Source organism: Pyrgilauda ruficollis, unplaced genomic scaffold, assembly GCF_017590135.1.
Source record: "Pyrgilauda ruficollis isolate IOZ18807 unplaced genomic scaffold, ASM1759013v1 scaffold93, whole genome shotgun sequence".
NCBI classification, from domain to species: Eukaryota; Metazoa; Chordata; class Aves; order Passeriformes; family Passeridae; genus Pyrgilauda; species Pyrgilauda ruficollis.
Window position 1 is genome coordinate 3,493,172 of NW_024531377.1, and position 224,882 is coordinate 3,718,053.

Here is a 224,882-nt window from a genome sequence, read left to right on the forward strand (position 1 = left end):
GCAAACGTGGGAGCTGGGTTTTTACCCAAGCCCACACTCACATGCAGTGTGCCCTTCACCCTGTGTCTGAAACCTGCCGTGGTGCTGGCTCTCTTGGGAGTGACTCTAACACATAAAACAGGTTTGCTCTGTATGTGTGTGCCAGCCCCTTGCTGGCAGCCTAAGGGGTGTTTGGAAACCAGCTCTGGTCCAAACTTCACAGTCCAAACGGAGATGATTGCACAGGGCAGGGCAGGGCTGGTCCCTGCTGGTGGTGAGCCCTCGGTGGGGGGCAGTGAGGAGGTTTGGCCATTGTCCTGGTGTGTCTGGCTGCAGCAAGGCCGGAGGAACATCTGCCTCTGCTAGAGGATGCTGCTCTGGTGGCTCCTGGACCAAATCTGCCAGCGCTGGGTGGGAGCCTCAGGCACACAAAGGCACCTCAGAAGGCAGAGGGTACCTATGCACAGGCTCACACATTCCTCCTCGCTCCTCAGGTGGCCTTCCCAGGTAATCCCAGGGCAGCCAGCACGTGGGCCCTGTCAGGAGACAAGTTTCCTGTGGCCCACAAGGACCGTGAGCTGCAGAGCCAACTCCAGTCTGCCCTGCGAGGCGCAAAGATGTCCTTTCACTGAGAGACCTCCCGGGATGCTGGTCCCAAGGCTGTGGGCACAGGTCAATTCCAGAGGCAGTGCCAGCCCCCAAAATTGAGTACACTGACAGTACTTTTCCTGGATTACCTTCACACCCATGTGACTAAGCTTCCCAACAAAGCAGGCAAGCAATCAAAGAGCTGAGAACTCATTAAAAAACTAACCATACCACAGAGCTTGTGACAGGTAGCTGGTGTCTCCAGCACGATTGCCTGATAAGAGTAAGGCTTTGGAAAAATCCAGCGTGGAAAGGGTTAGGACCTCAGTTGTGTAATTCCTTTAATAAGTTGTTTTGTCATAAACCGTATGATATAAACAGGCAGGAACAGGGGCAGGAGGAGGATGAGGAGGATGTGGAGGATGGAAGGCTCCTCATAGCCCCTGCAGGCTGTGGAGGCTGGAGGTTGTTAACTGTTGGTGACTAATGTTATCTATTTTTTTACCCTTTTGAAGTGGTAATGTTTCATCTGTGGTTTGGCCTCTTTATTCTTTTGCTCAAAACAAGGCTTGTTTGCCTTTTCCTTCTTATGGTTCCCCTCCCCTGAGATGGGAGTTATGGGTGGGGAAGCTCACCTGAGGGTGAGGATGTGCAGCCCATACAGCAGACTGGAGATGAGGGGGAAAAAAATGTAATTTATGAGTGTTGGACGCCAGGTTTGTATCCTCTCCAGGACAGCTGGCATCCTCTGCAGCAAGGACCCCAACCCTTCCATCTTCACTGCCACCAACATTTCCCCAGCCAAGGAGCAGATCAGAGAGAGAAGACCACTGCACTGAAATGAGGGTGGTTTTTAAAATTATCCATTAAAATAACTCCTGTTGGCTTTATGCTAGCCCAGATTCCCAGGAAATCACGTGGTGGGGACCCTGTGCCTCCCCAGTCCTGGGGCAGGGGCAGCTGATGACCAGAGCCAGCTGCTTGCTGCAGGCACAGGCAGTTGTGTGGTGGCCAGGCTCTCGGAACGTGTTAGGCAAGCTGGTGTCCCAGCTTGGTTTATTCCCCCTGGGCCTGGCTTTCCACTGCACCAGGGGTTTTTTTAGCACATTTGCTATATTTTCCATCCTAGGCTGGGGATGGTGCCTGCTTATCAGTGTCACTGTTACCCCAAGAGGGAAAGATGCCCTCTGCTCGATGCACTAGCAGGAGGGCTGGAGGTGCCTTGTCTGCTTTCCAGCAAAATCCTGGGAGAGCAAAAGGGGCTGGGCAGCTTTGCTGGGCAGCAGTGGCATATGCTGGGATGTGCCCCTGTGTGTTGGAGCACCTTAGCCTCTGGTGTTTGCACAGGAGATGCTCAGCTGCCCCTGAGACCAGGTGTTCCCCGTGGAGACAGCGCTGGGAGGGTGTGTGAGCACCTCTGTGGGGTCACTGGCTCTTCCTCCTGCTCCCCAGGGTGTGCCAGACTAAGGCAGGTCTGGTTTCTTTTGGGGAAAAATTCTGACAGGCTCAAATGGCATAAGAAATGACCTGAAACAGAGCTGAGACACAGTAAAGCATGAAAAATGTAATAGGAGCTTTCTGGTAGTGGCAGCCTGGGGTGTTTTATGGTGGCAGGTCAGTGTCACGAGATGGGCAAGGGAAAGGGGGGCCCTCTCCCAGCTCTTGTCTGCTTTTTCCCTTTTGGAAAGGCGTTGTTTTTATATTTGACATCCAAACACTTTTCTTTCAGCTGCTAAATGAAGCTCTGAGTGTTCTACTCCTCTTTTTGAAGGGGTCATGGAGGGGGCTGAAGTGTGAGCCCGGATGCAAAGGTGCAGATTCAGCCTCAGTATCACAGACTACACTGAAGGAGCCACAGCTCTTCCCACTTCTGGAGGGATAATGAATCCTCTGAGGTGGCTGCTGGCTGCAGTTTTTGGGAACCAGTTTGCAAGTCAGGGACTAGAGCATTAAGGACCAGCTACAAGAGGCAGCTGAGGGTGCAGAAAGGGAGGAATATTTAACTTAAACAAGAATTTTAAGCTTGGGGCCAGAGTGGCTATGCCTGTGAGAACAGAATGGAGGGGGATCTAATTTTTAAATAAGTGCCACCTCACCTCTGCCTCGTGCCAGCCTCCCCCACCCCCTCCCCAGTAACAGGCTCTTTACCACGATGCAAAAGGAAAAAAAAAAAAAAGAATAAAAAGAGAACAGGGAAATTCTTGAGATTCTTTCCGATGGAAAAAATGTCTCCACTTATCAGTCAGTGTCAACAGCAGCAGACACCTGTGCTTAAACACCCAACAACAGGGGCAATCCAAAAGGTAACCTAAAGCCTCTGCTTCTACATCCCCCACGGGCACGCAAGCAGGACAATGGATTCGGACGCTTCTCCACCAGCCCGGTGGGGCTGTGGCCAGTGGCTACAAAGCTGGGAGAAGGCAGGCTCTGAGCTGGCAAAGCTGGCAGCATCCCGCGGCCAGGAAATGCCTGCAGCCCTGGAGCCAGGCGTTATCACGGTCCCTAATTAGACTGTCACCTACTTATCCCTCCCTCCTGCCCATCCTCCCTGCAGCTCTTGCTCCATCACCCTGGCAGGCTGCTCTGAGTGACAGGGTTATTGGCTCTCCTGGTGCCACAGCAGGGCACGCTGAGCCATGTGCTGCCATTTCACCTGCTGGGCATGCCAGGCCCTTCAGGTACTGCTGCCTTTGGGGATTTCTTGCTCAACCCAGCAAAGCTCCTGCTCTTCCCACTGTCTCATCCAGCAGTCTCTCTGATAACCAGCACTCAGACTTTATATTTGTTTTTAGATTTGACGTCCAAACACTTTTCTCTCAGCTGCTAAATGAAGAGCATTCCCTTCCTGCCTTTCTTCAAGTTCTCGTCCAGAGAAAATATCACACTTTTGGGGAAGAGGACTTCCAAACATGACAGCAGCCTCGTGTTTTTTGGGTCCTATGCAAGGCCAGGCTGTTGGTAGGAAGCCACTACAACCTGACAGGGTCAGGGGAATACCTGCTTCCCATCCCTCAGTCCTCACCCATTTCCTGCGTGATGTTGAGCAAGCTGCTGATTTTCTACATTAATTTCTTAATTAATGCTAACACTTCAGCTTGATTCCTACCTGTGAAGAATAGAAATAATGATAATAATATTAATAACTATAATAATACTAATAATGAAGGCCATTCACACAATGTGCAGACCTGCACATGCATGTGAAGACAGAGGTGGTCAATTATTAGTGAATATATAATCATAGAATGGTTTTATTAGTGAATGTATAATCATAGAATGGTGTGGGTCAGAAAAGACCCTTACAGGTCATCTGTCCAACCCCCTGCTATGAACCTACACCACCAGACATCCCTGCACATCTCCATCATGTTTCTTTCCTTATTTCTGTGGCTGCTGCATTCCTCCTGGCTTGGTCAGTGATGATGCCATTGAGATGTTTTCTAAATAGAGACAATTATCTCACACAGTCAATAGGATTTAATTTATCCTGCTAGGAAGATTACATCTTGGTTAAGATCCATGCATCCACCAGAATGGAAATTTGGCTCACACCTGCCTCCAAGACCCGGTACATCCAGGCTGATGCTTTTTAGCTGAAGTGCTTGGATTTGGTGTGTGATTGCTCTCAGCACCTCTTACAGCAATGCAGATGTGTCAGGGGGATGCCTAAACCTGACCTTTCCCAGAGCAGGTTTAACTGTTTAATCCTGTATTTTTTTGGCCAATAGAGATCAAAACAGTGTGAGTTTACTAGCATTGCTCTATCCATTGGAAAAGTAACTTTTTCTCCTGTTATCCAGCGTGTTCCCCCAAATCCAACCACCAAGCAGCATCCGCTAAGCGCTGCATAATTCAGCATCATTTGGTGCCTGTAATTCCACAATTACTCTTCAAGGCTCATTTGCTTCAAGGTCTTCAGGCTGTAAAGTTATGGGAGTGTGGTTAGTTGATTTTCAGGAATGTCTGCTCTCTGGCAGGGGCTGGAGAAGGAAAGAACCCAAAAGAAATGCATGCAAATTCAATGACATAGCAGGAACTTTAGAGGCATTTCAACACAGCAATACCCACAGGCAAAGGAATTGTAATTGTGCAGGGGAAATACGGCCTTGCCAGCTCCTACGATTTTATCAGGAGTCTGGTAATTTCCAGAGTGTCCTTAAAAGCCCAGCTGCTGGAGTAATCTCATTGTTAGGGAGTCTTAGCTTCCTTTCAAACGAAAAAGAGCATTTCTAGTATTTTTTTTCTTTTTTTTTTTTTTTTTTTCCCCAGAGAAAATCTTCAGAAAGTAAAGTAAGCTGAAGGTTCAGACATGGAAGGAAAAGAGAACTCAGGTCATATCAAAATTAAGGAGAACATTAATGCAAAGAGCCATGATCAAAGCCACGCTTATTCAGTGGGGTTTTTTGGTTTTGTAAAAACTCAGTGCCAAAACAAAAGCTGTCACCATTTTTATCTGAACATCTGATTTGGAATCACTTGTGTTTGGCTGTCCCAGCCTTCTGTCCTTGCTTGGAAAAGCCTTTGGCGGCTCCCGGGTGGAGAAGGAGCAGATGTCAAGGCTCTTCCCTTGCTCTTTTTCTTTCTCCTCTCCTCATTTTCACCTGTGACCTGCAGTTCTCCAGTTCTTGGGGCCATAGAAGTGTTTGCAGGGCAGCTGGGCCCTTAATGGGATGAGTCCTGAGGAGTGCAGGCTCCAGGGCCAGTTAAAGTCTCCATGTGGACATGGTGGAGAGGGAAGGGAAGGAGAAAAAGGCAGCTGAGCAGAGGGCAAGGGGAGGAGAGGAGTTTGCCTTGACCAGAGGGCATCCCCTTCCTTTCCAGGGAAGGTTGTTATACAGACCTGAGGTGGGATGGATTCCCGAACAGAAAGCAAAAAGACTTCTTGGTTTTTTAAACAATGCACCTTTTCCTCAGCAAAGGCTTTTTGTTGGGGGCCATGAGCTTTTGCAGCACCTTTCAGTAGCACCATAAGTCTGTCCCCTGCTTCCTCAGAGCGGTCACTTGAGCAAGGCTGGAGATAAATACAGTCAGAGATGGCAAAACTTAATGTTTTGAAGCTTCACTTTGTACTGGATCAACATCCAGAGGTTTCAGCCCTTATTTTGAGTATGCTTGGACTTAACCGGGCCTCCCGGCTCCTGGAGGCAAAAAATGAGCTCTGTCACATCGTGTGTTCTGGTTCCAGCAGGCCCCTGGCAATGCAAGCACAGTGCCAGTTGGCAATTCCAGCCCTCTGGAACAGCCCTCTGGCTACCCAAGACACTTCCCCAGCTGGTGACTCCAGTCCTCTCCCAGCTCCCAGGGAGCTGCAGGTACGGTGCGCTCTCCATAGCTTCTCTGTTGGTCCAACATCCAAACCCTGAACTTCCAGAACGGGTTTTGGGGTTTTTGTGTGAGCTCTGCAGGACATTTCTGGAGGTGCAGCCACTGTGATGTGCTGAACTGTTCCATGTGAGAAGCAGGTGGAGCAGCCTGAGCCCTTTCCTGCAGTGCCTTTGTGCCAGCAGCGAGGGCTGCGTGGGAAGGACTCCTGCACACTCAGGGCAGCACTGAGCTCTGATGTTTCCCTTCTTTGCTCTTCATATTCCCATGAAGTCCCTCTCTCTGTCTCACTGCCTGTGCGATTCTGCCAAAGGTTTGGGTTCATAATGCTGCCAAAATGTCTTGCTGAAACCTAAGAGTGAAAATATTTCTGTTTCTGAAAGGCCCCACATTGCTGCTGACAAGGAGTGAACTCTTTCTTTTCATAGACAAAACCCTAAATGTCTGTTCTGGCTCTAGCAGACATTAACTTCAGCCTAAGGAAAACAGCAACAAATCAGGAAAGCCAAGTTTCCTGCAGAAAGCCCAGCGTTTGGCTGGCCGGTAACTGAGTGCTAATTCCAGGAATAAAACAGCTGCTATCCTTGCACACAGGCAGTTGTCTTGGAATTTAAAGAGGAAATAAAATGGGGAAGGGAAACAACAACAAAAAATTATTCAAACATCAGATATAAAACCATGCCAAAAGTATAGAGCAGCAGAAGTTCTCATTCAGTGAATTGCTTGATAGGTCAGCAAATGCTGCTGGTGAAATTCTGGGTCCACTGAAGCTGACTGTCAAAATTGGAGGCTGGCTCCTTCTCACAGACCAGGCTGTGCATGTGTACCTCATTTTGCCTAAAATCTGTTTTGCCCAAAATCAGATTGCAAAATTTGTCTTTTGTGCTCTGTTTTCATGCTTTTCATGGGAAATGCTGAGTCCCAATCCATGGAAAAACAGAGACTGAGATGCAGCCTGCATCAAGTCAATGTGGTCCTACAAATACAGGCCCAGGGAGGCTTCAAAATCTAAGAAAAAAGTAGTGACCAAACAATTGCCACTGCTGATTGAGTTGAAACAGTTTCACCAAGGTGGGAACTTGCACAATCCCCGTCACTTTATCATCCTGGTGCTTCGTCTTCTTTATTGCATTCATTTTTGTGCAGCAGCAGGAGGTGCAAGTCTGTCCTAGCACAGGTGTAGCAAATAATCAGAGAGATTTGCTGAAGTCTCTTAAGCTGGCTGTCTCACCTATAAAAGGCTTTTGTCTTCAGCTGTGGCTTCCTATTGATGCAGGATCTTTTTGTGGTGCACCTCTCTTTTGTCTCTGCCCATTCCTCCTGTCAAGAGCAAAATGGCTTCCCATTTTTTGTTTAGTAGAGGTGCCGTGCAATGCTGAAGAGCAACATCCTGAGGTAAGCCCCAAAATAGCTTTTTATTCATGCTGTGCTGCTTCTTACTGAGGGCTCCTGTGTGCACAGGAGCTATTTCTAGTTTCCATTTGCCACATCTGCTTCACCCTCCTGTCTTGTACTCCCCTTTACTCTCCAAAATCTCTCTTCTCTCTCCTGATTCTGCTTTGCTGTCCATCACCCCTGCTGTGTGTGGCCTGGGTAGGGAGGGCTGATGGGGTTTTCTGCCTCTTCCTGTGCCCTGCTGTTGTCCCCTCCCTTTGTAGGAGGCTCCTCTCCTTGCCCCTGCAGAAGGCACTGGGCCTCTTTGTGGCATGACATTGATCTGTGCGCATCAGAGAACAGAATGGCTCTGGAGGAGGGATGGCTTTGGACCAGCTGAGGAGCTGACATCGCTCAAAAGCCTTTAAAGCTCCTGTCTTTGGGTCTACAAAGACTTTGGAGTGTGTTTATAGATGCAGTCTTATAGATTGCTAGAGGGAAAAAATATTCCCCTGTCCTTTTTGCCTTTTCCACTATCAGAAGACACCTGGGGAGGGGAAAGCTGTGCTCCCAGCATCTGACTGCCCTCTCTGTGCTGCTCTGTGGCAGGAGGTGGGAAATCAGTGACACCACTGTGCTGTTTGCTTTGCCTCCCTGCAAAGTGCCACTGCTGCCAGGGAGCCACGGCTGGGGCAGCCTGCTGAGGTGCTTTGCTCTCTCTTCCTCTCTCCCCCTCTCCCCTGCAGCCTCTTGCCTTCATGGGAATAAAAGGATGCTGTGACTGGAGCCTTATAAATACTAACTCGCCTTTGAGGCTGTCACACCAAAGAGGAAGCACAGAGAGCCCCAGAATAGAAATTCAGTCCTTGCTCTGCTCCTGGGCAGAGGCTGCTCCCAGGGGATGCTGCCTGCCACCCCCCTCTCATGTGGCCCAGCTGCTCTGCCCCACACTGTGTCCCCCAGGACCAGTGCTTTGACTGGCTCATGTCACCAGGAGGGTGTCCCCTACCTGGAACTGGCAGGCAGGTGGATTTTGGGATGTGCCTTGCCCTGGCACGGCTGGGCCTGGCATGTGATGTTTCCTACAAGGATGGAGATATGTCAGGAGAGTGGCAGGAGCCTTGGGAAGGTGGACAAAAGGAGGTGACCCTGGTTTTGAGGTCAGATCACAGGAGAGGCTGTGCTGTGCCTATTCATGTTACCCCAGCTCTGAGGTAGGTTGCTTGTTGCCAGAATTGCAAATATCCCCTTGACCTGTTAATAACTTACCCTCTCCAAACTCATTTTCCCTTTTGCACCAACCAGTGGGGTGTTAGCACATGAACTTGCAGTTGCTACTGGGGTGTTGTTCCCTCTCTAACACATTTACTGGGGCATCTGTTGAAATCAATAGACCATCAGGAAGTACCCTGTGAGGGTGTTGATCCAAGTGGGGATGCACACCAGGTGGAGAGTTTGGATGTGTCAGCCAGACTTCAGGACCTTTACTAAAGCAAAACTTTCACGCCTGCTTGCTTTAAACTGCCCTGAGCATCCTGAGTAATCCCCTTGCTCCCTCTGCTCGTCCTTCATCCTTGGTGTGTTTTCAGCTCCTGAGAGTGGGCATGCAGCATTTCAATGAGGCTCCAGTCACTGGGACCTGCTGTTCTGTCTCCTGCAGCCCAGGAGTCATGTGGCCATGCTGGGTTTTTGATGGCAGAAGATTAATTTTCACTGGGCATGTGTTGCTCCGTGGTGCAGAGACAACACACCGTGGGTCAGTGGTGCTGGGCAGGCACAGAAGTGGGGTGGGGCAGCAGGATGGTGTTGAGGACAGCCATGGCCTTCCCTGTTGTCCCCCCGGCTTCCTGTATGAATGAGGATCATGGAGCTGTGCCTGTTAGACTGAGCTCTTTGCAGTAAGTGCCATCTCCCAGTCTTTGTGCTGTGATAAATATCTTTTTGCTGGAAGTGAGGTACCTGCAGCACTGGCCTCTGCTGTAAAGGCAGGAACCATGTTGTGGCCAGAGATAAATCTTTGGTGTTGACTTTCTAATAAAGTGTTTGGGCTGGGAAGGGTCTCAGTAGAGATGCTTAGAAAAGACAATTGCAAAAGAGGTGTTCCAGTGTGCATGGATGTGTTTCCCCTCTGGGTGAAGAGGGATGCAGTGATGCCTTCCTGGACAATATACAGGTTGACTTCCTAGCTCAGGAACCCATCAAACCTCAAAGTTTTCCTGAAGACTGATGAACATCCAGGCTCTGGGTGTGTGAATGGACTCTGGAGTTGTAGTCATGTCCTTAGCTGACAGCACAGCACTTCATGCCTCTGCCCAAACAGAGTCTCTCCATCAGTCTCTGAATGGATTTAGGCTTTACCAGGTTGGGGGAAGAGTTCAGAGAGCGGGGGACAGGCAAAGCTGTTCCTCCCTTTGTGCTGTTGACATGTTTTAGCATGTGTTTCCTGGAGTTTGTCCTGAGCAGCTAAATATAAGTGAAAATGGGTAATTTCTCATGGAGTAAGAAACTAGCTTTGGTAAGCCCCAGCCTGGCATCTTGGATGCTTCCAGGCAGCCCTTTGAAGACCTGGTTCTAGGGGCTTTCACTGACAATGGGGACATCCTGGCCCGACTTGGTTACAGCAGACAAAACTTTGCTTTATTTCCCTGACCATTTTCTGTGCTATTCTTTAATCTCAGCCTTGCCACCCTCCAGAAAGTGCAGTAGTGATGATAATGTGCTGCTTTCATCTGCAAATCATGCTGGTATTGGTGGAAACACCTAAAAGATGCTGCTGTGCTGCTGGTAGGGAAAGGATGTCAGGCCACTCCTCAAATTCTCTGGTTTTGGGCCCTTCACCCCAAGAAATACATTGAGGTGCTGGAGTGTGTCTAGGTAACAAGCAGTATGACAGGAGGAAATGATCTCAGGTTGCATCAGAGGAGCTTTAGACGGATATTAGGGAAAACTTCTTCACCAAAAGGGTTGTCAAGCCCTGCACAGGCTGCCCAGAAAAGTGGTCAGTCACCATCCCTGGAGGCATTTAAAAGATGTGTAGATGTGGCACTTAGGGACATGGCTTGGTGGTGGACTTGGCAGTTCATGGTTGGGCTGGATCATTTGAAAGGCCTTTCTAACCTAAATGATTTTATGATTTTCTGCCTTGGCACTTAGGACTTGCCAGGCTTCCCTTTCCTATGGAGGGTCACCAAGATTGCAAAGTTTCAAAATAGGAAGAAGATTTTCTGACATTTCTAGTAACCATCTCTGATTGTTATTTTAACTGGTAGAGAAGGGGCTGAACTTGTAACTTGTGTGAGACTGAAAGTGTCTCTGGGTTTTACAAACAGTTTGTAAGACAGTGACCCTCTGGGAGTTAGACTGAGATAAAAGAACACATCAGTGCTTCTTCCTGAGGCTGTGTCTGAAGTTTCCAAGTTACAACACTCCTTATTCATGCCCCAGTGCTACTGATAATTCATGTTTCCAGCTTCTATCATGCACAAGGTTAAACATGACATCTTGTGAAATGCTGAGTGTCTTCTTCCCTGCGCCTCCAGGTGATAAGCTAGGGGCAGATATGCTGAGAAGGAAATAAATAAAAAAAATATTTGAAGATGAGGAAATGTGTTTTCACACTCTGTTTGCAAGCTGAGAGTGAAGGAGAAAGAGAGCAGGGACTGAGCTTCTGTGTGGCAGCTGGGAACTGCATGGCTCGGGAGGCTGGGTAATGGGCTATGGAAGTCCTTCACCTCTGGGTTCTCAGTGCTCATCCCAGCCAGCAGTGGGGGAATATTGTTGCTCTGGCAGAGCTTCTCAGTGGTTTCTGTCAAATTAAAAGGACTCGATTCCTCTCTGAGAAATCCTGTTTGTGCTGCAGCAAGTGCTTAGGGGACCAAGAGCTGGTTTTGGCAAGACTGTTGTTGTCCTGCTGGAAGCAACCAGGCTGCAATTAGACCAGCTGATACTGGTGTGCACTTGTGCCTTGGGCACACAAATCTTCTCATCTGCTTGGTGCCAGGTGAGAAAATGTGTGTGCTCAACTCAGAAGAACTGAAGAGATGGGCTGGATATCAAAAAGCAGTGACTGGCAAGACAAGAAGTGAGTGAGAGTGCATTCCTGTGGTCAGATCAGTCCTTGGTGGTGGTAGCTGGGAGCCTGGAGAACCATCCAAGATTACAGCCAACTCCCTGACCATCCCTTCCTGGGAAAAGGGTGGCTTCACATGTAGATACAAACCATTACACACTTGTTATCAAAACCATATCAAAATGTGGCTGTGTCAGACCCTGGAGAAATGGGCATTCAAGATTGGAGAGTTTCTGGCTGAATGACCAGTTGTATGAAATTCAGGAAGGGAGAGGTTTAAAAAGCATTTGCTGTTTAGGAGAGAGCTAGGGAGGTGGCATATGCTTTTGGTGACTTTGCAGGCATCAACAGTGACAAAGTGCAAACTTCCCAAGTCAGGCTGCACTCGGCTGGAGGTGGTGGAAATGCTGGTTGGTGCAAGCTGTGACTGCCTCAGCACTCAGGGCAAGGAGTGAAATAATTGGATTGACCTCGGGATAGGTGTCAGACAGGCCATGCTTGAACACTGGCTTGCTTCAAGAGACAGCAGAAAAACATGTTCAAAACAACCACTGATGGAAAATCTCCAGGAGGGAGCTTTGGAGCCCTCTGAAGATGGGAGAGCAGTTAACTGTGTGCTTCACTGATGAGACTGGACTAAACAGAGCTTCTGCAGGAAGACTGATGAAAACTTTTGGGAAAAAGGTTCAGGAAGAAGAGGGAATATCCCTGCATTTCCTGTGCAGATCTTGAGAAACTGCCATGCTTTATCCATCCTATGGGTTTTAGGCACCTTGACAAGGAACTTTAAGCATTGCCTGAAAATCTGGTGGAGGCAGCAGTTGCATCTCTTGCCAGGGTTGGGAGGGCTGTGAGCCGATGCCATGGGCTGAAATCCTTCTGTCAGCGATCAGAGGGAGAGTTGGGGCCCTTAGGTTTCCCTTAACATCTGATGCCAGCTCCCCAGAGCTGCTTGGGGCTTTCTGAGCGTCGCATTATTGCAGTGACCTTTCTCGCATTGCTTTGGGCTCGGTGTCTGCACAGTCTACCCCGTCTGTATTGAAAATAGGATTACTTTTTACTTTCTACCTCAAGAGGCAAATTGAAATCCATAGAGCAGGATTTAAGCCGTTAAGGCATTCCTGTTAATTAGTCTCCTGGAAGTAGAAAAGGCAGAGAGGTAAGATGTAAAGCCCCTTATCTCTGGGGTGGGCTGTGCCAGAGTTGGGGGCTTTTCTGTTTGTTCTTTTTCTGGGCTGAGTATGCTCCCTAATGTCCCGTGGGGGACAGCAGGGTTTAGCAAACAAAGCCCTGTGAAAAGGGAGAGCCAGAAATAGAAAGGCTGTGAGTATAGAAGCCCCAGGCAGTGTCTTCCTCTGCCTGGAAGAAGCTTTCCTTATTACAAAAGCCACCCTCTGACTGGATCTCTGATTCTCTGATGGCCCCAAGCAATCGGGGAAAACAAGGCCCTCAAGAGGCTTTTTTTTTGCTTTTTTTTTTTTTTTTTGAGCCACAGCAAAGACTTATCCATAAAAGAAGCTGCAGGAGGGAAGGTGGAAAGGGAGGAGGGAGAAGGAAACAAAGGGAAGTTGTAGCCAGACCTTTCACTGTCTGAAAACAGTCTTGGCATTAACCCTTTAACCATGCTTTGAGCATCCTCAAGTCCTGAAAATCTGCTAATTAATCCACAAGTTTGTGCAAAGGTGAAAACTTTGGCCACATTTGGACCGTGTTTTGCTGGAGAAATGCTCTACTTGTGGTTGATTCGGTGGTGAAGAGAAGTGTTGGGACCAAGGAGAAAGTTCCTGGGGCTGAAGTTCCAATGGCTGAAAGGCAGAATTCCTTCACTGGGAAGGAAACCTGGGGAGATCTGGCAGTGTAAAGGTAATACCTCGCATTAGGGCATGGACCTGAAGTGCTCTCTGGAGAGTGTGACAAGCATTAAAGAGTTAAAAAGGATCACAAGGCAGAGGGACTTCTGGCCTTTACAAAGTGATGCTCCTGTACTTGAGTGGTTTCCACAGAAGACATTCTGTAACATTCCTCTGTTAATCATGCATCTCGGGGATTTTTAAGGAAATGTTTTGTATTTGGAGGGAGTAATGGAAAGTCACAGAAAACATGAGAAAGCTCAAACTGATTTTCAGGAAGTTTGCTATTAACAAGTTCTGATTTTGCAGGTTGCAGTAGTCAGACACAGCATGAAGGTGCTTTGTAACATCCCAGTACCTTCTCTGTTAATACTCTTCAGATAAATTACATCTTAAAAGGATTATTCTGTGTCTTTAAAGGGTTACAACCATGCTTTTTGTGTCTGTGGCTTCAGAGGGACTGCCCCACACCAGCTGCAATAACCTCTATTCCCAGGAGAAGGGTGTTCAGGGATCCACCTTGGAACTGCAAGCTCCAAACACAACTCTTCTGCTTCCACTGTCCCCTTCTCAGCTCCTGTGGCCCTGCTGTGTCTGACACAGAAGCTGTGCTGGTGTCTTTTTGTGTACACCTCCAGTGGGGAATATGGCATGTGAGAAGGAGCAGGTGTGGGGCAAACACACCATGCAGAAAGAAATCCTGCAGAAAGCTCCAAGGGGATGTTCCTTGTGGGCAAGTGGCTCACTCACTAGGTTTGATCAACTGATGTTACATTTCTTGTTGATGATTTCCAACAAAAAGTCACTGGGTAATCCGAGACCTGAGGGACATGTGAATGGCTTAGGAACACATGCCTGTCTTTTGGGGGGCCACATATGTTGCTAACCTGAATTACTGATTATGATTACCCAAAATCATATCAGAAATGTGTATGGCAGCTAAATACAGTCAGAGCTTCTCAGGGTGATGAGGCTGCTGGGGAAGGGTTAAGTAGAAACAATGGGATAAACTGGGCGAGGGGAAATGTATGTTGAATACCAGGAAAACATTTCTTCACACTAAGGTCACTTGGGCTGGGAGAGAGGGAAGTGGCAGCTCAGCCAGCTGCCTTCTCCAGGCTGGGGGTGATGGGGGAAGAGGGATGGGGCTCTGCAGAGGCGCTGCCTGGCAGTGTTTTCTGCCTCTGAGTGCTCATGAGCTGGAAAGGGGAAATGTCCTAATGCTTCTGTGCTCCCTGAGGGTTTCTCGGGCCCAGCAGCAGGGATGGGCTCTGAAATAAGTGAGAAGGAAAACCAGGGATTAAGTAAGGAAAAAGGAGTGGCCTGAAAAGAATTCATTGGAAACCTTTACCTGAATAGGCAACAATCACTGCCCAGAAATATCTGCAAAGAAAAGTGTGAAAGGGGCGCCTTTGGCCGGGAACCAGCCTGGTTAGGGATCCCCGATTGCAGCCGGGGGTGGGGCTCAGGCTTGGCACTGCAGTGGCAATTTGGACTGCAACAATTCCCTGCACCCCCTGTCCTGGTCAGGTCAGTACAGCACATCTGGAGAAAATCCTGCCTCTGCAGCTGGGTTTTCTGCTGAGCTGGAAGTACAACGTATTGCTCTAAATGGTAACTGGGTAGGCTGCAGTGTGGATGTGTGAAGGTAAACCTGTGTGCAGGTATGGAGTCTGTCTATCCGAGGAGAATGTAGATTTAGATATAAAATACAAAGGATTAATATGGAATCATGGAAGAATTATTTTTTTCATTTAGCTTTTGGGAATATTCAGCCCTTTGTGCCGAAGACAGTTTACAGTATATGAGTAACAGGAAATGAGGCTCTGAAATATCCCCTTGCTTTTCTGTATTGTACCTTGTTACAACCCCACCCCACCCCCACCACCAAAACCAACAAAACCAAAATCTAAAAAACACCCCACCTTTTGAAGACTGATTTTCCTTTTGTTCCTAAAGATTATGAAGGATATTTTTGGATCAAGGTTTTTATTGCCCTTTGAGAGTTGTCCGAGTGGCGATGGACTTTGTGTGTCAAAGCTTGACTCCACCTTCTGAAAGGCTGCTGTCACAGCACAGAACAGAGATGGAACACCAAAATTAATTCTGCAATAATTTGCCTGTCAGTCAGCCAGCTCAGCTGTGTCCCTAGTGTAAGTGGCACCCCAGCTACTAGAAATCCTCTTCCATTCTTCTTAATTTTTAGTTGCTAATTCAGATGTCATCTGAAGCTGCAACAGAAAAAAACCACAAAGACTACCATTCACTACCTAAAGAAATTACTTGGGAGAGCTGCTCAAGGTGTATTTGTACACCTTGAGGCCACTAAACCTTTACCATTACCAGGAGTACTGCAACCAGGAAACTACAGAAAACCATCCAATTATTTCAGTCCTTCTCTGAAGTCTTCAGAAGAGGAGGCCAGATGGCAAAGGAGTTTATCATGGAATCTGAAGATGTTGGCATCTGTTTTCCTTCTGGACTGGGGACAAAACATCTGAGTTAGTATTTGAAGGCTGCTTTGCTGCATGAGGTTGTGTGGTGAAGACATGGTCTCATCCCGCTCTGTGGTCTAACTGGCCTCCTTGAATTCAGCTGAAGTAAAGGTGTTGCTGCCTAGAAAGGTGTAGGGGGAACTCAAGCCTCCTTCCTCTCTGCAGAGTCAGGCAGGAGAAGAACTGGTTGGGGTTGTTCACTCCCAGGATTACTCGAGGCATTGTTTCCACACTCTGGGGCACCATTGTTCAGTCACTCCTGGGCTTGGCCTTTCCAGCTCATTGGAACTGTGGTGTCAGCACTTGGATGGTCCCAGCTCGGGCAGCTCCTGGGTGACACTGAGTGCTGGCCATGGGTGACAAGCATGCCTTTTGTTACAGATCTTTCCCTGGCACCAAGAAGTAGGAGGTGGGTGCCACTGGCAGGCTGAAATGTGACACTTCCATATGGATAATGCTGGCACTGCTGCAAACCCCCTGCAGGGGTGTGAGCCAGGAGCAACAAAACCCGTATTAGAAGGGATTGCACTGCCTGGGAAAGCATTAGGGCAAATGTAGGTTCCACATTTTCTGCCACTAGTGACACCAAGGCAATGATGTGAGCTGTAAGGCATTGGGTGGGGTCTGCCCAGCCTGCCAGACCCCCCCACCTCCCCAGTACCCCTCAAGAACCCACTGTGACTTTAGGCAGGGACTGAAACTAGTGATGCAGTTAATGAACAGGAGAAAATCGAGGTGGTGAGAGATACCTGTCATCTTAGCTGGTGGCAGAGTGTGGATAATGATGGTGGGGTGAAACCATCATGATAGTTTGGGGTGGCTCTCGCTGAAGCCACAGAGTGGGTCCTGGGGTGGCCACAGGGAGCAAGCAGTGTTTGGCTGGGTGCTGCACTACATCATCATTGCTGTGCTTTCTTGCTAGAAACCTGAAAGTCCACTCTGCCTCCCCTGTTGTTTTTTTGTTGTTTTTTTTTTCCCCCACATTGCAGTAATTCTGCCTGGGTGAGAGGGAACTTGGTTTGCTTTAGCAGCAGAGGAAATCCAGCAAACCCCATTGAAAATGGGATGAAATGTGCTTGTTCTGTCAGGCTGAGTGGGTGGCTGTGAGACACTCGGCTGCCTGGAGCTGCTTCAGATGAGTGAACAGGGGTAGGAAGTCCCTACCCAAAAAGAACTCGGAGCAGAGATCCAAACTGGGCTTGTAAGGTGAGTGAGTACAGAGAAACTGGTTTGATATCACACAAAGTTTAAAGCTTTGGCTTCACCCTTGTGGAAAATCTTTGGAGGGAGAGGGAACCCTAGGAAAGAGAGATGAACCAAATATCCAACAGGATAGGAAATTCTCATGCCCCACAAGACCAGCTAACTGCTGGAAGCAATCTCTAGTGCCCTGTCAGCTGGAGAAAGCAGCTCACTGCAGCAGGGTTACTAGAGACCTTGAGATTTGCAAAGGAATGGCACCATTTTATTTTGTTTGTCTTTCCATTTTAAATCAAAGCTAAGTTATTCCATCCATCAAACCACCAGACTGAAGTTCCAGTCTAGCTTGTATCCACAAACCCACCTCGACTTCAGTGTGTGAGCTGAATCCAGCCTTTGCCCCTCACCCCCACAGAAGCTGAGACGCCTCAGTTCTGGATTTGGCCAGATCATGTGCATGTACACTCACAGTGCAGCCCTGGAAACTGGGGGAGGAGTTTTTTGTTTGATTTCTGATACTTCCTTTCTCACCAGGCTGGTGCATGGAGAGCTTGGTGCCTGCAGCAGAGTGAGCACAGGCACTCATTTCCAGAGCCAGCTCTGGCTGGAAGCAGCCCTGAGTTTCCTGCATGGTGTGCTGAAGGAGCCCTGCTGACAGCATCCTGTGGCCCTGACAGCAGGGGTTAACCAGAGGAGCCAAGTGGCAGTGGCCTCTCTGGAACATCTTCTGCCACCATGAAGAGCAAAAAGCTGTGATCGTTTTTCTGCTTCCCGGTGTAGTAGGTGATGTTGAGCAAGGAAAGCTGAGTTCAGGCAAAGGATTGTATTCAGGCATCTGGGGAAGAGGCTTTGGGAATCAGTTTCTAACTGAGACTTGTTTGGACTGATTTTTTTCAGAGGTATGTAGCACATGTGGCCCCTGTGTGACTGCACTTGTAGCATGGGCATTTGCCACTTAAGATCAGGGCATGGATGTGTTGGGTTAGGAGCTTGGACACACAGGAACCCACCCTGAAAACCTTCCCATGATAGCTCAAAGCATAAAGATAGAGAAGGGAAGAAAACCAACAATTTTCAATCCTGTTTTGTTTTTTTGGCCTTTGAAGGAGTCTGTGAAGCTCTGAGAGTAAGGGAGTCAGGGCCTTTGGGTGAGCAGTACTCAATGTATTCTCTGTGCTGCCATAACATCTTCAAGAGTCTTTGGGTGACTGGATCAAGGAAACACAGAGTTCTTGCACTGCAAGGATGAGCTGACAGGTTTTGATCAAGTACTGGGTTTGATTGGGACATTGGGTTGGACTGAAGTGTTCCCTCTGTCACATACAACCACTTAATTTCTGGTCCTTCCTAGTGCAGGACAGAACTTGGAGTTCAACAGGATGGAAATTCAGCTGAATAGTTCAAAAGATACTGTTTATTTCATGATTCCTTGCAGGAAGTGGCATCACTTGTTGGATCTGAGGTCTATGCAAGCTTGTGTCTGTGATGCTGGCAGTGAGAGGTTGGGGACATGGGCAATCACTTTTTTAAACTCCCAACGTGTTTGCTATTGTTTTGGCAATTCCAGCATTTGAGTAATTCTGTTCTTTCTGTCCTGTACTGGTTCTCTCTCTGTTGCTGGTGAGACGATTTGATATGCAGCAAGGCCAGCACAGCGTTTCAAGCCTCCTTGCCTCTGCCTGCCTTCCTCCCAGCTGGTGAGCAGAGTTATCACCCTCTCTCAGACTTCAAATAGGGTGCTTTCAGAACAAGCCCTGAGTACCTGGGAATATTTAAAGCAGCACACATGAGGGCTGGTTTTTTTAGCTCTGCATTGACATTCCTGTGTTATCAACCCCCAGAGCTTGTTGCTTTCGTAGGAAGGAGAGCTATGAATGGTCCAGGAATGTGATGTTCCACTCAACACTATCTCTTATCAGCACACATAAGGCTGCTGTGTCTTCTGGAGAGCTTTTCCATTTCTGTTAGCAGCTTGTTTCTTCTCCTAAAGTTACTTTTCACTTTATATATATATCCTGCCTGTTCTCCTCCAAAATACCCATCCATCTGAAACGGCAGCCACCTCATTTCCTCTGAAATCCCTTCAGCCCTGCCCGCTCCTGCGAGCACAGGGCAGGCTATTCCAGCTTGCTCTGGGGACCCTTAAGCGATGTCCCTCCCCACCTCTTCATTTTGGAAAGAGCCTTCTCTGAGGCCGTGGCAGTGTCGTGCTTCAGAGGATGCTGATGGGCAGGGGGTGTGGTGCAGGGAGCTGTTCCCTGCAGCCAAGAACCAGTCCCAGGTGCACCCCCTTAGCACTGTGGTGGGTGAAGTTGTATCTGCAATTATCAGGTAAATATATAGGTAGAAGGCTGTAGGGGATGATGTCTTTACAAGCCTTGCCAAGGGTGCTCCAAAGGCCAGACTTTGCCTTGAGCATCAGTTGCAGCTCAGTTACCACAGTGGGCACCACGTGGTTGTGTGGTGGTGCTCGGAGAACCTGACCCCAGAGGGAGTCTTTTAGAGGGACTGATAAAGACAACCAGGCCATAAAAAAAAAAGATATAAAAATAAAATAAAAAAAGCCCTTTGGTATTTGTTTAGGAGATAAGATAAGCTGACAAAAATGCAGAAGACAATTGTTTACACACGCACACAGACACATACACCAGGAAGAAAATTCTTTTCCAAAAATAGCTGCTGACCCTTTATTTATAGACTTTTTTTCCTTCCCTTTCTTCTGACATGAAGCAGAACATTTACATAAGGGGCAGAGAGATCTGATGATGAATAACTGTTTCTTGAGCAGACCAAAGTCCTCATTAGACCTGCCAGCAGGGACAGATGTCTGGGCCTAGGGATAGCACCAGAATTAGCAAGTATCATTTAACTGTCTGAAGTCTTCAACTAACAATAGACAATCTCCTAGAAGTTCAGTGGGATTTTTTTCAAAGCATCAAAATTATGGCAGGTCTGATTTATTCAGTTAAAAATGTTTCATGGGGCAGAATAAAAGGTTTAGTTTGTTTCTGACCTACACCTGATTCATTGTGGCTTCTGCTCCCAAGCCCTTGACCACCTCCTGTCCAGCAGGAAAAGTATGGCAGAGCTCCTTGATGGGCCTGGAGTGCTGGACTCTGGGTTTAGGAGATGATGAAAGCGGAGGAGGAGGAGGAGGCAGGTTACAAAGGAGAAGCTTTGCAGTTTGCAGTGCACGTAGAACAAGATGCCACCACCGGGCAGAGGATGACGGGAGCAGGGGTACGGAGAAACGCGTTCTTTAGCTTTGTGTGAGGGTATTTTTAGTCTTGCAGAGTACAGACCCAAACTTTGGACAAAAATAGCTATCCACTTACATAACATCCTTGCTTACGAACCCCCCCGCTGGGGCCCTGGGAGGCTCCTGGAGCAGGGGGCTGTCAGTCACAGCGCGGCCGTGACTCAGCGCGGACGCGCATCCCGGCACTGCAGAGCCAAGATGGGCAGCGCTACCCTGCACGGGACATGTCACAGCAGATGCAAAGCAACTTCCCAGCTCCATGGTCCCAAGGATGAGGCAGGGCATTGACCAGGGCAGAGAAATGCAGATGGAGCAGTTCTTCCCCTTCTTTCCTGTTTGCCCGTGGCAAATGGGCAGGATGAAGAAAGGATGCGTGAAGGTTTTCCATGTTATGGGTTCCTGGTTTTGCTTTGTTAGGGTTTCTTGAACAGTAGGCAGCCCAGACACTGAGCCCTTGCTCTCCATTGCCTTGCAGTGTGAGTTGTTGGTCTGACATGGCCCAGTTTCAGTGTCACTATATCCCTGCCACTGCTGTGGCTGACTTCTCAGAAGTGAGATTCCAGCTCAGGAGCTCTGGAGCTGAAGAGGTTTGGAGTCACAGTTCACCCTTTGACCCTCTCCTTAGGACAGAGGCATACTCGTGCTCAGGGGAAAGTTGCCCGGTCACATCCCGGGCTCCAGTTATTCCGGTGATAAACAGGGGAGTGTGGTGTCAAGGGTGCTCATTCTTTCCATTTGCACTTTGAACATGCGTGGTTAGAGATTAGTAATGTGTCATCCTTTCTTCATCCTGTTTTCCCTTGGCTGCCATGCTGTAAGTGGATGAGCCCGGGCAAGTAGGTGATACTGGTTTGTTTGCCAAAAGCAACATTACGTGGTGATAGCACTCGTTGGCTCTGAAGGACCAGTTCTGCTGAACGTGCTTGTTTTCCTGAGGCACCAAGGTGGAATGGGTTTCGGTTAAAAATAACTGACCTCCCCGTGCTGAGCCTAAGCATTTTTTCCTAGGAAGCCATTTTTAACTGCAGATGGTCACCAGATGCAGTGGTTATCCAGGAGATCAAAGCTGGAAGCCCACAATGGGGAGGAGTTGAATTCTTTCCTTTTGCTATCAGACCTTCTCAAGTGGAACATCTTCCTGGTTATCCGCTGGTGTGAAGGGAAACGTTTGGGGGAGTATGTGGGAACGCTGGGTCAATGAGAGACGTGCAGGGGTGGGTGTGCGTGTGCATGCTTGGGAACAAACACTGACTGCTGATGGATTCTGAGAAAGCCAGGGCTGTCCACCGTGTCCCAAAATAGCTCGTGTAAACAGGTGGCCTTACGCTGCATCCATACTCTGTGATGGAGATGTACAGCCCTGAAACGTCATTTGTTATGCAATTTATCAAAATAGTCATCCTCCAGGGGCTTTAGGGCCTTACTGGGAAGGGACAAGGAAAACGAGAGACGAGCTTGCTTTATTGAGATAAATAGTAAGTTGTTTTCTAATGCCTTGGAGTGATTTCATTGGGAGTCTTGTGTGACGTCAGAATACAGTGGTGCATTTATAGAAATGTTATTTTTATCTTAGCTATGTGGAGGGGTGGTACTGAAATATCCATATTATTACTGGCCATGAAGAAAATATCTTCCAGCTCCTTGTCTTTTCAACCCTTGTCTTCTCAGCATCAGCTTTGGGTGCTGTTGTAGGCCAGGTCCCTCTGTCGTTCTCACAGAGGCACATACACACATCACATGGAGGATGCAGAGAGGGTCTCTGGGTGAGTGTGTTGGGGGAAAGCACAGTCTGGCAGCTTGGGCAGCAGACAGATCTGCTTTCTGCGCTACTTTTCTTGATGACATCACACCTGGTGTACTGCTTGCCCACAGGCTCAGTGCTGACACTGAAATGTGGGAGGCCCTTCCCCGTGTCTCAGCTCTGATGGCAGGATCCACTGCAGCTTTGGAGGTGTTGGCAGGGGCTCCTTATTTCTCCTAGAGCAGGGCTGAGGTGTGATCTATGCAGCAACCATCACTGGCTTCCCATTTGCCTTGGCCTCAGCCTGACATATCTCAACTTGGCGGGTTCTACCTCCAGCTAATTTTTTTATTCTTTTATTTAGAGATATTCAGACTATTCTGAAAATAGAGGGAGTGAAAGTGCAGTGTTTTTCCCCAGTTAAAAATCTGGCTAGCTTTTTCTAGAGTAGCTCTAATACTCATATTGCTGGGAATTATGAAATATGTTGGGACTTGGTCTGTTTGCCAGCCCAGTACCTCTGGGTTATGCTGTGTCAAACCTTGGAGGGCAGGAAAGTAGTTTGCATATGCTCATATGGATTTTACAGAGAAATCCCCAGAAGATCTTATATGCTTTAAGCAAGTCCAAGCCAGGGACTGAGTAAGACTTTGGCAGCTGGCAAGTCTGTGTCCAAATACCTGAGTTGGAGGCAAGAAGAATGTCTTCCTGTGCTGTTAGTGCTCATCCTGTTAATATACAGACAAAGATCAAACAAAACCCCTGAGAATATGAACAGAAGTGTCTTCAGAGTGGAGCCTGAGTATGGCACAATAAAAAGGCACATGGACAGAATCCAGAAACAAAAGAATATAGAAATATCCAGAATGCAGAAACAAAATCCAGAATTCCCATTCAGTGAGTGATCACGATCCAGCACAGGACCTGAATGTGGGAGGGGGAAATGGTCTGCAGTCACGCATTTGGTGGTTGTGCAGTGCTACCTGCACAGTGAGTTAAGGAGTTAAAATCCCCAGAGACCTCCGTCCACATTTTGCTGTACCCTCAGTAGTCCGTGTTGGATCTGCATGGAGATCTTGATTTCTTCAAGTCCCATCATAGTGGCTTAAATCCATCCTGCAAGTTCCCTTGACACCTCATTGTTGGAGGAAACAAACACTAAAGGCCTTTGAAAGCTCCTGCTGAGCACTGATTCCTTTTCTCCTGGTTGCTTTTCTCTAACTCTGGCTTTTTCTGCAGAATTCACTGTTTCATGGCCTGGCATCAGTCCAGGGTTCGGGAGGGTTTTGCTATTGATTTTTACAGGACTAAGATGTTGTTGTAGGTGTTGCACATCACTGCTGTAGCTGTACAACCTGACATCTCTGCCTCGACAGGCTGTGGGAATTAAGGGAAGCATTTGCCCCAAAGGCTTTTCTCCACCCATCTGGCACTCACTGTGTCTGTGAGGACTTTCTGTCCCTGCACAATAGTCTTTCCTAGGATGTTCAAAGTATTAAAAGAGGGCAGGTTTTCATGCAAAAGCAAGTCAAAGGCAGATCTGATCCCTAGCACTGCTTTACAAACAGGAGAGCTAGCACAGAAATGTAATTCCCTTACTCTTGTTGAGTAGTTCCTTGAGCACTTGGAGGCTACTCAGGGGACAGGTACCACCAAAAGGGCACATGATGCATGACCAGCATCTCCTTTACATAAAGCCACATGAACCAAAATGAGCCTTTTTCAGCAGAGGAACACGTGTCAAATCTTGTGTGTACCCACAATACCACGCACATGTTCCTAACTTTTTATAGAAACACTCTTGTTTCCCTGGGTGTGCATTGAGTTGGGTTTTTTCCATCTGTGGGGATTTATCCCACGAGTTGGTCCAACCAGCTCACAAAGTTGGGTGATCATGGGAGGCTGTATAGTGAAAATAACTCGTGAGAACTGAAAAAGAAAAACGCTCAGGACATCTAGGCTATTAATAAAAGCGAGTGTTGCGGATCCCGGTAGAAGTTTGCTGCATCAAGGACGCAGAATTTGCCACCCAAACTATTTTGGCTCTTTCAGCCAACAGAGCGCTTGAGCTCATGTTGAATTGAGGATATTTTGGTGTCTGTTCTGTGCAGGAGGAGTTGGTGCAAACCTGCATTAGGGGCACGGGTACAGCACCGTTGCACTGGAACGCTGTGGAGCATCCCGTGGTGCCTCGCCCGTGGAGGCAGAGGGCTCACAGTGATTTTGGCATGGCTACACCTGCAGGTGGCTTTGGAGAACCTCAGCCTACAGCATGACTATGTTTCTTCCCCCCTACCCCATGAACATGCACACTGCTTTATTCCAGAGCCAGGAGCTTCCTACTGCTTCATAAAGTACTTGCAGCATTGATTTCCAGTCTTTGCACTATGGGAGCAATAACTAACCGAGCTGTAATGTTTTCCATTGCATATTTAACTCTGTGTGCACGCCATGCCCTTGCCAGAGCTTGGATTTGCAATTCCACAGCCTGGGAAATGCGTGCACAGAGTGCATCTTTAGTGAAGGATCCCAGTCACAGTGATGCCTTCTCCACCACAATTTTAAAGGTCAGCGCACAAACAAATTGCTGCGCTTCTGATGGAGCACTTCCATAAATATAGGAAGAGCTGGATTTACTGTGCTCCACATCTTCCAGGCAGATCTCAACCCCCACCTTCCGCTTCCCTCCGTATTGCGCCGATGCCAAATCAGCAAATGTTCGGAGAAACAGGATAGGCCACAGCTGTAAACCAGCGATGGCATCTTGTGCGTTGGGCTGTTGTTGTTTTTTTTAGCGTGAAAGGCTGGAGTAGTGCAACACTGAAATTGCATCGGCTAAGATAATAAATGGATCAGACAAATATAGCTGGGCATATGCTGAGTGTGGGTATGGGTTTTTAATTTCCCTTCTTCAAACCAGGATCTATAATAAGATGTTTCCTGGCTTGTGTGTGAGTGTTTTTAATAGCTTATTTTTTTTTTTCTTCTTGCTGGATATTTCTGGACATGGCTGTACTAGCCAAGCCCTGCACAGCAGCTACAGTGAAAATTGTTTTACATCTCTGAGCTGAGAGTACAGTAGGTGCCATAAACTATTCTTCAAGTCTGCTCTGTCAACGGGTGAGCACATTAGCAGCTTTTCTTTGCAAACTGAAGCAGCATCAGATGGCAGAGGAAAGAGGCTTTGTTTGCAGGAGAAAAGCACAATTCTCAGCTGGCTCCTTGTTGGAGCAACGGGGGTGGGCTTTTATTTTATCTGCCTCTGAAGTCACCACAGGTAATGGATTTGCTCCTTGGTCTTCTCCTTTATCAATCCCAAATCCAGTCCAGTCTGGACCCGAACTCTTCTCTGAGAGCAAGAAAATCCCACAGCCATGCAGCAAGCAGGAGATGCTGCAGGATTAAGGGGCAGAGGAGCTGGTGAGCAGAAAGCTTCCCAAAGAATCATGCACACACACACCAGCAGCAGCTACAGCCATGAATTTGCATGGAACCACGCTTTTCATAAGCTTTGCTGAGCCTGTACTGTGCCCATCATCTCTTAAGCTGAGCTAATTCAGTTTTATATTCCCCATCCCTCACCCACATTACAAAGGCAGGATGCTTAGAGAGTCACCCTGGCAGCAGCATTTCTCCATCACTGCAAGAGCTGGTACGTCAGCTGTGGATAAAGTAGGGCTTTGGGGCTGGAGTGAGTCACACATGTGGCCACTCCTTGAGCTGGACTTTAAAGCACCTGCCAGTGGAGGCAGCTTGTTAGAAGGCCTATGAAATGGGTGTACTTGCTTAAAACCCCCTTGTCAGCTGTCATCTGAATGACAAAATTCAGCTTTCACTCAAACAAAACGATCCCAAATCTGGCTTTAGCAGCTTTGACCTAGGTGGCTCAGAAACTGGAAGGAGTATCCAAGGAGTATCTTATTTTAACCAACAGGATTTATTTTTAAAGTCAGCATCATGGCTGGAAGAGGCCTGAACTGCAGCCATCTTCAGACTGGAGCCAGCTCCCAGGTCTCAGGGAGGACATTTCTAAGCCTCCTGCATAATACTTGAACTTTATTTTGACATGAGTCAGCTATTATTATAGTAGTCATGAGTCAGCATTATAGTGATGCTATGGGAAAGGCCGACATTGGACTAAGGAAGTGTGTTCCACAAGAAAAGATCAAACTAACCCGACCTACTGAGACTGAGGGAAGGACATTTCTCCAGAACACAAGCCAGCTGAAAGAGAGACCTTTCTGCTAAGACACTTGCATCCCACCGCTGTGGAATCAAGTACAGGGACATCCCTGATTGGAAAGGGAGACAATGGAGCAGTGGAGCATTAGGTCCTGCTCTAAGATTTCAGTGGGGAAATACTTTACTTCTGTATCTCTTCTCCTTGTCTCAGGATGGGATCATCACCATCATTTTGCCTTATGTGTGTTAACAGAACAAGTAATCAGACCTTATCATTTCAGGGCCATGCCAGTCCCTCTGATAAGCAAATTTATAGCTCCAAGCGGGTGCAGAGTCAAGAGTCAGCAGTGGCTTTAGGAAAAAGTGAGTATGAAAGTGGCTTCTCCTGTGGGTGGAGAAGGACACCGCCCTGATCAGTTCTGGCCGTCTTCTTCTGCAAGCAATAATGCACATTCCTCCTGGACCTCTGCAGAAGTTAACGGTGAGCAGGGGAGGAAAATAGGACCCAAACATTTCCATAGGAATGCAATTCACTCCTATGTCTTAAATGCCAGATCCCACCATGATTTTGCCACTTCATCCCCAGTGTGATCCCAGCTCTGATGAGTTGGGACCGAACAGATCCTCTTTTTGGGGTGCACGTGTAGGGCAGTATGTCTGGAATCAACTGTACAAAGGGGATCTGTCCCTGCCTTCCCCCCGTGTCCAGCCAGGCCATGCTCAGCTGCTGGGATAAGGAGTGCTGGGAGCAACTGCAGGGGCAGCTGTGCTGCTGAGGAGCACACCACTCCCACCCCTCCCATCCCTTCTGCTCCCATTGGAAAGGGGCTATCCCACTTGGTGGCTGCTCCCACCACGGCTGTGCTGCCATCCCCCAGGCTCAGCTCCCGTTCAGGCAGGCCTGGCTGTAAGTGCCCAGGGCTGGGGAAAGTGCTGCTGCTGCTAAAAAGGGTGGCTCAGCAGTGGATGCTGAACAGGTTCTGCCTGTAGGGAAAGGGCTTTCTGTAAAGCTGCTTGAGCTGGCTGATGTGTGTGGTGTTTTACTGAGGGCTCTGCCCTGCTCAGCCTGCACTGCGGCTGCAGCTACAACAGAGGCAAAACACACATTATCCTGCAATATATTGAGAATTAGCCCCCATTCCTTGGACCTCTTAGGTACCAGGTCTGTCTTGTGTTTCACCTTTGTGCTGAAACGTCCCAGGCCAGCTGTCACGAGCGTATTCTGTCTGCACTCAGCTCATTTATCACAGCCTCAGTATTGCATCCGTCCTCATTTATTATCCTAGATCTACCAGGTGGAATGGCCAGGGTGTCTCATGGCAGGAGGGAATCCTGGGCTTCAGGTGCATCCTCACCCTGAAACCTGCAGCCGGAGGCCTATGGTCTCCAGAGGCTTGTGGCCTGGAGCCATGGCAGAGCCTCTGCTAGGCATACCAGCATCCTCTGCCTGCAGGAAGAGCACACACCTCACTGCCCCAGCAGGCACCCTACAAACGGGCTTTTGCTCCCAAACAAAGCCGTGGTGTTTGTGCTTCTTCCCTCCAACAGTTCTGACTTCCCAGGCATTGCCAACACATCCATGCATCCAAGCAAGCCAAGGCCCAGGGGTCTGTGAGGGTCTCCCAGGTGCCACAGTGACTCACAGGTGTCTCTGTGTCCGTGCAGACTGTGCCTGGCCTGTCTCTTCCTATGGAAGTGGTGCAAACCAGGAGTTAAGATTGCGTGACGCTTGCGAAACAGCGCAGAGACACCTCTGGTTTGGGAGGGTGCTGAGGAAATTCTTGCTGAAATCAACATGCAGCTGGCTGCTTCCCTCCTGTGCTGGCTTGTGCCGAGTGATTGCTTCCCATTTTCCTCAGATCCAGCTTTGCAGATGTGCATGGACACCTCCCCCCAGCCTGAGACGAAGTGATGCAAGGACACCATTGTGTCTGAGACAGGCTGCACACATCACATCTCACACAACAGTAATGGGCTTTGTGATTCCTCCTGCTGCTGCCACGGCACCATCCCTGCTCGGCATGTCAGTCACCACCTTTCCCCAGGGAACATTCCGGTTTCCCAGGAGGTTGTGGAGCTTTGATCTCACGCCATGGCAGTGGGATGGAGCACATAACCATCCCTAAGCCCTTCCTACGCTGACACTGAGCAAGGTGACCCAGAAACTGGCTGGCATTGGGACAGCGAGGCACAGGGCAGGTGCCTTGCACGGTGCCTCCCATGCCTGAAAGGAGTTAGGAGAGGTTTTCCCTGTCCTTGGACCAAGTGGGGTTGGTAGCAACATCCTTCCTCTCAAGCCATGATGGGAGAAGGAGTTAATTCACCCCTGACACCAAGTGCTAAAGTGTTTGTTCTGGCAGCCAGTGCCAGGCAGCAGGAATACACTTTTGACAGAGAGATATTAGGTAAAATTGAGTGGTGACCCAAGGAGGTGTAATTAGCTCCACTGCCACATAGGAAAGGACATGCTTGTACAGATTATTTCCAATTTCTAGCAACACTTGCTCACTTGCTTTAACCAGGTTTCTCAAAATCAGGACTAATTAGCACTTCCTTGGAAGCCCAGCTCTCTCCAGGCAATGGCTTCACCTTTCAATTGGTACTCCTTCTGCAGGAAGGCACATTAATTACTGTATCAGGAAAAGCTAATGGCAGCAGGAAACCATTTTCATGCCTAAAGCTTATTCAAGGAGAAGGCAGAGCTCACCAGGTCTGGACTTTCTTGCTCATGCCAGGCATGAGGACTGTGCAGTAAGTTTCCTTCTCTGCATCCTTGAAAGAGAACAGGAGCAGGAAAAGGACTGACAGCCTGAGCCAGTGGGGCAGCTCCTGCATATCTGTGCTTGTTGTCATGTCCCTTGGAGACAGATGTGTGACCTTCCAGACAACAGAAATCCCTATTCCCCAGTCAACCTGAGCTTCACACATAATTTAACACGCCTTATAATATTTTATAGACTCCACTCTGTAACTCAGCATTGAGCTATTATTTAATGAAATTATCCCCAATAGGGACCTTAGGAGAACTAATTGTACATAAAAGCTTTGGTGGTAGAGTAGTGAGAAACATCCAGAAATGCTTTAAATACCAAATTTTTAATCTCTTAATATTTATTAATTTATAGCCTCTATTCTGGTTGCAGTTCTGCAGATACACTTCAGCATGGTGTTGATTAAATCTGGTGCCTGTGCAAACCAGTATCAGACTCAGGCCCAAAGAAGTAGTATTTTAATTGTTCTAGGACCATTTTGCCAGCTGGGACCTGTTTTTTAATGGCACTGGTAGATGTGTGAAAAAGCAGTTGCAGGAGACTTCTAAAGGAAGAAATTCAAGTTAAGTCCCTTTATCAGTGCATCCAAGAATTTGGATACTCTTCCAGGCAGTTTTGCTTGAGGTTTCCATATGGATCTCAGTCGACATCCACAGCAGCAGGAGCCTGAGCAATGGGTTGGGCAGAACTGAGAGGAACCCCTTTGGGAGAAAAGAACATCTATTTATTGTTTTCTCCTGTTTATTCTTCTCAACACTGAATTTGCAAAATAAATCAGATCCATCGGGTTTTGATGCCCACTTGAATGCTCTGCAAAAACGTGATGCCTTATTTTATTATTATGTTATTTTTTATATTCTTTATTGGTTTATTATATCAAATATCTCAGCAGACCTGTCATCTTACAGCAGACTCCAGGGAACTCTGGTGTGTTGAAACAACTTGCAAAGGAAGACACAAGCATGACTTGCAGTGGGGATGGGGGAATGAAATGGAGCAAGTCTCACCCTCAGGGGTCTGGAGAACAAAGGAACTTGAGAGGCACCTGAGTGCTGTTGGTGGTATGAAGTGCAAGAGGACATAAGAGCTCTGGTTCTTGTGCCCCAAAGGTCTTTTTAGCATGCCAATTGCCATGAATGAGGACAGCTTCTGGTACAGGCTGATGAGTAATATTTTTCCTACTGCTGCTGAAGCCACTGGAAAAATCTGGTTGATCCAGGATGTCACGTCAGAACCTAATTCCCGTTCCTGCGAACACCCATGTTCAGTGCTTAATAAAAGGTAAGCTCCAGTCAATGGGAAAATGTGCTTAAGAGCTTTATTCCCTTTCTTAAGCACTCTGCTGGGTCTGGCCTCATGCAATGTGTCAAGCACTCATTACCCTTATCTTTTATTGTTTTAATACAGATAGTTGTGTGGGAATAACCTCTCACCACAAAGGTGGGGATTTTTAGGAAGGGAGGCCACCCTGTGCATATGCATGTGATGTGTTTGGGTGATGTTCTGGCTTTGTGCTCCAAGGAAATAAAGGGGAGAAAACATGATTGTCTTGGAGCAGGTACACAGCTTTGAGATGCCCGGCTTGGAAGAAATTGCAGAAAGTGTTTCCCTTTGTATTGCAGGGCCTGGCAGCCCAGTGAGATAATAGAAGATAAAGCAAATTGTACGACAATGGAAAATGCTGAGCTCCCTGAGTAATTAAAGGTTGTGTAAGACGGTCGCATGGCTTGCAAGGATTATTAATGCAGTCACGTTTGCATTATATAAAGGGTAATTAAAATGCAGCCTGCTTACCATTGATTACACCCTTTGCCTGGCACGGGTAGCAGCAGCTGCACAGCCAGGCAGCAAAGGTGGCTTGGGAAGCAGTGGCTGCCAGCAAAAGGAGAGGTTGTGGGGTGCAGGATGCCCAAAACTTTGGGACCACTGCTGTGCCATAGCTTTGGACAAAAATCCAGCAGATTGTGTCCTCTCCCTGTCACACAGGCAGGAGGATGGCTTCTCATCCCACCATGCCACAGTCACTTATGCTTCCCTAGAAGAGCTAACATGGGCAGTAGTGGGTAACCTGGGTATCTCAATAGATACCTAGGCTAGCCATGGATTATAGATTGGTGCACCTGAAGAAATTTGGCCAGGGTAACCTGAGGAAGCTGGGAGGTGAGGGAGGCCACTAGCAGCAGCCACTGCACAGCTGGAAGCCACCCTTAGCCTGAGGAAGGCTGCCTTGCTTTTGCCAGCCCACTCCATCTGTGGTACCACTCGGGAGCACGGGGTGGTACAGGTCAGAGAAGGGCAGCTTCCTGAGGCAGGGCAGAGCAGACCAAGCTGAGGATGCCAGCTGGTCCCACCTGAATTCCCAAAGCCCAGTTTCATCAGCAATGAGACGTAAAGATGGTTGTGGGCCTGGCCATTGTTTTCTGGCAGCTTCACCTCCAAGATGGAGGGCAACCTCACTCAAATGATGCTACACATGAAAATGAACACCAAGAAAGGCCTGAAGTGATGTGTTACTTGTGTGGAGGTTGCAGTGAGCATTTTCCACTAGTCCCTACAGCAGGGAGAGAGAGAGAGTGCCCAGACTGAGGAGAAAGAAGAATAAACTCCCTGACATCAGCCCTTGAATAAGCCCTTGAATCCCTGGCTGCACTCTCTAGGGCAGAGGGTACCTTTTGGTGCTGAAGAGGGCTTCAAGCAGAGCTAGGGAGGCCTGGGCTCTGTAGGATGCCCTGCTTCCTGGATCTCTGTCTGCTCCTGGCAGGGCAGGCAAAGGAGACACCTCAAGCCCACATGCGAGGCTGTTGGGATGCTGTGAGCACACTGTGTCTCAATGTTCCTGATTATTTTCCTGTGTTCATTATTGTTTCCCTGGGACTCCTGTCCTGAGTGCAAGGGTGCTTCTTGAGCAGTGACAAAGGCAGTGCCTCCAAGGGAGCTGGAGATAAGAGTACATGAGAGAATGAGCTGGACCTACTGTTTTCTCCATGGAAACATGATTGGCACTGAGCTGCTAGGCCCAGTAAATCCCATTATGGCTGTAGGCAGAAATGTGTTTAAAGAAAAAAAGCCAGGCTGGTGTAAATAACAATATAACTGTATGCTGTAGAGTTGTTTTGGCTCGCTCTTTGTTTTTTACAAAAAAACCAGCTTGCCAACTACAAACTTGTGGGATGTGTGTGTTGAGTGATGTTTCCTGTGAAGCCACAGTAAACTACACCTGCCCTGAATTATGGAACAGCCACCCAATGCCAAATATTTAAAGACTGAAATATTTCTGGAAAGTCACTTTCCATGTAAGGGACCTGAATAACCAAAACCTGAGCTCCTGGAGATGATAGCTGGGAGTCTTTAGCTTTCCTTCCAGCCAGTCCTGCCCCAACAGCCCTCCAGTAGCTTGCGAGAAATCACTTTTAAATACACACTAGTATTCCTTGCAATTCAGGGAACCTTTTTTAAAGACACCTGAGCTACACAGAGAAATGCTGTGAGGTGAGGAAGACACAAGCTGAGTTTGAAAACCCTGGTTACAGGTGGATATCTATCCCAAACAATCACCATGAGCTTACCCCCTCTATTTTTATAATTCCCCATCCCCACAGGTGATGTGCTCTCCATTTTGCTGGAAGCCAAAATAATTCCTTGCAGCTAAAAAGCTGCAACTGGAATATGAACACAACACTTTTTCATATAACACTTTTCCAGGCAAATTAAGAATAAAAGTTACCCCAACTTCAGCCCTACCTTTGACAGTGTTTTAGCCCACTCAGCCTCCTCCATGCAACTTTGGGTAGCACTGTTGGAATCTCCTGCTCCCCAGACCATCCTACCAGGCAGAGCAAAAGCCCTTCATCCCACCTTTTTTTCATGGGGAGGAATCTGCCTGTAAAGCCAGAGACTTCAAAACCATTTTTTTTTCTCTCCATGAAAGGAATTAATTGCTTTAACTGCACATTGTGGTGGGTACAACTCAGTATCTTTTTAATTGGCATGTCACCTGTGTTTATTGCATTCTCTCATGAAATCTCATGATTGGTGTGAAATCTATTTTGCTTGTTCAGTCACTGGGTAGCAAACCTGTGGAGAAGTCAGGAGACATGGATGGCTTTTCCAATGTTGCTACCAACTTTGATTGACTCACTTTTAGATGCTTATCCAAAATTTGATTTGTTTCCCCATCTGAAAAACAGAGATTGTTGCTTAATTCTCCTTTAAAAACTTCTCTGAGAACTTGGGGTACAAACCAACTGGTGGGCTCCAAGTTGAGTGATTTTCCATTTTTCAAACCCATAACAGTTTTAATTCTGTGTTTTGAAATCGAGAGAAGTATGGAAATGTTAAACTCTTTTTTTTTTTTGGGGGGGGGGGGGGGGGGGGGGTGGTTTTTAAAAGCTCTATAATTTTGGTATGGTGGGAGAATTAAAAATAAATTCTTCCCACAAGACTTCAGCCTTGCACTGGACCAAATCTTGAAGGAAGCAATATCGCTGTTGATTATAGTTGTCAGGCTTCGGCATTTCTGTGTTGTGGAAACCAAGTACCAGGGCTGAGGCATGGGACCTCATCCCAACCATACTCTGCTTTCTCATCTCTATTATTCCCACTGAAAGCAATGAAATGCCTCTTGTCTGCAGGGATCCATTTCAGGCTGCTCAGGGAGGAGCTGTGGTGAGAGGCAGCAGAGGAGCACGGTGGCATGGCCAGGTGCTCTCCTGAGCGCTCACACGTGGGCAGGAATCACCTGGCTCTTCCATGTGGACTCTGCCCACAAAAATCCAGTGCTACTGACTGCTGGAAAAGTCATCCCTCCCATCCTCACAGTGCCAGGCAGGTCAGGGGGTCATTCCATGGATTTGGGGAGAGGTGCACAACCCCCTGCATGGTCGGTGCCCTTTGCAGACCTGGAGCAGGTGGGACTCCTCTCACCTCACCAGCAGCAGGAGCAACCCACTGCCCTGGATCATTCCTGAGACTGTCCCCCTCCCACCCTGGCGGTGGGTCCAGGCTGGAAGGAGACACCCTGGCACGTGGCCACGGGAAGTTCTCTGGTTACGCAGGTGGCCCCACGCAGGTAGTTTTGCTTAATGGTATTAAACAGAGGGGGTAAAGTTACCTCAGGGATCAAGTGGTGAGCTTTGTACAGTGTGACCTGTGGCAGCAGTGGGAGCCTCTCCTGCCACAGAGAGGCCTGGGATGTCATGGGGAGCCAGCAGGTAGGGGGCAGATTTACTGGGGAAAGAAGCTGGTTAAGTCCACCCGCCTGGAATGGGTGGACTGCTCACAATAAAACCCAGCTATTCCCAAGAGTGTAGCCCCTCTGTTTGAGCATAAGGGCTTAGTTTAATTTTATAAAATTTTAACTATTAATTTGGGATTACCTCCAAACAAGCCAAAGCCATTTATCCTCCTCTACCTCCTCTTGCCCAGACCCGTCATCAGCCCAGGTCTACCTCCAAACATGCTGGAGCCATTCACCCCTCTCCATCTCCTTTTGCCACTGCTTTCCTCCACTGCTACTGCTGGAAATGAGCTCCACAGCTAAAACCAACCATTTCAGAGGTGGCCATGTGTCTGCAGCTGTGTGAGTCCGGGCTAGGAACCAAATATCAAATAACAAATCAGAGAGGTGGTGTCAGGATCTGCTTGCTGGCACGTGGGCGGAGGGCAGGCGGACAACGTGCCCAGAAGTTGCTGGCTCAGCTCTGGTGACACTGGCAGGTTGTCCTGTGCCCTCCCTGAAAAGCTGGCTCCTGCTGGGGTGGGAGCCACAGTTGCCTGCTGTCACCTCGCCAGGCACTGGGTGGTGCATCCAGATATAGAAAGAAGATGCTATACGGGGGAAGTTATAGTGGAAATGTATAAGTACATATATATACAGGGCTGCTCATCTCCACTGCCCACCCAGAGAATGCCCATTTCAGTCACATGAAACCATTAGAAGAGATGCTCCCTTGACTTCTGTGAAGGCAGGACAAATTTCAGGCGGGTTTCTGTTGGAAGGGAGAAGTGATGAACTTTTGATGAACCGGGGCTGGAAGCAGACAGTCGCTCCTATTGAATCAGCACCGTGTAAGGCTGGCCTCATTAATGAATGTCAGAGAGCCCGCCTGAATCAGAGGTTTCAGGCCTCTGCTTTTTCTCTTTTAATTGCATTTTCCAGAGTTCACAGGCCAGAGTAAGTGGGGGAAATTTCTGATGGGTCAGAAATGGCTGTGGTTTGGAAAGAATTTCAGGCATCCTTCATGTGACCTCCTCCTCGTCCTCCTCCCTGTGCACAATTGTTGCTTTTAAAAGAAGCAGTGATAATGGGGGACCAGGGGATCTGCCTTGCAGAAATGTTGCCCTCAGTCCTGCTTCTTGCAAATCCCTTCTTTAACCTGTGGACAGAGAGAGGCCAGGAAGATGTCCAAGGGCAGGGGGCTGGCAGTCAGGCACCCCGTGCCCTGTTCTCCTGTGTGAGCAGAGCTTACAGCAGCCACCAGGCAGCTTATGGAAGCAGCCACAGCTCCCATGCTGTCGGTGGAGTTTGGGGTTAATCTGGAGCCAAGTGAAGGTTTGCAGAGCCCCGGGAGTGGATGGGACTCTCTCCCTTCACAGAGATGGGGAAAGCCCCCTAAGCTCCCTCGCTGACTCAGCTGGCCCGGGCAGCTGGCCTAGCTGATCTTAAATAAACCAATTAAGGCTGCACGGTGGGAATGCCTCTCAGCTGAAGGCTTGATTGAATAAAGGCTGCAAGATTTAGCTAATAGTGCCCCAAATCCCAGCAGAGTGTTCCTCGTTTAGAGAGTCAGCTGTGCCCCCTCAGCTCTTCCTTTGCCACGGGATTCAATTGGCACCAACCCAGCAGGGAGTGAGGGCAGACTGAGCCTGGAGCAGGGCAGTGAGGGGAGCAGAACAGCTCTCCCAGCCTCAGTTTCCCCACCTGCAAAGCCAGTGGTGCTCCTGAAAGGTGCAGGGCTGTCCTGCAATGTGGGATAGTTGTAGCACGGGGTTAAATCACAGGTCTGTCTCTGGGGGGACACATGATGCTGTGACCATGTGTGAGGAGGGAAAAGAGTTGGGCTTTTCAACATCTTCTAGCAGCCTGGTGGCGATCTCTCCATGAAGTGTTTAAGGCTTCCTGATGAAAAGGTGAAGGAAGGCATCCTCAGCTCTGGCTGACTGCCCTATGCTTCCTACCATGACTGTGGAAGAAGCTGGACTCAGCATGAACAGGTAACTATTATCTCTGCAAAACTCCAAAAGACATTGCTTTCCTTGGGCCCAAGATTCTGTCATCAGGGCTGGTTGCTGCCCACCTCTATCTGTGGTTCCCAGGCTGTAAAACCTTGCTCTGGTTAAATCTAAGAGGCAAGATGATGTGTAAGGGCCCAGATCCTTATTTAGATGTTGTGCTGCAAAACAGGAGGGTGTTTGCAAGAGAGGGAGGGATAGGGATGATTTTAAAAAAAATATTATTATTTTAATAGTAAGGGAAAAAAGGTCCCTTCAAAGAGTACCTCCTTATGAATTTATAGTCCTCCAACCCAGTATTTTATGATCTCAACAAGAAGCTCATAAAACCAAGTATTTGGAAAGGGTGAGGAAAAGGAAAAAAAAAAAAAGGGGTATAAAAGAGGCACCGGCAAGTCTCAGCTGAAAACATGGAGAGAGGTTTCCTAAGACAAGAGTTCCCATAGAAGGAGCTGGGCTAGCTCACATGGGAGGATGTTTTATGGGATACCTTTTACTGGGCTCTCCTCAGTGCTGGTGGGTGCTCTCAGCACAGGGGCATCCTGCAGAGGGCAAGCAGGGAGCACACAGTGGGCTTTGCTTCATCCCCTGGCAAGATCCTTACTCATCCGAGGGATCTGCAAGGGGATTGCCCAGCTAGGAGAGGGAGTGGCTCCACTGGAGGAGGTGTGGGTCTGGAGGATGCTGTTGTGTGTTGTGCAAGCTGCTCAGAGCCCCTCATTCCTGCAGGGATTCGGGAAATGTGTTCTGTTTGACCTGGGGCTGGAGAGGGTTCACAAAGGTGGAGTGGTGCCCAGCAGAAGGCCCTCTGGCAGGTGGGCACAGGCTCTCTGCTACCTGCACATGGCAGAGATGTCTCTCCTTAGAGACATTGACTGCTGAAAATGACAAGGCAGTACATAGTAAAAAACAGAAATGCTGAAAAATCTCGTATTCAGCAGTCTGAATTTCTATGTGAGGGATGGAAGTTATTTTTTAGGGCTTGGTGATTTCTTTCTTTTTGCCCTTCATGTTCTCCAAAGGCTCTGCTGTGTTTTACATGTTCTGGTTCAGCAGTCTCTGAGCACTTTCCCCTTCAGTGCTGCTGGAGAGAAGCAGGCTTGGCTCTGCAGGAGACCCTTTTCTGGGTCTGGTATCCTGAGCACAGCCTGGCCTATGATCCAGGGCTGCCTATGATCCAGGGAGCTTGAGCACCAAAGCTGCAGGTGTCTGCTACCTAGATAAATTCAGTGCTCCTTCCCCACATGTTAAAGGCAGTGAGGAACATCAGTTCCATGTTCTGCCCTTTAGCCAGTGGCTGGTTTTCTTGTGTTTAGTCTACCACATTTCTGTGCTGGATTAGAGTCCTGGTGGGGTCTCCATGAAAGGAGATGAGCTGTAATTAAACCACCTCCCAGGATCACCTGTGCCCTTTGGGGTTCTTCCTTCCTTTCTCGGACCTATTCCCACCTTTTCAGTGCCCTTTCCAAACCCCAGACCTCAGCACCCAGTGCCATCAGCATGGGCTGGGTAAAAGCAAGCCCTGCTTTTCCTCTGTACCCCCACCACTAACACACTAGGAGCTCATTCACCCCTTTTGTCATAGGGCTGTGCTGTGAGCTTGGATTTGCTTCTCTGCCCTTATGAGCTAAGGGTGGGTGTGTGGTGTGTCTGGGACCTCTGGGTGAACAGGCAGCTGTCCCCTACAGCCAGCAGCAGGGAGAGGTGGCCTGCAAGCCATGGCAGCAGTGCCCACCGCTCTCCAGAGCTGCTCTTTAGGTACAGCATTTTTTCTTGGCCTTTAAAGAGGCATTAAGGACTCACTCCTGACATCACAGAATAAGTCAAGTCGGAAGGGACACATAAGGATCAAGTCCAGCTCCTGGCCCAGCACAGAACAGCCCAAGAATCACACCATGTGCTTTAGATTGTCGTTCAAATGCTTCTTGAGCTCTGTCAGGCTTGGTGCTGTGAGCATTGCTCTGGGAGAGCCTGTTCCAGTGCCCAGCCACCCTCTGTGTGAAAAACCTTTTCCTGATATCCAACACAAACCTCCCCTGGAACAACTTCAGGCCATTCCCTTGGGTCCTGTCCCTGGTCATCACAGAGAAGAGATCAGTGCCTGCCTCTCGTCTGCCCCTCAAAAGGAAGTTGTAACTGCAATGAGCTCTTCCTTCAGTCTCCTCTTGAGGAACACACCAAGTGACCTCAGCCACTTCCCATGTCACCTCCCCTCAAGGCCCTTCATCATCCTCATTGCCCTCCTTTGGACACTCTCTAACATCTTTATATCTTTTTTCATATCATGGCACCCAACGCTGCCCCCAGCACTGGAGGTGAGGCTGCCCCAGTGCAGAGCAGAACAGGACAATCCCCTCCCTTGCCTGGCTGGGGATGCTGTGCCTGTTGCCCCCCAGGACATGGGTGGCCCTCCTGGCTGCCAGGGCACTGCTGGCTCATGTTCAACTTGCCATGGACCAGATTCCCCAGGTCCCTTTCCATGGCACTGCTCTCCAGCCTCTCATTCCCCAGTCTGTCCATCCAGGGCTGCACCATCCCAGGTTCAGAATCCAGCACTTTTCCCATGTTGAACTTCACATGGTTGGTGATTGTCCAGACCTCTGATTTGGTGAGGTCTCTCCCGCCTTCAAAGGAGCCAACAGCTCCTCCCAGTTTGTATCATCTGTGAGCTTGCCCAGTATCCCTTCCAGTTCTTCATCCGAGTCATTCAGAAGATGTTGAAGAGCACAGGGCCAAGAGCTTCCCTCCTGAAGCCATCCTGGCTGTGATGGGTGACTCTGTTGTCCTTCAGGTGTTTTTCAACACCTCCCAGGATAATCTTCTCCATAACTTGACCAGGCACTGAAGTGTACAGACAGCAGTATCTCTTGTTCTATTTCTTTCTTTGTTTTCTATTAAACTCATAATCGGTTTAAAGATGTGTAAGACTGGCTCTTTCACAATTTGCACTTTGGAAATGGGGAAAGTGTAATACTTCCCCTACACATGCAGAAATGTGCTCAGTTTTTCCAGAACAAGATATTTACTTCCTGGCCAAGGTCCAGAGTGGAAAATTTAAGACTAGTAAATATTTCTGAGCGTGGGGGGGTGGTGGAGGGGGGGATGTTGGTTTCGATTTTGCATATTCTTTTGTTTGTTTGTTTGGGAGGTTGGGGTTTCTTTTAAGTTGTGGAGGGTGACTGCCCTTTTCCCCAGCTCCTTGCACAGCAGCAGTGGGATGCCCCTGTTTTGGGAGGCACAAACTGATGTGATTCTCCTGGGTTTCCCACATGCCTGGCTTGGGGGCTATGCAAGAAACCTGTGGGAGATGAGAACCTGTGTAATTCTGTCAGTGCACACACTGTATATACTTATATAGGACTGTGAAGACAAGGGCTCTTCCCTGCAGTGCACCCAGATACGTATAGGCATAAAGAAACACAGTTTTATAGGCTTTATTTTCTCTCTTATCCGTGCATGTCCTCAGAAATACTAATTACTGAGTGTAAATTGTTGGGAAACAGCTGCACAAGTCCATCCATTTGCTGGTAGACTCATTTCCTCTGCATCCTTCCACCCCTGCATTTTAGAGAGGAAAGGGATTTATTATAAGGCAGTGCTATGGAAAAAACTTCCTTAGAGAAACCCGCTGGATAATCTGGGAAAAGCTTGAGTAATGGAGCTTTTTGTGAGCTAACAGAATAAAACTACTCCACAAAAATATTATCCTTGGGAACATGAGCTGAAAAGGGAATGATTCATGTGAAATCCAGGATGTTCCTATGAATCAGTGCTGTGAAAAGGAGGAGAGGGCTGGGGCAAAATGAGCACCCGAGACCTGCCCTGAAGCATGGAAAAGATAAAACACCTTTATTAAAGGCCTCGCCAGGAAGCAGCAGGGAGTGTGAGACAGACTTGGGAAAACCACAGGATGGAGAGTCCCTAGAGCTAAGGAGAAAACCCTATGAGGAGCCTGCATGATTGCTGATAGAGTTATGATTAAGGACCAGCAGGCAGAATTTCCTGTGACACTCCATGCAAGTAAAAACAAATCTCTTCACCCCTCTGCACCTACACTACCTCACCCAGGAACGTGAGAAAACAGACTGTTGCCAAAAAGAAGCTTTGTGGGCTGTCTCTGCCCTTTACTGGGAGATACTGCTTCAGAAAAGGCTTAGTGGAACAGATTAGGTCGAGAAGAATCTGTGACCTAGCAGTCTCTTTCCTATCTTTCTGAAGGAGAAATCAGTCCCATCCACTGTTTAATGTTTCACAGGCAGCAGAACTTTTGCTCCTGACTCACCAAGGGCTTTTGAAACCCACCCCTAATTTCTTCCCTGACGCTGCCACTGGTTGATGTGATGGAGGAGAAGCAGGAGGTTTGGCTTTTGTGGCATCTCTACTTTGTGCCTTGCCAGAGACTTCACGGTAGCACTGAGGTTACCTGGTGGTGCATGCAAGCCCTGGGCCCCAGGGGAGCCATGGGGCCAAAAGCTGCTGTGTTTCCTCTCCCATACCTTTGTGGCTGGGCTGCTCCTGCCTCTGACAGTCCCCTGAGGTGCTGTGTTGATGAATTCAGACTGGGACTTTCTGTCACACGTTATATTTAGGCTGTGGATTTGCATTGTTAACTTGGGTGTCTTAATGAGCAGGCGCTTGCTTGTGGCAGCAAGACCTTGCCTCTCATGGGCTGTGGCACTCTGATGTGGGAGCATCTCTGTTGTATGGTCAAGAATGCTGCAGTAAGGAAGAGAAAATGAAAAAAAACCACCTTTTTTTTTTGTCACAAACAGGTCTTAGATGCTCCTATGTCCAAAGCTTTTGGCAGGTTATTGGTACTGTCCATGGCTATAACTCACTCTGTGGTTCCTGTGCTGTCTCACTTTTTGGAGGTGGCACAAATGGGATGCCACCAGGCAGGACTGGGGCTGTCAGATGCTGGGGCCAGGGGGGAATCCCTGGCTGCCACTACAGCCCCTTCCCTGCACACTCATGGTCTGCACTGCTTTGCAGGGTCTTTTGCTGAAACAGAAGACCCTGCAAATGGTCTGGGTGACAAAATGGAAAAAGTGGTCATCACTTCTTCACAGATCCTAAAAATATGTGGCTATTGTTCCTTTCCTTATGACACAGCTGGGATGAGATGTTTTATAGAGAAAACAAGAAGATAAACAAACAATTGCAGTCTGCAAGGGTGAAGGCTGTTGTCCAATTTTTTTCAGCTTCCTGAATCTGACTCCTAGATCTTTCTTTCCTATCAGGCTTTCCCTCTCCCTTTCTGAGGAGGAAAACAGGAAAGCTGGCTGAGGATGTTCGTGTTGAATGCCAGGCTGAGATACTGCATGCAGGGAGACACCAGAGCCCTCAGGCCATGATGCTGCTCCTCCACACATCACTGATTCAGCTGTGGGTCATCAGAGCTGGGGAAAGCATGCATTGTGACCCTGGCAAGTGTCACATGCTGAGAAGCTGCCACAGATGGGAAACTCACTGGTGGATGTCACTGCTGTGGATGTGATCCTTCTGCAGCATCCGGAAGTCCACCACTGTTGTTGGTAAGGTCTGATGGGGTATTTATGTGAAAGGTTCTTGCTGGCCCCAACCAGGATATTCTTGCCTGGCTCAAACTGAGGCACTCCTTTCTTCCCACCTCCCAGCATGGCTGTCACCCTGCTCAGCAGTTTAACCCTGTCACCTCTAGTTTGGGCTGAGCACAGGGAGGAAGCACAGCACTCATTAGGTTGGAAAAAAACCAACCCAAACCAAAGCATATTGCAGGGGCCATGAAGGTCTGGGCACCAGGATAGAAATCCTTGCTCATTTTAGCAGCAGGATGATCTGTCACAGCTCATTTCAGGTTTGGTGGTGTGTGTTTTTGTTCTATTCAGAGGGGGTGCTGGTCCCTCGTGTGGTTGCAAACGCCTGCGTCTGTACACATTTCCTAAATCACAGTGGGTGATTTAGTGCAGAGCTTCACATGGCCTTGATTTGCCCCCTGACATTATACAAAATAAGAAAAACATGGAGTGAGGCAGCACTGCTTCTCAGTCACCAGCTCTGCAGCTGGTGTGAATCAACCCAGCTCCTTGGGTTTCTGTGGAATTGCACCCCGACACACCAGAGACCGTGCAACTCCTCACATGCCAGGGTTCCTCTCAAACCTGTCTCAGTGTCAGACCCTGCACAAGGACCTGGACAGCAACACTGCATTTTGCAAGCACCGTGCCCAGCTGCTGCTTTGCTTTTTGTGCAAGCTGGCCATCCTCAGCAGGGCAGGGACAGGATGAGCAGGAGCAGCACATCTGTCTCAGGGCTGTCCATGTGCCGCCTTACTGCGCTTCAGCTGGGAGGCACTGGAGGGAATAGGCTGCCTCAGCAGCTCCAGCCTCAGTTTTGGAGTTTTTTGGTTTTTCTCTATGATAGTTGCTTGCCACGTAGGGATATAAAGTCAGTGTGATCACTTTTTCAGGGTGGTGAGGGAAAAGATACCTGAGAACTCAGCCCCTCTGCTCTGAGCCTGCTGCTGGAGTTTGGTTAGTGGTTTCCTGGCACATTGCAGTGCACCTCTCAATCAGAGCAACCCCAAGCCTCATGGGTTTGCCAGCCCAGACCCTGGCTCTGCTGCTGAAGAATCTGTTCCTGAGCTTGGGTTAAACCAGTGAATTTAGGATGCAGGTTGCCTGGTGGGCTGTCAAAGTATCCCATTGTGTTCGGATAGGAGCATCCAGGATTTGGGAGATTTGCCCTTAGCCCTCAATAAGCCTAAAGAAAACCCAAGTGTATCCTTGCATGGTTGTGAGTCTGTAATGTTGTTTTAATTGTTATGTGAAAAAAGAACCTGCTATTCTGAAATACTTTTGATGAGCTTCAGTAGGCTGGCACCACATGTCAGGTGGAGCTGGGCTGCTGGGCAGGAGTTGTCTGACCCCTCCAGAGCAGCCTGGCCTTCATCACACAGCACTCCTCTCCTGGAAATCTCCAGTGCATTTTGATTCTTCTTAAAGACCTACTTGTGACTCCATTCTAATGGCATCTGGAGTGCCACTGGAGTGTTACCTGTCCTGCAGCTTTGGAAGCCTGTAGGGCTTTATGCTGTCACCTGATTGCTGGCTGGATCAACATTAATTGCCCCAGGGCTGCTGCTGGCTTGAGGCATGTGTAGGGAGGGAAAACTGGGAAGGCTGGGAACATTTCTCATAGTCCCTGTCTGAGGACATCAATGAGCCCTCAGGACCTTCTGCCCTGGCCTGCCCCTTCCAGGGCTGTAAGCACCAGGAGGGCTTGGGGAGCAGCTCATGGGATGGGAGAAGCCATCATCCTGCCTGGGTGTCTTGGGCAGTGTGGGCACCTCGGGGAAGGAAGGTGAGGGTCTGTGTTCCTCCAGCCGGCAGGGAACAAAGGTCCCTTTCCATTAAGTGCCATTGTGATGGATTCCAAATAAAACTGAGACAGGGTTCTCCACCAAAAGGCACTGCAAGCAGCTGCCCTTGCTCAGCGTTTGATCTCAGCCTCCCCCCTGTCTCTGACTATCTGTTCCTTTCACCGAGCACCTGGAAACAGCTGACTAATGGAGATGTGCAGATGGTCATCAACTTCTGCATTATACAGCACATGGCTAAAAATAGCCAAGGTTGCAGGTCCAGGCCCCAGCTCTGCTGGGAGAGATTTGCAGGGCACAGTCAAGAAGCGATTTGTCCCCTGGTGCCATGGCAACAGCTCTCAAATGTAAGCAGCAGGACAGCAGCAGCATGGTGCTGCTCCACTGGTGCGCGGGATGACCTTGGAGAAGTGGGATGCAGCAAGGTGGGCCTTTGTTCCCTCCCACAGCCCCCTTCCCCAGCCTGCAGCCATCAGCTCTGGCAGAAAAGAAGAGACTTGTGGAAGATGGACCAAAATAAGGAAAATGTGCCTCATTGCATTTGCATTTAGATGGCAAAGATAAGGATAATTAGGAATTACCAGTAAAGGTGATACAGGAAAAATGCAGTAGAGATTTCTGTAGTTGTATCACTGAGAGTTCCTGTACTTCTTTTTTTTTGAGCTTTTTCCGTTCTGCTTGGTTTTAGCTTAGCACTGTGCTGCCTGTTAGCCATGGTGCTGTGGGTTCTTGCTGGAGGACAATTTAAGTGGACTGGTTTCACTAGGAGATGGAACTGGAAGGGTTGTAAATGCTGCCCAAACCTAAGAGGGCAAAGGTCCATCTGCAGCTCCTCAGCAATAGCTGTCTTAGCACATTGCAGCTCTGCTGTTTGTCACCTTGTCACACGGTCTCTGCAGTCTGACGAGTAAAATGTCACTTTTCCCTTCACTGTGAGGGAAAGGGAGATGGGAACTGAACAGAGATAAACAATTCAGGTACTTTTGCAAATATTTTTTCTGCAAAGGGCTGAAATGTAAGAGTTTAGTATTGTTCTTCACTCCAAATAGCCTTAAAAAATCAGCATTTGCTTGCAAAAAGTTGTTGGGTGCATCTTTGTTTTCTACTCTGTTTTCACTTGAGGAAACAGAGTGGATATTCTAGACCTTCACCATATGTGACATAACCTGTCTTCAGGGGGTGCTTATGGTTAATTTTGTTGTTGGTTTGTGGTTTTTTTGTTTGTTTGTTTGTTTGTTTTGTTTTTTTTTGTTTTGTTTTTTTTTTTTCTTTTTCTTTTAAGGAGCTTAAGGTTTTCCATAATCTCAGCCCTAAATACATTAGATGGCCTGATTAGTATTGGGCCCAGCATTAGGGCAATTCAGCCCCTTTGAAACCTCCCTGTGGGTACCCAAAATGAGACAACCCCAAGCACCAAACTTAGGTACACAGGTTTTTAATGAGACTCTCATGAGTATTTGGTGTCCTCATTTGAGAAGGGGAAGTGGTGTAGGAAAATTGAAATGGAAAGGGGTAGAGGCCCAAAAGTTTTGGTACAGGGGAGGAACTGAAGCACAGCCATGTTTCAGAATTCTCCATCTCCACCCATGCTTGTGCTCAGCACTGTGTCTCCTGCACAGAGAGCTGCCCTCCCAAGGGAGCTGGGTCCAAGGCATTAGTTGGAAACTGAGTTTTGAGGCTTAGCTTGGTTCAGCTGAGTGAAAAGATAGCAATCATTCAGAAAAAAATACAATCCAGATTTGTGTTTAAATTTTATGTGCATATTTGAGTTTGGCTACACTGAATTTTTTTGCAGGTGGGCCTCTTTGTCAGTAAGACTGAAGAAAAGTCCCTGCTTCATTCTGTCAAGCTCTTTTATGGGAAAGTTAAACAAATGTTTATCTCTCACAATACTGCTTATCAAATGACTGCAGAAGGACAGCCCTGCCTCTGAGAGAGGGACCTCCCCTTTCTCAGCGTGCTATTGGGCAGGTGTTGCAATTCCCTGGTTGGGACTGAGCAGGAAGCATGGAAGGGGAAGTGAAATAAAAGCAATCAAATAAAATACATTTAGGAAGTACAGTCACCAGCATTGCTTCTAGGAGTGGGCATCCCTTAACTCCCGCTCTGATGCTAGAGCAGATTTAACAAGGTGGGTTAAATAATGAGTTGCTGGAAATGAAAAGCCTCTGCCTCTGATGCAAAGAGCATTGGAAGAAGAAAAAATTCTGCAAGAATCAGACACCTGCAGGATTCAGATGGGTCTCCTGCAGCTCTGACTCTCAAGCTGCTGCATGAGGGTGTTTCTGCATATAGAAAAGAGCTTGAGCAAAGAGCTCATGGAGTTGCAGTTCCCCTTGGCTAGAGGAGATCACACTAGTCTTGTCCTGGGAAATGCTGGTGTCTCTCAGCCCATGACCAGAGCCAGCAGCTCGGTCCAGTTTTTTGTCTTTGCCTGCATCTTTCAGCAACTAAATCATCGCTCAGAGCTGGCAGTGCCCTGGAACGGTGGCACCTCCCTGCACTTTCTCATTCATGTTTTGCTCTGCTGGATGGCCTCTAACAAAGCAGAGCTCAGTTCCCACAAAACCCAGATTTTTCCCAGTGATACTGGCTTCTTCCCTTGGATAACAAGGCCCTGATGAGATGGGAACCCTGTGTGAAACTGTGCCCAGGGCAGCGGGCTGGGCAGGCAAGGAGCTGTGTTGCCCTAACAGGCACCTACAGGAAGGGCGGTGGAGCAAGCGGAGCGCCTGCAGAAGTTTCCAGGCACCAACAGCCCACCCTGCCTCCAGAGATCATCCATCACAGCAGCCACAAAGGGAGAGTATTTACCAGGCACAGACTTGGCTGCTCTTTGAGCTGCTCATCCAGACAGTGGCTGCAGGTTGGGTCGTTGCTTTCTGGCACTCCTGCTGCAAGGCTCCATCACCACCCACGTTTCACCCACGAGTGCTTCTTAACCAAGGCAGAGAAACTGAGGACAACCTGCACACTTTCCTCCTCCCCCCAAGCTGCCCCTGCACCCTCCACAGCCAGCCAGCCTTGGGGCTGGTTTCCAGCTCAAGGCCAGCAGTGTGTCTGGAGTGCTCTTCATCCATCCCATGGAGACCACGCTCTGCAGGAGGTGCTGCTCTAAATCTGCCACTCTTAGCAAAGCATCACTCCAGACTTCCCTCCACTGCTCTGAGAAAACAAGGTGATTGCTGGGGGGAAAATGTTCAGCAGGTGCTGCTTTCAGGTGTGTTTTGAGCTGTGGCTGCCCCACAGAGGGAGTACCCAGAGCCCTCTGCCCAGTGACTGCAGCACCTGGTGCTGTGCCGGGCATGGGCAGGGGCAAGGTGGCTCAGTGGCTGTTAGAGGCTCTCATCAGTCTTCAGTCAGGGTGGATGTGAGACAAGGATGTGATTAGGAAATGGGACCATGAGTGAAAAGTCATCTGTCAATTGGATTTATTAACCTAAATGTGTCAAGTAAGTTTCCACGGAAAGGAGAAAATATTTTTAATTTGGGCCATTTTAAAAATGGAGAAAGAGACAAATTAGTATTTTTTTTTATTTTTAATGTAAGCAACATTACTTACCAAAGCTTCAGAGAGTACGTGGTTATTTGTTTACGTGTCTCCAGCCTGAAAACAGCTAGCAGCAAAGGACATATTGGCATGACAAGGAGAACAGGGTGAAGACTTGAACTCTTCAAAGAAGCTCTTTCCAGGGATTTCCAGGTGCCTTCTACCAGACTAACGCTGCTGCAGCACTCTGTGTCTGCTTCTTGCATTCTCTACCTACACAGTGTCTTGCAGGCAGCTGCATTTGCGCTGTCAGTGCCCCCAAACTGGGAGGACAGGGGCCAGCCCAGGCAGAAAGCCACTTAGCCACAGTTAGCTTGGTTCCCCTCCAGCTGGCCTGGTGCACCGTGTCTGTCGGCAAGGACTGCAGGTAGCACCTTGGTGCCTTTTGGTGGCACACAGACGGGATGGAGTTCCTCTAGGGAAAGGCTGCCAGCTCTGGGAGTCGCTCCTGGGTCAGAGTCTCCATACCAAGGTGTCTCAGGGCATGTGATACTGAAGAAAAGCAGTGAGTTTTGAGATCTGGTGTGTCATGTCAGTAATTTCCCACAGTCCAAACCTACTCAATTAAAATCTGCATCTGGATGTAATATTCTTAAATTTGTTTATTCTTGGAATCTAAGACTTGAGTTTGGCCATTACAGAGAGGTTTTTAAGATGGCCCATCTTAAGAGAAGAGGTTCTTTCCTAAACTTCAAGGATATTCATATCTGTAGTCTTGATTTCAGCCCAATCCTTGTTTAAGATCTCTCTGGACAGAACAAGTGTGGGATTCTTTTGTCTCTTGGGAAAAGAAAAAGCCAAAGTTCCATGTTGGTGAGATTTTTTTCTTCCCCTCCATCAGACTTTATTCTGTGTAACACACTTAAGTAAATCAGCTTGCTGCTTTCAGTGGCAACCAGGACCTGCTGCCTCCCTCTCAGGAGCAGGTGCCTGCTGGTTCTTGTCCAACATGTAGGGTGCTTCTGCATGGCCACTGCCTCTGCCCTCCTGCTGTGGCAGCTGTGCACCCTACAAAGTGTATGTGGGAGCGAGGTCACGTTCTTTCTGTGGAGGTCAGCCCTGTGCAGAGGTGACCACTGACAAGGTATGAGGCTTCCAGGGCTGAACCCTTGCTTCAGAGTCACACATCTGTGGGAAATTAAGCATCCTTCCAGTCCTGTGCAGCAATTTGAAACCAAGAAAGAATGAACCACAAAGTTGCAAAGGTTGGAGCCAGTTCCTGTTGTACCCCTTACAAATTCATTCCTTCCCCAAGCATCGAAAAATAACGCAGCTCTTCCGCTCCCTCTAACAAACTCCAATCATTTTTATAAGCAAATACTGAGTGCAAATAAAAATATTTTGGAGGTTCTGCAATGTTGATTCACTTCATGTTCCGGCCATAAAGGAAATAAAGGGCTAGAGATCAAAACTGTTTTCACAGTCTTGTCTAAAATGGGAAAAGGAATCATGGCAACCCAAATGTTTTTAGATAAACTTTGCCTCTAGTTGTGAGTTTATGTCTGGCTACCATGTTATTTTACAAGGGTTCATTTCTGTCCCTATTAGATGCATGGTTACTGTTGGTCTTCTGCTGGCCTCTGTGTCCAGCCTTGACAGGACCAAGAGAGACCTGCCCTAAGTTTGCTGGACCACTGAAGCACAGAACATTGGGCACTGGAAAAGGCTCTCCTGGGCAGTGGTCAGAGCCCCAGGTTGTGACAGAGCTCAAGAAGTGTTTGGACAATGCTCTCAGGCACATGGAGTGACTTTTGAGGTGTGGGGCCAGGGTCTGGACTCAATGATCCTGTGAGTCCCTCCCAACTCAGCAGATTCTGTGATGTGGAGCTGAGGTCTGCAAGGTGCTGTCACGGATTTGGGTGCTTTTGGAGCCTTGAACTCCCTCATTGGGTTTACCTGTGTTTGTTTCTGGAGGCAGCACCCCACAGGGTGTCCCCAGAGCACATGGGTATGCAGTGGCTGGTGTCAGTACTGCTGGAGGCTGACTCCCATGCTGCAAAGCTCTTGGCTGAGGCCTTTCCTGGGCCACAAGCCGTGACCTTGACACATCATTATTAATCTTCTCTGGGTTTATTTTTTATTTCCCCCCCCCACCCCCAACAAAGCTTGAAAAGATGTCTGTGGGGTGCTGTATCAGACAGGCTGATGCTTTCATTATGTGGTGCTCATGGTATGTGTGCCTGCTCTGGGTTATCGTGTGTGAACACTCAAAAGAGGTCAGAGTACCTGGAGGAGGTACCAAAATTGGGGCCTTCCACACCTGCATTCCCCTGCCCCATGGGAAATGTAGGGAAACAGTCCCATCAGCTGTGCTTGGTTTTCCTTCTGGAAGGAAGTACTTTGAGCAAACAAGGAAGAGGTTGCCCAGAGAGGTGGTGGATGCCCCATTTCTGGAAACATTCAAGGCCAGGCTGGAAAAGGCTCTGAGCAACCTGATCTAGTTGAAGATGTGCCTGCTCAGTGCAGGAGGGTTGGAGTAGATGATCTCTAAAAGGTCCCTTCCAACCCATACTATGAATGTGTAGTGTGGATGACCACAGACTTAGGGCCTTGGAGAGAGGTACAGAGCTGTATCTGTCAGTGTAGACGCACTTATTTACATTTTAAGCCAGAATTGTATTGGTGGCTTATAAAAAAAAAAAAAAAAAAAAGGGGGAAAACTGGATTAGTCCTCTGGATTCAGTGTCTGCATAAGAAATATTCAGAAAGAGGAAAGGAGGAGGAGGAAGTGACTTATTCCTCCTGAAAAGGTAGTGTGGTAAAATGCAATGTGAAGTTCAGCAGTGGTAAATATAGCTAAATCAATTGAGTTTAGTTCATATCCTGAGAGCCATAAATGTACACAGGTGAAATTTTATGAGCTTTTAAAAAGAACTTTATGAGCTTGGAGGGAGAAGCAGTATAATTTGAAACTAGCAATGGAAAAATAATGTAATATGGATTGTGGCATACCTAGAAAAACCTGTTAACATACCCTACAGAAGGACCATAAAGGACAAGCAAGGAGAAGAGATCTAGGGATCTATTTTATTCTTCACCAGGACCTTGATCTAACCTTCTTTCAAAACTGTAGTATCCATTGAAATTACTCTCTGGACAGTCCAGGAGTCTAAAGGACTTCCAGGGAAAAAGTCTCAAAGGGGAAAAAGTGAAGAGGAGAGGAGGGAAATGTGCAAGTCATTGGTAGGCTCTGAAAGTTCTCCATCACCCTCTGATGCACCCTCTGGTTTTCCACTGGGGGATTAGAGGTTGCCCTACTGCACACTTGATAAGAAGCAATGTTCTGAGACATGTAAAGATGCCTGGTCTTGTCTGCTTGGTATAAGAAGGGTGGCCTGTAGCCTCACCTGAGGCATCTGAAAACCAAAATATGCTGTCTCCAGATGCTCTTCTTTTATGAGTGGCCTTATGAACACTGATAGCAACAGAAGAAGGCTCAGAGTTGTGCAGGTGTCCTCATTTAAGAGACCAAGACACGTGTCCCCCTCACACCTCCTGGTTTCCTGCTGAACTCTGCCAATACCTGGAGCTCTCAGTGCTATCTCCTCCTCTGTGCTGTGTTTTAGCAGAAGGTATCAGTTCCTCAGGATTGCAAGGCAAGTTCCAAGTTTTTGGGAGGGGAGGCCACTTGCAGTTTAGCTTAGTGACAGGCTGGTCAGCAGTACCAATCAGCTTCTGTCCAGCCATGGTGAGATAGGGCTGAGAGCCAACCTGATAACTACCAAGACAAATGATCAATTTTAAATATCAGCATTTCCACAAGTTCAAATAACATAATAATGTTATTTGATGCTATGTGAGTGTGTTATTTTGATTTGGTGAGGTCTTGCTTGCTCCTGACAGCGCTTTCTTAGGCCTCTTAGTCTTTTGAGTGTGGTGAGACAGGCTGTGCCCTAGAGAGCTGCACATCAAAGCTGAAGCCTTTGTGACTAACCAACCCAGTCTGGTTCAAAATCAGATGTCTAGGAAAGAATTTTCAGCAGACAGCTAGATGTAGAGCAGTAATTAGGTCAAGAGCCTATTATTGACCTCTTCTCACAGGCAAGAATTTATGCAAGAACAGGAGTAGCCATCCCGCACTGCATTTGAGACATGGTTTTCTGAAACAAAGGCTTTATTCCAAAAAAAAACATTTTCCCCACATCAGTAATCAGATCTGGCTTCGATAGAAAAGTCATTAACAGGACCCTCGTATGGTGCTAATATCTTAGCTTTTCCTTCTCAGTTGTGTTTGGTTATATACAAATATATATATGTATATGTATGTATTTAAAGCTCCTCTTGTTAATGCACCAAATATGTGTAGGCAATTAACAGAAGATTGTGTCTGATTATGGCTTACAAGAAAGTCTCCAGAGAAGTTACTGTTCATTAGTCAGAGAGCAACCCTTTCAGCCATGAATGGTGACTTTGGCAGAAGGTCCTGGAGACCACAGAATTAATTGAGAAAGTTTTAATAAAGGCTGGTGCATGGAAAAAAAAATCCATATGACTAGTGCATTGTTGGCTTGTGAGGATACTTTTGGCAGATACCTATCCTGTTACAAAGTCAGATACTGAGTTCATTGCCTCACTGTGCTTTCAGGGTAGATTTGATGACAAGCTAGAGAAAGGCAGCTTTAAAAAATGTCCTTTGTTACATTCTGAAAGACGTCTTGCAGTTTGACAAAAGTGTAGGCTCACTTAATAGGAGTCTGTTGTATTTAGCCAGATGCTTTTTTGGAATAGCATTTTTCCATGGCATCATAGTTACAGAAGTGGTTGTGAACACATTCACTAGCTCATGTGGCCCAAATGAGTTTTATTAATGAAAAAAATAGCCTTGTGTGTTGATTCCACTTGCTGTTGTTCCCTCAGTCACAGTTTGTTGTTTGTGAAAGCTCTGAAACTCTCTGTGTCTTTGAATTCATCAAGCCTACATAAGGGGGCAAATATCAGCGTGGATGTAACTTCTTCAGCAGGCATGGCTAAACTTCAGGAGGGGCTTGGATCTTCTGAGCTAACACTACAGAAGTGAAAAGGGCTGGCATACACTAAAAGAGTAGTTGGGGTGTCTTTATGCACCCATCGATTCATGTCCCAGCAAATGAAGTGATGTTATCAGGTGCTAATTTCCTCACAGTGACAGGTTTTGTGCCATAACTTTTTCTGAATCAGGGTATATTGGAAGGGCTGCACTATTCTCTCTCCTTGTGGAGCCACAATTAAGTAGTTACATCAATATTTGTTCTGAGATCGTGGCCTCTGAAATCAGAGGACTGTGTCATCTTGAAACATGTGGACCATGACTGTGGGGAATACTGAGCAGCCCTAGAGGATGTGAGGTTTTAATCAAAGCACTCTGAAGTATTTGGGATTCTTTATACTAGCTTGGATGGGTTTTAGATTGAGCTCTTGAAATCCAGCAAGTTTAGGAAAATAGGCGTGAGTAACAAAATGTTTTTCCAAAGCTCATTTTGTCATCAACAGAAAAAACACTGCAGATGCTCAAGATGCACAATTCAAGCAATTAAAGTAGTTGTTGTTTTTTTTTTTTTTTCTTTTAAACAGTTCTTAAGTGAACTTTTTCTCAAGAATTCTGAAACTTTAAGGGTTTTATCAACTCCAAGGAAAGCTTCCCTACTTCCCCATCTCTCTTCTGACTGAAAACTACTTTTTTGGTTACTATTTAAGGTGAAATGAGATACGCTGTTAGCACGGTTCATGAAGATTTACTCCAAAGGGGATAAAAACCTGAATGTACGGGTTAGACTGGGAGCCAGCATGTAATTGGTGAGCAAGCAGCCTGCTCCTATAGTGTGGGCTCAAAGTTATCCTGTGTGGTTGGACTTTTATGCTTTTTTTTTTTTATTTTTTTTTTTTAACATTCTCCTCAAACAACACCGACGGGCTCGAGAGGAGCCAAAATATCCTGCCTGAACACCTGTGAACTTTGGATCTGGAAGCGAGCAGGGGCGTTGGTGCCAGCTCTCTGCTGGCGTGATGGATGGGACTGCAGCCGCGGCTGCCGCGTTTCCAGGGCTGGGGGCCGGGCCTGGCGCTGAACTTTGCCTTTTAGGAAAGGTCAGCTCCTTCCTGCTGTCCCACCACGTGCCAAGTGGTGGGATGAGCCAGGCGACGGGGACAAAGCGTCACACAGCACAATGAAGAGCGTTAATATGAGTAATTATTGCAGTATGTCACTGCACTATTTTAAGGCTGCTCGCTGCATGCCAAAGAGTGCTCTGGGCAGGGTTTTCATTACAAAATCCTGCCAAAACACTTCCTGAGGGGATCGTGATAAATATAGATAGCAGAGAGCCAGTCTGAATCCACTGCAGCGAATAGCAAGAGTGCACATGCCTTAGGGTCCTCAAGGCTCATAAAGCAGAAGATACTTGAGTTGGCTGAGGTCCCTGAATAATTCAGCTGACTCCAGTGAGGGATTTTCAGGTAGCATTTTGATATGGTATATTAGACATGCTCAGGAATCGGCTCCCAGCTCCCCCTGCCAGGGCAGTGGGAGTCACTTTTATTTCTGGCCCTTGATTAATCGTGATGGATCCCAGTCAGATGTTTTAGGAAAACCACTTTTCTCTTCTGTTACACAGCTTCATTGTTGACCATCTGTAGAGAAATGCTCTTTGCATCGTGTCATGGCAGAAACAAATAAAGAACAAAGGAAAAATGTCTGGCTGTTTTTGAAATCTCCCTTTATAGCACAACCATTCCCAATTGCACATGCATGTGAGCAGCACCACTGCTGGTTTTGCAGGCAGCTTTATGTTCTCTTTGCTGTCCCCAGGGCTGCCAGAAGTGCCTAACCCAGGTGTTATTTGTAGTGTTGTCTGAGGACTACTGAGTGACCCTGATTTCCATCTCCCAAGGCTGCCAGACCTTGAATTTCTACTCAGGCAGTGCAGAGCAATGACTGCATTAAAGCACCTGTACGTAGGGGTCTGAGCAGGGTCACCTCGCCTGGACCAGCTGGCCCAGGAGCCCTGATGCTGCTGCAGTAGGGACCACTGCAAACCAGTGACCTCACGCATACAGCAAAGGTTGTGATGGCTTTGGCTTCTCTGAGAATAGTGGTAGCATTCAGAAGCAAAACCTCGGAGGATGGCCATGCGTTTCCTAAAGGCTGATTGTCACCACTAGCCCTGCTGGACAACAGCCAAAGCTGCCAGGCCAGAAGGTGTTTTTTGTCTCAGTGGGTAGCAGAGTTGGGACACAGAGTGTCCCCACAGTGATGTGGGATTGAAGACATGATGGACTGTACTGCTTCTGCTTGGAAGCCTGTAATCCTTCCTGCAGGCTCTGTCTCTGGGGGGCTGGTGTAACTTGTTTCCCGTGTCGTTGTCAGATGGGGGCTGTTGCCAGAGTGTGAGATTGATGTTCTGTGTACTTGTCCTGGACTTCTGCTGCTGTGTTTGGCAGCAGTGTAGCCTCTGCTGGCCCCCATCCTGCTCCAGACCCACTGACCAAGGCTGTCATGGAGTGTAACTTCTGGAGGTCTTTGTATGTTGCATGTTGATTTGCTTTGAAACTTTCTCATCTCTATGTCTGACAAGTTCCTCCATGGAATGTTACTCCAAGAGACTCCAAGAGACACTCCAAGTCCTTTCCCCAGCCTGGCCTCATAAGTTCCTGCAGCTCTTCTCCCAGCAGAAACCAAGGAGCTTGCTCAGCTGATGAAATCATGAAGAGCAGTGGGGAAAGCTAACAAAGGGGCCCTATTCCTCCCACAAGCCAAAAGCCCTGTCCATTCAGGGATAGCAAAAAGCCCCTTCTATAATAATTCCCTGCTGTATTTTCCCTTCTCACCTAATTTCCTCCCATGTCCTGGCTCCTGGAACCACCTGAGAGACCCCCAGGGCAGGCCATGTGGGCTCCTTTCTGCCATTCACCTTCTCCTATTCCCCTGTTTTGACCAGGCGTGTGCACAGAATTCTTCTGGAGCACACACAGGAAATGGCAAGGTCACAGCAAGTTATTCCCACAGCTTCCAGTGAGTGTGGCCTGTTCCATATGTTTTTCCTCTTTGTGCTTTGAAACTAATTCTGCCATGATGGCTCTAAATGCTTGAGGAGAATTCCAGGCAGCTCACTGAGGGGGTGATAGTGCATTAGCAGCAAATGAACTTTGGTGTCTGTGTCTAACACACCCCATAGCTCTGAGGGCTGCAGGAAGGCAGAAACTTCTTTTTTTTTTTTTTCTTTTAAGGTATAAGGCTATCATAAATTCAGAATTGTCTGTACTAGATAAGGGGTGTATGTGTGTTACATGGTTATTGATGTTTATTTTTTGTTATTCACGACAGACAACCTGGATCAAAGTCAAAGCCCATTCTCTTATCTCCTGTATAATTACATGGGTAAAACAAACCCCAGTCTTTTTAAAGTATGAGAGATGCTGATTTGCTCCTCAGTTTGTTTGTTAGAGGGCAATGCAGACAAGGTATCCAGCAATAACTCTGAAGATGCACGAAAGGGTGTTCCAGTAAGGTGATGTCTCTTTGCAGCATCTGCATTGCTTTGGTTGTAAAGCATAACAAGTGACTATGCAATAGGGAAAATGTCTGCTCCAGCAGTTTTGTTCCTCACAGAGAACTCCCTGTACCTGCTGGGATGGCTGGATCAGTTGACTGCTACCTGCTGTATTTAATCGTCTGTTTTTGTGAGTGCCAAGAGCTGGAAAACAGGAATAACAACATGTTTAGAGGTCTGATCCTTTCTCACGACCCACAAGGACTGTTTCCACCACTCATTCCAGAGGGAGAGTTGCAGGTAGTGGAAGTGGAAAAAGTTATGAGGAAAGATAGCTGTGAAGGTTTGATTTGGACATGTTGATCTGAGCTAAAAACAATGATTATTTCCACTTCCCACCCTCTCTGTCCTCCTCATTGTTCCCACCCTCAGCAGACTGACCTGTGGCTGCCTGTGAAGACACGCTTTTGACATACTTCTCTGTAATATGCGTAAAACAAGTCATATGAGAAGGAAAGATTTGGGATTCCCACTTTTTCTCCACTCTAACCCTCTTCTCTGGGCTGTCTTCTCCTCTGCTCTGTGCTTCAAAGGAGCTGTTTACAAAATAGTGAATTATTCCAACCCCCAGAAGCTACCACCTCTTAGCCACAACTATAAAAGCAGGACCAGCTATGGCACCAAATAAAGTGCTGTCAGAGCAGCTCTGAGGACCTGTCATTCCTATTCCATTTCCATTTTACCCCTTGGTTTCACACAACCAGATTAATGCAGGGGTGGACAAGGTCTCAGGCACAGAGAAACGATTTTGGTGAGGAACCCTGACTGTCGCCACAGGATGCTGGTGACTTTCAGACTTGCATAGCTGCTTAGCCTGTGGCCATCTGAGACTGAGAAGAAAAGCTTCTTGAACAGAAGATTCCAGTCATTGACCTCATCAGTACAAAATTCATATTTTGGGGGGGGGTGGGGGGGTGGGGGGGAAAGCTCAACAGTAAAGAGCTGCAATCGGAAAGCACAACCTTGAAATGTGACCAAATGGGAATTGGAAAAACCTGGAAGTTACAAATGAATGTCACATTTTTCCCTTATACAAAATTTAGTGCTGTCTCTAGAGACTAGTGATTTGTCTTTACTTCACAAAGCTTACAGCAGCAGACCTCAGTGCTGCATTCTTGAGAATTTTGATTTGTGGAGTCTACAGATTTCTGAGCAGCACTGCTCTCATAGTTAATTCAATCCTCCTGCCAGCACACCCAGTTTTCTGCATCTTGTGCTGGACCCCTGGAGCTCCTCCAAGACCCTTGGGGACCTACAAATGACAGGCTGAATGGCACTGTCCTCCAGCTCTGAAGCAGTATCCCAGTTTGAGGGTTCTTTTGTAACCTGCACTGACTGAATGGAACTTTGGATTGTGTTAGAGAAGGTGGTGCTCTGCCTCCATCATCACCTGCCTAGAAGAGCAATATATTGCTTAAGAGCAGCAAGTAGGGAAGCAGCAACTGCTGTCATGGCTCAGCATCATGAAAACTCCCCAGGGGCAGAGAGCTCCTCCCCTAACAGAGTAAAAACCAGGCTTGAAATATCTTTATTACTATTACTTAAAAATTACTGTTCTGATCTGCCTTTTCCACAGCACAGATTCCCTACAGGCTGAGCAGATTCTATCCAACTGAAACACACGTTCAACAACAAGAACATCCCCTGCCAGTTATTTAAGCAAAATGCCTCGTGAATCTGTCTGTGTGGGAGCTGATTTGGTGCAGTCAAGCCTGGTGCTTGTCTGAGAGCTCAGGGTCCATTTGTGGAGTCACCGTGACACTGGCTTGGTCACAGCCGCTCGTTTCTCTGCACCATCCTGACACAGCATGGGAGAGTTTCCCCAAAACCAGGTAGCTCTTGCTGCTGGGAGCAACTAGTTTGAAACCCCACGCATGTCCCGTTTAACCAGGACCCTTCTTGTCTGGGAGTGCTGGTGACCAAGAATTAGGCTGTGCTCCCATGGAAATAAAGCCAGTGGCCTGCTGCAGTTCTTGGCTGAGTGATGTAACTTCTCAGCAATTTGGTTTCCTCAACTGTAAAACTTAAATAAAAACTTTGAGGTGTTGTCTGACAAAGAGCTGTAAAAGTTGAGGGAACTTTGACTCCCTTTCCTCCAACACAGAAAAACTCACTTCAGTTAACCATATTACATTTTAAGGTTTAGTCAATATTTGTATACCTACAGGAACATATTAAATACTGTGTGCATGCTATGAAGTTTTATTAGCATTTTTGTTGTACTCATGATTCTTTAAAGTTTTTTTCCTCCTTCTTCTCTCTTTTCTTTTCTCCTCTCCCCTTCTGTACCGTAGTAAGCACAGAGAAGGTATAGGAAGGGCAGAAGAGTAGCAGCCAAGCCTGTGAATAGTTTTAGCTCTTCATCTACTGGGGTGATCTGTGTGAAATTCACATGTAAACGTGAGTTCTTTAAACCTTGGAGAAACTGAGAGTGCAGAATCACCTAATAAGGAGATTGGTTGAGGAATTGCTGGTCTTAGAAACATCCTCTTTGCAATTAACTTTCAGACCGAAGTCTGCTACTGGTGGGTAACTTTTATCCCTTCCTCATCTCACTTCAGTAAATTGTTGTCAAGAGTCGTTACCAACAACCAAACCCCAGGTGAATCTACAGCTCCTGCCCTGTTCTGCTTGGAGGTTTCACTTCTTTTGATCTCTCTGGGGAAGCAGGCTGGCTACAGTCCATGTGTTTTTCTCTACAGCAACAGAAACTGGTGAGCACTTTGTTCAGCACAGTGATGGTGAGGGCAAAGTCGAAGCAAATCTGGCTTTGCCTGTTGTGGAAACACCAGCCAAGGGTGAGGTTCTGCACAGGGGTGGTTGGAAAGGGCTGCACAAAACAGAGTCATATCCTGGATGGCTCTGGCAGTTCAGGCAGCACAGTGATCAGCACTGTGGGTACCACTGCTGTGGAAACTGCAAAGGCCATGCTTCCAGACAATGGGGGTCTGCCCAATCATTAGGTACCTAACCTTGTTGGCATCCTTTAGAGACTGGGAGAAGGACATGGCCCCAAACACACACCCCAAGATACACAGCATTCAACAGGGCAGAGATGCTGCCAGGAATTTCCTCAGCAATACCAAGTTTAATGCCCAAAGCTAAGTGTCTGCACCTGTATTGAAGGACTCTGTTGTCAACCAGCATCCTGTTCATCAGAAACACTGAGTGCCTATTATTTTCTCTTCATAAGATCTAAATTTTCCTAAAATGACGCAAAGGAAGTCAGAAAAGGGGAATTATATAATGCACACATCCATAGAATCACAGAAGATTTGGGGCTGGAAGAGATCCTTAAGGGTCATTTCTGACCCCCCTGCAATAAATAGGAATATCTTCAACTAGACCAGATTCCATGCAACATGTGCTTGAACATTCTCAGGGATGGGGCCTTTACCATTCCTCTGGAAAACCTGTAACCATGGTTCACCACTCTCATTGTAAAATTCTACTTCCTTATATCTGAACTGAATGACTCTCTTTTAGTTTAAAAGCATTACTCCAGGTTCTTTTGAAACAGGCCTTGCTAAAAAGCCTGTCCCCATCTTTCTCGTAAGCCCTCATTAGGTATTGGAAGTTGCTATAAGGTCTCCCCAAAGCCTTCTCTTCTTCAGGCTGAACAACCCCAACTCTCCCAGCCTGTCTTCACAGGAGAGGTGCTCCAACCCTCTGATCACCTTCGTGGCCTCCTCTGGACTGACTCCAGCATGTCCATGTCCTTGTTATGTTGCGGCCCAGGAGCTGGATGCAGCACTCCAGGTGGGGTTTCACCAGAGTGGAGAAGATGGGGAGAATCACCCCCCCTTGAGCTGCTGGCCATGCTGCTTTGGATGCAGCCCAGTATGCAGTTGGTTTTCAGGACTGGGACTGCACATTGCTGCTTGAAGTCCAATTTTTCATCCATCAGAACCCACAAGTCCTTCTTGACAGGGCTGCCTTCAATCCCTTCATCCCCCAGCCCCCTGATACCAGGCATAGCCCTGAGCCAGGTGCCAAGCTTGCACTTGCTTCAGTGGCCAGCATGCAGGGATGCCATTCCCCCTGCTCAGCCCTGAGTGCCCCCACAGCTCGTGCAGAGTGAGGCCAGAGCTCACTGCCTGTGAGTGCAAATAGTTGGGATCTTGGTCCAGCATGCTCTCACTGCACCCTGGCAGCCTGCTCCAGCTGCAGACAGGTATTGATTGGGGTGGCCAAAGGCTTTGCCTTTCCTCAAGGGGTTTTGGTTGAAAAGTCTGTGATGTTTTTGTCCACTCATGATGGGGTTTCCTGCTACACCCGACCTGTTCCACTGCCATCTTGCATAGTTACATTCATTGGTTTGAGCTTGGCCTTGGGTGCATTTCAGATTTCTTTTCTATAGCTGTGCTTTTCCCTTCCATTAGTAGCTATCACAGCCCTTCACCCTCTGCCATGAGCTCTGCCTTCTGCAGTCTGGCCCTTGCCTAATCAAGGGAGACAGCCTTCCTGTTGTTACTGTTGAAGCTGCAATAAATAGCATATCCATTTCTCCATTTATCTGCTTTTTGAAATCCAGCCTGTAATGTCAGCAATAATTACTCTGTTTCTATATTTAGAGATCATCAGCACCTCATGAATATCAAATTGTACTGTTATTATCTCTGTACAATATGGGCCAGTCTCCTATCAGTGTAAACATTTATAACAGTGATTATCAGTAGGACTGCAAGAGATCCCAAAATAGACAAGGCTGCACAGGAGTCTGCCATTATTTGTTTACTGGGGGAGGCAGGGAGAGAGGCAGAAGAGCCAGCTGAAGGTCTGACAGCACAGAGCCCATCTAACACCATTGTGGGAAGGCTGCTACGTGGGGAACTGCACCTGGTGGGACCATTCGGAGCAAGTGTGGAGAGCCCAAGCACCATCTTAAATCCTTGGAATTAGGTTGCCATCTGCACAAACATCCTGGCCCACAAGAAAATTCCTCAGAACACTTCCTTAGGGTATGTTTTTAGTATCTTCATTTGTCCAGAAGGTGTTTTTTAGAGCCGTAGTCTGACTGGATTGGTAAATCATAGAAACAATTTCCAAATTACAGATTCAACTAATTTTGCTGTCAGTATCAGCTTGCCAAGGGGAAATGGTTGGTGTCTCATCTTCTGTGGCACTGAACGGCTGCATCTGAAGCTGTCTGGCCTCCCCAGGCAGTGCCTGCTGCTGGCTTGAAATAAAACTGTGCTCTGAGCTCAGGCAAATGGCAGGATGCACAGACAGGAGGGTGGTGAGAGGCTGCTGGTGAATGTTAAGGGCATGAGTGAATGCCAATGGGTTTTTGCACTTGCTAACTTGCTCCATTTTTTGTTTTGATGGACGTGCCACGTTGCATTGAGAAGGGCTGATCTAAACCTCTGTCAAACAGCTGAAGCTCAGTGGATCTGGCTGCCTCCTAAGAGACCTTTCCCCTGCTCTCCAGGAGGCTTCCAAGGAACAGTCACTCACCATCACCTTTCAGAGCTGTCAAGATGCTTCAAAAGCTCAGCCCTTGGCATGGTTTTCCAGCCCTTGCATGCTCTGTTGTGGCCCTGACCCTGTACTGTTTTCCATGAAGATCCATACCCCTCACCTCAGCTTTACTACCATCAATGACTGCAGTGCTTAATGGAATTAATTTTCCTTTCCCTCTTCCCAAGAGTTATTGCTCCTGAGTGTTTACTTTGCAGCTCTATGGGCCACCTGGGCATGGCTAGGCAGAGCCACCTCCTGGCAGGACAGTAAGGAAAGCTCCCGGTCTGCTAGCCCAACACTTGCCACTGCACAAACATTTGGCCACTATCAGTGTCATGTTCCCAGCCTGCAGCCTGAGAGAGCAGCGTTACAGCTCAGCACACAGCTCTTCCCACCCATAAATGGTACATCTGTGCTTCATAGCACCTGTTTTGTATTTAAAGTGGGGCTGCTGAAGTGCAGGTGAGAGAAAATTACTGGCATTTGGAAGGAGTTGGGCAGAAAAGTGACTGTGTGACTCAAGTTGGGGCAGGTGCGCTCCTTGCAGACGGGGCTGGTGGCACTGAGGGACACCAGGAAAGTGGTAAAACCTTGTGAACACTGTGGATGCTGCACAACTGCAGGTCCTGCTATCCCATACTATTTTGCCCCATGACAGCAGTATATCCACACCTAAGCACATCCTTTAGATTTTAGCTGAAAAAATTTTAGTGACACTAAAACCAAGCCCTAGGATCATATTTTCTACTCTGAATAGAAAAAGTTAGTAAATAAAGCTGGCTTCTTATTAATTCCTCATCCCTGAAAGCGCTGTAATACACCACTTGACAGTTTCTGTGCTAGCTAATTTCTAGAATCAGCTCTCTTTTCAGAGAAACCTCTGCCAGAAGAGGACATGACTAAGCAAGAGAGGAAACTCAACTGTAGCAAAATGTGAGTGAAACAGAAAATAATCACTGAGTAAACTAGTACTTGTCAGTTCAGCAGGGGAAACAAATCTAGATCATTCTCTGCAGCTTTAGAGAGACCTTGCTGGCTTCTGTACAACTGGCTTGGAGAGGCAAACAGAATACAAAACGGGAATTAAGGGCTCCAGGGCTGTGCACGGCACCTCGCACTTTCATCTCTTGCACAAGGGGACGTGTCCTTCCGACAAGAGAGCTCTTGTACACATGTTTGTGCTGCGAGAATGCTGTCTATGTTTGGTTTGGAAAAGCTATGCTTGCTTAACAAAACCTGAATTTATCCCTGTAATCCTTCCCTGCATCTCCATGGCCAGATTGGAGCAGTCTGTGGAAAAAATTCCTGTCTATTTTCAGAAATAGATAAAAGCATTCAGATTACAGAGTGCAAATCTCATCTCAAAACGGCTGGAAAAATCCATTCAGCGCCACTGTCACTGACCCTTGCGACCTCTCCAAGTAATGAATTTCAGTTGCCTGTGCCTCTCCCCCATGCTGCCTCCTTCTCCTCCTGCCACCACTGCCAGAACTGCCCATGCTCCCAGCATCTGCAAAATGTCAGCCTTGAGTCCCACTGTTTATCCCATGGGGAGCAGGGAGGGAAGCATTATATAAAAGAGCCGAGTGTGGAAATTATTATTGATGCCACTGCTTGAAACCACTAGTGGGATCTTTTCAGTCCCCTGTCCATGCTCACAAATTTTGGCAGAGCACTTGTGTGCCAAGGAAGAGCTGCTCTTTACCACAAAGGTAAAAGTGTCAGGAATCTGCCTCATTGCCCACACTTGTCTCAGGGCTCTGCTCTCTGCTGTGCCTGGAGCTAGGTACGGTGTCATCCTCACCACTGCCAGGAGATCCCAGAGAAAATGAGCCTTTATCATCACTTATTAGTTCATGAGATGGAAGATTCCATGGAGGAGATTACTGCTCATTTAGAGGGATTGTGTGCTTTAGGCAGTCTCTGAGGTTTGATGAATTCCTGCTCATGGTGGATTAGATGCCCTGTTAGCAAGCAAAATATTAAAGACAACGGCAGTGAGCTTACATCTCGCTCATATTTTGCTTATGGATTACAGTCTTCATAATTAATACCAAGGAAGAAGGCACCCAGATGGACTGTGGCTTTTGAAAGATTAACCTTGATGGAATTTCTTTTTTTAATTTAAAACTTTATTAGTCTTTCTGTGATGTTCAGAGCAGACCTGGGAGGCTGATAGCTTTGTGTCTGGCTCATCATGTCTAACAGGAGTCCTGTGGTCCTCCCTTGGGATTCACGCAGCTGACAATCACCACGCTTGTGTTCCCTCTGACAAAATCAGGCTGAATCCTGGGAGGTTTTGAACAAACCATTTTCAGAGCTGAAGATGCTTCAGATGTCTCTCCTTCTGTTTCAGGATGATGAGCAGGATATGAAAATCTAAAAGAGATGCGTGTGGTGAAAAAGAGATGTTGGAGAGATCACCAGCTCTGATGATGAGTACATGGTTTACGGTGATAACGTGGGTGTTACTCCTAGCACTGCTAACCTTCCAGGACCTGGGGAATCAGCTCACTTCACCAAGAAACTTATAAAACTTTGCAATAGTGATGAGAGGCTTAGTTGTTACCTATCTAATGTAGACAGAGAGAAGCACAGAACTGAGTGAAATGTGTGAAGAAAGGACAAGGTATTTAAACGACTTCAAAATACTTTGAGATCGTCTATTACAAGGCAGCAGCTAAGATATAAGCATAAATTCTGTTTTTAATGCATGTGCATGTTCAGAGCTGGATTTATTTCATGCAGGCACATGAATGAGTATTTGCATGCACATCCTTTGAAGCCCAAACACGGCTCAGCTGAACATGCAAGTGAAGAAAACTGGGCAGCAGTGTGTGTATCTATAGATACATACATTGCACATGGAGCACATGTGCCAAAACACACTGGAAAGCACAGCACACCTATCAGTCTGCCTGAAAGTTTAATGCTAAGATCAGAATTTGTTTTATCCCACTGCTATTTATTATTTATTCTTTAAAGCCTAGAGAAATACTCACACTAGCCAAAACAATCTGATTCCTGAGCTCACTTTGGTATTTTCCACAATTTTCAACCAGCTGTCAGCTGAAATTTTCAGCAATTGTAAACGGCTGTTGAAATTTTTAGAAATGTGCTAACTGCACCATTTTAAAGAAATGCTAAATGGTTCTTCTTTTAAGATATTATGAACATTTTTTATTATTTCTAACAAAACCAATCGTCTTTTTGAAAATCATATATAATGGGTGTAACTTCATTATTTCAGATAATGGTGCAAAACAAGAATACCACAAGAAAGGTCATTATTGCCTATAAAGGTTAATGAATTTAATACCTCTTAAAGTAGTCATGAAGGGATACATATTGATTCAAGGTTTCTGGATCTATATATAGGGAATACATAAACCTGAACTATATTGATACATATAAAAATGAAGGTGTTCGTTAGAATGTAGAACCAAATTGCAGGTTATAAAAAATTTGTTTGAATTATCTTCAGAAGATCTGGAGGTGTTTCTGTTGTGATCATGAGCCTGAGAACTATAACAATGCCTTCTCCAAGTGAAAATCTAACCTGTTAAGAGAAAATAAATGTGGAAATCCAGTAAAAGATTCAACTCTGACCCATTTGGAAGACAAAATAAGCCTGTGATATCCTGTTCGTTCACCAGGGAGTCATACCTATCATTGAATTGTTACAGCTAGACAGAACACAGGTATTTATATATTCTGTATGATCCAAATGCTTAAAATTGCTTTCAACTGTTGACTTCACTGGAGATGAATGAAAGACATGAATAGGACCGCTGCAATCCAGCCTCTTCCAGCACTGTGTAATGGCCCCAGGAATATCTCTTGTGTACATCATTTCCATCCGTTCCAGGAGTTCCCATGGCATTGTGTAAGCCCCAGCAGAGAGGTCACCACAGCTCCTGCTGCCAAACTCCCCCACCAGCTGCTGCCAGCTGATGGCTGCTCTGCAGGAAAACAGCTCTACAACACAGGCAGCTCGTGGGGCCACTTGGATGGGTGCCTTCTGGAGCAAAAAAGAGGAGGGGAGGGGAGGGAAAGGAATGGGAAAAAGAAGAGAGAAAATAAGAGAACTAAAATTAAACACATGAATATGGGTGGGAAAATGAGTTCTGTTCCTCGCTGAAGCTGCCCAGGCAGATTCTCTTACCTGTGTCCATGTCACACAATGTGTTTGGCCAGCCAAGAGAATAGACATGTTATCCAAACACCAAATAATGCACTTCACTGCTCCATTAGGACACTCACCAGTCAACGTGGCTTCCCCTGGGCACCATCCCTGTTTGGTGGAGGCAGAGATGAGCAAATCTTCTTGGATAAATGCCCACGGACAATTCATGTAGCCCATTTGCTTCTGCTTGGATTATTTCTATCTTTTCCATGTAAGTCTCCTCCTTTACTCCTGACTCCTGCTGTTTCTTGCTCTGCATTCAAAGCTATATATTTCTGCAATAAGGGATTTCTTGAAAGGAGAAAGCACCTTCCTTTTCTTCCAGGAAAGGTAGGCTTAAAGGGTCTCAGAAGGATTATTTTAGGTCTTCTGATTATGTTTCTAGGTTTAGAATGGATGTAATGTGAAATTAATCAGACAAACAGTTGAAATATGCAAAACCTGGAAAACGTCCAAATCCCCCACACTTAGGACTTTCCACATGCACCTTCCCAATAATTTCTAACTCCACAGCTCCAGCTCTGAGAGTAATGCTTAGTTTTGAACTTAGATTTAGCTAAACATGATGCAGAATCCATCCTAGACCTCACTGAATTGGTAGCAAGCCCATGGGTATTTCAGTAAATTCCAAATAGACTTGGTAAAACAGAGTGGAAGGGGAGAGTAACAGACTCTGTAATTAGGAAGCTGTCAGTCTCCTAACATAGACTAAACATGTTAAATCCTCCAGGACTTTCAGACTGAAGATCAGCATTTACAACTTCAACCTCACAGCATTCATAAGCAGTAAATGATGGCAACCACGTAGAAATCCCTCTCACAGTAAATACTGCCCTGGGCACAACACAGTTAGCATGAAGCAGCAGCCTCCTAACACTCTGAAATTATAAGTTCTGGGCAAAGCAGGTTACAGCAACCCAACAGACAGGAGAGGTGAGGTTCCCACCTCCAAATTGGCATGATGCAACCTCCCAGTAAAGCACAACTGAGAAGATACAACAGTTCTGGAGACCACAGTGATTTCTTTCCAGCCTCTGAGGCCCAGAAGCCGTAAGGACCCTTGTGCTTACGACACGCTGAAAAGAAAACCTGACATTTATGACAGTGCCTTGGAGGAAGCAGCATCACAGTTGCATGGGAAAGTGGTCTGTCCTTTGCACACCTGGATTGCTTTCATGACATGACAAAAAAAGGGCTGGAATAGTGTTGCTTCCTCCACCTCTGCCTGTAGGTTCCACAAGGAGGTAGAAGTGTGGGTACACTGCACTCCATCACCAGTTTGTTGACAACTGGAGGAGAGGAGTTGATGGCACTCTGCTGCCTGAACTCCTGCCTTGCAACTCTGTGCCACTCTGTGGCCTGATTCACCCTGAGCTGTATCAGTGTGTGTTCTCACCAGGTCCTTGGGTGGTTGTGCAGGCAGCTGATAGATCTTCTGTCCATAGCACCGGCAGCTGGGGTCCTTTGTCGCTCCTTGGGTAGGCCTGCTCCCTGCTCCTGACCCTGGCTGAGGTGCTGGAGCCATGGGGCACCATTTCACTAGACAGGGGGAAGGGAGGTGGACCTCTGCCAAGAGATTTGAAAAAGTGGGCTCTTTTGCTCATTATCTGGATATATATTGCCATTGCTGGCTTTGCCTGGCTTTATGACTGTGCTCCCTCTTGCCTAATAAAGATCTGGGAATGCAAGTGAGTGGTGGAAATCCATCTCTTTAAGAGCTCCTGGGGAGGGTATGTTTAGTTTTCTCAGGTTTCTAAGTGGAGATTGGAATTTAGTCCTTTATCAAGAGGGGCCATGGGTATATTAAATCCAAACATTTTTCTCTGCTGTTAACCACCTGGCAGAAAGGTTACACTAATTACATCAGATGTATTTTCTCAAATTTTCCTGCTTCTATTATAAGTGTGAGGCTTATGACAGGGGAACCAGTCTGACCACTGGGAAATGCAACTTGTCTTATTCACAACTCAGTCCCCAGATTAAGCAGGAGACAGTGACTCTCATGGGAGGTAAGGTATGGGGACAGACACAGGCAGGTCATGGGAGAAGAGCATGGCAGAAATGATCCAGTTCTGTCACCACAGAGCTCCAAGTCCATACTCATGGGCAGGGAGTGGACAGGCATCGTGCCAGTAGAAAGTGCACAAGACTATGGTGCTTGGAACGTGGAAAAATGAAAGCAATTTCTGTGCTGTACAAATGGCTCTCTACCTTTCTCCTAACAATCAACAGATATTTTTTGGGGTTGCTATTGTGAGAGTGGTGGGAATGGCGATTCAGATGTTGGCTTGGTCTAGAGAGGGAGGAATAGAAAGGAACAAGAGGTGGGAGAGAGGCCATGTTTATGATGCTAAAGATGCACCTTCATACTCTCCAACAAATCTGTGCCCCTCTAGCAAATGCCACAGCATGGCCAGCCATCATCTCAAGCCCTGCAGTACCACTCACATAAACTGGAGTGTTTGGCCTTTTATCGCTTTTCCCTGTGTAGTATTGTTCCTAAGCATGTCTCAGAACTTGAATATGTGGGCCAGGCTGGGTGGAAACTTAAGGTTCTAGGATTTTCCTGGAAAGCAACAGTGTCAATTTTTATCTCCATCCAAAACCAAATTGCTCAGAAGTGACAGTGGTGAAAACAGTATTTAGTAGAAAAACATTGTCCTACTCAAAAGAGAGCATTAAAAAAAAAAAAGTCACCATTAAAAAAGTAGAGGAGTAAAATACGATTTGACTGTGTCCTTTTAAGTGAGACTCAGGCATTAAAGTGCACTGGAGGCTGAACTTCTTACATTTAGTGACAGATCTTCTGTCATGCTCCCACCAGATGCTTCTGTAGATTGGAAATGAGCAACAGGGAAGAAATATGGTAGGTTTTTTTTCAAGATGCAACAAGATGTTGTACTTCCTGGCCACATGTAAAATGAATTTACAACAGAAACATGCCAGAAATGCCTGAGGGTAACACTAGCCATAGCAGAATGCTGAGTCTTTCTTTTTTTTTTTTCTTTTCCTCCAGCATTGAATAATGGTCCTGAATGTCATTTTTCTTAAAACAACCCCAGCATGGGTGACTAGTGAGTGAGACCAAGGTTCCATGTTTCATAGGGCACATCAGGAAAAAGTTATTGTGCAATCTGATCTCAACTGCACATACGTCCTCTGTCATACACACTGAGATAACTCTCAAGGTTATTTATTGCAACAGGCCCCTAAAGTGATGACATTGTGAAATTAATATTATTATTATGAATAATTGCGTAATTTTCTCTGACTCTAGTTATTCTTGTTTTCTGCTAATACATGCATGTCAGTGCTGTTCATTGCTGTTCATGACTGGAAACATTTCACATGGTTTGTAGAGAACCGTTTTAACATTTTCCAAGCAAAGGGGAAAAATGTTCTCTGACTCTTTTTGGCCTCAAAACCGGGCAACAGGTTTGCAAAATATTTAAGCACAGGGCTAGCAGGTCTCTGTCAAGGTCACTGTAACCTTCAAAACACTCCCCCTGATTCATTAGGTTTTCAATTACACTGAAGTGAGCAGAGCTGCCTCTTAATTCAAAGAAGAGAAAAGAGGGACAGCCAATCTCGTAATGCAGGTACAACAGTAAATTACCCTGCCCCAAGCCCTGTGTGCCTCAGAGGGCTGACGGCAGCGCTGAGCTCTGCGTGATGAAGAGCCAGGGCCCTGCAGCCAGAGGGGCAGATTCAGGTGCTGGTTACAGCACTGCAAATCTCCCTTTCAAGCACAAGCAGTGCTTTATGCTTCACACAGGGAAAAGGAGAAAATACCACTGGGCAGTAAGTTGAGAGACCTGGAAGATTTTTATGTCTTAGTTAGGGCTCTTTGTGTTAGTGTCAGCTCTTCCACACTGATGCACATATGCTTTCCTAACCACAATGCTATCCAAAGCCTCCATCTTGGTTAACATTTCATCATTCACACTCCGGGAATTATCATTTCCTCTAGACATGCTGACAAAGCTCATTGTTTATTGCTCACAGCATGTCAGAACTGCTGGTTTTGCTTTGGACTGCAAGATGTTTGGAAAGCCACATGCTTTTTCTGAAGCCGGCTCAGTCCCCTCTGTGCCAGCTTCAGCTGCTGCGTTCGCTTTCGCCCAGAATGTCAGATCCTGCCCAGATGAGCCAGAGCAGAGGAGAGCGTCAGCTTCAGACTGACCCAACAGCACTGGATTTCATGTAACCATGGCCAGAGTCTTCCTGGCAGCCACAGGTTCAGACTTTACAGCAGAGAGGGCTGGCACTTTACTACCTTGCTCCCCTCCAGACTCGCAGATAAACCTGCTGCATGAGTGAGCCAGTGAGTGTGACTGGGACACGTGCCTGTTGTGCCATTTCTCAACCCAGGAGAGATTACAGCTCTTCCTGGCAGCAGAATTGCCCATGGAGAGACTCTAACAGGGAAGGAGGCCATGCACCACCCCTTCTGGAAAAGTAAACGATCTTCAGCCATGGTTCTGTGCTCCAGATCTCCCCAGCCAGAAATGGGGGCAACACCTGTCTGCTCACTGACCTGTTACAACACTGCAGTCATGAGCAGTTGCTAAATGGTGCAGAAAAACAGGTCATTATTTATTAGTTACTGCATTTCATATGACAGGACATATTTTTCCCTAAGTCCCTGAAAGCTGAACGAACACAGAAAACACGGGACTGTTCCTATAGATCTGTACAGCGTTACCTCTGGTTGCATGGCTGAACTCTCCTCTCAGTCCAGGAGGAGTGAGAGCAGAGTATTTTGGTGAAAGCTTAATTTCTGTCTTGCAGGTAAAGTCCTGAGCCACATAATGTGACCTCCCCAGCTAAAATCTCTGCTGGAAGATCTGTCTTGTCCACAGCAGTACCACAGGCAGGAGAGGGGACACGCAGCACAGGAGCTGCCTGTCCTGGGAGAAAGGGTGCAGCTGCACCCATCAGTAGAGGCAGAGCAGCAGGAATGGACTGAGAGCTGTAAGACCAGCAAAGCAGCAGTCAGGGGATGTCCTCAGCATGCAGCATTTTTTTTTTAATAGCCAGGGATTAGCAGGGTGACCTCCACACTCCTCACTGCATGGGACAGACATGCTCAAAGGCACAGAACACATTCTCTACAGGATGGAGATCCCTCTGCATCCAGTGATTGCTCCCGAGGTTGTTACTCTCCCCACAGTAACCCCAAAGGGACTAGTCCAACCCAGGGAGGGGTAAGGAGGGCTGGAGCGTCTGTTGTCAGTGGAAATCAGTAAGTGGTTTGAGTAAGTTTTTTGGGAAAGCAGACAACTCCTAAGGGTCACTGGCACTGATGACAAGAGAAGCTTTACCACAAAGAGCCCAGGCAGATCCGTGTTCCTGGGAACACTGCCATTCCTCACCCCTCACCTGCACCTCACTCTGTCTTGGCCTGACAAGCCCCTGTAGCTGTGACCTGTCTCTTGGAGCTTGTTATCCCACATCTTATTTGCATCGTGAAGGATCTGTCCAGGTGGTTAAACAAAAGACATCTTTTCATTATTGTTGTTGTTTTTACTGTGCCATTGCTATGTTCTTTATAAAAGCTTTTCTTTTCCTGTGAGGAATAATCTCTGGAAACTTGGATAGAATCCTTTGGCTCACACTAGAAAAGGTAATAAAATCCTGGGAACCCAAAATGTTTCTCTGGTTTTTTCACCAAACATATTTTTCCAGCTTGAAAAATGCATTTCTTGTTTCTGATTTGTTTCCTGATTTAGGGGAAATTTCTTCCTAACCTGCCAGTTTTCCTCCTGTCCAGCACACTTGGGCATTTGGAAGACTGTGCCCAAGTGTTCAGAGGGCTGCAGAGACCTTTCTCTTGCTCCCCACCACAACTCTCACTCTCCCTACAGTTACAAGGAAGCCACTAATTTCCTCATTGCTCTGGTTTCTCCATCTGCCACCTTATGATATAATATTTACTTATCTTTTCAAAGCATTTCAAATCTCTGTAGGAATGCATTATAAAAGTGCATTAATGTTATTACTTTACTCCGTTGTGTAACTTTGAGAAATGGCTTACGTAAGGCCGGCTCCTCTATCCCCTCTCTGACCCCCAGCCATTGTTGTGCTGCTCTTGCTGCCTCCTCCCATGACAGCAATAATTAAGCTCTGGTTTCCCAGTACCCTCCTTGGTTCCTACCCAGAGTTTGGGGAGTTGCCATCCAGTTCTCTCTACTTCAGACTGGCAGCTTTGGATTCAAAGGTTCTGTTGCTTCTCTCTCCACACCTCTGTCGCCTGCATTAGGGTCACAAGATATATTTTCAGAGGCTACAGAATTAGTTGTATGAACTCAAAGCACCTTTTTCTGGCATCTAGAAGTACCCTATCAACAACAATCTTTGACACTTCCTTATAACTGACATGAGTTTTATTGGGAGAGCATTTGTAACCTCTTAGCCCCGTACTCTCTCAGGTTCAGTCTTCACAAACCAAGACAGCAGGAGCAGAGGAGCAGTCCAGCAATAACTTAAAGCAGAATGTATTCAGATGGTGTGGTGAGAGGAATGGAGTTCTTGATGAGACTGACATAGCTGACTCCTGATGTGCTACTGTGACCTGCTTTTTTTTCCACAGCATTTTTCTTTTTGGTAGGTAAGTGAAATTTTTTTGTTCCTTGTATTTTCTGTCATGCTGAAACACCTATTTTCAGTGAGATAAAAGGCTGTCAAAAAGCAGGTACTTGAATTAACAACACTGTGTAGAAGAGCTTTCACTAAAGAGGCAGATGACAGGAATACAAAGGGTGCAAACTAGTCAGACTCCTCCATGCTCTTTTTCCTCTTTCTCTTCCTCTTTTCCTGAAGAATATTGGTCCACATCCTGACCATTTTATGTGAAACAGCTGCCAGGTTTCATGCCAGAGGTGACTGCATTTCAGAGACAAGCAAATGTGCTGCTGTACTACTGCCAGATACTGACCTCATGTGCATTAGCTTTGGCTTTTCAAAATGCTCCATTGGACTTTGGTGGTGCAGCTCCAGCCTGACCCCAGCATAAAAGAGATCTGAGCCCATTCCACTAATTTTTGGCATTCAAAAACATAAAGTGTGTGTCCCATAACAATGTGTCCATACACTCCGCCACCCTGCTAACACCCATCTCACACAGGCTGTCTCTCTCTCAGTCAATTATTTGGACAAGAACTGGTGACTAATAGAAGCAATTTGTAGGAAACACGCTGTTCCCAAGTGACCAGCAGCAAATTGCTAATGACTGACATTAGAATGACCATTCTCCAAAGAGGAATAGTTGAAAGCTCACTGTGCACAGCACTGATCACATTTAGCAACAAAACAACCCCTCCTGATTCTGACATCTGCCATTTATGCTGGCTATTGCTTGCTTCCTTTCCTTGGTACATCCAGAAGACCAATTACACTGAAATTAAGCAACCACATACTATTTGTTGACATAAACATGAAATGTAATGAAAGGTACACTTCACTAATGTGACCTTATAAACTTGATGGACAAAACACTAAAAATACAAATGCACTATAGGGAGAAATCCTGCATTTTTCAGGAGATGGATCATAGGGTTTAATAGATCATTTCCATCTCTGAAATTTCTGAGTTGTGATAAATGGAATTTCTTAGTATTTGAGGCAAGAGAGGGGCATGTTTAAACAGACTGGAGAGGGCTGCAGTGTAAAATCTTTGCACTATAAAAAAGGCAGCCTTGGTTTTTACTGCCCCTGTGGGGAGTCTCCTGTGAACCAAACAGCAACTAAATCAAATAAACATTTCTGAATCAACTCCATCTTCTCTTCAGCTTTGGAGAGTTTAAAAAACCCTGCAATTTATTGAATCGCCTTTTATGGTTGTACCTACAGATGTCTTTTGAATTTGATAGTAAAAACATTTAAACTCATAATGTTTCCCAAATCAGCTAAATCCATTATATCACCTGTGCCAGTTACTATATTTGTAGGGCAGTAAACAGTGGCCTTTATTGTTTGCTGTTCATGGGGCTGTGCATAAGAACGAGCTTAGTCTGTCTCCAGAGATATACGCCTACCTTGCAGGCACCAGAAATATTATACCAGCTTAAATCAGTTCAGGCTTTCCATGCTGTCACTGCCTCCCCTGTTTTGATTTGGTGACGGTAATCTCTATTCACTGCTGTGCTGATACCCTTCGAGTTAAGGCCCCTTCTCCACTTCTGCTGTTTCTGGAAGAAAAATTAACAAGTGCAGCTTAGGCATGTTATGAACAGTTAGCAAATTTCCACACCTAGGAGGGTATGTGGGCTCAGATATCTGATTTTCTTTGCAAGCAGATGGAGAGGTGAAAATCCTTATGTGGGCTTGTCATATCCTTCTCTCAAACCCTCCAGAAAAGTAGGCAAATGGAGGTGAGACGGTGAATTATCCAGACATCAAGTAACTTAGCTCTTCTCACAGGCAGTGAAATTTGCTCAGAAAACCCAGGAGAGAGGAAAAACCCAGGTGGATGTGGAACATGGCCGTTTCAGTAAATGAGCTACACGAGGTCTGTTAGGGGAGAGCATGGGCGTGAGGGCAGAGCCATCCCAAGGTGCCCTTGGAGTAAGGGCAGTGGGGGCCCTGAGGATCACATCTGCACTGCTCTCTGGGGCACAGGGCTTTGGGGAATGCACCTCATGACCTCCCACCTCGGGCATTTAATGGCCCCTTCTCATCTTTCACTTTCTCTCATGCAATCCTTTCCTCTTCCTCTTCTTCCACTCATCGAATTTATCATTTAATACTATCTCTGGGGCTAATTTTGCAACTGTTTACATGGTATAGGACCATTAGGAAAGCAATTAACACATGCTGATGAGATTTAGGAAGTGGAAATAGCCATGTAAACTGCAGATTCATAAGTAGCTTGTGAGACTCAATTTGAAAACCATTTGATGCAAGCACAGCCTAGGCCATTTCTCACCAAGAGCTCCTAGAAAGTCTCTTTATTCAAGTGACTGAGGCTTTTCCAAGGAACAGGAGAACATGAGTTATCTTTCTGCTGTTCTTTGGCAGTTATAGAGAGGCGTGACTGGCTGCCTAATGATATTTTCCATATTGTTTATCTTTTCTTCCCTTTGAGTGCCACATGGTCTATCATTCCCTCAGCTCAGATACAGGCCCCAAGGGGACTTCGTCTGCAAATAAAACACGGAGCTAAGCAATAGTGATTAAAACCCCAAATGTTTTAGGCATACTGCTCTTGTTAGTAACACTGGTTTCAAATGATTTCCCTCCTCTCTGTGTCCCCTCTTGGAGACTTGTTATGAGCTCCGTGATGCCACTTGTCATCCAGCTGAGCTAACACAAGATGAATGGAGGGGTCCCACTACAAATCATATAGCCAAAAAAATGTTTAGTAAAGCTAATCCCAGATATAATAAAAAAAATTCCTTTCTCTTGTGTTCCTATGAAGGCCTTAAATTCTTTGCGCCATATGTTTGCAGGTCCTGTCAGTGGACAGATAGTAGCTTGTATAATTTTCTGTTTTCCCTTTCTGTTTCTCAGGTGCTAATACAACTTGAAGGACTCGATAATTTTCAATTTCACCCCATTGCAAAAGGATGTTAATTGTTGTGAGGTTTTTTCTCCCCACTGTGGGCAACTTTCTAGTTTTTCAGTCTGTTTTTTCACATGAACTTTGCTTATGTGGCCATGTTTTCAGTCTGGCTGCAAATCCCTTTCCAAGAGCTTTTGAACCTTCTTGATGAATTTTGCTTAAATTTGATGGAAGTGCAGAAAGGCAGAATTCTCAGAAATAATCATGCTCTTACAAGATCTGTTAATGCAGACATTATGATAGAGGAGTGAGAACTAAATTCATGCCCTGACTGAGCAAACATTATTGTTTCTCTTGGCAGCTGGTACTCGCTGGCCCACCTGCACCTACTGCTTCTTGCTTTGCAAGGATGCTGTCCACGGGGTGGGAAGGAGACAAAATTAATGCAGTGGGGATGGAGGTGGGCTGAGGGGCACAGGGAAGCATGTCTGTTGGGAATCAGAGTTTGCTGCTTCCAGCTCTCCCCACAGGAATTGTTTTGTGGCTAAATTAAATCTATATTTTTTTATTTCAAACACGTGGAAAGCTTGACTTCGGCACCAAATGGCATTCTTTTTGTGGATGTAAAGCCAGTACCTTAATATTATTTTAACAAAGCCTTCTGAAATGCACATACATTTCCAGTCAGCCGGATTCTTCCTTTTTGCTGAATACTGAACATTCTTTTCTTCCCCTCACTGTTGTCTTTGGCTGTAGAAATTGTACTTTCCACTTTCACAAAAACTGTAGGGGCATTATGAATGCCTGTATTTTTCTTGAGCAGACTTTTTGCTTTCTAACAAAATGCCTACACTAACTCACTTCACACAAGTTCAGCTTTCAGTGTCTGTGTGTAAAGCACAAGGTGCTTATCTACTTTGCCTGTGTAGTTGCAACTGAAAATTAAATTTGCCTTTGTATTTTCTACTAGAGTGCTATGGTGAAGGCTTGACAAGATGTCATGTCCTTCTTCAGCTGCCTGCATGTCAATGTGATAGACAAAGAGATTTATCTCCAAATGGTACAAAATTGTTCTGGGGTTCTTAAGGAAAACAGGAACACCATTGCTCATTATTGTTTGTGTTACCAATTTTCTCCACAGTTTTAAGTATAAAATATTTTAACCGAAAGTTTATAAAGTGAGGTGTTGGCATTGAAAGGAGTGCTGTATAATGTTTCACATTTCCTAATCAAATTACAAGCTTTGATTATCATCTCCTGACAGCACTCTCAGCAAGGAGAAAATGTCATTATTCTTACTACTCTGATAGGAAAGTGAGATGATTTATCCAGGGTCACCCTGGAAGTGGCGGAGAGTGCGCTGCAGTAAGATTCTGGTCTACATTTTGGTGCACGGAGTGCCAAAGCTCCTTACTTAGCTACTTATAAAATTTTTCCCAGTATTTTATTAGCCCATTTTAGCATGTATTTCTTCCATGCAGAGAGCCTCAACCCAACAGGCAATTAGCCATATGCATTTTTGCCCAGTTTATCAAACTAATGAGAGAGCCATGACTGCCCTACGGTACAAATACCAAAAGCCACACGTACCCATGACTGCATTTTCACCCCTCTCACCTTCCTAGACTACAGCAGCATAAAAATTTTGGGACAGCTTTCCATTTAGCATTACAGGGTTGGACTGGAATTTTTGCAGATATTGCAGATGCCATCACTGCCCTGTTTCTGTTTGAAGTTTTGAGGCTGCCCAGGAGTCTGACCACAAGTCCATGGCTGACAGCCCATGGCACATGTTACGCTTGGGGACATTCTGCTGATGCTATGTCTTTCATGCTAAGTTATTGCTATTTAAAATTCAGCAGTTTGCCTTGCTCTTGTCCTTATTTTCAGGAGGCACCAGTGAGGACTCATTTCGCCTGGCTTTAACCATGTCATCAGCCAGAGTGACCTCAAAGTGAGCCATTTCAGCTCCCCATGTGCTGGGCTGTTTTAGGCATCCAGTTTGGGATAGAATGGAGCTCTTTTTGGAGCTGCCTAGAGGAGGGAATCTTGGTGACTAAGTCTGACTAAATGCCTGTTTCCTGGTTAGCACAAGTCAACTGAGGTGAATCACACAACAGAGAGCCTCCTGACACAAGAGGCAGAGCGTGCCAACACAGTTGCCTTGATCTCTTCAGCTAAAGCATTTCAAAGGATTTCAGATGGTATTGTTAATTTTGCATTAAGACCCGGTCCATTCTGGGTTTGAGATTGCACAAGGTCTTTGGGAAGCCCATTCCAGTGCTTGACTGCTCTAATGTTGAAGAATTCCTTCCTATTAACTAGTTGGGATTTCTCCTGCTGCATCGTGGGACCAATGCCTCTCATCTGCCTGCTGTGCACCTCGGAGAAGAGTCTGGTGATAATCTCTTAATTACCTTCCACCAGTTGTAGACAACAGCTAATTCCTCCCCTCAGCTCCTACTCCTCCAGGCTGAATGAACAAATGAGAGCCCTCAAAAAGATATGACAGGAGAATTTCGAATTTCCAACATTTTTATGACTTTTAGGAAGAAATTCCCCAAAGGCTCATTCCTTTTTTTTTTTTTTTTTTTTTTTTTTTTTTTTTTTTTTTTTTTTTTTAATTTCAAGTATTGACCAAATTGATGACTGATTCTCAAGTCCACAAAGGTACTCTCTAAGGCAACAAATTCTCACTGGATCACTGTAGGCATATCAGATGAGGCAATGTAGCTGCAGTGGGAAAGAAGGATCTCAGAGGAGGAATGGCTATGGGGGGATATATGCCGAAGTGGATATGGGATCAGGTTTTGCCCTGGCATTTGTACTTTGCAGGAGTTTTGCAGAGGAACATGTTCATCTACAGACATGTGGAATCAGAAAGAGCGCCCAGGTTGCTTTGGTCTTCATCCAGCAGCTCTTGTCAGCCGGGCATGGACTCACTTTGGATTCACACAAACATAAAACTTTATTTAAAACCTCCTGGAGTTTCCATTCTTGGACTGGGGGTTTCACCAGGTTTGTTTACCTTATAAAAACATACATGTGGAAAGAGTGCAAAGAGGTTAACTCCATCAACAGTGAGCGGTGGCAAAGGCGGTGCAATAAAACCGTTTCGGGGAAAGTTAAGACAAACCATCTCCTCACAGCAGTGGAAATTATGCCACGGTCGTTTTCCACTACTCTCCCACCGCACAGGCTATTTTATGACAAATTCCGCAGCTGAACAGTAGCACGGTTTTCCCCTTCGTGCAGCGCTGTGGGGGGGATGAGCCACTGTCCCTTTTGCGCTAATTCCCGAGTTGCGCCGCCCGCTTTCCCTGCGCGGCGCCCGCAGGCCCCGAGGCCCCGGCCCGCGCGGTCCCTTTAAGGGGGCCCGGCCGGGAGCGCTGCCATGGCAACGGCGTGACAACCGTGACCGGAAGTGAGCGGGGTCAGAGGCCGCGGGAACATGGCGGCGGCCCTGGCGCCCACGGGTGGCGGCGGCGGCGGCGCGGCGGCTCCCTGAGCGCCTCCCGCCGCGGCGCTGCCCCGTCCCAGGTGAGGGAGGGGCGGACGGAGGGGAGGCCGGGCCGCGGTGCTGGCGGGGCTCCGCAGCTCCCCTGGCCTCGCCGGGTCGTTCTCGCCCGCCGGGCTCTCAGCCGCCTCCCGTTTGTCCCCAGGCATGGTTGCCGCGCTGTAGGACGGCCGGGAGCCGCGGCGATGGAGGAGAGCGCTTGAGCTTGTCTGCGGAGGCGTTCCGTGTGTGTGAGACGTGTACGGTACCCGAAACCTCGGTTTCACTGCTGCTGTTTTTGTTGCACTTGGAGGAATAAATAACCGGAGGCCTGTTGTTATAATGTCATCCTTAGTATCTTTCCTTTTGGGGAACAAACTGAGTGTCTTGTTTCTCTTGTACATACACAGAAGCCAGTCAGGTTTTTTTCCAGCTGTAACTGGGTGGTTTTCCTTGGTTATTGTGCCTGTTGTCACTTTTCCCGTTAGTACTGGCGTGTGTGCTGCCGTCTGGGCTGGAAGTGCCCTCTGGCAAAGCTAAACTTTGACCCGAATGGCCTCTTGTGCAGGGTGAGTGCTGCAACAAGGCTCGTAGCTTTGCACAGCCGGGCTGCTCAGCACATAGCTGTGGCTGAAAGAAGCTGCAGACTAAAAATAAATGCTGGAGTTAAACTGGGCGTCCAGCTTCACACTGGTGCTTCTGTGTATTCATTGAAATACAGTTCTTGGTCACTGGACTTCTTTAATCTCTACTTTTTTAGTGCATGGAGTGAGCTACACTAATGGGTAGTGTATTTTACTTACTGATTGAAAGCATCACCATATCTCATGTACTTCATAGCAGCTGTGTGTTCTGTCCAAGGCACAACCCAGCCTCTGCTTTTGGACCATTGGACTTTCCAGTTGTAGATAGCATGGTGGCCTTCTTATGTTTCTCAAGCATGAGCTTCTTCCCCTGTAAAACAGAGATTAATAGATGGGTCCCCTCCATCCTGCTTCTTACTTAACAAATGGGGAAACTAGGATTACAAAAAGCACCAAAATATGTATTAAATTGAACACAGAAATCTAAAATGAGTTGGTTGACTTTGCAGTCATGTTTTACAGTGTTAGCTCATAGTCTGAATGCAGAGCTGCAGTGGAAGCTGTACCTCAGGAAATCAAGGTGCCCTTTACCAGTGTGAATTCATATTTGGTCAGTGTGTGGGCTGCAGCTGAAGAGTGTGGTCTCACTCTTTTCCATGGCTGGCCATGGGTTTTTGTTACTCTCTTTGTAGTGGATTTAGTGGTTGAATGATTTCAGGGACAGTTGATCTAACAGTTTTATGGGGATGGAAGTTATTCCAGTGAGTGCTTGCTCTGATATGAATGAAAGCTGTTTTTCCTTCTGTGCTAATGTAACCCAGCTGCGGGTCAACCATAATGTGAAACTGTACCTCACATGAGAAACCAAATCTCAGAGTGGTCATTCAGAAATCAGAACTACACCTCAAACTTCTGAAAAGTTTCAGTTTTAAAAAAAGAAAAGTCAGCCATGTGTAAGGAGTATGTGGTAAGACTGAAGTGAGTATAAGCCTGTGAAGGAACTTTCTCATCTTCCAAGCGTTTTTGCTCCATTCACTGCTTGCCAAAGTGTTTCTGTGCTGAAAGAGGGAAGTCACTTGCAAACCTTTATTTAGTCCTCAGAGGCTGGTCCACCATGTGTACTCAGTGAGGCAGAATCTTGAAGGAAAGATAATTTTATACTCTACTGTGAAAACCAGACTGAGATTCCTCAGGGAGACCTTGATTCTGGTATGGTCCAGCTCCTCAGTCTCAATGAGTTTTGCTTTCATGGTGTTGCCCGCCTTCCCCACAAAAGCAGTCTGGAAAGAAGATTGGAAGCGAAATAAGGTGTCATCTTCACACCCCCCTGGGGTTTTAGTGGTGTTAGGATTTGCTGGATCACATAACCCTTTCTCCAGCTGCTCATATGGGAAATTCTTATGTGTTTCATCTGTTCCTGCAGAGTCTCTGCTCCTTCAGCAGCTATTTTTAGTAAAGCCAGATTTTTAATTCTTAGATTCTTAATGTGAACTGCCATGGGTGCAAATCCTCTTGTTCTTCTGCTGGCTTTCTACCTAATTCTGTCCAAGAGTTTTCCCCATAGAGTTTCCTTCTCTTAATTTTTGTTTGGACAGTCTCATGTGTGTCTTTTCTTTCCTGTCACTTGTCCCATCCTTCAGTGTGCTGCTACCCCTTACTCCTCCCAACTGCTTTGCCAAAGCACCTTTTTTTTTTACTTTTGCTGGCTGCTTCTTCCAGCTTCTTGGGATGTGCAGAGTCTTTGTCTCAATTTATGCTTTCTTCCTAACTCATCATTATTTACAAATAATTGTGTTTTCCTCTGTCCTTCTTTCCTTATTTCGTTCTCCTCTTCTCCACTTACAGTCTTGTTCAAGGCTGTCCCTTCCTTGTTCCCTTGTTTCTTCAGGTCGTGGTGCTGGGAACACACAGACATGAGGCACTGAGCTCCACAGTCTGGTTAAATGTATTCTTGGCACTGGCCGGAGGAGAGCTGGCTTGTTTGTGCCGTGTGTGTGTGGTGCTTGGTCAGCACTTAGGGCTAAGAGAGGGGGAGATGGAACCTTTGGAGAGTTGAATTTTTGGAACAGGTCCCTGCTGACTGTGAGCAAAAGCTCACAGTTTGATTTCACTACTTGTTGCCTTTGCTTAACAAGTAAATTGCTCGTGAAAGACAATTCTGCATTGTGAATTGTCCAATTTTTTGCTATAGCAGGGCACAGTGAGATGTGATAGAGCTATGATAGCAGAATTCTTCAAACATACCCAAAATGTCTCTTCATTTTCCTATTTTTTTTCTGTTGGCTGACCTAGTTTACTTGTGAACTTGACCTTGTTTTGATACAATCAATTTAATTTACGTAATTACATTTGTTTGTATTAGAGTTCTTGTATGCTGGGAGAGTCAAAACTGGGAGAGTTTTTACTTACCAATGCAAAATTAGTAGCTTCACACACTATCCTTTCATGAGTTTGAGGAAATTAATTTGCCTTTAATCTGATAGTAGGCTTAAGGTGGTTTCCCCTTGCTTTTTTCACCTTGCTTTTCCAAGATTTTGCTTGTATGATACTAAAACTCCCCTGACTCTTGAGGAACTTGTTTCAGGCATCCTTTGGTGTAAAACCTGCTGTTGATGTTATTTTAGGTATCAAGGGAGCAGGTATTACTTTCATTACAGTGTTTCTGAAAGGTACTTCTTAATCTCAGGTGCTTTTTCATTGAGCTTACGATGGTTTTATTGTTTTTAAGGCATCCAGCATCTCTTAGTTTTGAGAGAAATTGATCTCTATTTGCTCTTCTCCTTTGATGGCAGCTCCAGAGGTGCCATGAAGGCTAAATGAAGACTGCCTCATGAGTCTGTATGAAGCAGTTATGTGGATCACCTCACACTGCTGGTAGAAAGAGAATTAATTTTTGCTGAAGAGTTTCTCTGGTCCATTATAAAATTACTCTTTGAATGATGGTGGTTCTGTGAACTGCTGTGTCCCCAGACATGCGCCTCACAGTTCCTGTGTGTTTTCATATATAAATGACAGATTGTTTTGTACTCCTTTCACCAGATCAGTGAAACAACAGACTGGGCTGTAGTCAGAAGAGTCAAAAGATAACTGAACACTCAGGCTTTCACAGGAGACCCAAAAATAGAACACAACCAAATCTTTAATTTTTCTTCCTAAATCAAAGATAGACAATCAAAGGCAGTGCAGGTACTGACAAGTATGTGCCATCATGATTTTGAAACAAGAATGGAGTTACTTTGAATTTCTTGCAATCCTGCTAATTCCATCAAACTGTTAATGATTGTTGCAGATCAAGATTTAACTTAGTTTTCAAAGTAACTGGAATTTACAATGGTTATACATGAAATGGTCAAACAGATCTGGGTGAGCATGTGATTATATTTAATTATTGTTTCCTTTTAACTTTTGCATGGTCAAGTATGATAAAGATCCCATGAAGATATGAATGTTAATTATGAAGTAATAGAACATATGTTCTATGACCCTTTGAATCTATTTGAAGACCCTCTCTGGTGTTTAAAGGTAAAAATATTGCTGTCTTGCTACACGTGAGAGCTTGGATGCAGTTCATCCTGATGCAATTTTAACAGGGATAAAAGGGCTGAGGACCCTCTGTTCAGCTTGAGCAGCTCTTGGAGACAGAAGAGCAGAGAGAGATTCCAAGGCTTTTTTTTTTCTTCTCCTCAAAGAAAATTCTTGAAGTAATTAATTCCACATCACTTGGTAATTTTGCTCTTAGATTTCATTATGGTTACTCCTATCTGGTGTTGGTATTGATGTTTAACATTGATTTCGTCAGTCTTCACATAAACAGTCTGCATTTGTTCAGATCGAGTATTAGCATTGTGTTTGAATTCAGAAGATAATTGCATATCTTGCAAATTACCCAATGTCTGTTTCATCTTGAAACATTTAGAAATCCATTTCAGTTTCTCATAATTATAATGTTTTAGTCAGACAGCAATCTAAACTTAGGACTGCACTTTGGCAGTGATATGCTTGTTTTTCTAAAATGAGCAAAGTTTTTGTGGTTAAATTTTCCTTTCATTTAAGTATAGATTTTAATCAGTGTAGGCCAAACTTTTCCAACCATCTTTAAAATTAGCTCAAGCCATATTTTAAAAACTGTGTTCTCCTAATAGGATTTAACTTACTTTGAAAAATGTATGCAGAAATTAATGTTTTTAAGCTGATTAATGTTTTTGAACTGTTTTTACAATTTGTTTATAGACAGCCTCAAATAGGATACTAGTAGTCTCTCTGTAATAAATACCACTGAAAGCACTTCACGCTGTATTTCTGAAATTTGAAAGGTAGCTGTTCAGAAAGAAACTCTAAATTCCATTCATCAAGCAGCTAAATTACAACATCAAAACACAGTAAAATGCCTCTGTTTTTCCAGACTTCTTTGCAAGCAGTGTGTGAAGTGTCGGAGATTACTGAAGTTTTCATTGGTTGTCTTGTATGTCCTTGGGCAGGGTATGGTTACCATTTTCAGTTGGTGAGTTAAAGCTGTAAACAGATGTATAGCAAGTGTACAGCTCTGGCTAGGTGATATTCAGCATTTTATGTATTCCCACGCAGAAGTGGAAAGGAATCTGAATTGCCTCTATCAGGTGACTATTACAACCCTCTGAGTTGCTGCTAAACATTTGCTTGTTTCACTTTCTAGAAAAGTGCTAGAAAAACCCTCAATTAAAAAGACCCCAGAAACTGTTACCAATCTTGTATCACTGTTTTATACCCAAATGCAGGAAAAAAGGTCTTGGCTATACTGAGAGTTTTCCAGTTGGCAGAGTGTTCAGAGATCAAGGGAGTCAATCTGTCAGGAGACTTCTCTTCAGATAGACCATTTCTTCTGATCACAGGTAGAGTGAATTCCTTTCCCTAAGTGTGAGGAGAAATGTAAGAGAATGAGGAGTCCTCTGGATTTCCATTATGTGGTTTTATATGAGATGTGCTGGTTGGCTTTGATAAACTGTTTCTCTAGTGAAAATAATGTCAAAAAATTCTGTCCTAGTTTGGACATGGAATTGTGAGAAAGCTTATTCGGTTTTTTAGACGCTTTATTTTATTATCAGATGCTAGAAGACTAGATCCTGCTGGTTTTTAATACCTGTAGTAATCAGGCATTTGTTCAGCTGATCAGTTCCATTTGTTATCAAGATCGTGTTTGTGATCTGCTTGAGTGTAAAGAGCATTGGTTTTGAAAAAGCAGATAGTATTTTAGCAAGAATAAAAAATAATAAATTTAATAATGACTGGTAAAGCTTTCCTTTTTTTCTAATTGCTGCAGCTTGTGCTATTACCTTTAAGAAATTTATATGATGAAGCACTTTTAATTTCACTCAATGATTTTGTCTTCTAAACTCAACTAACTCTTCCCCAGAATTCTTGTGGTACAGTGGGAATTTCTTAAGCATTCTGTTCACAGAATTGCAGTTACATGTTTTGTCCTCATTGAGAACAGCTTTTAACTCTTCTAATGATAAGCCAGGAGGACACAGGTATGATAAGCCAGGACACAGTGATGACCACATGCTGATCCATGGAAGATAAAACTTTTCAAAGTGAGCCAAGCTGCAAATGGGCTTTCAGGCTTATGGTCAGAACTTGGAGCTTGTTTCTGGTTCTGCTGGGTAAATTTTTGAGATTGTGTTATCAGCTGGAGCTGGGGGCCATGTGCTCCAGGGAAGTCACGGCTTGGTTCTTTAACAAAGCCAAGGAAAACTGCAAAAGATTTCTCAAAGAGCAAAACAAGTAAAAGAAATTTAGTCTCTGTTGGGAACTAGCCCTTTTTTTTTTTTTTTAAACTCTTCACTCACGGAAATCCTCTTTCCTTGAAGAATCCAACATTTTAGAAAGCGTGAGGTAATACACTCATGCCAAGGTTATCGAGACAACCTGTAGTCTGGTAAGGTAAGGCTAATAAATTCCTTTCAGCCTCCTAAACAGCAGCTTTCTTCTGGTCCTCCCTCTTCAGTGTGAAAACACTACTAATCTGTCAACTTACCTAGTGAATTCCTTTTAAAAAAAACAGTTTTAGAAATTTCTTTTAGGATCTCTTGCCCAGGTCAGTGGATTTCTCCTCAGGACAAGTAAAAATGGTGGGCTGCCAGTGAGCTATTTATGTGTAATTAATCATCAGATAGTGGAATTCCCAGTTAATGTCCTGGGTATTGGCGTGCATCTCACATTTGGAGAGGGGATGTTTGGTTTGTTCAAAACTCTCTTAAATAATTACAGACTGTCTAGGAAGATGGAATGTAGTGTTCTGGTTGTGTTTGATCTTTCTAAACTTTGGTGACAGACTGTTTGAGGAAAGGATTGGTCTTGCTGCATTTTCTGCTGCCTCCATGACGTGGATAGATTTTGCACTAGAGTTTCCTTAAAAAAGTGCTCATGTCTCAATATGATTTACAATAAATGTTTTGCAGACTCATCTATTTCTAACCATTGGAAGTGACAAAGGGTGTGTCTCTCCTAAAATTGTGGCTTTGCTCAGAGAAGTGTGTTCTTTTATTAGGAACATCAGGTTTAAATTTTCTCTTGAATACCAAGTTTGAAATGAAATCCTTACAGTTATCCACTATTTTGAGTCCTTGCATGGGTCTACCATTCATTACAGAATGAGTACTTCATTAATTTGTCATAAATTATTCTATCTTGAGATGCCAATTTCCAAAATTTACTTACATTTTTATAGAAATTATTATTCTATCTCACAGAATATTTTTACTTGTATGCATTAAAGGTAGGCATTGTATGTATTGTGTCTCAGTCCCACTATGAAGAAAGAATCTTGGTCTTTTTAAATACTGAGAAGCATTTAGTTTTGCACCTCTCTTGGATGCAGTGTTAGATGTTGAACAGTGTCAACTCCACTAAGCAATAAAAACCCCACACTTTCAAACAATGCTTGAATTGAACAGCACATCTTACTTAGATTATGACAGTGGGTAAAAAAGCTGCCTGTTTGTCTTGTCTGCCACCTCAATAGTTTTTGAAAGACAAATGCTTGCAAAGTTGTCAGAGGTCAAACAGCTATTTTTTTGTGTGTGTGTTCTAATTACAGCAGGCCATCAAAGGATCTTGAGAGATGTCTGACCTGCAAAATTGAGACAATGGCTCTGTAGTTATGGAAGTATGGAAATTAAGTTCAGACAGAAGCAAATGTGCATGAAGTGGTCACAACAGGGATATTGCTAAAATGGTTATTGATAGCACAGGAATACATATTCTGTCTAAAGGGAAAAATAGCTGAAAAGACATGGGGTTTTTTGAAGTAATTTCTTGAAGTAAATAGGGTGGTCTACTGAAGAACAAACATGATGTGTTACACAGCACTCTTGTGCAGTAGTTATCTTTGAAAACATACTAATAGCAATTATTTTTAATTGGAAAGAACCTTATGAAAAGTTTAGAGGATTTAGTAAAGTTTTCTTCTTTCAGTCACATGTTAGCTGGGTTTTCTGGTGGTCTGCCTTCTCTCTGTGCCTTTGCAGCTTGGCAGACTTTCACTCTCCTGCAACAGAGCCAGGCCCCTGAAATGGCTGTAGGAAATCCTTCCCCTTTTTAAAGGGAAGGTGTAAGTTATTCCTGTGTTGTCTGTGATCCCAAGTTCCTTCAGGTCCTTGTTCATTTTACATGTCATCAGTGGCAAATAGAGGTGCTAAATACAGCTGTTCTTTCTTTTCTAACCTTATGGAAGGCATCCATAAAAATCTTTTAGGCAAACTGGCACTGCACGTATTGCCCAAAACTTTGTTATCATGAGCTTTGGGCATTCAGCTTGCCTTCAGAACTGAAGGTAGCATTGCTGTGAGCAGAAAGCTAAAATGAGTTTGCATACTAGAAAGAAAGATTATATTCCCAGTCTCCATGATCTCTCACTGTATTGAAGTACAAAAGTAGCTGGAAGAGGCATATTTAGGACGGGGTTTTGTGAAGTTTAGAAATATATCATTTCTTCATAAGGTAGGCAAACCTTCAAATTTAGGGAAACTGTCCGGTAGCTTTGGATTTCAGTGCAAGATATTCTCTCTGAACACAGTATTAACACAGATGATAACATTTACTAGAAGTCTCACAAAATGGCATATTGACTAAGAGATGCCCAAAAATGGAAAGTAGTAACTGCAAAATATTGTTGTAAATATAGTTCCACAGGTGGCAGAATATTTTAGAATAAAAATTTTCAGCTGTACAGACAATTATTTGATCTGTTAGAAAAGTAATATTTTAGTGAGTGCTTATAGCATAACAAGAGGAAAAAGAAATTATCAACAGGTATTTCTTTACATTTAGCTAAAGGTTTACAACCTTTAGAGGGAGTGTATATTACAAGCTGCAAACTCAATACCTTTGGCCTGAATATCCTGCAAAGATCCATTTCCCCAGGATTTTTACTTGTGGAACCTTAGTTCTTCTGCATCCAGCTGGTACAAGTCTCCCTCTTAAGAACTTGTGTTTTGATGTTAATATGGAGGAGTGGCCCACCCTTAGGAGCTGCATCTACTTCTGTGAGACCTCGGTATCTGTCCTCCTCCTGAGAAAGATTATGGTGTGCTTTTCTGCTGATTTCAGTGTTTTGAAAGATTTTGGAGGGAAGTCATAAGAACTTTCCTGTCTGGTTTGGGAGGTATTTGTTACAGAACTATCAGTCTGTTGTTCTTGAAAACAATCACCCAGTTAACATCTCTCTCCTAAGCTGAACCTTACTGAGATCTGTCAGATTTCACCAGACATGGGACTGAGGAGTAGAACATAAAAGAGAAGTTAATGTTGGAGTGGGATCTGGAGAGAAGCAGTGTTGTGCGCAAGTATTTTTCCGTTTTCCAAATGTTAAGCTTCAACCACGTTAATAATATTTCTACAAAAATATTACTCGGCTAATTTAAAGCAAAACTCTAGAACTCTTATATCCCACATGGCATGAAACATTCCTGTTTTTTTTTTTTTTTTTCTTGGTGTATTAACTTCTTACACAGAAAGGAAATGAATTTTAGAAAGAATGTTATACATAAACCATTTGAGACATTCTCTGTTAAGGAAATACCATCTGTCAGGAAAGATGCAGCCAATGTTGAGTTATATTAAAAACATTGTAAAGGAAACATTTCTCAAGGAAAAGTGGTTTAATTAAAACATTTTAACTGTTTTGCTCTGGAGAAAGCTTAAGAAATTTCAATATAAGCATTCTAAATGCAATCATAATAAAAGCTCGATTAATTTTTTCAGAAGGAAGTTAGCTTGGATAAGCTGTTCCTTAATGTAGAATAAAGAATTTTCTGACTACAATGTAACTAGTAGGAAAAAAAGAAAAAGTCTTAGAATCATTATTTTATTACCTTCAAATTCTATAGTTTGATTGATTTAATTGATTTTTTCTTGATGGACAGAATTTATTTCAAAAGGAAAACAGGTTACATTTTAGGGTTTTCATATTAATGTTTTTATTTGAAAATCAGGTTTTTTATGAGCATTTAATAGCACTAGAAGACATTATTTTGCTTCTGTGAAGGAAAAGTGAAGTATTCATAAAAAGGTACCTAGATTAAGAATGAGAAACATTAAATATGATAGGATTTGCTTTTTCTTTAACTCAGTCAAGCCTGCTGATTTAAGGAATTGTACGTTGACTATACAGATTTACTCTAATGGTTTGAAATAAAAGCTTCTGCTTTAATTAATACTTTGCTCTTTCATCTATTAACCTGTTGGTGTTATCAGACCTACCCTGAAATGTAGCAAATACAGAAACAGTTATGTCTGATTCTTTCTAGCTCCAATTGTTTGGGGTTTTGTTTTGTTCTTTTTTATTTTTATTTTTTTTTAAATTTAGTTAAAGAATTTGAAGGGAATGCTTGGAAGTTATGAGTTCTGGCCAACTTAAATACTTAGGTTTTGATTTTTAGGAAAGCCTACTTATTGTACATGGGAATGTTGGATCTTCCTCTGTTTAAGATATCCTACCTTGTCATTGGAGTGTTTTCCTTTCCTTTCTTCCTTGAAAATAATAAAATGACATTTCTTAAGTTACATGATTGCTATTAGAGATGAGCAGCTGTTATTCTCCCAGATTCTCTTCACAGTAGGCTCATGATCTTAGACTTCATTAAAATACCAACAGAAACATAAGTGACAAGTGATATATGGGCTAAGTTTCTTAATGTCACCCACATCTCCTTATTTGAATTGACAGGATGTATTTCCATTAACACATTATCTTTTTTTCCACCTTAAAAAACTTGCTGTTTACCATGGCTTGTATTTTAGGAACACCTTAGATTTAAAGAATGTGGTCTGTAGAACTCATTTGACTTGTTGCATGTGCTGGATGTTGTATCCTGAACTGAACAAAATATTGGAGATGATCATCTGAAGGTTTCTGTAGAAAAAAAAAAACAGAAGAAGACCTGGATTTTACTTTTTGCTTAAGAAGCAAGATATGTAACATTATTAACGGTAACCACTTGTGATCCTTGTATTTGAATAGAAAGGTTCCAAATTGGACATCTATAAAATAAAGAATGCAAAGCTTTCACAGCTGCTACTGTAGCTGATAACAACTGTGAATTGTGCTTGTGACAAATATTCTGAAAAAAAATTAGTCTGGAAACATTCCAGATTAAGCAGACACAATTCATATGCTGTGTGCTGAGTTGTAATATAGGCCTTGAGTTATAAAAATATAAATAGGATCTTTTGTGAAAATAAATTATTGAAATGCAACACTTTCATATAGCAGTATAATAAACTTAAGATGGAAGAAAAAGAGGAAAAAAAGAAGGTTTTGGCCTAGAATTTTAATATGTGAGCACTCTACTATGGGAAGGGGAAAAAGAAATACAAAGTAATTTCTCCTTCACCCTGTGGTCACCCTGTGGTCAAGACCTGTGCATTAGATAAGGTGGAGTTCCTGTGTGAAAGAAAAAACCAGCCAGGCAGCAACAGCCTTACATCTGTTTTTTTTTAATAATTTCTCTGTGTTTCATTGTGCAGCTTCAGTATCCCAAATGGTTTTTTTGAGTGGTGCTGAATCCCCTGATCTCTGCTGTGATTGTAGCAAATTGTACTTACACTGAGGATGACCCCTTGCTAAATGTCATCTTCTCCCTCCTGTAAATTCTGATGTTGCTGTATCTGACCAAAACACTTTTTGGGCCAAAACTAATCATTATGTTTTAGATTTCCACAGAATCACTTCATCTGTGGTCTGAGACTGTGATTTCCTGGCACTCTGTTTTATTGTAGGCAAATGATAGATACCTGAGACCGGTGCTGACTCCACAGAGAGGTCACTGGATTGAGTTCATGAATATAGGATCAAGAGCACCAGAAGAAGAAATCTGTTAGTATTCCAAGTTATTTCTACAAAGCCATTTACAATTGCAAATGGTTCTGCAGTTTGACTGAATTCTGCTTTATGCCTCTCACTTAAATATTTCTGTGGTCCAGAGTGAAGCAGTTCCTTGTCTATTTACATGTGCATGATTGAGCACATAGGTTATTGTCCCAAGAAGTAGGAGGAAAATAGCCTGTTCTAATTTTTCAACTCACATTCTGAAATTTTCCTCACAGTAACGTGTGAAAGTTGTACTGGCCATCCAGGACCGCTTGTTCTAGTTGCAGGCTGATAGCTCTGCAGTCAAGGTGAGGGATGTTGATTGGGATACCTTTCTCCCAAGGAATTAATACTGAACCTCTGTGCTTTGACTTTTACTGTCTAATTGGTGATAGACAGCTTTCCCTAATCTTGGTTGGCTTTCACAGTGAATTTCAGCCTCCTACAAATGTACTTGAAGTTACTTGATGTAAATGCACCTTAGTCTTTTATGATATTTAGAATGAGACAAAGCTGATTTGATGAACTGGCAGACATCTTTGCAGTACATAACTTGGAGAGATGCGTTTTAAATGAGGTGTGAAGTTTGGAGTTTTAGATTTATCATACTTTACCTTATTTGGTAATGAGTCTTTTTCAGCTTTTGATGGAGGGCACAGTGAATGCCTTTATTGGTACATCTGATAACAAATTATAATTAATGCCTTGAATTCCCTGCTAGTGGTAAAAAAAATAATATTCCTCTATGCACCAAGTAAACTTTGATGGGAGAAAGTGTTACCATTTCTAAGTATATTTTTGTTATGTGGTCTGCATAATAGAAAGTGACTAAATTGTGCTATCAAAATGTGTAACAGCTTTACAGAAATTGCAAGTTATAGATGTTATTTTATAGGGTATCTTGCAGCTGACTTGATGTGGTTCATAATATATAGAAAAACCTACTTCGAGCTTAAAAGAATCAGTTATGGTATCTCTTCATGTAGTTTCCCATTTGTATGTTTGATATCTCTATCTGACAGTATGGAAGCTAGAAATAGAAAGTTATAAAGAGAAATTATTTGACTAGATAAAGTGTTATGGGAGAGTTCATATTGAGTCCCATTAGCTATGTTGTGTTGAACTGCAGCCAGACATTTTGAAATACTTTAAATCCCTAATGTTCCTGAACAACTGGAGGAGAATCCTGTTCTAATATTCCTTCTAAAAGGGATTATTATTTATTTTTGTTGTAGTTTGGTCTAAGAATTTCAGTGAAGTATCAGGAAATCATTATATTTTTCCTTACTGACTCATGCAGTCAAACCTGATTTGAAGCTTGGAGTCTGTTACGAGTAAAAAAGACTTCTAAATATGCTGTTAGACATTTTAGATCACTTTCAATTTTGTATTTTCCATAATGTATGTAAAATCCCATTTCTTGCTTGCTCTGTTGCCATTAATCTCTTTCTTCTTTGCTACGGTGTTAGTTATTAAAAATTCTGACATCCTAAGCAATGCTCATCACATAACATCTCATTTTCTTTGTCTGTTACATTCCTTTTTCATAGTGCAGATTGCTGTAAATTGCTCTGGAAGCACTATGAAAGAATAATGGCTTAATATAAATAAGTGTAAAGGAACTTGCAGTTGTTGCTCATGTCTCCTAGTCTGCCTAGGTATTTGGTTCTCTTACCAAAATGTGGAGGGAGAAAAGTTGGAAGATCGGTAAACTTTTTTTTTTTTTTAAATATATTTACAGTTTCCTAAAGTAATTTGAACTATTTTGATAGGCCGTGCTGTGACACAGAGCTGCTAGGTTTTTCTCTCAGCGTTGCAATATTTCACAACATTATCAGCTTTATTATTTGCTTCATGAAGCTTAAACTGTTTGAAAGGAAACTGAGGACTGGTGAATTTTTAAGTGACTTTATAGTTTCCCTAATTTTGCAGCTAGCAGGGAGATATTTTCAGACAGAATTTAGTTTCCTGAAAGCTGGCCTTAATTGTTCTGCTCTGAGTTAGGACCAGGACCAAGGCTATTATTGTAGTGGCTAAAGCAGAAACCCCCTCAGCAGTGAATTTGGTGGGCTCTTTGCCTTCTTGTAAAACCCTCTGCAGCAGCTTTGGTGAAACTTTTAACCCTTCAGGCTTAACTTCCCAGCTTATCAGGATACTCTATTTCTTCCAGAAATGTTTAGGATTGAGTTCCTACGCAGACACATACTGGATATACAAGAGAGAGTTCAGTGAAGGGCCACAAAGATGGTGAGGGGACTGGAGCATCTCTGACGTGTGAAGAGGGGTTGGGAGCTGGGGCTGTTCAGCCTGGAGGAGAAAAGGTTTGGGGAGGGACATGTTATCAGTGTGTGCAAATGCCTGAAGGGAGGATGCAGAGAGGATGGAACAAGGCTCTTCTCAGTGGTGCCCAGTGACAGGACCAGAGGCAGTGGGCATAAGGAGAGACACATCAGAAAACACTTTTTTTGACTGAGAGGGTCAGTGAGCACCAGCACAGGTTGCCCAAGGTGGTTATGGGGTCTCCCTCAGGTATTCATCAGCTCACTGGCTGATGGTCCTGCTTGAGAAGGATAGGACCAGAAGACCTCCAGAGATCCCTTCTCAGCCATTCTGTGTGGATCTGTTGTCTGTAGGGTTTGTGTCTGTATGGGTTTGAGATGACTCATGGATGACTCTCTTCAAAAGAAAAAGATGTCTTATTAACTCCTGTAAAATTCTCACAGGAAATAACTACTTAGCTTTAAGTAAGCTGCAGAATAAGGGGTGTTGTTTAGGAAACAAATTTCCTTTCCACTTCTAAGTCTAGGGAATCATGTGAATTGAAAGTAGAAGTTGTAGTTTTAGCTGTTGTTAGAGCAACTTAAATGTACATTTTAACTAAGCCACCCTAGGAAAATATTACTCTTTCCTAAGGAGGGGAAGGACAGAGGCACTTGCTGTGTAGTCTTGCTATAGGTTGTTTCTCCTCTTGTGTTAATGGTCTTGCCCTGTAAGAAAGGAAAGAAGCACTTTAAAACATAGGAAAATGTGGTTGTTGAGCCACAAAAAAAATAAGTTTCAAGAGTGGTATTGATGCTATTCACAATCTCTCTCATTCTTGATTTTTGCTTTGATTTTGATAGTGACAGTTTAAAGAAAATTAATTGAAAACAATGGTTTTCCTTAAGGCAATGGAAATCTGCTTGTCGTTTTTGTCATGCTTCCATTTTGAAAATGCTGGTTTGTTTTCATAACTCTAAACTCAGTGACTTCAAAACGTGCCTGTACATTTTAATTGGCCTTCTTAACACATGCTTTGTTGTTAAATTAAACATTTTTATTGGCACAAAGATATTTGCCCCACCTATTTTCATTTGCTAGTGGTGGGAATGGTAACATTAAAGGCTGTTTAAAATATATGAAGGGAGTTCTGGGGTCATTCCCCACCTGTTGTTTATTTTGGTTTATGCAAGAACAGTCAAAAGTAATCATGTTGGTGAAGCTCTGTCATTTAAGTAGTGCTTTTGGAGATTCATAATTTACACATCAACAGGTTTGGCTTCTTGAAGCAAAACTTGGGACTTTTATGTTAGTGAACAGTGAATGTTGGCAAGAAAGGTCACAGCTTTAAAGTAACCTGAAGTATATTGCACTGTGTTATGGAACAAAAGACAGTAAATACAGAAAGTCTTTGATTAACTTCTCCTTTTCAAAGTGTCTTGACCTTTATTGAGTTCCTCTAGCTGACATTTTTAGAAGACTTTTAGTATTCCTTTCATTATAAAGGGTTTATTTGTGTATTTGCTCCCACATATTTCATTGTCATCTTCTCTGCCATTTGACTTTCTTTAGTTACAATGCCATCTACATTTCATATCAGGATGGTTTCTGTAGTAGTGGAATGATGTAGTCCTTTTTTGTACAAAATTCTAGAAATGCATTTCTGTGACTAGATAGTATCTTGGTACACAAAAATAATAGAAAGCAAAATTGAGTGAAAAACAAAAAAATTACCAAAGCTGAAAGCACCTAGGAAAACATTTGAAAGACAGCATAATATATTCATGTTAGGAGTAAGTCATATAGGATTCACATCACATATCTTTCTATTTTTAGTTTTAAAATTATTAGTTGCCATTTCTATTTAAAGATAATGACATATTTAGTCAGACTTAATGCAAGTGAATCATAGTATTGCATTATTATTGTATTAAACAGTGATTGTTGGTTGTGTTTCTTATACTCCTTATATTCTGGAGGGCAAAAATAACTTCTCAGTGCTCTGGAAGTTGCTCAGACATTTCAGTCTGGGGTGGTGATGAATAAATTATACTCTAAATAAGGCAGGCAACAGGAATTCATATTTTTGTTTTCTTCGACCAGCCTTCTCCAGCTGGCCCCTTTCCTTCTCTTTACCCCCTGTGGTTTTAGCCATGTAGGCTGGATAAGATTACAGATACTTGTTTTACAAGGAGTCACTGCAGACTTGATCTTTTTACATGACTCTTTGTGCTGGTTCTGCTGTCTGAGCTGGTGGCTCCCAGCTGTTCTTTAAAGGCTGTGCCAGGGGTGCCTTTTTTTGCCCAGTTCCACTCCTGGGGTTGCTGCAGGAGAATGAGAACTTCCTCCAACAGTTAAAGGTTGATTAAATCGTAGTAGGTGGCACCTTGGACAGCTGGCCAGCCCAACCAGACCTCCCTGGCTTGGAGAGGCAGCTTCTCAAGAGCATCCCTTGCTCTCTAATAACTGAACAAATCCCAGATGTAAGATTTAATCTTCTCCTTACTACTTTCTTCCTCTGTAATACTGTGCTCCCTGAAGCCTTGAAGCTGTTTTACACACTCTGAACCACCATTCACATCTAACAATGCCTCCTAGTAAGATATTCCATAAAATGGGAACTTTTCCTTAGAACAAGATACAGCATTTAGACTTTATTTTAAAGTCACAGGATTTTAAGTGTGGGGCTTCTGACTGATTTCCTACTACTGGTAGCTGAGTGAACCCAAGGGTGTGATTTATACCTTTGTTGCTTGAAGGGGCAGGTTGTCTGGCTGTTGTCAGTCCTTTTCCTTCATGAATTTGGGTACTCAGCAAGAGTGAAGAAGGCTTTAAAATTGCTTGTAGAACAAAAGGATTAGGTCTTTTTATATAGAAGACAAGAACAGTCTGCTAATGAGTGAGTAGTAGTGAGAAGAATGTAAGCCTGAGTATTTTATGGCATAAGATAAATGTTACCAGAGGCTAAGAATAAACTCACCATCTCTGTCTCTTGCAGGCTTTCTTCCTGCACGTTCTTATCGAGGTGTCTGACAAGACACTGTCAGACAGGACAACTAGCCAGCACTGCTGCTGATTGTTTGGCAGTTTCTGTGGCTTTTCCACTGGTCATTTCTTTGAACATCATACAAGATAACGAAGTTTCCTAGGTCAAGACACTGGAAATATTAATTCTCCATAAATGTTGTTCTGTTCAGCACAAGTCAGATCTGAGTTTATAGAATACTTTCTTTCTTCAGCCTCGGCAATTTTCCAGTTTTCTGAGGGCAAGCAGCCCAGCAAACACTCCTTCAGACAATTCCTCATCTTTCTCCTTTTTCCAGAATGAAAATCCAAAAATCTTGGCAATGGGGGCCAAGATAACAAAAGAAAAGTGGGTGTTGCCACTTCTTGCCAAGTTTTTTGTAAATGTTTCTCTCCTTCCCTGTCCCAGCATAACAGCAAAACTTCCCAAAAAGTCCACAATATAAACCAGACTCTTTTTCAACCTCTGCTCTAATTCAGAATAGATGCCATAAGGAAAATGCTAGAGAACAAATACTGTAAAGGGTATATGGTTTATCTGACTGTTAGGGTTTCATTCCTCATCAGTTAAGATTGCAGAAAGCTCTAGGGCAACTGGTAGGTCCTTGATGATGCTCTGGTGTTACTCTTGTTTCTAGGGTATCCTTTGGGTTGGTGCCAGTTGCTTTTCTTTTACTTTGTTGCAGGGAATCTTAACTGGGGCATGAGTGGATGGGTCTGTAGTTAAGGGCAGGCAGGAGTGAAATACTGTTTTAAAGAAGTGGAAAACACAGAGGTACAAGCACCAGCGAGTGATTCTAGGCTAGGTGTTCTCTCCTGCTTGCTTGTTCCTCCTCCAGTGTCAGTGAAATGATTAGAAATAGTAGGGAAGAGGAGGGGGCATGGTAGGCAGTGAGATCCAGGAATTAGTGGTAAGCAGGCCAGAGGTGGGATTAGAAACCAAGGCTGTGCTGGCAGAATGAGTTCATACAACTGAGGGGACAAAGAGCACTGCTGGATCAGAGCTTAAGACCAAAGGGCAGCAAGAGGGACAGGAAGCAGGTTCTTAGGGTAATAATCAAGATGCTATCTGTAGCTGCAGCATAAACTCTGTTTGAGTTTCTTCTGTACCAGGAGTATGTAGCAACCTCCATTGATGGAGTTCACAAGGTCAGCTCTTTGGCTTGTGTTATGCTGGTGGCTGGCTGCAGCTTTTGTCTTGAGTCACATGTGCTGCTTTTTCTACAGGTTGTTCTTATTTTAATTGAAGTTATTGCAGCTACAATGAATTTACTAGTAGGAGAGTTTTAAGAGGTTTTTTTTTTTTTTTTCCCCAGAGGGGTTTTTTTATTAAGAAACCATTGAACTTAAACTTATTCATACATGTGATAAGAAGGAATAATTTTTTCACCAGTGGCTTTACTAGAAGAAATTCTGTTTGAATTTATACATTCAAACTGTTGAGTTTGCTGCTTTTTGCTGTGTCAGGTGTGCAAAATTGATCTGTGTAATGAAATGGCTGTGTGTGAACTGTGCCATGACACATTCAAACAGCTAAAAATCGATTCCTTGAAACTATCTCTATATGTGTGAGTCATAGTGGGACTTGTGACCTCCCTAAAATGTTGGGGTTTTTTTTCAGGATCCTGATTGTGACCGTTCCCCAAGAGTTAAGTATCTATAAAGTATTTCCAGGTCAATGACTGTCAAAGTAGAATTCCAAATCAAAGGGAACAGCTATCCAAATTGAGACATAGCCTGGAATCTAAGTACCATGTCTGTGTAGGAAAAGAGCTTCTCAATTTCTGTGCTTTTGCTTCTATTTTGATTGCTAATATAGTTTCTTCTTTTATTTATTTTGGAAAGTGCTAAAGCTAGAAAATCTGATTCACTGAATCCAGGCAATGTCTCACTGGAAGACTCCTGGAAAACCACACTTGTTCAAGACAAACATGATGTCATTTCAGTAGCAGAATCCTTTTGTGAGCCTCCTGGAAACAAATGTTTTGCATGAGGACTCAATTTTTCTTGTTCTGGATTAATTCAAACAAATTACCCTGCAGACTGTATTTGTGGTAAGCTTTTTTTGAGAAAGCCTTTTCTTGGGCCACATTCAGAGACAAAACTGACTCTGAGTGATGTTTAGAAGCTGCAGAGGTTGTTAGCTTGTGAACAGGTAAATGTATCAAGCAGAGCAGTGTGTTTCAGTCTTCTGAGCAGCTGGGAAGATCAGTGTTCTTTAGAGCTTCCAGCAGGTGTTTCCATCTGCTCTACAAACTATTGTGCTCTCCATAAGCAAAGTATGTTGGCCTGGAACAGCAAAGCAGCTTGCTTTCCTTTCTTTAATTAGGTGATGACTTAAGATATTTACAGAGGAAAGAAGATAATTTGCTTAAGTAAAGCCAATTTATAATAGGGATGTTGAGGACTCAGCTTTATCTCTTGGAATCTTTTTTCCCCTTCTATATATGAACATTCCCAAGTTTCTGGTTTCTCTAGTGCAGGAGCAAAGACAGAAGGCTGCCTCTGAATGTCAGGGAGGGACTTAAGATATAAATCCAAATGACCTTATTGGGACTTTGACACATTTGCTTTCCAGCTGATTGAGAACATAGCCATGAGAAGAACGTGCTTGGGAATTTTCCACCTGCCCATTTGACGTAAGAGAAGAAAGAAACCATTCATTTCCTGACAGCATGTCTGAAAACTGGAGATGGAATGGTTATTTAATGTGTTTGGGTTTTGGCAATCTGATTCATAGTTTTTGAATGCTTGTAGTTGCCAGTTCTTGATGCAATGCATTTTTTTATTCCATGAATAAAAAGATGCAGCAGACAAATCTTCAGAGTGTCAGAGCACACTGTGGCCTGTTCTCTGTCTTGTTCTCCCTCTAATAGCAGGATAAATAAAAGTATTTTGAGGCCTGTCCTCTTCCATCAAGCTTCTGGGAAAGAAAAAAGAAAGGGAAGGAGGGGGAGAGGGGGAGGACAACAGCATGGAAAACTTTATAAAATTGCTTATGGGTTTCCTTTTCATGTGAAATTTCCCTGAAATTTTCCCCATGACTCATTTCCTTCTTATTCCTTTTTAAGTCTGTAGTTTGGGCTTTTTAATTTTTTTTTCTTTACAAAGACAAGTTGGTAGCTTTTTCCAGCCCAGTGTGATGTTGATTTTGCAATGGTATATATTTCACATACGGGCATTGCAGTCTAGTCTCCATATGGGCAGTTGTCCTCTTGTCTCTAATTTCTCTGCACAGAGCAAAGACAGGAAGCAAGGAATACACTTCCACGGAAAACAAATATAAATCATGTGTATTGTGTGAGGGAAGAGGTGGTAGGAAGCAGGTTTTTTATTTTAGCAGATGTGTATTGATGCTTACAAAGGTCCTGTGCTGAAAGAAGGTCAGTGAGAGAGTTTGTAATGATTTCATAGCTTCTGGCTTGCAGTTTTCCACTCATGCTGATGTACACTCCCTGCTGGGTGTAGAATTTTCTAGAACTCATTCCCTGAAATGTGATCTGCCGTCTTCTAAGTAATAAAGGCAGCTCTTTCCTGGATTGAAAACTTGTATAATTAACTCATTTTCCTTGTCCAGTGTGGGAGATGCGAAAGCTTGACAGAATGCCAGTCTTTAACCAAGACATAGTCATTGCTACACAAAAATGGAGCCCAAAAATACTTATATTTACTGTGAATCCATTCAGTCTGGCCCAACTCTTGCATATGCTTAAAACAGTACAATCTGACTTCTCTTGCAAAGGAAAAAATCAATACTCTCAGGGTTCTTGTTGTACTGCTAGGATAAGACTTACTTCTTTTATGGAAATATACACAAAAATGTGTTCCTCTTGTGCAACTAGTGTTTAATAAAGCAATTCAGTGCATCTGAAGAATTGTAAACTCTTCAGGACCTTGGCAGTGTTTCTTGGAATATCTGATTCCATAGAAGCTTGTGTGATCAGATCACCAAACTATCTGAGTGCTGCTCGCAGTGAATTAAGGCTACTCCTCTTCCCTACCCTCATCCAGGGCTCAAATAGATCAGTTGAGTATTTAAAAAAATCATGTGATCCCTCTTGTGAGGCAAAATTATTTAAATTCCGAATAATTCATTTACTGGGAAATAAAGCATAAATACTATAAGTAAAACTCTCTGCAGAGATTAATTAGATTTTGATCTCTACATTGGTAGAGGTCAAAACAATGACATAATGATTTACATAAACACATACTACTTCTATAACTAACTGTTCCCTTTTTAAAACATAAGCAACTAAATGGAGAACCTTGAAAGAAGAATGTCACTTACTCTTTAATTAGAAATACCTGCTCTCCTCTTAAACAGTACAGTCCTCCTAAATGTTGAAAATTTCATGGTTTAGCATCCTCATCCTTTATGAAAAAAAAAGCTTTTCTTTTAGAGAAATTAAGTGACTTCTTATCTAGGCCTTTTTACATCATTAATAGCATAATTTCTTCTAGTTGGACAAATTGCTACATCTGAAACCAGTTCAAGATACTCAAAAAGAGGTCTCAAGAACAAACTGGAAACTGAAATCCAAAATAAGATTAAAGTTAATAAAAAATATTAAACTACCCATACATGCCTTCCTATCCCAATATAACTAGAAAAATGTCCCCTGCATTAACTTAGAGCTGTTGCCTGGTAGGATGTTGCAAATACTAAGAGAAAGTGGCATTTTCCTCAGCTATGGCAATGCTGTCTTAGTTCCCTTTTCAAAAATGAAGTGAGTTTTCCATCCAGGAGTAAATAGCTGTGTTGCAGCTCACTTTCAATTCTGCATTTCCATGTGTAAAGGGTGAATTCTTAGCTTGTTTTTGGGTATCAATACATCTAAACATTGATAGATGCTCTCTAACTGTTCAGCCAGCTAGGAACCCTGAGCAAAAGCTTTGCAATCTAATTTTTATGTTCTTGTCTCTGAACATACAAATAAATGTAAGGAGTAAGTGTTGAAAGGCCAAGTTCTTCAAAACTGCTCAGAAAATTCCCTGTTCAACTAGGAACTAAATTTCTAAGCTTGGTCGCTGTTTATTCTTTTGGATTATGAATTATTTAACTGGAGACTGGCTGATCATGGTATATTACTACTTTTGTCCAGTTTATCTAAGTGAAGACTGAAGTTTTGTGGTTAGCTTGCAATTCTCTTTGCAGATCAAAGTTACCATATGAAAATATGGGAAAACCTTTTTGCAGACCAACTGTTGTTGAATATTGTGGAATGGCATCAATAAACATTTGATTAAGTGAACAAATGACATCTTCTGGCCTTTAACTTTGAGGAGGACAAGTCCATGATAATTAAAATACCACCTCAATCTAACACAGTTTTTCCAAACTGGTGGCTTTGATTGATGGATCTTTTGTATGTTCAAATCAGCAGGATCAAACTGAAAGAAAACTGAAGAGGGAGCTATTTTGCAGAAGCAATTGATTTTGCAAACAGGGTTTTTTTCGTTACTGAAATTTGTTAAGATTCTGCACATTTAGTAATTTTTTATATGTGAAGAGGAAAATGGCAATTTTATTGTCACTTTTTATCCTTTACATATCTCAATGAGTCTGATGATCTGGCTCTTGAACAGATCGCCAAAACAGTTTGAAAGGGCTAAATTTCATTACATTCTGAAATTCAGTTTAGAAATCCAAGATGGGTGGGTCTACAGAGATAAGCATATTCTTGTAAAAAAACCTTTTATTCCTAACAGGAAGCTCTTCCATGGCATCCTGTACCTTTTTCCTTCACCCCCTTTTCTCAGAGGAAAAACTTGAAAAATCTTTGCTTTCACGGTAATGTGCATTTGGAGGGTCCTAATGTCACAAAGATGTGAGGCATTCCTGAGGTTAAGTGTCTCTTTAGCTTTTCCTACTGTGATTGCAAATTTTACTTAGGAGTTCTAAAATATTAACCCCCTGTAGATCAAGCCTTCATGAAAATAAGCTGTATGTATATTTGCTGCTTCACAGAGAGAGAAAGTGCAGTTTTCTTTTGTCAAATTAGGTTATAGGATGAGCCTTCTGAATAGAGTGGGATGGGATGGGGAATGAGGGAGAATAATTCCAGTGACCCAACTTAAGGTACTTATGTAAATACCCAAAATTAAATGAAGGAAATCCTTCTTTGATGGATTGGTACTGGGCTTGGCAAATTCAAAATTGCATAAGGTAGTTTTGATCCAGGATTTAAAAAAGTCTGTACTACTTTGCTGGTAGGAAGCAGAAGGCAGCTAATTTCTTTTCAATTTAATCTTATCTCAAAGATTTTTAAAAAATAAAAACAATCAAACCCTTACTCCAAAAACACAATAATGTTTTGTATTATACATACAAAAGAGGTGAAAGCTGAGTTAGAAGGCCATTCTTAAAAGTACATTAATATCTATTTAAACTAAAACACTTGAAGAAATGTGCTCCTTTACATAAGCAGGTCTGACTGTGGAAGCTGCTTGTGGTTTAATGTTTCATCACAATAATGGCAGCTTATATGTGCTTGCCAAGAGACCATTACTGTTTCTTCTGCTGCTCAGGCTCTTCCAGTTAAATATCTTTAAGGTGAGAAAATGCATATTTAACAGAACCTGTCATCACTGCCTGTGCAGTGAGAGCTTTGTGTGAACTTCTTACCCCATTCCACCAAGCATAATTGCTTATGTTTCTGTGGAGCAAAGTTTAATTAAAAAAAAAAAAGAAAAAAGGATAAAATAAAACCGAATAATAGAATTAAATATGATTTATTAGTGGCTTGAAGCAGCACCAGATGTGTTGTCAATGTTTAATTAAAAAAAAAAAAAAAAGGAAAAAAGGATAAAATAAAACCAAATAATAGAATTAAATATGATTTACAAGGAGAGGTTTTAAAAGTGACTTTTGTAAATAATAAAGTTATTTGATTGTAAATACTGTAGCATTCTACAAAAAGTGTTTTCCTTTCTGTAAGGAAATAATGGGGAATGTTCATCTGATGTTGTCAGAAAATGGATTGTTCTGTAATAAAACCTGGATACTTTGAGTTTTTTATTTTTATCCCTTAATGATATTCCTTTCAAAGAACCAGCTGTACCTTTACCTCAACATCCTTTGCCTGATGGAAACAAATCGACGAGCAGCACACGCTGGGACTAATAAGGACTACCCACGTGCTGTTTGACCAGTCAGCCTCTTCCCAACAGTTCATATGGCTGTGTTACTTCACTGGGTTGTATACATTGGTGATGTATTTCTCTTTGAAAAGGCTGTTAAATTGTCATATCATTAAACTAGTGAAGGTGGGGGAAGGATCTAAAAATGCTGGGTTTGATGACTGTTGCTAGCTTACCTTCTGTAGCAGAAATCCTCAAAGGTGTCCATTTTTTGTCTGTTCCCATTTCTCTATAGCAAAAATCCCCAAACAAAATAAAACTTTGATTGCTTAGTAAGTATGCTAATTATTGATGAAGAGGATTGTTTGCATTTCTTAGTATTCAGATCCAGGGCAGAGGGAAAGTAAAGACTCAAAGAATAGTTTCATGGGCATTTGTCTTCAGTTTATTTTCCTGAATACGCTGTTCTGAAGTTCTCATCAATACGTCGAAATTAATAACGGGATTTAATTGCCCAGCAATCCTTGACATCACTTAGTCTGATGATTGATTCCTCTTATGGGCATTGCTTTAATAATATATCTGTTTGATCCCAAAAGAAGAGAGCTTCATAAAGTTGTTGTGAAAGCTTCTTTTCTTACTGTAATGCTTCAATGAAATGTTCAGCTGTGGCTGAGTTGGAAAGGAAACATGCTGTTGTAGCTTGTATCTATGTTGGAAAAAAATTTCAATACAATAAATCTTAGCTGTTGTTGAAAACTCTATGCTCAGCAGGAATCCATGTTTCCTCAAGTTGTTTTCAAATTTTCTCCTTACTGCATTTTAAAATTCTAAGCAGCTCTGCCCCCCCTTCCACGCATTAGACAAGGATTCTTGGGAAATACGGGCGGTGGAAAAGTCAGGCTCTTCTATGCCTGAGTCAGTACATTAATCTTCTGGGTTGTAATTGGTTTCAAATTGTCTCTGTTAGAAGGCATGTTGTATTGCCTTGCTTAACTGGAGTACAGGGCTTTCCAATAGCTTTAGGCTTCCCCTTTGACACAGTGTGTTCCTTCATTCCCAACGCTGCGTTGTTTTGCTGCTGTCTGTCCTCTCTCCCTGGTTGCTCATCTGTAACAACAGCAGGAACAGGTGAAAATTATTTGTCTGAGAAGAAAGTTTTGAATGTTAAGCAACTTCCTGTAAAATTAATATTTATATGTTTTAGCCTTGAGAAGTTATGGCCTTCTTTCTTCTTAGCTATTTGTGTTAGTTCAAGTATATAACTGATACTTTAACTGCCAGGGGTTTTTCTCACAGCGTATTTGTAGGTACCAGTAGAATTTACAAACTTTATCTTCTATTTAAACTATGAAAAATGCATTATTTATCTTTAAATAAAACAATACAATGCTATGTGCATTTCTAAGGAGAGCTTTTAAAGCCATCTGCATATTAAGAGCTACCCTCATGGAAGCCTGTGCTCCTGTATAAATTTAGATCCAAGTATATACAAGAACTCATATTTAGTATTAGGAGTGGAAGCACTCAGAAGTGTCCACATATGTTCTCCTGTGGAAATTGGAGTTTTTAGCTTAACAATTACAGCTAACTTCTTCAGAAATGCCACTGCCTCAGACGCTGTTCAAGGTGGGTCTGTTGAGGGGAGAAGTCAGAACTATGAAGAGCAAGACCTTGCTTGTCACTGGGGCTCTTATTTTAGTGCCATTGTGGAGAATTGGATGTAAAACCCTGCTTAGTAGGAGTTAAGACATAGGAGTGAGTTATCTTCATTTGGTGCCTCTCCTAGAACAGAAATTCCCATACTATTCATTCTGCTCATGAACCTGGAAAGTGGCATCCCTGTGTGTTGTCTTGGGTTTATGCCTTTGGGAAAGACGGCAAGTTGACCCAGCTGCAAATTAATTAATTCATAACATTTTAGTAAAGGGTTAGAACAATTTTCCTGTGCCTTGTTTGATGAGGATTATGTAACTACAGTTTCTCTAAATAGTTGCCATGTATTTACTTATGTTAACATAAATTAATGGCTTTAATGAACTCCAAGTGATCCTGTGTAATTTCAGGTCTTTGATCTCTGTCTTACATCCTTTACTATCACTACTCTTGCTCTTGTTTATCAAACTGTTTGTGATGGTCTTTCTGGCAACAAAAATGTTTCAGAGGTGAACATCTCAGTGTAGGAGAATGTAGTTGTCTCTTCATTGCTCAGGTGAAAAATGTCACTTAACTCTGGAACATAAGAATATTTCATAGTCAACACTCTTATTGCTGGCGTTTCTGTGTTTAACTTTGTACCTGTGTTTGTGATGTTTTTCTTAACTTGAGCATGCCTTGCAGTCATACTTAAGGTAGAGTAATTTTCTTGAGGCTGTTGTGTTTGAATGCAAAGTATCCCAGTAAGTAAAAGCATACTGTCCTTTGATTATTTGAAACTACTCTGGGAGTTTCAGCATTGTATTTACTTTCAGACAACACAGGGAGAGAAGCCTCAACCTGATGAGGAAGAGAGGGAAGTGGAATGTCATAAGCAACTATTTTTGAGAAGTCCATAATTTATAATTTATATTTCCCCAATAAAAACATCACTTCCTCAATGCCCATTGCAATGAACTCATTAAAAGGATTTCAGGAGTGTGGTTATATTTGAGAATCCTTCTACAAACTAGAAAGATGTGCTTGCTTTCTCACATATATCCTTAGTTAGTTGTCCAGTTACTTACTGATGAGCATGTTTTATACCTTGAAGGTAATTTCTTGCTTCTGTTTCTGTGATATTACTGTGCTAATCAGAAAGAGCAAATTCTTTCCAGGAATTCTATGTTTTTGTATAATCTTTTTCCTGCAAGGTCAGGGCCCTTGCTAAAAGGGAAAGCACACACCAGGGTGTGTTCCCACTTGGAAATAACTGAGACAATACTAGGTCTTGGAAGAGATTCTTGTAGCAAAATAAAAAAGGGGAAAAAACCCTTATAATGAATTAGTAGATCATTAAATCTTTCTGGCCCTAAAGAAAAGTCTAGAAATGGCTGATGTTAAATGTGTTCCATGACTGTAAGAGCTGCTGTGAGAAGATTCTTGATTTAGGTATTTCTGCTAGCATGACCTGCACAGCCAGATTTGAACAGTATCTTCCTTTTTTGGATAAGATTTATCTAGTGCAAAGATTGACTCATTGCATTTCCTCTTAGATTCCCTTTTTATTGTTATTTATTTTAAGAGGGAGAGGGGATACCAATAAATAACGTTTTCTAGACTATTTCTACCTTGTCACCTGTTTCCTTTATCTTTCACATGATAGCTTTGCTGTAGGTCAGGTTATTATTTATCTCTTGGCCTCTCATTCTCTGTGTATGTACTGTGTAGTTTTCTGAATGATCCAAATGAATCTTTTTTTGGTTTTTTTTTGTTTCAGTGGTCTTTTAAGAGTTGTTCTTTTTGGTTTTTTTCCACTATCGCTTTTCAGCTTTTAAGGCACTTTTGTAGCAACGTCAGTGGTACTGAGCCAGAGACCGGAATGGGTTTTCCTTGCTCTGTAACAATGCCCCAGATGTTGTTGGGAGGTTCTTTATCTGTAGCTCTTGCAGGCTTTCCTTCTTCCCCCCTTTTTTCCTGATAGCTCTTGTTAAGCCAGAGTGTTGCTCAGATGTCTAAAATCTAGTAGTCTCTGAGTAGCTGTAATAGGTTATTTCCCTGACTGGGTCACTTGCTGTTCTGTAATTATTTCATGGATACTTTGTTCTTGGATTGACTAGCATCTCTGTGTCTGCCCCAGCACGTCTGTCTAAAGCATCTGCAACTGCCAAATGTGTTTGTAGCTGACTTGAAGCTCATTCTTACTGTACATTGACTTGGTCTTTGTGACCAAGCACCTCTAAAACTACTTCTAATGCAGCACCTCTTAAACTACTTATTTTTATAAGCTCCTTTCAGTTCTGGCAAACTTTATTAGAAACAGAGTTTCTATTTCAAATGAGCTACTATTTTACATAATAAAAGGCTAGAAAACTAAAAACCATGGTCTTAGATGTTGCTTTTTTCCCCTGTTTGTCTTCTGGCAGCTTAGTAAAATATTGCATAAGCACTGGCAGATAAACTTCCCCAGTTGTCTCAGCACTGAATTACTTTATTTAGCTTCTTATGCTGGTAATTTGTTTTAGGCTAAAATGACCTTGATAAATTTTCATGCAAAACATTTTGTTACTCATTTGTCAATAGCCCTGGATCCTTTGCGTCTAAATGCCAAAAAATTTACAAGTAAGAATCAAATGGTTGCTCATATCTTTGTAGGTGTTTGAGGGACCAAAGCCATTCAGCTTTAACAAGGAACATGAGGTGCTTTATTGTACTGTACTGATGAGACATTTTCTGGCTTTGAGAGCATTTAAGTCTGAAGAAAAATGTTTCATCAAATCACATTCAGTAGCCCTGGAAGCAGAAGCAACATGTCTGCATCAGGTTGCTGCCATAAGAATCCCTGCTGAATCATGGAGCTTTACTAGCACAAGTACAGATGGACCAACTTAGTTGTGCTTCTTCCCAGGCACAGCCTGCATCCATGCACAGCACAATACCCATGGTTTACACCCAGAAATGCTCTGATAGAAATGGCTTTGAAGACCTCAATCCACCTGAAACCCTGAGGACATCCTTTTGGAGTCTTGTCAGAAGAGAAAAGCTTCCCATTGCAACTGATGGGAAGAGGAAATTACAGAGCTGGAGATGGGGTTAAAGCTACCCTTAGCAGTGGTTTGTAATGTAATCTTAGAAATAGCCAGATATGCTGTTGACTGATCCTACTGGTGAGCTGTGCAAATGAGATGTGCAGGCTGTTGTCTAGAAGACTGAAAAGCACAGCAGATCTTCATCTCTGACTGTGAGGTCCTGAAGCAGAAATATTGTTAATTAATAGTGGGATGGTAGTTTGGCAACATGGTTTTTGGCTATGATTTGGATATTGTTCTACACCAAAACATAATAGATTGAAACAGGGTTTCATGTCCAGAAATGGAGCAAATGCAAATAAACTCTTTTCTGCTGCTTCTGGTGGGAATGAAACATTTATAAATTTTCTGCAGAACTGCTGCGTTTTTCTTCTTTTGCTTTGGAGTCTGCCAGGTAACCCATCTATTGTTTGTTCTATGCTTACCTTGGAAAGCAGCCAGCTTGTAAGCACAGCTCACTAGAAAACTATAATTTATGTGACTTTTAAAGTTGTTATAAACTTGTGATACTTGCTGATGTGTAAGTATGCTTCAAAGTGCTGTGTACTTCTGACACAAAGGCAGCTCTGCAAAATTTCAAGTTCTCAAATGGAATTTTCCGATTAAATGGCTGGGACATTTTTAACGTTACTTGCAAATGTTTTTTTCTTTGATATTTGTCTTGAAAATACATTTTTAAAAGCCCAAGGCGGTTGCAGAGACTCGGAGGCTTGGCAGAGTTATATTCCATTGATAATAGCAATTTATCTTTATTATTATTGGAAAAAAATAGTGACATAAATTTGTCTGTAGGTGCTCTTCTCCATCTCTCATCTAAGTACTGTTGAACCAGAATCACTTGCATGGTGGGCAAATGAAGATAAGTGTCTAGTCTTTTTCTTCAGTCATTTAATAATTCTGAGAGTAGATAAAATCCATAATCTGATCTTGCAACTGATTTTAGGTGGAAACTCACTGGCTTCACTGAGGTTGCTGTTGCATTTTTAGCATAGGGCCTGCTGAACTTTTGCAGCATATAATGTGCTACTGAGAAAAAGAATAAAGTAGTTTAGCAGTTGTTGTTGTTGTATAGGTGATGACTGTCGCAGTATAAAAGATGCTAAAAAACAACATAGCTGCAGTGGATAAGAAAAACAAACGACACTGCAGTATTACCCATCCAGAATCAAATTCATTTGCAGCATACATTATAGCTGGAAAAGGAGGAATTATTTGGGTCAATATTATTCTGTTATGAAACTGAGAGAGGTTTTTATAGAGAATGGTCACAAACACAGAACTCTCAATGAAACTTTTTCCAAGCTGGGTACCTTGCTTAAGACCTCTAAAAGTCTGGGTTTACATCCCCCCTCTTTATTTTCATAACTGCACTCTCTGAATAATGAGTTATCATAAGCTGTCATGCTGTTACTGTCCTGATGATAGCCACTGGTTTTCCCAGGCTACATGAGTTTTCTTCATATGCCTTTCCTGTATTTCTTGAGTTGTTAACCTGATGAGAAAATTCTGTCTTGATGAGGGCAAAAAAAGCCACTTGAAGTTTCTTAGTGTCTCCTTCTCTGAGAGTGATTTTTAGTTCAGTGCCAGTGGCAGAGATTTAAAGATACTCCTGTGAAAATTACTAGTTTTCTATTTGAGTAACTGTTCTTCAGCATGAAGTCCTTTATTTCTGTTTCCCCACTGAGGATTTTATTGTGAAATAGATACTTCTGAAATTATAAATGTCACCCCTTCCCACCAAGAATAGCTCTGAACTAAAGTGTTGGGGTGCCCTTATGCAGGGAAAAAGAAATTGATTTATTGGTTTGTTTGTAACATCTCCAATTACAAAGTGGAATATTTTATCTGGTTTTCATAATTTCCACTTGGATTTGTTATCCATCAATGTTGGTCAGCTTTTTGGTTTGTAGACTTTGAAAACCAAAGGACTCAGATTTGCCAGCTGTTGACCACAAGTAACTTTTTTGAAAAGTAGAGTGGGCCTCAAGCTGACTTGAAGGTTTTATATAAAGTACGTAATAAACCCCTAAAACTGACACTGCTCCATGTTTATCGCAAGGTTATGTTGGTTTTTTGTTTGTTTCTTTTATTTAAAGAGAGGATGGGAGGAATACAGCAGCTGTTTTTCATGTGCCAAACCTATTCTTGATGACTTGTCAGCCAGGGCACTCTATTTATATTGGTTGTTGTTTAATACAGGCTTGTGGGGCCCCAGCAGCTTGATGGATAGTGCAGAGCACAGCTCCATGCATGGAAAGCCATGAAGAAGGAATTCAGAATTATTAGTGTCTGTGCAATATGCATAACAAAAAAAAATGAGGTAGCTTTTGGGAGTAAAAGCTCTTGAGCAGTTATTCCTACAGCAAACTTGCAATTCGTCTAGATTGTCTGATTATAGTAAGGAATAAAAGCAAGCTACTTTTCCATAAATCATTGGGGTTTTTTTGGGGGGTGGTTTTTTTTGTTTGTTTGTTTGTTTGTTTTTTCTTTTTTTTTTTTTTTCAGGAAGCAGCTGTAGCTATTGCATGATACCCTCTTACAAATTATTTCAAATGCCTTAGCTCATGCTTTCATTCAAGCTTTATTGGTCTAATGGTTGTCTGGGGCAACAGTGGAAAGAGAACAGGTAAATGAGGGTGAAAAGGTATCAGACTGATTTGATGTCTGTACCCTGACTGAATTACCTGCTTACAGTGTCTAAAGGCTGTACTGCAAAGAATCTCAGCCAGCATTTTTGCATTTGGGAAGACAAAATTACTTTGGAAGAGCAAATTCAATATTCTATTAAATTTTTTATTGAATTATAATAGTCAGATTAAGTCTTGGCAAATAAAAGAGATAATAAATTGTAAGATGCAGTAATAATCATATTTTAGTCGTAATATTTACAGAAATTGCTCATTAAGTTTTGTACTTTCTGTATTTTATGTGTAAGCTAATATCTGCTATACTGCCAGGGGTATGGCTTGTGATGACAAGTATTGCCCTTTTATTGCCCTATCCTATATTGCTTTATGTTGAATGTATCTCTTAAGTTTTTTAAATGCAAGAATTGTATAAAAAGGAAGTAGTTTCAGTGGCCAAGTGCCTGTTTCTTCACATATTTTTTTGGTGATAGTGATCTGTGCATATCTTAAAATACTGAAGTGCCCAAGAGAAGGATCAGAAACAAAATATAGTTCATAAAGAGTTCTGTGGAGACTGATGGGGCTTCCTGCCTGTGTTGCGTGGACTTCTGATTAGAGTGGCTATATCTGCAATTAATAATTCAGCTTCCTCCTGCCATTGCTTCCCCTAGAACCTCTTCTATTTCTGCAGTTCTTTTTAACTGAGGCACAAGTGAGAAGTTATGTGATCAAAGAGATGGGGTGAGTTGTAGATCTGGAAATACAACTAAGTCAGTCTGCACAAACTTGCTGCGAGCAAGTTTCTTTTTAAATACAGTGCTACATAGAAAGTAGTTTCCTGCTCTGGGTGCAAGAATTGATAAAAATTTCCTTTGAAATGCTGTTGTGGAAGAAAATCATAAAATGCTCAAATAGAAAAGCATGGTGATTTTGTTGGGCTTGAAACGTTCTGCTAGGATGTGTCATTTGCACTGAAACTTCGTTTGCTTGGCTGATGTTCAGCACCTGCTCAGACCTCTCATTTGCATCACTAAAACTGGAAAGGGTTGTCAATCTGCCTGCTCTCTTGTCTAGATGATTTTGTTTAGTAACGTAAAAAAACAATAAACAAGTGAAAGTTTGGGTGATTCATTTGCTGGTTCATTTAATGGACACCTAAGCAGTTGGCAAACTTTTTTCCTCTCTTGCCCACCTCCTGGAACTTCAATTCATGGCACCCAGATCAAAGGTTTTAAAAATTGTTATGAAAATGGTATCTTCTGATTTGGAAATTATGTTTCCAAATGCAAAATTGAACATGGGAGCTGGAATTTACAGCTCACCTGTTTCACTTGCCCTGCTTGGAGGAAATGCAGAAGTTAAGTCAGTTTGGAGTTAAGTGCTTACTTTCTTTGCAGAGCTGTTAGAGAAGAGGCATCACTGGCTGTCTGTGTGAGTTTCTGCTTGATTTTAATTGAAGATGTTTACCTTTTCTACTGGTAATTGACTGGAAGAAGCATTAAATCCAGTGCCTAGTATTTCCCATTCAGATTTGAAGACTAATGAGCAGTTTTATTGCCCATACTGATTGAATGGAAATGTGCTGACCAGTTGTTTTATTGGCACTGAAGAGTGTTTCTTTATTTTTTCAATGGTGTAATAAAACCTGATTTCCTCACTTCGTAGTACTAAGTGCTTGAAAATTTCTCTTTTTATCAGGCAGCTGGCTCTGTTTGTCAGGTAGTATTGCTCAGTGCTATGCTGAGGCTAAAATCTTGTTTTACATTGAGCCTGGAAGATGAATTAACCTGTTTGTACAAGCACTTTGAATTAGCTGGGAGCTGTTAAGGAAATTTGAATCGTCTGGTGAGTGTTGACTATGCTGAGACTTCCAGACCTTAAAGTTTAGAACCTTTTTGTTTCTTATCAGATACTTATTTTGCATCCTTTGCCCACTTACAAGCCACAGAAGCAGTTGTGAAGAAAAGTTTTGTTGTAGAGAACAGTACCTTTTGAAAATCATCATCACAACAAGCTGTGGTTTGTCTGTCATTCCAGCTGTACCTTCAATAAAAGCATTTAGATGTTAAACAAAACAAGCCAAAATCGCATCACAGGAAGATATCTTTGCTTTATCTTACTATGCAAATGTTTTGTTTGCATAAGATTATCGAAATAATTTCATGTAAATAGTCTCATAAAAATTAAGTTTACAAAAACTGTTTGGGAAAGTATTTTCTACCCTTGTAGCCAAGAATTTTTCAAATTAACTGAAATAGAAAGCAAAAATTGTATTTAAAGAATTATTATTTCCAGTTACCTGGAGACAGAGTATGTTTTCCTTCTGCTGTGGCAACAAGAATATGTGAAGTACAGTACCCCAATAACTTGGAGTTCTGCCATGAAATAGATGAAGAACTACAAGCCCAGTATGAGGGTGCTGGGTGCTGTCTTCATCACTGTGTGCAGCTTTCAGTCTGAATTGTAAAATAATTTTGACTGTCTTCCCTCAGCTCTGACCCACACAGCTAATGGAAAGTGGCTTTAAGATATATAAAGATCATCATACGTGTTAAATTCAGTGTTGAGGGAGATTGCTGCATTAGAAAGAGAGTTGTCAGCAGCAGTAAGAGAATACTTCTGTATTTTGAAAATGCTTGCATCCTCTTCAGGCTTCCTGTTCAATCCTGTAATTCGTTCCTTGGTTGTCTAATCTCTGACATGAGTCAGCTCCAATTTTCTTTGTTTTGAGATTTTTCACATTTGTTTTAGATCATTTTCCAAGTCCTCATTAAGTACTCCTTTCTTTGGCTGGTTTTTATCATGTTTTGAGGTTGCAGGCATGTATTTTGCATTGATTTGTAGCTGTTACTTGTTGAATTCAGTTGTTAGATTTGGGATGGCTGACATATCTTAGAGACAGTTTGTTTCTAAGGTAGGTATTTAAGGGCTGAGGAGTGCAAAAGGATGAAAATAGTCAGTTCCCTTCTGTCCTTGGTGGTAGGTGTGTGGAATGGTAAACTTTATACAACAGCTTGGGTTTGCAGAGCCTGGCCTGGCCCAGCTGTGTGCCAGCCCAACATCCTCAACCCTTACAAACTTGTGCACTGCACTCCCAGTTGGATCTGCTGAAACTTCCTCCATTTCTCTCCTTCATTGTGATGGAAATAATTCAAAGTCCAAGTCTATCTGTTATTCTAGATAAATGCATGTGTAAAGATATATAATGTGTTATATAGAAGCAATAACCAAAATGGGGTATTTATCACACTAAAAATGTGGCTTTAAGAGTGATAAAAGGCATCAATTGAAAACACACGTGGTATCTTTTGTGTCTAGAAATAAACAGCACAGTATTTAACCCACTGGAATGCACTGTAACTTGCAATGTATACACTGGAATGTAAAAGAAAGTATTGCTTGGTGCTGGTTGAAGAAGGGGAAATGCAGAACTTCCTCAGGTCTTTTCCATAGCTCAGATACTTTCATCTAAAACAAATAAACAAATAAAAAGTGTTTATGAGACAGTCTTTCACAGAAAATACAACAAGATTTTTTTTTCCTTAAATCTTTGGTTGTGTTTAACAGTTTTTCATCTAAAACAAATAAACAAATAAAAAGTGTTTATGAGACAGTCTTTCACAGAAAATACAACAAGATTTTTTTTCCTTAAATCGAGGGAAGGACCATTGTAAACTGTGTAAAAGACAGCCCCTAATAAGTGACCCACACTGCTTTTCTAGGAGTCTAGAAGGATGACAGAGCAGTATCTCCTCTGATTAGCTCTGGGGGTACCTGTGTGCAGCCGTCAGGTGTTTGGAACTGGAGCGTGTCCTCTGTCCCTGTTGTCTGGCAGCCTTTTGGAGCCGCAGTGTCTGCCTGGCAAATGTCACTGCGTCTGACTGATGGCTCTGAGAGCCGCACAGAGGAGCAGAGCAGCTGGCTAAAGCCTAACAAACTCCTGTTCTGTGTCTAGTAGCAGGTTTTACCTGTCTTAAAGCTGTTTCCAGTTGTTTGGATACCTTTGTTCCTCAAAAAATGCCTGTTCAGGTCAAGCACATAGAATTTTAATTCTGTCTGCTGCCTTTTTAGTAGGTCTCAAATCTTGATGTCAAGAGAAGGCTTTTTCTTCTGGTCTTGTTGCAACTAATAATTCCCCCCAGACCCCCTCTCTATTGGCTCCTGGTTTTTTCTGGGTTTTTTGTTTTGGTTTTTTTTTTTTTGTCCTCTTCTGCCTTTATCGTGGACTTCCCCCACAGAGGTTTGCAATAACAAATAGAAAAAGTCCTAACAAAAAGAAAATTTCCTCCAGGGCCTTACTCTTCAAGGATCTCTTAGTGTGTCAGAATTGATCCTACTTAGTGCATGCATATGTGCAGACATGGTTACTTAGTTCCTGGTTTTGGCAGAAAAGAGAGAGCACTGTACTCCAGGACATAAATATTATGTATTCGTTTGAATTCAAATTTCATTGTGTCAAAATCTTTCCAATACAGCGATCAGCAAACATTTGTATTTAGTGTTGCTTTTTTTACTGTGCTGCAGAAGCAAAGTTAAATACAGCTTCCTATATCCTTGCATTAAAAATTTGCATGGCCTCTTGTATCAGCCTTTCTCCAAATACCATACAGTTTAGGAAATTGTTTAAACCTAAAAGTATCTCAAGAGTAGAGCTACTTTCTTGTTATTTCAAGATGAAGTAGCAGAAGCAAATTTCATCTGCTAGCAACCCTAGTGTTGCCATTTCTCGACTGTCAAATACTTTGCTGTGCAAATATCACTGTTATGGACATTGTACAAAACATGCTTGAGATAAATCATGTATGTTACAATACACAAGGCTTAATGGATTGCTTTTCCATTGCTCATTTTAAAATTAAACCCACCAGCTTCCTGTTTTTCTTGTCCTGAAGTCCTGTCTATCTGAGCTCTTAAAATTTCTAAAATAGCCTGTCAAAAAAAGGAATTCACTAAAGTGACTAAAAAGTGACTTCTGCTTAACCTTTGGTTTTATAAACAATTGGCTGAGTCCTAAATAGATGAAAACAGTCTATTTTTAGGCCCTAATTTTGAGAATTGATATTTCCACATTTGCTTTGTCATAGCTGGTAGTAGTTGCTAAATTGTGAAAGCTTGTAGCTATTACAAATGCTTGGAGGATTGCTGAGTGTTCTGCCATAATGCACTAAGAAGCTCAGTGTACTGTACATTTCAATTTATAATAAGACAGTATAGCTGATAGCACAGACACTGAAATATTTCAAGTCTAGACTATGCCTTAAGAAACACAGGCTATTGGCTTTTTGGTGCAGCAAGTTGGAAAATAACTGATAAGGGCAGTTGAAGTACAGCAGACTTCAAAAAGTGATGAGTTCTCTAAGCCAGGGTGGGTTGGGAGGGTTCAGCCACTGCTTGCCTGCCTTGTTGGGATGAAAAGGGAACTGCTGTTTGAAAGGGCTGGTCAGTCTTGCCAGGTTTGAGTGGTTTGTGAGGGAGGTCACACATAGATGGGGAAGATGAGTTTCTGCAACACTGTGTTTAGTAAGAAGAAATGAAATGGAGAAATAGAAGAGCAAAGTTTCCTGTCTTTAGAACATGGTAACATGAGTATTTCTCCACAGAAAAAGATAATGGCCAAAAAGTTTAATGTCACTGGTGTTCTCTTAATAGCCCTTTTGTACCTTTGGATAAATAAAAATAGCTTGCTGAAGGTTTTGAGTGGAACTACATATCGTAGTAATGGGAGAAAATTATGAGGTAGCTGATACTTTTATGGCCCCTTTAATATCCCAATTCACGTTACAAATCACTGTGTTTATAAAGTCCTTCTCTTACTGCTGCCGGGGAAGAAGAACATTTTGGTTGTGTTTACTGTTGTCCTGTGTTGTTAGCTGTGGAAAAAAGGAGGAATATTACCTCAGACCGGGCTTGTGGACATGAAGAATTACATAATTTCTTTCAGTTTGTCTCTCTCTAACATAATGCCAACCCTGTTTTTCAGAGCCATGGTGTCATGGAAGGGGATGTACTTTGCACTTGCACTATTCTTGGGAAGTTTCTTTGGAAGTATATTCATGCTGGGCCCTTTTCTGCCTTTGATGTTTATCTCGCCAGCCTGGTACCGCTGGATCACCGACTGCATTGTGGCCACTTGGCTCACACTCCCTGTGGTAAGTGGCTCATAATCCAGGGCTGGGCAACTCTCCATAATCCCACAATTTAGCTTGCTCACTAGCACTTTGGATTTTATTTTAAGGTTTTTAAAGTTATTTATGCTTCTGTCTAAACAGGCCCTTGCACACTTACTGTCTGTGGAGACTTTGGGTTTAGCTCAGTGTTGTAAACTGTGTGCCTATTTGCAGTTCCCCTCTTCTTTCACAGTTTAATTTATAAATCAGCTAATGTTGTGTGTTCATTTTATGCTTGAAAAGGTCTTTTTTTGACCTTTTTGATCTTCTCCATCCAGTGTCAGTCAGATGCAGAGAAGAGTAGGTGAAACTTTAATAAACAGAAGGAAGTTTTTTTAAACTGTAAACTTCCTAAATGAGTTGTCTTGTACACTGTTTCTTTGAATTGTGCTCCAAGTGTTGTATTAGGAAAATTATCCACTGTCTGGTACATTGTTGTCAACCTTCACCATTCTGGTACTTAATCCTTGTAGAATTTAGCCCTTGTAGTTGAATTAGAGATAAATGTTTTCAGGGGAAAAAGAAGAGCTCCCCCTAGAAAGGATGTATTCCTCACGTATCATCAGCTTTACAGCTATATGAATCTGGAAATCAATAACAAAGCTCTTCCCTGAATTGTTCCAAAGGAAAGGAAATGTGAATGGGATCTGTCTCTTCTTCCGTTCTCTAAAAGCCAGGGAACGTTGTTCCTCTAGGCCATTAGAGATTTGTTTAACTTTTTCTGAAGTAAAATGCCATATTGGTGTGAGATGTATGTGTCTTGTGGCATAAAGGAAGTTCTGTTCTTACTGTAGATCAAATAGTTTCTGCTTTTGCTGTTTCTTCCTTGTGTGTTTTAAAGGGACCTCAGCTGTTTCTTATTTTAAAACTTTTGTCGTTTTTATCATTACTAAATGCAGTGAAATTAGGAGGGCTGATATAATCAACAGTAAAGGAAATAGATTATTTCTTGTCATGATGAAATTTAACTGGGAACTGGTACTGTCACAAAATAACTCTTTCTCTGTTTGTCTTCAATTTTTTTCATAATTTCAAACCCCCCAAAATCTAATACTAGTCTTTTCTTTGATTAGTTGCCTGGGCTTTATAATTTTGGCTTATTAAAACTAATTTGTGATAACTTTTTCAGTCTAGAAGTTTGATTTTTAGCCCACACTAGAGCTAGACCAAAATAATTTTAATATCTTTGTGAAAACAGTTCTGTCTTCTGAGAACCTTGGGGATTTAGGTTCAGGAAAGGAATCTCAAAAAGATTTTGTATCCAACCATTTTGAGGCTCAGACCTTGTCTGCCTTAGGTTTGTGTCCTTACGCTCACTGCATTCTTAGTCAGGAGAAGCAGGTTCTTGGTTTGTGTCTCCAGACAATAAAGTGCTCTTGTGCCAGTTGGACTCCAGCAGGGAAACTCTGACCCTGACCTCTGTGATGTAAGAAATTTTCACCTTCCTCACTCTGCTATCATATTTTATTTCCTTTCTAGGAGTCAGCAGGATGGGACAGTGAGATGGGTCTGAACTGTTTGAGTTTAGTTTGGCTTATATTAGGCATACACAGAACTGGCAGAAATATGAACAGAAGTTGTTTTACTTTCTAGAGCTCTGTTTAAATCCCCAGTGTTTGTTCTTTTGTGGTTTTTGGTGGGTTTTTTTGTGGTTTTTTGTTTTGGTTTGGGTGTTTTTTTTTTGGAGAAAGAATGGGGAAGAGAGGGTAAGGAGGTAATTTGAAGGCCTCTTTCTTATGGCATTTTGCTGGTTTCTTCTTCTGTGCTGACCAGGTTGGACAGTGTGCTGTCGCTTACCCTGACCTTAGGGGCAATAGATGTTTGTGCAGCCAATCTCTCCTTAGATTACCTATCAAGTTATAATCCATACTGAATCACTTATATTCCTACATTATAGTATTCCTGGAAAACCAGGGAAAGGTAAGTTTAATGCAGTGATGGGAATAGAGTGCTTTTTAAGAAGTGCTGCTTAATTGTTGCTTCCTTTTCCAATGAACAGCTATTACTGGACAAAAGCTGGCTGCTTTATTAGAAAACAGAAGTTTGTTTACCAGTTGTAATGTGAGCGAATAAGTGAAATGATATAATTCAAATTAATTTTTATTGCTAATGGGGTGATGTTTTTCTGCTGGGAGTAAAGCCATAATACTGAGATACTATTTCTAGGCCTTGCTGGAAATGGTGTGTGGTGCCAAGGTGGTTGTCACTGGAGATGGATTTGTTCCTGGAGAAAGGAGTGTCATTATCATGAACCATCGCACACGAATGGACTGGATGTTCCTGTGGAACTGCCTGCTGCGATACAGCTACCTCAGACTTGAAAAAATCTGTCTCAAATCCAGTCTCAAAAGCATTCCGGGATTTGGTATGTCACTAAACCCTTTAATTTGAAAGAAAAGTATGTTTAAATTATGTCCAGCACAGTTCATAACCCGCTAAATGACATAGGTTTAAATTCTGTTTCAGGATTTAAAAAAAAACTTGTGTAAAATATGTGGCATGTGGAGCGATTAAACTGTAAATCTCCAGAGGACACCTGGACCACATGCCTAAGCATTTCTTTTTTAAGATACTGCATGTGCTGCTGTTGCTCGTAGGTAAATATATTTCTGCTTTACATACCAAAAGTATTTTTCAGGATGATGAAAAATGATCTTGAGTTTTTTCAAAGTCTCTTTCAGCATTGTGGTTTGGGTGCTATTTCACCCCCATATTGCAAATGCTCTCATCAAGCTTCTTTCTTCATTATCCAATGTAAACTATTGTGAAGATTAAAAAAAAAAGCCCTGTAGGCAATTCCAAAGTTAATGGTTCATTTTAATAACTAATTTTAAATTGAACTTGGCTATGCAAAATATTCTGTGCAGGATATGAAATCATCAGGATTTATAGTGATGTAGGCTGGAAAGAGACTGAGTTGCACGTATTCAGAGAAATTGTTTCAGATAGTCCAAAAATTGTTGCACAAATGGTTTCTGAATAAATAGGCAGACTTATCTGAAATAAAAGCATCTCTGCATTTTATTTATCTCTTAGATTTATTTGCTGTTTTATACAAAACTAGCTTGGGCAGGATATGCGTCAACTTTATGATGTCGAAAGAGTAACCTTATTTATGGTTGCCTTTTGTCAGGCCATTTATCTGAGCAGATAATTTTGGCAGGATTCCATCCTGAGGAGCTCTCCTACTGTTGCATTGGATTGCATTCACTGTTGCATTGTGTTGCATTCAGTGCTCTTTAAGTAACAGCAGCAAAAGGGTAATGTACTTTTATTTCCCTAACAGCCACATATTAAGGTCAATTTTACTTGACAAATGAAAAATCTCTTTTAACATGACAGGAAATGAGAAAATGCATATTGGGTATCTTCATTATACAGCAAAGATGTTTTGAAATCTTGGAATCAGCTGTGTATGCAACTTTTTATAGCATGATGGAAGATGAAGTCAGGAGTATCCTGGGGAAAATTCTTAGATTTCTGTCTTCAAAAGTAACATATGTCTTGTTATTAAAAAACCCTTTTGTATCTGTGCTTATTAATGCCATTAATAAAATTGAAAGGTCAGCTCCAGGAGCTTGGATGCTAAGCTATACTTGGTAAAATGCAGTTCCTGAAAGGATGTTAGGAGTCATTTAGAGATAGGTTTTTGGGATGTTTTTGGGTTTTTTTAAATTTTATTTTTTTTAAATTCAATTCTCAGTTTTCTGCATAAACTGAGCACATCTAATAGATTTGATTGGTGGGCTCAGGCAGATGGATCTGTGTCAGGTCACTATTAGCAGACCATGATGCCATCTTTGTTCTGATATAGCATCTTAAGCCACTAACAAAATTCTGGGCTCATCCTCTACTTTGTGATGTAGAGGTGACACATGCAGACATTTGTTCCTGTTGTTTCTGTCACCGGATGACAATTTCTGGTGGTAGAGCTGACACTTGGGTCTGTAGTGCTATAAACAACTATTTTTATGCCAGATCCCCAAGAGTTCTCCACAGTACATGGGCTTTGAGGACTTCGGTTGCAATTTTGTGAATTATAGCTTATTTTTCAGTAAACTGTTAATGGTGGGTTGTTAATCACGGAAGGGGAGTTCAGCTAAACTGCATCCTTCACTGAAGCCATGATTTGATGTCCTAAAATTCTGAAAGATAAACTTCTGTTTTATCTTAGTGTATCTAAAAAAGAGGCCTTAAAAATGCATGTCTCTGTGTTCAGTCAGGCTGTGTTTTGGGTGGCATTTTCTTGCAAAAATAAAGTATTCTGTGTATCTATGTAATTGTTAGAAAGTGAGACTCTTGGATTAAATGAAGACTGATGGAAAAAGATGAATCTGTAGGAAGTTTGTTAGGGCAGGATCACTGCAGAGAATGGTGTCCAAAGAGGAGAACCCTAAATCTCATCAGTGACAGCAGAATTTCTCCCACTAATTGCTCTCAGCCATGCTGTGTTATATGATAGACCCTTAGTAAGTGTTTATTCAGGTTTTTGGCTTGTTTTTAAGTTGTGTCCTGTGGTTTTTAACTAAATGTTTTTTGGGTTTTTTTTATGAGCTTGTAAAAGCCAGAAGATCACTTGGAAATCAACCAGACAATTTCAGTGCACTTCATCTGTAATTGATACTTTAGATGTTGATCATTTAAGATATAATATTTGTGATAATTCACTGAGCTATTTTCATCATGTCTTTCAGATTTATCTTTTCATGTATTTATATGGATTAGTTGTACATAGTCAGATGTATAGGGTTAGGGAAGTTTGATACACTGGCTAAATGCATCTTCTAATAAATCTTAACATAATGGTAATCATGCTCTGAGTTTCAGAAATATTTGAGTGACTATACCATATTTCTTTCTGTGCAATTTTTTATGATCTTTCAAAGGCTTTTATTTTTTTAACAAGCATTAAATTTAAAATTATGTTTAAGATAAGGTTTGTAATGCAAACCTTCCATATCCATGTTTCTGAAAGCCTTGCTCGATTCAGCATAGCACTTTTGTTGTCATAAGTAATTTCCCATTTGGGTGTAAAAATAGGTCTGTGAGAGATTATGCTCTTTCCAGTGGCATATATGATAGGTGAAAGGCAAAGCTGGGAATGGAAATAGATCCAGAGTTCTTGTGGCCCCCTTTGTAGGTTAAAAGTGTAAAGGTATCAGATTTAATGAGTCTGTATTACAAGTAGGCTGTTATTTTCTAGTTAATTATAATTAAAATTAGAGGATTCACTATTTCAAGGAGACACATTGAGTCATTTATCTAGTTCTTAAGTTATTAATTCTTTGCATTCCAGTGTATGAAAAACTTTAAAATTGATTAAAGGTGAGCCTTAAAAAAAGAAGTCCAAAGAAAAACAGATGGTCCTTTCTTCCTGGAACTGTAGCTTTGGCTTGATGAATTGTGTGCAGTAAAGTTTTCAAAAAGAGATATTACGTTTCAGTAATCTCAATTTCAGAAACATTCTTGCAGCATTTCAGTACATCTTGCCAAAGCTGGTGTCTCCAGGGAGCACTACTCTGCTCTTGGCTGTTGCTGCAGTTTCTCATCTGACATCATCAGAAGCTACTGACACATTCTGCAGTATCAGTTTTCAAGGAGAATTTCTAATGGCATTGACAGTTTCCTGCATGGTCTGACATGATAGGACTTCTCTACAGCACTTGTAATAGATAGGAGCAATTAATATTCTCATCTATTCTCAATTAATTAGGAGTAGTTTGGGAAGTGATACAGATTATGGTGCAGTCATGTTCAGAATGTGCTATGGAACACATACTGTTGCAGTAGGTACCAAGGAACATGCAAGGTAGTGTGGGATGACCTGATAATGACTAGGAGATGGTTTTCATTTTTTTCTCAACAGTTTCATTTGTGGAAGTCTTCTTGTGATAACGAGTAAGACTTCACTGGAAATAGTTATGTGTTTTAATGATGGACGGTTTGGTTGTGTTGGATGAACTTACAGTAATATTTGAATTTTAATGGTTAAATGTGCCTCAATGTGTATGTGAAAAATAAATTGAAATTTGGGGATAATTTGAGCGCTGTCAGATGAATTTATTGAAAAGTTAGGGAGGGTAACCAGAGGGACTAATGTCAGATCATGGTTGCCACATGAGATAATATTAATTCAAGTTTTGCTTAGTGCAGATGGAAAAGATAAATACCATCATAATTCAGTGTACAAATGTAAAGTATGCAGGTGTTGCAGGGACCATTAGTGGACATATCTTGAAGACTTCCCTGTTTTGAAAAGGTCACTAAGGCTGCTAAAGGAGGGAATTATAGTTGAAGCAGACTGGACAGGAACAGGTAAGGAAAGGACAAGATGACAAAGAAAAAAGAGGAGAATAAGCAAAGCTGACAAGCCTGGAGTAGTTAGGAGCAGAGATAACTGAGTAACTCTGTCCAGATCTTCATCTCTGGATTCAAGTTATTCCATGGCTAACATTACTCTCAGAGAAGACTGCAAGATGTTGGAGCTTTTTAGTTGTTGTTTTTCACTCATCTGTTCACTCACATGTTGTAGCTCACAAAGGCTCAAGTTGAATGCCAGGGGGGAAAAAAGAGGACGCTTGCTCTATTTCAGCACTGGGCTCAGCCCCACCAATCTTCTACTACACGTCAGTTGATCCATTATAGCTGTCCAAGTGTGTGAGCCTCGCCTGAAGCAAGCTCAAAGTAATTTGAGTCATCTTGTTTTTCAATGAAGCAGGGCAAAACAACTCAAATTATCCTGCCTTTGCCACAGGCTAAGAGCATACACACCGACAGCTATGATGGATCAGCTACCATGAAGTAAAATATTGTTGTCACTAAGCCTAGAAAATTTTAACACTTAACTCAATTGGAATATAGCTAAAGCAGTGCACTGTGGAGGATCTGTACACATTTGTATTGGCATGGAAATGTTTGTGCTGCCACAGCTACTTCCATAGGTAGGGATGGAAATGCTTCAGCATAAAGCTTCTTTGCTCAGGCAAAAGCAGATCTATAGCTGGATTTACATTAAAATTCTTACCAACAGAGTGTATTATTAAAAAAAATAAAACTGTAACCTACTGAACTTTCTAGTACAGTTCCTGTGTCAAGTATCTTACATTAAAATAGGCTGAGTGTTTTGAGAAGCTGTGATGTTTTGTCTTCTAGCAATTCAATTATGGGCTGCCAGACTTAATTACCATAGAGTTGTTAACCTACGTGATTTTGAAAGTAGAAGTTGAAAAGCATGCTCTCTAATGGCAAGCAGAATTGCTATTCTACCAGCTATTTCTGGTGGAGACTCTCTTGAAGAAATTTTAAGTGTGAATGAAGGATTGTTACTTTGCAGCAGAAATGCAGCTTAAGTTGGCTGTAACCTCATATGCCTTTTTTTTTTTTTTTGTTTTGTAGGGAAGAAAAGCTTAGGGGCCTGTTTCCCAGCTTGTCTCATCCAGTTACTTTGCAGCAGAAATGCAGCTTAAGTTGGCTGTAACCTCATATGCCTTTTTTTTTTTTTTCCTTTTGTAGGGAAGAAAAGCTTAGGGACCTGTTTCCCAGCTTGTCTCATCCAAGAAGGGCATCATAGGTTTCTCCCACCCACCCCTGTCAGGGAAAAAAAAAAATCCCACAACCAAAGCCAACAAGCCTGTGTTCCATTAAACTTTCCTTATCCTTTCTATATAATAAGGACTCCATTTGTTCTCTACCCCTTTCCCTCTCCAAAATGCACATCAAAAGTGTGAGATGAGATGCTAACTTCTTTCATTCTTCCCATTTTACAAACAATAAGTGATGGAGGGAGAGGTTGTTTTGTCCAAACTCACAGAACAAATCAGAGCAAATTAAGTTGGCGTGTTTTCCTGATCTTGCATTCCTTTGCTGTAACCAGTGGGTTATGCAGCATCTGTACAGCTCAGCTCTTCAGGCTGGGTTCCTTTCATGGTCCCCCATGGAGGAGATGAAGCATCTGAAGAGGATGCAGGCCTTTGGAAGAGGTATTTTATTGTAGAATCTCTGACTGGCAGTTCAGATGACACATCCGTGGGAGAGTCTCACACTGTTTGGTAGAGCCTGCTTGTTCTTCCTCACAGTCTCTCAGCTGGAGGTTGTTTTCTGCATGTCTTTGGAGATTTTGGAGTGATGTAGGGCTTTTCTCCAGCTACGTATTGGGCAAGATTCATCTTTTTTGACACTTAGGTTTTCATGTGCTGTTTCACTGTATTGATGTATTTTTAAAATGCATCAGAAAAAGCTACTTTCCAGCCATCCCAGAGCCTTTGCTTTAGCTTGCTTTGCTTTTGAGTGATGTCATGTGCTGTTATGCTATTCTGATTTTACACAGTGCATCAGATCAAATAAAATTCAAAATAAAATTTAAGATGCGTTCTGTAACCAAAGAGGTTTAACAGTCCGTAATGCCATTTATAGCATTTTGTAAGTAGCAATAATATAATGGTAGAGTTAATCATCTAATTGTCCATATTCTATAAAAATGGCATAATTTAGGAAATGAATTTTTGAATATGAAGTGGCCAAATAATATCCTTCCAAACCACAATTAAGGCACTGAATATTGAAAGAATGCTTTCCAAGAAGATGGTATATCTCTGGGTGCTTTATATATACACATATCTTGCTGCTCCTGTAATGAGTTTTTCCCACATGCTCACGTGCTCTCTGTTTGTTCCTTGGCTGAGAGATACCAATTCTTCAATGGAATATTCTTTTTAGAAGGTTCCACAGTTATATTTTCACAGGTGAGACATAGGCCACTGTATCTGACTAGCTTGTTGACAACATTGTTCTTGCACTGACAAGGAAACCTTCTGCTGCAAACCTCGTTTGAAGAAGTTTCTAATTGTGTTCTCAGTAAAGAGTAAGCTAAAGCAGGCGTTTGTAGGCACATCCTATATTCTTCCTCAAGAGAATGAAGCAGAGCAAAGGAAATGAAGAAAGCATTAAGACTTGAATGTGACTTAAATTAACATAAAATTTGGAATAGTTTGGTACTGAAATAAATGCATGAGAACTATGGGGAAGTCAAAGATAAAACTAACTAATCAAAGCAAGACCAGAACATTTTTGGTTTTTTCCAGTTACCTTGAAAATCTTTGTTTTTAACATTGCTGTTTGTTAATTGTTTTGATAGGGCAAAAAAAGGTTGGTTAGGCTCCACATACATTGAAAGAGATGATATTCTGTAGAATGCATGGTAGACTACATAGTGATGCATATATATATATATGAAATATATAATCTGAACATAAGCTGAACATGACCATAAAAATAATTTTAAAACAAATGTTCAGAATCTGTTAGTGCAAGGCAATAGAAAAAGCATGGTGGTTTTTAAATGGGCACCTCACAGATTGAATCAAATTAATAAATAGACTGAATCAGATGATTCACTATAAAAACAAGAGAACTACTGTGAATTTGTATTTGTGAATTTTATCTCTTAGTTTATCTTGTAATTTGCTTAAAGAATTCACCCAATCAGATAGTAATCATTCAATTAATTGTACTCCTATTAACTAAATTATTGGAAGTGAGCATGGTGTAAGAAAACTTGCCAGGAGCAGAGATTGTACTTTACAAGATTGTTTCAGGAAGCATTTTTTCCTTTATTTTTCTAGTTTCTGCTCTCAAACCATTGCATTAAATATATTTTAAAAACATTGCTTTGGGCTTTTAGACATAAAACTACCTAGGAAATAGGAACAACAGCAAAATGCCCAATTCTGATTGAATTTGCAGAAATGTGCTTATGAGTCTATACTGATTAAAACTCAACAGTGTATATGCACAGTAACTTTACACCCTGGCTTCCTGTGTGATTTTCTATGAGCCAGCATCTTTTCAGTATCCACAGATCTCTGAAATAGGGGACATTCACAACTGCATACTTGTTGCCTTGTGGTAATTTTATACAGCAAAACACTGGGAGTAACAAACTGTTAATGGCCCAATTATTTGTGTACAGTGGGATCATGAGCTTCCGAGTGATTTCCCTTATTAAGCCTGGATGTCTGGTTCCCTGATGCCTCAAAAGCCCTGATCAGGACCAGACCCCTGCTGAATACAGACACACTGAATAAGGCTTTTATTTTTGACCAAGATAGTGCTATGAAGAAACAGTGAGTAATCCAGTTGTAGAAAAGAGAGAGGATGAATGAATATAATAGCAAATCCCATAGTTAGGCCTTTTACCTTCCTACTTGTTTTTCTAATTTTGAATCATTTATTGAATTTGTTTGCAGTGGGTTTAGTATTATAGGTTGTTCTTTTACATTGCTTCAGGTAACATACTGTAGATACCATTTTCTTGAGGTGTGTGTGTGTATGTGTATGTTTGCTTTCAATATCAGCCATAATATCCCTCTTTGAGATGTGACATTTTGGGGGATATCTAATTTCTGAGGCTGTGTAGATAAAATTGTGACACAAAACCAAATAAAGGCTTTTTTTTGGCACAGCTCAGCTCTTTTTCACTTTTGTTCATTGTAACATCCATGTTTGGTATCTGCTTACTTCCAAATTACCTTTGCAATGAAAACACATAAAGGAAATTTCAGCTTTGAGTGTTGTTTTCTTCTAAAGGATTTTGGGGTGAGGAAAATAGAAGTGCAGGGTCTTAGAATTTAAAAAGCTTTAGACTTGGAGCTAGCATTTTTAATACATTGCTGCAAATTCTCGACCTGCATAAGCTGTAGTTTGCTTTATCCCCAAGACAGTAAGGGAATTTTGATGTACAGCACATCTCTCTATTTCAATAGCAGGCTTTTCTTTTTGTGCGAGCACTTTTTTTTTTTTTCTGTGCAGAATTACATCCTAATAGGATACATATCATTACTGTGTCTGTGTTCCTAGAGATTTTAAGCTGCTTGTTTATTTTTTCAGCTCTGAAATGTTGATTTAAAGGTCAGTGTGGCTAGCTATTATCTCTGGTGGGTTTTTGCACTGCTGTTTGGCAATTTGGAACAAGAGCTGTGATGCTTTTTGTGTGCCTTTCCAAGTGATGTTAGTCATCCAAAATGTCGGCTCCGATAAGAAGATTATTTTAGCAAAGAAATGGATGTGCATTGTTATGGTTTCTTTAGCTTTGCTGTTTCTCTGCTGTGTTTTTGTCATCAATGATTTCTTAAGAATCTGCAAATCCAAAGGCAACCATTTTTCCCCAGTCAAGTAAATGGTGCCTTTGCTAGGAAAATTCCTGTTGTCCAGGAGCTTTTAGAAAACCAGAAATGCTGTGCAAAGAAAGCAAAATATATTTAATTCAGTTGAACAATATGTTGACATAAACTGAATAGCAAGTCTTACTGCAGGCTGCACATGAGAAGGGACTGCCTTCTGCTGCTTTTTCATAAATACTACTGATTAGCAAAACCTTTCATTCTGCCTAGTGATTTACTGAATTCCTCCTGTTTCCCCATGCATTCCCATTTGGCTCCCACGTCATGTCTTGGACTTGTAACATGTTATTTCTGCAGCAGCACAATGCAGACACACTGGAATGGAAATCAAAGCAAGAGCTGCTTTTGCTTTGCTCAAAGGCAAGCAAAAGTGGGGTTTCCTTACTCACTTGACACTGGTGGGATGGTGAAACACGAGAACATCAGGCACTGTCCCCAGTACTGCATGAACTAGGGCTTCACAGAAATCAGGAATTCACAGTTTTGTTGCCTGGAGGCCTTGAAGCATGGGCAAATGTGGAAATTTCTCCACAGTCATAGATGGTAAAATAGCTTGGCCCAGTGTGCTGTGCTGGGGTAAGTCAAGAGGAAACCTGGGTCATTTACTCTTAGTCATTTATGTGTTAGATAATCTCTTCTTTTTTGAACAGTCAGGACAGTTTTATCTAATTAGATATACACTTAAAGACAGACACATTCTTCCAGAACATTGGGTGTTATTTATTGGAAAGTTAGAAAATCAAACCTGTTGTTTATCTTAAAAACTGGATGCCTCCCAACTCCTTTCCCACTCCTTCTCCCTGATATTGTACTGTCTCTACATTACTGCTTCTGTTTAATTATTCATAGCCCATATATAACACCACCACTTAGAGCAGGAATGGGAAACTACTGCACTCTATCCTCTGCTTTATGCAGTTTAGTCAGGTAAAGTCACCCAAGTCACCCAAGCAGAATCTTTTGTTGGTAGCTAAAGGTGTCTGTAATTGGATGCTCACGGTGCTGTTGACGAATGATAACTAGAGTGAGTTTATGTGCAAGTTTTGATACAATTTAAAGCTTTGTGCTGCATGAAGAAGCACAAAGTATTCCCTTTGTTATGGACCCGAATGACTCCTAAGGAGCTGCTGACCTGGGAAAGTATCAGCAGGCTTCCTTAAGTGAGCATTTATTTTGCTTTTTGCTTGCATTCTTTTAGCCTACAGACTATGGTGCAGTGAGAACACAAGGACTGAATAATTTAGGCCTGATGTGTGATACCACACAATAAAATGGCTTAGCACAGTACAGGTTTCCATATACTAGCTTAGGTGTAGTGTCCTGTGTACATAAAGCATACAAAAGGTCTGGGCTGAGGGCTAAGAAGGATTGGAAAACACTGAAACCACAGCAGAACTTTCCTAATCTCTGTGTATTTTTCCACTCTGTCCTGTGGAGCATCTGCATTCTCACAGTTGCTAATGGTATAGTTCAAGGCATCTCTGTTTCTGCTCAGAGGGATTTTGTCCTTTGCATTGTCCATTTTTATGAATTTGATATCAGATGAAGTATCACAGAATATCTCAAGTTGGAAGGGGCCCATAAGGGCCATCAAGTCGAACTCCCTGCTCCTCACAGGACTGCCTAAAGCCGAACCACGATCAGGAGCCCCAGTCAGGTGCTCCTTGAACTCTGCCAGGTGAGATGCTATGATGACTTCCCTGGTGACTGACCACCCTTTCAGTGAAGAACCTTTTCCTGACATCCAATCTGGACTTTCCCTGATGCAGATTTGTGCAGTCCCCACCTGTCTTCTAGAGGAACCAAATGCTTGGGCCCCATTTGGTATGAAAAGATGTCCTCTTTATATAACACTAGTGTGGAAGTGAAGCCCCGATTAGTTCAATTTCAAGTACTAGTGTGGCACCATTTTTGTGCCATGTATTTTAACAGTAGGAGATGATTACATGCCAAAAGATAGCATAGTTAAATTGCATAAGTTATTTTAAAGTTACTGTAAAATGCACCTTTATTTTTTCCTGCAAGCAATTTGTTAAACATGGATGGCCTCTGTTAATAAAACTGTACTGACACTTCTTGATACTGCAGATGTGGGAATGTGATAAATGCACATAAAATATTGTGGTCAAAGTTGAGTTTCCTTTACAAAGGGTTTTTCACAAATATAGTATGCAGATATGGAAAGATTTGCTGAGACTGCATTCTGGGCATTTCTTTTCTTAAGTCATGTAGCCACTTCTAGTATTCAGTTACTTGAATGTCATTGATTATCTGGATATCTGAGATGCATTAGGTCCAGATTGCAGACAGCTTGTTAGTTATTCATGTTCCATCTGTTTAACTGATTTAAAAATTAGAAGTATTTACCCCATGATATAGGTCACAAATCTTTAACAATACAATTGATGTTTCTAACCAATACAGAAAAGATAATGCAGCAGGTTAATGTATTGTCCAGGCTGAATGACTTACAAAGTTGATGGAAAAATGAGTGACTTTAATAAGTAGTTTTCTAGCATATGGTCCTTATGAGATACTGCTATGAACAGAGTATAAAGGAATCCTGTGAAGAGGAGCTGAAATGAAGGACAAGAATGATATGTTGTAAGTCACCAGCAAAGGAAAAATAGGCTTTGAGAATGGTGGTGAGCAAAGAGGAGAACGGGCAGCTGTGATGTTTTCTCTTTGATGTGCAAGATCTCTCTGCAGGTTTTCTGATGAGGTACAAGCTCGCCAAGTACGGTGGCAAGGCAGTGTCATGCTCTTCTGAGCCCTGTTTAGGAAGGGAGCATTTCAGGCATGTGGTGGAGCTGAAGCCCTGATTTTTCATCCTGCTGTCTGAGCTAATGGACAGAACTTGTAATATTATGTGATGTGCTGTATACTTGTGCCAAAAAGAACCAAGAATACTTACTGAAGATAATGGGGTGGGACCCCTGAGCTGCAGGTTGAGCAGCAGTTGCACTTACTTCACTGCCCTCCATTGTCAGTTTGATGGCAGGCTGCAAATCTTTGTGTGTATTAGTACAAACAAATGGATATATATATATAATTTTTTATTCTATAATCAAATGTGAAGAAAAGCTGAAAGTATTTTCTTCTGTGAGTAATGAAAATTATAAGGCGGTATATGTAATAAAGCCCTCAAAGGAACAGATACTTTCTGGTTTTAAATGCTTCACCTCAGAGAATCATGGCATTGTTTAGGTTGGAAAAGACCTTTAAGATTAACAAGTCTGAGCACATCCCTAAGCAGCACATCTACACAGCTTTTAAATACTCCTGAGGTGGTGACTCAAACACTTCTCTTGTAGTTTGTTCCTAGGGCTAGCTTGACAATGCTTTTGGTGAAGAATTTTTTCCTAATATCCAATCTAAACCTGGTGCAACTTAAAACCATTTCATCCTGTTCTGGTGCATGTTACCTGGGAGAAGAGATCAACCCCCACCTCGCTACAACCTTGTTTCAGGACAGCATTGACCCTGTCCTTGGTCTGGTAACTTGAGTTTTGAGTTTTGAATGCATTTATGCATTCTTTTTTTCATCATTCCAAAACTCTTTTTACAAGGTAACCAAGTGCTCTTAATCAGAGTTGATGAAAGGCAGGCAGCAGATTGGGTCTGACATAATTTATAAAATTCTTTGGAATTATAGACACTGTGGAAGTATCAGAGTGAAATGTTGCTGAAGGTGTATTTTTTTTAAACTTTAGGCTGGGCGATGCAGGTTGCAGCCTTTGTTTTCGTTCAGAGAAAGTGGGAAGATGACAAGAGTCACTTCGAAAAAATGCTGGATTATTTCTGTGACATTCGTGAACCACTACAACTCCTCATCTTTCCAGAGGGAACTGATCTCACAGGTAGGCTGCATTTGTCATCTTCTCAGGGAATGTTCAACATGGAAATTCTTTGATGTTTATGGAAAGAGTTTAAGAAGTCCAAGGCAGGAGCAAGACTTGGTTCTCATGGGTAGTAGAAATTATAGTAAATGATCAAAGAATTGCTGATACGTGTGAGAGGCACAAACATAGTTCCACTGGGAGACTTTGCCAGTCTTCCTGAAATAACCTACATTGCAAAACATCTGCTGATTGACACTGCTTTTTATTGGTCAGTACTCTACATACACAGCATTAGCAAAAGCAGGTTTTAAGACCTGGAATATATCACTTGCATTCCTATTTCCTGAATTACTGTGATAAAATCATTTCATACCAATGAAAGAGGGATTGAAAAAGACTGATGATTCTATTTGATTTCTTACCTAATGTTTTAAGAGGGAACATGGAGATACTCGTTCCTTAGGCCACATAAGCACTGGAAGCACTCTCTATCTGCCTCTGTAAGGGAAATATCTCTGTAAAACAAATGTTGAGATTATCACAGGAGTAAATGTAATGAGTTTGACCCTGTAGTATTAATTTTTCATCAAATACCTACCTTGATGCAGGTATCTTATGACATCATTAGGAAGCTCTTAATCAATGTTGAAGACAACTCAAGTCCCTATAAAAGAAAATATTGTATGAATGTTCTGTGGTGGTTTGTGCCTCCAGCATGATGACTGATTTGATAAGTGTTATCTTTAAGTAGGAAATGAATTGCAATTAAGCTCCTAACTTTTTGCTTATTTTCAAGATTTTTGCTATACTTTTCGTTGCAGATATTCTCAAATCGTATTTTATTGCAAAGCCATGTCGATAAGAAGTAGACATGGTGTAAAAATAACTAGCATATGGTGCTATTTTGCCTTCTGTATTCCAGATATCCTTAAAATGGATATGTGTGTAGTATTCAGATGCTATCACACTGTAGGGAATTATCATCACTTGATCAGCCTTCCTTGAAGAGGATAAATTCATTGGACATTCTTGGACTTCTTCACATGACATCTCTTATTTAATTGGTTATCTTGTATCTAAAGCTAGGGAGAAGGATGGAATTTTCTTCACTGAAAGAGTGGTGAGGCAGTTGGACAGGGTGCCCAGAGCAGCTGTGGATGTCCCATCCCTGGAGGTGTTCAAGGCCAGGCTGGATGGGGCTCTGAACAACTTGGGATAGTGGGAAATGTCCCACCCTGCCCATGGCTGGGGGTTCGAATGAGATGGCCTTTAAGGTCCTTCCAACCCAAACTATTTCAAGATTCTATGCAATTATCTCACTTCAACTTTTTTTCTTTGAATTCATGAGGAACTGTTTCCTCCTAGCTCTAAATTACGAGGTACAATCTTTATCTTACTCATGAAGTCAGGAGACACCTTCTTAGAGCACTCCACTCTCTGAACAAGTGTTTCCATCTCAAGATGTCTGAAAGAATTGGATTGTTTGGAATTTATTCCATAAATTATGTATGCCTTCTAATCTCTAGAGGAATCTAATATTCCTGAGAGACAACAGATTTTTAAAGAATTGAGGAAGCTTTGTACTCCAGCTTTAAAAAACTGAGACAGCCACAGTGTGTTAACGTTTGTACTGCAGAGTCCAAAAGACAGTGGTGAGGATGCTCCCACCTGAATGTAAAGCTGCTTAAGGAAACACAGGGTTTTCTCTGTGCTGTAGTTACTGATATAAATGATTTAGACTAAACTTGGGTATAAGCTGTTGATACCCTTCACTGAGAAACTCATAGGAATAAGATTCTTTAATTAATAAAAAAAAAAAATCTAATTAAATTTCTGAACACAGGTTGTTGACACATTTTTTTTTTCCTTTGGTAAGATAATTCTGTTGTTCTGATTTCTCTTCTTTATACCTGTGTAACATGTTCTCTTTAACTTCACAAAGCCCAATGGAGATGCACTAACTGTGCTGTTCTGCTGAGGCCACCACAGGTGGATGTGAGCAGCCCAGGAGGAAGCAGAATGGAGGGGAGGATGGAGTGATGAGTAGGGAAGACAATAGGGCGCTGCTGTGCTGGCTTCTGGCATGTTAAAGTGTCCTGAGTTTGCCACTCTTAAATTGCCATCAAGTGTTGAATGCCACTTGAATACTACATTTGTACATAAAAGGATGACTAGAGATGGACAAACCCCTGTATTTTTTTCTCTGGAAGTAAATAGCTCTCCCTCTCTGATTGTCTTCACAGGAAATATTGCTTAATATTTATTGTAAAACACTGTAGGAGACAGGAAAAAATCCCTTGACAAGCTAATCCTGACAGAGCAGTAAATGTATGCCGTATGAGAATGCTAGAACATATGCACCATTTTGAATTATTGAATTATTTGAAATAATTATGAAATTATTTTCAGAAAATGGTTGCATTATTGACATAATAGGACCTGTTGCAACCTCATGTTCCATCCTTTAGAGTAAGAAATAAACTGATTTTTTTCTGAACAGATGCTCAAAATTGTAGGGAACATTTTGCAAAAATAGAGGCAGTGACACTTGTTTTCTGGCCAAATGGTAAAACTGCTAATTACTTCTGAAAACAAAATTCCTCTGGTGTTAAAATGAAGAGTATCATTCTACATCACTGAATAGTAGAATTGCTGTATAGCTCTGTGCTGCTGTCATACTTTTATCCTCTCAGTGGCCATGTGACTGTGATAGATTTACTCCTCTTTATAATATTTTCAGGTATTCGAGAATGAGATTTCAAAGAAATGTAAAATTAGACTGTATTTATATATGGGCTACTGCCTGCCTTTAAGGTGGTGAAGTACTTTGCTGTGGAAGATGCTACATAAATAAATTTTAGAAATAGTAATGTCATGAACCCTGAACATTGTATTTGCAGACTGGATTGTATAGGGGCTGAGGTGATAATTACATAATTGTATACTTATTTCTGATAGGTTGGCCTTCTTTTCACTCTGGAGTACTTGAAGGTTAAAGCTCAAAGGTATTTTATTGTAATTGCTTAAAAAGAAGTCCTCAGCAGGTAAACATGTAGCCAGACTTTCTGAAGCCCTGAAGAAAACAAAGCAACCATGAGTCTCATGCTTCCAGAAAGCTGGAATACAACCCCCCATACTGCCTGCTCTTTTGTTTTTCCTGGTGTTCCTTACAAGATTGTTTGTAGTAATTCTTCAGAAAACAATAACAGAAAAAAAAACCCCAACCAGTTGCTGTGTTGCTCTGTGCCTGGTAAAGCCTCATTTCCTCTGGATTTGTGTGTGCATCCCTGTACGTGGTCCTTTCTTCACTCCAATGCTCCTTTTCCCGTGTGTTCCTTCCATGTGACGCTTCCTCCGCAAAGCTCCTGCCGCTGCCTCGGCTGTGGCTGCCCCTGGCCAGTCCCGTGTCACCAGAGGGACTCGCATGCCGTGCTGAGAGCCCTGGCTCCCCAACAGCCATGGACCTGCCCTGCGTCCTCCCGTACTCACATCTCTCCTCTCAGAAGCTTGCCTTTACCCAGACTTTTCTAAAGCTTCTGCTGGGCTGGATTATCTTTGAATCTCTTGTCCCTGATAAACCGTGTTTGCAGGGGACAATGGCTTCAAAAGTTAAGGGGAGCAAACAAGTGGACAGAGTGTGATTGCACAGAGCTTTTTTCCTTGAGGAACAACTAAAAATCAAGTAGGAAAGCTTGCTGAAGTTCAGATTGTGGCAGGAGTGATGTGATGTGGGTGACAGAAGGTAACAATGAACTGCAGTTGGATTTTTAACTATGCTAGTGAATGTGATGTGCTTTGGTGGTGCAAAGAAAATATTGATCAGAATCACTGAAAGGGGTTACTCTAACATGGAAAAGGTTGAAAGTAGCTCAAGTAAGAAAAAATGCTTCATTTTTTTCTCAAAGTATTAACTGTGAGCCAATAAAGCTTTATCATTTCTATGCTAACCTCTGTAGGTAAATGAGGGTTTTATTTTTTATCCAATTTGAGAGACTTTTGGAGTACTCATTTACTCTTTCACTCTCTGGCACTAATATAATTTGAGAGTACTTGAAGTCATAGAAGAACATGCATGTTTTTATCAGTGTGTTTTTATCACAAGGGAAATTAAAGGAAATGGTAGTACTTAATATCAAATTTCAGCTCACAAACTAAAAATACCATTTTACTAAAAAAAAAAAAAAATTGTTTGTTTTATGCACAGCTTTTCAGGAATAAAAGAGATTTAACTTCTTTAAAATCTGTAACTCAAAAATCAAGAAAATGTGTTAGTAGCATTTCTTCCTTCACTTACTTTAAATGAAATTTTGAAGTGTGGTGCTTCTAGTAAAAGCTGACTTTGAGCTTTTCCAGTAATTTTAAAGTGTGGCAAATTTAGAGTGTTTTCTCCATTTTTGGAGAAAAATGGGAAAAAATATAATCAAATTATTTACCAAAGGTGGCACAGGAGCACAAAAAAAACCTAAGAACTTTTGGGAGGAACCCTTAAATTCTTGTATTTTTGTGTAGTTTGATAGTTGCTCGGCAGAAGAGTCTAAAGACTCAAATAAACTGGATGGTTGCACCTGTCACCACCCCAAAGAACATGCTCTGAGAGACTGCGTGCATTAGCTGAAGGACACGGGGGAGGAGAGGCAAGTTGGTGTGAGACCTGAGGAAACAGGGCATGAAACAGCCCTGGAAATGTCCCACATCACCCTCAGTTGATAAACTGGTGCTTTCCTTAAAAATAAGTTATTCTCCTTATTCTTTTTTTAACAGCAAATAGAAGCAATGGGTTAAAATAGTAGGAATAGGAATAGTAGGAATGATGAGCAAAAACCTGGGGACTAAATTTGCTTTGACTTAAATACAGTGTAGGAAAGAAAATACTTGTTCCTAGAAAGCAACACTTGCTCAACTTTTCAGAGGGTTTGGTGATAGGAGACATTACCTTTAGCCATCCAAATGATGTGAGTGGCCTTTTGAGACTGAGGTAAACTGAGTGCATTTCTAGGCCCTGTTTCAAGAGCTGCTTGATGCTATTTGTGTTGGTAGTTTGGAAGAACAGAACATATGTTTCCTCTTTTTGAGGAAGTTTTTAGGCATCTTTCTTTTTTTTTTATTATTCCACCTAAGACTGTTATAAACTTTCCTATGGAACAATAAGCCATCTGCATAAGTTTTGCTGCACTGACAGTGTAGCCTGGTCTATTGATTATGGGATTTTAAAGAGGCGTTGGTTGTGTGAATTCCCTCAAGCTGCTGAGGATATGAAAATGGGTTTCTAATTTCCTGGATCAGTTTTCTAACCTGTAGATTTCATAGAATAAGGAGCGTTGCATGTTCTGCCTTTTGTTGGCTCTGGTTCTGAGCAGAAGAATTTGCTCTGAATCTCCCCCCAAAAGTTTGGGCACTGGTGTCTGGCACAAGGATCCCAAACAGCAATGGGCACCAAGGTCCTTACATTGGATGAGATGGCAGTCAGAACATTTAGTCATAAGTAATAAAAGAGAAAGAAACTGGGTTTTTTTCCAATGCCAAGATTACAGAAGGGGGAGGAAGGGTATCATTCCTACTTTTTTTGTAGTGTGGAGGCTTATGCTACCCTTGCTTTCAGTATATCATCAAAGCACATTGACCTTCCTGACTTGCTGTAATAAATGTTTAATGCACAAAGACCTGTGGCTTTATAGTTGTTAGGAAGGGGAGAGGGAGATGATTTTTCCAGATGACAATGATCGTTGTTTTAGCTGGGAGCATTATTCTAGTTGTAAAACCCCATTACACTAGGGTCATGCAAAAGGGGAGGGGAACAGTCTCTGTTATATAAAACTTAGAGTCCAGAGGCAAGACAGGCATACAAATGTCAGGAAATAGCTGAATAGTGTTGGCCAGTGTGCTGATGTCCAGCTGTTCACACATTTCAGAAAGGCAGCTTAGTAAAGGGAAATTTGGAAGATGTTTTGCAGATGTTTACAGTGACTTCTTGCCAAGTACAGGGAGGTGCACTTAGAGGAAGTTTGAAGATGATTACTTCAAGGTGATGGGTGCTGGAGGTCCCAGATTTTACTTGCAGCATCAATTAGGTTTTACTGAGAGAACATAAGTGCCCTTTCACTCCTTCCTTATCTTTGGTGCAAGTAGGAGTGTTTTGCAAACACCAAGGAGCATTTTCATGCTCCCTCTGAGGCAAAGTGCTAGTGAGCAGACACACAAGAGATAGTTCTTCTGAGTGCTCATTGACTGTGTGCACTTTGAGGTGCTTAAAACATAGAAATTTTTTTTAGACTGCTTAACTTTATGTAGATGTATATGGCATTTGTGTCTCAAAGCTCTGATTGACTTGATCTGCAGATTGGAAATTTTCTGCAGTGAAACCCAAACTTGGATATCCTGAAAATGAAGAATATGATCCTTCTGTCCTTTGGAAACAACAGTACATTATCTTAAGAACTTTTGTGATAAATAAAACATTTTACTTGAATCATTCCAGAATCTGGAAAGAAACTCTTGATTTTGGTATTCTTTATAGGAACACACTTGGTCATCAGTGTCATTTCTTAGAAAATAGTTTTAGTTCTTGAGCTAATACTGGTGCACCTGAGAGGTAGAACCTGTTTTTTTTTGGAGGAGCATTTAATAATTACCAGATTACTGTTGCTTCTTCAGCCGTTCCAACTCTGGCTCATGGCTCCCTTTGCAAGTTTTGCCATTGCAGTGGGAGTCTGCAAGGCAAGTCCCCTTTGCTGATTCAGAATAGTCATTTGCAGTATTAAATGGAGTAGTAGTTGAGCAGACAAAAATAGATATTCTGACCATGTGGTTAAAGACATAATGTATATGTCCAAGAGAAGATAAATTAAAGTTACCTTGCCAAGTGTAATTTTAGTATTTCACACATTCCATAATTTTAGCAATGCTTTTTGAAGTTGTAATATTTTTCAAGTATTTGTATGTTTTGGCAATTTGGCAAGAATTAAATCCTTGGGTCCTCTTTGCTGAATCACTTGCTTGGCTACTGTGCAACAGCTTTCCTTTCCTCTAAATCACATGGTCAGGAGATCTCTGCCGTGAATCTTAAGGCTTGCACGTATGAAAAGCAGCACTCTCAGGCATGGAAACAGTAGGTCACAGGGAAAAGATATTTAGTATGTTAATATGTTATAGCATTTATTAATTGGTAGACAAACCTTTAGGAGGGGCACTGGCATTTTTGAGAAATAAAGAGGTCATATAATTTAGGGACAAAAGAAAGATGGGGGAATGTTGCATAACAGCAAAAAGGAAATCGCTCACTGCTGTTGATTTGTTCACTTGTGCTATTGTACTTTTACAGTAAAAATTAGGAGGATTGTAAAAGGAAGGATTTATCTCTAAGTATCACTTCTGTTAAATGATTAAACAGTGATATGTTTTCCATTACTTTATCTCCTATCTCTGTTAAGCTTAACTGTGAACCCTTAAAAAAGATTTTTTTTTTTTTTGGGCTTTAAAAATAAAATAGATTGCTTAAGCAGTGATTTTGTTCCATACATCTGTTGCTGGGATTTTGTCTTTTAAGCATCTGTAAAACTTCATAAGTATGAGTTATTAAATAAGTTATTTGCTCAAATTGATTTTTGCCATGTTGCCAAGGGAACACTGCATATGTCCATTGCCTTTTGGCCCCAGGGGAGGCACAGCAAGACCCACAGTAAAGAACTGAGTGCAGCCAGAAAAGTCCATTTGGCCGTTGACTGAGCCTGCTTGGGAGAGTCTCCTGCACATCACAGGAGAACAAATTGCCTCCTCTCCACCTGTCTCCAGAAGTTTTTGCTTTGGTGTCCTTGTCTTCCTTGCTTAGTGGGCTCTCTTAGCAGCCAGCTCTGGAAGGCCTTTGGTTTCTCATGAGAGATTTTTGATTACCAGAGGTTTGAAACATGTTTGTCATAGGGTTTAGCCATGGTGCTTTCCAGCTGCCTTGTTTGTACTCTGTGTACAGTGGCAGGCATGTGTTGTGGCACTGAGGTCAAGTCCACTAAGGGTCAAAAAGTTAAAATGGGGAACTATGTGCAGCACAGGTTGATGAATAAAACGTGGCGAGTTCAGAATGAAGATGTAAAATACCATTTTAAGCTATTAGATTAACTGCTTTCCTCTTTTTAATATTTTCTTTCTGAAATAAGTGTAATGTGGTTAACACTGACTTCAAGGTATTTCTGTTCATAATATCAAAACTACATTATTATATGTTGTGTCTTTTGAGTTGAAAAAACCCTCAAAACACAATTGAGACAATTAATACATTTTACTGTAGAATGGGTATTGAAGTGTACAGAGAACTATTAACAGACTATTTATTAATTTATAAATTTCAGATTGCATTTGATAAAGTATGAAAGATTTGCTGATGATTTGCTAAAATGAAATGAGAGGGTAAAAAGGCTTTTCTTGCAATCCACGTGGCTCTTCCTCATACCATGGTATGGCCAACTGAAAGCACACTTGTGTCTGCCTCCACATCTGTACTGTGTGAGCTGCTATTGTACCATTCCTGTTGTGTAATCATTCCATTTAATCCATGGTCTGCTTGCACAGTAACAGAGAGTGCTGCTTCTCCTTCTCTCCTCAGACAATACCAAAGCCCGCAGTAATGAATTTGCTGAGAAGAACGGACTTAAAAAATACGAGTACGTCTTACACCCACGAACGACCGGATTCACCTTTGTGGTTGAGCGTCTAAGGGAAGGTAATCCTGCTCTGTCCTTGCTTTTCCTTTAAAATGATTGGAACATGGAGAGATTTGAGACTTGATAACAGACAGATATCATCAGGAGGTATGCAGGGAATGAAGTCAACTTTTATGTTGTTTAGTTTTAAATATTTTAGCTTGTTTTGCAGTCTTACATCAGAAAACCAGTGGAAAAAGTCTCAAGGAAGTTCAGCCTGTACTGTCCTCAACCCCAAGTGGGTGGTTGACACTGAACACACAGGCACATATGTCACTGCCCTCTCTGAAAAGGCTTCTGGGTTTAATTCTGAGAGCTGAGTAAATGAATTGTTATGTTAAATGGACAAGGGGAATGCACAGCAGCGTGGAAATGCAGCAAGTCAGCTGCCCAGTGCTCCCAGGTGTTTTGGATGATGGTGACTCAGAGAAGCTGTGTGAAATACAAGTTGTGCTGCTTGGCAGGGTACTGGGCAAGAGAATGTGTGATACTTGCTTTTTACCCAGAAGTGGTTCTCCATCCCAATATTAATCTAGGGGTAAGGGTTGAGTCCCTTTTATCAGGAGAACAGAGTATGAAGATGTGATTGTTACACTGAGATGTCTGGGAGTTGTTTTGGGAATGGGCACATTAAGGAGATTCGAGGCCATCAGGATGTAACCTTTAAATAGCACAGATGTGGCAGGGATTCAGGTACAGATGAGTGAATATTTGCAGGATATATGGTTGAAGAAAATAAACATGTACAGTAGATATGAAGTGACTTTTTTATAGGCTGGTTCTTCAGGGAAAAGCAATTCTAGATCTTTAACACATGCTGGTTATTTTGACTGCCAAAAGAAGAAGTTTGAGATTATTAAAAAGAATAGGGGCCTTCTGGTAGGTTTTTTTGCTAGCTGGAATCGTTGCTTGGATTTTCGAAGCAGACCTGGCTTGCATTTTACCTGCTTCCTTCTAAGCAGATATCCTAAAATCACTGCAAGCACTTTGGAATTTTGTCCAGCTGGACAATCCCATTTATCTATTTGACCCTATTGGTATTACACATTCAGAGCTGGACACCTTAGATTTTTGTCTCTCTTGGATGTTTATTACTCAATTTGTTGTAGTAAAAAAATTTGCCACATACACAATTTCAAAAGCTTGTTTTACGTAAAACTTCACAGCATTAAGTTAACCTAGTGCATAACAGTATTTCAAACCTGGAATAAATTTTCAGTTAAAGAAATGTTTTCCACTTGAAATATTAATAACTTTAAAAAAATTCTGTATTTGCTGCAGGAGCAAGCTTTGTGGTATACAGTAATTTTATAATTTTATAAAAATGTTTTTCTCTTCCATTGCTCTATGAGCCATTTTTGCAAATTAGGCGGTTGGGTTATGAAAAGGAAAATATTTGAGGCTGATTAACTGATTTTGTGAAGTAGAAAGCTGGGGAAAAAACAATAACGGTCCAGCCTTTGAAGTGGTTTTACATCTCCTTTTTATTTAAGGCAGGCAAATATTGTGTGAAATATTAATGTCCCTTTTGTGTTGAATTTACTAGATATTGGATATTTTGATAGGCATTATAAGCTATATATATTATAACTGTATGCTATTATGTAGTAAATGGTGTGTGAGAAGGTATTTTAAAGTACTTGGTTATTACTTGTTAATTTAAGAATTGGTTTTCAACTGCTTCCAGGTGGGTGAAATGGGGACCATTTGTGTTGAAAAGTTTTAGGTTTTTTAATATGTGTGTATATATATATGTACAACCCAACTGTAGTTGCTGGACTTCAAAATACTTCATTATATTATATATAGATGTGCAAATCTATATCTACCTTTTATTCTGTACAATATAGATATCAAGGTTGATATTCAGATGCAGGTGGCCCAGTTGGTACTTGGTGTTATTGTGCAGCTCTGGTTTGAGTTATAACTGAAACTGATAGAATGCTTTCTTACAATCCCAATTTCTGATACTAGCAGTAGTCAATAAAACCAGGACTGTCGAGGGATATAGTGTTAACCTGAGTCTGCATTTCTGAATTGTCTTAATGCTACAATCATAGTAATAATCATAAGACCAGATGTATTTTCTTTTTTTACTCCTCATACCTGCAGGCTCAAAGCAGTGTGTGTGACTTCAACATGGAGGGGGCAGTGGTGGAGATTTTAACATCATGTTTACGTCTTTGAAAGCATTTTTGTGCATAGATGACAATCTTACTGCCCTATAGCTCTCCTGTGAATACATTTTGGCTCGTGGCTGTTTTCAATTCCTGAGGCTCAAGTGTCTTTTCTTCAGGCCTGAGTACATTATTTTGCTCCAAAAATAGGTTGATGAAAAGAGGGGGAAAATGTTGTTAGAAGTTTAACTGCTTTTCAAATGTTCAAGAAACTAATTTAATTTGGCAAGAAGCCTGATTAATATGCATCACAAGCTGTAGCATGAAAGAATTACCTTTTATTATACAAAAATGACTATTAGTGACCCTTCTGAATAGGAAATGAAGATTCAGGTGAAAATATCCTTCAATAAAATTTTGCCTGTGTCTGTGCAAAGGAGTTTGTTATGTGAGGAAGCACTGTCTGCACCCTGCCAGGATAAACCAAGCAGTTACCTGCTCTTTGCTTTCCATAGGTAGCAAAAATCCACTCAAACTCCTCTGGCTGGCATCTCTTTCTTTTAGGGTCATTATTTCAACTATTTGGTTTCTTTGGCCCATAGATGCTGCTGTGATGGTTTCTAAGTCACTGCTGAGATTTTGGCAGCTAAGAAAAAAAGACCTATATGATGTCCACCAAAAACCAATAAAAGTTGTTTAGGTAGTGCATCTCCTTGGCTTTTAAGTCATACCTTTTCTTTCCCCATTCTGGTTTATCTAAGTGGTAGCTCTTCCCCCCTAAGCTGTCTCTTCTAAACAGAAACCCACACAGAAGCTGACTGGTTTTTCCTTTCATTATGCTCAAGTGCCAGAACAGTGAAAATACGGTTTTATTTTTAAATTATCACATTATTGTCTTCTTATTCATAGAAACCATAGAATCACACAAGAGTAAACAAAGACTATGAACAAGCTTTAGATGTATAATTCATAATATATATACTCAAGAGAATAAGGACTTCAGCTGTTGCTAGTTTTCAAGCAAGAGATACCTGGTTGGTTGACTGTTGATGGAAAGCTAGGAGAAATAAAATCGGTGATTTGCATCTTTCTACTTCTGTTCACTTGGTCAAGTGAATAATTTGTCTTGTCTGAGCTGTAAGGAATCCTGATTTCAACCAGCACCTGGTAAAAAACTACTAGAGATTTTGCTGTATTTCTTTGGGGAATAAAGATGAGCATTTTTTTAAAGACAGAGTAAGAACATGTGAATGTGCAGCAGAAAGTGAACTCCAGGCTCCAAAATGAGGACTGATCATTACTTTTTTTAGTTAATCCCGCTCTTTAGCCATCTCCTAAAATCATATTTAATCCTTTTTTTAAGCCTGAAATTTTGAGTAGATGTTATGTGTGGAGTAATTTTTGGCAGCACTTGGGTTAAGGTAACTCATCTCCTTTTACAAAATGTGGGACCTTTCGAAAAGGGCTGAAATGTGAAGGAATTTAAATAAGACTTTTATAAAATCATGCCATTAGCAATGTTAATTGAAAACATTTGTGGTTTATATAATGTTCTTGAAGATCCACTTTGTGAGATCCTTCTATAACTCAGAAATTACGTATAGGTTTTCAGACCTGTTTGTATTTTGTAAAGTTTTTTTCTGAAGTGCCAAATGACATTGAAAGTTCAGCTGACTTGAATGCTCAGTTTCAAAGAGATGGAAAATAATACTGGTTTGATTTGATTCAATATTGTCTGGATTCATTGAATTACATATATTATCTTGGCATAATATCTGTAATTGTAGCCAAATAGTCTGTCAAGAGAAAATAGCTGTTTACAAATGTTTTCTTAAAATTGCTTCATGGCTTTTAAGCATTTTCTCAGGACTAAATAAACAGTAAGTGTTAAGACAGAGCTAACACTTTAAAGCATCATTAGAAGATTATTCATGCTTTTGTAGACAATCATTTCTGCCAACATTAAATTTAAACTGACCTCTTTTTGACACTTCCTCTACAGCCATCAACAATCTTTAATAGCTGGATACATTGGACTGGATGTTCCCATTATGGGGTTTATATTTTACTGGTTGTACAGTATAATGACTAGTCAGAATTAGTTGTCTTATTATAGTATTTCAGCTTTGAATTTAGTTCTGGTTCATAATTAGCCAACTGAAAAAAAATATTGCAGATAACATCTGCCAACTGCAGGATCCCAAAATAAACAAAGATACAAATTTAACATGCTTGCCTTCATTGTACATCCTTACTGATGGAAAGAAACTGATTCTCGTCCTTTCTCCATGTTTGGTTCAGAATTGATAATTTTGCCCTAAAATTAATGTTTATACACACACAGTTGAAGCTAATCTGTATCTTCTAATGTTCATACCTGGGTTTTAAAGTTGCTTCAGTAATTACATGCAGGTATTCAACCTGATTCATTGCTAGGGCGGGAAAGTTTTATTAGGTGTTCAGTCCATGTTATCTCTATATAAAACTGTAAATGCTTTAATCCTGGGATGCTTAGTGACTATTATGTAGATTCAGTAGTAGTGCAGATTCAGATTTTCTGTGAGTTAGAGTATCCAGATGTGCATATTTATATACTGAACTCTTCATGGCATTTATTTGGGTTCTGGTGCAATTTGCTTACACGGCACTTTTGAGCTAATAATGTAGGGAGGCAGTTTGTGATTTGTAGATCAATATAGAGGGCAGTCAGTAGGAGATGATGATTAACAGTTCCTGAAAGCTGACACACAGTTTGGCTCCCCTTTGCCTGGGTGTGAAGTAGCCAAGGTTAGGCAGCAGATCTTTGTGAGCAGTGCCTGGACATCCTTGCTGTGCACCAAGAATATTCATTAATGAAACCCTTCAGCTTGAAGTAGCCAGAGTTTATGAGCTCTCAGAGCTTTTTTCTTACTCCAGCTTTGAAAGAGAGGCAGAAGGTTGCTTGTATGAGTTGATGAAAAGTCAGTGAGAAATGCTACCAGGAGACTGCCAAGGGCTTGTCTTCTGGTGTTGATGACACTTATGTCCAAAGCACCTACAGCTTACCAGGCAGATGCTATTCGTTCTTTCAAACATAAATCAAAGTAATACCAATTTCTAAGTGTGTTGCATTTTTTAAAGAGAAAATTGATGTGAGTGTGAAAATCAGGTCTACTCATTGACTGAAATGTTCAGGCTGTGGTAAGAGGGGTGTATGAATGAATAAATGTACATATTAAATATGTACTGCTTTTTATTTTGATTACATAGTTTCTTTCCTCTTCACATATATATTGGGTGAGGCATGTGGGTCTCAATCACAGAAGTGTCTGCTGAATTACCTGCAGAGGTTTTATGTGCCCAAACAGAGCTATGTAGCAGGACTGCAGCAGTTTCCAGGTTTGTGCATAATTTGTCTTGTGTGTAACAAAGGTAGGACATAGAAAGACCCCACATCAAATGACAGAAAAGGTTAGATTTGTTGTTTCAACGAAATTTAGCCTCCCTCTTTGTGACTGAACAGATTTCTGACTCCTAGGATCGTATGTTGGGCCACTGCCAAAATTTCTGTGGGTTTTGGCAAGGCCAGAGCTTGCACGCTGACCAGCACTGCCATCTCTCAGAGCAGCTCTTGCCTGTTTGTGCTGGTTGCTCAGTTGTGTAAACTAAAACCAGTCTGTTTTTGAAATAGGAAAACATAAGTGTCCACATCATCCTTAGCTTTCGGTCCTCAGTCAACTAATTTCACCCGTATGTCCATCAGATATGCAGAGATTAAACAGCAGCTCTAAACCATCATTCCTTAATGCAAGGAAATTCTTTCTTCATGATTCCTTTTTCTTCTGTGCATGTGTTCCTCCCAGAGTCATGTTACTAAGTAGATTGATACTCTGAAATTACTGAGCTATTGTGAAAGTGCTTTGAGCAAGTTTTTAGCTGAAAATGCAGTATTAGAGCTTCACTGACTGCTGTAATTGATCTTCTGCTTTTATGAGAATTGGATCCTGTGCATTAAATAGCATAGTCTTTGATACAGAAATATCACTATGTAAATTTAAGCTTGCATACTTTTTATGCCTTTTGTGTGTCAGTAAAAAATTCATAACATTAGTTATATTTAAAAAAAAAAAAGCAGGGACCTGGTTCAAAAGCACGCTTTTATCACTGGGCATGTCTGTGAAATTCAGCAAAGCAGAAAATCGGATGCAGGCTGTTGTGCTTTATTGCAAATGCTGACAGTTGTCTCTGTACTCTGGAACATGGGAAAGGGCAGCTCGACTTTTTCCAGAATCATGTTAACCGCTGATGATTTCCATGTCTTGCAAACATCTGCGTGTGTTGGCTGTGATGTACTTCTCAGAATGAGCACCAGCTTTCTGTTAGCTATTTTCTGGCCTTTGGTACACGTTGAAGTTTCTGTTTCTCTTCTTTCATGTCTTACTGGAGCAACATTTTACACTGCTCGCCCCACCTCTGGAAAACAGTCCATTGTTTCATTCCTCCTGGGAAGGATTTGCTTTTTCCAAACCACTCTTTTCTGTCAGCCCCCATCCTTTCCTCTTTCCACCCCCCACTGCTATTGAGAAGGGAGTAGAGCCTTTCCACTGGAGGGTTTATGGTGTAAGAATCGCTGCCCCTTTAGTGTTGCAGGGTGACACGTTTGAGTCACCACACATCTGTGGTATTCATCAGAAATATTTCAGGTTTTACCTTCTCGAGCCTCTCAACGTCCACCTACTGCAGTAATTCCCTTGCAGTCTCTCACGTGTGAGTCATGGCTTGTGACAAGCAGATACACCATGCAGTGGATCATTTTCCATTTACCTCCTCACAGGTTATTAATAGTTGCAGTGGTAACCATACTAAAAACTTATCATTTGCCAGCAGTTACCCCACAGTGGTATTAGAGGTTTCCACTGTTTTCCCTTGACTCAGAATACACAGTATCTGTGGTAACGATGTGGTAATGTTTGGCGAGTTTGGACTTTTTTAATTGCTTCAACTGGAGGCCTGGAACGATGCTAGCTCATCAGATTGCATTTGTAAAAATGAAGCTTGGCCACCGATGAGTTCAGGAAAAATGATTTTTTCAGGAAAAACTAGAATTATTTTCTTCAGAATTATGAAAATGTCCTGCTCTTTGATTTTGATCTAATGTTTATTTCCTCTTGAAGATATTTTTAAGAAAGGCTTTTCTAGTAGTTATTGTGCTTTGACTAGGTGGTGGACCAGGAGTGTGAGTAACAAGGTGTATCTGCTGGTCTAGACTGGGTCAGCATCTCTCTGGGTGTGTGTTTTGAAAGGTCATTCATCGATTTGAGTGTTTTGAGTACTGAGCTTTATGGTTCTTTTTAAAGACGTAGGACAGACAATAGGTGAGCCTGAGGTAAAGTACAAGTTCATTAATTACTGCTCATTCTTGTCAGCCAGTGATCCAAGAATTTGCAGGTAATGTTGGTTGAATTGGTAGCATATTTAATTATTGCTAAGTTGAAATTAATTCCTATAAACAGAGGAATAGTATTGGCATCTATTTGTTTCACATGCTATTACCACATGCTTTACACAGCTTACCCATTTCTCAGCTCAATTTATTAGTAAGGCAGATAATTGCTTCAAGGAGTCTTGAGTAGAGAGGAACCTAAACATACTTTTTCCATAGTCTCTTTTTATTTTTTTTTAACTGCTTTAGTTTCCGTTTGGAGATGATGTTTCCTGATGTGTTTTATTAGAAAAATAGCAGCATCTACAGGCTGAATAGACTAATCCCAAATCAAGAGTCCTATTGTACAGGGGAGTCTCAGTAATTTTTTTGGATTCTCCACTCTTCCACTTTTTGCAGATGCCAGCTGTTTTTATTTCCAGCTGCATTAAGGTTGCTGCAAATGTGTTTTGTGTATTCTTGATAACCACTTTTCTGTATGAGTAATTACTGGCAGGGGAGAAGGTCCATGGAGTATCCTTTCAGTTACTGGAAATGTTGGAATCCTCAAACTGTTCAGATATAGCCTCCAAATCTGTAAGATAGTAATAAAGCTTTCAATCTCATCTACTTGCAAAATATGTTGCTTATGTATCATTAAACCTTAAGTAGTTTGTTTTTTTCATTCCTTTCTGCTGTTGCAGTTTCAGCTCTCCTTCCCTTTGCCCTCCTCCCAGTCCCCTGCCACTATTTTCAGGATATAAAAAATGAGCCCAGCATCAGACTTTTCCAAGCTGACTCAGATCTCTGAGTTTAGCAATCATTTGCAAAGGCTCTGCTCCAGAGATGTTTGAGCTGTGCCACAGCCATGAATCCTGGATGTTGCTATGGGACTGATATTGAAAAATGAAAAACATCAGGGGGCAGAGGAGCTTGGGAAAAATTGTAGTAGAGCATAAATGCTTTTTAAAATAGATTTTTATCAAAACATAAACTTCAGCATAAATTCACCTCTACACTTCATTCATCACTTTCTATGTAATCTGAAATATTCCTGTCTTTGGGACTTATTTTGTCAACCTTTTTCTGAACTGCAGGGTTTTGGAGGGCAGGAAGTAAGGTCTTGGCTCTCTGTGTTCTCACTAAAAGTTGGTAGGATATAGGAAGGGTTTCCCTTTACTGCCTGTGTGCCATGCCACTAATTTGTAGTGCAACATGCAGTAAGTGCTGTAATGAAGTATATTACAGCTATAGAGTTTGAATATATTTTCCCATAAATTCATTTATTTGTAGAATGATTACCAATTAAGAGTTGGAGAACTGTTTTAATACACATTTGACTCATTAGTGTCCTTAATTCTATTTCATACCATTAATAACATCTTAAAATAAGCATCTCTGAAATGCCTATCATATATTTAGACTTATGCAAAACTGTCATTTTGTTTGCATAGATAGTCATTGTTGCCCTTGCAGTGCAGCAATAAAAATAAATGCTCTTGATGATTATTAAATAATTCCAGAAGTAGGGACCTGAGCAGGGCTTCTCCTGATCACCAGTCCTCAGCTGCTCTGCTCTGAAAGGAGCCAGCCTGACCTGATGGATTGTGGCATGGCAGACAGTAAGGACATCTGTTAGGAGAAAAGAAGAGCATGCACAATAAATAAAAAGAAGAGAGGCATTTTCAAAATGCTTCAGAGTCTTTGGAATTTGTGAGCAATGGCACGTTTGCGTTGCCTTGAAGTTGCTATGGGTACTGGCGTTTAAAAGCCAAACACAGAGGGCAGGCCTTAGGGACATAAGTCCCATTTAAGATCCTATAAGAATGAGTGTTCTTTTAAATTTGCTTGGATGCTTTTGAAAAATCATCCCTCAAAAGCATTCTTTGTCTAAGTGCTCTGCAGGTTCATCCTGTCAGCAGCACCATTGTGATTTAACGGGGCGACTTCTGCCTTCACTTATCCAAAAAGCATTCCTTCCAACAGACCTGAAAGCTCCCTGCCATCCTTTATCAGCCCTTTTCTTGCCTGCTTTTGTAGCTCGTATCAGAGAATTAAATGAAACATATGCTCAGCAGCTCTGTGGCTTTTTCTTTCCTTCCTGTTGCTCCCACCCCATCTGTGAGGCCTGTGTCTTTTTGAGGCAGGGATTTTGTTTTGGTGTGTCTGAAACACCCATCTCACTGGTGTATAAGCTTTGCTGGAACAGGTAGCAGTTAAGCCATAGCTGTCTCAAACAGTGCACTCTGCATGCACACAGCATTGCAAATATTTAATAAACCTGTTAATAATACATTCCAAGCCATAGAGGCTGTGGAGATTCACCAGAATTTATGCTACCTGTGGTGCTGACAAATTCAGTTGACATTACACACTGAGACACACATGTAAGCATGCACTCAATGTTCAAATATATACATAAGTTCTGATTTATAATAGCAGTATTGTACATTAGGATAGAACATTTTCAAAGGATTATTCTCCTCCTTGAAGGGATAAATTCTCTTGACTTTCAGTCTTGTGCCTTTCTGTATTCTGGCACATGTAATCAACCAGCAGCATATTCTTTTTCATGTCTTCTTGTTTGAACAGTAGTGGACAGCACAGAATTCATTAAAACTGAACAGCCAAAATGCTGATAGAATATAATGTGCCTGTGACTTAAATGGTGGGGCTTTTTCTTGTAAGGTGTGGTATACTGTGAACATACAGAACTGTGTGTATGTATATGGAGGAGTTTTGGTGGCAGATTTCCATCTCCCTTGGCAAGCTGTTTAGGAGGAGGATCATATGGTAAAAACCCCATTAACATAATTACAGAAAACAAATCTTACTTAGCCTTTGAGAATTTATGCATAAGGATGTATGCCCCATGATTTTTTACAAGCAAAATGGTTTTACTTTGCCCCTCCCTCTCAGCTGACTGAAAGCACTGTGGGCAGACCAGGGCTGCTTTACACCCAAACTGAAGCGATTGTGGTTCAGAATGAGTTTCACTGGCCTCTTGCTGAAGGCTCATTGCTGCCTCTGAGCTGGGTGAGGGCAGGAACTCGATTAAGTGGGTAGACATTGCTTGGAAGCTGTTCAGGCATCTGCTGTCCAGGATGCCCTGTCCTGATCTACAAGTGAAAAGACTTCACTGCTTCTTTTCAAAGTAACACAGGAGGAAAGTGTCAAGCATTCAGATTGTGTAACTAAATACTGAGAAATGGGAATTTTAGGAAGGGAGATTGAATGCAGCCCTCTTGTGGTGCTCGCTTTGGAACAAGAGAACAAATGTGTTTTGCCAGTTTGGTATTTTCTTTGCTTAGAATGGCAAGCTTCTAACAATGTATTTCATGCTTTTTCATTTCAAACTACAGTAAAAAAAAGTCAGAATGGAGAGCTTTTGCTGGCAGGACTTTGAAGCTGATCTGCTGTCTGAGAAGCTATGAGAGGATAAAGAAAATTCCATAATCTGTAACATTCTCTGGAAGAGCCCAAGAGCTGTGAACCTGAGGAAATGCATTTTCTTCCTAGGAGAGAGGTGGAATTTGGGAGTATCTGGTCATAACTCCTGAAATGTTGCCTTCATTTTCAAATATTCTATAGTAACTCTTTTACAGCTGTTATTTCAGCATTGTTTTCTCAAAATATTTTGCTATCCAGAAACACATTCCTAAGATATTTTCATTATTTTAGCAGAAGAGTTGTGGCAAATACAAAAGGATGGAAATAATGGAGATAGATGAAAGAAATTAGAGGCTTGAAGATTCATACTTTCACAGCAGCACATGCATCCACATCTTGTAAAGACAATACAATACAATAATGGGGTTTATGCCCATGAGTAATCCAGATTACACTTTGGGAAACAGTGGTCTGTCAAAGAGATACTTGCACATGGTTACATAATAGGCATCTAGCTGTAAGATTTTTTTCTCTTAAAAAAAAAAAAAAAGGACAAAACCCTCCACAACAAAGAAATAAAAGACCACACAAAAGCTTTTCTAATTTTCAAGTGATATATTTCTTTGTTAACTTTCATTACAAAATTTTACTTCTGCTTTATGGAGCAGAAATGTCACGTTGCTTTTTCTTCCCTGGAATTTGCTATGCACACCTGATGTGGAAAGAAAAAAATCAAGAGCTGTCTTGAAAAGGAGCACCAGCATAGTTTTAATCCCAGGAGTATGACACTTCACAATAATCATTCTCTGAAAAATACTAAACACACTAAGAAACTAATAGGAACATGAACAGTATGCTGGTCAGGCTTTTGTCACAAAATAAACAAAGACTGTTGAGACCTGCATGTAAAATATATTTTGTCTGCTACTTTGCACACACTGTAGCTAAAATGGAAAATTCTGTAGAGCCGAATGATAGCACTAAGTGAATTGGCATTTGCAATTAGTTTTCCAGTGGTTTGGCAGTATTAATAATGCAGCAGAAGGACAGGATATCCTTCAACTAAGTCAGTATGAAAAAAGGTTTTCATTAGCATTACAATGAACTCTGAGAACCAGGTATTCTTACTCAAGGGAAATAAGGTTTGGGGAAACAAATTTTGTGTTTGAAAATGTTGGGTGAATTTTGAAGCATATCTAAATGTGACTATTATCGGAAAATGGTTTTAGAATAGTGTAAGGATAAAGTCTCTTTTTCAGGCTGTTATTGTAATTCATAAGATATTATTTTCGGCAGTGTTTATTATACAAAAGAATGTTCAGAACCAGATAAATACACTAGGGAGCCTGGTTAAATAGGAATAAACCAAAGAAGTCACTTAAAGTTACAAGAGAAACAAAATGCTGACATAGATGAGATAAATTATTCTTTCTCTTGGTTTTCCATAATACTCTACTTTGGTCAAAACCAAAGAGCAGTAACTAATATATTTGCATATTTGTGGTTCAAATTTACATGAAGATCTCAAACATTCTGATTTATCAACCAAGGTAAAATGAGATTGAAGTAATCCAGTCCAGAGGAGCAGATTCTTATCAGCACAACCTTGGCACTGAAATAGATTAATTGGAAGCCATCTGATGCAAGTTGCTGACAAGGAAGGGGTAGAAGAGGAAGCAGAGTGCCTTTATGTAACTGATGTCGCCACAGGCCACTTGTGTTTGTCACAATGGTCAAATTAATCTAGCCTTAATACCATAGTGGGCAATTCTGGTAAAATGGAGCTGCCTTTCTGGCATCCTACAGCAGCTTTGGAATTTGGTGCCTTTGCCAGTATACTCCATCCTGAACAGCAGCATGCTTAGATTTTAGCCTGATGGCCAACTACCTCTTTATCAGCTAGAAAGATCTTTTAGGTGAATTACAATGTGTGCTATTACACAATAGCTCAGGGTCATCCAAATTCTTAATCTTTTCCACATACTTGGTTAGAACACTAGCAGGGTTTTTAGGAAGGCTCTCTTCCTACACTTGCCTGCTGCAAACACTCCAAATACACTTCCATGTAATACTTTCAAGTCTGTAGAGTGAGTCTGTCCTCTGCGTGTCCTGATGCCCCTGCCTCAGATAGGCCTGCAGGAATGTCCTAAGTGGCATCAAAGTTCTGCAGAAGACTGTTCATTCTTTAGTGTTCCTTCTCTCTTACACCACCTGGCTTTTTTCAGTCTTCATCTGAGAGCAAAGGGAGGAAACTCTCCAGTTCAAGAGAATTAAGAAATCTTAAGCATTCCTGATTTTGGCTATTGGACATTTCTTCTTTCTTCTCTGTGCACCCACCACCATATTCTGGCTCTGGAACTGACTACAGTGCAAGTAATTGCTAGTAATTTCTGTGTGTTTTGCTCAGCTTGTTGTCTTGAAAGAAGCCATAATTTGGATAGGCCTCTCTAATATGAAAAACATGATGCTTTGCTAATTTTCTTCAAGAAAGTCACTCCAGATAAGGCATTTGTCAGAAGGACTCTTCTCTTCTCTGCATACCTCCATCCAAGGCATCCCTGGTTGTGCTGGTGCCTCGAAGTTGCCCAGTACAATGTTTAATCCAGCATACAATGCATAGAATTTCTTGCCAGACAACAGACACTTGTGATAGTAAACTTTCCAACTCAACTCTGCTGAAACGTAGTTGGTTCCTTTTTTTTTGTTCGGTGTAAAAAATGCACCCCATAGATGACATTCTGAGTGAAATTCAATGAGCTCTCTTTATGAACAGTCATGATCAGTAGAGTCCCCCAAACTCATGTTTTAGACAGCCAGCTGGTCAGTCTCAAAGGAATTTGCTTTCCGTGGGTGATGTGCTTGAATGATCTTATCTATCAGATTGGAAGGCAGATCCATGCTGAGGAAAGCTCCCAGAGGATGTGTGAGGAAAGCTCAGTGAGGGACAGGAACATCTGTACCAGAACTTCAGTGATGCTCTGGGCAGGAGGCACAGACTTGGGGGGAGGTGTCCAGCTGTAGCTTTGCATAAATTTTTGACTAGCCTTAAAAATAAATACCTGGAACACCAAGTCTGGAAAGGAAAAGAGATTAAGCCTCTGCTAGCAAACAAACAGCATGTAGTCACCTTGGTAAGTGTAGGTGACATTTGGTGCAAAGTGTCTAGCCCAGGAATAGCAGATGTGAGTGGAACCTAATCCCAGAACTGAAAACTGGTTTAGGTATCTTAAGAGGCAAGGAAATGGCAAAGTTGTTTTTGTCAAACCTGTGCCCCAGCTATTCCAATACCTTGGAGTTGCCCAATCTTAGTGTACTGTCAAAATACAAACATTTTTAATGTTTTGTCTCCCAGAGGATGTGTGAGGAAAGCTCAGTGAGGGACAGGAACATCTGTACCAGAACTTCAGTGATGCTCTGGGCAGGAGGCACAGACTTGGGGGGAGGTGTCCAGCTGTAGCTTTGCATAAATTTTTGACTAGCCTTAAAAATAAATACCTGGAACACCAAGTCTGGAAAGGAAAAGAGATTAAGCCTCTGCTAGCAAACAAACAGCATGTAGTCACCTTGGTAAGTGTAGGTGACATTTGGTGCAAAGTGTCTAGCCCAGGAATAGCAGATGTGAGTGGAACCTAATCCCAGAACTGAAAACTGGTTTAGGTATCTTAAGAGGCAAGGAAATGGCAAAGTTGTTTTTGTCAAACCTGTGCCCCAGCTATTCCAATACCTTGGAGTTGCCCAATCTTAGTGTACTGTCAAAATACAAACATTTTTAATGTCTTGTGTTGCTTTTTTATTTTTTTTTTTTTAATACAGCAGTTCTGTCTTATCTAGTCATTATCTAGAAATTCTTTTCCAGAAATTTCAGTGGCTTTTAGCACAGGATTGCATTAAGATAATTTTAGGTGTCTGTTTTGGCCACCAGATCTTTGCAGAATCCCTCCCTTGTTGAAGTTAGTAGAAAATTTCATATTGACTGTACTAGAAAGGCGGTTGCATGCATTCTTGCATGTGACAAAAAATAATGTATAATGTCTATATACAGCAATTTTTAAAATCCCACTGTGTCAAACAGGTATTGATGTATTTATTCTAAATTTCAGTGAGGCTTTCTCTGCGTATCTTGTATGTCAGTATGTTGGGATAGGTAAAATGACTTCGAGAAGGGGCAGTACAGAGGAGGGGAGAGCTTTAGATGTGTGTTTGAACTCAGTTGAGTGAAACTGAAATGCACATCTCCTTTAAATGTAAAACATCAGAAAAAAAAGAATCAAAACACAGAAGAGGTGAAGATGAGGGGAAATTGCTACTCATCTATTGAATGGAAACTTGATGTTAAATAAGATCTTCTTATGTTTCACCATTTGAAACACAGTAAGAGTTCCAGGAACTAATTACCTAGCAATGGATGATGACATGGAAATATATTAAATATACATAGATAGCTAACCATGAATACTTGATGCATGCAAAAGAAGAATCTAGTTAATTTTTATGTAAATTAAGCAACTTTGAAAGTGGCAATATAATAAGCAACAACACTGTTTTGCATTTGAATAGAACAAAGCAGCAAATTCACACTTGAAATAGAGCCTTTCTTCTTAAACTGTCTTTTCCTGGGTAAATATCTTAATGTCTGCTTTTTTCACAGTAAAAAACCCTGTGGTCGTCATAGGTAAAATCTTCTCCAGAAACAATCAGACAATTTAGACTTTTAAAAGCTAATTTAATTCTTTGGTGGGTTTCATGTCTGCGTTCTCTCTTATAATGATGAAAGGGTTCATGTTGAATCAGTGTGGTAAGAAAGCATAGTTAATGCCAAGATTGTGTAAGGATTAGCTTATTTCCAAAACTTCGTGGAAGTAATGAAAAGGGGTGCTCCCTCCCAAGGAATTGTGTTGTGAGACTGGTCTGGCAGAGGTGGAGATGCTCTGAGGGTGGGCTCAGGTGCACCACGCTGCTTCCTTGGGGAACAGCTCCAGCACAAATTCAGCTCAAGCCTGTTACCTGAAAGAAAGAAAGAAAACTCACCTGTGGTGACTGAGTGGAGTATAAAAACTGCACTGAGGAGGAGGAAAAAGTTCTTTCAAAAAGAAGGTGCATTTGTCTTCAGCCTTCTACTGCAGGTTGCTTGATAGATGGCAATGTTTATAATGACTTTATGCATGGTTTATTTATGGTCCTCATATTACTTCAGTTCAGAGCTGTCCATGGATACACAAAAAGTTCAGATGTAGATGTATATACCTTTTAAAACTCTCTTGGAGCTGTTAGTCTTTGAGAGTCAGGGAGGAAGGTATTAAAGCCATTATTAAATGTATTTTTATTAATATGTACTGGTAAACAAACTTCAAGCCCTGTGGAAGAACAGCTGCCTTTGGCACGTTTCAGTGGTAAGCATATGGCTATTCAAGTTTGCAGTACAAATCCCAAGGCATTTAGATCAGTGACTGTCAAATAGTTTGTCATGACACAGAGTTCAGCTTAAAGCTGCAAATTTGGTGCTATTCCTTCTTTCTAATCTACTGTAGAATTTGATTAGTTGAGCCACCACTCAGCTTCCTGTAAGAAGGAGTCCTTCATCAGCAAATAAACTGCCAGAGGCATGCAGGGCACAGTGTTTTACCTCTGTGTTATACAGTACTGTGTATTACAAAGGTTTGAATAACTTTGGAAGGGCTGAGGAAAAGTGTTCATATTAGGGATCATTAACAAAAATTAAAAGCATCATCTGAGTTCATATTATAATGGCCAAAATAAAAATAGGCTCTTATTGCAAACAGCTTACATGTGCAAAGTTTGTGGGTGAGGCTTTAACAACTGGGCTGAAAATCAAAATTACAAAATTCTATTTTTTTTCCTTAGCTTGTTTCCAAATCTACAACTTTCATATGGATTTGAAGTCTAAAATAAATTAATAACTTTATTTGTATATGTCTGAAAAACAGAGTCAGAAAGATCATAGTGAATTAGCTTTACAGGTGCTAATGAGCATTGGTTTTATGCATGCAAAGTGCTAAGAATTGATCATGGACATTATAAAATTTGGGTCTTCCTGCACAGATAGGTTTGGGCTTTGAATTTAAAAGCTGGTACAAAACTGAATATTTGAAGGTCTAACATATTCTTTAGGACTGAGGCCAGATTTCTTTCACATGTTTCTGCATCCAATATTAAATCTTACAAGATTATTTTATTTCATTAGTTGCAGAACTGGTAATTTTAATTGGATGAAACCAACAATGAAAGCAAAATCAAAAAGAGAGAGAAAGAGAAAAAAAAAAGTACAGCATTTAGAAAATTTGACACTCAGAAGTTAACAAACATCATAAAGCTATTTGTGGAATCTTAATTTGGCTTTCTTGCATGTATATATGATATGATTTGGTCTTTAGCTAAATGATTGCATGCCATTCTCTCCACACACACATTCTCTGCCTCATTGAGCACTCACTGAAGGAGCAACTTCTAAATATTTTGTTTTCCTCTCCTCTTCAGTGTGGCCCTGGGGCTTATGTGCTGCATTATTCAAACTCTTCTCTGAAAACAGATTTTCTATGTAAGCATCACTGCTGCTTGCTGCTCTAGTGCTAGAGTGCGTCCTGCTTTTGAAAGAATTTATTTTCACAATGCCTGTATTTCTCATGTGTGTGGGAAATGGACGTGTGCAGCAAGACTAAGGTCAGGTCTGCTGTGTGGTTTCAGCCACCTGTGAGTTTGTTTTCCAGCCAAGGTGCTTTCCATGCCCCGTGCAGCTCAGCCTGCTCAGCAGCACTGCAAAACTGACCCCAGAAACGTCCACTCAGCCCAGCCAGAAGATGAGAAATTCAAGTCTGTTTATGAAAAAGGCAGAAATAGCATGCAGTTCTCTTGGGTTTTATTTAGCATGAAGAGTGGTTTGAGACTCAGCTGCCTAAAGTTGAACTTGTCCTCTTTGCTCCCCCCTCCCTCTGTTTTGTTTGTTGCGGACCTTTATGCAGCAGATGAAGCAAAGCTCCTACATTCAGCTGTTAGACAGCCCTGATTCACTGGAGGTTCAGGTCCTGGGGCAAAGTAGTATATCATCACAGAACTAAAGATAATATCCATTATATAGGCAGAGGCAACCTTAGATCTGGCATTTCCCTAGATCTGAGAAATGAACTTTACAACCTAATGTTCTTCACTACTGATGTTTCAAACACTAAATCAGCTGCTGATCACACAACAGATACTGCCACCATCCCTCCGCAGGCTGGGTCTCTGATTCGGCTGCCAAATTCCCTTCAAGAGTTGTTAAATAGCTTTCCCCTTTGTATTTGAATCAGATGGCTTCCTTCCCTGTGCTGCATGGGTGGTCACATGCATGAGCCACAAGGGGATGGGGATATAGCACGGTCCTTTACTCAGAGGGAATCGTGCATGAATTAAGGACCAGAAGTTGAGAATACTCAGTAAGGACAGATTCTTTTTAAATTTCAGCTGCAAACTCTACAAAATGTTTGCTGAGCATGTGCAAAATTAAGATTCTTCAAAGGCTCATAGTTGTTGGCCAAATTTGGGATGTTTTCTTGAAAGTTGGCAAAAGGCATATTACTGACACAAATACCATCTCCTGCCAAACTTCAAGTCCTGGCTCCAAGGCTTGGGGATGTTATTCCCTTCCAAAGAATAAACCATCTGAAATTCTTTGTGACTGTTTAAGTAACAAAAACATTTTTTCCATAGCCTCAGTCTTTGATATAGCTGAATTGCTTTAACTGAGATTGTGGTGCTCCTTCTTCCCTTAAAAAAAAAAATAAAAGAAGGAATCTGACTCTGAAAGAGCCTGGAAATTTGAACCACTTCAGTGTGAGAAGTTTAAACTTGTTGTAACACATAGCAATTACAGTAGGTTCTTGTAATGAAAGAGTTGGGAAATTGTAATGTGAAGGTACTAAGCCTGCTTTATAGTAAAAGAAATTGGCTGTTGTCATCTGAATTGTTTCATATTAACATAAAACTGGTGTTCAGGAACTCTTCTTTTTAGATGAAATAGCCCAATCTGGACTGGACAATCTGTCCTACTTTGATTTTTGCTTGGCTGGGAGAATGTGTGCTATGTTGGCATTGCCACCGTGCAGACCTGGTCCAGCCATCTAAGGCTGGTTTGTTAGGGTATCGTCTTGCAATAGGAAACATCTTTTTGTTACAAGAATGTGAAGAATTTTGTTACTAATAGCATCTTGCCCTTTATGGGTAAAGTTATTTTACTGCCTTCCAAGTTGAATCCAGCTCTCACTGCTTTTCTGCCTTACTGTTGCAAGTCTGGGGTGAATTAGTTCAGCTCTCTTGAAATACAGACGAATTTGTCGCTGTACATCCAGTGGAGTATTTGCACTTCTTTTAGCTAGAATGTGTGGATTTGCACTTGGAAGCTCAGGTTTTTATTTCCTAGCTAAACTTTAATAAAGATAAACCAGGAAGCCAATCTTAAGTTGCTTTGCTTCTCAACAGGTTACACAACTGGGGTGGAGGGGATGGGGGGATTATTAATCCACCCAAAAGCTTTGTAACCAACTGTGTAGTTTTATGTGCATGTAAACCAGTGACTGGTTTACATGCACATAACAGGAAAAGGATTGTTTTACAACAGGAGAATTTTTCTTATATGATTCACCATCTGGCCTGCAAATCCTGATGTCACAGCAGTGGTTGTAGGGGAAGGAGCAAACCTACAATGCCACAGCCAGAAAGCAAGGGAGGTGGTTAAAGCTGTTTCATTTTGTTAGCAGTGGAGAATGCCACCTCAAGTGCTGCAGCTTCATCTAAAGCAGCAGGACAATCAGACCAGCTGGCAAAAGAAATCATTGATTCTTTCATGCATGAATAGGCACATGACTCAGTTTGATACATCTGAAAAGACCACAGGGTATTAAACTGTTTTACTTTCATAGGGGGTGGGCGCATGACGAGTCTAGATCTCTGCAAAACCTCCTCTTCACACTCATGTGTTTGCTGGACTACAGAATAAATTGGTAAATCTGGTACCTATGCCATTTCTGGGATACTGTTCTTTTCTTCTCCCACTGACTGTCATCTATGAAATTTAGTATTTGCTGTCTCCTCTTGTACATGAGCAGAGGTTGCTGAGAATTCAATGCTTTATTCAATGCTTTATCAATTCAATGCTTCTATGGATCAAGGAAAAAACACAAATTCATTTGAAGTCAGCTTGACATTAGGTGTCGATGTTGCTGGTTTTAAATTTCTCAAGTCTTGTTGATACAGATGAATCAAAAACATAACCCACAGCTATTAACAAGTGTGAATCCCTTCTAATACTCTCTGGTCAATTTGTTATTATTTCAAGCTCTTCGAGCCCCTTGTTGGGTTCCAAAAAACATTGTTCCATCCCCTGCTATGGGCAGGGCTACTTTCCACTAGACCAGCCTGCTCAAAGCCCCATCCAACCTGGCAAAGCAATTAATTACAAATATTTAACAAGGAACAGTTAAACATTTTTGTTTTCTAGAATATCTTTTAGGTTGTGGGATTCTTTTTATATTTTAATTTTTTTAAAGCTTAAAAAAACGACTGTGCTTGGTATAAAATAATTCAGTAAAATACTGGTAGTCTCTATATTCAGATTGGTCTCTCTTTGAAAATGAATGTGTTAGAAATACCAAAAGAGAAAAGATATTTACTGGAATTTATAGAGCTTCATCACTTGTTTTTGTTTAATGTATGCTCTTTCTTATACAAATACTACATATATTGTTTGATTGAATTTCTCTTTTGCTTTTTAAACAACAGGAGTCAGCAAAAGAAACTAAATGTTCCACTAAATGTGACTATTATCCTGTATTTAAAGCTAATTAACTTGAAATTATAAGCCAGCAGTGGCTTGTGTGTTGTAATGATCCTAATAAAGAAATGGTTTTGATAAAATCATGACATGGCCTGCTCTACTTTTTATGAGATAGGATCATTCTAAAATCAACAAATATCCTCCTCACTCCAGACAAACAAACAAAAACCCTTAGACAGAAACAAAACAACTTCTTGTACTTCATGAGCTTGTTTGGTAGCTTTACCAGCAGTTGCAATTTTAGTGGTTTTGCAAGAGATTGCATAATTTAAGTTTAACACGTGAATACTTAAAAAGGAGCAGTAAAAGCTGAACCTCTGGGTGCAGCCAACTTTAGGGTAACAATGGGAACAATCTATCTGCAGGCACAGCCTTAGGAGCAAATGCCTTTCTTCCTGACCATCCTAAGAGTTTAAAGTAAGCAGGAGTATTTTCAGAAGATTGTTTTAGAGATCTGAAGAGTAATTACATGTATCTAATGCAAAATCTGTCACCTGTGGTGGCAGTTGTTCTGGCAATTTAAGAAATCGTTCATTTTGTGCTGACTGCTGTAGCTTCTCTGGGAACATCTGATGAATTGAAACTCCTAAGGAAATATGCAGTCAGTTGTAATAAGTGAATATAAAAACAACTGTGTTTTTTGAAGGACACCAAAATACAGGCTAAGTCATGCTTGTAAAACAGTGATAACCTATTTTCTCCTCTGAATTTCCAAGAATAAGAGACACTTTCTTGTTTTTCTTTCTTGGCTAGAGCTTGAAATTCAAAGCCTCAGCCATGGAAGGGTTTCCTTAAAACATTGTCTTTAAATGTCCATTAATCTATCAGTGGTTTTGATATAGTTTCTTACATGAAGATTTGTTTGAGAACCTGACTTTTTGCCAGTTTCAGTTCTATTTAGCCTCCTGTCCTCTTTTCTCTCTTGTTTTCCTGAAAAGGGAACATATAAGTGTTGGTTGAGTTAAAGCTTCCATTTGGTGGTTTCTTGAATTAGGCCTTACTTCCCCTCTCCTCCCACTCCACCCAGCATTTTCTTCATGACTCATGCTAATTTGTAGGTATTAAAAGTATTGGGAGCTACAGATTGTCCCTTTGCCACTACTGATTTTCTTCCAGGAATTATTTTAAACTGTAACAGAGCATATCTGTCAGGCTCTCTGCAAATTGTGCCTGAGTCTCCACCTCTTAGAAACTCACATGAAGTCTGGCTCGTTTGGGGCACATTGCTCTGTTTTGTTGGCTTTTTGGTTTTTTTTATTATATAGTTCTTTCTTCATTCCACTGTAGTTTAAAATGCTGAACCAAGGAACTCAACAGTCAAAATAAAAAGAATATCAGGCAGAACGCTGCAAAGGGATGGTATAGCAGCAGGTCTCCTGTGGTCCCATTGAAGACTTCAGGAAAGAGAGCCCTGTCCACTGAAATTGTGGTTGAGAGGATGGGGTTTGAGAAGGCATTGTAGTGCAGTGGCAAAGGTCTTTTAAAAGAAAGAAAAATTAAATAACTCATATCCAAACTCCTTCAGCAGCTGCTTTGGGAAGAGATACAAGAAACAAAGAAATTGTGTAATAACCAGCCTATCTAGGAATCACCTGGAGATGTAAATGCTCTGAGTCTACCACTTAGATCATTGCTGGTTAGCTACAGAGAGAAGCATGGGTTTGTACATGCTATAAATCTGTGTCTAGCAAAATTTACTTCTGTGAGCTGTGGCAGTAGGCAGACAGACTGAAGGGACGCATTCTGCAGCTCTGTAGTGTCATGTACCAGGTGTGTGAGGAAATGGCTGAGCTTAAAAATTGAGGTTTTCAGTAAAAGAGGTGCAAAATATACTTTTTCAGATGCTAGCAAAACTCTTAATGAGATTCTGCTCCTTCAAGTATGGGAGCCTTGTGAAATGTTGGTTCTTCCATCACTAGTTACAACCCTGTAGCAAAAATGTCATATCTGGTTTTTTATGTGTGTGTCTGTAGTTATTACCCTATTGTTTTGTAGCCTTAAATGGGACTTAAGTTTTCATGTATTGTTTGGTTTTATTCAGTCTTAATTCCTTTGAGTTTAGTTTTTTGGAGGGTTCCAATTATTGATGCATTGAAGACTATCATGGATAGAGGTTACCAAAAAAGGGTGTGACTTGGGAGTGGAGTAAATTTAGCACATCCACATTTTATTAAATTTATGACTCATAAAATGCTCAATATTTCACAGAATAGCCAACTGACCCTCATTTTGCTTATGCTGATGGATGTCCTGAAGTTTTGCCAAATAGTTTTGGAATTATATCCTTCAGAAAATGTTATTGCCTATTAAAAGCTTGAATGTGACCTTTTCTCCTTTCTCTTTTCTCTGACCTCGTTCTCTGGACATATCCCATATTGAAATTCTTTTTTTTCCTCTGTCCATTTGGCAGAAGGATTCTACCTCCTGCACACCCTCTGTTGTGTTTTAGTAGATGTGAAAATGGACATTTTTGCATGCAGGATCATCTTCAGAGTGACATCTGTCTTTGTATATGATCTTTGTTTCTGCATCTGGACAATCTGATACTTTTAGACAGGATATTTGTAATAAGCTTCAGCTCTTCAGTGAAAAACTGCTTAATTGTTAAGAGGGTTTTTTTTTTGTTTAATCTTGTTATGAAATGTTGCTTTTTGTTTTGTGGGTGGTTTTTTCCATACAGCTGTTGATATTGTAAACTGCACATTTGCAGGGACACATGTGTCTGCAGCATATGAAGCTGTCGGCTTCTTAGTAGTTTTTCCTGTTTATGGACTAGAGAACATTTCAGATGGAGAGGAGCAGCTGGAGGGAGAGCAATGTCAGCATACCCTACTGGGATTTTGATCACACTAAATTCTGTTAATAAAATTCAGGGTCTATATATCAACATAGAATAACTTGGAAATGTTATATAAACATTTTCCAGTGAGGACTAAGTGTCTGTGAGATGCAACTTAAAAGGTATTATCTTTCTTTAAATCTTTTCAATTCAGAACTGAAAAAAAGCCAAGGTTTTCCTAGCTTCACTGGCAGATTTTAAAAAACAAAGATTTAGGAGTTCTTTTTGGTAAATGTTAGAGGTAATACTTTTAATCATGAGCTAAGTCAAATCTATGAAAATAACCTTTAGTGCTGGTTTTAAAAATTACAGCACTAAAGATAGGTGGGCTTACAGCAAACTCTGTAGGTCGGGATATGCAGATGTACTTTCCAGAATGACAGTGTGCACTCACCTGACTTGTGTCCTGTTACAGCAACTGCGTGTGCAAACAGAGAGAGTCCTGGGCTCTGTGTTCCTGCTTTTAAACTGTGTGTCCGAGAAAATCAAATAATGTATGTGAGGAGAGAATAACGCGTTATATAATGCTCTGCTTCTCTTACTCACTGCCTAAGCAAGCTCATTTGGCCACTTCATGGCTTCTCCTGCCTGCACAAATGTGGTTTGTGGATTGCAGGAAATAAGGAGAAATGAAAGAGCTGGCGCAGGGAAAATTAATAAGCGTACACAGAGGGGTTGTAAACTGTTCAAGGCCCTGGTGGCTGTGCATATGAATAAACAGGTACAAGAGGTGAAAGGGGCTTCTTTAAATTTTACATCCTAATCTAGCAATTTCATTTGTGGTCAAGGGACTGCACAAATACACAGGGCAAGTTATGCACATCTGATTTCAGGACTGTTAGTGCATTAGGTTTCTGAAAATAAAAATAAAGTAATTTATATGAAACTCAAGCAGCGTTCCTTATGTAATTCATCTTCTGCAGGCATCTTCTCTCAAACATGTTGAAACACAATATATTTTTATTAGTTACCCTGTCAACTAAAAAAACCAGGCCTGATTTCTGTTTTATTGTGTCTTTCCCCCAAATGTATTTTGCACATTTTGTTAAATGCTGTCAGTAGTCACTTTCTGTCCAATTTGACTAATTTTTTACTCTAAAACCACAGGAATTAGGACCTTCAACTTGCTTTTTTAAGACATGTAGATAAACAGATACAGCTGCATATATATATTTTTTCTGTATGTAGTTTTCCAGATGAGCTGTTCATATTTTTAATAGTACATTTTAATAACTCTAGTTGCATTCCTTTTTAGGGTAATTTAGTAAGGTTTGGTATATGAAAATATATTTACAGAATGCTAAAGTAGGTTACAATTGCCTTTGCATTTCTCTCAAAGCCAAAATTGGCCATTTTTTGTGTGGTACCTGGCTTGGGGTCTTTTTCACACATAGGATATCCAGTGCTGTAATGTGGTTGAGGAATACAGATTTTTACCTCAACCAATGCAATGCAATCATCCTCAATTCAGAATGGCTGCATGTTTTTTTCCAAATAGCCCATCTCCTTTCTGTTTTCAAGTGGAATATAAAAATATCTTTTCTGAAACCTTGGTTGATCTCCTCTCTGAATGTATGAGGTTAACATTTAATTACAATTCTGTGCATGAAGCAAGAAGTGAACATAGCATTTAGCTGTGTGATTTTGTTTCCACTTGAGAAAGGGAAAAGTACAAACTCAAGTTCTGTTTGTGAGGCATCCTTAAACTGTCAAGTACTTCAGTTAAGCAACAGGAGAAAGTGAATCTACTAGAGTTGGAAGCTAATTTTCAGAAACAAGCAGGGAAACATCACAGAAACCATTTAAAAACCTGAACCAAGCTTTTCAGCAACCAGTCTGGGTAATTTTAAATATAAATTATGTGTTCTGTCCTAGTAAGAGCCTCCCAGGAACCCACAGGATTGTTTTGAAATTCATCCATAAAGCTGAAAGTTGTTGTAATGAATTGCATTTTAATAATGTTCTGCAGGTTCCAACCAGGACCCAAAGGTTTGATTCATATCTGCCAAGCACAGAGAATGCATGATAAACAGACTACAAGATACTGATCCTCCCTGGAAGAAAATTGTTTCCATGCAGAACTTTGGTCATTTTGCACATGGTGGGAGCATTCCCAAAAAGCAGCATGAAGCATCTTTGAACTTTAACACTTTGGAGATCACTTTTTGGTGGGTGGGAGAGCAGGGACTGAGGTAATCCATGTGCAGGGGTGCCAGTAATGTGCCTGCCATGCAGTTTTTGGCAGATTACCTATACAGGGGTGAGTCACGTCATTTGCAATAAAGAATCCTAGGTGTAATTGAGGATGGAAATTCTAGATGCGTTCCATAAAGGCAGAAAATAAAATTAAACAGGTTTAAGCATGCTTGTTTCTTGTAGGCATTGTGTGTGGAAAAAATATTCCTGTCTCCTAAAGCATTGTAAATTCCAAGTGTTAGGCATGCAGACTACAATCTGGTTTTGAGAAAATGCATTAACCATCATTTTATAGCTACTTTTTCATACCTGTAACAAAAGTCACAGTGGAGGATGCCTGTGTCTAGTTCAGGCTTGTCTTTTTCATGCCCATTTGATGGCAAATCTCTTTTCTTTGACTAAATCAGGTTTTTTGCAGCAATTTACTCAGAGTTCTATTACTGTATAGGTGTGTTCAGGCCTCACATGGTTTCTTATAAACAACCCTAGCTGGGATTTGGTTACTGTTTCTGAAGATAATTTTTTGGTCAAGCACTTTGCCGTTCGGAAAGCAGTGTAAACTCAAGGAAGCAAGACTGAAGGAGTAGGCAAAGCAGGGGTTGTTTTCTTTCTTTTTATTTTTTTTAGACATGGTTACTCATTTTCAACAGTGCTTTCTGTAGCAAAAGTAATTATGTTGCATCAAGCATTAGCACTGTTTGATCTGTCAGTTTACAAGTGTATGTATTAAGCCTTCAGTAGGAATTCTTACGTTGAAACTGAAAAGCACTGAAAGGCAGAAATGCACTGTTTACTAAGACAATATCAGCTGAATATGTCATAGAGGGAGCTTTAAGCATCTTGCAGTGTAATAAGGAATATATGTGTCTTGTCAGTTCCCCATCAGTTAAGATCAAGAGCTGGGTGACTGATGGGAGGCAGGAAGCATCTTGTAAACATTGCTGTTTTGAAACACAGGCCCTCAGTTTGGAAAAGAATGGAAACAACCCCCAACCCTAAAATTCTAAATTGAATTCAGTCCTGGCTTTTTTTCTGCTGGTAGAGAAGAGGGAAAATAAAACCCTAAGAAACTATTCCACTTGTTTTTCTGTTTGCACTTTTATTTTGCTTTTAAGATGGAATCTGTAACATTCCAATATCCAGGAGTTCAGCGCAATGTGTCTGGACGCAGTGACATAGCCCAGTCTTCATTTCCACTCTTCTTGTAAGGCACTGCTGTTTTGAGTATCTCCTATTGACAACAGGAACCCTTTTATTAGTGTGAAGGTGTCAGAGCTGATCACTGACTGATGTCACAGGGTGATATTTTAATATGGATTTCTTCCTGAAAATTTTTAACTTCAGGAATATGCAGCAGCTTTTGCTGTTCCAGATAAATTAATGAATAAGGATAGTGGGGGAGGGATTAAAAAGTGCTCAACCCCACAGTTTCTTGACAACTTGAGTCCATCATTGCTGTTTTCTTCTCACCTAGTTTGGGGATGTTTGTGACAAAGCACATGAGGCAGGTACCTGTTCTGTAATGCAGTCTCTCTTGTGCTTTGTCAGTGGTGAAGAGATTGGGTTCTGAGCAGCAGCGCCGTGCGTGTTTGTCTGCAGGGATGGAGTGAGTGCCTACACCTCTGGAGGGTGGAGGGAGGGTGTGCCCCTCACTTCTGATGGAGTTTGTAGCTCAGAGGTCCTCTTGGGCCCTTCAGCATTTCAGAAAAGGAACAGCTGTGGTTCCATGCCTTTGTTTTTCCATCTGTTGCTAGCCAGGAATTTGTGAACATCCTTCTCGGATGTGGATCTTGCTGAGGTTATTCGTGTCTTTGTCACCTCCCAGGCTGAAATACTGCAATCCATACTTGGAGTAAATGTTCCTAAGTCTCCCGAGCATTTAGTGTGGCGTGTACAAAGCAGTGGCATACTTCCCAATGGGTTTAATCAGCATGGGCTTGATTTTTTCAGATAGCTTTGAGCCCTTTAGCTCTGTGATGAATTTGCTGAAAGCTGCAGGTGTGTTGTATCTCTGAAAATCAGGTCTTGGGAACACACTGAGCTCATGTCTGTTACTCTCCTCTGGCTACCTAACTTGTTCCAGATGCTCCTTCTAGGCAATAGCAACTAATAGAGGAAAATGCTACTCTAGGCAGTAGGAGAATAATGAAGAAAAAATGTCCCAACCCTTGGCCCAGAATTCATATGAATTGCAGGAGGACACTGTGTTCTGTGTAATCTTGTTTTTGCATCTTACCAACACAACAGATGTCAGCTGCAGGTTGGGTCTTCTGCCATGAAAAGACAAGCCTGGACCCACATCTTGGATGGGTGGGGGAAACAGCACTTACCCTCTTTGGTGGATGAAGGAATGGGTTTCTAGTAAGAAAACACACTGTTCCTATAGCATCCAGCCTGATGAACTTCCCTGGCTCCACAGGCTAGCAGTAGGAATTCCTGTGGCCCACTTCTATCCATAGTCAGGGGTTCAGATTCCTCAGCAGCCCCACTACAGCTCTTTAACAGGTCTGGCTTCTGCTGACTCCACGTGCTGAAAGGACTCAGTGCAGGATCTGGTGAAGCAAAGGGAGCATCCAGTGTGGGGCAGCAAGATAGTTCCTTTCAGAGATGGAATAATGCTGGATTGGTTATCACCTGCATCCCAAGAATAAAAGTGGCTTTTGGAGGGAAAGGTGTTTGCTGTCAGACTGAACAGGCTACACTTCTGGTTTGGTAGCATACTGAGCATTCATGTTCTTCTCTAGCCCTCAGTCCAGGACAGTTGTCTCAACAATTAAAGGAGAGCAAGCAGCAGATCAGAAGATCCATATTCAAGGTGTTCCCAGGGGCAGAGAGCAGTCCTGAGCTCAGATGTGTTCATTTGCCTGTGAGAACATGGGTTGTTGTGCTGATGATGCACAAGCATCCCCCATACCTGTCTGCCAGATATACCTCCTGCTCCCAGCAGTCCCTTTCCCTTTCCTCTTGCAGGGCATGGAGCACATTCCATTAAGTTCTTCCAAACAGTCTCTCTGTGCCTCATACCTAGTAAGATCACAGAATCACAGAATGGTTTGGGTTGGAAGGGACCTTAAAGATCATCTTGTTTCTATCTATCCCAGATTGCTCAGAGCCCCATCCATCCTGGCCTTGAACACTTCCAGGGATGGGGCAGCCACAGCTTCTCTGGGCAGCCTGTGCCAGTGCCTCACCACCCTCACAGTGAAGAATTTCTTCCTGGTACCTAACTTAAACCTACCTCTTTCAATTTAAAATATTCTTCCTTGTGTCACTACATGACCTTATAAAAAGGCCCTCACCATTTTTCTTGGAGACCTCAAGATCTCAAACAGGAAGAAATTTCTGGAAATTTCCACCTTCACAGGCAGGAAGATTATTTGGCCGTACTGTGTAGGGGTTAGGGGTAGCTTAGCCATGGTATGACTCTTACATTACCAGTGGGGCCATTTTTTAAACCTAGTTACAGTCCTTAAATGTAATCCATGTGCAACAGTCCTTGTTCCCATGGGGAAGAGGGGAAAAAAAGAAGAAAAATAAAAAGGAAAAAGAATTAGGAATGTAAATATACATATTGTATCCAGAGATGCCTCTTGCCTGGGAAGCTGATGTCTATAAAAGGCTTACAGGCAGTCTGCTAAAAGTAGTAAATATTAGTGGTCCCATCTTACAGAGGAACAAGGGGCTTTCCTGTGAGGTTTTTAGATTTTAAAAAGAGCAAGGAGCTGTTGATGAGCTACCTTTACTCTTGCTACGAGCCTAAAACGATGTATGATGTAATGGACAAAATAGAGAATATCTAAAATAAATCCCCTCATGGCTCTTCTTCAGCTCTAGATTAGAAAAGAGCTGAGGTGGAAGGCAAGTCAATTTATTGTCTGTGTTTCTCTAGCCCTACTCCAGTCTCTACTGCTGATCAATTGTAACAGCAGTAGCAGATTGCATGTCAGGACATCTTTGGAAGTGAGAAATTAGAACTGTTGAAGACTACTTCACAGATGTGCCAACCCAGGAATTAAGTGAGAATTAGACCTAAATAATATGTATGGTCTTAAGAACTGGCTTTGGGTTAGGTTTTTTATTTATATTTTGATATGGTGTCAGTGGGTTAAAAGTGAAACAGTACTAAACTATTCACAGGATTTCACAGAAATTGTGAGGGTATGTCCCCAGCAAAATAATTGTCTTGTTCTCTAGGTAGAAATACAGCATTTAAGGCAAAACCAGTGTCATTTCATTCCTCTAATAAAAAATAATGAAAAAATATTTATACACATCTATTCACTATGGGTAGTGAAGACAGAAAATGAAACACAGTGCTCTCAGTGGCATTTAGGAATTTATGATATGCTGCAGTTCCTTGTATATTGTGTTTATTGTGTTTCACAATATATGGTGGTCTCACATTTCCATCAGTGTGCCTTAATGCCTGACATACCTCTGGTGCCAAAACATCTCACTGTGGGTTATCCACAGGCTATGCTGGATTTACAATTTCCTATTTCACCTTCGTAAGCAGAATGTTTTCTGTGCCTGGATAGATAAACGAGCACATCTTGCAGTAAAAATTTTATATGGGAATTCCTGGAGCAACCAGCACAAAAGCTGTGGCGTGCTATACAATTAATGATAAGACTTGGGCTTTCCATTTGTGTTGAATTGTGAAAGGAAGACTGAAATCCCTTTTCTTAACATAAAATATTTAGAATCAAGCATTTATTATGCCGAGATTTGATAAGGCTACTTACCAGCCTAGACATGTTTGCACACAGCAGTATCTTCTCATTTAAATTCAATCACAGTCACAAAACAAGGCTGGCTTAGACTAGCTGAAGATATAAACTTCATTTTCATCTCATTAGGCCACCTGGAAGCAACAATCAGTGAGTAGTCCTGACGTCAATGGTCTCTCTACTTCATTAAAATGTTAATTTCATGGCTTTAATTCCCTTTGTAAAACGTGCTGCTGCAGGACACTATATGCAGATTTATTCTGAAGCAGACAAATCTGCATGCCATATTCCTTTTTAGTGCCTTAGGTTTCTTTGGATTTTTATTTTTAGCCATCCCTATTTTTATAAACTGCTGTGAAAAGATGATCACCATAACAACCAAAAAGTAAATATTTTCTTAAAACAGCCCTTTGAGAATGTGTACTTAAGAGTCAGGAATTCAGGGCATCATGCATTTACTGGTATTTTGCTCTGCTGTTCCCTTTTTCAGCCTTTAAAAATGAGAAGGTATTGTTACTGGCTAACATTTTCAGACCATGGATCACGAAGGGAAAGCAATGTGTGGTAAATCAGAAGCAGCTACATAGATAAGCTATAGCATCAACATTTTTAGTTGAGGTTCTGCTTAATGACAGAACAAAATGATGGTCTTCTCAATTTTGGAATCCTTCCTTGATAATAAGTACTTCCTCAGCATTTAGTCATCTTCATCTTGCTTTAGGGGACACATTTCTGGTTGTGTACTTCAAATTTGTACGTCATAGTTTGAGTTCAACTGTTGGCAGTAGAAGTGTGTCTTCAGTGCAGGAAAACAAGAGAAGGTAATTGTTCATCTGGTCTTTTCCCCTTTTATTGCATGCAGCTCTTTTTAAGAGTACAAGCACTCCTGGGTATTTTTCAAAGTGCTGTGTAAATGATTATTGTGTGTTAGTGTGCCTGTGGCATCTCTAGATGGATGAGCTGTTTGTTCCTGCTGCAGATGGTCAGTCCAGACCTCAGGCTTCTCAGGACCCATGGCTGGTGGAGCTGCCTGGCTCAGGAGTGCCCTGCTCAGCCAGTGGGCTCTGATGGCACACTTGGGGCTGGGCCGGTGACAGCGCTCAGCAGCACTGTCCTCCTGCTCTCCCCTGGCTGATGCTGTCACTTTAGGTGCTGTACAAATCCCCCTGAGGCCCGGCTGGCATGTGGAGCCAGGGCCCTTCTGTGCAGGACCTTGGGCAATGTACAGGGTCTGCCTGGTGTTACCCTGGCTGGAGAGGACACAGCAAATACAGTAAATTAGGGAGGGTGTCCTTGCTAAGCACTGGACGCATCTGAAGCTTTCCCTCTGAGAGTCTCTGTGGGATTTCCCTGTTGCTTGCCCCAGAATGGTGTTCCTGATAAGTAATTAGGAGCAGGTAGTTAATTTGGCCTCCTGCCTACCCTGAGACTGCAGGGAGAGCAGTGGAGATGCAGCTTTATCAGTCTACTGCTCTGTACATCTCTGCTGCTTCTCTGAAGATGTGTAGCACAGGGAGCAATATAGAAATGTACCCTGCAATTGTAACTGAGAAGCAGTCAAAATAGCTTCAAAGGTGTGAATGAAGTTAGTGTTCCAGACTTCTGTAAGTTTCCTATTTCAGATTAAGTAAGATAATTTACCAGCATGTCTAAAAACATGTTGGTACCTAATTTTTCACTCTTAGTGTCAAGGGAGAAGTTTTTTGAAAGTCAGTGAAGACAGATGGACAGTAGCCAATTCATTTCCATCTTGGGTCTCTTGCCTACAATGTTATTTCATCACAGGCAGTGCCATAACTCAATGTACTAGTCACTTTAAAATGCCAAAATGTGCCAGGGTTTTACTCTATGGATAGAATTATTCATTCATGTCTGCAGTTGGTGAGTGGAGTGATACTATGACGACTTCTCAGATCACAGGCTGATCTAGAAAAATATTCCATTTGTAACCTGAGACATTAGCTGTTACTGCAGCAGTGTACTTACTCTTCTAACACTGTGTTTTGATTTGTCCTACAAAATCTCTTATAAGCGAATGAAAAAATGTATCACTTCGGTGTGCAAGCCACTTAAACATGAGTTACCACAGTTGCCTGGACAGTTGTCATCAGATGGACAAATTAATTTTTTTTTGTAGCCTGGATATTTGAAAGGCCATTTCTATGACAGAGCAACACAGTTAATGTTGCTGTCATCACTTTAAGAACTCATGACTGTGGATTGACATGGCATTGGGAGAATAAAAATAAGAGGTCTTACTGTTTGGTTTGCATTTCTTTTGTCTCAGACACTAAGTGTGTGTAGTTCCAGAGATATTCATGCTATAATTGCTTATTGTTTGGTGTGTTTATTTGTTTTAGTGCTCCTGGAAGCAGGGCGGATGGAAGAGTTGGTGGGAGGTAGTTTGTGTCACCGTTGCTTAGGCAGCAAATATACTGAGTGGTGGACTGTAGGTTTCAGCATTCCATTCATTCCATGTTTCAAAAAGTATATCTAAGCTAGTGAAGTTCTCCTTGGCTTGTGTTTGCCCAAAGAGAGAAAGGTTTCAACCAAAATTACCTCTTAGAGCTGAACTATCTTTGCTCAGCCAAGCTACACTGGATTTTTCATCACCCACCCCATTGTTTATTTTTGGAAGACTAACTGGCAGTTCATCATTCAGCAGCTCTTGAAAAGCTTGACTGTTCCTCAGAAGAGAGATTATGCTCTTCAGATAAACTTCATCTCTCTCACCACCTTTGTTGACCTGCCATGTGACCCAATGGCAACTTCTTTGTTCCTGTTTGTAAGGACAGCCTTTTCCCTTCCCACTGGGATGGAACTTGGCAGACATCCATTTGCACCTGGCTGGTGAAGACATCGTGCTGTACCTCAGCAGAGCCTTCCTGCAGGCAGTTCAGAGTTTTACATCAGCCCGGGGCTGGGTCTCTTCCTTGGCCCTCATTCCTCCAGAGCAGAGGTGTTGGTGTGTTCAGTGGTGTTCAGGAGGTCTCCTGTCCTTTCCCTCCTGCCTGAAGCCCTCCACAGCTGTTTGTGTCCATAGGCCAAATGTGAGTGGGAACAGCAGTCTTCCCCTGAAGGCTGTGCAGATGGTGTGTAGCTTGTCCATGGGCACTGAGGCAGAATTTAGCAAGGCTAAGTGTTGTTTGCAGTGAACAGGGTTATGTTCAGGAGCACTTGAGGGAAAATAGCGATGTTCTGCTGAGGAACATGGAGTTTTCTGGGAAACTGTCCTCCCAGTGTGTGTTCCCCATCTGTTTGCTGTTCCTGTACACCTTGGGATCTCCCAGTGGAGGAAGCTGTGGAATGAAGATTTTTGTGATGCCTTTTGTGCTTTCAGTGGTAAGCCTTAGGGGAGCAACATGCAGATAGAATGATTGTTCAGGTGGTTTTGAGGGAAACTGTTTCTGAACTCAAATGTCTTAGGTGTAGCAAAGAGTATTAGTGGAAAACATTGCTCAGAAGGATTTTCTGTTGTGACACATAGTTTCTCCCTTTAATTAAGCATTGTCCTCTCCATGCACTGTGTGAAATTTAGGGGGCTACATTTTTCCTTGAGTTAAAATATTTAAGGAAAACAATTGTGTACTGACAACAATGGGCTTTTTAAATTGGAGGCCATTTGTTTCTGTAATTCCTATGAAATAAATTCAACTGCCTAAGTTGATTCTATTCATTGTGGTTTAGTTATGTACATACTCATATTTGTGTTAAAAAGCAATGTTAAAAACACTAGTGATGAGTGCTCTCAAAGCTTTCTAGCATGCAGTGCCAGTGGAGTTAAATGTTCCACTGGAGTTCAGAAATGGAAGTTTATACCAGATGTTTTTAGGAAACCAATTTTAGACTTCTGTTCAAAGATGCCTCTACAAGAAGGATTTACAACATGTCTCATCTGTGACTTCAGCTGCCAGCATGGGTTTGCCTTCTGATCAGTATAAAAACCAGCAGACCACTGCTGTACACATCTTTAATAGAAGGTACAAAGCACAGAGGATGACCCTACACCTGGTTGTCTTTGCTTGAGCAGAGAAGCACATTGGCTCAGAGTTGGGCCATTGCATTGGGATAAATGGCCTCTTTCAGTCTTGTTCTTGTGACACTGAGACCAGGTCTGAAGATGAACCACTGGCCTGTATCTGACTCTTTCGCTGTCCTTGCAAAAGGAATTCAGTTTTTACTTCTCTGACTGCCAGACTGACAGCACCACTCATGTAGGAGTACAAGATGGGTGCCCAAAATTCACTGTCCATCTCAGCACAGGAATGACTATCCAGGCACTCCTAGCAGTCTTTGTTTATTTTCATTTAAGGAATTGACTTTAGTGTAATTCTTCTAAGCATCTCTATGAATAGCAGTAGCTGAGAAAAGACATTAGCAAATCCCTTTATCACTAGAGACAGATCTTTTTGTTGCTGTGCATTTAAAATTGCTGCAATTCCTCATGCATCCATAAGGCCTACTGTACTGTGTTTCCATACATCCCATGGTATGTAGCATTCCTTTCTGTTTTCTGTGGCATTGTCATGACAGCTTCTGTTGGTACAGCCATTCTCACATCACCATAACTGAGCTGGAGCTGAGATAATTGTTCAGTGCCTCCAGCAGTCACTGTCAGAGGAAGCTCATTTGCTCCTGGACCTCGCTGTGTCTGTTTTCTGCAGGGCACTGCTGGGTAGAGGAGCACTTCCTTCAGTTTTCCTACCATTTTGCCAGTGAAGGGGAGAAACATTGTTTGCTCTGACACTCTAGAAATGTGCTGTAGGATAAACAGCTCATGTCCTTCACCTTGGCTTGAGTGAAGGGAGAGGTAGCAACTAGCCCAGTGTTCTGTGGGGACCGCCTTGCCAGTGCCACCAGGATGCCATCAGGAGGGTGTTTGGTTTTGCAAGGAGAGTGGATTGGGCAGCTTTTTGTTTTTATTTAGGAAAAAAAAAAAAAGAGGAGACATTCAGTTATGTGCCATGGGTACCTGTAGGGCCATCCCTTCTGAAAGAAGTGCATCCTAATCAGGAACAGTCAGTCCTGCAGTCAGTTCCTACAGGTAGGAAGGGCTGGAGGGGTCTGCACTGGTTTTCCTTTCTCCTTTTATAGTAGCTGGGAGGGTACTTGTGTTATGTGAGGCTTCTCTGCATGAGGAGGATCCAGAGACCATTAGACCCTTCAATGTTATGGCTCATTTCCATCAGAGGAGCTCCACCAAGTAGCTGCAATGGGGTTTGGGTCTGATCCTGTGTCATTAGGAGGAAAGAAACTATATAATCATTATCCTGTTTAGAAAGTTTAATCACAGCCGGCGGAGGGATGGCAGTGTTTTATCTGACAAATATGTCACTGTCTTTCATCAGTTGATTATAATCATCTTGGAAGTTCCAGTGTGTCTGTTTTTCCCTCTTCTTTTTCGCTATCGTGTTTTGTTTAACTTTCCCTAATGAGCCCAGTGAAAAGCAATTGTTCTAAATAAATCATGTGCGCTACAAAGCAGTATATCACAATTAGGTTTCCATTATACTTTAATTAGGCATTCCATTATTAAATTGATGTCTTTGGCTTCTTGCAGGTCTCAGACTAATCCTGAAACAAATTCCTCTTTGTGGATAAATATTAGTCAGTCGTAATTAAAGAGTATTCATTGGCGTTGCGGCTTTTCATTAAATCCCTTTCTGATTAAGATGGCTCCCCCAAGTACTGGGCTGATTAAATTTAACAAGATTTGTTCACTTGTGTGTATCATGGTCTGGTGGAAACTGTTTTAGCACCAGGGGATTGGAAACTATAAGTTCATATCTTGGTGCAGGCAGCCATGGGTCTAAATGCCTGTTTTGCGCAGTGCTGTAGACTCTTGTTTCAGGGGGCTCTATGGTTTGTGTGGTCAGCCAGCAGTGGAAAAAAAACATGGAAATTGAATTAGCAGTGTTAGAGTTGAATTTCAAAGGGCTAAGTTACATCTAGAGGGTTACAATAAAGAAGGGAAGATTAAAGTATGTTCAAGGCTCTGTTTTCTTGACTCTTTCATGACTAGGGCTTTGCTGCTGAGTTGAAACCTGAGTGCTTTTCTACCCCAAACCATTTTCTCTCCCTGAGACGTATAGATGAGCTAACTTCTATGTAAATATGTCTCAGCTGAAAATTCAGATAGTAAAACAGATGCTCCTGACAGAAGTTCTTCTAACAGCAGAGAATGAAATGTTTTCAGAGCAAAATCCTTGTCCTGGGTTTCAAAATCAAGGTTAAACTGAAGTGTTGATATGGCTTTAGTGTATATATCCATTGAAGAGAGCTTATAAGCATCACTATTTTCTGTGTGCTGAAACTGTGCCTTCTTGTGGAACTGCTGGTGCTGTTCTGCATTCCTCCTGCTTTGTACACAGAAATGAAAACAAACCACTGTGACCAAGAATGGCAATAGCACAAATCAGTGAGGCGTGCAAGAGATCGGCTCAGGACATCTGCAGAAGCACTCCATCCAAATATTTGAGGTGGCAGCTAGCAGGTGTTTTTTCAATATCCAGTTCATACTCTATTTTTGGTGCAGGGTACATTTTCATTTAGTGTTTTGGTTTGGGATGGGCCATATTTGTAATATCAAATATCTCAAAATGCGTTTTCAGTGTCGTGTATCCCAAATGTAATGGTACAGGGTATATCATCTAGCCAATCTGTCATAGTGCATGGAATCAGAGTTGCCCCCTAATTCCTGACTGCTCTTCCTGGGGCTGCTGAGGGCTGAGAGTGATGCCTGGGACGGTGGGAAGGTGCAGGGTTGGAGGCGGTCAGGTCAGTGCGCAGCTGAAGAGTTCTCTCTAGCGGTTGGTTGTGGGTAGTGAGGACAGACAGCAAAGTGCCCTGAATTAAGGGAAGGGTACTCATCTGTAGCAACTTGAAAAAGGGAGAAACACCGAGTAAGGTGAGGAAAGGAAGCCGACCTTAAAATTATAGAAAAGAATAGTTGTAATGTGCTAGAAGCCAAGAATAAAATGTCTTTTCTCTGTCAGTCATCATTTATTTTCTTATTGCACTGTTGCAGTACAGCAGTGGATGGTGTTATGCTATTCATAGCACCATCCTTCCACTGGACTGAAGTGAGGGGTGATGGACAGCAAGAATTCATGGCATTTCCGAGGAGATGGGGTGCACTTCGATGTCTTGATTACCAAGCAAGAACTGCCACAGCTGCTTCCTTCTGAGTATCTGTGGTGAATTAGTTTCCTCTAGTCACAGTGACTCACACTGATTTTGTAGACTTTACCAAAGACAAGGCTCAAAATAAGTTGCATGCTCAGTCTGCAGGTTTGGCAAAATGTTTATTTAAGGCAGTGATTAAAAATTATGAGAAAATGATGAGAAAATTCCTACTTTACATGCTGACAAATCCTAGAAGTATAGAAAAGAAATGGAATCATTTGAAAAGAGTATGAGCAAGGGGTATTGGAAGAATTGAGGGAATTAAGTAACATCTAATAAGAAGACCAGGGAGATTGGGAAGTATAACCTCTTTAACCCTTGTATTTTAGTTGGGATCCCAAAAGCCTTTGTATGCTGTTGTACTACAGCATGGCAGTTTATACATACTGCTACTGCTTGCATCTTTAAAAATGTACCACTTTTCTTCTCCAATAATTCCAGGGTTTAAGCCAGCTCCATTGTTTACCTAGCAGTAACATCCTGCAATGTTGAGCATCATTGGTATGACAGTTGTGTATGTAAACTGTTCCAGAGTGTTTTGCTTTGCTGTTAACTCAGTGAGACCAGTCAGAAATGGCAGTGGAAATTGCAGATACAACAGCTGGATTCTGGTAGCACTGGATTACCTCAAATAGGAATGTGTTTTCTGTTGTAGAGATTGATGCTTAATTTCATCTGCATTGGGGGGAGATTGTTCAGTCAAGTAGACAGCAAAGAAATGCACATTCATACAGGGCTGGATTATTTCTTTCCCAGATTCCCAGGGATTTGAAATGTCCAACAAGTAACAGAAAAATTAGGTGAATAGTCTGTTATTTTATAGATAAGTATAAGCTCTGTATGTTTGTGTATGATTTATTTTAAGGGTATCTGGTGTCTTATTTTTGCTTAATTGTAATGATACTTAGCTTTCCAGAAATACCTGGATGACTAGTTAAGCATTTTTTAAAAATAAAAATAACTCAGCCATTTCCTAATATAGGTACATTTGCCTGCCTAGCAAGACATCTTATTGTAAAATGGTAGAGTACACATGATGTTTTTTGAAAAGATTTCACTGAAGTGTAGCAAATTATCTTCATTTCAAGCAGAATTGTGATTCGCGTCTGAGCTGGTTGGCTGTTTGCCAGGAAATGCATGTTTGAGCTCAGAGGAGTTGGAAAGTTGCATACCAGTGTGTCAGTGTATCTCTGTTACATAAAACATCATTTTTCTGTTTGAAAAACCAGTGGTGTCCTATAAGCCTAGAAACAGCAATGTCTTCTTCTACCTAACTTGTAACATACCTGTGAAAACCAAATCCCATATGTGTGTGTCAAGACTTGTAGCAGGGGAGGCTGGGAGAGAGCAGATATGCAGGCAAGGGAATAAACATGGCATTTTTGTTATCTGGATTTGATAAATATAGTTTGGGAATGATAGAGTAGAGTGGTGAGTCAGTTTTGCCTGGTCATCTCCAGTGACTGAAAATAACTTGTTATTCCAGTCCTTTTATCCCTTCATTCCTTTCTCTCCACATATTTTTGTGTTTTATTTATAGCTCAGCCAGCTTTTCCTTTGCAATTTGTAAAATAACCCTTCAGAGTCAGGGAGGGAAGACTGAGGAGCCGCAGCTCCTGGGCAGGCTTGTGGATAGAGCCTCTGGATCATTCCCTGTTGCTGTGGCTGAATCCCCCCTTTCCTGCACATCCTTCTTCATCTGCACAGAGATTCACTCCTCTTTTAACAGGCAGCCTCGGTTCCTGAAGTCATTAATGGGTTTGTGCTGACAGGAGCCATGTGAGGTGTTTCAGACCAGCTGGCTGTGACTTTGACAGCAGCAGGGTCAGAGGCCTCAAGTCTGGAGAGGTGGGAAGGCTGAGTTTTATCAGTGAAACCTCAGTGGAGGCTGTAAGCTGTCCTGAAACACACGAAATGCACCAGCACAATCCATACTTGCATGTATCCTGCAAAGCACAGCTGTGTAAACAATGCTTGCAGTAATTCTGAGCTAAATCTTCTGTGTTTTGCTTCAATTCCTGTGCCCAACATTTTTGTCCAGTTTAATCCACAACCTAAGGGTCAGTTTAGCACTTGATACATCTTAACTTGCAGATCAGGATAAGATACTTCCTGGCCTGCTCTTAGGTCTTCCACAGTACTGACTTCTTATAGCATAACTGGACTACTCCATATTAAACCATCTGATTTGGTCTGGAGAGGAGGAAGGGAGCTGGCAGGCTTGACTGCAGTCCTCCTTATTAATTTATCAATGGAGAGGGCAAGGGGAGGGGTGTGTTCAAGGAATAAATGTGAATATAAAATCACAGAATGGTTTGGGTTGGAAGGGACCTTAAAGATCATTGGGTTCTAAGCCCTCTGCCATGGGCAGGGACATCTTCCACTAGATCAGGTTTCTCCAATCCCCATCCAGCCTGGCCTTGAACACTTCAAGTGATGGGGCATGTACAGCTTCTTTGGGCCAACGTGAGCCAGTGCTTTACCACCCCCACAGTAAGGAATTTCTTCCTAGTGTCTAATCTAACCCTACCCTCCTTCACTTTCAAGCCATTCCTGTTTGTCCTGTCACTACCTGCCTTGTAAAAAGTGCCTCTCCAGCTCTCTTGTAGCCCCCCTCAGCTACTGGAAGGTGCTCTGAGGTCTCCACAGGGCTCTTCTCCAGGCTGGACAACCCCAACTGTTTCAGCCTGTCTGTAGCAGAGATGTTCCAGCATTCTGAGCATTTCATGGCCTCTGCTGGCCTTATTCCGACAAGCCCATGTCTTTCTAATGCTGGGGATCCCACAGCCGGATGCCGCACTCCAGGTGGGGTCTCATCAGAGTGAAAGAGAGGGAGAGAATCCCCTTCCTGGACCTGCTAGCCACAGTGCTTGGGATGCAGCCCAGCATGCAGCTGGTGGAGCCAGACACCAGCCTGGGGTGTGAGAATCTCAGGCTCTGTCACAAGTAAGAGTGGAAAAACAAGAAGCTAATAGAATGTTAGAACTAGATGCCTGTGTATGGACTTAATGAGGCCATTTTGGAAAATTCTCCTGGTTTCAGCACCCATGCTTTGAAAAGTATATTGAAATATTAGAAGAGAATTGAGAGAGCTACTAAAGGGGTTTGAGCTTTAAAAGCCATGTTTGGTATTGAGATCTCAGCAATTAAGTAGGTTTAGTTTGTTCAGGAGCAACTTCCAAGGTTGACAGATCATACCACAACTTACCTCTGTGAGCAGACAGGTCTCTAATTTAGCCAAGTTACGTGGTCAGGAAGTAGAAGTACAAAAATAATGCACATAGACACATGCACGCCCCCCTGATTAATTAGGGGAACTGCTTGTCTCATGGTTAAAAGCTTTAGGGCAGTGGGGGATGTCTGTCTCACCACATCCCATGACAGAACTAAAAGCATTGTGCCTAAGCTCCTCTGTTATTCGGGAGATCAGATTAGATGATGATAACATTCCTCTGGTCTTAGAATAATTAAATGAGGTATTTACAAAGATTTCAAAGTCAAATCTGACCTTCCCCACCACCGCCCTCTCAGCAGCTTCAGTTACTGGTATTGTTTACATATTAATGAGATGTAGCATCAGGCTGCAAAACTATGTGATTTAAATGTATTTAGCAACAGCAGTAAGCACATCTAATGGTTGCTGGTAGCCGTGAGGATGTCCTTACATCTCTTGATCTTTGTACTGTCTGGGCTGGAAGTACCTGGTATGGGATCCCAGTAGTCCTCTACTCCTGTATGCAGCACCCAGAGCACATTTCCTTCCTGCTGGGCAGCAGAAAGCAGACAGAGCTGGCTCCCACCCTCAGGGACCAGAGGGGCAGTGTCCTTAACTCCTTAGTGTCAGCAGGTGAAAGGGCTCCCTCTCTCCTTGTATCACAATGCCAGTGGAAAAGCAGATAGGAACAGAAAGAATTGGTATGCAGGATCACTCTTCTCTGTTAATCAAAGCAGCATTATCATTCTGTCTTTTTTTGTTTGCTTATTTGATTGCTACACTTACCTAAAAAAGATTTTCAATAACTACTGAGTTGAAAGTGATTTAGATTAACCCCAGCTGACACCGCTGCTTTAAAGAGGGCTGCCTGAAGTTTTAAATCCTCACAAGCATGATACTTCCCAGGAGGAGCTGTAAATCCTTGAAGCTGCTCCCTCCTGATACTGTGTTCTCAAAGAAAAATCACTCAAACCTTGTGAGCCAAGACAATAATATTTCCCATTAAGCAGTTTTAGATAGCTTTTGTTTCAATGTCCAGAAGTGTATCCGTATTTAAGGCTAACATAAAATACAGATATTGTATAACCTTACAAGTTTTCTTCTTTCCATCTTTTCTTTCATTATCTTGCTGATCAGTTTATTTACAGAAGTGCCAAGCCTCCTCCATTGGGTTTCCTAAGGAAATGTGAAGAGGGTGGAGGATATTAAGGCATAGGTGGGTGAGCATCAACCAGTGTTTCATGGAAACCTGGAAATATATGAAATATCTGGAGCTGTGCAATGAAGGGACAGGTATGTCACTTTGCATCAGAAAGCAGTTGTATTGAGCTGGGAGGTAGGATGGAGGGGAGTCTCACATATAGGTTCCACTTTCAACAGAGCAGCTTAATTTAAGAATGGATATTCTGTTGTGAGAGCATCTCCGTGTGCCTCTCCCCGTGGTGGCTCAGCAGCTCATCAGCTGCTGTTCTGTGAGGTACCCTGGTTAAGAATAGCATCTTCTCTGCTGGATCAGAGCAGGGAAAGAGCCAATATAATCCTTGTGAGGTGTAAAGGAATGTCAATGATAGCCAAGTAGGACAAATTAGGGCTGCTGAGATCCTTGGTGGGGATGGAAATGAGTAATAGCCACCCCAGTTAATGCCAAGGAGGCTTGAATTCACCTTTGAGGCTGCTGAGAGTCTGAGCAGTTCATTGCTTGGATTTGCCTTGGGGCCATGCTCTTTTTTAGCTCACTGGTAGTCATTTTGGCTTTCAGAGCTCCTGTTCTGAGTCATTAATTTGGCCCTGGTTTGTACAGATCCCTTTGTCTCACAGTGAGCTTGCTCAGCATCGCTGGGTAGGAGCAAGCAAGTGTCCTTGTGGTTGGTGTGAGTCAGAACTGAGGAACAGACTGTGCTTGAGCTCCCAAGCAAAGCTTTAGCACAGGGAATGGGCCCATCCATCCATCCATCCATCCAGGACCAGGAGCTGGGTCCATCCCACTTACTTGGGATTGTGCTGTAGGCCTGAGCTTCACCTCTGGCAGTTGTCTCCAGTTGTAGCTGCACTGCAATATTCTCTTTGTGAATGTGTTTGAAGGAAGCTGAAAATCATTTAATCCTGCCTTTTACATTCAGTCTGGGTTTTTCCCCCTGGAATTAAAATACTGTGCTGGCATGGTATTATTGAACACACAATTAAAAGTAATTTTCAGTTTGCCTGTATCATCTTTATTTTGAACCTAGTAAGAGGCTCTTGGTTGTAAAGTTTTATGATAAGTGATGAGATAAAAGATGCTGTCTGGCTGTGCCAGTGTATAGTGCACATGTATTGTGTGTGAGCATCTTGGGAATGTGTGCTCAGGTTTGCTGGGGCAGGGGGTTGCAGAAACTGAGCTGTACAGGGCTACCAGATGCTGCAGGATAAAAATTCTAGTTGAACAACTGGTGTAGTGAAAGAAAACGTCCTCATTTTTTCTTGGAAGTGTTTTTTTAAAAACCATGTCTTTCTCTGATGCTGGTGTTTTGGTCCTGAGCCTGGTCAAGTTCTCCCCATGCCACCTCTGAATCTAGAGCCCAAAGCAACCAGCTGTGCATTGTAATTGCCTGAAGTAATGTCGTGTATCAACAGAGCTGAACTATAAATAACTTTGATTGGGCACAGAAAGTTCAGTAAGTTAAAGAATAGTGCTTTTGAGGCATTTTGTCATCCCAAAATGGAGACTGCCACATGGATTAATCATCGTCTGCATGTTGTGCAGTTTACAGCCGCTTAACAATAGTTAGAAATAAACTTTATATTCACCCTTGAGCACTGCAGTAAGCTTTCCTTTTCTGAGGTGCTCTTATAGAGCATAGGACAAAATATGATTCTTGGGTACGAAGGAGACATAGTTCTACTTCTGCAGGAAGAAAGTCATGGAACTGTAAAGCTACTGAAATCAGTGTCTATTTGTCCTGAAGAGCTGGGCTACCTGCCTGATGTTTTAGCCTAAATAGCAGTTTTGTAGCTTAATTAGATTTCAGATGCAAATCTCTGAACATTATTTGATTTCCTTGTCCTTCACTCCTTCCTCAAGGGGTCATGGATACTCACAGGATAAAGATGATCCCTCAGATGTCACTGAAAATATTGCAGGAAGTGTCTTGTTCTCCTCAGCTTCTCTGAGCTGTGAACAGATATGTTTGCTTACTTCTTTTTTGACCCGCCAGAGATGTAGAATGATGTGGTTTCCCAAGGGGAAATTTTTTTTCAAAACAAGCAGAAACAGGTTGTTGAAGCAGGTCTTTAAATTCAGGTGGAATAAACATCCTTAAGTCAGTGACTGCCCCGTGTCTTCACTTCTGATCACTTGATTTTCTGGTTGACTGGCACTTTGCTATGGATCTGAGATGCATGTTGTTAAATATCTCCAGATTGCAGAGACAACAGCCTAACTTCACAGGGAAGGAGACAGTAAAAATGCTCAAAGGACGCAGGTTCAGAGCTGCCTGATTAAACCTAGCCTAAGAGAATTTTGTCCCTTTCTCATGAGTGGTCTACCTTTGTCTGCTATGGTGACTTTTCTTCCTTTCAGCAGATTGTCTTGTAGCTTGCCTTGCCAGGGAATTAAAGCTTCAGGCTGCCATTTGTGTGGAGTTATTAAATATGGATGACCCAAGCAAGGGGACTCTTGCATATTAAACCTGGTATTCTGGTCTTCTCTCTTTCTGATATTTCTGTTCTTTCAGATATGCTAAATATACCTTTGAAGTTTCTTTTCTTCTTGTGTAAAATACACTTTCGTAGGTGAATCTTGCAGCTGGAATTAGGAGATACTGGTTCCAGCTGGACAGAGCAGGCCATGTAATCATTCTTTGCCTCAGTTTCCCCATGTGTAATGTTGAAGCAGTAATATCCACGCTCCTCTGTGCAGCTCTTTGAGCTTTCTTCTGGGTGACTAAGGAGCCATAATGTAGTCTAGACCTTCTGCAGTCTGGTGGGAAGCACTGCTAGAAGGTATCTTGTGTGGGGAGGCTGTGGATCCATAGGAAAGGAGTGGAGGCTTTCCTGTTTCTGATCAGGAATTCATGGGAAGAAATATTCCTGCATGCTAAAGACATCAGACCAGCTGTGTGAGTGCAGGGAGTCCTGCCAGTCCTGCTTGCAGAGAGTCAGAAAATGTGTGTCTTAAGCAGATCTGATGATTATTACCTGTGGTCTGTATGCCAGTGGCCCTTAAGTGTAAAGCCTTGATTTTTCAGGTAGTTCATGTAGCTGGCAGACTGATAGTTTAGCTGCCCAGACATGAATGACTGCAAGATGTGCAAGAAATTCATCTGGCCAAAATCTCATTTCATTAAAGTCTTTCTTGATACAAGGATATCAGGAAGGCTGGACTTTTCTAGCCTCCCTTTTGGGGTAAAAAGGTTGGTGTAGGTTTTATGTTCCACTAGACTTGATACAAGGATATCAGGAAGGCTGGACTTTTCTAGCCTCCCTTTTGGGGTAAAGTGTGTAGGTTTTATGTTCCACTAGATCTGGGGAGCTGTGGAGGATCAGGAGGAAGGAGATTGTAAGATATGGAAATCTCTTGGAGGTTTATGTAGCAGCCCTTCCCCTGGTTGGGCCAGGAAGTAAGGGATGGGTGTCTGTCCTGCAGGATGACTGTAAATCTGATGGTAGAAACATTTGGAATAGGGGAGTTAAAATGCAAGCTGTTGTCAAAACTAAAATGTTTTGTGCTAAGGTGCAACAGGCTGGCAATTATTTCCCTTCGTAAGGGCTGAGTTTCTAAGACGTGATCAATTTTGGCATCTCTTGGAAGGAGATCTGATAGGTTTTACCTGTGCAGAACACAGGGATTGTCTGCTCAGTTCAGAGGTGATCCCAGAGCTAGACGAAAGATGGAATATTGAGTTTTGCTCTGATAGGCCTCCAAGAAGCCATATAAATCTCTTTAAAACCCCAAGTAACCTACCAAAAAACTGTCCAAGAGAGATTGCTTCAAGACAGCACAGTTATAAAATACTGTGAAAGGCTGAATAGGGCTTTTCCCCCTCTTGTGATATTTGGAGTTGAACTTTATATACATCATTTTGAACATGGCCTTTAAAGTAACTTTCTATTCTGGCCCTGTCATTTTTAGGGCTGTAAAGGAAAACTAAAATGCCAGGGAAGGAGAGGAAATGAAAATGAAGAGTGGGGCTAAAGAGTAGGTTTTGATCATCTTTGCAAGAAGTGGCATCATCTGTGAGAACAAAAGTCTTCAATTGCTGCAACTGGAGACAGCTTTTAGTCTCCAATTCTATTTTGCCCTGAGCCAGCCAGCCAAATAAAAACAGCAACATAAATCACTGCTGGCAGAACTTAGCAGTTATGCAACGTCCAGTGCACCACATGCCTATTTTTAGATCAGTTTTACACTAGCAGAATTCACTTTATGAAATCTAAAAAGAATGTCTGTTCAGAGGCTGGGGAATAAAGACGGTATTTAGAAAGTGCAAAATGTAAAAACACTTAGTACAAGGATGCTCCAGCAAGCCCTGCTTTGGCAATACTGACATCCTTTCAAAAATGTTGGCTCAATCAGGCATGCTAATGAAGGCTAGGGGTTTTTTCATCAATAGCCCCTTGAATTTCTAATGTGCAATTGCTGTTTGAATGGTTAGCTGTGCTCCCTTTACCCAAACAGCTGAACTCACATATAGTGCTCGTCATCCAAGACCAGATGTGCCTCTTCTCTCCTTTACATTTGACTTAATTCTCTTACTATTGTAATTCTGCATTAGTTTGTACTGTGTATAATCTTGTTCCCAAAGCTTTTTGTTCAGATTCAGAACAGGCAGTGATTGGGAAAAGTTTGACCTTTCAGCCTTTAGATAGTCTAGCAGATGAAACACAGTCTGCATAGTTAATGTATCTCTGGAATTTCTGGGATTTCTGCCATAATTTTGACAGAAATAATGTCTTGAAGCAGATTAGTATTCTGACTGTTGCATGATGTGTATTGACCTTTTTTCCCCCAAACCTTTCTTCTAGGTGACAACCTCGATGCCATCCATGACATAACCGTGGCGTACCCCCAAAACATTCCTCAGACAGAGAAGCACCTTTTGAAAGGAAACTTCCCAAAGGAGATTCACTTCCACGTCCAGAGATACCCCATAGAGACAGTGCCCACTTCCAAGGAGGAGCTGCAGCTTTGGTGCCGGCAGCGCTGGGAAGAGAAGGAGGAGAGACTGCGGCGCTTCTACGAAGGTGGAAGATGCTTCAGTGCAGCTGGGCAAAGCATTGTCCCACCCTGCAAATCCGAGCTCAGGGTCCTGGCGGTGAAGTGCGCCTCCCTCCTCTACTGGACGGTGTTCCCGCTGGGAATGCTGGTGCTGCTCTACCTGTACAGCTTTGCACAGTGGTACTTTGCAGCCATGATCGTCTTTTTCGTTGTGCAGCAAAAGATATTTGGTGGGCTGGAACTCATTGAACTTGCTTGCCATCAGTATTTTAAAAAGCAACAGAAATTTCATGATGCGAAAGTAAAAATCAATTAGTTCTGGGGTAGAGGAAGGGTAGTTTTGGGATGCCCTGCAAATTTTATGCACAGGGAACAATTTTTGCATGAGAAGTGTCTTTTACTATCGCCATTGTTAGACGTTTGCACATGATTCTGTGAAGAGAAGGAAAAATGTTAGTTATTGCTACGCGTGAAAATGGTAGTTTTTAATCTCTGAATGTAATTTCAACATTGCTCTCACAAGCAGCTAGCAGCTGCATTCTGCTGTCATTGAGAAACAAATTGCTGGATTACTGAACAATCATAAGGACATTAATAAATGTGACATGCACTGAAGTTTCATGTAGAAACCCAAACAGTTCAGCAAAGAGAGGCAGATGTATGATTTCTTTAGAGTCACGTTGGTGTGAAGTTAGCACCGAATTTGGAAAACTGGTAAGTTTTGATGGTTGATGAAAGTTGAAGGAGAAGTTGTTCTGTTTCTTTTTTCTATTTAAAATACTCAAACTTATTTTGTAGTAATATTTTTGCATAAGCTTTTCCAAACACTACTGAACCTACCACCTATTCAACTATTCTGGCTTGGTCACTCAGGAGGATTTTTATGCCTTGCAGTCTTGTGTCATACTGCAGAAAGCAGTACAGTGCTCACTCTGCCTCCAGTGCTGATTATTTAATAGACCTGTGCAGTTAAGTTTTTATCTCTCACTGTTTCATACTGTTCTAGTCTCCCTGTTAGCTGTGGGAGACTTGTTCCTACTGTAGTATGCAGAGCTGCAGGATAGAGGAGCTGGTTTTTTGTTGGTTTATTGGTATTTTTTTCTCACAGAGGCAAAAATAGCTGTTTGTCTCTGAGTAACTGGAAAATGCTTATAAAAAAGGCTTCCTTGTATCCTCGTAGACATTCTTTGGTTGAAAACATTTTATTTAGTTTTCAAAGTAGGAAAGATAGGTTTTTTCTTTTTTAAATTTTTCGTAGTATTAATTTTGGTTTTCACGTTGCTTCCTTTGGCATTTCATGTGTCCATGTACACAAGCAGGACGACTGCTTGTTTCTTGCATGTCAGGCAGACCTGTTGAAGTGCAACAGTTCTCTCCTTGGTGGTACAAGAGGTGGGTTTGAGTTTTAGACTTAGCCCAGGGAAGAGCTGGGTGTGAGTTTTTTGGACTTAGCACAGGGAAGAGCTGCATCTTCCCTTTGCATACTGGCTTTGTTTCCTGATGACATCCTTACTTTCTCAACCTCCTTCACGACTTTTGGTACTTTCCCTTATTTTCATGACATTCACAAAACCTGAAGTCTTAAACTCAGACAAGGCACTTTGAAGTGCATCCCTTGTCATATATAATAAAAGTAATGTTCATGCTCACCTAGAAAAAGACAAATACATTGCCAGCACTTTGGAGATACTTCAAGTCTTCAGGTTGAATTGTTTTGCAACCTCCAAAATTTTAGACAAATTGAACAATTGCATTGCTGCAAAACCTTCCTGACTTACTAAATATTTGTTTTTTATTGCATGAGGGCTTGTTTGAGCTGGACCCAGATGGCCTGGCTCTGTTTGGTGGGTGGTGTTGATGTGAAATGTGAAAGTCCAGAGTGCAAACTGTACCTCGTACTGTGCTGCGTGTCTCAAGTGTTGGGCTGGCATGGTGGACACACCTGTTTGCTCCTAAATTACAACACTAAGCATGTTGTCTAATGAGTTTGTTTTAAAGACCATTTTTTGGACAAATCACCAGCCTCTATTCAACTGTCCCTTGCAAGGTGACAGGTCTTTTTTAATCTGTGCTTATAATAACTAATTGTTTATTATGCGGAAAGTACTTGAAGCCATCTGGTTTACTCCAAATTTTTAAATCCCTTTTTTCTTAAAAATAAATGAAAGTAGGTTTATATTTAGAGTTATATTGCTTAATGATTTTTTCGTGTTTGTATTTGTGTACCTGACAACCGGTGTTGCATTGTCATGAGTGGAAGGAGGTCTTTTTTTAAAGCAGTTCTGTGATCTCACAGGCATGGTTGCAGCTTAAACTTCCATAGCCTGTCTTCTCTTCAACCAATACCCTGCACATTCAGGTAACCCACTGCAAGGGAAAATCTGAAAACCTCATTTGTGGTTAATGCAGAAGAGACCTAAAAGGCTTCTTCCAGTCTGTCCTGAGCCACAGCTGTGCTTTCATACCAGGAGTAACCGTAGCCAGCCTACTCCAATAGCCTTAACATCATCTTCAGGAGTGACTTCAGAGGACAGGTTCCATGTGTTGGTGACATAAAACACCAGCTATGCTTTTCTTGGTCGTTCAGAGAACTTTGTGGTGTCATCAGATGTCCAGGAACATCAGTGTGAGTCTTGGTCATGGCACGGTTCAGGATTTATGTCTCTGTGTAATTCAAGTTGGGCTCTGAAAATGAAGTCAATGCAATCCATCACTGACCCTTACAAGGGATTTCTTCCCAGCTGGAGTCAAACATGTAGCCTACTGTAATGTGGTAAAAACATCCTGCAAAATCTGTCATTCATCTTCCTCCCTCATGTGTTTGGATCAAAGAGGAAGAATAATCTGCTTTTCAGCTGGTAATGTCATATTTGCAATGCCCAACTCCATGATGCAGAGTGAGTGGTAAGTGAAGAATCCTCCTCCATATGTTTGATGTAGATGTTTAGATTATGTGCATCATTTTTCAGATCAATTAGAAATGCAAGATGGGAAAAATGTTGAATAAAAACTAAAAGTTTTATGGATGGAGAAGCTTCTTTATTTAAAAAGTGATTAAGGAATGGGGGAAGGATTTTTCTGTGAATGCTTTTTTCCCCTCTGGTGAAAATGTAGCTTTTTAATCAAAAGGTTCTGATGCACAGATTTCTTGGAGACTACTTTGTTTCTAGCCTGTCTCCCTTTTCAAAGATCACAAAGTTGGCATTTAAGGACGTGGTTTAGTGGTGGACTTGGCAGTGCTGGGTTTACAGTTAGACTCAGTGATCTGTTCTCACCTAAATCATTCTGTGATTCTGTGCTGGGTGAATCACTTGGATAATTCTTCAGTGCTGTTGGGATAAAGGTGCTAGTCCTCCAGGAGTCCCATAGCCCTCTTCCATGGGACATGGATTGGCTCTGGGTCTCATCTCAGTAGCAGGTTTGTCCCAGTTCACCTCCTCTTGTAGTGCCAGCAGCTGCCCCTCTGAGCTCTGTCTGCAGGGCCTGCAGTCTTGCTGGGTCTTGCATGCATTGTTTGGGATCAATGCTCTGCTTTAAGGAGGCTGCTCCCCTTTGCTCAATCAAATGTTTCCTCATCAGCATCAGGGGGTTTCTTTCTCTCGCTCAGAACAGAAGGTTGAAACCGTGCTGTCTCTGTGTCATCAGGCTCATCTGGGTAGCGGGATGTCAGACCAAGACGTTTTTCTCTTGACTTCAAAGCTGCAAGGCCCAAAGCTGGTCTGTAAGGTGTTGTCTTAATCATAGGAAATGTAGTTCCTAGTTTTGTGCATTTCATCAATCGGTGTTGTTTAAAAAAGATCTGTGTTTTGATAACTTGATTTTATATGTGCACTGTGTGAAAGGAAACACCAGGACACTACAAACCTACAGAAAGCCTTAGTTTTCAGATTTCACTGATGATATTATTAGAATGTTTTAACCATGTACCAGTTACTCTACAGCAACAATAAAGACCTGAAGCATTGCATGTGTTTAATTTTGCTGTTTTCTTTTTACTGCACTGTAAGGAACAAACCTTGTCTCCAATGACATGGCTGGCTGGCTCGGGCAGACTGTTGTCTGTTTCCATGCTTGACTTGTGGATTGTGGCTGTTGAGGGAGGAGAACCCTCCATCTCTCCATGGGAGGTTGGAAAGGGGTGTCTGGCTCTACCCTCCCTTCCAGCTTCTTCATGTGAAGAAGGCACAGAAACCTTTGAGTGTGCAAGAACTACAGCTCAGCTTTAGCCTTGCTGTGCTGCTTAACCAGGATTGCTGAAGAATAACCTGTCTTGGGTAGTGATAGGTGGGTAAGTCCTCCATTTTAGCTGTATTCTGTTACCTCCCATGTAATTACTGACACAAGAAACCATCTATGGCAAGTTTCACATAGGTTCACATTCTTAGAGGACCTTTCTTTAGTGTAACTTCAGGTCACAGGCCCCTTGATTTCTCTCTCCATTGCTTGAGTGTTAATCCAGTGTGGAGGCACAAGGGCTGTGTTTCTCAGCTCCTCATTACCCAATGAGAATAGCCTGGCTGTGCTGGCTCTAGGGAAATACCCACATCTCCAGCAGGTATCCTGTGGCAGAAAGAAGAAACAGAGACCCCAGTAGCAGTTTCTGCAGCTGGAAATTATAATTGGCCATGTCTGTGTATGCTCAGGGCATTCAAATCCTTTCCCCAAAGTCAAAATGAGTGGCTTGTCACTCTGGAAAGGTGGTTGTCTCTTCCTCTTGGTTTCCTCACAAATATGCAATGAAAAAATGTATTTCTCTGTCTTACCTGTCCTTACAGGAAACATTAGTAATGGAGGCCAAAGCTTTCACCCTCCAGCTGCCCCAAACCCCACCTTTGCAGCTCCATATAATGGGGGAAAATGGTCTTATTTCCTGAGGAAATAGGAACTTTGAATTACACTGCATGCAATCTCAACCAGACAATGCTCCTGGGAGCAGGGAGCATGGTCTGTGCTTATAACATGGTTGGGTTACTGTCACCCTGGAGGGTTTGGGCTGAAGCATGTGAGGGAGAGGGAGTTTGCCTCTGTCCTTGCTGGGCAAGCAGTTTTATCAAGAGCTGATATCAGGCCCTGAGTTTTTAAGTAGATGTCTTTGTTCTGTTACATAGGGCCTCCAGATGGTTTGTCATCCCCTTTTCTCAAGGTCTTTGTCTAGGAGGATTTTTTCTCAGGTGGGCATTGCTGCTCTCAATAGAAGATGGGAGAGTGTTTGCTGCATCTGAGATGCTTCATGCATGAGAGAGGCAGATGTGCAGGTGCAGGTAAGTGTAAAGGTTTTGGTGGTCAGAAACCTCTTCCCTGCATTTCTCTCTCCATCTTGCTTGTCTGAGGGAGAAGGTGAGGGCTCCTTCACCCACGGATCCAGGGAGCAGAGAAGCACCTCCAGCTTTATCAGAGAGAAGAGCTAAAGGGGCTCAGGCCTCAGTATTGCTTCTGCACCCCCAGGACGGGTAGCAGAGGAGGAGGGGCTGCTGCATGGTGTGAGAGCACGAGGAGATGCTGTGGGAGGAGCAGGAGGCATGCATTTCTGCAGAGCTGTAACCGGGCACTCACATCGCTGCTGGGTCTTGCCCTCTGCCCCCCTGCACTATTTCTTCCCCTTCCTTCAAGGCTTGCTCTGCTCTTTGAACAGCTGGGTGTCCAGTCAGCCAGGGGAAGGGATGTAGATTAACACTGAGCCCAAAGAGGAGGGAAATGTTAGGGATAACAGGACAGAGGTGCTAGGGAAGGTGTTGGCTCCTGCCAGTGCTGGATGCAGCTGTTGGGAGCATGTAAAACTGTTTTAGAGACTGGAGGGAAAGGTCTGTGTTAAAATACTTCTTTACTTAGATGTGTTTTGAGAAAGTGAGAAGAGAAAGAACATCCACCATAGGGTGGTTCCCAGCAGGGCCATTGGACTGCCCCCAGAGTCTGTTCTTACCTGACAGGCTGCCCACCAATGCTGCCATTGCCTGTGTGTCCCTGTAGCTACTCGGGGTGCTGTCCCCTGTCTGCTCACATTTCTCACTTGATGTCCTGTGTTTAAAGATATGCAAATGGTTCCTCCTGCTTCTTCTCCTGGCAATTGTGCAAGACCCTGAGTTCTTTAAGGATAGAATAATCCCTCACTGTCAGTAAGATTCCCACTGGCAGGCTGGGAAGCTATCCACCTTTCCAGGGAAGCTCGCAAAATCACTTGTAACAGTGCTGCCTTATGCAATCCATGCTTTCCCTGGCAGCCAGGTGCTTCCTCACCTTCCTGGCCAGGAGCTGCCTCATCATCCCCCTCCCCACTGGCACAGTTAGTTTCCCTTCCCGATCATCCACTAAAATTATTCAAGTGGAGTTGTTCTGCCTGCTGGTAGGTCCCGAGGTTTGCTTCCTACAGCTTTGCACCCCCTGCCAGTGCTCTTCAAAGAGCTCTCTGAAACTCAGCTCTGAACTCACTTCATTCAAGTGCCCTTTTTATAGCTACCTAAGCAAAGGTCCCCACTTTCCCAGGGCTTTTCTTGGTGCTTTGTGATGGGCACAAATGATCAGCCAGTGGGTCAGTCTCAAGGTCACAGCAGGGAAACCTTCTGGCACTTGATGATCAGACAGACATGCACAGTCCTGGACATGGGCAGGTCAGGATCTGAAATTGTGCTGTTCCTCACATGCCTTAACACCAGTCCCTGCAGGAGCAAAACCAGCATTTAAAGGAAATGAGCTAAACCTGTCTTGGCAGCAAACAAAACTTTTGTGAGTCCTTTCTTGCTCTATACCTTCCTTCTCCTCTCTACCTCCCAGGAGTAAGAGATGAGAAGGTTTTGGGACACCCTCTGTTGCTTGAAGCAGGAGAATAATGATCCTGAAGCCATTATCCTATGTGGATCAGGCTGTGCTGGCCAAGTTCACAAAGCAGGACTTGAGGACTGCTTGATACTGAGGCTCCTTGTGCCTGTCTGTGTCTGGAGAGCCACACAAGGAGAGACAGACTGGGTCCAGTTCCTCACCCACACTGGGCTCTGCTGTGGGCACCTGCCAGCTCCTTCATCTGCATGAAGAATGTGAGGTCCTCATGGCCAACACAAGGACGAAGGGACATGGAGCATCATCCCACAGGATCCCAGAGCTTCAGCCAGCAGCTGGGAAGCCAGAGGAGCACCTGGGAAAGGATCTGCTGACCAACAGCCCTCAGGTGGCCTTGGTGCTCTTATCAGAGATGCTGTGAGTGATGTGGGCCAAGGGTAGGGACAGAGCACAGGCACTGTTACAGCCAGGGCTGGGTCTGGCACCAGGCTCTAACACTCACCTGTGGGTTTGGAGCTGCATGTCCATCTGGGACAGGTATTATTCCTGGCCCCCAAAGCCTTAGCTGGGATAAGGGCAGGACAGCTCAGGATGCAGCAGGATAATGACAGCAAATGCCACATTGCCAGAAGCAGTGAGGGCTGGCACAGATATTCCAGCTACAGCAACCCAGGGGCCTGCCTGGGCCTGTCCCTACCATGTGCTCAGCACCCCCACCCTCCAGGAGTTCATCCTACTGATTTGGTGGGGTTTTGTCTGACAGAGCTGGGAGCTGATGTTCAGCTGTGATCTCTGCTCTCTCATAGTTCCTGCTCCTGCACCATGTGAAAGATGTTGTGTGGTCTCAGAACGTGGGATGCCTCAGCCTCCATGCCCAGCCTGGCTTTAAATTAAGGTGTTGAAGCTCTCGGAATAGTCTGGTCTCCTTCTCTACTCCTGCACTGGGATGAGTGACCCGGGGCAGGGCAGCTGGCTCAGGCCTCTTTGGTCCATCACAGGGCTCTTGGAGCAGGGCAGGGACAAGCCTGATCCTGTGTGTCACATCCAGTGGACATCTCCAGCCTCTCTCTACAGATGCTGCGCTCCTCTAGAGGTTTTGCTTTTTACTTGCACTGAGGAAAGGGAGATTCTTTTCCAGGAGCCCCTGAGAGGCAGCACAAGGAGATGTTTTATGCAAGATCACAGCAAGGTGTTCAGGTCTGTCTCCTCACAACATGTGAAGGTTAAAGGCAGGCTCTCAGCTTTCCTCTGCTAATGACAGAAAGTGCTTTGTGAGTGAGAGAGAGCATAATTAGGGATTAATGAGAAAGGAGCCTGTGGTTTTATTACCCGTTGGACATCAGTCCCGTGGATGAACAAGAGAGGTTGCATTACCTGCTTCCTGCTGAGTCCTTCCAGCAGGAAAGTCCTTAGCAGACTTTCTGCATCATTTAAAGACAGGAGGTAAAGGAGGGCACTGCAGGCAAGGAGTGCTGGGGCTTGGTGTCCTCTGCTGCAGGCTGGGACAGGCCCCAGATCTGTGGCCCCACGGGGGGACTGTGGACCTCGGGGCAAAGACCTTGGGCTCTACTCTTGGCTCTGCCCACTGCTCACACACCTCCTGCATCCCAGGCGGGTCAGCAGGACTGGAGACATCTCCTCAGGTTGTGCCCAGTGGCAGCCACAGCATGCCAGGAGAGGCACAGTCCAGGTGCAAAACAGAACATATCCCACCACTTTGGGATGAGCCTTCTGCCCTGCTTCAGCCTGAATCCAACAGTGAGGGGAGCTGGAAGAGACCAGATAAAGACAGGAATAAAACCAGGCAGGTTAAACACCTGATCTTGAATTAGCCTCATCATTCCTAGCCACTGCATAAAAGCTATTAAAGTTATTACAGGACATGCTGGATGCTGGCACAGCAGGAACAACAAATATCAGTAGAGTGGTCCTTGTCATAAATATCACCCAAGCTGTCTTGACAGCCCTCTGCCATCCTGACGCTGCTCGCAGCCAGCCTGGCTGAGCGGTGCCAAACCATGGGTGCAGCTGATGGGAACGGCTCCTTCTCTCTCTCAATGACACAAGGCTTGCATCCTCAAGCAAAGAAACCTCCTGCTGTGGGGCAGACCTGCTTTCCCTGGGTCCTCTCCACAGGGATCTTGCTGCAAGTGCCACAAGGAGCCAGAGGCCAGGATTTGAAAACCGTGGCACAAAAAGAAATCATCCCACTTGTGCATGCATTTGTCAAGTCTATTAATAATGTGCTTCGCACTGTACTTTGAATGCTCTTTTTAATGATTGCTCTGCATTTTGCCACTCAGCCATTGCAGTCACATCTAAGTCCTAAAATTATCAGACATTCAGCTTGTAAAATCACAGCCTGACTCCGCTGATATCTCACTCCTTGATACCAAGGCATCTTCATTGCCAAGCACACGGACTTCTCAAGCCTGACACAGCACACAGGTAGGTGCTTTTGCTGCTCTGTTAGCTAATACAGGTGCCTTTCCCAGTGACAGAGCATTGCACCCCCTTGGTATAAAGTCCTCTGGTTACCCCTCGTCTGCCAAATGCTCTGACACATCCAGTTAGGAAACAAAGCCAACTTTTAGCTCAGTGTCTCCAAATCCTAATCCTCCTATTCTACCACATCTCCCTGAGCAGAGGGAAGAATTAGAAAGGGGGGCCTTGCCCCCCACAGCAGCAGTGATGGGCAGAGCGGAGAGATTGCCCTGAACCTGGACTGGTTCCAGGGCCATCGACCCTCACTGAGTCAGTCATTAAGAGGATGCAGCAGGAAGTCATTGAAAACAGAAGACAGTGGAAATAGAATGAAGAGCGAGGCATCCATTCATACCCTTGGCAGAGGCATTTCTGTTCCCGGTCCCCGCCTGCCCGCAGGGAGGATGGGTGCTGCTTATTAGACAGGTTATGTAATTGAAGTGGTCTATATTTATCAGGAGAGCATGGCGTACACACCTCGAGGGTCAGAAAGCCCAGCAGTTTGGAGAACATTAGCTCCCCTAATGAATCAGCAGGGAGAAGGACCTAAAAATATGACTTGGCTGCAGAAGGACATCATCGGGTGGCTGGGGGAGTCAAGGTCAGGAGGCCCCGATGTGCCTTTCCAGCTCTGGCTGGAGTGGTGATGCTGTGCTCAGATGGTCATTGCCTCAGAAAAGGCAAAATCCACTTGTGCTAAACTCCTTTCAAACTTTGGCTGTGGTGTTGGATGTTGAGCTGTGCTTAAAGGAGAAGGGAGACCCCCAATGCATGCCATAAGCGCTGTATTGTGAAGTCAGCCTCCTTTTTGCATCATTTTCCCTCTGAGCCTGAAACCTCAACACTCATGGGATCCATCCTTATTTTTAGGGCATATAACCACTGTAAATGGTTGGTTTCCTTCAGGGTCAGGGTAGTCCTTGGCTGCTCCCAGACATGGAGGCTGGTTTGTGCTCCCTGTGCTGAGCCCTGCTGTGGGGGCTGGTCCGACGTGAGCTTTGTGCCTGCTCCCCAGCGCTGGGGAAACTCGGGGCAGGTTCTTCATCATGCTCGGTGCCCAGCCTTCAGGAGCAGCTGTGCCACCCCACAGTCCCCAGCTGTCATCACAGTGGGGAAGCTGCAGCACACCAGCAGTGTCCCACAGTCACCCTGCGTCAGACTGGAGACACCGAGGTGAGCCGGCAGCTGGAGGGGTGTTCCTGCTGCTTTGCATGGATGGAGATGTTTGTGACAGTTATTTTTAGGGAACTGGAGAGGGTGGAAGGAAGTAACAGATAGTCTTTGTTTTCTTGGTTTCTGCTATTTTAAGTGAATTTGTTTGCCTGTGGTGCCAGGGAGCTCAGCTCAGTGCCCTGGTTTACTCAGGGTGTAGGCAAAGAGTGGCCCATACCCCATGCTGTTTGTGTAATGTCCACACTGTCATTTACCTTTATAAGATCTTGAATACTGTGCCCTGGGCCAAATTCTGCCTTCTTGTAGATGAGTTGGTGGACCTGCCTACCCAGGGCAGAGAGCAGAGCCTGGACACTCAGTCTGTCCCCTGACACTGGCCAGGCCCCAGTGGCTGTGCATTCCTGCCGCATCCCCAGTAATGTTTTGGTCCTTGGCTTCACATGATTCAGACAAGCTCTGAGCCCTGCCTACCACTTGGCAGACACTAAAACTACAGAGGGGTAGATTTACCCCTCTAATTTATATCGTTAGATTGATTTATCAAAGCTGCTTGGTGACCCATCGCAGCCAGGGCTGATATCCCTCTCAGTGGGGTTTGCAGGGCAATGGTGCCTGATTCAAATGCTGCAGTCCCAGGGGCTCCCTCTGATCCGCCTGGAGCCTCCATGCTTGGTTGTGGTTTGGAAAAGTTTGGTCAGAAGGTGCTTTCTTGTTGGTATTTTTGTGTGATTTTGAAGAAGATCTCTCCCCCGTGGATGTCAGGTTACCTACAGGAGCAGTACAGCTTCCCAACTGCTCCAGCTGGTACAAACCAAGCCTTGAGAGGAGGATCCTGCTGAGCTCTGAGGAGCAGCAGTGTCTTGGGGGCAGTGCAGGAAGAGGTCAGAGAGAAGAGCTCAGGGGACGGAGGATGCAGGCAGGTGTGGTCACTCTGTCAGTGCTCCTTGTGGAGCTCTGCAGTCAGGCACAAGCTGGGATCCTGTTCCCTACACCTGGAGATGCTGGCAGCCCTGGTGGCAAGCACAGGCCCCGGAGAAGGGCCAGGAGGTGAACAGCAGTGGTCACATCTGTGCTGTGGGCCCAGGGCACTGGTAAGGCATCCATCTGTGCTGTGCATAGTCTCAGTCCTTCCTTCAGTGTAAAACTTCGGTGTGTTTAACACAAACCACAGGAGGATGTTCTCCCATCACACTCTTACTTCTGGTCTGTGGGGTCTCTGTGGTCACTGCAAAGTCCTGCCATGCCACTGGGTCAGTCCTTCTGGGCTCTCACTTGGTCAAACACCTGGGTGCCGGCTCCTCTCCGTTCCCAGCAATGTCACTGGCTGAGGCTCAGAGACCCAGCCCACCAGCAGCACTGGCCAGCAGCCCTGGCCTCTCTGGGATCAGGCTCTGTCCCAGAGCAAACAAGGAAAAGGACTGATTCAAGCATAGCCATGGGGCTGGTCTGCCCCCTGCATATTTCCTGAGCAAGGTAATTTATTTGGAGAGTTGGTCTTGGTAGAGGTGTTTGATTACATTTCTCTGCTCCCATCCATCCTCTCTGCTGATAACTCAGCTGCCAGAGCAGCTCCTCCTCCCCTGGCCCCACATCTCCTGGACAGGCTCACAAGGCACATCCTGCTCCTGCAGTGGCTGCCGAAATTGCTTTTTATTTTTAAACCCTGGGACACAAAAGCCCTACCTTTATCATTTGCCTGCAGTCCCAGCAGCTCCACATATCCTCATTAAATAACCACTGATCATCAAGTGAATCTGACAGGCCCCAAAAGCAAGGGAGATCCAGATGTCTGGTGTGCCGTGGCTGGTCCCAGCTCCCTGTGGCTGCAAAATATGGGGGTTCTCCTCCCTGGGGGGTGGGGAGAAGGGCTGCCAGGAGCCCAAAGGAATGGTGAGCTTGTGCCTTTCCACTGCAACGTGAGGGCAGGTGGCTGCAAGGACTGAGTTTATCCCAGCCCCACCAGAATTTATACAGACAAACGATAATAGTGGTTCTTTACAAGGGGTTATTGAGATGGAAAAGTGGTAAACTGGATTATGGCCTGTGCAATTTCATATTCCTCTTATGAGACACAATTTAAATAATCCTTTTACATAATTTATTTTTAATCTCTGTAGCACAGACCCTGAGGGAGGATGTTGCCAGAGCAGGAGGACTCCCAGCCATTGGTCAGCTGTGTGTGAGGAGCTGGGTGTCCACGGGGCAATTTGGGCGCCAACCTGACCCCCAGATAGAGAAGATTTGAAGGGAGGGATGGCTCATGCAGGGATATTGATGCAGCTCTCTGTCCAGGGCAAACCTCAGTCTGATTTGTCCTTAAATGCCCAAATTTCAGAAGCGTTTGGACTCGATGAGTGAAGCTTGTGTTTTGGCTGGGATTAGCTCCCCGACAGCTTTTCCAGCCACCAGCCTTGCTACAGTGTCTCCCAGGGGAAAGGCCACGGTGCATTTTGGGAGAGATCATGCAAAGATTGGTACATGCACAGAGGGAGTCTCGATGTGAAACATTCCAATGAACTCAGTGATGGGAAATCAGGAATCACACCTGAGAGAGATGATAGGAGAAAACGTGGTCACTGGTGGTTGTTTAGGGCCAGGAGTCTGCTTTCTGGAACAGCTGGGCCTGCAGCAAATTTACAGCTTGACAAGGATGCTCAGGAGTCCCTGCTGGGGTTCACTTCACCCTGAGACAGGCAGCAGCTGATGCATAAATGAACTGGGTTTTCCCCCCAGCTTTCCCAAAGGCTGGTGCTGGGCTCTGTAATTGCACAAAGTTTTAGTACAGCTCCTATCTCGACTAAATATCTTCAGGCATCACTAATTAAATGAATTTGCTGGGATGACAAGTGTCTCTCTCTTCTCAGCCACAGATGTTGTAAGTGCAGCTCAGGCTCCAGCACAGCCTGTTTGGATCTGCTGCAGGACCCTCAGGCTTCTCTGGCTCAGGGGCACTGCCTGGGTGCCTCTCCCAGTGTGAAAACCAATGGGCAGAGCGAGCATCAGCCCAGCATGGTTTTATTTCTGCAAAGAACTCAGATGGCCACAGATCTGTCTGTAGATCCTTTGTCCTCCTCTCTGTGCCCGGTGGGGAGAGTTAATAATAGATGTTGGATGCTGCAGGAAAATGCAGAATGTAAATGAATTCCCTTTCCTTCTCAGTAATAAAAATGTTTCTCCCCTAAGAGTCCCTTGATTAATTGATCCAGCAATTGACAAATCAAGGATGGGAACGCATAAAACCCAATAGAAAGGGATGAAAATAGCATTATGTACCATCTGATGCAGTCAGCAATGTCACGCAACCAAGTGACGGCAGAAAACTGGGGCCTTGGGCTGGAGGAACCTTCATTAAGATGTGGCATGAGTATTATTAAGTAAAAGAACATTGATTTTGTTTGAAAGATTTGGCCATCCATATGAAATATAATCTCTGTAATGTAATCTTGGGAGTTGCTTTAAATGTCAGCGTCACTTGGCTACATCTGCTCGCTGGGGCTGCTGCTCCAAAATGAAGATGGAAACTTCATTCTCTGTCACCCATTGTGCCCCCTTAGCAGCTTGATAGGCTGTGCCCAGGCAGGGGAACATCAGCATACGGGTTCCCCACAGGGAATACGGGTGTGCCAGAAAGGCCTCTCCATCTAAAGCATATGTGACTGTAACAAAACAAGGCATTTACTGAGGCAGAAACAGCCAACACATAGGATATTTCAAAGCCATAAATCGCTTTGAACTCTGGGCTTTCATGTGAGACTTGAACACCTGGCTAAATTCTCGGCAGCAATTAACCCATGTAGCTCCAATCAAAGTCCTTGGAAGCTGAACCCCCTATTCCAAGTCCAAACTAACAAATTCTGATAAAGATTATTCTTTTCTGTCTCACAGATGTCCAGATCCAGCAACGGCAATGCCCTCTCAGGGCTGCCAGGGGTTCGTGTGGGCTGACTGGAGAGAGGTGGCACTTGCTGATGTCCCCATAGCTCAGCAGAGAAGCAGATGCCTCAAGACTGGTGAAAACCACCATGGAACCCACAGGCCTGCAGCACAGCTGATGCCAAGGTCCTCACCCAGGTGAGTGTTTCCACAGAGAAATGGAGCACGGTACCACTGGTCCCAGCTGGGAGCATGGGCACGGTCCCAAAGAGCCACGAATCTCACGTCTCCCAAACCTGAGAGGATTTGGAGACATCCCAACTGTCCCTGGGCCACAGTGTGGGAAGGAGGTGAGGAGCAGGATCTGTGACGGGGCCATGAAGCCAAAACCCAGCAATGGTTGGTAGGAGTGCTCTTTGCTCCAGGGGCATCTGCAGTCAGAAATCCAGCCCAGCACATGCAGAAGACTCTCGCTGTCAGAGACAGAGAAGATTCTATGACTATGGGCTTGAAAGCACCTGGGAAAGCATTAGTAGGGCCAAGGGAAGATTGGAGACTTTCAATGCAGTTATTCCTGCCTCCCACAGGTCCAGTGGGCACAGAGAAGGCAGTAGTGTGAAGAGCAGGTGCCTGAGCACATGGGCTGCATGGCTCTGCTAAAGGAGCTCGACAAAAGGCATCAAAACAATTTCCTTGAGAATCAGAAGTGTCCAGACACAGCTGAAGGCACTGAGCCACTTGACTGTAATGGAGTCAATTTTCTCCTTAAAAGTGCAGCATATAAACCTTTTTATAGCCATGCACCAGCAGAGCTATTTTTATTCCCTGCCAGCTGTTGAAAGCCATTTCTGTGGCTCCCTCTCCATGCCCTTGCCCACCATCCCACAGTCACCATTTCATTGCCCGCTTGAGCACTTGGGACCTGAATGACAAAGAAACAGAAAGTTATCACTCCACTCTGGCACTGCTTTGGGGCCAGGAAGGAATTCTGTATGGCTGGGGCCTGGCAGGAGATGGGGAGGGGGGCAGTGGCAGCAGTCACATGTGGCAGGGCTCTCCCCATGTCCCTCCAACAGGAGGTCTGCTCTCTGCATTGCTTGTGGTTGTGGGGCCACACCAACCAAGAGCTGGACCTTGGTGTGGTGAGGAGAAAAAAAAAGCAGGGTCCAAGGGAAAAGCAGGCACACTGACAGAAGAAGACCCTTTGGAGGCCCAGAAAATGTCTCTGGTGCCAAGCTCCTCAACACCATCCTGCTGGAGATTGTAGGGTTTGTGAGTAAGAACCCTTGTGCCCTAATTTTATTCTTTTCCCAAGAGCTCCTTTTCAGGTAATGTGCTGTGCAAAAGTTTGCTCTGACCAGCTTCTACCTGGCCTGGTGTGGGAGCAAAACAAACCTTCCCATGGGTCCATTGACTATTTTTCCATCTCTGTTCTGAGTGTGAAACAAGAAATGAGATAAAATCACTCAAGATCACCCTGGGCAAAGCCCATGTTGTCCTAAGGTAACTCTGAACTAACTGTTAGGCTTGAAACAAAAGGGGTTTGCCCCCATGTCTTTTGTAACTGCAAAGAAGGAGCAGCATTACCTTTCCCTATGGAAAAAGACAGGGTCACCTGCCTGTGACCTGTGTCACCACAACTGTGATTCTAAGGATCAAGTGTAGAGCTCAACATCTGGGGCACAGATGAGGCACAAACTCTTGCCTCCACTCTCAATCAGTCCCATGGGGTGCCCGAAGGAAACACAAATGCAACCTCTCTTTGGAAAAAAAAAAAAAATAAAAAGGAGAAGAAAAAGAAGGAGAAGATGGAAAGAAAATAGATTTGTGTTGGTTGGGTGAATCCAGTCATTTTGAAAAGCTGCAGAGCACAAAGGTGAAAACAAACATGGAAAGCAAAATACAGGAGCTTTTGTGTGCTGCCAGCAATTTTCCTTCCCTTCACTGAGAAAGGAGCTGCCTGGATGTGTGGTGGTACAATCTGCTCTTTCAAATGGCTGAGTCAAATACCAGCTAAATTACAAAGAGTTGTACAGAAACATGAAGGACACATAATGACAATATTTTGTTGTTCTTCCCTCAGATGGATGTGGAAAATGGGAAAGAGAAAAAATAATTACATTAGGGTTCAGATAGTATTTTGATAACAGTTATTAAATGAAATGTAAAGGTTATTTTCAAACCCAGACCCTGGATGCTGCTCCAAGCATGAACAGACTGGCAAATGATCTGAATTTTTCCATTTTCTTGATATTGTTTCTATGGATGTGTTTACCACATAGTCTGGCATTGCAAACTTAAATTTAAAAAAAAGGAAAGGGACAAGCATTTTGCTGGGTACCCAGGCGAAACACACACTGGCAGAGCAAGGGCTGGATTTGATATTTCATTGCCAGGACACCTTGCTCTGGGATAAGAACAATGAGCAGGACTGGGATTCAGACTACATGAAACAGAGTATTCTGTTTCTGCTCTCACGCTTCAGTTCTTAAACCCTGAGCACAGCCTGCAGCAGATATTGGTATTCAGAGAAGGAAATGTGCCTGGTACTGTCCAAACCTGGCTGAAAAACCTCTGTATTGATGGCTGTTGACTTTGATGAGTTGGTCTTGGGCACAAGGCAGCCAGAGCAGGCAGGAGACTGGCAGGGCTTCTGGAGACATCCAGGCAGCCTTCACACCTGAATTCATAGGAAGCTCCTGCATGTCCTGTTTCTGGTTTTTAATCTGGCCAAGTTTACGTTGGATTCAGCTGTGCCTGAAGGTCTTGTCTGAGAAAAGGAAAGAAAAGGGCTTCTTGTTGATCAAACCAGAAAAGTCAGTCTTGAAATCAGTCCACCAGCCCTAGTGAGGTGCTCAACATTGCAGAGAGGAACCATCAGCCCAACCACATCAGGGCTGACCTTCTCCCTTGTATCCCAGTGTGCAGGCAGCACTTCCCACAGTGTTCAACACCAGCTGCCCCTTCTTCCATCACACTGGGCTGCAATCTTAATTTTGAACAGCTCCTCAGAGTGACTTATTTCAGATCCTCCTGTCCAGCTGTGTCTTTATCTCCTCCCTCTCTGCCCTTATGTTTTATATGTCAGGGCTGGTCCCATGTCACCTCCGAATTACTCACCTGACAGCTTGAGGTCACCTGTCATTTCATCTGCCTGGTAGTCAAAACCCAGTTGTGATCCCTCCAGTGTTTTTGGGGCCAGAACTGACTATTGCACCTGCCTGGCAAGACTTTCCTCTCTAAAACCTTTCCATATCTGCTGTGCTTGGGGCACTGGCAGCTGATGCTGGTTTTTGCAAATGAGCAAATAAGTTCCCATGGCAGAAGGTGAGAGTGGAGCAGGGCAGTAAAGATGATTGATGGCCACAATTTTCCATAGTTATTTTCCATGGTTATTTTCCATAGTGGAGCAGAGAGTGTGTTCAGTACCATCCCTTTCCTCTTGTTGCAGTGTGGTTGTTGGTGTTGGCTTTTGCTGACCTGTGGTCTCAGTATTGAAGCCTGATTAACAATGTGCCTGTTTTCCTTTTATTCTCTTCAAAGCCTTTTCTTCTCTTCCCATTTCTGAGGAGCTCAGCACTGCAGGATCATAGAATTGTGGATTGGTTTGGGTTGGAAGTGTCCTTAAAGATCCCTAGCCGTATCTAGACAGTGACACCAAGCTGAGGTTACCTATACAAGCTCCTGCTTGCTCATCCTTCCTGGGTAAGTGAGGCATCCTGTGGCATTCCAGCTATCTTTAACACTGTCACCATATCATTTTTGGTGCTATTCACCATGAGCATCAAGCACAGTTGTAGTCATACTATTGCTGTGAGAGCCTGGGAAGCAGCATGTGCTGTCAGTGACACACCAGCAGCTCCCTCCCTTCCCAGATGGGGTATTTAGGTATTTTCCCTCCCTTACCAGCTTCCCCTGGCTGCTGCCATTCCCTGGCAAGTGGTGAGGGTAGAAGGATGCTGCCACCTCCCCCAGAGTGGGTTGCCCATCTGCATGCTGTGCGTGGCTGGTATAGATATCAGACATGGCATCATCTGAGAAACGCCAGAGGAAAACGCTGAAGCACAAAGTATTAAGAGGAAAAGGTTAAAGACCTCTCCCAGCAGCCCTGCGTGCCTTGCCCGAGTGAGAGACTGACTGCAGCACCCCCGCCCACCGCGCTGCCGAGCTCCTGCTTGATCCCGCATTTTTCTGTCCCGGAATGTGCGCAGGGAGGACTGGCTGCACTCCTCGGAGCTGTGCACTGAATGATGATGAAGCGGCATCGTCATGGCAACACGTGCAGATTTCCTGGTCGCGTAGCAACCTGATGCAGGCTGATGTAAGCTGTGTGCTGGCTTCCTCTGCTGGCTGCACTCCTCCGATGTGTCCGGGAGATTTGTGGTGGCTTTAGGTGGGGTTTGTCATCGGTCGGACGTGCCGTGACATCAGAATGATGTGGATGTTGTTCTGTGTGTGCACAGAGGGGAAGGGATGGAGATTATCTCCCCCGAGAGCCCTCATCCCGGGCACTGTCTTGCTCAGGGGCACGAATGTGCACAGCTTGTTTTTAAAGGCTTGATAGTACTTAATTTTGTACTTACTGTAAATGCTTTGTGTAATACAGACTTGAAGAGACACAAAGTTGCCTTTAAGTGATTTTGTCTCAAGCTATCCCTCTTGATTTTTGCGTTAGTCTTCTCAAAGGTACAATATTTTTGGGCATGAAGCAGCTGTAAACAGGTCTGATTTTTTCACAGTGTGGCAGCACATCAGAGCTGCGAGGGAAAGTTGTAGGCCTGATTTTTGTGCAGACCAGGTACCTGCAGAGCTGACTGACCCATTAGTTGTTTCATGGGTCATCTGCAGTGCAGCAAGACTAAATCCTTCTTCACAGTCACACTAAATCTCTGTACACAACATGAAATGGCAAAAGCCTGCAGCATCCTTCTAGCTTAAGGCTGTGTTTCTTTATATGGAGCAGAAAAATATCTTTACAGTGATGGGTGTGACTTCAGTCTCTGCTGATGGGCAAATCAGGATCTACAGATGCCAGAGGTGTCTGCCAAATGAGTCTCAGCTCAGTGACAGTGAGGACCCAGGTAAGATGCAGGAGGTACTCATTAGAAGCGCAATTTGCATCAGTCGCTCCCTCGCTTTGGAAAATTACTTTGGAAAATCACTTTGGAAAATCTGGTGCTCAGCCTCAGGAAGAAAATTAGCACTTTGATAGCCAGTGGCCTTAGTGGAAGGTGTTCATTCAATTAGCACAAAGTGATTAGACTTTTGGACAGCCCTGCTCTGCTGCAGATGACAGGGAGGCAGCTCCTGTGAGCCACAGCACAAAGCAATGAGGGAAATGTGCTTGGAGAGGAATGTCCAAGGGCCCTGCTCCAGTCAGCACATGTACAAAATAAGCAGAACAGGTCTTGTAGGAACAGCAAAGCTCCTCAGACTCCTCCACTGTCCTGGTAAGGGTGAGAAAGAATCCCAGGCTGATATGGGGAGCTTTGTCTCTGGCATCTCTCCTAAGCTTATGGTGGGTTCTCAATCACCCTGTGGTGAACAGCAGCTGCAATCTCAATCTCAATATTCCCAAACCTATCTGGGAATAAAGAGCAACAGTACAAAGCAGGGGAAGCTGAATTAGAGCTGGGGAATCAACATCATTCAGCAAGTCCTTCCAGATCTAGTGGATTATCCATTTCTGCCTGCTTAGCCCTTTGTTTGTCCTACATAGATCAATGCAAATGATGAAATACTTCTGGTGATGCTCCATATGGCCCAAGGAGAGAAGCAATGAGACACAGCCTGAAAGAGGGAAGGAAAGCAAGCCTTTATTGGGCCAGAATCTGCATTACCAGGGTAACAGAGAGGGAAGGCAGTCCTGGGGGAGGCCAGGACCACCTCAGTCAGGCACTCGCCCTTGCTGAGAGAAGCCCTCCTGCTTACAGACCTGTCCTGGTATCTTCTTGTGCTTTATGGGCTAAGAAGTGCTCCATGGGCACTCAGCAAATGATGCCATCCATGCCATCATTCATGAGCAGACAATGCCCTCAGTGGTTTGGGAGAGGTGGAGTGTAGATGAAAAAGTCCCCTGGCTCAGGCAGGAAATCCATGCATGTCCCAATAATTCCAAAACATAAGAAGGGCCAGTCATGATAAATAAATAAGTAAATAACATAATAAGCAATATATAAAAAATATTGCTGGCAGGTTTCATCAATATGGCACACCAATTATGCAAGGAAGTGTTTCAGAAGAGCCAGAAGGGATTTATTTCCCAGGTTTCTCATCATCAGGACCAGAAGATGCAGATGAATAAACCTGTAAGGAAATTGAGCTGAAGGCTTCTATCATCCCAAAGATAGGTGGAATGGCTGTATAGAGCACTCCTCAAACACGCAGGGTGTTTTTTAGAGACAACAGTCTCCAAACAGCTCTTCCACATGATTGATGGTAGTAAAAAGGAATCCGTCACTGTTTGGCTTCAGGCTTTCCACTCAAAACCATGTTTTATACTGTGTTTGCTCACAGAAGGAAAAAGAATTACTTCAACAAAGACTTTATTTAATTGCCAGTAAATTGCAGAGAACATGAAAAATGAGCATACCAAACTGGTGGTGCTTTTCCCCAGGTCACTGGGATGTGATTTCCCAAGGGCTGATGCCAGACAGGCAGTCAGCCCCAGTGGTCATACAGGTAACTCTTACCCTGAAGCAGCCCCTTGTAGAATATGCTTTTTTGATATCTTTCAGGGTTTATCATCACACAGAAATTTCCTGCTGTGAAGCCTGTGTTTCTGGAGCAAAAATCAGAAGAGCCTTTCTGGATGCCTGCTTGTCAGGTGCTGTGGAAGTGCCAAACTAAACAAAATTACTGTTGTCTTTTAAGACATGTGCCTAGGAGAGGCTGTGGAAGGCTTTAAAAAAGCCTCTTCAGTGTCACAGACCTTGATACCACAGTTCTTCCTCTTCTCATCCCTTACCCATCACCTCTCTTGCCAACAACTCATAAATGGAGAATCTCTTTCTCACTTAAAAAAAAAATAATTAATTTCTTCTCTTTTCCTTTTGAACATCGAAAACACTGCATTTATTATTTCTTCCTCATCCTGTCCTGTCCTATTTGGTCAAGTAATTTCTTTGAAGGGATACACCTGGAGCAGTATCTCCAGCTTCACTCTCATGGCTGCCCCAGGCCCAAGGTTGTATGGCTCAGGGCAGGATACTCAGATTGCTCACATGGGAGCATTTTCTCCCCACTGCAACATTTTTGGCTGAAAACTGACTTCTTTGCTGCCAGAGAGGTGACATTTCTGTGAGAAAGGCAGCTTTTCCACCAAAACTCTGAAACACCTGGAAACAGCGTGGTAGAGGACATGATAGATTTGTTATCCCTTGGGAAGTTGTACCGATGCTTATGAACCCCTTGGAGATGCCTGAATGGCACCTCTGGCCAAACCTGCATCCCTCTGGCAGTGGGAGGTCTATCCCTGCAGCATTCCTTGCTTCCATGCAGCCTTGGCCACCAGCAGCTCTCCAGCGTGAGGCGACCAGGAAGGGTTTGGGTCCTGCCAGGATCCCCCTTGGCTTCTCCTCTGCCTCCCACCACGGGCCTGCTGCAACCACAGTGTTGGGGGAACATTTGTGGTGAGAACAGGGATGAAGGTCGGTTTTACCAGAGCCATCATGAGGAAGAGCTTATCATCTGTCTTAACAGTGCCAAGGTATGCAGGCATTGCACCAGCAAGGACTGGAATCATACATGGGTTTGCAAACTGGCTTGATGCCAGCCAGGACCAATTCTTGCAGGCTACAAGCACAAAAACTCTGTATGACACTTGGAGAATTTTAGTGTTTTTAATATTCTGCACACACAAATCACTCCTTAGGTGGGCAAATGCCACCTCATCTTCAGGCTTCTTACCAGGCATAAAACCTGCCCTGGGGGGTGTATCACAAAACTGCTAGAAACTGCAAGGAGGTAAGAAATCTTGACTTGTTTACAGCCTCTCTTCTTCTGGCTGTTGTGTTTGGGTGAACGGTTTATTATCTTCTGCCTAATTGCTTTGCTTCCCAGCCCATTCACAGAAAATCTGGGAGCAGCAGCCATCTGCCTCCCTCTGGGAGTGGAAATACCAGTACTGGCAGATGAGTTTTGCAGGGGGGTTTTTTGAGGGAAAGGAAAAACTGTTCCTTTCATTTTTGTTTATGAAAGACTGAGAAAAGTCTCTCTGTTTGCAGATTGATCTGTTTGCTTTAGTTTTGTCCCATTTGATTGATTTTCTGGAAATCAGACACAGCTAGCTTTGTGGAGGAGACCTCTTCCATGCTCTTGGCATCAAGCTTGTTCAAGAAAAGAGGGAATGCAATCTGGAATAATGGCAGGTAGAGGCTGTTCTTACCTCTGCACTGCCAGGCCACCAGTCCTCACCATCTGTGCTGGACATGGCATTGCCCATGGGGGTGATGACAGCTTCCCATTTCCCTCTTGGGAAGGACAACACATCCTAGAGACAGCCCTGCCGCTGCTGTCTGGCTCCTTCAAACCGTGGCTGAGCTGAGGGCATTAAGGGTATCTGAGTCTCTTTCCAGCTACCCCACAGTTTGGGGTTGAAGAAGATATTCAAATTCTTCATTTTTATTTCTTTTTTTGGTCTCTCATAAATACAACATGGAGATTATTCTGGAGCTTGGAAGGAAGACACTGCCATTGCTGCTGCTGGTATTATTGAGATTGGTATTGCTGCTTGAACACCTCCAGGGATGGGGCATCCACAGCTTCTGTGGGTAGCCTGTTGCAGTGCTTCACCTCCCTCAGAGTGAAGAACTTCTTGCTAATATCTGACCTAAACCTACCCTCTTTCAGTTGAAAGACATTCCTCCTTGTCCTGTTGCTACATCCCCTTGTAAAAAAATCCCTCTTCAGCTTTCTTGTAGGGCCCCTTGGAAACTTATTTCTGGATCTTCCTGTCCTGGCAGACTTTGGGCTGGGAAACCCATCTCTGTCCTGGGTCTGTGGGGCAGGAGAGGGTAGCAAAAGTGTTGTCCTGATCTGCTCAGCCCAAGGTCTGGCTGCAGAGCTGGATTCAAGGCTCAGGAGCTGTTTCTATCTGTCCTGGAGGAGAAGGATAGGTCGGATTTTGGTTACTGCTGATAATGTAAGGCAGGATTTCTGCTTTGCACCCAAGCCTTGCACTTCCTTCTCCTTGCCCTGGAGCAGCCATGAGCATGTAGCCACTCAACTCTGCATCTGGAATTTTTCTGAGCAATCCTGTTTTTCACCAGAAGCCTGAAATTTTCAGCCCCACATGTGAAACAAAAGCAGGGGTAACCACAGGATGGGAGCCTTTTTCAGAGGTGGCCCTGGGTGTTTTCTGTGCTGCTCTCCCCACGGAAGGTTGGTGTGGGGCAGAGTGGGTTGCAGGGCCCCTCCAGCCCCTTGGAGCTGCCTCCTGTTGAGGAGCAAACGGAGGACAAGCAGCAGTGAAGCCGCAGAAGCAGAGCAGGTCCATGAGAGCTGCAGCCTCCAGGTAAAACACAGCTGGAGCTGGGAAAACAGGAGATGCTGGAAACAGCTAAAGGCACTTGGCAGCCTTTTGACTCTCAGCAGAAATGTTCTGCAATGTTCATAGTGAAAGAGAAAGAAATTATGCCGAATAGGGAAGTAAGGAAATGGTCTGGGCTGCTGCTGAGCAGTGAGTCTGTCAGGGGGAATGACTGCCTGTGCCTTTGCATTTCTGGACAGGTATTGCTGAACTGGTTCCTAAGGAGGGCCTGGGATGGGTGTTGGCAAGATCTCCAGGCATTCCTTACTGTTGGAAAAACCTGCTCACTGTCCAGCCTTTCATTACTGTTGGAAAGACCTTTCCATTATTCAACCCAACCATTTGTCCCTTCTTTGACCCACACAGCACTGGTTCAATCTATTTTTCTTCTCAGGTCATTTTGTTAACACCAGTGGTGGCTGTCACTGTGGATGCTGGGAGCTGTCCCCTGGACACCCCTCTTGATTCAGGGACTCGCTCTGAGGTGGCTTTGTGGCAGTTGTCAAGGCTGGACCATGCTGGAGGGGAGAAGACAAAGCAAGAGATAGAAATCAAAGCCAAAAAGCAAGAGTGAGGACAAGTGGTAGCAATTTGCCTCCCAAGTTGCTCATTCCAAGCATACTTGAACAGTGCTTTTGCATAATGTGTAGGGCTATATTTGTCCATGAGACAGAAAGGCAGAGAGAGAGAAATATTTTTACATTGAGGTCATTCTTGCTCACTTTTTCCTCTAAGAAAATCAGTCCTCTCCAGTCTTTTCAACTCCCTTTCCCTCCACCCTGCAGAGTGAATTTGATTCACATGGAAACAGCAGTTTCCTGATGTCAGTTTGCAGGAGGTGCTCGGCACTGCCAGGGCATCCCAAGTTGGAGGTGGTGGGGATATGCAGAAAGACTCTAAAGCTCAAAGTGAGTTATAAAATAGGTATGTACTTTCTGTGGGACGCATGCCGGGTACCTCAGCAAAGGCACACGGATCTACCTGCTCTCAGTGTTCATTTTATCCTCTAAATGTTACATACACGTTAGGTTTTGCAACACATTTAAGCATATTCATTTCCTGGCTCCACCCTGTCCCACTTTGTATGCTAATTAACTTATCAGTACCTTGCACCTGCGTACTTGTTTCTGGTGGTCCTCTAGGGGGTCACAGGGGGATGAAGTAAGTAGTCTTCATCAGAGCTGGCCTTCTCCCCTCGTCTTCTTGTGCATGCTTACTGATCCCTTGGTCACAGTCCAAACCATGAGGTTGGTTTGATCTGCTTCGGGGGTCCAGAGGAGTCTTGTGATCTTGGTTGCCTTGTAACTTTGTCCTGCTCTGATGAACATCATCCTTCCCTTATCACACATCCCGAATTCTTTCATGTTGCTCTCGCATGTATACCCTGTCTTCCCTTTACAGGCAGTAAGCACAGTAAAATGCAGTAAATATTAAACAATATTTCATTTAAATATCTATTTCTAATCAATACCCCTCTAATTCCTAACTACATGTCTCAGTCACCCTTTTTTATAAGGCAGTAAATTCTTTTACTTAGTACAGAAATGCTTTTCCCCAATCTCTATGATATGTCTCTCAATGCAGTGCCATGTACTCAGGATAAAGAGGTTAATATTGCTTCTTGTTGTAGTATCTTCCAATTTCAGATAAGTATTGCAAGACACAGTGCTAAACTTATACCAACTAATACCAATAAAACAATAATGGGGTGACGTAATGTATTTAGAATCCCAGTTGCAGTCAGTGACCATCCAAAAAGTGAATCTCACCAGTTGTGACTCGTGTCTTGTTTGACCCTTTGCAGGACTTTGTTTATTTCTTTTGTGTCATGATGGACAGTGAGTAAAGTTTTCTTCCCGGCTTCTTGAATATTTTTTATATAGAATTTTGACAAGGTCCTACTCGTGTCTTGTTTGACCCTTTGCAGGACCTTATTTCTTTTGTGTCATGATGGACAGTGAGTAAAGTTTTCTTCCTGGCTTCTTGAATATTTTCTAGAATTTTGACAAGGTCCTGATGCTTAATTAATTGTCTCACTAAGGTGAGGTTCATTCCAATAGGTATAGGTAACAACTTGTGATACATTGTGTGGTTCGACCTAATTAGCTGGTGGGATACAACTGGTGCTAAATACAGAAAGCTACATCCAACAATCTTAACAAAATTACAGATACAAAAGTTAGAATGATTATTACTGAGTAAAGTTACATTATCTTTGTCTATTTCTACAAAAGCACAGTTCTGGGTTTAGTCTGAATTTGCAGCAATGCTGACAGGAGGGACTGGGGCCAAGGTAAATTAACCTCTTGTCCTAATCTCACAATTTTTGCTTGATCAAATAATTCATTTTCTCAACTTGGCCGCTTGACTGGGGCCAGCATGGCATGTGACGTTCCCAGTCTATGCCCAGATGCTGACTGATTTCTTGTACTATTTTTGAAATAAAATGTGGTCCCCTATCTGAGGATATTGTGGCTGGTAGTCCAAAGCGTGGTATCATTTCTTGCAACAGCACCTTGGTTACCTCTTGGGCTTTGACAGTCCTGTTGGGGAAAGCCTCTGGCCATGCTGAAAAGGTATCTGTTAGTACTAACAAATATCAGCACCCCCCTTCTCTTGGTAATTCCGAAAAATCAATTTGCCACTGCTGGCCAGGCCCTTTCCAATTTGGCCAAGTTTTGCTTTAGGGGTATTCTTAGGACTAGTCTGGAGGCAAAGTTCCCACTGCCCGGCCACTTGAGTGACAGTGGCATATAAGTTCCCAGCAGTGATCTTTCCAATCAAATAATTGTACCAAGTTCCAAATTCCCCAGTGTGTTTTCTGATGTTCCTCTCTTACTAATGGCCATAGTAAATGGGAGGGGATAATCAGTTTTCCCTCTGTGGTAACAGCCCATCCCTCCTGGTTATACATTCCCTTTTGATCCTCGATTAGCCTTCTGTCCTTTTTATTATACACTGGCTTACCTTCTAGGGAGATTTGGCCATTGGGAATCAAGGCTCCTTCTACTGTCACCTCACCTTTTGCTGCTTCTTTTGCCTCCCTGTCCACCAGCTCGTTTTCCTCTTCCAATTCTGAGCTCACATGTCATGATTGCTGCCTTCTCGGGCAGTTGGACAGCTTCCAGACTTTGTATTATTTCTTGTGCATGTTTAATGTTCTTCCCTTGCGAGTTTAACAGTCCTCTTTCTTTCCAGATTGCTCCATGAGCATGCACCCCAAATGTGCATCTTGAATCTGTGTAGATGTTTATTCTCTTCCCTTTTGATAACTCTAAGGCACGGGTTAGGGCAATTTTTTCTGCCTTTTGTGCAGAAGTACCTGCTGGTAAAGGTCCTCTTTCAATTAGGTCTCTGGATGTGGTAACCACATGCCCAGCATGTTGTTTTCCGTTGATGACATAGCTGCTTCCATCTGTGAGCCAAGTTTCTGCATCATCCAAAGGAGTATCCTTCAGATCCGGGCAGCTGGAGTAAGTGGCTTCAATGGTTTCCAGGCAGTTGTGATGTGCCAGCTCTCCCTGTTTTCCACTAAGGAAGGAAGCTGAGTTTACAGTGTTAGTTACCACTATCTCTACATCATTTTGCTCAACCATGATAGCTTGATATTTCAGGAACCATTGTGGGGAGAGCCAATGGCCTCCCTTTGTTTCCAGTACTGTGGATACTCTTTGAGACACCAGCACGGTCATGTTCTGGCCCAGGGTGAACTTGTGGGCTTCTTGAATGTTCAGCACAACAGCAGCAACCGCTCTGAGGCAACCCAGCCATCCTTCAGCTGCTGCATCCAGCTGCTTGGAGACATGAGCAATCGCCTTCTATATGGGCCCAGGTCCCCTGCTAGTATCCCCAGGGCTATTCCCTGTTTCTCATGGCAGAAGAGAAAGAATGGTTTACTCGCATCTGGAAGTCCCCGAGCTGGAGCTGACACAAGGGCCTTTTTCAGCAGATCAAAGGCCTGTGTGGCTTCTTTTGTCCACTGGAGGTCTCTGTTCCCGTTTGCAATGAGCAAATACAGAAGTTTCACGAGTATTCCATAATGATGAATCCATAATCTGCACCAACCCGCCATCCCTAAAAAGTTCCTTAGTTCTATTATGGTCTGGGGTTTCAGGGTTTGGCATATCGATTCTATGTGCTCTTTCCCCTTTGTCCAGCACTGACCTTGTAACCCAGGTAGATCACCTTCTGCTTTACCACCTGAGCCTTTTTCTTTGATACTCTGTGCCCCTGAAGCCCCAAAAAGTTTAGAAGGCTTACCATCCAAGCCATACACCCTTCTTCTGTCAGTATAGCTATTAGGATATCATCCACATACTGCAGCAGTTTCCCTTCTCCTGGTGGAGCTTCCCAGGATTCCAAATCCTTTGCAAGTTGTTCTCCAAACAGCGTGGATGAGTTTTTGAAGCCACGTGAGCTGAGTTTTGGGTCGGCTTTTGTGATTTTCCCATTCAAATGCAAAAAATTTTCTGGCTGGCTTAGTGGAGAGGGAGGCAAAAGAAGGCATCCTTCAAATCTAAAATGGTAAGCCAATTTAGCTCTGGTGTTAACAAGGTGTATGGGTTAGCCACCACGGGGTAGAGATCCTCAGTTATCTTGTTAACAGCTCATAAATCCTGTACAACTCGGTATGACCCATCAGGTTTGCAGACAGGCAGGATAGGAGTGTTGAAATCAGATTGGCACTCCTTCAATAACCCCAACTGTAAGAAATTTAAATTATCGGGCTAATTCGTTCTCTATCTTCCTTTATCAAAGGATACTGTTTAAATTCTAACTGGTTGTTTTCCTTCCTTAAGCTTAATTTTTATTGGGGGTGCATTTTTCACCCTCCCTGGTACATTGGAAGCCCATACTCCTGGAAACACTTGGTTCAGTATCTCCTTGCTAATTTCCTCTTTAACCTCCATAGCTGTTAATATTAAACTCAACACTTCTACATATTTTTGCTTATTCACTTCCAGAGTAACCTCCCCATTTTTAAATGAAATGGTTGCCTGTAATTTCTCCAGTAAGTCTCTCCCTAGGACTGACTCTGGAGAGTTGGGCATATACAGAAACATATGGATGCTCCATTGTTTTCCATATTTATATTTCAGTGGTGTGCAAAAATATGCTATTTCAGATTGGCCAGTTTCTCCCTTTACCCTAACATAATCATTCCCCACTGGTGTCATAGCTTCATTTAAAACTGAAAATGTTGCTCCCGTGTCCACCATGAGTTCCTCCTCTTTCCCCTCCTTCCCCAGTTCCATTTTTATAACCAGTGGATCTCCTGGGGTAAGATCCTCTAGACCCCCTCAGCATTTTCCACATGAGCTACCACCACCTCCCTTCCTTGGTTCCTTTCCCCATTTCTTCTCTTTTCAGGGCATTCATTCTTCCAGTGTCCAAATTTTCTGCAAATCACACACTGATTCTTGTCCAGTCAGGGTGGTCCCTGCCTAGATGGTTCCCAATCAAGTTTTCCTTTCCCTTCTTCTTTTACTACTGCTACTTACTTTCTCCATCCCTTGCTTGTATCCTTCTTCTCCACTGCTAGAAACCCTCCATGCCTTATCTAACAAGACCTCTAAATTCCTTCCTTCTGGTCCCTGGAGCTTCTGAAGTTTTCTTCTGATGTCTCCTGTAGACTGCCCTAAAAATAAACTTACCAGCTGCTGTGTCCCTACCTCAGATGCGGGATCTAATGGTGTATGGCGGCACATTGCGTCTCTCAGGTGATCTAAAAACTCAGAAGGAGTTTCAGAGGGGGTCTGCTTAATTGTATACAAAGCTGACCAATTTATAGTTTTGTGGATGACCTGTTCCATTTCCTTTGCTATCCATTCTTGATAGTTTTGTAGTTTTACCAGTTGCCCTGGTTCATTTGGATTCCAATCTGGATCCTCTTGTGTTATTCTACAAACGTTCTCTGCTAAGTCCCCCACTGTTTTCAGAACTAACTGTTTTTCTGTCTCTGTTAATGCCTCCAACAATAACGGCAGGTCAAACCAATCTGGGTTGTGTTGCTTTATCATATATCTTTAACCTTTTGGCTCTTCCTATCCGATCACTTCTGTAGTTCTTGGCAATTCTTCCCCAGCTTTCAAAGTCAACTGTAGAAAAAGGAATTTTAACTAATATCCTTTGGTTCCCAGATCCTACTGCCTCTTGTAAAGGGACTTGTATTATTTCCCTAGTTTGTTTTCTAGCCTGGGATGCTGTGGGACCACTTGTGGAAGGTTCTTCATCATCACTATCACTGTCAGGCAATAGGGGACACGACAATTTTCATAATTCAGAAGTAAGTGGAGGAGCAGACAGCCCAGCTTGTCTCCCTTCCAAGGGAGCTGAATCTGCTCCTCTCTTTAGTCCCCCTTGCTCCTCAGGGGATAGCCCAAATAGGTCCAGTGACTCTCACTTTTATGTCTCTGCTTGATAAACCTTGTCATGACGTGTGCAGCACTGGTTAATTGAGCACGTACTGCAGCATTGCTTAGGTCTCCCTCTATTAGCTTTGTTTTCCTTTTCAAGGGCTAACACCAGGGGATCAGAGAGGGCTCTAATTCCACAATCCCTCTGCCATTCAGGATGATTTTGGAGGAGAGAAACATGTCCGCATATGAAACCTCACTCCATTTCCATTCACGCCTGAGGAAAAGCATAAGTTGCAACAAGGTGTTATATTCTAAGGTCCCAGTCTGTGGCCATTTCGCTCCACTTTCTACTTTGTATAAGGGCCACCACTGTGTGCAGTACTTCACAAACATGAGTTTGGATTCTGTGCTTCCCAGGCCTGTAATTTCCTTCCAGCGGGTTAAAATACAGCCCAGAGGACTTGCTCTAGGGATTCCTTTACTCCCTCCTGATTCCATTATTTTCTCCTCCTTGTCCTGTTTCACTTCCACCCAAATCTCTTCTCACACACTCACACAGTCTTTTCCCAATCCTTTTCCCTTACATTGCATATCTCTGGGACTAAATGGAATCTTCCACACAAATACTCTAAAATTCCTGGTTCAGGGTCTCCCTGACCCTGCACCCGACACTGGGGACATGCAATGTGTCCTCTGTCAGAGGAACAGTACCAATGCTCTCTGCAGGACCTGCACTTAACCAACACCCACACAACGTGTTGCCCTTGCCTGCAAAAACAGATGATTCCACCTCTCCTGTTTGTCTGGATATTCAAATCCTTTGGTGCTGGCTGTTCCAATATAATGCAACTAATTTCCCTGCAGAGGAATAGTCCCTCTAAATAAAGTCTATCGTCCCTCTATATAGTCTCTATAAATAAACCCACTGTTTCCTCTTTATCACCCAATTACTCTCAGCAGTTATGAATTCCCAGGAATCAAGTCCAAACCACTGGGAGAGAGGGACTCCTTCCATCCATCTCTCAACAGCTGGGACAACTGTGATCCCACAACCCTCTTGTATGCCTTTGCTCTTTCCTTAAAACACACTTTACAGCAAACCCTAAAAACAATACTCACAGCAAGCAAAGCCAAACGAACCTTATAGACAGTACTTCAAAGCAAAGCACAAAAACCCTTAAAGAAACAAAACTCCCGGCAAGCAACACCAAACAAGCCCTAAAGACCCTAAGGACAGCACACAGTAAAAGAGAATATGCAAGATAAAACACAACCCCCCTCCCTTTTGCCTGTGCAGACGGCAGCTTGCTGCAATGATAACTTTTGGCACAAGATGACAGTATTACCTCAAAAATACACCACTGCTTCACTTCGCACCAAGGGGCGGCTCAGGCACAGGCACAACCAAGCACAGCACATGTTCGAACTTTTAAAACTCACACACACAACCAAAATAGCAGCAACCAAACAGGAATTTGCTCAGTCCACCCCTAGAACCCCTAACAGCTGCTCCCCAGTCAGCAAATCCCTTCCCCCACTAGCCACATGTTCCATCAATGGTTGCTTGCAAGCCCAAACCCACCAGGACCCTTTCTGTGCACTCAGACCTCTCAGAGCGGCTTATCAGTGACCCCTCCGGGGTTCCCTTTTAAAGAGAAATACATATCGTTTCTCCACTGCTCAGGTCATTGTCTGTTCCCACAGTGAGTGATCCAAGAAGTGGAAACCCTTCCAGGGAAAATCCCGGGTACATGCCTCAGGAAGTCCACCACTCAGTTGGTCCTACAGCTGGGTCACCAAAATGATATGTAGAAAGACTCTAAAGCTCAAAGACAAAGTGAGTTATAATATAGGTATGTACTTTCTGCCAGACGCATGCAGGATACCTCCGCAAAGGCACACGGATCAACTTGCTCTCAGCATTCTTTTCTATCCTCTAAAATGTTACATTTACATTAGATTTTGCAATGGAAATGCAAAATGTTTATGCATATTCATTTCCTGACTCCACCTTGTCCCACTTCATATGCTAATTAACTTATCAGTCCCTTGCGCCTGCAACTCAGGCTTCCCTGACAGTGCCAAGCATCTCCTGCAAACTGACATCAAGGAACTGGGGGTGGTAAGTGTTGTTTCCCATGGAAAAGGCCCAGCATTCATGTCCAGGGGCCTGCATCTAGCCCAGGGGCCTGTGGCCCCAAATGGGCTGCCGCCTCCTAAAATTCCTAACAGCATAGGATGTCTACCTAAGGCAACCTGCCACCACCTACAACTTGGGCTGTCCTGGCAGTGCCAAGCGCCTCCTGCAAACTGACATCAGGGAACTGGGGGTGGTGAGTTTTGTTTCCCATGGAAAAGGGCAGGCATTCATGTCCAGGGGACTGCGCCCCACCCAGGGGCCTGTGGCCCCAAGTAGACTTCTGCCTGCTAAAATTCTGAATGGTGCAGGATTTCTCCCAGACAAAGCTTCCACCACCAAGAACTCAGGCTACCGTTAGAGTGGCAAATGCCTCCTCCAAACTGGCATCAACACACTGGGGTGATGAGTTTTACTTGAGAGGAAATAGGGCCAATGTTTGTGCCCAGAGGCCTGTGCCCTGCCCAGGAACTCCTGTTGAATTTTTCACCTTATTTTACCCCCAATGCCAAAAACCTGAGAAAAGCACAAGAAGATTATCCTGCAGGAACCGGGACAAAAGCTTGAAAAAGGATAAAAGAAAGACTCAAATTATGATGATGACAACAAAATTATTTATTTCTGACAGCAAATGAACACCCCCACCCTCCAGCCCTCCCAGACCAGCAGGTCGAGAGGTGCCGTTTCCAGGACATGAGGTGCTGGCAGCCTGGAGAGAGAAACCAGAGAACCACGGTCAGTCACAGAAGGCTCCTGTCCCCCCTGTCACACCATGGCCTGTGCCCAGGCCAGACTGCTGGCTCTGCTCAGAGCCCAAACATCACGACCCATTCTCTGTTTTTAGAGAAAAGCAGCACGGCAGGCCACGTTCCACCTCCTCTGCTTCAGCACAGCACAGCAACCTCCTCAGCAGCTGCAAGAGCGGGATGCCCGTGTGCCTGCTGCCTTCTGCCCGAAGCCCTTCTGCCAGCCGAGCTGTGGAGCCAGGTACCCACCTCTGGAGACCTGCTGCCAGGAGAAGAGCTGATCCTACAAAACATCCTAGTCCTTCTTGAAGGGGATGTCCCCGCAGACCGTGGCCCACTGGAGTAGCGCTGGCACTGGACACAGTGCGGGACAGTGCAGACACTTTTCCATCAAATCCAGGCACCAGGTGCAATCTTCCTGGGAAAAACACAGAACAATTGCATGAAAGTCAATTCAAAAACAGACCTGGAAATGAGAAAAAGTGTCAAAGGTTATCACAGTATCACGGGCCTAGGGACACCACAGCTCTATGTGAGCACTGGACACAAGTTGCTTCCGCTGAGTGCTGTGATGGTTTCTGCAGGAGCTCTGGACACAATGAGGAGAGAAGGAGCCAAGCGCACTGACACATCTTTGCCTTGAGCATAGCCCGGCCCTGACCAAGCACCCTGAAAGGTTTCCCCTTTGGCCCATGTCTCAAAATGTCAGGTGCGCTGTTTGACAGCTCAGGTTGGTTTGGTGTCAAGGAATTTCCCTTCAGAAACACTGGGTTTGTCTTGGCAGGCCACGTTCCACCTCCTCTGCTTCAGCACAGCACAGCAACCTCCTCAGCAGCTGCAAGAGCGGGATGCCCGTGTGCCTGCTGCCTTCTGCCCGAAGCCCTTCTGCCAGCCGAGCTGTGGAGCCAGGTACCCACCTCTGGAGACCTGCTGCCAGGAGAAGAGCTGATCCTACAAAACATCCTAGTCCTTCTTGAAGGGGATGTCCCCGCAGACCGTGGGGGGAACAAAGAACAATTGCATGAAAGTCAATTCAAAAACAGACCTGGAAATGAGAAAAAGTGTCAAAGGTTATCACAGTATCACAGGCCTAGGGACACCACAGCTCTATGTGAGCACTGGACACAAGTTGCTTCCGCTGAGTGCTGTGATGGTTTCTGCAGGAGCTCTGGACACAATGAGGAGAGAAGGAGCCAAGCGCACTGACACATCTTTGCCTTGAGCATAGCCCGGCCCTGACCAAGCACCCTGAAAGGTTTCCCCTTTGGCCCATGTCTCAAAATGTCAGGTGCGCTGTTTGACAGCTCAGGTTGGTTTGGTGTCAAGGAATTTCCCTTCAGAAACACTGGGTTTGTCTTCCTCTGTGCCCTCCCCTCAGCAGCTTTGAGGATGCTCCTGAGTGAAGCCATCTGTCCCACACAGTTTGGGACAACTTAATATAGGACACTCTGCAATAAGTCATCTCTTCTAAAGTGTTCCAACAGTCCCTTTCCAGCAATAGGAAATGAATACTAAGAGATGAAAGTGGAAAAAACTCCAAGAGTTTATTAACAAGCAGAAAGCCTGAAAAGCAAGAAAAATGGCAAGTGACTTCTAGATATCAAACTGTCAGACCTCACTGTCCCCCCTCAGGAACAAAGACCCAAAATGCCGGAGGACAATCCCCCCAGGACACGGGTTACAAGATGGCGCCGGGTTCTCCCTCAGGAAGAACAGGAACTATCACGGAGCAGTTCCAGCAGCAGATGAAAGTTTGGTGGCTCATCTGGCATCACCTTCTCCCAATGGCAGAGCTCTGTGGAGTGGTCACGGCAGGTGAAGCAGCTGGGCTGGAGCCCCTCGGTGCCTTTTCTGGCCCCGCTCATACACTCGGGCTGGGAGTGGGGCCGCTCCGCTTCTGCCGGCACGATGCCGCTGGGCTTGGACAAATAGTTTTCTGCCAGGAGAGCCCTGCAGACCGTTCCACATATCTTTCATAAAGCCCGTAAAAACAACTCCAAACACTCTGCCTACAGCAGCTTCCAGAAAGGGCTGCAGAAATCCAGGACAGCTTAAAGTGAGAGCCAGAAAGTTTTTGTCTTGTTCCTGCCTGCAGAATTCTTGATGATCTGATGCAATTTTATTCAGATGTAACATGGGATCTGAGTTTTTCTATTAAAATATTTCATGACGAGTGACAAGCCTTGAGAGCATGAAGTACAAGACTGACGTGCGAAACCATGAGCATATCCTCCAAAGTGGCCACTTTAATTGTCCATTTTACTATTCTTGTATTTATTCTACACTAAGAAGCAAAACCAAGCTTTGCTTGGAGGCAAAACAGGCATGGGATACACTACAGTCCCTCGCAGGGTCACCAGGGCTGGCAGTGACAAAGCAGGCAATCTGCTTCATTGTGAACCACCACAGAGCTGCATCACAATGTGGGTTTAAGTAGCATGGTATTATTAAGACCTCCTTTTCTGCATGAGATACAAAAAGGAGGTCCCAAATGATTTTCATCCAAGCATGCAGTAAAGAACTGATCCTGCTCTCCTAACAAAGCTTTGGCTTTGGAATTGCGCTCTTCCCATCCATCTTTTGACACAGACACTTCAGGTTTTCCCCCACACCCCTGCAAGGCTGGCAGTCGCTGTTCCCCACTTACTGTTCTTCCCTAGAGCCAGTACAGCAGCTGCTGAAACTAAAAGCCCTGAGATCTGCATATCGTGAAGGAGAACGAAATGCCAATTAAGTGTTCACATTGGTAATACCCAGGTCTGCACTTCCCAGTGCTCTGAAGCAGCAGCTGGAGGACCTTGCATCGTTCCTGTTTGTGGATGTTCATGTTTCTGGTGTGCAAGGGCAATGGCTTTGAGGAGGGACAAGAATGCCCCTATTCAAACAGTGGCTGTGCAAGGAGATGTGAAGTTTCACTGTCTTTTCTAGGATATTTTAGAAAGATCTAAGAGAATACTGTGGCATGGAGCAGGTCCCTAATTGTGTCTCCAGAGAAATCCCCAAAGCAGACATGCACTCTGCTGCTGATGGCAGCCCCATAAGCTCATGCACTAGTTTTCCATGCAACATGCCACCCTGCCTGGGCTTTACTAGGCCAGGACTAAACTCATAGCTGAGCAAACACATGCAGCCATGTGACATAGAGTCAGAAAAAGTTTTCCTTCAGAAAACCCAGTTAACACATTCACATGCAGTTTCTTCTATAACATCAGAAGCTGGCAACCATGAGGACTTTGCTGTCAAAAGGTCACAGTTGGCACTGGGCCCACAAGTGTTTTTTCCTAAGGCAAAGCAAATTGAAATATGAAGTTTAAAAGCTTCAAATGACTATGAAAGGAAACTGTAGAATAATTTCTGGAAAGGCAGCATTGTCAATGATCACGCAGCCCACCAAGAGCTGGAACTGAATCCAGAATTGCTTGTTCCAGCTATGCAGGAATACATTACCCCGGCAAGCACTGGTCCATGGGAACAAATGATCCCTCAGCTCTGGGCTGAATGGCACCCAGGCTGGAGTGGAAATAGATTTGAGGAACCCTTGTCACTTGTTATTGTCCTCACAGGCAACTTATCCTTCTGCAAACAAGTTGCAAACAACACTGCTGGACTGCTCTCTTCGGTAAATATACATAGAGATGACTTTTCCAAAGCAGTGTATCATTTCCCAGTGACATACATGACCTCTTCTTACCTATGAAATTGTGATTGAAGATACCTGTGAGCCAGATCTGTGTGAGGTTGCAAAGGAGAAAAGCTTTGGCATTTGGGCACACTTCTCTTTGTTTCTTTGCTCAGGCCTTTGGTGAGCACAGAACTCATCTAGGCAGAAAACTTTTGACTAGACAGGATCTTTTGGGTCCATTGTCCCCCAAACATGTCAATGTGTGGCCCCGTTGTCATGGCAAGTAACGAAGAGCAGAACAAGTGACACAAAGACAACATGGCAAAAGAGGAAGAGGAGAGGCCCAGCGAGGAAAGGATGTGGTGAGACACTGGCACATCGAGTGAGCTGCACTCCCATAATTTCTACTGTAGCAGGTCCTGGTCTCACATTCTCCTATTCTTGGTTTATTTAAATTTACTTAATTAATTGTTTTTTTAAATCATCAAATAAAATATATATAATTAAAAGATGTCACCAAAATTTAAAGATAGACTCAAAACATATTTATTCAAAACTATCAGAACATATGTACATCTGAAACTATGAAGCCTAAAACCTATTCCAAAATCCTAACTCCTATTCCTGATAAACACTATTCTTGATGAATCCTATTCTTGATAATCCTAAATCCTAAATCCTATTCTTGAAACATTCTTCAGACAGTCGGCAGCTTCTTCCTGATCTTGGAGGAAAGACAGCTCTTCGGACTGGAGGCAAGGTCTTCCTTGATAAAAGCATGTCCGAAGCGTCCAGAGAAAACCTCTTGGTAAGACTGTAGCCAGTCGTATCTGTGGAGACACGAAGTTTAACAGAGCCCGGAATGCAAAGGCAGGGACAGGGACAAGGCAGGAGGCATTTCCTCCCCCAGCCTCAGCTTGCAGCACTGATACAGGCACAGACAGCCCTGGGAAGAGATTTGTCATTGGGAATCTGCCGCAGGTGGCTTTGGGCTTGGGCTGTCAGAGGATGACAAACTCACAGCCTGCCTAGGCTGCAGCCATTTGGAAGTCTCCTTCTCCTTCACTGGAAAATTCAAAGGACTTTCCATCAGATGAGGTTTCCCTGTTCTTCCCATTGCAAAACCAGGCAATGTCCATAAATCTCGTTCATATCACACAGGGTTCAGATCAGAAACCTCTCCTAGGAAAGGTTTTCTCCTTCAAAAGAAGGCAGAAGGAGTGGGAAGATTACTCATTTCATGCTAAATGCCTTCTTTTTCTATTCTCAGTTTGACACTAGAGAGGTTGCAGGGAGATAAAAGGCATGTGCAGGATGGAGAGTAATGTATTCTTTTCCTGCACAGTGTTTCCAGGACCCCAAGGTACAACTCCAGCTCCTGCCACTCAACAATTCATACTGGAAGAATTTTCACTGCACCACCAGAGAACA

At 43.1% G+C, this 224,882-nt stretch overlaps 1 protein-coding gene across 4 annotated transcripts; it reads left to right on the top strand.

Annotated features, from left to right (window-relative positions):
- Positions 1-78,071: 78,071 nt before the first annotated feature.
- On the top strand, positions 78,072-190,733 carry LCLAT1 (lysocardiolipin acyltransferase 1). Of its 4 annotated transcripts, XM_041489413.1 has the most exons (7): positions 78,072-78,183; positions 78,306-78,399; positions 115,768-115,936; positions 118,121-118,319; positions 130,845-130,991; positions 139,567-139,683; positions 186,565-190,733. In XM_041489413.1, the coding sequence occupies exons 3-7, from the start codon at positions 115,772-115,774 to the stop codon at positions 187,071-187,073; spliced, it is 1,137 nt and encodes a 378-aa protein (XP_041345347.1). In that variant the 5' UTR covers positions 78,072-78,183; positions 78,306-78,399; positions 115,768-115,771; the 3' UTR covers positions 187,074-190,733. The 4 variants fall into 4 exon arrangements, with proteins under 4 accessions (XP_041345347.1, XP_041345348.1, XP_041345346.1 ...); XM_041489414.1 differs by lacking the exon at positions 78,306-78,399 and having other exon boundaries at positions 78,094-78,183; XM_041489412.1 differs by lacking the exon at positions 78,072-78,183 and having other exon boundaries at positions 78,190-78,399.
- Positions 190,734-224,882: the final 34,149 nt, after the last annotated feature.

What these genes read in the sequence shown, in the direction of transcription:
- LCLAT1 (XM_041489413.1), top strand. Translation starts at nt 115,772, where the DNA reads ATGGTGTCATGGAAGGGGATGTACTTTGCACTTGCACTATTCTTGGGA. An exon ending in AGAGGGAACTGATCTCACAG is followed by an intron (nt 130,992 to 139,566) that starts GTAGGCTGCATT and finishes TTCTCTCCTCAG; the next exon opens with ACAATACCAAAGCCCGCAGT. An exon ending in GGTTGAGCGTCTAAGGGAAG is followed by an intron (nt 139,684 to 186,564) that starts GTAATCCTGCTC and finishes CCTTTCTTCTAG; the next exon opens with GTGACAACCTCGATGCCATC.